The sequence below is a fragment of the Triturus cristatus genome, chromosome 1_1, assembly GCF_964204655.1.
Source record: "Triturus cristatus chromosome 1_1, aTriCri1.1, whole genome shotgun sequence".
NCBI classification, from domain to species: domain Eukaryota; kingdom Metazoa; phylum Chordata; class Amphibia; order Caudata; family Salamandridae; genus Triturus; species Triturus cristatus.
The window spans coordinates 1,099,789,211-1,100,077,568 of NC_140579.1; the positions used below are offsets into that span (position 1 = coordinate 1,099,789,211).

At 53.0% G+C, this 288,358-nt stretch overlaps 1 long non-coding RNA gene across 1 annotated transcript; it reads right to left on the reverse strand.

Moving 5' to 3' along the window:
* Positions 1 to 39,901: 39,901 nt before the first annotated feature.
* LOC146871619 (uncharacterized) lies at positions 39,902 to 209,121 on the reverse strand. Its single transcript, XR_014981030.1, has 3 exons — positions 208,897 to 209,121; positions 48,178 to 48,536; positions 39,902 to 42,476 (listed from the first exon to the last, which is right to left on the reverse strand). It is a non-coding gene; the product is annotated as an uncharacterized LOC146871619 (long non-coding RNA).
* Positions 209,122 to 288,358: the final 79,237 nt, after the last annotated feature.

The following is a 288,358-nucleotide window of genomic DNA, read 5'->3' on the forward strand; positions in this document are numbered from 1 at the left end:
TGAAACACCAGCCCCAGCACGACCCCCTACACTGCCTGAATACCACTGCACTGACCTCAACCCTGAAACACCAGCCCCAGCACGACCCCCTACATGGCCCGAACACCACTGCACTGCCCTAAACCCTGAAACACCAGCACCAGCATGACACCCAACACTGCCCAAACACCACTGCACTGCCCTAAACCCTGAAACACCAGCCCCAGCACGAACCCCTACACTGCTCGAACACCACTGCACTGCCCTAAACCCTGAAACACCACCCTGCACGACCCTATAAACTGCCCAAACACCACTGCCCTGCCCTAAACTCTGAAGCACCACACCCAGCACAACCCCCTACACTGCCTGAACACCACTGCACTGCCCTAATCCCTGAAAGACTGCCCCAGCACGAACCCCTATACTACCCAAACACCACTGCACTGCCCTAAACCCTAAAACAGTACCCGAGCACGATCCCCTACACTAAACAAACACCACTGCACTACCCTAAACCATAAAACACTACCCCCAGCATGACCTCCTACACTACACAAACACCACTGCACTACCCTAAACCCTAAATCTACCCCAAGCACAACCCCCTACACTCCACAAACATCACTGCACTACCCTAAACCCTAAAATACTACCACCAGCACGATCGCCTACACTACACAAACACCACTGCACCCTAAACCCTGAAACACCAGCCCAGCACGATCCCCTACACTGCCCGAACACCACTGCTCTGCCCAAAATCCTGAAACACCAGCCCCAGCATGACCCCCTGCACTGCCCGAACACCACTGCACTGCCCTAAACCCTAAAACACCAGCCCTTATCACGACCCCCTACACTGCCCGAACACCACTGCACTGCCCTAAACCCTAAAACACCAGCCCTTATCACGACCCCTACACTGCCCGAACACCACTGCTCCGCCCAAAACTCTGAAACACCAGACTCAGCACGACCACCTACACTGCCTGCGCACCACTGCTCCGCCCAAAACCCTGAAACACCAGCCCCAGCACAACCCCCAACACTGCCTGAACACCACTGCACTGCCCGAAACCCTGAAACACCAGCCCCAGCACGACCCCCTACTCCTGCCGAACACCACTGCACTGCCCTAAACCCTGAAAAAAAAGCCCCAGCACAACCCCCTACACTGCCCGAACACCACGGCACTGCCCTAAACCCTGAAACACTACTCCCAGCAAGACACCCTACACTGCCCGAAAACCACTGCACTGCCCTAAACCCTGAAAAACCAGCCCCAGCAAGACCCCCTACGCTGCAAGAACACCACTGCCCTAAAACCTGAAACACCACCCCCAGCAAGACCCCCTATGCTGCCCAAACACCACTACACTGCCCTAAACCCTGAAACAGCAGACCCAGCACCACCCACTACACTGCCCGAGCACCACTCCTCTGCCCAAAACCGTGAAACACCAGCCCCAGTATGACCCCCTACACTGCCCGCACACCACTGCACTGCCCTAAGCCCTGAAACACCTGCCCCAGCAGGACCCCCTACACTGCCCGAACACCACTGTACTGCCCTAAACCCTGAAACACCACCCCCAGCAAGACCCCCTACACTGCCCGAGCACCACTACACTGCCATAAACCCTGAAACACCAGACCCAGCACGACCCTCTACACTGCCCGCGCACCACTGCTCCACCCAAAACCCTGAAACACCAGCCCCAGCACGACCCCCTACACTGCCTGAATACCACTACACTGACCTCAACCCTGAAACACCAGCCCCAGCACGACCCCCTACATGGCCCGAACACCACTGCACTGCCCTAAACCCTGAAACACCAGCACCAGCATGACACCCAACACTGCCCAAACACCACTGCACTGCCCTAAACCCTGAAACACCAGCCCCAGCACGAACCCCTACACTGCCTGAACACCACTGCACTGCCCTAATCCCTAAAACAGTACCCGAGCACGATCCCCTACACTAAACAAACACCACTGCACTACCCTAAACCATAAAACACTACCCCCAGCATGACCTCCTACACTACACAAACACCACTGCACTACCCTAAACCCTAAATCTACCCCAAGCACAACCCCCTACACTCCACAAACATCACTGCACTACCCTAAACCCTAAAATACTACCACCAGCACGATCGCCTACACTACACAAACACCACTGCACCCTAAACCCTGTAACACCAGCCCAAGCACCACCCCCTACACTGTCAGAACACCACTGCACTGCCCTAAACCCTGAAACACCAGCCCCAGCAAGACTTCCTACACGGCCCAAACACCACTGCCCTAAACTCTGAAACACCACCCCCACCAAGGCCCCCTACACTGCCTGAACAAAACTTCCCTAAATCCTGAAACACCTCCCCAACAAGACCCCCTACATTGCCCGAACACCACTGCACTGCCCTAAACCCTGAAACACAACCCCCTGCCCAACCCCCACACTGCCAAAGCACCACTGCACTGCCCTAAATCCCGAAACATCACCCCTGCACGACACCCTACACTGCCCGAAGACCACTGCGCTGCCCTAAACCCTAAAACACCACCCCCAGCATGACGCCCTACACTGCCCGAACACCACTGCACTGCCCTAAACCCTAAACACCACGCCCAGCAGGACCACCTACTGTGCTCGAACACCACTTGTGAGAAGTTGGCCTGGTACATGATGTTCACTAATTAAAGTGACCACCTTGTACCATGCCAAGCAACCCTTATGGTGTGGTTGTAAGTCAACCTTTTCGGACCAGCTGCCCTAGTGGTAGCGTAGGCTAAGCAGTCTTTGAGGCTAAACTCGTTTAGGTATGTTAAGCAAGCTGTTTTACCATATGTAACCCCCCTTTATACCAATGAAAGGACACCACACAGATATATATTCAAAATATATATGTATTTATTACTCAAAGTATCCCCTAGACTCTTTATGAGCACAGGAGCACAAATCGTTAAACAAGAAAGTATTACAATATACGAAAGTTGCACTTTATATGGATAGGCCCTGGTGGCCGCTCAAACCATATACTGAAATAGTGGTATAAGTACCACAAACAGGAAAGGGAGAAGGCCTAGGGCCTCTAGAATCGCTGGGCCTACAAGGAGCTAACTTTAGTTAGTGACCAGAAGGTCCACGGGTCGCGTGTGCAGTGAGGAAAGTTACACGCGGGCGCCCATAGGTTTTCAATGGGTGCGTAATTGTTCAAAAGTTACTGCTAGAAGGGTCTTCTGGTTGGACTACGATTTCAAGACTTTAAACCTAGACATTAGAGATGTTACTCTACACTTGTGCAACGGAGTGCCAGCTTTACCTCACCCACAGGAAGCGGGTGCATAGGGCTCGAAGAGCGTCGGGTTTCGTCTATCTGTTCAATGAAGCCTGACGACAAAGATGCTGCAGGCGGTCGGTCCAGAAGAGATGCGGTGGATCCAAGGTTGGATCGGAAGTGTAGAAGACCTGTAAGCAGAGAGGACAGTGTTCACAGTCACTAGCCAGTGACCGGCGTGGCACCAGGTAGGTACCAGGCGATGTCGGGTGCAAACAGGTGAAGAGGTGTAGCTTGTCTCTGCAGCCACGTGGTCCCTGAAGATCGACGACATCCAGGAGCCGGTTCACGAGCTGTCCCACGCAGGCTCTCGCTGTTGGCGGTGTCGGCGACTCAGAAGAAGCAAACAAGCCTTGGCAAAAGCAGGAGTCGCAGGATGTGAAAAAAGCTGTTAGCTCTGACCAGCAAGGTCAGAGGGGCTGCTCCTTTGGAGGGAAGCAGAGGCCAGTTTGGAGCAACCAGACCAGCATTGTAGTTTTTCAAGATGGTCGCCAAGATGGCCACTAGTCAACGTACCAGTAACCGGTTAGGCGCGTCAAGTCGCGAAGTGCAGAGGGGCCCCACGCACATTGTGGAGATGCTGGAGGGCTCACCTTTGGTGCAGATGCTGCTCGGATGTTGGGCTTCTTAGGACCCAAAGCACAACTTGGAGGAAGCCTCTGTTGTCGCGCTTTCAGCTAGTCGAGTGTCTTTCAAGATGGCTGGCTCCACGGGTCTCAGTGCCTCCATGGGTTCCTTCTTTTCAGGGACTGTGGATCGGGCGGTGAGAGGTCTGGAGGTCCAGTCCTTGTTGGTCTCTGGGCTTGGGCTCCGGCGGGAGGCGGCGCAAAACAGACGTCGATTCGCTGGATGGTGCTTGCGTTAGCAAGATGGTCACTCCTTGACCATAGGGGAGATTTCCTTCAGTCTTCTGTGCAGCAGAACATCGAAGTTCCCGTCTTCTTCTTAGTTTCAAGTTGATTCCAGGATGTCTAAAGTCTATGGACACAGCTCCTACCTTTAAGCGGATTCTAGGGGCCGGACTACCTGCTAGGTCCCTCCCTAAGGGTGGGACCAGGAAGGGGGGTGGTTACACCCTCAATCCTTTGTCCAGCTCGCCCCAGATCTGGGGCTGGTGTGCCCCAGGACCGGATTGAACTGGCATATGCACCGAGGCTCTTTGTGAGCCTCAGGCATGTCTGTTTCCTTTCAAGCCCTACCTGACCAATACACAAAATCCTGTCTGGGGTGGTGCTCACACCTCCCCTGGCAGGAAACCCTTTGTCCACGTCTCCCAAGCTGGAAGGACTCCCAGCAGCAGGAGGGCAGACTTGTATTCCAATTCGTATGACACCTTACTCGACTTGTTTTGATAAAGCCAAACCATAGATAGCATTTAACCGCGAGGTTCATAATGCACTTAAGAGTATATGGTATGGCGATATCTGGAAACGGTAGAAGGAAGTTGTTCCGACTACTGCAGACAGGCTCAGCTCATGCCAGAGCACCATCTCACATGAAACCAAGCACTCTGCCTTGAGGATTGTTAAGGCCTGCCATAGGAGTGACTTATAGGTTAACATGTGTCCCATTTAAGGTTAGGTATAGGCATACTACATCTAAGTAAGAGGTGGATACACCAACTTACCCCAGCTGAGTGATCAGCCAGTTGTGTCAAATTGCTAGGCCAGGCCAGGGGTGGCACAATACATGCTTTAGCCCCTGGTAGGCCTCAGATACACCAATGCCCTGAGTACCTAGGGTACACTAGTACAGGGGCTCACAGGGTGATCCAGTTCCAATGGGTCATGCACCTAAAGTGCATAGTGTCAATTTAGCAGAGAGAACAGCAGGCTGGGGGTCTGATTAGCAGGCCCACAGCCTCAATACGTCAAAAACCAGTGAAGCAAAAAGCAAAAATTTGGGGTGACCATAGGATAGCAGACCCTACTCTCCTACACCACTGCTCTGCCCTAATTTGTAAAACGCCACCCTCAGTACGACCCCCTACACTGCCCGAACACCACTGCTCTGCCCTAAACCCTAAAAAACCACCCCCAGCACGACCCCCTACACTGCCCGAACACCACTGCACTGCCCTAAACCCTGAAACACCAGCCCCAGCATGACCCCCTACACTGCCCGAACACCACTGCACTGCACTAAACCCTGAAACACCCCCTGCCCAAACCGCTACACTGCCTGAGCACCACTGCACTGCCCTAAACCCCAAAACACCACCCCAGCACGACCCTCTACACTTCCAGAACACCACTGCACTGCCCTAAACCCTAAAACACTACCCCCAGCATGACCCCCTACACTGCCCGAACACCATTGCACTGCCCTAAACCCTGAAACACCACCACAGCATGAACACCTACACTGCCCGAACACCACTGCACTGCCCTAAACCCTGAAACACCACCCCTAGCACGACACCCTACACTGCCCGAACACCACTGCACTGCTCTAAACCCTGAAACACCACCCCCAGAACGACCCACTACTCTGCCCGAACACCACTGCACTGCCCTAAACCCTGAAACACTATCCCCAACAAGACCCCCTACACTGCCCGAACACCACTGCTCTGCCCTAATCCCTGAAACACCACCCCAGCAAGACCCCCTACGCTGCCCGAACACCACTGCCGTAAATCCTAAAACACCACCCCCAGCAAGACCCCCTGCACTGCCTGAACACCACTGCACTGCCCTAGACCCTGAAACACCAGCCCCAGCATGATCCCCTACAATGTCCGAACACCACTGTACTGCAGAAAACCCTGAAACACCACTCCCAGCACGTCCCCTACCCTGCCCGAACACGACTGCACTGCTCTGAACCCTGAAACACCACACCCAGCACGACCCCCTACACTGCCCGAACACCACTGCACTGCCCTAAACCCTGAAACACCACCCCCAGCATGACCTCCTACACTGCGCGAACACCACTGCACTGCCCTAAATCCTGAAACACCACCCACCTGCACAACCCGCTACACTGCCCGAACACCACCCCCCTTCATGACCCCCTGCACTGCCCGAACACCACTGCACTACCCTAAACCCTGAAACACCATCCCCAGCATGATCCCATACACTGTCCGAACACCACTGTACTGCCCAAAACCCTGAAACACCACTCCGAGCATGACCCCCAACACTGCCCGAACACCACTGCACTGCTATAAACTCTGAAATACCAGCTCCAGCATGACCCCCTACACTGCCCGAACACCACTGCACTGCCCTTAACCCTGAAACACCAGCCCCGGCACGACCCTCTACATTGTCCGAACACCACTGCACTGCCCTAAACCCTGAAACACCTCCCCCAGCACAATCCCTACACTGCCCGAACACCATTGCACTGCCCTAAACCCTGAAACACCACACCCAGTACGACCCCCTACACTGTCCTAACACCACTGCACTGCCCTAAACCCTGAAACACCACCCCCAGCAAGACCCGCAACACTGCAAGAACACCACTGCCCTATACCTTGAAACACCACCTAACATAACCTTGTGTGGAGTTTCTTTTGTGGTGGGCCTAGGGTGTTGTTGCTGTGTGCGCGCGCAAACGCTTTACACATTGCCTCCGGGATAAGCCTGACTGCTCGTGCCAAGGTACCAAGGGGTGAGCAGGGGTTATCTTTGGCGTGTAATTCCCCTGCCCTGACTTGGAGTGGTGGTTTCTGCCTGGCTTTGGCGCACGCCTTAGCCAACCAGAAATCCCATTTCTAACGTTGGTGGAAGCGGTGGGATTAGGACTTGCGTTTGCGCAGTACCACAGCGACGGCTGGCTGCACTACAAAACTCTGCATTTTAGATAGTCACATGGAAAGGGATTATTGTTCTAAATTTGTTTTAAGTGTCATTTCTGTGGAAATGTGTTTCTGGATTCACCAGTAAGGGTGGGATCCAGTGGTGGCAGCAGATGTGTGTCCAGTGCATGTATTTCCATTCCCAGTTCCCGGGGTAATGGTACCTGTGTCACATGGTGGTCAGGTTGAGAAATCAGGGGTGGTAGAAACTGTCTTACCAGTCTTGGGAGGGGTTTGGGGATGAATGTGTGTTGCACCGGACAGGTGAGCGTGAGTTCTCTGAGATAAGGAGCTTGCTGGATACTTGGGTGTAACTGAAATAGGGAGCTTGCATTGGGGAGTGATTCCAAAAGTAGTGGCTAAGGTGTCTTCCAGCCCAGCGTGGTGGAAGAGGTTCAGAGTAGCCCAGCTAGGTCTTGGTGTAGGGGCTCATGTCCTGACTCTGCGGAGAAGGAGTGGGTGGGACTGCGTGTCTCCAGGTGCCCGAAACCCAGTCTCAGGGCCTGGATGGTTTCGTTAGGGAACATCAGGTCGGGGGCCTAGGCTGTACCAATAGGCCATTTGAGGAGGATCTTCCTGTGTTCTAGGATCGGAAAAGGCATTTGGGAGTGATCACTTTAGGAAACAAGGAGAAGCTTTTGTTGGATAGAGGAACCAGATGAAACTTAGGAGAGGCTATCCCTGAAACTGGGGGAAGTGGCCTGCAGTGGTTGCCTGACTGTCCAAGAAAGGAGTAAGGAACTGTGTGTGTACTTAATTTTCAACTTGTGAAGGATCTCCCAGTGTCTAGAGGACTGTAACCTCTAGACACTGTAGTGTCTGTGTTATATCCTGCTAATGTCAATCCAATGTTATTCAATCACAAGTGGAATGTTAAGGTGATGATGCTATCAGAATGTTGGGGAGTCTGTCAGAGAAGGGACAGTTGACTGAGCTGAGCTGCCTGCTGGCTGCTCCTGGTGGGGTCTTTATCTGATCTAGACTTGGTCTTAATTTGATCTACTTATAATCTACCTGTGATCTTTTACCAACTTGAAATAAATCTCTTTAAAACATCTCAACGGAGTGGACTTGATCAATACAGAATTTTGGCGACGATTTGAACTTAAAGAACCTGCTACTTCAACCTCATCAATCTTCAATCAACTCAAGCTGGCACCGCTCTCTTCTCTCATTCTAGACCCCACCAGTGACCCCCCATCGGTCGCCCTCTATGCTAAGTGCCAGTTCAAGTCTATTATCAATCTTCAATCAAAGTGCCTGTTCCAGTCTACTCAGCACAGACTGCCTTCAACTCAATGTACCAGTTCCTGTCTGTACAACACAGACTGCCTTCAAATCAAAGTGCCTGTTCCAGTCTACACAGCACAGAGTGCTTTCAACTCAATGTACCAGTTTCTGTCTGCACAGCGCAGAGTGTCTTCAAATCAAAGTGCCTGTTCCAGTCTACACAGCACAGACTGCCTTCAACTCAATGTACCAGTTCCTGTCTGCACAACACAGATTGCCTTCAAATCAAAGTGCCTGTTCCAGTCTACACAGCACAGAGTGCCTTCAACTCAATGTACCAGTTTCTGTCTGCACAGCACAGAGTGTCTTCAAATCGAAGTGCCTGTTCCAGTCTGCACAGCACAGAGTGTCTTCTAATCAAAGTACCAGTTCCACTCTATATAACACAGGGTGTGATGATTTGATCTTACCCTCTACGTGCTCAACTCAAGTTCAATCTTCAAGAAGGGAAGATATTCAAAAGCTTCATCAATCCTCAAACTTCAAAGACTCTGGCACCGCATCCAACTTCAAAGACTCTGGCACCGCATCCAACTTCAAATACAAACTCTGGCACCATGCCAGATCCCTTTTCTATTTTCTTCAATTCAAGTTTGTTCTCAACATCTTCAACATCAAGCAGAGCTGAGTTCTTCCAAGCATTTACTCCTCAACCTCAGCACTACAACGGAAACACCTCAAGAACCGAGTCATCCACTAACTTTCAAGTGCCATTCAATATTCAAGCTTCTGTGTCTACAGAGCCTCTACAAGCAAGGTAATCAGCTGCTGCCTCTGCCTCACACTACGCAGTGTAATTTGAAGTGCACTCGTACACAAGCTGTTTTGACTATTCTCACAGTGCCAGAGGCTAGTGGACATACTTCTACTTTTGGAATAAGCTAGCAGTGGGGTATGCAGTGAGCAACAGTGTCCACTCAACTCTTAAAAGGTCTGTTTTTGCTGTCCCTTCAATGTAATTGGTCTGCTTCAACCCAGGGATCCTGAAGGGCACACAAGCTGTTTTCCTGTTTTCACAGTGTAGAGGCAAGTGAACTTACTACAACCTGCTAACTTTTGGAAAGTGCGGTTATCAATGTCCCAGCGGGATCAAAGACATTGTCTCAATTTACATCATTACACCTTCTACAAGTGTATTTGTGGATTTCTGGGGTAGGTTTATTTTTATTGATATTTTTATTGATTTTGGATTCCCCAGTTGCCCCTTTCGACGGGATCACAATCAACCCACCAGGTGATCTGGTTCTTTTATTCAATATGGGGAGGACTCATGCCTGTGTCATGGATTTATTTCTTCAGTACTGTCCCGTTTTTTACATTTGCGCCTCTGCCTCTAACTTTTCAATCGCAGTTGAACCGCTGCCTGGCTTTTCAAATTTGCCTCGAGCTTTCAAGCAGAGCGCGCGCAGCCTTACCTTCTTCGTAGAGTTCTCTGATGTCTCCATGGTTTCCCGCACCTTCTTCTTCTTCTTCTTCGATGTCCATTGCTGCTTCTGGACGTCTACATGCCAAGACGTGCTGTGAGCCACCCGGCTCAGCGTCACAAACGCGGCACCATCTTGGGTTTGGAGGTACCACCGATTCCCTGGAGCCGCACTGTTTCATGGGTTTTAAAGAGTTCTCTGCCAACCACCTTCGTATCTTGGTGTTTCAATAAAGTTATCATTACTTTCAATGACTTTAGGTCGGTGCAGAAGATCTTCGTATTTCACTGCAGGTACTTTGTTTTCATTTTGGTAAACGTTCTGTCCCTCCTGCATTGGTCTATGAGTGAACTCTTCTATTCCAAGTGATTTTAGGTCGGTGGATTCTACTCTTTACAACAAAGTGCTCTTGGTTCCTGGACGCCTGTCTCGCTGACCGCGGTGACTTATGGCAATGAAAATGAAGACACAGACAATAAAGAAGAAATGCGTAAGGCCCTTAGAGCATTTGACAAGGATGGCAATGGTTACATCACTGCAGACAACGTGTCAATACTTGTGGACCCCATGTCTCTTTCTTTGGTTTGAACGCGCTCCAGTCATGACACATGTCGACCAATTTCAATACTTCATTACTTCAATATTTCTATGCGGTGAAGGTACTTTTCCATTTTGAACGCTACGCAATCGTTGGAACTGTTCAGGGTCTCCTCATGTGTTTTTGTGTTAAGACAGCTCTAGCGCTGTGTCATCTAGGTTTTCAAGGAGCGTGCTGTTCTAGCTCAATGTCTTTCTTGTGCTTATTCAAGCTAGTGATCACACGTGTTTACCTGAGCACAACCTCTCCTCATGTGCTTTTCAAAGGGAAGTTTTTCTCGCGTTTCTCATGTTTCTAGCACTATGTCAAAGACCAAGCTTTGCTGTGTTCTCTTTCATTTAGTTCAATATGCTCAATTTCAAATGCTATATTTTCTTTTCTGCTTGGGCATAGTTTGTCCAGTGCAGTTTTTCTTTTAAAAGGGCAGTTTAAGGTTAACCATTACATGACCTTCTCCTCAAACATTTGCTATATGGCATGTTATGTCTTTCTATTCAGTTTAAAGGGGTATATACGACCCTAGTTTCAAGCTTTCAATATTTCAATTAAGCTATTATCAATGTACTTGCATGTGTTCAATTACTCAATTATTTCAATGTACATGTATTCCTTAGTAGGAAATGGGTACCCAAGTTCACTTATCGAGTTGCATGCATTCCAGTAGTATTTCCAGTAGTATAACCTCAACATTACAACAGCACCACCTCAACAAGGAAGGTAACTGGTGGTTGCCTGAGTGTGTCTCCCGTGCGTAGTAAGGTGTTCAAGTTCTGCGCATATCAACTTCAACCAAGCAAGTGTGGTAAATTGTTTATGTGCAGTGCTGGAGTGGTGTGGGCAAGAGTTGTGTTCAACAACAGAGCGGCATTTCTCCAGTGTCTTGACACTACACTAATGGACTTCTGCTCAACCTGCCAGTTCCTGTTTCTTGCCATTTCCTGCCACTCTCCTGCTGTGCTCACAGTACCTCAACTTCTACCTCCACAAGCAAGGTAATAACTCTGGCTGTGTTTGTGATCAATACCTTTTGGACAAGCTTTGTCTGCACACAGTCAAGTTCACTTTTACTACGATGTTAAACTGCTTCAAGAATCAAGGGTTGCCAGTTCCTGCTGCCACGACGTCTAGATGTGGGCGCTACAAAGGGGTGTGTGCATGATGTTTTCAAGTGCTCCTTGCATCTACAGTAGGAGCAGAAATCTCTACATAGGGTCCTGCAATAAAACGGACCTGTCAAAATACTGTGAACATATTCTATGAGGAAAACATCGCATGTAACAGAGCTGTGCACATTTACAACGTTGATACTTCTAATCAAGCAGTTATCCAGTTCTGAACTTATTTTTACTCAATTGTGGCCCCAGTCATCCCCTCAACATTTTGCAAGTTCAAACGGTCTGAAGAAATGGCAATATTTAGTTTTTGTAAACACCATATTGGTTGCCCCTAACCTGTACATAACAGATTTTTCAACTCAAGTGTGTTCCCAAAATATTCAACATCAAGGGAATCGTAGACAACTTTTCTACCACCTTCCAGAGGGTAGCCTGACTCAAAGTGCTTCCCTAGAATCAACAAATCTGTCAGCTTTGCTGTATGTGGTGGGACTGTGTTTTACTATGCATCAAAACAACTGGGGAAGTGTTGCCTAGGATTTTTTTTTGTTTCACTCAATATTTTCTGGCAATCCACAAACTGTGTTTCCATAAGATGTCAACCGCTTTGCACGGCGTCAAATGTTTGATGGCAACTTTATGGTTCGGAGTGTGACCAATGTCACACTTTGCGACATGTCCTGTTTTACCTCGAACAAGTGTGGACAGCTGTTCATGTGCAGTGTCGGACCGGCATGCACAACACCGGAGCCGGGTTTTCCAGTGTTTCGGTTTAACATGAAGTGACTTCGCACAACATTACGAATGTCTCAATACGGCTTTCGGGTAAGCCTATTTTTTTTTTTTTGGGGGGGGCCCGGCCGTTCTCTCGACATTTTGGGAGCTCAACTGCCTGTTTGAAAACTCTTCACGAGCCACCTGTTGCGCATTCTCCTTGTGCGTTCCTTGTTTTCAAAAGATGCATCGCTAAAGCCTCTGCACCTTGAGTCTTACCTGTTCCAGCGAAACCCCGTGCATCGCTTGTGACGTCATTCTTTTGGAGTCTTCGCGACCGCCGGCTCCTGCTTGATGTTTGGATGTATAAACGTGTCGTGATCCACCCAACTCTACCTGCAAAATGTGCCGCCATCGTGTGTTTGGCTGAGGCACATGACTCTTCACCGTGCTCTCCTTTTGTTTCTGCCAACCACACTCCGAAATTGGCAGTTTACCTTGTTGGTTTTCCGCTTTCAGCCCCATTTCATTCCTGTTCTGGCCAGTGGGTGCGTTTTGGGGAAGTCTTTTCTACTTTCTTATATCCTCTAACGTTGTTGTTTTTCTTCGCTGTTGTGTGAGAAGGGAGTATGGTTTCTATGTTTCATTTCTTTTCTGTTTCTTGGTTTCTCTCCTTTCTATGGTTGTTCTCACATTGCTCTTCTTTTGATCGATGTTCTTTTATTGTTGTTCCTTTTGTTTGTATAATCATTCTGTTTTCACTTTATCAGGGTTTTCTGACATTTCTAGTTTTTTTTGTTTCCCGTATAAGAAAGGGAGATATGTTATATCCTGCTAATGTCAATCCAATGTTATTCAATCACAAGTGGAATGTTAAGGTGATGATGCTATCAGAATGTTGGGGAGTCTGTCAGAGAAGGGACAGTTGACTGGGCTGAGCTGCCTGCTGGCTGCTCCTGGTGGGGTCTTTATCTGATCTAGACTTGGTCTTAATTTGATCTACTTATAATCTACCTGTGATCTTTTACCAACTTGAAATAAATCTCTTTAAAACATCTCAACTGAGTGGACTTGATCACTACAGTCTGTAACCAGAGCTCCAGCAGTCCTAGTGTCTGGCGGTACCGCTCCAGTTGGGAGGGTGTGGAAGTCCAGAGGGAGGGGTGAGAGGGGGAGGGAGTCCCCAGTTGGAACCAGTAGGTCAGGGACCAGCCGGGAGGGCTGAGTCGCCACTGAGTGACCATGGTGTCGCCACTTCTGTCCTGGGGGGTCTGCACGCACTGTCAGATGGACAGGAGGTCGTGAGATCAGCGCCAGGCAGACTGTCACACGACCCATTAGTTATGTGTCACCCTCGTTAAGTCCTGGTTCGCCAGGCATCTGACCAAAGGGTACGTCCCTCGGTTGGGGAGCCAGTAGTCGGTGTTTCCGGATCTGTACGTCAGCGGCCTGTAATGAGTGTCCTGGCCGGTTTGCCTTCTAGGGGTACCACTCCAGTTGGGAGGGTGCGGAACTCTGGAATGGGGTGCAGAGGGAGGACGGCCTCGCCTCTGACCCCGGTGCATCCGTTGAATGTGGATCCCAGGTGGTAGACCAGTTGATGGAGAGAGGTCCTGAACTGGTGGGAGAGTTGTGTTCTGGAGGGTGCTTCCCTGGGAGGGTGTGGAACCAAAGAAGTAGAGGTAGGGTGGGGCATTCTTGCCCGTGACCTCTGGTCAGCCTGAGGGTGCGGACCCTAGGTTGAAGGATCAGTGGTAGTTTGGAACTACACTGAGAGGGAGAGTGGAGAATGGCTTGTATGCCAGGGGTTACTACCCCCCACTCTGGGTTTGGCAAGGACCAGTGGTATCTGGGTGGCCTAGGGCCTGGTCCTGGCGGTGGACAACAAGGTGGTACCAGTGGGGTAGCCTAGTTGGGCCTGAGTTTTCCAGATGGAACCACGTTGATTCAGAATGGCGTAGAACCGGAGGGTGTCCCTGCAGTGCGGGCCTGCGTCCGTGTTCTATCGCCCCAAGCAGGGAAGACCATCACGGTGGTGATTGGTCTGCCCTGCGTTTTGGCTGGAAGGGGGTAGTGTTGGACTTGGCCCTTTCTGGCAAGTTCACCCCTAGAACTTTTTGCATTATCCTAGCCTTTTTCCTATGTTGTACTAGTGGTTTTAGGCCTCTAGGCACTTTCACACTGTGTCCCAGTGGAAAGTGCATGCGCTCTGTGTATGTTTTAGTGAGACTGACCTGCCCTCCCATAGGAATGCATGGGGGATCTGAGTGACCGTGTTAAGTCCTGATGTGAGAGGAGTGCAGGGTCGAGTTTGGTATGTGCGAACTCGTGAGAGTGAATGCTGCGCAATGATGTGTGCAGCGTTACGGTGTCTCGTGTAGAAGTGCCACTTCTAGAAGCTGGCCTGTCTGTATAATAAATGTGCAGTGACTGTCTGGCTTGCAATTGGCTGGTGTGTCTGTCTCCAGGAGTCAGGATGGGTCTGCCCCGGTGGTGAGTGGAGAGAGCTGCATGTTGATGGCAGGGAGGAGTACACCTGGGACCTGAATAGGGCTGGGCTTTCCCTACACAATGCTGGCTCCGCCCCCTGTGGTGCGTCTGATGTCCCTGGCCTGTCCTGTGAATAGGGAGAGGGGCTCAGCAAAACAAAGTGCTCAGGAACCAGTTGCATATGGTTCGCCCCTTACCTGCACCTTTGGAGACAAAGGATTCTGTGTATAAAAGAGGGGCTGTGACCCCATGAAAATGTTCTTGTTCTTGGACTCGAATCTGACAGGGGCGTGCTGCTGCTGGGGCCCAGGGGAAGGCTTGCCTCCCTGGGCCCTGAACAGCCCCTGGATGCCTGATGGACTTTTGGGACCTTTTTGCTGTTTCCTTGATCTATCAAGGACTTTGTGCTGTACTTCTAGTGCCTGGTGAGCGCTTTATTGCTCCTTCTTGCTTCTGCACACTGGGAGCGCTCTACATGGATTCCCCTGGGGCGCTGAAGCTTCGCTGCCCCGGGGCCGCACATCGCTGCTGGGGGATATCCCCAGCATAGGGATTCCCCCATTGTACCTTTAATAGTGGGTGCCCACCCCACATGGCCGCCTAGTTTTAAATTTTAATAGCAAGAGACCACCCTGCTTTTATATCGTAATTCGGAGGGAGCCTACCCCTCATTGCCGCATGTGTGATTTTATAATTGAAGCGGGAGCCCACCCCGCGTTTCACCGCCATGGCCCGATCGCTGGGAGGAAGTCAGGCAATGTGGTGCCTGATGGCGGGCGGGACTTCCGGTTTGACGGAGAAGCCCCGCACACGCCCATGCTGGAGGAGGAAGTGGCCCGAGCAGGAAGCGCCGGTACCCCTTTTCCCTGCGGGGCTCCCGTGATGAAGAGGGAGCCCCGCGTACCACCACAGATTGCCATATTCCTGGCGGGGCTCTCCTTGATGGAGAGAGAGCCCCGCGTGTGCGGCCTTGGTGAAGTCCCGGTCCCAGAAGAGGGACCGGGTGAAGAGGAGACCGACTACCCCGTCCCGACGAAGAGAGGAGCAGCCGGAGAAGCCAGGAATCCCTGAGGCAGCCGGTGAGTGGGGGCTCGCTTTGGACACCTTGTGGGGGGCAAGAGCGGTCCCGCCGTTGCGGGCCGCTCCCATGTGGGCACGATTGCTTTAGAGCCCCGTGTAGCTCCAACACTGGGCATCGCTGTTTATAGAGAGCCCAGAGGGGCCCATGTCTTTCTCCGTGTCCTGGACTATGTTATGAGTGGCCCCCGCCTGATAGGGGGTCACTCCGACGAAGGGAGCATATTTTGTCCATTGGTGCGATAAGGGCCCAGAGGGGCCCGTGCTGCCCAATATTGGCCAGCGTTCTCCAGCTGCCCCACTTTGCAGGGGTCAGCTGCAACATTTGGGGGCATGTTATTTTTAGAGCCTCCGTGGCTCCAACAACTGCACATTTCATTCAGTAAAAGCGCCAGGGCGCTCCACAGTGCTTAGGGGGCCAGCGCTTTCTCTAGTTGGCGCAAATTAATTTCAGGAGCCCCGTGTGGCTCCACAGTACTGGGGGACATGTTGTTTTTAGAGCCTAGGTGGCTCCAACGGTGTGACATTATTTCAAGGGCCATCGAGAGCCCAAGCCTCATTTGAATATTCCCAGCTGCCCAGCAAGTAGTGGGCAACTGCTACGTTTAGGTTCTGGCGCAACCTGGACCCTAATGTGATTGAAGTACTATTGTGGTTTAATGCTTATGGTGTTAGGAAATGTACTGTGTGTAGTATGTTTTGCGCACCCTGTGTTAATGCTTATGGTGTTAGGGAATGTACCGTGTGTAGTATGTTTTGCGCACCCTGGGTTAATGCTTGTGGTGTTAGGAAATGTACTGTGTGTAGTATGTTGTGCGCACCCTGTTTTAATGCTTATGGTGTTAGGGGATGTACTGTGTGTAGTATGTTTTGCGCACCCTGTGTTTTATGCCTCTAGGTATGATTTCTGCATAGGAGGTTGTTTTACCTGTTTAGGTTTATGTTAGATAGATTTTACTTCCCTGTGTGATATATGCCCCTAGCGTAATTATACTTAGGAGGTAAGGTCTAATGCGTTAGACTTATGAGAAATTGCATAATGTGTTTATGCCCTTGTGATGTATACAGGATAGGTTTTATACCTGATTCTATTGTGATAATGCTGAGGTCATTATTGTGCCAGTAGTTACTGGTTGGGCTCTACAGTTATAATTTGTGTTCCAGTTGGTATATGTTCTACATTTACAATTGGTGATTTGTGCTAATTCTGACAGTGGTCCATGTGGCCCTGTCTTGTGTAAATAGTCCCCTGTAAAATTCTGCCCAGTGCCAGTTGGCACAGTGTTAATTATGTGATTATCATCTAATGTGTTTATTATAATACAAAGGCTATTTTTTTATACATAACCTTGTGTGGAGTTTCTCTTGTGGTGGGCCTAGGGTGTTGCTGCTGTGTGCGCGCGCAAACTCTTTACACATTGCCTCTGGGATAAGCCTGACTGCTCGTGCCAAGCTACCAAGGGGGGGAGCAGGGGTTATCTTCGGCGTGTAACTCCCCAGCCCAGACTTGGAGTGGTGGTTTCTGCGTGGCTTTGGCGCACGCCTTATCCAACCAGAAATCCCATTTCTAACAACCCTGAAACACCAGACCCAGCATGACCCCTTACACTGCCCGAACACCACTGCTCTGCACAAAACCCTGAAACTCCAGCCCCAGCACGACCCCCTACACTGCCCAAACACCACTGCACTGCCCTAAACCCTAAAACACCAGCCCTTATCACGACCCCCTACATTGCCCGAACACCACTGCACTGCCCTAAACCCTGAAACACAACCCCCTGCCCAACCCCCTACACTGCGAAAGCACCACTGCACTGCCCTAAACCCCGAAACACCACCCCTGCACGACACCCTACACTGCCCGAACACCACTGTACTGCCCTAAACCCTAAAACACCACCCCCAGCATGGCCCCCTACACTGCCCGAACACCACTGCACTGCCCTAAACCCTAAACACCATGCCAAGCAGGACCCCCTACTGTGCCCGAACACCACTGCTCTGTCCTAGTCCCTAAAATGCCACCCTCAGAACGACCCCCTACACTGCCCTAACACCACTGCTCTACCCTAAACCCTAAAACACCACCCCCAGCACAACCCCCTATGCTGCCAGAACACCACTGCACTGCCCTAAACCCTGAAACACCAGCCCCAGCATGACCCCCTACACTGCCCGAACACCACTGCACTGCACTAAACTGTGAAACACCCCCTGCCCAAACCCCTACACTGCCCGAGCACCACTGCACTGCCCTAAACCACGAAACACCACCCCTGCACGACCCTCTACACTGCCAGAACACCACTGCACTGCCCTAAACACTAAAACACTACCCCCAGCATGACCCCCTACACTGCCCGAACACCACTGCACTGCCCTAAACCCTAAACACCACGCCCAGCATAACCCCCTACTGTGCCCGAACACCACTGCTCTGCCATAATCCCTAAAACCTCACCCTCAGCACGACCCCCTAAACTGCACGAACACCACTGGTTTGGCCTAAACCCTAAAACACCACCTCCAGCACGACCCCCTACACTTCCGGAACACAACTGCACTGCCCTAAACCCTAAAATAATAGCCCCAGCATGACCCCCTACACTGCTCGAACACCACTGCACTGCCCTAAACCCTGAAACACCAGCCCAGCACGAACACCTACACTGCCCGAACACCACTGCACTGCCCTAAACCCCGAAACAACACCCCTAGCACCCCGAAACACCACGCCCAGCATGACCCCCTACTGTGCCCGAACACCACTGCTCTGCCATAATCCCTAAAACCTCACCCTCAGCACGACCCCCTACACTGCACGAACACCACTGGTTTGCCCTAAACCCTAAAACACCACCTCCAGCACGACCCCCTACACTTCCGGAACACAACTGCACTGCCCTAAACCCTAAAATAATAGCCCCAGCACGACCCCCTACACTGCTCGAACACCACTGCACTGCCCTAAACCCTGAAACACCACCCAAGCACGAACACCTACACTGCCCGAACACCACTGCACTGCCCTAAACCCTGAAAAAACACCCCTAGCACGACACCCTACACTGCCCGAACACCACTGCACTGCTCTAAACCCTGAAACAACACCCACAGAACGACCCACTATTCTGCCCGAACACCACTGCACTGCCCTAAACCCTGAAACACTACCCCCAGTAAGACCCCCTACACTGCCCAAACACCACTGCACTGCCCTAATCCCTGAAACACCACCCCAGCAAGACCCCCTACACTGCCCGAACACCACTGCCGTAAACCCTGAAACACCACCCCCAGCAAGTCCCCCTACAGTGCCCGAACACCACTGCACTGCACTGCCCTAGACCCTGAAACAGCAGCCCCAGCATGATCCCCTACAATGTCCGAACACCACTGTACTGCAGAAAACCCTGAAACACACCTCCCAGCATGACCCCTACATTGCCCAAACACCACTGCACTGCTCTAATCCTTGAAACACCACCCGCAGCACATCCCCTACCCTGCCCGAACACCACTGCACTGCCCTGAACCCTGAAACACCACATCTAGCACGACCCCTCACACTGCCCGAACACCACTGCACTGCCCTAAACCCTGAAACACCACCCCAGCATTACCTCCTATACTGCACGAACACCACTGCACTGCCCTAAATCCTGAAACACCACCCCACTGCACAACCCCCTACACTGCCCGAACACCACTGCCCTAAACTCTGAAACACCACCCCTCTGCATGACCCCCTACACTGCCTGAACACCACTGCACTGCCCTAAACCCTGAAACACCACCCCCAGCAAGACCCCCTACACTGCTCGAACACCACTGCACTGCCCTAAACCCTGAAACACCAGCCCCAGCATGACCCCCTATATTGCCCGAACACCACTGCACTGCCCTAAACCCTGAAACACCACCCCCAGCACAGCACATCCCCTACATTGTCAAAACACAATTGCACTGCCCTAAACCCTGAAACACCACATCCAGTACGACCCCCTACACTGCCCGAAAACCACTGCACTGCCCTAAACCCTGAAACACGACCCCCTGCACGACCCCCTACACTGCACGAACACCAATGCATTGCCCTAAATCCTGAAACACCTCCGCCCTGCACGACCCCCTACACTGCCTGAACACCACTGCCCTAAACCCTGAAACACCACCCCCTGCATGACTCCCTACACTGCCCGAACACCACTGCACTGCCCTAAACCCTGAAACACCAGCCTCAGTACGACCCCCTACACGGCCCGAGAACCACTGCACTGCTCTAAACCCCGAAACACCACCCCTGCATGACCCCCTACACTGCCCGAACACCACAGCACTGCCCTAAAACCTGAAACACCACCCCCAGCATGACCCCCTACACTGCCCGAGCACCCCTGCACTGCCCTCAACCCTAAACACCACCCCCAGCATGACGCCCTACTGTGCACGAACACCACTGCTCTGCCCTAAACCCTAAAATATCACCCTCAGCACAACCCCCTACACTGCCCGAATTCCACTGCTCTGCCCTAAACCCTAAAACACCACTGTAGGAGAGTAGGGTCTGCTATCCTATGGTCACCCCAAATTTTTGCTTTTTGCTTCACTGGTTTTTGACATACTGAGGCTGTGGGCCTGCTAATCAGACCCCCAGCCTGCTGTTCTGTCTACTAAATTGACACTATGCACTTTAGGTGCATAACCAATTGGAACTGGATCACCCTGTGAGCCCCTGTACCAGTGTACACTAGGTACCCAGGGCATTGGTGTATCTAAGGCCTACCAGGTGCTGAAGCATGTATTGTGCCACCCCTGGCCTGGCCTAACAATTTGACACAACTGGCTGATCACTCAGCTGGGGTAAGTTGGTGTATCCACCTCTTACTTAGGTGTAGTATACCTATACCTAACCTTAAATGGGACACATGTTAACCTATAAGTCACTCCTATGGCAGGCCTTAACAATCCTGAAGGCAGAGTGCTTGGTTTCATGTGAGATGGTGCTCTGGCATGAGCTGAGCCTGTCTGCAGTAGTCGGAACAACTTCCTTCTACCGTTTCCAGATATCGCCATACCATATACTCTTAAGTGCATTATGAACCTCGCGGTTAAATGCTATCTTTGGTTTGGCTTTATCAAAACATGTCGAGTAAGGTGTCATACGAATTGGAATACTAACCCCTCGCCAATTCTGGCGATGGGGTTAGCATTCCACCCTTCTAGAGGGACACGACATGTACAGATCCTGAAACTCGGGTAAAATCAGACATAGCCTCAGCTCCACAAAATGGACGCTGCCACCACCGACAAAAGTCTGCTCTCCTGCTGCTGGGAGTCCTTCCAGCTTGGGAGATGTGGACAAAGGGTTTCCGGCCAGGGGAGGTGCGAGCACCACCCCAGACAGGATTTTGTGTATTGGTCAGGTAGGGCTTGAATAGAATCAGACATGCCTGAGGCTCACAAGGAGCCTCGGTGCATATGCCAGTTCAAACCGGTCCTGGGGCACACCAGCCCCAGACCTGGGGCAAGCTGGACAAAGGATTGGGGGTGTAACCCCCCCCCCCTTCCTGGTCCCACCCTTAGGGAGGGACCTAGCAGGTAGTCCGGCCCTTAGAATCCGCTTAAAGGTAGGAGCTGTGTCCTAAGACTTCAGACATCCTGGAATTAACTTGTGACTAAGAAGAAGACGGGAACTTCGACGTTCTGCTGCAGAGCAGACTGAAGGAAATCTCCCCTATGGTCAGGGAGTGACCATCTTGCTAACGCAAGCACCATCCAGCAACTCAACATCTGCTTTGCCGCCGCCTCCTGCCGGAGTCCGAGCCCAGAGACCGACAAGAACTGGACCTCCAGACCTCTCACCGCCCGATCCTCAGTCCCTGCAAAGAAGGAACCCGTGGAGGCACCGAGACACGTGGAGCCAGCCATCTTGGAAAACACTCGACAAGCTGCAAGCGTGACAACAGAGGCTCCCTCCAAGTTGTGCTTTGGGTCCTAAGAAGCCCAACATCCGAGCAGCATCTGCACCAAAGGTGACCCCTCCAGCATCTCCACGATCTGCGTGGGGCCCCTCTGCACTTTGTGACTCGACGCGCCTACCCGGTCCCTGGCCCGTTGGCTAGTGGCCATTTTGGGAAACCTTTTTGAAAACTACGATGCTGGTCGGGTTGCTCCAGACTGGCCCCTGCTCCCCTTCAAAGGAGCAGCCCCTCTGACCTTGCTGGTCAGAGCTACAAGCTTTCTTCGATTCCTGTGACTACTGCTTTTGCCAAGGCTTGTTTGCTTCTTCTGAGTCGCCAACACCTCCAACAGCGAGAGCCTGCGTGGACAGCTCGTGAACCGACTCCTGGACGCCGTCGACCTTCAGGGACCACGTGGCTGCAGAGACAAGCTACACCTCTTCACCTGTTTGCACACGACATCGCCTGGTGCCTCGCCGGTCACTGGCTAGTGACTGTGAACACTGTCCCCTCTGCTTACAGGTCTTCTACACTTCCGATCCACCCTTGGATCCACCGCATCTCTTCTGGACCGACCGCCTGCAGCATCTTTGTCATCAGGCTCCATTGAACAGATAGACGAAACCCGACGCACTTCGAGCCCTATGCACCCGCTTCCTGTGGGTGAGGTAAAGCTGGCACTCCGGTGCACAAGTGTAGAGTAACATCTCTAATGTCTAGGTTTGAAGTCTTGATTTCGTAGTCCAACCAGAAGACCCTTCTAGCAGTAACTTTTGAACTTTTACGCACCCATTGAAAACCTATGGGAGCCCGCGTGTAACTTTCCTCAATGCACACGCGACCCGTGGACCTCCTGGTCACTAACTGAAGTTAGCTCCTTGTAGGCCCAGCGATTCTAGAGGCCCTAGGCCTTTTCCCTTTCCTGTTCGTGGTACTTATACCACTATTTTAGTATATGGTTTGAGCGGCCACCAGGGCCTATCCATATAAAGTGCAACTTCTGTATATTGTGATACTTTCTTGTTTAACGATTTGTGCTCCTGTGCTCATAAAGAGTCTAGGGGATACTTTGAGTAATAAATACATATATATTTTGAATATATATCTGTGTGGTGTCCTTTCATTGGTATAAAGGGGGGTTACATATGGTAAAACAGCTTGCTTAACACGCCTAAACGAGTTTAGCCTCAAAGACTGCTTAGCCTACGCTACCACTAGGGCAGCTGGTCCGAAAAGGTTGACTTACAACCACACCATAAGGGTTGCTTGGCATGGTACAAGGTGGTCACTTTAATTAGTGAACATCATATACCAGGCCAACTTCTCACATTGGTGAGCAGCGGTTGGGATATGAGCTTGCTGTTGTTTTACCTCTGTAATCTCTTTGTTACCAACTGAAAGATCATACAGGTACCTTTAGGTACATATAAAACAAGTTAGTTATATACTTAAGTTCCACTGAACTTAGCTGTTGTAGAGCAAAGGGAGTAGCACACCCTGACTACAACTACTAGATAGGTTTAGTAGGAAAACACAAGTGTAGGTAGTTGCAACACATCCACCCACACTTAAGAGCAATGGCTGGGGCAGAGGGGTCCAACATACCCATCTCTGTCGAGAGTGACCCCCAGAGGGCACCATCCATCTTTGCTACCCTAAACCAGAATGAGCTCAGGCAGTTGGCTAATTCCAGGGGCCTTAAACAGCCCAGGAACCCTACCTCTGCTGAACTCAGAGAACTCTTGCAAACTGATGAAGATCAGAGAGCTCTCAAGAAAGCCTCCCAGCAAGGCCCCTTAGGGACTGGAACAGGAGGCCCTCCTTCTGAAGATGCTACTGAAGCACCCCTTCCTAACAGTCGCCCCTTAGTTCAGACTACAGATGATGAGGATCAGCATAGGGACAAGGATGACAAGGGGGATGAGTCTGATAGTAGTAGTATTTCTGATGGGAGAAATAGCCCAGTGCCAGGTATTATACTTGGCCCAGCTAACTTAAGACTATTGGGGAATGAAAATGGGTTCCCCCCATTGAGTTTCCCCAGTGGACTTAACCAGGGGTTTGGGAGACAGAGGAATCACTCAGGTGACTCTAATGCCTCTCATGCCTCTAGAGGCTCTCAGGGTCAGTCCAGAAGAAGGATGACCAGCCCTCAGAGGAGGGAGCATGAGGCCAGAATGCAGGAAGCTCAGCTGAGGATCAGGAAACAGGAGCTAGAAGTAGCCCTGATGGAAGAGAAACTGAACAAGGCTAGGCAACCTAGAGAGAGTGGGTCTATACCCACCGGTGGCAGCATTGTCCCAAGGGACAAAGATAGGGTCTTTGATAATAGGAACCTGTCCAAGGTTGTGCCCCCCTACAAAAGTGGGGATGATATCCACAAGTGGATGACTGCTCTTGAGAGAGCCTGCAAAGTGCAGCAGGTTCCTGAGGACCAGTGGGCAGCAATCTTATGGCTCTCCTTTGAAGGTAGAGGCAGAGATAGACTCCTCACTGTTAGAGAGGAGGATGTCAGAAACTACAGAGCCCTGAAGAGTGTCCTGGTTGATGGGTTAGGCTTAACCACTGAACAGTACAGGTTAATGTTCAGAGATACCCAAAAGACACAGACTCAGGACTGGTCTGAATATATTGAATGGGCCACTAAGGCTTTGGAGGGTTGGTTGCTGGGAAGTAAGGTTTCAGATTATACAGGATTGTACAATTTGATGATGAGAGAGCAGATTTTAAATAACTGTCAAAACCAGCATCTGCATCAACACTTGGTTGACTCGGATCTGACCTCTCCCCAAGAATTGGGAAAGAAGGCAGACAAATGGGTCAGAACCAGGGTTAAGCAAAAGGACCAGAACCAGGGCCAAGAAGGTGATCAGAAGAAAACAGACCAAAAGGGTAATGACCAGAAATCCAAAGACCAGAAGTCTTCAACAGGGCCCCAAACTAGTACTAATGAGGGTGGGTCCCAACAATCTAAAGGAAAGAAGAAAGAAGGTCCAAAGAAACCCTGGTGCAAATCTTGCAAGAATACAACTCACTGGACTAGTGATTGTAAGAAGGGTGGAGCCCCCAACACTGTTGCCCCTAAGGCACCTGCTCCCAGTAGTACTGTTAGCAGTGTTGGTCCCCAGACAAAGGGTGTAGTGGGAATCACTATGGGAACTGAAGGAGATTCTGACTTAGACAGAACCCTTACAGAGGCAGTCTTGATCTGTGATGGGGACATGCATTTGTCCCTGACTGTGAGCCCCAGTAATCAGGGCAAGTACAGACAGACTCCATTGATTAATACAAAAGTGGCTCAAGCCTACAGGGACACATGTGCCAGTGTCACTATGGTGACACCAGGCTTTGTGGATCCTGGACAGTACATACCAGGTGAGAATTACCTGGTGACCAATGCCAGCAATACCACTAGTTCCCATAGTGTGGCTATTGTTAACTTCTCATGGGGAGGGGTAACTGGCCTCAAAAGGGTTGTGGTTTGTGCAGACCTCCCAGTAGAATGTTTGTTGGGCAATGACCTAGAGAGTTCTCTATGGTCAGAAGTGGAGTACCGGACACATGCAGAGATGTTAGGTATATCACCACATGTCCTTGCTGTGACCCGGTCACAGGCCAAAAAGTGCCTTACTGAACCTCAGGTCTTGGATCCTGGAACTATGGACCAAGCACCTACCAAGAAGAAGAACAGGAGGGTTAAGGCTGTGCCTTCCCCCCTGCCTCCAAGTGATGATCAGTCTTCCCAGGAGGATGATCTAGAGGACCCTGAAGGAACTGTCCCTGAAGAGCTTGAACCTGACCAGGTTGAGTTTCTGGGGACAGGGGGACCTTCCAGGGCTGACTTGGGGCAGGCTCAGTTATCCTGTCCATCTCTTGAACCCCTCAGACAGCTGGCTGCTGATGAGGCTGCTGGGAATGCCCAAGGTACCCATAAAGTGTATTGGGATGATGGGCTCCTTTATTCAGAGGCTAGAGACCCAAAACCTGGTGCAACCAGGAGGTTGGTTATACCTCTGCAATTTTGGGGCTTCCTTCTTACCTTGGCCCATGATATTCCTCTAGCAGGACACTTAGGCCAGAACAAGACTTGGGATAGGCTTGTCCCTCACTTTCACTGGCCTCACATGAATGAAGATACCAAGGAGTTGTGTCGCTCCTGTGTGACCTGCCAAGCCAGTGGCAAATCAGGTGGCAAAACAAAGGCCCCCCTAATACCACTACCTGTGGTGGGGGTCCCCTTTGAAAGAGTGGGAATAGATATAGTGGGTCCCATGGATCCCCCCACTGCATCTGGGCACAGATTTATACTGGTGGTAGTGGATCATGCCACCAGGTATCCAGAGGCAATTCCCCTTAGGACCACAACAGCTCCTGTTGTGGCCAGGGCCTTACTGGGAGTATTCTCCAGAGTGGGGTTTCCTAAGGAGGTAGTTTCTGACAGAGGTACCAACTTCATGTCAGGATACTTGACAGCTATGTGGAAAGAATGTGGTGTCAACTACAAGTTCACCACTCCTTATCACCCACAATGCAATGGGCTTGTTGAGAGATTCAACAAGACCCTAAAGGGTATGATCAAAGGATTACCTGAAAAGCTCAGGCGAAGATGGGACATCCTTCTACCCTGCCTTCTGTTTGCTTACAGAGAGGTCCCACAAAAAGGAGTTGGCTACAGCCCCTTTGAATTGTTGTTTGGGCACCCTGTAAGATGCCCCCTATGTCTGGTGAGGGAAGGATGGGAGTTACCTCTCAAAAAGCCTAAGCAAGACATAGTGGACTATGTACTTGGTCTCCGCTCCAGGATGGCTGAGAACATGGAGAACGCATCCAAAAACCTTGAGGCAAGCCAGGCCTTACAGAAAGCTTGGCATGACCAAAAGGCTGTCTTGGTTGAGTTTCAGCCAGGACAGAAGGTATGGGTGTTGGAGCCAGTGGCCCCAGCAGCACTCCAAGACAAATGGTCTGGACCCCATACAATCCTGGAAAAGAAGGGAGAGGTTACCTACTTGGTGGACCTAGGCACTCCCAGGAGTCCCCACAGGGTACTCCATGTTAACAGGTTAAAAGCATATGTTGACAGGGCAGACATGGGCTTGCTCATGGCTACAGATGAGGGACAGGAGGAAGAGAGTGACACTCTCCCAGACCTGTTGTCTCAGAACCCTGAAGATGGTTCAGTTGAAGGAGTGACCCTTGGAGGCATCAGCAAATTGAATGTAGACAAGTTCTACAACCATTTCAGCATATGTTCTCACTGATACCTAGTCAAAGTGACTGGTGTACCCATGTGGTGGACACCGGTGACAGTCTTCCTGTGAAGAACAAACTTTACAGACAACCTGACCATGTCAGGGACTGTATAAAGGCTGAGGTACACAAAATGCTGGAACTGGGTGTCATTGAGCCCTCAGAGAGCCCCTGGGCTAGCCCAGTGGTTCTGCTCCCCAAACCTCACACCAAAGATGGCAAGAGAGTGATGAGGTTCTGTGTGGATTACAGGGGACTCAAGGCTGTCACTAGGACAGACGCACATCCTATTCCAAGGGCAGATGAGCTCATAGATAAACTGGCTTCTGCTAAGTTTTTGAGCACATTTGATTTGACAGCTGGCTATTGGCAAATCAGGTTAGCTGAGGAGTCCAAGGCCAAAACAGCATTTTCAACCCCAGGAGGAACTACCAATTTTTGGTGATGCCCTTTGGTCTGAAGAATGCACCTGCCACCTTCCAAAGGTTGGTGAATCAAGTCCTTACTGGGTTGGATGACTTTTGTGCAGCATATCTTGATGACATAGCTGTCTTTAGCTCCACCTGGGAGGATCACCTGATCCACCTGAAGAAGGTACTTGAGGCTCTGCAAAAGGCAGGCCTCACTATCAAGGCTACTAAGTGCCAGATAGGGCAGAGTAAGGTTGTGTACTTGGGCCACCTTGAAGGTGGAGGCCAAGTTCAACCACTGGAGAGTAAGATACAATCCATCAAGGACTGGTCTCCTCCCACCACCCAGACTCAAGTCTGAGCTTTCTTGGGCTTGACTGGGTACTACAGGAAGTTTGTTAAGAACTATGGGTCCATTGTGACTCCTCTTAATGATCTGACATCCAAAAAGATGCCCAAAAAGGTTGAGTGGACAGTAAGCTGTCAAAAGGCATTTGATGACCTGAAGAAGGCCATGTGCTCTGCACCTATCCTGAAAAGTCCTGACTACTCCAAAGAGTTTATTGTCCAAACAGATGCTTCTGAGTTGGGTGTGGGTGCTGTGCTGTCACAACTTAATGTAGATGGTCAAGACCAACCCATTGCTTTTATTAGCAGAAGGTTGACCCCCAGAGAGAAGAATTGGTCAGCAATTGAGAGGGAGGCCTTTGCTGTGGTGTGGGCCCTGAAGAAGCTGAGGCCATACTTGTTTGGCACTCACTTCAAGATTCAGACCGACCATAAGCCCCTCTTGTGGCTAAATCAGATGAAGGGTGAAAACCCCAAACTGCTTAGGTGGTCCATTTCCCTACAGGGGATGGACTTTACAGTGGAGCACCGGCCAGGTACAGACCATGGGAATGCAGATGGTCTCTCCAGGTACTTCCACTTAGGACATGAAGACGAGACTGGTCAAGGCTAGTTTAATGTCCCTGCGTTTGGGGGGGGGGGGTTGTGTAGGAGAGTAGGGTCTGCTATCCCATGGTCACCCCAAATTTTTGCTTTTTGCTTCACTGGTTTTTGACATACTGAGGCTGTGGGCCTGCTAATCAGACCCCCAGCCTGCTGTTCTCTCTACTAAATTGACACTATGCACTTTAGGTGCATAACCAATTGGAACTGGATCACCCTGTGAGCCCCTGTACCAGTGTACACTAGGTACCCAGGGCATTGGTGTATCTAAGGCCTACCAGGGGCTGAAGCATGTATTGTGCCAACCCTGGCCTGGCCTAACAGTTTGACACAACTGGCTGATCACTCAGCTGGGGTAAGTTGGTGTATCCACCTCTTACTTAGGTGTAGTATACCTATACCTAACCTTAAATGGGACACATGTTAACCTATAAGTCACTCCTATGGCAGGCCTTAACAATCCTGAAGGCAGAGTGCTTGGTTCCATGTGAGATGGTGCTCTGGCATGAGCTGAGCCTGTCTGCAGTGGTCGGAACAACCTCCTTCTACCGTTTCCAGATATCGTCATACCATATACTCTTAAGTGCATTATGAACCTCGCGGTTAAATGCTATCTTTGGTTTGGCTTTATCAAAACATGTCGAGTAAGGTGTCATACGAATTGGAATACTAACCCCTCGCCAATTCTGGCGACGGGGTTAGCATTCCACCCTTCTAGAGGGACACGACATGTACATATCCTGAAACCCGGGTAAAATCAGACATAGCCTCAGCTCCACAAAATGGATGCTGCCACCACCGACACAAGTCTGCCCTCCTGCTGCTGGGAGTCCTTCCAGCTTGGGAGACGTGGACAAAGGGTTTCCTACCAGGGGAGGTGCGAGCACCACCCCAGACAGGATTTTGTGTATTGGTCAGGTAGGGCTTGAATAGAATCAGACATGCCTGAGGCTCACAAGGAGCCTCGGTGCATATGCCAGTTCAAACCGGTCCTGGGGCAAACCAGCCCCAGACCTGGGGCGAGCTGGACAAAGGATTGGGGGTGTAACCACCCCCCTTCCTGGTCCCACCCTTTGGGAGGGACCTAGCAGGTAGTCCGGCCCCTAGAATCCGCTTAAAGGTAGGAGCTGTGTCCTAAGACTTCAGACATCCTGGAATCAACTTGAAACTAAGAAGAAGACCGGAACCCTTACACAGGCAGTCTTGATCTGTGATGGGGACATGCATTTGTCCCTGACTGTGAGCCCCAGTAATCAGGGCAAGTACAGACAGACTCCATTGATTAATACAAAAGTGGCTCAAGCCTACAGGGACACATGTGCCAGTGTCACTATGGTGACACCAGGCTTTGTGGATCCTGGACAGTACATACCAGGTGAGAATTACCTGGTGACCAATGCCAGCAATACCACTAGTTCCCATAGTGTGGCTATTGTTAACTTCTCATGGGGAGGGGTAACTGGCCTCAAAAGGGTTGTGGTTAGTGCAGACCTCCCAGTAGAATGTTTGTTGGGCAATGACCTAGAGAGTTCTCTATGGTCAGAAGTGTAGTACAGGACACATGCAGAGATGTTAGGTATATCACCACATGTCCTTGCTGTGACCCGGTCACAGGCCAAAAAGTGCCTTACTGAACCTCAGGTCTTGGATCCTGGAACTATGGACCAAGCACCTACCAAGAAGAAGAACAGGAGGGTTAAGGCTGTGCCTTCCCCCCTGCCTCCAAGTGATGATCAGTCTTCCCAGGAGGATGATCTAGAGGACCCTGAAGGAACTGTCCCTGAAGAGCTTGAACCTGACCAGGTTGAGTTTCTGAGGACAGGGGGACCTTCCAGGGCTGACTTGGGGCAGGCTCAGTTATCCTGTCCATCTCTTGAACCCCTCAGACAGCTGGCTGCTGCTGAGGCTGCTGGGAATGCCCAAGGTACCCACAAAGTGTATTGGGATGATGGGCTCCTTTATTCAGAGGCTAGAGACCCAAAACCTGGTGCAACCAGGAGGTTGGTTATACCTCTGCAATTTTGGGGCTTCCTTCTTACCTTGGCCCATGATATTCCTCTAGCAGGACACTTAGGCCAGAACAAGACTTGGGATAGGCTTGTCCCTCACTTTCACTGGCCTCACATGAATGAAGATACCAAGGAGTTGTGTCGCTCCTGTGTGACCTGCCAAGCCAGTGGCAAATCAGGTGGCAAAACAAAGGCCCCCCTAATACCACTACCTGTGGTGGGGGTCCCCTTTGAAAGAGTGGGAATAGATATAGTGGGTCCCATGGATCCCCCCACTGCATCTGGGCACAGATTTATACTGGTGGTAGTGGATCATGCCACCAGGTATCCAGAGGCAATTCCCCTTAGGACCACAACAGCTCCTGTTGTGGCCAGGGCCTTACTGGGAGTATTCTCCAGAGTGGGGTTTCCTAAGGAGGTAGTTTCTGACAGAGGTACCAACTTCATGTCAGGATACTTGACAGCTATGTGGAAAGAATGTGGTGTCAACTACAAGTTCACCACTCCTTATCACCCACAATGCAATGGGCTTGTTGAGAGATTCAACAAGACCCTAAAGGGTATGATCAAAGGATTACCTGAAAAGCTCAGGCGAAGATGGGACATCCTTCTACCCTGCCTTCTGTTTGCTTACAGAGAGGTCCCACAAAAAGGAGTTGGCTACAGCCCCTTTGAATTGTTGTTTGGGCACCCTGTAAGATGCCCCCTATGTCTGGTGAGGGAAGGATGGGAGTTACCTCTCAAAAAGCCTAAGCAAGACATAGTGGACTATGTACTTGGTCTCCGCTCCAGGATGGCTGAGAACATGGAGAAGGCATCCAAAAACCTTGAGGCAAGCCAGGCCTTACAGAAAGCTTGGCATGACCAAAAGGCTGTCTTGGTTGAGTTTCAGCCAGGACAGAAGGTATGGGTGTTGGAGCCAGTGGCCCCAGCAGCACTCCAAGACAAATGGTCTGGACCCCATACAATCCTGGAAAAGAAGGGAGAGGTTACCTACTTGGTGGACCTAGGCACTCCCAGGAGTCCCCACAGGGTACTCCATGTTAACAGGTTAAAAGCATATGTTGACAGGGCAGACATGGGCTTGCTCATGGCTACAGATGAGGGACAGGAGGAAGAGAGTGACACTCTCCCAGACCTGTTGTCTCAGAACCCTGAAGATGGTTCAGTTGAAGGAGTGACCCTTGGAGGCAACCTCACTGAGCATCAGCAAATTGAATGTAGACAAGTTCTACAACCATTTCAGCATATGTTCTCACTGATACCTAGTCAAAGTGACTGGTGTACCCATGTGGTGGACACCGGTGACAGTCTTCCTGTGAAGAACAAACTTTACAGACAACCTGACCATGTCAGGGACTGTATAAAGGCTGAGGTACACAAAATGCTGGAACTGGGTGTCATTGAGCCCTCAGAGAGCCCCTGGGCTAGCCCAGTGGTTCTGCTCCCCAAACCTCACACCAAAGATGGCAAGAGATTGATGAGGTTCTGTGTGGATTACAGGGGACTCAAGGCTGTCACTAGGACAGACGCACATCCTATTCCAAGGGCAGATGAGCTCATAGATAAACTGGCTTCTGCTAAGTTTTTGAGCACATTTGATTTGACAGCTGGCTATTGGCAAATCAGGTTAGCTGAGGAGTCCAAGGCCAAAACAGCATTTTCAACCCCAGGAGGGCACTACCAATTTTTGGTGATGCCCTTTGGTCTGAAGAATGCACCTGCCACCTTCCAAAGGTTGGTGAATCAAGTCCTTACTGGGTTGGATGACTTTTGTGCAGCATATCTTGATGACATAGCTGTCTTTAGCTCCACCTGGGAGGATCACCTGATCCACCTGAAGAAGGTACTTGAGGCTCTGCAAAAGGCAGGCCTCACTATCAAGGCTACTAAGTGCCAGATAGGGCAGAGTAAGGTTGTGTACTTGGGCCACCTTGAAGGTGGAGGCCAAGTTCAACCACTGGAGAGTAAGATACAATCCATCAAGGACTGGTCTCCTCCCACCACCCAGACTCAAGTCCGAGCTTTCTTGGGCTTGACTGGGTACTACAGGAAGTTTGTTAAGAACTATGGGTCCATTGTGACTCCTCTTAATGATCTGACATCCAAAAAGATACCCAAAAAGGTTGAGTGGACAGTAAGCTGTCAAAAGGCATTTGATGACCTGAAGAAGGCCATGTGCTCTGCACCTATCCTGAAAAGTCCTGACTACTCCAAAGAGTTTATTGTCCAAACAGATGCTTCTGAGTTGGGTGTGGGAGCTGTGCTGTCACAACTTAATGTAGATGGTCAAGACCAACCCATTGCTTTTATTAGCAGAAGGTTGACCCCCAGAGAGAAGAATTGGTCAGCAATTGAGAGGGAGGCCTTTGCTGTGGTGTGGGCCCTGAAGAAGCTGAGGCCATACTTGTTTGGCACTCACTTCAAGATTCAGACCGACCATAAGCCCCTCTTGTGGCTAAATCAGATGAAGAGTGAAAACCCCAAACTGCTTAGGTGGTCCATTTCCCTACAGGGGATGGACTTTACAGTGGAGCACCGGCCAGGTACAGACCATGGGAATGCAGATGGTCTCTCCAGGTACTTCCACTTAGGACATGAAGACGAGACTGGTCAAGGCTAGTTTAATGTCCCTGCGTTTGGGGGGGGGGGGTTGTGTAGGAGAGTAGGGTCTGCTATCCCATGGTCACCCCAAATTTTTGCTTTTTGCTTCACTGGTTTTTGACATACTGAGGCTGTGGGCCTGCTAATCAGACCCCCAGCCTGCTGTTCTCTCTACTAAATTGACACTATGCACTTTAGGTGCATAACCAATTTGAACTGGATCACCCTGTGAGCCCCTGTACCAGTGTACACTAGGTACCCAGGGCATTGGTGTATCTAAGGCCTACCAGGGGCTGAAGCATGTATTGTGCCAACCCTGGCCTGGCCTAACAATTTGACACAACTGGCTGATCACTCTGCTGGGGTAAGTTGGTGTATCCACCTCTTACTTAGGTGTAGTATACCTATACCTAACCTTAAATGGGACACATGTTAACCTATAAGTCACTCCTATGGCAGGCCTTAACAATCCTGAAGGCAGAGTGCTTGGTTCCATGTGAGATGGTGCTCTGGCATGAGCTGAGCCTGTCTGCAGTGGTCGGAACAACCTCCTTCTACCGTTTCCAGATATCGTCATACCATATACTCTTAAGTGCATTATGAACCTCGCGGTTAAATGCTATCTTTGGTTTGGCTTTATCAAAACATGTCGAGTAAGGTGTCATACGAATTGGAATACTAACCCCTCGCCAATTCTGGCGACGGGGTTAGCATTCCACCCTTCTAGAGGGACACGACATATACAGATCCTGAAACCCGGGTAAAATCAGACATAGCCTCAGCTCCACAAAATGGACGCTGCCACCACCGACACAACTCTGCCCTCCTGCTGCTGGGAGTCCTTCCAGCTTGGGAGACGTGGACAAAGGGTTTCCTACCAGGGGAGGTGCGAGCACCACCCCAGACAGGATTTTGTGTATTGGTCAGGTAGGGCTTGAATAGAATCAGACATGCCTGAGGCTCACAAGGAGCCTCGGTGCATATGCCAGTTCAAACCGGTCCTGGGGCAAACCAGCCCCAGACCTGGGGCGAGCTGGACAAAGGATTGGGGGTGTAACCACCCCCCTTCCTGGTCCCACCCTTTGGGAGGGACCTAGCAGGTAGTCCGGCCCCTAGAATCCGCTTAAAGGTAGGAGCTGTGTCCTAAGACTTCAGACATCCTGGAATCAACTTGAAACTAAGAAGAAGACCGGAACTTCGACGTTCTGCTGCACAGAAGACTGAAGGAAATCTCCCCTATGGTCAGGGAGTGACCATCTTGCTAACGCAAGCACCATCCAGTAACTCGACATCTGCTTTGCCGCCACCTCCTGTCGGAGTCCGAGCCCAGAGACCGACAAGAACTGGACCTCCAGACCTCTCACCGCCCGATCCACAGTCCCTGCAAAGAAGGAACCCGTGGAGGCACCGAGACACGTGGAGCCAGCCATCTTGTAAAACACTTGACAAGCTGCAAGCGCGACAACAGAGGCTCCCTCCAAGTTGTGCTTTAAGTCCTAAGAAGCCCAACATCCGAGCAGCATCTGCACCAAAGGTGAGCCCTCCAGCATCTCCACGATGTGCATGGGGCCCCTCTGCACTTTGCGACTTGACGCGCCTACCCGTTCCCTGGCCTGTTGGCTAGTGGCCATTTTCGTGAACCTGTTTGAAAACTACAATGCTGGTCTGGTTGCTCCAGACCGGCCCCTAATCCCCTTCAAAGGAGCAGCCCCTCTGACCTTGCTGGTCAGAGCTACAAGCTTTCTTTGATTCCTGCGACTCCTGCTTTTGCCAAGGCTGGTTTGCTTCTTCTGAGTCGCCTACACCGCCGACAGCGAGAGACTGTGTGGGACATCTCGTGAACCGACTCCTGGATGTCGTCGACCTTCAGGGACCACGTGGCTGCAGAGACAAGCTACACCTCTTCACCTGTTTGCACCCGACATCGCCTGGTACCTACCTGGTGCCACGCCGGTCACTGGCTAGTGACTGTGAACACTGTCCCCTCTGCTTACAGGTCTTCTACACTTCCGATCCACCCTTGGATCCACCGCATCTCTTCTGGACCGACCGCCTGCAGCATCTTTGTCATCAGGCTCCATTGAACAGATAGACGAAACCCGACGCACTTCGAGCCCTATGCACCCGCTTCCTGTGGGTGAGGTAAAGCTGGCACTCCGGTGCACAAGTGTAGAGTAACATCTCTAATGTCTAGGTTTGAAGTCTTGATTTCATAGTCCAAACAGAAGACCCTTCTAGCAGTAACTTTTGAACTTTTACGCACCCATTGAAAACCTATGGGAGCCCGCGTGTAACTTTCCTCACTGCACACGCAACCCGTGGACCTCCTGGTCACTAACTAAAGTTAGCTCCTTGTAGGCCCAGCGATTCTAGAGGCCCTAGGCCTTTTCCCTTTCCTGTTCGTGGTACTTATACCACTATTTTAGTATATGGTTTGAGCGGCCACCAGGGCCTATCCATATAAAGTGCAACTTCTGTATATTTTGATACTTTCTTGTTTAACGATTTGTGCTCCTGTGCTCATAAAGAGTCTAGGGGATACTTTGAGTAATAAATACATATATATTTTGAATATATATCTGTGTGGTGTCCTTTCATTGATATAAAGGGGGGTTACATATGGTAAAACAGCTTGCTTAACACGCCTAAACGAGTTTAGCCTCAAAGACTGCTTAGCCTAAGCTACCACTAGGGCAGCTGGTCCGAAAAGGTTGACTTACAACCACACCATAAGGGTTGCTTGGCATGGTACAAGGTGGTCACTTTAATTAGTGAACATCATATACCAGGCCAACTTCTCACAACCAACCCGCACGTCTCCCTACACTGCTCAAACACCTCTACACTGCTCTAAACCCTAAATCACTAGCCACAGCATGACCCCCTACACTGCCTGAACACCACTGCACTGCCCTAAACCTTGAAACACCACCCCCAGCATGACACCTTACACCGCCGGAACGCCACTGCACTGCCCTAAACCCTGAAACACCACCCTGGCATGGCCCCCTACACTGCTCGAACACCACTGCACTGCTCTAAACCCTGAAACACCAACCCCAGCAGGACCCCCAATGCTGCAAGAACACCACTGCCCTAAACCCTGAAACACCACCCCCAGCAATACCCCCTAATCTGCCCGAAGACCACTGAACTGCCCTAAGCCCTGAAACACTACCCCTAGCATGACCTCCTACACTGCCGGAACAGCACTGCACTGCCCTAACCCCTGAAACACCACACCCAGCACGACCCCCTACACTGCCCGAACACCACTGCCCTAAACTCTGAAATACCACCCCCCGCATGACCCCCTACATTGCCCGAAAACCACTGCACTGCCCTAAACCCTGAAACACTACCCCCAGCAAGACCACCTACACTGCCCAAAGACCACTGCACTGCCCTAATCCCTGAAACACCACTCCGAGCATGACCCCCAACACTGCCCGAACACCACTGCACTGCCCTAAACCCTGAAACACCACACCCAGTACGACCCCCTACACTGCTCGAACACCACTGCACTGCCCTAAACCCTGAAACACCACCCCCAGAAAGACCCGCAACGCTGCAAGAACACCGCTGCCCCAAACCTTGAAAAACCACCTCCAGCAAGACCCCCTATGCTGCCCAAACACCACTACACTGCCCTAAACCCTGAAACAGCAGACCCAGCATGACCCCTTACACTGCCCGAACACCACTGCTCTGCCCAAAACCCTGAAACTCCAGCCCCAGCACGACCCCCTACACTGCCCAAACACCACTGCACTGCCCTAAACCCTAAAACACCAGCCCTGATCACGACCCCCTACACTGCCCGAACACCACTGCACTGCCCTAAACCCTGAAACACCACCCCCTGCCCAACCCCATACACTTTCAAAGCACCACTGCACTGCCCTAAACCCCGAAACACCACCCCTGCACGACAACCTACACTGCCCGAACACCACTGCACTGCCCTAAACCCTAAAACACCACCCCCAGCATGACCCCCTACACTGCCCGAACACCACTGCACTGCCCTAAACCCTAAACACCACGCCCAGCAGGACCCCCTACTGTGCCCGAACACCACTGCTCTGCCCTAATCCCTAAAATGCCACCCTCAGTATCACCCCCTACACTGCCCGAACCCCACTGCTCTGCCCTAAACCCTAAAACACCACCCCCAGCACGTCCCCCTACGCTGCCCGAATACCACTGCACTGCCCTAAACCCTGAAACACCAGCCTCAGCATGACCCTCTACACTGCCCGAACACCACTGCACTGCACTAAACCCTGAAACACCCCATGCCCAAACCCCTACACTGCCCGAGCACCACTGCACTGCCCTAAACCCCGAAACACGACCCCTGCACGACCCTCTACACTGCCAGAACACCACTGCACTGCCCTAAACCCTAAAACACTACCCCCAGCATGACCCCCTACACTGCACGAACACCACTGCACTGCCCTAAACCCCAAACACCACGCCCAGCACGACCCCCTACTGTGCCCGAACACCACTGCTCTGCCATAATCCCTAATATCCCACCCTCAGCACAACCCCCTACACTGCACGAACACCACTGGTCTGCCCTAACCCTAAAACACCACCTCCAGCACGACCCCCTACACTGCCAGAACACCACTGCACTGCCCTAAACCCTGAAATACCACCCCAGCACGAACACCGACACTGCCCGAACACCACTGCACTGCCCTAAACCCTGAAACACCACCCCTAGCACGGCACCCTACACTGCCCGAACATCACTGTACTGCTCTAAACCCTGAAATACCACCCCCAGAACGACCCACTACTCTGCCCGAACACCACTGCACTGCCCTAAACCCTGAAACACTACCCCCAGCAAGACCCCCTACACTCCCCGAACACCACTGCACTGCCCTAATCCCTGAAACACCACCCCAGCAAGACCCCCTACACTGTCCGAACACCACTGCCGTAAACCCTGAAACACCACCCCCAGCAAGACCCCCTACACTGTCCGAACACCACTGCCGTAAACCCTGAAACACCACCACCAGCAAGACCCCCTACACTGCCCGAATACCACTGCACTGCCCTAAACCCTGAAACACCAGCCTCAGCATGACCCTCTACACTGCCCGAACACCACTGCACTGCACTAAACCCTGAAACACCCCCTGCCCAAACCCCTACACTGCCCGAGCACAACTGCACTGCCCTAAACCCCGAAACACGACCCCTGCACGACCCTCTACACTGCCAGAACACCACTGCACTGCCCTAAACCCTAAAACACTACCCCCAGCATGACCCCCTACACTGCACGAACACCACTGCACTGCCCTAAACCCCAAACACCACGCCCAGCACGACCCCCTACTGTGCCCGAACACCACTGCTCTGCCATAATCCCTAAAATCCCACCCTCAGCACAACCCCCTACACTGCACGAACACCACTGGTCTGCCCTAAACCCTAAAACACCACCTCCAGCACGACACCCTACACTGCCAGAACACCACTGCACTGCCCTAAACCCTGAAATACCACCCCAGCACGAACACCTACACTGCCCGAACACCACTGCACTGCCCTAAACCCTGAAACACCACCCCTAGCACGGCACCCTACACTGCCCGAACACCACTGTACTGCTCTAAACCCTGAAACACCACCCCCAGAACGACCCACTACTCTGCCCGAACACCACTGCACTGCCCTAAACCCTGAAACACTACCCCCAGCAAGACCCCCTACACTCCCCGAACACCACTGCACTGCCCTAATCCCTGAAACACCACCCCAGCAAGACCCCCTACACTGTCCGAACACCACTGCCGTAAACCCTGAAACACCACCCCCAGCAAGACCCCCTACACTGCCAGAACACCACTGCACTGCCCTAGACCCTGAAACACCAGCCCCAGCATGATCCCCTACAATGTCTGAACACCACTGTACTGCAGAAAACCCTGAATCACCACTCCCAGTATGACCCCTATATTGCCCAAACACCACTCCACTGCTCTAAACCTTGAAACACCACCCCCAGCACGTCCCCTACCCTGCCCGAACACCACTGCACTGCCCTGAAACCTCAAACACCAAACCCAGCACGACCCCCTACACTGCCCGAACACCACTGCCCTAAACTCTGAAACACCACCCCCCTGCATGACCCCCCTACACTGCCTGAACACCACTGCACTGCCCTAAACCCTGAAACACTACCCCAGCAAGACCACCTACACTGCCCTAACACCACTGTACTGCCCTAATCCCTGAAACACCACCCCCAGCAAGACCCCTACACTGCTCGAACACCACTGCACTGCCCTACATCCTGAAACACCAGCCCCAGCATGATCCCCTACACTGTCCGAACACCACTCTACTGCCCAAAACCCTGAAACACCACTCCGAGCATGACCCCCAACACTGTCCGTACACCACTGCACTGCCATAAACTCTGAAAGACCAGCTCCAGCATGACACCCTACACTGCCCGAACACCACTGCACTGGCCTTATCCCTGAAACACCATCCCCGGCACGACCCCCTACATTGCCCGAACACCACTGCACTGCCCTAAACCCTGAAACACCACCCCCAGCATATCCCCTACACTGCCCGAACACCATTGCACTGCCCTAAACCCTGAAACACCATACCCAGTACGACCCCCAACACTGCCCGAATACCACTGCACTGCCCTAGACCTTGAAACACCAACCCCATCACGATCCCCTACAATGTCCGAACACCACTTTTAGAAGTGGACCTCAACTAGGCCTACCAGTGCAAGGGGTTCGCCCTTCTCTGCACAGAGTCCTCAGACCAATAGGACGAAGTTGGCACAGAAACTGGAATAGAAAATACAAAGTTTAATAAACCTCATGAGGTGGAACTACATTCAAACAGCACCCTTCGGTATTGAGTGAAGTAGCACACTGAACAGAAAGAGCATGGTCCTTTTATACCCACACAGGGGCTGAAAAAGGCGGTATAAGTATACATGAGAAGAGTTATGCACATAGATGGTCATACAGAAATGCACAGTCAACAGTAAAGGAGGAGCTAGCAGTTGCTGACTCTGGTAGAAACAACCTGACAGCTACAGACTAAAAACAGACGCATGGACAGTTAGACTCTTCTGCGCATGTGCAGAGTAGCAGAGTCTAAGTATAGCCAGTCCTTTAAACAGAGCACAAGGGAAAACAACAGTGAAGAAGGAAACAGCTCTTGGTGAGCACATGGCAGGCAAAATGGCTGCCATAAATCCAGATGGATTCCACAAAATGGACAAGATAGCCTCTAAATACGAGATGGATTCCGCTAATGCTAATCCAATCGCAGCCAATTTACAACAGAAGACCCTTTTAGCATTAGCTGAAGACATCTGTTCCTCTGGGGTAATCTAAATATGCATCCCATACATCTATTAGCATTATTTCGGCCACTTCTTTATTCAACATTTGTTGGGCCTTTGTCTCTGCAATATTCCTTTTGACAGGTATACAGACAGAAATGCAAATAGAGCAAAGCATTGGACCACATTGGATACATACACAGCATGTAAAAAGTATCGAAATAATTATACACAGGATAGTTAGTAACTTCCAGCCCCAAGCAGAAATGAGAGTCCAAAACCATCCAGCCAGAGTCCAAGTACCAGTCTCTGGATGAATTTCTGCAGCAATCTTATGCAGCTTCGATATTGCGTCATATACTGAAGGTGAGTGATCCGGTATGAATACGCAACAGCTGCTACCGATGATGCGACATGCACCACCTCGATCAGCCAGAACCACATCTAAGACCATTCGGTTCTGGAGAGCTACAATCCTTGCAATTTGCAGCTCCTCCGTAATGTTCCCGAGTGCCATAACTGTCTGATTGGTAACAGCTTCCACAACTCTAGTTAATCGTCTTACTTTCCTACTGTTTAATGCAGCACCCACAAAGGAGAACAAACCTAAATTAAAATTGACATATTGTTGCAGAGTGGTATCAGTTTGGTCTACTTCGTCAACACTTATTGTCCTTTTGTATCTATTCCTAGAGATATCATCGAATAATTTAAGGTCCCGGTGGTAGGATGCAGGTGCCAGAAGCACAGGGGGCAATAGAAAGGACACATAGCACACGCCTGACCACCCAGCAGGTAGTTGATAATATCCGTGGCTACCACAGATAAAATAAGTATTGTGTGAGGCTATGAAAGTGCTATTGTTTATACCTTCAATAGACAGAATTACAGTACATTTGCTTTTCCCCACTGGAATTCTTCCAATACTGCTTACACATAAATCTGCTTTAGCTCTGGTAACAGAAATCACAAATTGTTTATTACTGGTAAAAGTTCTCATATTTGTGAAGATATATGGCGTTGAAATATTGTCCGGTTGATACTCTTCCCATTCCCATTTAGTCCCTTTGGCTTGAGGATAACCATCTTTATCTTGATAGCATACTTTATTGAGGCGAAAAAGAAGCCCGCCTACTGTGCGTCTTCCAGATGCAAACAAAAGCGCATACCAAGCTTGACAAGAACTATTATGAGAAAAGGGAAGAGGAATAAAAGGTGTTCCTCCTTTCTTTTGATGTGCAGGTTTCATCCCACACACCCAACAGTTGGTAGTATTTGTGGCATTATGAGTATGATGCAACATCTGGATAAAGGTATTATTTAAACAGGATTGTCAATGCTTCTGCTCATGGTAGGGAAGCGTAAAGTAGTGGTGTTTAACTGATACTGGAGTAGTGGCGATCAAAAGTTCTCGAGCAGGAGCCACTTTCTCAACGAACCAGGTTAATACTGCTACAGCCACCATAGCAACAACAAACCCTATAGCACAAATGATCTTTCTCTAAGCAACAGTTGATCTCATTGTGGACATGATCAGCTTATTGTTGAAAACAATCGTTGGAGCTCTTATCCCTGGGCAGCCGTTGATTTCTTCACTGAGGGTCAAGACGGGTGTCGCTACAATATACAGAACTGATCCTCCCCCCTTGCCACATCGGCATTCCGTTTCACTAACCCAGGGAGGTTGCTCAACCATTCTATTTCAGCAATGCAGGCTCTTTCCGTTGTCTCAGTTGGTATCGGGATACTCCAGGAATTGTGTGGTCCGGGAAGACTTCCTCAGGTTCGTCAGGTGATATGGCTTGGCCTTTCTCTGTATCCAGGATGTCCCGATGGTCGATCAAAGCAACGGGATCCACCAAGGTAGACGGCACTTTCTTGCAGTGGGTGGAGTGCACCCAGTTCCTCCTGTTCGTCACTCGAACCGCAGTTCTCGTTGAAAGGAGCACCTGCTCCGGGCCGCGCCACCTCGGTTCCAAGCTGCTCGACCTCTGGAACGATCGGATCATCACCTGATCTCCAGGTCGAAGTCCATGGCCTTCACCTGCAGACCTATCAGGAAGAGCTTCTCGAACCTGTTGATGAATAGAAACCAAACTGTCAGTAAATTGTGATAGGTAGTCACTCATCAACACACATGGTACATCATGTATGGGGCGTGGTTTAGGAATTCCCCAAATGTTCATAGGCCTTCCAAACACCACCTCATATGGTGTAAGACCAGATCGCGAATGTGGCACTGATCTAATGGACAACAGTGCCAAAGGTAATGCATCTGACCAATTCAAGGATGTGGAAGCCAGTATTTTCGCCAGTTTTAATTTAAGTGTGGCGTTATACCTTTCCACTTACCCTGCTGATTGTGGATGGAAAGCAGCGTGGAACTTCTGCTTTATCCCTAACCCCTTCAGGACATATTCGACAACTTGCCCAATGAAATGGGGTCCGTTATCACTCCATAAAAGTTTACAAACACCAAATCTAGGGAAAAATTCCTTCCAAAGCACCTTTGCTGTAGTGAGAGCTGTATTGTCCTTCGTAGGGTATGCCTCTATCCATTTACTAAAGGCACATACCACTACCAAAACATACTTTAAGTTATTACAGCGCTCAAGCTGGATGTAATCCATTTGCAAAACTTCAAAAGGTGCGGTTGGCGTAGCAAACCCTCCTGTAGGAGTTCGTGTCCCTTTACCAGAATTGTGCTGAAGACAAATCAGACAAGACTGCACCATCTTGTTAGCTGTACCGGCAATTTCTGGATGCTCCCAAACTTGCGTGAGCAATTTCGTTATTGAGGAGGCTCCAACATGTGCCGGCCCATGCGCCATATGAATCATAGGTTGTAAATAAGCTGTCGGCAATCTCCACTTGCTCATCTCTTTATTCCTCCAACAGCCCTCATCATCCAATGTTCCCTCCTTAGACCATTGCTCAATTTCTTCTGCAGAAGCAGATCTCTGCATATCTAGCACTTCCTGTCTGGTATCATGCCAGCGTTCGGCCTGTGACTTCACTACGTACATAGACGTGGTGCTTCGCTGCATGGCAGTTCCACGGGCTGTTTGGTCTGGAAAAGCATTGCCTTGTCCTATCTTATCAATTATTTTCTTATGTGCGCTACATTTAACAATTGCTATCCTCTTCGGGTATGTTAAAGCAGTCAAGAGATTATGTACTAATTCTCCATGCATTATTTGCACCCCGTGGGATGTAAGAAAGCCCCTCTCCTTCCAGAGTAGCCCAAAATCATGAGCCACTCCGAAAGCATAGCGGCTGTCTGTATAAATGTTCACAGATAAGTCAGTACTAAGTTCACACGCTCGTGTCAACGCTATTAGCTCAGCTGCCTGAGCTGACTTCTGTGGAATACGAGCTGTCTCAACTACCGTCTGAAGTGTTGTAATTCCATATGCAGCTGACGTTGTACCATCTGGTAACTTCAAACAGGACCCATCAACCCATAGTTCCCCATCAACACTTGAAAGGGGCGTGTCTTGCAAATCGACACGACCCTTTGTCTGTTCCTCAGTAAGGAATATACAATCATGAGACTCCTGTGACTGAGACTGAGTCTCCGGGTATGGCAACAAAGTGGCTGGGTTTAGTATCGCACATCTCTTTAGTGTAATGTGAGGGGCCAATAATGTCAATTCGTATCCTGTCAGACGAGCACTAGTTAAATGCTGCGTCTTCGTCTGATTTAAAAGGGCATCAACCGCATGGGGTACTAGCACCAACAGCTTATGTGACAAAACTATCCCTTCACTCTGACGTATTGACACAGCTGTTGCTGCAACTGAACGGAAGCATCCAGGTAATGCAGGAGCAACAGGATCAAGTACTGCTGAAAAATATGCACAGGGACGCTGTTTGTCACCGTGTGTCTGTACTAAAACTGACAATGCGCATCCATCTTTTCCGTGTACATATAATGTAAAAGGCTTCGTATAATCTGGAGTACCTAACACTGGTGCTGAACAAAGAGCTTGTCGTAACTGTCGGAAAGCAGTCTCACATTCATCTGTCCATGGGAGGGGCATTGGAGTATCTTTGGTCAAAAGTGCTAGCAAGGGTTTAACAATGTGTGAACATCCTAATATTCATTGCCTACGAAAAGAAGTAAGACCAATGAATGCACGGACATCTTTCTGAGTACGGGGCACTGGTGTGTCTAAAATAGCTTGAATGCGATCTGGTGTGAGTGCACGGCCCTCCTTAGACAGAAGGTGACCTAAGTAGGTCACCTTCGGTCTACAATATTGCAATTTCTTTCGTGATACTTTGTGATGATGGGAAGCAAGAAAAGACAGCAAGGACAAAGTACATTTTTCACACTGCTCAGGGGTGTTGGCTGCCAACAAGATGTCATCGACATATTGTATGAGAGCCACTCCTTCAGGCAAAATGAAAGAATCAAGTTGTCTTTTTAATGCTTGACTGTAAATACTAGGACTCTCAGTATAGCTTTGAGGAACTCTACAGAATCTATACGATCGATTATTCAAAGTGAAACCGAACAAATATCGGCTATCAGGATGAATAGGGATCGAAAAGAAAGCATTCTTCAAGTCTATCACAGAATATGTAGTCGCTGTCGGGGAAACCCAAGTACGAAGTGTCGTTATGTCAGAAACCACGGGGTATTGTGGTACTACAATCTTATTAACTTCTCGCAAATCAATAATAAATCTGTAAACATTAGTGTCAGTATCTTTTTTCAGAATAGGAAGAATCGGACTGTTACAAACATTGTAAGGAACTTCCTCAACAACCCCCACTTCAATGAGATCATTGACAATACGTATGAGTGCTTCTTCACCTTCCTGTGAAATTTTGTATTGAGGCAAACGTGGCAGCACAGCGCCCTCCTTGACACTAATGTGTACCGGTGGAATAACCATTTGCCCTACATCAGTGTCTGAAGTAGCCCACAAAGTACTAGGGAGTGAAGCTAATGCAATATCCTCTTTGACAAGACAAGCTCTCTCCATCACAGGATGGTTGTCATTCAAGATAACATACACGTTCTGGAGAACATCGTATCGTAGCCCTGAAATACTTAAGCATGTCAAGACCTACAATATTGTCTGGTGAATTTGGGGAAAGCAAAAATGGACATGGAGCAGTAAATGTATCCACATGGAATGCAAGTGGTTGCGACAATGGGCTAAGGGAAGGGGTTCCATCGAAGCCTATCGATGTAATGGTTAAGCCAGACAGGGGAGCCCTTGAAACCAATTGTTTAGACAAGGCGCTACGAGTAGCTCCTGTATCAACCAGAAACTGATCAGTGGAGCCCAAAACATTTGCTGTAACATAGGGACCCCTCTGATCTACTGGAACTTCAACTGATTCCTTACCCCATCCTAGGCAATCCTATGCATAAGTAGAATCTTGAGAATGAGATGGCACATAGTCAGACATTTGATATTGGTTCCTTCTATCAAAAGTGTTGAACCCATCCTGCCCACGTATATTAGCATCAAACCTAGCACGATCACCTGTGCTTCCTCTAGGCCCTGAATATCCTGGACGATTTTTCATTTGTCCCCTACCACGTGTACACTGCTGAGCACGCCGTGCTGGACAATCGGAAACCCGGTGCCCGAATTTCTTACAGTACGCGCACTGGTCAGCAGACAAATTCGAACGGGTATAAGAAGGGAAAGACGAACCATAAGATCCACGTCCACCTCTATCACTACCTCTAAAAGGCGGACCATAAGCCTGAGCCAACATAACCTTCGTTTTTAATTCTTTAGTCTTCTTATCCTCATTACCCTTTGCTTCTAATTCCTGGCGTTCATAATACTGAGCCATAGTCAAGAGAGAAACCGGGGAAGAGGTAGTCCATGAACTCTCACTGGCCTTTAGGCGACTAGCTATTCCTGGCAACAGGTTTGCGACATATTTATCGACAAACAGATATCTGCCTGTGTCATCTGTCAGTGACTGGCCACTAAAATCGTGGAATGCTTCTTCAAAGCGTGTAAAGAAATCCGAGACCGATTCATCTGCCTTTTGCTTACAAGATGCTAAAACAGTCCAATCTATCTTTTTAGGGGGAATAATCATTTTTAACTTAACTAATATAGCTGCGGGAAGATCTAAAATTAACTGACATGGCTTCTGTGCGGGTTCCCTTTCTACATCCATTTGTTCTAAGTCTCTCCATAATGCCCCAAAAGCTGCACGATCATCAATTTTACGAACAGTTCTCCACATATCAGGTGGTAATATCAATCCGAAAAATAAATCAATATCAGGCAAAGTCATAGTGCAAGAGCTAATAACACCCTCAACTTCCTCATAAAAAGCGGCTGGATTTTTTCGCGGATCAGGCAATGCAGTTTTAAGTGCCATAACATCCGTCCTATTCCAAGGAGTGTAAACCCAATTATAAATAAAATAACCCTTCTCATCAATAGAGGCCTTATCATCACTTGTACCCAGTCCTTTAGGAGGAACATACAAAGGCGCGGCCTCCCGCATAGGTTTCGCATGAACTATCATAGTCTTATCTGTTCCGGAGGTAAAAGCTTGTGCCATGCCGGTCTGAGATGTCTGTGCAGCTACGTCTGCAGCCTTTTTCTCCTCTCGCAAACGGACTGTATCAACATGCAGTTTAACCAAACGCCTGATTGTATCAGCCACCTGGGAGAAAACAAAAAGACCATCACGCATTTGTTTATAATTTTCCGCTATATCGTCAGGCTCTAACTCCTCAGAATATTTCCTAAACAGCTCAAGGACCTCTGCGGCAAACACCTCAGTAAAATACAGCTGCTCCCTTTCATACCACCCTCTCATACTATCTAGAAGTTCAGAGGCGGGGTAGTGCTATGAACTGCTTTACGAGCAGCAGATCGGAGCTGGGACGACCGCGCTGTAGTCAACATAGAACGAGTTTCTCGTGCCTTATGTTCCTCCGAACTAGAGTCCTCATCTGACTCATGAGGGGCAGACGGAACAGTATACGGAGGTGGAGGGCGATCTAATAATAAGGAATCATCTTGTGGTTTATTAAGTATAGGATAAAGGGGCCGCCGAACAGCGTATTGGCCAGTTACCTGTAAATTGAGCTCCCTATCTTCTCTCTCTTTTAACTCTTTTATTTCTTTGTTCTTCAGCTCTAATGCTTTCACATAAATGTTCTTTCGCTGTTTTTCAATCAAAGCTTGCTCACGCTTCATTTGTTCACGCACTTCTTTCTCCCACATTCGTACACAATCAAACATATCTTGCCTAGTCTTTCTCTTACACAGACATTGTTCCACATACTCAATCTTTCGTAAATCAAATGACCCGTACATAGGCCAACGCAACTCAGGATCCTTACGAGTGTATTTATTCCATAATGTGCTATACATTATAGAAGAAAGACCATGCTTAATATACATATCCCTATTAGGCGTCCCCTCCGGGGGGGGCCGGTTGTGCTTCATCGAGTCTCAAATTGGTACCACTACAAAAGCAACACATCCTGGGAAGTGTGCTAAAAACAGGCATGCCAAAAATAGTGCAGAATATGCAGTATTATAATCAAAGTAGCACTTAAGGTACCTTTAGTACGATGTGCCGTTCGAATCAATTTAGATAGAGAAAATTCTCCTCATTACCTGCCTATATAGGTTGCAACTTATATATATATCATAACAAACCAAGTTGGCCAACACAAAATGCGCAATCCAAAAGCCACAGTAAGTGTTACTAAACTACCTTACCAATCCCAGGCATCAAAACCAACATCAAGCGCCGCAGAAGGACACTTACCAATCACTTGGTGTCCAGGTTCCAACTGCCAAGTTCTAAAATCGACCAAATGGTCACTGCACGGCGGGTCAACAGAAGAGATCTCAGTCGAGGACCGGCACCACCTGGATGGTCAGATCAGAAAGAAAGGAAAAACGCCGTGGTTGCCAAGACTCGGGTCTCATCGGGCAGCGATCGCGTCCAGAGCGAGATTCCAATCCTTCGTCGCGACCAATCCTTTGGGCATCCGAGTCGCTGATGAGCCCCACTGGTTGGGCGCCAATTTGTAGAAGTGGACCTCAGCTAGGCCTACCAGTGCAAGGGGTTCGCCCTTCTCTGCACAGAGTCCTCAGACCAATAGGAAGAAGTTGGCACAGAAACTGGAATAGAAAATACAAAGTTTAATAAACCTCATGAGGTGGAACTACATTCAAACAGCACCCTTCGGTATTGAGTGAAGTAGCACACTGAATAGAAAGAGCGTGGTCCTTTTATACCCACACAGGGGCTGAAAAAGGCGGTACAAGTATACATGAGAAGAATTACATACATAGATGGTCATACAGAAATGCACAGTCAACAGTAAAGGAGGAGCTAGCAGTTGCTGACTCTGGTAGAAACAACCTGACAGCTACAGACTAAAAACAGATGCATAGACAGTTAGACTCTTCTGCACATGTGCAGAGTAGCAGAGTCTAAGTATAGCCAGTCCTTTAAACAGAGCACAAGGGAAAATAACAGTGAAGAAGGAAACAGCTCTTGGTGAGCACATGGCAGGCAAAATGGCTGCCAGAAATACAGATGGATTCCACAAAATGGACAAGATAGCCTCTAAATACGAGATGGATTCCGCTAATGCTAATCCAATCGCAGCCAATTTAAAATACACTGTACTGCAGAAAACACTGAAACACCACTCTCAGCATGACCCCTACATTGCCCAAACACCACTGCACTGCTCTAAACCTTGAAACACCACCCCCAGCACGTCCCCTACACTGCCCGAACACCGCTGCACTGCCCTGAACCATGAAACACCACACCCAGCACGACCCCTTACACTGCCTGAACACCACTGCACTGCCCTAAACCATGAAACACCACCCCCTGCATGACCTCCTACACTGCACGAACACCACTGCACTGCCCTAAATCCTGAAACACCACCCCCCTGCACAACCCCCTACACTGCCCGAACACCACTGCCCTAAACTCTGAAACACCACCCCCGTGCATGACCCCCTACACTGCCCGAACACCACTGCACTGCCCTAAACCCTGAAACACCACCCCCAGCAAGACCCCCTACACTGCTCGAACACCACTGCACTGCCCTAAACTCTGAAACACCAGCCCCAGCATGATCCCCTACACTGTCCGAACACCACTGTACTGCCCAAAACCATGAAACACCACTCTGAACATGACCCCCAACACTGCCAGAACACCACTGCACTGCCATAAACTCTGAAACACCAGCTCCAGCATGACCCCCTAAACTGCCCGAACACCACTGCACTGCCCTTAACCCTGAAACACCAGCCCCGGCACGATCCCCTACATTGCCCGAACACCACTGCACTGCCCTAAACCCTGAAACACCACCCCCAGCACATCCCCTACACTGTCCGAACACCATTGCACTGCCCTAAATCCTGAAACACCACCCCCCTGCACGACCCCCTACACTGCCCGAACCACTGACCTTAACCCTGAAACACCACACCCTGCATGACCCCCTACACTGCCCGAGAACCACTGCACTGCCCTAAACCCCGAAACACCACCACTGCATGACCCCCTACACTGCCCGAGCACCACTGCACTGCCCTCAACCCTAAACACCACACCCAGCATGACCCCCTACTGTGCACGAACACCACTGCTCTGCCCTAAACCCTAAAATATCACTCCCAGCACGACCCCCTACACTGCCCGAACTCCACTGCTCTGCCCGAAACCCTAAAACACCCACCCGCACGTCCCCCTACTCTGCCCGAACACCTCTGCACTGCTCTAAACCCTAAATCACTAGCCCCAGCATGACACCCTACACTGCCTGAACACCATTGCACTGCCCTAAACCTTGGAACACCACCCCCAGCATGACACCCTACACTGCTCGAACACCACTGCACTGCCCTAAACCCTGAAACACCACCCTGGCACGGCCCCCTACACTGCTGAAACACCACTGCACTGCCCTAAACCCTGAAACACGAGCCCCAGCATGATCCCCTACACTGTCCGAACACAACTGTACTGCCCAAAACCATGAAACACCACTCCGAACATGACCCCCAACACTGCCCGAACACCACTGCACTGCCATAAACTCTGAAACACCAGCTCCAGCATGACCCCCTAAACTGCCCGAACACCACTGCACTGCCCTTAACCCTGAAACACCAGCCCCAGCACATCCCCTACACTGTCCGAACACCATTGCACTGCCCTAAACCCTGAAACACAACACCCAGTACGACCCCCTACACTGCCCGAACACCACTGCACTGCCCTAAACCCTGAAACACGACCCCCTGCACGACCCCCTACACTGCACGAACACAAATGCATTGCCCTAAATCCTGAAACACCACCCCCCTGCACGACCCCCTACACTGCCCGAACCACTGCCCTTAACCCTGAAACACCACCCTCCTGCATGACCCCCTACACTGCCCGAACACCACTGCACTGCCCTAAACCCTGAAACACCAGCCTCAGTACGACCCCCTACACTGCCCGAGAACCACTGCACTGCCCTAAACCCCAAAACACCACCACTGCATGACCCCCTACACTGCCCGAGCACCACTGCACTGCCCTCAACCCTAAACACCACACCCAGCATGACCCCCTACTGTGCACGAACACCACTGCTCTGCCCTAAACCTTAAAATATCACTCCCAGCACGACCCCCTACACTGCCCGAACTCCACTGCTCTGCCCGAAACCCTAAAACACCACCCGCACGTCCCCCTACACTGCCCGAACACCTCTGCACTGCTCTAAACCCTAAATCACTAGCCCCAGCATGACCCCCTACACTGCATGAACACCACTGCACTGCCCTAAACCTTGAAACACCACCCCCAGCATGACACCCTACACTACCGGAACACCACTGCACTGCCCTAAACCCTGAAACACCACCCCAGCACGGCCCCCTACCCTGCCCAAACACCAGTGCCCTGCCCTAAACCCTGAAACACTACCCCCGACAAGACCCCCTACACTGCCCGTACACCACTGCACTGCCCTAAACCATGAAGCACCAGCCCCATTACGACCCCCTACACTGCCCGAACATCACTGTACTGCCCAACTCCCTGAAACACCAGCCCCTGCATGACCCCTACACTGCCGGAACCCCACTGCACTGCCCTAAACCCTGAAACACCACCCCCCCACGACACTTTAAACTGCCCAAACACCACTGCACTGCCCTAAACTCTGAAGCACTGCACCACACCCAGCACGACCCCTACACTGCCTGAACACCACTGCACTGCCCTAAACCCTGAAACACCACCCCTGCAAGACCCCCTACACTGCCCAAACACCACTGCTCTGACCTAAACCGTGAAACACTAGCACCAGGATGACCCCCTACACTGCCCGAACACCACTGCACTGCCCTAAACCCTGAAACGCCACTCCCAGCATGACCCCCTACAATGCCCGAACACCAGTGCACTGCCCTAAACCTTGAAACACCAACCCCACCATGACCCCCTACACTGCTGGAACAGCACTGCACTGCCCTAACCCCTGAAACACCACCCAGCACGGCCCCCTACCCTGCCCGAACACCACTGCACTGACCTAAACCCTGAAACACCACCCACGGCAAGACACCCTACACTGCCCGAACACCACTGCACTGCCTTAAACCCTGAAACACCACCCCCAGCAAGACCCGCAATGCTGCAAGAACACCACTGCCCCAAACCTTGAAACACCACCTCCAGCAAGACCCCATACGCTGCCCAAACACCACTACACTGCCCTAAACCCTGAAACACCAGACCCAGCATGACCCCTTACACTGCCCGAACACCACTGCTCTGCCCAAAACCCTAAAACACCAGCCCTTATCACGACCCCCTACACTGCCCAAACACTACTGCACTGCCCTAAACCCTGAAACACTACCCACAGCAAGACCGCCTCCACTGTCCGAACACCACTGCACTGCCTTAAACCCTGAAACACCACCCCCAGCAAGACCCCCTACGCGGCAAGAACATCACTGCCCTAAAACCTGAAACACCACCCACAGCAAGACCCCCCTACGCTGCACAAACACCACTACATTGCTGTAAACGCTGAAACACCAGACCCAGTACGACCCCCTTAACTGCCTGCGCACCACTGCTCCGCCCAAAACCCTGAAACACCAGCCCCAGCATGACCCCCTACACTGCCTGAACACCACTGCACTGCCCTAAACACTGAAACACCAGCCCCAGCACGAACCCCTACTCTGCCCGAACACCACTGCACTTCCCTAAACCATGAAACACAAGCCCCAGCACGACCCCCTACACTGCCCGAACACCACGGCACAGCCCTAAACTCTGAAACACTACTCCCAGCAAGACCCCCTACACTGCCCGAAAACCACTGCACTGCCCTAATCCCTGAAACACCACCCACAGCAAGACCAGCTATGCTGCAACAACACCACTGCCCTAAAACCTGAAACACCACCCCCCAGCAAGACCCCCTATGCTGCCCGAACACCACTACACTGCCCTAAACCCTGAAACAGAAAACCCAGCACGACTCCCTACACGGCCCGAGCACCACTGCTCTGCCCAAATCCGTAAAACACCAGCCCCAGCATGACCCCTACACTGCCCGAACACCACTGCACTACCCTAAGCCCTGAAACACCTGCCCCAGCACGACCCCCTATACTGCCCGAACACCACTGCACTGCCCTAAACCCTGAAACAGCAGACCCAGCACGACTCCCTACACTGCCCGAGCACCACTGCTCCGCCCAAAACCCTGAAACACCAGCCCCAGCATGACCCAATACACTGCCTGAACACCACTGCACTGACCTCAACCCTGAAACACCAGCCCCAGCACTACCCCCTACACTGCCCAAACACCACTGCACTGCCCTAAACCCTGAAACACCAGCCCCATCATGACCCCCTACACTGCCCAAACACCACTGCACTGCCCTAAACCCTGAAACAGCAGCCCCAGCATGACCCCCTACTCTGCCCGAACACCACTGCACTGCCCTAAACCCTGAAACACAAGCCCCAGCACGACCCCCTACACTGCCCGAACACCATGGCACTGCCCTAAACCCTGAAACACTACCCCCAGCAAGACCCTCTACACTGCCCGAAAACCACTGCACTGCCATAAACCCTGAAACACCACCTACAGCAAGACCCCCTACGCTGCAAGAACACCACTACACTGTCCTAAACCCTGAAACACTCGACCCAGCACGAAACCCTACACTGCCTGAACACCATTGCACTGCCCTAAACCTTGGAACACCACCCCCAGCATGACACCCTACACTGCTCGAACACCACTGCACTGCCCTAAACCCTGAAACACCACCCTGGCACGGCCCCCTACACTGCTGAAACACCACTGCACTGCCCTAAACCCTGAAACACGAGCCCCAGCATGATCCCCTACACTGTCCGAACACAACTGTACTGCCCAAAACCATGAAACACCACTCCGAACATGACCCCCAACACTGCCCGAACACCACTGCACTGCCATAAACTCTGAAACACCAGCTCCAGCATGACCCCCTAAACTGCCCGAACACCACTGCACTGCCCTTAACCCTGAAACACCAGCCCCAGCACATCCCCTACACTGTCCGAACACCATTGCACTGCCCTAAACCCTGAAACACAACACCCAGTACGACCCCCTACACTGCCCGAACACCACTGCACTGCCCTAAACCCTGAAACACGACCCCCTGCACGACCCCCTACACTGCACGAACACAAATGCATTGCCCTAAATCCTGAAACACCACCCCCCTGCACGACCCCCTACACTGCCCGAACCACTGCCCTTAACCCTGAAACACCACCCTCCTGCATGACCCCCTACACTGCCCGAACACCACTGCACTGCCCTAAACCCTGAAACACCAGCCTCAGTACGACCCCCTACACTGCCCGAGAACCACTGCACTGCCCTAAACCCCGAAACACCACCACTGCATGACCCCCTACACTGCCCGAGCACCACTGCACTGCCCTCAACCCTAAACACCACACCCAGCATGACCCCCTACTGTGCACGAACACCACTGCTCTGCCCTAAACCTTAAAATATCACTCCCAGCACGACCCCCTACACTGCCCGAACTCCACTGCTCTGCCCGAAACCCTAAAACACCACCCACACGTCCCCCTACACTGCCCGAACACCTCTGCACTGCTCTAAACCCTAAATCACTAGCCCCAGCATGACCCCCTACACTGCATGAACACCACTGCACTGCCCTAAACCTTGAAACACCACCCCCAGCATGACACCCTACACTGCCGGAACACCACTGCACTGCCCTAAACCCTGAAACACCACCCCAGCACGGCCCCCTACCCTGCCCAAACACCAGTGCCCTGCCCTAAACCCTGAAACACTACCCCCGACAAGACCCCCTACACTGCCCGTACACCACTGCACTGCCCTAAACCATGAAGCACCAGCCCCATTACGACCCCCTACACTGCCCGAACATCACTGTACTGCCCAACTCCCTGAAACACCAGCCCCTGCATGACCCCTACACTGCCGGAACCCCACTGCACTGCCCTAAACCCTGAAACACCACCCCCCCACGACACTTTAAACTGCCCAAACACCACTGCACTGCCCTAAACTCTGAAGCACCGCACCACACCCAGCACGACCCCTACACTGCCTGAACACCACTGCACTGCCCTAAACCCTGAAACACCACCCCTGCAAGACCCCCTACACTGCCCAAACACCACTGCTCTGACCTAAACCGTGAAACACTAGCACCAGGATGACCCCCTACACTGCCCGAACACCACTGCACTGCCCTAAACCCTGAAACGCCACTCCCAGCATGACCCCCTACAATGCCCGAACACCAGTGCACTGCCCTAAACCTTGAAACACCACCCCCACCATGACCCCCTACACTGCTGGAACAGCACTGCACTGCCCTAACCCCTGAAACACCACCCAGCACGGCCCCCTACCCTGCCCGAACACCACTGCACTGACCTAAACCCTGAAACACCACCCACGGCAAGACACCCTACACTGCCCGAACACCACTGCACTGCCTTAAACCCTGAAACACCACCCCCAGCAAGACCCGCAATGCTGCAAGAACACCACTGCCCCAAACCTTGAAACACCACCTCCAGCAAGACCCCATACGCTGCCCAAACACCACTACACTGCCCTAAACCCTGAAACACCAGACCCAGCATGACCCCTTACACTGCCCGAACACCACTGCTCTGCCCAAAACCCTGAAACTCCAGCCCCAGCACAACCCCCTACACTGCCCAAACACCACTGCACTGCCCTAAACCCTAAAACACCAGCCCTTATCACGACCCCCTACACTGCCCAAACACTACTGCACTGCCCTAAACCCTGAAACACTACCCACAGCAAGACCGCCTCCACTGTCCGAACACCACTGCACTGCCTTAAACCCTGAAACACCACCCCCAGCAAGACCCCCTACGCGGCAAGAACATCACTGCCCTAAAACCTGAAACACCACCCACAGCAAGACCCCCCTACGCTGCACAAACACCACTACATTGCTGTAAACGCTGAAACACCAGCCCCAGCATGACCCACTACACTGCCTGAACACCACTGCACTGCCCTAAACACTGAAACACCAGCCCCAGCACGAACCCCTACTCTGCCCGAACACCACTGCACTTCCCTAAACCATGAAACACAAGCCCCAGCACGACCCCCTACACTGCCCGAACACCACGGCACAGCCCTAAACTCTGAAACACTACTCCCAGCAAGACCCCCTACACTGCCCGAAAACCACTGCACTGCCCTAATCCCTGAAACACCACCCACAGCAAGACCACCTATGCTGCAACAACACCACTGCCCTAAAACCTGAAACACCACCCCCCAGCAAGACCCCCTATGCTGCCCGAACACCACTACACTGCCCTAAACCCTGAAACAGAAAACCCAGCACGACTCCCTACACGGCCCGAGCACCACTGCTCTGCCCAAATCCGTAAAACACCAGCCCCAGCATGACCCCTACACTGCCCGAACACCACTGCACTACCCTAAGCCCTGAAACACCTGCCCCAGCACGACCCCCTATACTGCCCGAACACCACTGCACTGCCCTAAACCCTGAAACAGCAGACCCAGCACGACTCCCTACACTGCCCGAGCACCACTGCTCCGCCCAAAACCCTGAAACACCAGCCCCAGCATGACCCAATACACTGCCTGAACACCACTGCACTGACCTCAACCCTGAAACACCAGCCCCAGCACTACCCCCTACACTGCCCAAACACCACTGCACTGCCCTAAACCCTGAAACACCAGCCCCATCATGACCCCCTACACTGCCCAAACACCACTGCACTGCCCTAAACCCTGAAACAGCAGCCCCAGCATGACCCCCTACTCTGCCCGAACACCACTGCACTGCCCTAAACCCTGAAACACAAGCCCCAGCACGACCCCCTACACTGCCCGAACACCATGGCACTGCCCTAAACCCTGAAACACTACCCCCAGCAAGACCCCCTACACTGCCCGAAAACCACTGCACTGCCATAAACCCTGAAACACCACCTACAGCAAGACCCCCTACGCTGCAAGAACACCACTACACTGTCCTAAACCCTGAAACACTCGACCCAGCACGAAACCCTACACTGCCCTAGCACCACTGCTCTGCCCAAAACCGTGAAACACCAGCCCCAGCACGACCCCCTACACTGCCCGAACACCACTGCACTGCCCTAAGCCCTGAAACACCAGCCCCAGCACGACCCCCTACACTGCCCGGTCACCACTGCACTGCCCTTAACTCTGAAACACCAGCCGAAGCACAACCCCCTACACTGCCTGAACACCACTGCACTGCCCTAAACCCTGTAACACCAGCCCCAGCACAACCCCCTACACTGCCTGAACACCACGGCACTGCCCTAAACCCTGAAGCACAAGCCGCAGCACGACCCAATATACTGCCCGAACACCACTGCACTGCCCTAAACCCTGAAACACCAGCCCCAGCATGACCCCCTACACTGCCCGAACACCACTGCACTGCCCTAAACCCTGAACCACCAGCCCCAGCACGACACCCTACAATGCCTGAACACCACCACACTACTCTAAACCCTGAAACACCAGCCCCATCACGATCCCCTACAATGCCCGAACACCATGGCACTGCCCTAAACCCTGAAACACTACCCCCAGCAAGACCCCCTACGCTGCAAGAACACCACTACACTGTCCTAAACCCTGAAACACCCGACCCAGCACAACACCCTACACTGCCCGAGCACCACTGCTCTGCCCAAAACCGTGATACACCAGCCCTAGCATGACCCCCTACACTGCCCAAACAACACTGCACTGCCCTAAACCCTGAAACACCAGCCGAAGCACGACCCCCTACACTGCCTGAACACAACTGCACTGCCCTAAACCCTGAAACACCAGCCCCAGCACGACCCCCTACACTGCCCGAACACCACGGCACTGCCCTAAACCCTGAAGCACAAGCCGCAGCACGACCCAATACACTGCCCGAACACCACTTCACTGCCCTAAACCCTGAAACACAAGCCCCAGCATGACCCCCTACACTGCCCGAACACCACTGCACTGCCCTAAACCCTGAAACACCACCCCCAGCAAGACCCCCTACGCTGCCCTAAACCCTGAAACTCCAGACCCAGCACGACACCCTACACTGTCTGAACACCACTGCACTGCCCTAAACGCTGAAACACCAGCCCCAGCATTACCCCCAACACTACCCGAACACCACTGCACTGCCCTAAACCCTGAAACACCAGCCCCAGCACGATCCCCTACACTGCCCGAACACCACTGCACTGCAATAAACCCTGAAACACGAGCCCGAACACAACCCCCTACACTGCCAGAACATCACTGCACTGCCCTAATCCCTGAAACATCACCCCTACACTGCCAAAACACCACTGCACTGCCCTAATCCCTGAAAGAGTGCCCCAAGCACAAACCCCTACACTTCCCAAACACCATTGCACTGCCCTAAACCCTAAAACATTACCCCAGCACGATCCACTACACTACACAAATACCACTGCACTACCCTAAACCCTAAAACACTACCCCAGCACGACCTCCTACACTACACAAACACCACTGCACTACCCTGTACCCTAAATCTATCCCAAGCACAACCCCCTAAACTACACAAACACCACTGCACTACCCTAAACCCTGAAACACCAGCCCCAGCACGACCTCCTACACTGCCCGAACACCACTGCACTGCCCTAAACCCTGAACCACCAGCTACAGCACGACACCCACCAATGCCTGAACACCACCGCACTACCCTAAACCCTGAAATACCAGCCCCAGCACGATCCCCTACACTGCCCGAACACCATGGCACTGCCCTAAACCATGAAACACTACCCCCAGGAAGACCCCCAACACTGCCCGAAAACCACTGCACTGCCATAAACCCTGAAACACCACCTACAGCAAGACCCCCTACGCTGCAAGAACACCACTACACTGTCCTAAACCCTGAAACACCCGACCCAGCACGACACCCTACAATGCCCGAGCACCACTGCTCTGCCCAAAACCGTGAAACACCAGCCCCAGCACGACCCCCTACACTGCCCGAACACCACTGCATTGCCCTAAGCCCTGAAACACCAGCCCTAGCACGACCCTCTACACTGCCCGGTCACCACTGCACTGCCCTAAACTCTGAAACACCAGCCGAAGCACAACCCCCTACACTGCCTGAACACCACTGCACTGCCCTAAACCCTGAAACACCAGCCCCAGCACAACCTCCTACACTGCCCGAACACCACTGCACTGCCCTAAACCCTGAAACACCATCCCCAGCATGACCCCCTACACTGCCCGAACACCATTGAACTGCCCTAAACGCTGAAGCACAAGCCGCAGCACGACCCAATATACTGCCCGAACACCACTGCACTGCACTAAACCCTGAAACACCAGCCCCAGCACGACCCCCTACACTGCCCGAACACCACTGTACTCCCCTAAACCCTGAAACCCCAGCCCGAGCACAACACCCTACTCTGCCCGAACACCACTGCACTGCCCTAAACCCTGAAACACCACCCCAGCACCACCCCCTACACTGCCCAAACACCACTGCACTGCCCTAAACCCTGAAACACCACCCCCAACACGATCCTCTGCACTGCCTGAACACCACTGCACTGCCCTAAACCCTGAAACACCACTCCCTACACCACCCCCTACACTGCCCGAACTCCACTGCACTGCCCTAAACACACCACCCCCTGCATGACCCTTTACACTGCCCGAACACCACTGCACTGCCCTAAACTCTGAAACACCACACCCGCACAACCCCCTACATTGTCTGAAAACCACTGCACTGCTCTAAACCCTGAAACACCACCCCCACAAGACCCAACGCACTGCCCGAACACCACTGCTTTGCCATAATCCCTGAAACACTACCCCAGCATGACCCCCTACACTGTCCGAACTCCACTGCACTACCCTAAACCCTGAAACACCAACCCTAGCATGACCCGCTATACTGTCCGAATACAACTGCACTGCCCTAAACCCTGAAACACCAACCCCAGCATGACCCCCAATGCTGCAAGAACACCACTGCCCTAAACCCTGAAACACCAACCCCAGCTAGACCCCCAATGCTGCAAGAACACCACTGCCCTAAACCCTGAAACACTACCCCCAGCAAGACCCCCTACGCTGCCCGAAGACCACTACAGTGCCCTAAACCCTGAAACACCAACCCTAGCATGACCCGCTATACTGTCCGAATACAACTGCACTGCCCTAATCCCTGAAACACCAACCCCAGCAAGACCCCCAATGCTGCAAGAACACCACTGCACTAAACCCTGAAACACCAACCCCAGCAAGATCCCCAATGCTGCAAGAACACCACTGCCCTAAACCCTGAAACACCACCCCCAGCAAGACCCCCTATGCTGCCCGAAGACCACTGCTCTACCCAAAACCCTGAAACTCCAGCTCCAGCACAACCCCCTACACTGCCCGAACACCACTGCACTGCCCTGAACCCTGAAACAACAGCCCTTATCACTATCCCCTACACTGCCCAAACACCACTGCACTGCCCTAAACCCTGCAACACCAGCCTCAGTACGACCCCATACACTGCCCGAGATCCACTGCACTGCCCTAAACCCCGAAACACCACCCCTGCACGACCCCGTATACTGCCCGAACACCACAGCACTGTCCTAAACCCTGAAACACCAACCCCAGCATAACCCCTACACTGCCCGAGCCCCACTGCACATCCCTAAACCCTAAACACCACCCCAGCATGAACCCCTTACTGTGCCCGAACACCACTGCTCTGCTATAAACCCTAAAACATCAACCCCAGCACGACCCCCTACACTGCCCGATCTCCACTGCTCTGCCCTAAACCCTAAAACACAACCACCCGCACGTCCCCCTACACTGCCCGAACACCTCTGCACTGCTCTAAACCCTGAAACACCACCCTGGCACGGCCCGCTACACTGCTCAAACACCACTGCACTGCTCTAAACACTGAACACTACCCCCGGCAAGGCCCCCGACACTGCCCGAGCACCACTGCACCGCCCTGAACCCTGAAACACCTACCCCAGCACGACCCCCAATGCTGCAAGAGCACCACTGCCCTAAACCCTGAAACAACACCCCCAGCAAGACACCCTATGCTGCCCGAACACCACTGCACTGCCCTTAACCCTGAAACACCAGCCCCGGCACGATCCCCTACATTGCCCGAACACCACTGCACTGCCCTAAACCCTAAAACACCACCCCCAGCACATCCCCTACACTGTCCGAACACCATTGCACTGCCCTAAATCCTGAAACACCACCCCCCTGCACGACCCCCTACACTGCCCGAACCACTGCCCTTAACCCTGAAACACCACACCCTGCATGACCCCCTACACTGCCCGAACACCACTGCACTGCCCTAAACCCTGAAACACCAGCCTCAGTACGACCCCCTACACTGCCCGAGAACCACTGCACTGCCCTAAACCCCGAAACACCACCACTGCATGACCCCCTACACTGCCCGAGCACCACTGCACTGCCCTCAACCCTAAACACCACACCCAGCATGACCCCCTACTGTGCACGAACACCACTGCTCTGCCCTAAACCCTAAAATATCACTCCCAGCACGACCCCCTACACTGCTCGAACTCCACTGCTCTGCCCGAAACCCTAAAACACCACCCGCACATCCCCCTACTCTGCCCGAACACCTCTGCACTGCTCTAAACCCTAAATCACTAGCCCCAGCATGACCCCCTACACTGCCTGAACACCATTGCACTGCCCTAAACCTTGGAACACCACCCCCAGCATGACACCCTACACTGCCGGAACACCACTGCACTGCCCTAAACCCTGAAACACCACCCTGGCACGGCCCCATACACTGCTCGAACACCACTGCACTGCCCTAAACCCTGAAAAACGAGCCCCAGCATGATCCCCTACACTGTCCGAACACAACTGTATTGCCCAAAACCATGAAACACCACTCCGAACATGACCCCCAACACTGCCCGAACACCACTGCACTGCCATAAACTCTGAAACACCAGCTCCAGCATGACCCCCTAAACTGCCCGAACACCACTGCACTGCCCTTAACCCTGAAACACCAGCCCCGGCAGGATCCCCTACATTGCCTGAACACCACTGCACTGCCCTAAACCCTGAAACACCACCCCCAGCACATCCCCTACACTGTCCGAACACCATTGCACTGCCCTAAACCCTGAAACACAACACCCAGTACGACCCCCTACACTGCCCGAACACCACTGCACTGCCCTAAACCCTGAAACACGACCCCCTGCACGACCCCTACACTGCACGAACACCAATGCATTGCCCTAAATCCTGAAACACCACCCCCCTGCACGACCCCCTACACTGCCCGAACCACTGCCCTTAACCCTGAAACACCACCCTCCTGCATGACCCCCTACACTGCCCGAACACCACTGCACTGCCCTAAACCCTGAAACACCAGCCTCAGTACGACCCCCTACACTGCCCGAGAACCACTGCACTGCCCTAAACCCCGAAACACCACCACTGCATGACCCCCTACACTGCCCGAGCACCACTGCACTGCCCTCAACCCTAAACACCACACCCAGCATGACCCCCTACTGTGCACGAACACCACTGCTCTGCCCTAAACCTTAAAATATCACTCCCAGCACGACCCCCTACACTGCCCGAACTCCACTGCTCTGCCCGAAACCCTAAAACACCACCCGCACGTCCCCCTACACTGCCCGAACACCTCTGCACTGCTCTAAACCCTAAATCACTAGCCCCAGCATGACCCCCTACACTGCCTGAACACCACTGCACTGCCCTAAACCTTGAAACACCACCCCCAGCATGACACCCTACACTGCCGGAACACCACTGCACTGCCCTAAACCCTGAAACACCACCCCAGCACGGCCCCCTACCCTGCCCAAACACCAGTGCCCTGCCCTAAACCCTGAAACACTACCCCCGACAAGACCCCCTACACTGCCCGTACACCACTGCACTGCCCTAAACCATGAAGCACCAGCCCCATTACGACCCCCTACACTGCCCGAACATCACTGTACTGCCCAACTCCCTGAAACACCAGCCCCTGCATGACCCCTACACTGCCCGAACCCCACTGCACTGCCCTAAACCCTGAAACACCACCCCCCCACGACACTTTAAACTGCCCAAACACCACTGCACTGCCCTAAACTCTGAAGCACCGTACCGCACCCAGCACGACCCCTACACTGCCTGAACACCACTGCACTGCCCTAAACCCTGAAACACCACACCTGCAAGACCCCCTACACTGCCCAAACACCACTGCTCTGACCTAAACCGTGAAACACTAGCACCAGGATGACCCCCTACACTGCCCGAACACCACTGCACTGCCCTAAACCCTGAAACGCCACTCCCAGCATGACCCCCTACAATGCCCGAACACCAGTGCACTGCCCTAAACCTTGAAACACCACCCCCACCATGACCCCCTACACTGCTGGAACAGCACTGCACTGCCCTAACCCCTGAAACACCACCCAGCACGGCCCCCTACCCTGCCCGAACACCACTGCACTGCCCTAAACCCTGAAACACCACCCACGGCAAGACACCCTACACTGCCCGAACCCCACTGCACTGCCCTAAACCCTGAAACACCACCCCCAGCAAGACCCGCAATGCTGCAAGAACACCACTGCCCCAAACCTTGAAACACCACCTCCAGCAAGACCCCATACGCTGCCCAAACACCACTACACTGCCCTAAACCCTGAAACACCAGACCCAGCATGACCCCTTACACTGCCCGAACACCACTGCTCTGCCCAAAACCCTGAAACTCCAGCCCCAGCACAACCCCCTACACTGCCCGATCACCACTGCACTGCCCTAAACCCTAAAACACCAGCCCTTATCACGACCCCCTACACTGCCCAAACACCACTGCACTGCCCTAAACCCTAAAACACCAGCCCTTATCACGACCCCCTACACTGCCCAAACACTACTGCACTGCCCTAAACCCTGAAACACTACCCACAGCAAGACCGCCTCCACTGTCCGAACACCACTGCTCTGCCTTAAACCCTGAAACACCACCCCCAGCAAGACCCCCTACGCGGCAAGAACATCACTGCCCTAAAACCTGAAACACCACCCACAGCAAGACCCCCCTACGCTGCACAAACACCACTACATTGCTGTAAACGCTGAAACACCAGACCAGTACGACCCCCTTAACTGCCTGCGCACCACTGCTCCGCCCAAAACCCTGAAACACCAGCCCCAGCATGACCCCCTACACTGCCTGAACACCACTGCACTGCCCTAAACACTGAAACACCAGCCCCAGCACGAACCCCTACTCTGCCCGAACACCACTGCACTTCCCTAAACCATGAAACACAAGCCCCAGCACGACCCCCTACACTGCCCGAACACCACGGCACAGCCCTAAACTCTGAAACACTACTCCCAGCAAGACCCCCTACACTGCCCAAAAACCACTGCACTGCCCTAATCCCTGAAACACCACCCACAGCAAGACCACCTATGCTGCAACAACACCACTGCCCTAAAACCTGAAACACCACCCCCCAGCAAGACCCCCTATGCTGCCCGAACACCACTACACTGCCCTAAACCCTGAAACAGAAAACCCAGCACGACTCCCTACACGGCCCGAGCACCACTGCTCTGCCCAAATCCGTAAAACACCAGCCCCAGCATGACCCCCTACACTGCCCGAACACCACTGCACTACCCTAAGCCCTGAAACACCTGCCCCAGCACGACCCCCTATACTGCCCGAACACCACTGCACTGCCCTAAACCCTGAAACAGCAGACCCAGCAAGACTCCCTACACTGCCCGAGCACCACTGCTCCGCCCAAAACCCTGAAACACCAGCCCCAGCATGACCCAATACACTGCCTGAACACCACTGCACTGACCTCAACCCTGAAACACCAGCCCCAGCACTACCCCCTACACTGCCCAAACACCACTGCACTGCCCTAAACCCTGAAACACCAGCCCCATCATGACCCTCTACACTGCCCAAACACCACTGCACTGCCCTAATCCCTGAAACAGCAGCCCCAGCATGACCCCCTACTCTGCCCGAACACCACTGCACTGCCCTAAACCCTGAAACACAAGCCCCAGCACGACCCCCTACACTGCCCGAACACCATGGCACTGCCCAAAACCCTGAAACACTACCCCCAGCAAGACCCCCTACACTGCCCGAAAACCACTGCACTGCCATAAACCCTGAAACACCACCTACAGCAAGACCCCCTACGCTGCAAGAACACCACTACACTGTCCTAAACCCTGAAACACTCGACCAAGCACGAAACCCTACACTGCCCTAGCACCACTGCTCTGCCCAAAACCGTGAAACACCAGCCCCAGCACGACCCCCTACACTGCCCGAACACCACTGCACTGCCCTAAGCCCTGAAACACCAGCCCCAGCACGACCCCCTACAATGCCCGGTCACCACTGCACTGCCCTTAACTCTGAAACACCAGCCGAAGCACAACCCCCTACACTGCCTGAACACCACTGCACTGCCCTAAACCCTGTAACACCAGCCCCAGCACAACCCCCTACACTGCCCGAACACCATGGCACTGCCCTAAACCCTGAAGCACAAGCCGCAGCATGACCCAATATACTGCCCGAACACCACTGCACTGCCCTAAACCCTGAAACACCAGCCCCAGCATGACCCCCTACACTGCCCGAACACCACTGCACTGCCCTAAACCCTGAACCACCAGCCCCAGCACGACACCCTACAATGCCTGAACACCACCGCACTACCCTAAACCCTGAAACACCAGCCCCATCACGATCCCCTACAATGCCCGAACACCATGGCTCTGCCCTAAACCCTGAAACACTACCCCCAGCAAGACCCCCTACACTGCCCGAAAACCACTGCACTGCCATAAACCCTGAAACACCACCTACAGCAAGACCCCCTACGCTGCAAGAACACCACTACACTGTCCTAAATCCTGAAATACCCGACCCATCACAACACCCTACACTGCCCGAGCACCACTGCTCTGCCCAAAACCGTGATACACCAGCCCCAGCACGACCCCCTACACTGCCCAAACAACACTGCACTGCCCTAAACCATGAAGCACCAGCCCCATTACGACCCCCTACACTGCCCGAACATCACTGTACTGCCCAACTCCCTGAAACACCAGCCCCTGCATGACCCCTACACTGCCCGAACCCCACTGCACTGCCCTAAACCCTGAAACACCACCCCCCCACGACACTTTAAACTGCCCAAACACCACTGCCCTAAACTCTGAAGCACCGCACCGCACCCAGCACGACCCCTACACTGCCTGAACACCACTGCACTGCCCTAAACCCTGAAACACCACACCTGCAAGACCCCCTACACTGCCCAAACACCACTGCTCTGACCTAAACCGTGAAACACTAGCACCAGGATGACCCCCTACACTGCCCGAACACCACTGCACTGCCCTAAACCCTGAAACGCCACTCCCAGCATGACCCCCTACAATGCCCGAACACCAGTGCACTGCCCTAAACCTTGAAACACCACCCCCCACCATGACCCCCTACACTGCTGGAACAGCACTGCACTGCCCTAACCCCTGAAACACCACCCAGCACGGCCCCCTACCCTGCCCGAACACCACTGCACTGCCCTAAACCCTGAAACACCACCCACGGCAAGACACCCTACACTGCCCGAACCCCACTGCACTGCCCTAAACCCTGAAACACCACCCCCAGCAAGACCCGCAATGCTGCAAGAACACCACTGCCCCAAACCTTGAAACACCACCTCCAGCAAGACCCCATACGCTGCCCAAACACCACTACACTGCCCTAAACCCTGAAACACCAGACCCAGCATGACCCCTTACACTGCCCGAACACCACTGCTCTGCCCAAAACCCTGAAACTCCAGCCCCAGCACAACCCCCTACACTGCCCGATCACCACTGCACTGCCCTAAACCCTAAAACACCAGCCCTTATCACGACCCCCTACACTGCCCAAACACCACTGCACTGCCCTAAACCCTAAAACACCAGCCCTTATCACGACCCCCTACACTGCCCAAACACTACTGCACTGCCCTAAACCCTGAAACACTACCCACAGCAAGACCGCCTCCACTGTCCGAACACCACTGCTCTGCCTTAAACCCTGAAACACCACCCCCAGCAAGACCCCCTACGCGGCAAGAACATCACTGCCCTAAAACCTGAAACACCACCCACAGCAAGACCCCCCTACGCTGCACAAACACCACTACATTGCTGCAAACGCTAAAACACCAGACCAGTACGACCCCCTTAACTGCCTGCGCACCACTGCTCCGCCCAAAACCCTGAAACACCAGCCCCAGCATGACCCCCTACACTGCCTGAACACCACTGCACTGCCCTAAACACTGAAACACCAGCCCCAGCACGAACCCCTACTCTGCCCGAACACCACTGCACTTCCCTAAACCATGAAACACAAGCCCCAGCACGACCCCCTACACTGCCCGAACACCACGGCACAGCCCTAAACTCTGAAACACTACTCCCAGCAAGACCCCCTACACTGCCCAAAAACCACTGCACTGCCCTAATCCCTGAAACACCACCCACAGCAAGACCACCTATGCTGCAACAACACCACTGCCCTAAAACCTGAAACACCACCCCCCAGCAAGACCCCCTATGCTGCCCGAACACCACTACACTGCCCTAAACCCTGAAACAGAAAACCCAGCACGACTCCCTACACGGCCCGAGCACCACTGCTCTGCCCAAATCCGTAAAACACCAGCCCCAGCATGACCCCCTACACTGCCCGAACACCACTGCACTACCCTAAGCCCTGAAACACCTGCCCCAGCACGACCCCCTATACTGCCCGAACACCACTGCACTGCCCTAAACCCTGAAACAGCAGACCCAGCAAGACTCCCTACACTGCCCGAGCACCACTGCTCCGCCCAAAACCCTGAAACACCAGCCCCAGCATGACCCAATACACTGTCTGAACACCACTGCACTGACCTCAACCCTGAAACACCAGCCCCAGCACTACCCCCTACACTGCCCAAACACCACTGCACTGCCCTAAACCCTGAAACACCAGCCCCATCATGACCCTCTACACTGCCCAAACACCACTGCACTGCCCTAAACCCTGAAACAGCAGCCCCAGCATGACCCCCTACTCTGCCCGAACACCACTGCACTGCCCTAAACCCTGAAACACAAGCCCCAGCACGACCCCCTACACTGCCCGAACACCATGGCACTGCCCAAAACCCTGAAACACTACCCCCAGCAAGACCCCCTACACTGCCCGAAAACCACTGCACTGCCATAAACCCTGAAACACCACCTACAGCAAGACCCCCTACGCTGCAAGAACACCACTACACTGTCCTAAACCCTGAAACACTCGACCAAGCACGAAACCCTACACTGCCCTAGCACCACTGCTCTGCCCAAAACCGTGAAACACCAGCCCCAGCACGACCCCCTACACTGCCCGAACACCACTGCACTGCCCTAAGCCCTGAAACACCAGCCCCAGCACGACCCCCTACAATGCCCGGTCACCACTGCACTGCCCTTAACTCTGAAACACCAGCCGAAGCACAACCCCCTACACTGCCTGAACACCACTGCACTGCCCTAAACCCTGTAACACCAGCCCCAGCACAACCCCCTACACTGCCCGAACACCATGGCACTGCCCTAAACCCTGAAGCACAAGCCGCAGCATGACCCAATATACTGCCCGAACACCACTGCACTGCCCTAAACCCTGAAACACCAGCTCCAGCATGACCCCCTACACTGCCCGAACACCACTGCACTGCCCTAAACCCTGAACCACCAGCCCCAGCACGACACCCTACAATGCCTGAACACCACCGCACTACCCTAAACCCTGAAACACCAGCCCCATCACGATCCCCTACAATGCCCGAACACCATGGCTCTGCCCTAAACCCTGAAACACTACCCCCAGCAAGACCCCCTACACTGCCCGAAAACCACTGCACTGCCATAAACCCTGAAACACCACCTACAGCAAGACCCCCTACGCTGCAAGAACACCACTACACTGTCCTAAATCCTGAAATACCCGACCCATCACAACACCCTACACTGCCCGAGCACCACTGCTCTGCCCAAAACCGTGATACACCAGCCCCAGCACGACCCCCTACACTGCCCAAACAACACTGCACTGCCCTAAACCCTGAAACACCAGCCGAAGCACGACCCCCTACACTGCCGGAACACAACTGCCCTGCCCTAAACCCTGAAACACCAGCCCCAGCACGACCCCCTACACTGCCCGAACACCACGTCACTGCCCTAAACCCTGAAGCACAAGCCGCAGCACGACCCAATACACTGCCCGAACACCACTTCACTGCCCTAAACCCTGAAACACAAGCCCCAGCACGACCCCCTACACTGCCCGAACACCACTGCACTGCCCTAAACCCTGAAACACCACCTCCAGCAAGACCCCCTACGCTGCCCTAAACCCTGAAACTCCAGACCCAGCACGACACCCTACACTGTCTGAACACCACTGCACTGCCCTAAACCCTGAAACACCAGCCCCAGCATTACCCCCAACACTACCCGAACACCACCGCACTGCCCTAAACCCTGAAACACCAGCCCCAGCACGATCCCCTACACTGCCCGAACACCAGTGCACTGCAATAAACCCTGAAACACGAGCCCGAACACGACCCCCTACACTGCCAGAACATCACTGCACTGCCCTAATCCCTGAAACACCACCCACAGCAAGACCACCTATGCTGCAACAACACCACTGCCCTAAAACCTGAAACACCACCCCCCAGCAAGACCCCCTATGCTGCCCGAACACCACTACACTGCCCTAAACCCTGAAACAGAAAACCCAGCACGACTCCCTACACGGCCCGAGCACCACTGCTCTGCCCAAATCCGTAAAACACCAGCCCCAGCATGACCCCCTACACTGCCCGAACACCACTGCACTACCCTAAGCCCTGAAACACCTGCCCCAGCACGACCCCCTATACTGCCCGAACACCACTGCACTGCCCTAAACCCTGAAACAGCAGACCCAGCAAGACTCCCTACACTGCCCGAGCACCACTGCTCCGCCCAAAACCCTGAAACACCAGCCCCAGCATGACCCAATACACTGTCTGAACACCACTGCACTGACCTCAACCCTGAAACACCAGCCCCAGCACTACCCCCTACACTGCCCAAACACCACTGCACTGCCCTAAACCCTGAAACACCAGCCCCATCATGACCCTCTACACTGCCCAAACACCACTGCACTGCCCTAAACCCTGAAACAGCAGCCCCAGCATGACCCCCTACTCTGCCCGAACACCACTGCACTGCCCTAAACCCTGAAACACAAGCCCCAGCACGACCCCCTACACTGCCCGAACACCATGGCACTGCCCAAAACCCTGAAACACTACCCCCAGCAAGACCCCCTACACTGCCCGAAAACCACTGCACTGCCATAAACCCTGAAACACCACCTACAGCAAGACCCCCTACGCTGCAAGAACACCACTACACTGTCCTAAACCCTGAAACACTCGACCAAGCACGAAACCCTACACTGCCCTAGCACCACTGCTCTGCCCAAAACCGTGAAACACCAGCCCCAGCACGACCCCCTACACTGCCCGAACACCACTGCACTGCCCTAAGCCCTGAAACACCAGCCCCAGCACGACCCCCTACAATGCCCGGTCACCACTGCACTGCCCTTAACTCTGAAACACCAGCCGAAGCACAACCCCCTACACTGCCTGAACACCACTGCACTGCCCTAAACCCTGTAACACCAGCCCCAGCACAACCCCCTACACTGCCCGAACACCATGGCACTGCCCTAAACCCTGAAGCACAAGCCGCAGCATGACCCAATATACTGCCCGAACACCACTGCACTGCCCTAAACCCTGAAACACCAGCTCCAGCATGACCCCCTACACTGCCCGAACACCACTGCACTGCCCTAAACCCTGAACCACCAGCCCCAGCACGACACCCTACAATGCCTGAACACCACCGCACTACCCTAAACCCTGAAACACCAGCCCCATCACGATCCCCTACAATGCCCGAACACCATGGCTCTGCCCTAAACCCTGAAACACTACCCCCAGCAAGACCCCCTACACTGCCCGAAAACCACTGCACTGCCATAAACCCTGAAACACCACCTACAGCAAGACCCCCTACGCTGCAAGAACACCACTACACTGTCCTAAATCCTGAAATACCCGACCCATCACAACACCCTACACTGCCCGAGCACCACTGCTCTGCCCAAAACCGTGATACACCAGCCCCAGCACGACCCCCTACACTGCCCAAACAACACTGCACTGCCCTAAACCCTGAAACACCAGCCGAAGCACGACCCCCTACACTGCCGGAACACAACTGCCCTGCCCTAAACCCTGAAACACCAGCCCCAGCACGACCCCCTACACTGCCCGAACACCATGGCACTGCCCTAAACCCTGAAGCACAAGCCGCAGCACGACCCAATACACTGCCCGAACACCACTTCACTGCCCTAAACCCTGAAACACAAGCCCCAGCACGACCCCCTACACTGCCCGAACACCACTGCACTGCCCTAAACCCTGAAACACCACCTCCAGCAAGACCCCCTACGCTGCCCTAAACCCTGAAACTCCAGACCCAGCACGACACCCTACACTGTCTGAACACCACTGCACTGCCCTAAACCCTGAAACACCAGCCCCAGCATTACCCCCAACACAACCCGAACACCACCGCACTGCCCTAAACCCTGAAACACCAGCCCCAGCACGATCCCCTACACTGCCCGAACACCAGTGCACTGCAATAAACCCTGAAACACGAGCCCGAACACGACCCCCTACACTGCCAGAACATCACTGCACTGCCCTAATCCCTGAAACATCACCCCTACACTGCCCAAACACCACTGCACTGCCCTAATCCCTGAAAGAGTGCCCCAAGCACAAACCCCTACACTTCCCAAACACCATTGCACTGCCCTAAACCCTAAAACATTACCCCAGCACGATCCACTACACTACACAAATACCACTGCACTACCCTAAACCCTAAAACACTACCCCCATCACGACCTCCTACACTACAAAAACACCACTGCACTACCCTGAACCCTAAATCTATCCCAAGCACAACCCTCTACACTACACAAACATCACTACCCTAAACCCTAAAACACCACCACCAGCACGACCACCTACACTACACAAACACCACTGCACTACCCTAAACCCTGAAACACCAGCCCCAGCACGACCTCCTACACTGCCCGAACACCACTGCACTGCCCTAAACCCTGAACCACCAGCCCCAGCACGACACCCTACAATGCCTGAACACCACCGCACTACCCTAAACCCTGAAACACCAGCCCCAGCACGATCCCCTACACTGCCCGAACACCATGGCACTGCCCTAAACCATGTAACACTACCCCCAGCAAGACCCCCAACACTGCCCGAAAACCACTGCACTGCCATAAACCCTGAAACACCACCTACAGCAAGACCCCCTACGCTGCAAGAACACCACTACACTGTCCTAAATCCTGAAATACCCGACCCATCACAACACCCTACACTGCCCGAGCACCACTGCTCTGCCCAAAACCGTGATACACCAGCCCCAGCACGACCCCCTACACTGCCCAAACAACACTGCACTGCCCTAAACCCTGAAACACCAGCCGAAGCACGACCCCCTACACTGCCTGAACACCACTGCACTGCCCTAAACCCTGTAACACCAGCCCCAGCACAACCCCCTACACTGCCCGAACACCATGGCACTGCCCTAAACCCTGAAGCACAAGCCGCAGCATGACCCAATATACTGCCCGAACACCACTGCACTGCCCTAAACCCTGAAACACCAGCTCCAGCATGACCCCCTACACTGCCCGAACACCACTGCACTGCCCTAAACCCTGAACCACCAGCCCCAGCACGACACTCTACAATGCCTGAACACCACCGCACTACCCTAAACCCTGAAACACCAGCCCCATCACGATCCCCTACAATGCCCGAACACCATGGCTCTGCCCTAAACCCTGAAACACTACCCCCAGCAAGACCCCCTACACTGCCCGAAAACCACTGCACTGCCATAAACCCTGAAACACCACCTACAGCAAGACCCCCTACGCTGCAAGAACACCACTACACTGTCCTAAATCCTGAAATACCCGACCCATCACAACACCCTACACTGCCCGAGCACCACTGCTCTGCCCAAAACCGTGATACACCAGCCCCAGCACGACCCCCTACACTGCCCAAACAACACTGCACTGCCCTAAACCCTGAAACACCAGCCGAAGCACGACCCCCTACACTGCCGGAACACAACTGCCCTGCCCTAAACCCTGAAACACCAGCCCCAGCACGACCCCCTACACTGCCCGAACACCACGGCACTGCCCTAAACCCTGAAGCACAAGCCGCAGCACGACCCAATACACTGCCCGAACACCACTTCACTGCCCTAAACCCTGAAACACAAGCCCCAGCACGACCCCCTACACTGCCCGAACACCACTGCACTGCCCTAAACCCTGAAACACCACCTCCAGCAAGACCCCCTACGCTGCCCTAAACCCTGAAACTCCAGACCCAGCACGACACCCTACACTGTCTGAACACCACTGCACTGCCCTAAACCCTGAAACACCAGCCCCAGCATTACCCCCAACACTACCCGAACACCACCGCACTGCCCTAAACCCTGAAACACCAGCCCCAGCACGATCCCCTACACTGCCCGAACACCAGTGCACTGCAATAAACCCTGAAACACGAGCCCGAACACGACCCCCTACACTGCCAGAACATCACTGCACTGCCCTAATCCCTGAAACATCACCCCTACACTGCCCAAACACCACTGCACTGCCCTAATCCCTGAAAGAGTGCCCCAAGCACAAACCCCTACACTTCCCAAACACCATTGCACTGCCCTAAACCCTAAAACATTACCCCAGCACGATCCACTACACTACACAAATACCACTGCACTACCCTAAACCCTAAAACACTACCCCCATCACGACCTCCTACACTACAAAAACACCACTGCACTACCCTGAACCCTAAATCTATCCCAAGCACAACCCTCTACACTACACAAACATCACTACCCTAAACCCTAAAACACCACCACCAGCACGACCACCTACACTACACAAACACCACTGCACTACCCTAAACCCTGAAACACCAGCCCCAGCACGACCTCCTACACTGCCCGAACACCACTGCACTGCCCTAAACCCTGAACCACCAGCCCCAGCACGACACCCTACAATGCCTGAACACCACCGCACTACCCTAAACCCTGAAACACCAGCCCCAGCACGATCCCCTACACTGCCCGAACACCATGGCACTGCCCTAAACCATGTAACACTACCCCCAGCAAGACCCCCAACACTGCCCGAAAACCACTGCACTGCCATAAACCCTGAAACACCACCTACAGCAAGACCCCCTACGCTGCAAGAACACCACTACACTGTCCTAAATCCTGAAATACCCGACCCATCACAACACCCTACACTGCCCGAGCACCACTGCTCTGCCCAAAACCGTGATATACCAGCCCCAGCACGACCCCCTACACTGCCCAAACAACACTGCACTGCCCTAAACCCTGAAACACCAGCCGAAGCACGACCCCCTACACTGCCGGAACACAACTGCCCTGCCCTAAACCCTGAAACACCAGCCCCAGCACGACCCCCTACACTGCCCGAACACCACGGCACTGCCCTAAACCCTGAAGCACAAGCCGCAGCACGACCCAATACACTGCCCGAACACCACTTCACTGCCCTAAACCCTGAAACACAAGCCCCAGCACGACCCCCTACACTGCCCGAACACCACTGCACTGCCCTAAACCCTGAAACACCACCTCCAGCAAGACCCCCTACGCTGCCCTAAACCCTGAAACTCCAGACCCAGCACGACACCCTACACTGTCTGAACACCACTGCACTGCCCTAAACCCTGAAACACCAGCCCCAGCATTACCCCCAACACTACCCGAACACCACCGCACTGCCCTAAACCCTGAAACACCAGCCCCAGCACGATCCCCTACACTGCCCGAACACCAGTGCACTGCAATAAACCCTGAAACACGAGCCCGAACACGACCCCCTACACTGCCAGAACATCACTGCACTGCCCTAATCCCTGAAACATCACCCCTACACTGCCCAAACACCACTGCACTGCCCTAATCCCTGAAAGAGTGCCCCAAGCACAAACCCCTACACTTCCCAAACACCATTGCACTGCCCTAAACCCTAAAACATTACCCCAGCACGATCCACTACACTACACAAATACCACTGCACTACCCTAAACCCTAAAACACTACCCCCATCACGACCTCCTACACTACAAAAACACCACTGCACTACCCTGAACCCTAAATCTATCCCAAGCACAACCCTCTACACTACACAAACATCACTACCCTAAACCCTAAAACACCACCACCAGCACGACCACCTACACTACACAAACACCACTGCACTACCCTAAACCCTGAAACACCAGCCCCAGCACGACCTCCTACACTGCCCGAACACCACTGCACTGCCCTAAACCCTGAACCACCAGCCCCAGCACGACACCCTACAATGCCTGAACACCACCGCACTACCCTAAACCCTGAAACACCAGCCCCAGCACGATCCCCTACACTGCCCGAACACCATGGCACTGCCCTAAACCATGTAACACTACCCCCAGCAAGACCCCCAACACTGCCCGAAAACCACTGCACTGCCATAAACCCTGAAACACCACCTACAGCAAGACCCCCTACGCTGCAAGAACACCACTACACTGTCCTAAACCCTGAAACACCCGACCCAGCACGACACCCTACACTGCCCGAGCACCACTGCTCTGCCCAAAACCGTGAAACACCAGCCCCAGCACGACCCCCTACACTGCCCGAACACCACTGCATTGCCCTAAGCCCTGAAACACCAGCCCCAGCACGACCCTCTACACTGCCCGGTCACCACTGCACTGCCCTAAACTCTGAAACACCAGCCGAAGCACAACCCCCTACACTGCCTGAACACCACTGCACTGCCCTAAACCCTGAAACACCAGCCCCAGCACAACCTCCTACACTGCCCGAACACCACTGCACTGCCCTAAACCCTGAAACACCAGCCCCAGCATGACCCCCTACACTGCCCAAACACCATTGCACTGCCCTAAACCCTGAAGCACAAGCCGCAGCACGACCCAATATACTGCCCGAACACCACTGCACTGCACTAAACCCTGAAACACCAGCCCCAGCACGACCCCCTACACTGCACGAACACCACTGTACTCCCCTAAACCCTGAAACCCCAGCCCGAGCACAACACCCTACTCTGCCCGAACACCACTGCACTGCCCTAAACCCTGAAACACCACCCCAGCATGACCCCCTACACTGCCCAAACACCACTGCACTGCCCTAAACCCTGAAACACCACCCCCAACACGATCCTCTGCACTGCCTGAACACCACTGCACTGCCCTAAACCCTGAAACACCACTCCCTACACCACCCCCTACACTGCCCGAACTCCACTGCACTGCCCTAAACACACCACCCCCTGCATGACCCTTTACACTGCCCGAACACCACTGCACTGCCCTAAACTCTGAAACACCACACCCGCACAACCCCCTACATTGTCTGAAAACCACTGCACTGCTCTAAACCCTGAAACACCACCCCCACAAGACCCAACGCACTGCCTGAACACCACTGCTTTGCCATAATCCCTGAAACACTACCCCAGCATGACCCCCTACACTGTCCGAACTCCACTGCACTACCCTAAACCCTGAAACACCAACCCTAGCATGACCTGCTATACTGTCCGAATACAACTGCACTGCCCTAAACCCTGAAACACCAACCCCAGCAAGACCCCCAATGCTGCAAGAACACCACTGCCCTAAACCCTGAAACACCAACCCCAGCAAGACCCCAATGCTGCAAGAACACCACTGCCCTAAACCCTGAAACACTACCCCCAGCAAGACCCCCTACGCTGCCCGAAGACCACTACAGTGCCCTAAACCCTGAAACACCAACCCTAGCATGACCCGCTATACTGTCCGAATACAACTGCACTGCCCTAAACCCTGAAACACCAACCCCAGCAAGACCCCCAATGCTGCAAGAACACCACTGCCCTAAACCCTGAAACACCAACCCCAGCAAGACCCCCAATGCTGCAAGAACACCACTGCCCTAAACCCTGAAACACCCCCCCAGCAAGACCCCCTATGCTGCCCGAAGACCACTACAGTGCCCTAAACCCTGAAACATCAGACCCAGCATGACCCCTTACACTGCCCGAACACCACTGCTCTACCCAAAACCCTGAAACTCCAGCTCCAGCACAACCCCCTACACTGCCCGAACACCACTGCACTGCCCTGAACCCTGAAACAACAGCCCTTATCACTATCCCCTACACTGCCCGAACACCACTGCACTGCCCTAAACCCTGAAACACCAGCCTCAGTACGACCCCATACACTGCCCGAGATCCACTGCACTGCCCTAAACACCACCCCTGCACCACCCCGTATACTGCCCGAACACCACAGCACTGTCCTAAACCCTGAAACACCAACCCCAGCATAACCCCTACACTGCCCGAGCCCCATTGCACATCCCTAAACCCTAAACACCACCCCCAGCATGAACCCCTTACTGTGCCCGAACACCACTGCTCTGCTATAAACCCTAAAACATCAACCCCAGCACGACCCCCTACACTGCCCGATCTCCACTGCTCTGCCCTAAACCCTAAAACACCACCACCCGCACGTCCCCCTACACTGCCCGAACACCTCTGCACTGCTCTAAACCCTGAAACACCACCCTGGCACGGCCCGCTACACTGCTCGAACACCACTGCACTGCTCTAAACACTGAACACTACCCCCGGCAAGGCCCCCTACACTGCCCGAGCACCACTGCACCGCCCTGAACCCTGAAACACCTACCCCAGCACGACCCCCAATGCTGCAAGAACACCACTGCCCTAAACCCTGAAACACCACCCCCAGCAAGACACCCTATGCTGCCCTAACACCACTGCACTGCCCCAAACCCTAAAACACTAGCCCTTAGCACGACCCCCTACACTGCCCGAACACCACTGCACTGCCCTAAACCCTGAAACACCAGCCCCAGCAAGACCCCCTACAATGCCTGAACACGACTGCACTGCCCTAAACCCTGAAACACCACCCCCAGCAAGACACCATACGCTGCCCGAACACCACTACACTGCCCTAACCCTGAAACACCAGACCCAGCACGGCCCCCTACACTGCCCGAACACCACTGCTCTGCCCAAAACCCTGAAACTCCAGCCCCAGCACGACCCCCTACACTGCCTGAACTCCACTGCAATGCCCTACACCCTGAAACATCAGCCTTTATCACGATCCCCTACACTGCCCGAACACCACTGTACTGCCCTAAAACCTGAAACACCAGCCTCAGCACGACCCCCTACACTGCCCGAACACCACTGCACTGCCCTAAACCCTGAAACACCAGCCCCAGCAAGACCCCCTACAATGCCTGAACACAACTGCACTGCCCTAAACCCTGAAACACCAGCCCCAGCATGACCCCCTACACTGCCCGAACACCACTGCACTGCCCTAAACCCTGAAACACCAGCCCCAGCACAACCCCCTACACTGCCACAACCCCACTGCACTGCCCTAAACCCTGAAACACCAGCCCCAGCATGACTCCCTACACTGCCCGAACACCACTGCACTGCCCTAAACCCTGAAACACCAGCCCCAGCATGACCCACTACACTGCCCGAACACCATTGCACTGCCCTAAACTCTGAAACACCAACCCCAGCACGACCCCCTACACTGCGCGAACACCACGGCACTGCCCTAAACCCTAAAGCACCAGTCGCAGCACAACCCCCTACACTGCCCGAACACCACGACACTGCCCTAAACCCTGAAACACCAGCCCCAGCACACCTCCTTACACTGCCCGAACACCACTGCACTGCCCTAGCCCCTGAAACACCAGTCCCAGCACGAAACCTTACACTGCCTGAACACCACTGCACTACCCTAAACCCTGAAACACCAGCCCCAGCATGACCCCCTACGCTGCCCGAACACAACTGCACTGCCCTAAACCTTGAAACACCACCCCCAGCATGACTCCCTACACTGCAGGAACACCACTGCACTGCCCTAAACCCTGAAACACCACCCTGGCACGGCCCGCTACACTGCTCAAACACCACTGCACTGCTCTAAACACTGAACACTACCCCCAGCAAGGCGCCCTACACTGCCCGTGCACCGCCCTAAACCCTGAAACACCAACCCCAGCAAGACCCCCAATGCTGCAAGAACACCACTGCCCTAAACCCTGAAACACCACCCCCAGCAAGACCCCCTACGCTGCCCTAACACCACTGCCCTGCCCTAAACCCTGAAACACTAGCCGTTAGCACGACCCCCTACACTGACCGAACACCACTGCACTGCCCTAAAACCTGAAACACCAGCCTCAGCACGACCCCCTACACTGCCCGAACACCACTGCACTGCCCTAAACCCTGAAACACCAGCCCCAGCACGACCCCCTACAATGCCCGAACACGACTGCACTGCCCTAAACCCTGAAACACCACCCCCAGCAATACACCCTACGTTGCCCGAACAACACTACACTGCCCTAAACCCTGAAACACCAGACCCAGCACGACCCCCTACACTGCCCGAACACCACTGCTCTGCCCAAAACCCTGAAACACCAGCCCCAGCACAACCCCCTACATTGCCAGAACACCACTGCACTGCCCTAAACCCTGAAACACCAGCCCCAGCATGACCCCCTACACTGCCCGAACACCACTGCACTGCCCTAAACCCTGAAACACCAGCCCCAGCATGACCCCCTACACTGCCCGAACACCATTGCACTGCCCTAAACTCTGAAACACCAACCCCAGCACGACCCCCTATACTGCGCGAATACCACGGCACTGCCCTAAACCCTGGAGCACCAGTCGCAGCACAATCCCCTACACTGCACGAACACCACAACACTGCCCTAAACCCTGAAACACCAGCCCCAGCACACCCCCTTACACTGCCCGAACACCACTGCACTGCCCTAAACCCTGAAGCACCAGCCCCAGCACGAAACCTTACACTGCCTGAACACCACTGCACGACCCTAAACCCTGAAAAACCAGCCCCAGCATGACCCCCTACTCTGCTCGAAAACAATTGCACAGCCCTTAACCCTGAAACATCAGCCCCAGCATGACCCCCTACACTGCCCGAACACCACTGCTATGCCCTAAACCCTAAAACACCACCCCCAGCACGACTCGCTACATTGCTTGAACACCACTGCCCTAAACCCTGAAACACCACCCCCAGCAAGACCCCCTACACTGCCCGAACACCACTGTACTCCCCTAAACCCTGAAACCCCAGCCCGAGCACAACACCCTACACTGCCCGAACACCACTGCACTGCCCTAAACCCTGAAACACCACCCCCAGCACGACCCCCGACACTGCCTGAACACCACTACACTGCCCTAAACCCTGAAACACCACCCCCAACACGACCCCCTACACTGCCTGACCACCACTGCACTGCCCTAAAGCCTAAAACACAACCCCCTACACGACCCCCTACACTGCCCGAACTCCACTGCACTGCCCTAAACCCTGAAACACCACCCTCGCACCACCCTTTACACTGCCCGAACACCACTGCACTGCCCTAAACTCTGAAACACCACACCTGCACGACCCCCTACATTGTCTGAAAACCACTGCACTGCCCTAAACCCTGAAACAGCACACCCACAAGACCCAACGTACTGCCCGAACACCACTGCTCTGCCCTAATCCCTGAAACACTACCCCAGCATGACCCCCTACACTGTTTGAACTCCACTGCACTGCCCTAAACCCTGAAACACTAGCCCGTGGACAATCCCCTAAACTGCCCGAACACCAACCCTAGCATGACCCCCTACACTGTCCGAACACCACTGCACTGCCTTAAACCCTGAAACACCACCCCCAGCAAGACCCCCTACTCGGCAAGAACATCACTGCCCTAAAACCTGAAACACCACCCACAGCAAGACCCCCCTACGCTGCCCGAACACCTCTACATTGCCGTAAACCCTGAAAGACCAGTGTGAGAAGTTGGCCTGGTATATGCTGTTCACTAGTTCTAGTGACCACCTTGTACCATGCCAAGCAACCCTTATGGTGTGGTTGTAAGTCAACCTTTTCGGACTAGCTGCCCTAGTGGTAGCGTAGGCTAAGCAGTCTTTGAGGCTAAACTCGTGAAGCGTGTTAAGCAAGCTGTTTTACCAATAGTAACCCCCTTTTATACCAATGAAAGGACACCACACAGATATATATTCAAAATATATATGTATTTATTTCTCAAAGTAACCCCTAGTCTCTTTATGAGCACAGGAGCACAAATCGTCAAACAAGATTATCACAGAATACACAGAAGTTGCACTTTATATGGATAGGCCCTGGTGGCCACTCGAACCATATACTAAAATAGTGGTATAAGTACCACGAACAGAAAAGGGAAAAGGCCTAGGGCCTCTAGAATCGCTGGGCCTACAAGGAGCTAACGTCAGTTAGTGACCAGGAGGTCCACGGGTGGCGTGTGCAGAGCAAATAGTCACACGCGTGCTCCCATAGGTTTCAATGGGTGCGTAAAAAGTACAAAGTTACTGCAAAAGGAATCTTCCGGATGACCTAGGAACTTAAGATTTGGAACACAGGCACTAGAGATGTATTACTACACATGGGCACCGGAGTACCAGCTTTACCTCACCCACAGGAAGCGGGTGCATAGGCCTCAAAGTGCGTCGGGTTTCTTCTATCTGTTCCGTTGAGCCTGGGACAAAGATGCTGCAGGCGGTCGGTCGGGAAGAGATGCAGTGGATCCAAGAGTGGATCGGAGATGTTGAAGACCTGTAAGCAGAGGGGACAGTGTTCACAGTCACTAGCCAGTGACCAGCGTGGCACCAGGTGGGTACCAGGCGATGTCGGGTGCAAACAGGTGATGGGGGGTAGCTTGTCTCCGCAGCCACGTGGTCCCTGAAGGTCGACGACGTCCAGGAGTCGGCTCACGAGCTGTCCCACGCAGGCTCTCGCTGTCGGCGGTGTCGGCGACTTGATCGAAGCACACAAGCCTTGGCAAAAGCAATTGTAGGAGGATTCGGAAATCAGCTGTTGGTTCTGACCAGCAAGGTCAGAGGGATCGCTCCTTTGGAGGGGAGCAAGGGCCAGTCTGGAGCAACCAGACCAGCGGTGTTTGTCGTAGATTTCGTCGCCAAGATGGCCACTAGCCAGCGGGCCAGCAACCGGTTAGGCGCGTCGAGTGGCAAAATGCAGAAGGGCCCCACGCAGATCGTGGAGATGCTGGAGGGCTCACCTTTGGTGCAGATGCTGCTCGAGGGTTGGGCTTCTCAGGACCCAAAGCACAACTTGGAGGGAGCCTCGGTTGTTGCACTGGTCAGCTTGTCGTAGTCGTTTCAAGATGGCTGGCTCCACGTGTCTCGGTGCCTCCACGGGTCTCCTCTTTTCAGGGACTGTGGATCGGGCGGTGAGAGGTCTGGAGGTCCAGGTCTTGTCAGTCTCTGGGCTCGGGCTCCGGCGGGAGGCGGCGGCAAAGCAGACGGTGATTCGCTGGATGGTGCTTGCGTTAGCAAGGTGGTCACTCCCTGACCACAGGGGAGATTTTCTTCAGTCTTCTGTGCAGCAGAATGTCGAAGTTCCCGTCTTCTTCTTAGTTTCAAGTTGATTCCAGGATGTCTGAAGTCTTAGGACACAGCTCCTACCTTTAAGCGGATTCTAGGGGCCGGACTACCTGCTAGGTCCCTCCCTATGGGTGGGACCAGGAAGGGGGGTGGTTACACCCCCAATCCTTTGTCCAGCTCGCCCCAGGCCCGGGACTGGTGTGCCCCAGGACCGGTTTGAACTGGCATATGCACCGAGGCTCCTTGTGAGCCACAGGCATGTCTGGTTTCTTTCAAGCCCTACCTGACCAATACACAAAATCCTGTCTGGGGTGGTGCATGCACCTCCCCTGGCAGGAAACCCTTTGTCCACACCTCCCAAGCTGGAAGGACTCCCAGCAGCAGGAGGGCAGACTTGTGTCTGTGGTGGCAGCATCCATTTTGTGGAGCTGAGGCTATGTCTGATTTTACCCGGGTTTCAGGTACTGTACATGTCGTGTCCCTCTAGAAGGGTGGAATGCTAACCCCGTCGCCAGAATTGGCGAGGGGTTAGTATTCCAATTCGTATGACACCTTACTCGACATGTTTTGATAAAGCCAAACCAAAGATAGCATTTAACCGCGAGGTTCATAATGCACTTAAGAGTATATGGTATGACGATATCTGGAAACAGTAGAAGGAAGTTGTTCCGACCACTGCAGACAGGCTCAGCTCATGCCAGAGCACCATCTCACATGGAACCAAGCACTCTGCCTTCAGGATTGTTAAGGCCTGCCATAGGAGTGACTTATAGGTTACCAGGTGTCCCATTTAAGTTTAGGTATAGGTATACTACACCTAAGTAAGAGGTGATTACACCAACTTACCCCAGCTGAGTGATCAGCCAGTTGTGTCAGATTGTTAGGCCAAGCCTGGGGTGGCATAATACATGCTTCAGCCCCTGGCAGGCCTTGGATACACCAATGCCCTGGGTACCTAGTGTACACTGGTACAGGGGCTGACAGGGTGATCCAACCAATTGGGTATGTACCTAGGGTACATGGAGTCCATTTTACAGAGAGAGCAGATAGCCTGAGAGCCTGAATGGCAGGATCTCAGGCCAACTAAGTCGAAAAACCAGCTAGACACTAGGCAAAAATTTGGGGGTAACCATAGTCAGATATCCACCTTCCTACACAACCCCCCCCCAAACGAAGGGAGATAAGGCTGACCTTGACCAGGTAAGCCTATATTGCCCAAGTGGCCATATAAGGAGGAACCAGCACTGGCATGGTTACCCCCTGTCTCATGGTCCACTAAGCAATCCCTCACCCTAAGGGTATCAGAGGGTCTCCACCATAGGGAATCTCTACCTGTGGTGTGTCTTGGCAAAGTAAAAGGCTGGTGTTGAGATGGAGTACTGAAGTGAGTGTCCTCAAAGTGAGGCCTCAGCTTCCTCCAATCATCCTCCACCATGGATGCCTTTCTTTCTTTAACTGAGTTGCACTGTGCTCTCAGGGTCAGCCTCTGGCTACCTAAAGCTGGAGGCTGGGTCCCTTTTGTGGGCTTACTGGAGGGACAGGTCAGGTTTGGGGCCCTAAGGTCCCATGTTTGCCTGTGCCCAACAGAATCCCCCTGGGGGAGGTCCCTAACTACCTGTAAAGGAGATCCCTCAGGAATGTTTTTACCCATCACCTGACTAGGGCTACTAGCCAGGCAATCCTCATTCTTTTGATGGGGGGGTTCTTGTGGACAGGGGCCCTCTGGGGGTCCACTGGCCTCCCTGACCTCTGCAGCCCTGGGCTGACTGAGGCAGGGTAGAGAGAGGCAGGCTACCTGCACCAGACTGGATCCCACCTTGGAAGGGGCCACTGACATCAGAGGCTCTGCCAGGCCAGGCCTGGCTACCTCTGGGGCAGTTCCTTCACAAGGGGTGAGGTCAGATCCCTGAGGAGGCTGACCTTTTCCTAATGTCTGGGGAGAGGGAGACTTTTCTTCCTCCCCACTACTCTCAGTTTGTGTGGAGTGATCCATTGTTTCAGGCTTCACTACACCTATGTCAGTCTGAGTATAGGCTGAGACCATTACAGCCTTGCCAACCTTTTCAGGGGGGCACTCAGTTTGTGTTTGAGCTGTGACTGTCACAGCTCTGCCAGTCCCTACAGGGAAGTCTGTCTGTGCCTGGGCTGTGGCTACCACTGCCCTTCCAACCTTTTCAGGGAGGAAATCTATTTGGACAGGGGCTGTGAATGGCACAACCCCCCTACCCTTTTGTGAAAGGCCTACCATTTTAGAATGGGTGTCTTGTTCAACTCCAGCCCAAGCTGAGAGTTCTAAGTCATTCCCCAGTAAGCAGTCTACAGGCAAGGTTGGGGACACTGCTACCCTTTTAGGGCCAGTGACCCCTCCCCAGCTGAGACATACCTCTGCCATGGGATGACTGTTCTGTTTGCCATCAATGTTAGTCACCTGGTAGGAGAAACCGGGCAAAAGCTGCTCAGAGGGAACTAGCCAATGGGCCACCATTGTGATGCTAGCCCCAGTGTCTCTGTAGGCCTCAGCTTTTGTACCATTGATGTAGGGCTCCTGTCTGTACCTACCCAAAGTGTTGGGACAGGCAGTGAAGTTGGCAAACCCCATGCCACCATCACAGACAAGAGTGGTTGCTGTAGGGGAAGTGGCTAAGCCAGGGTCCCCCTGTGTTCCCCAAGTAAACCCACCCAAATTTTTGGGGGCACTCCCACCACCTGGGGGATTACTGCTGACAGTAATAGGTGGTGTGACAGGAGTAATTGGAGGAACAGTTTTGTTTGTAGCCCTTGGGCAACTGCTGTCAGTTTTCCAATGCCCAGGAGTTTTACACTCATGGCAGTAAGGCTTTTTACCTGTGGTAGAGGAGGGAGCTTGGGACCCACCACCCTGTGTGGAGTTTTGGGGCCCTGAGGAAGATTTCTCTTTTGCCTTATCCCCTCCCTTCTCTTGAGGTTTGGTGGTATCTTTCTTTTGGTCACCACCCTGATTCTTAGGCCTGATCCTGGTCCTGACCCATTTATCTGCCCTCTTTCCCAATTCTTGGGGAGAGGTCAAATCTGAGTCTACCAGGTGTTGATGGAGGAGCTGGTTCTGACAGTTACTTAAAATCTGTTCTCTCATCATCAAATTGTACAATCCTGTATAATCAGATACCTTACTTCCCAGCAACCAACCCTCCAAAGCCTTAGTGGCACATTCAACATATTCAGACCAGTCCTGAGTCTGTGTCTTTTGGGTATCTCTGAACATTAACCTGTACTGTTCAGTGGTTAAGCCTAACCCATCAACCAGAACACTCTTCAGGACTCTGTAGTTTCTGACATCCTCTTCTCTAACAGTGAGGAGTCTGTCTCTGCCTCTTCCTTCAAAGGAGAGCCAGAGGATTGCTGCCCACTGATCTTCAGGAACCTGCTGTACTTTGCAGGCTCTCTCAAGAGCAGTTATCCACTTGTGGATGTCATCCCCACTTTTGTAGGGGGGCACAACCTTAGACAGGTTTCTATTGTCGAAAACCCTATCTTTGTCCTTAGGGACAATGCTGCCACCAGTGGGTATGGACCCACTCTCTTTATGCTGTCTAGCCTTGCTAAGTTTCTCTTCCATCAGGGCTACTTCTAGCTCCTGCTTCCTGATCCTCAGCTGGGCCTCTTGCATCTTGGCCTCATGTTCCCTCCTCTGAGGGGTGGTCATCCTTCTCCTGGAGTGACCTTGAGAGCCTCTAGAGCCATGGGAAGCATTGGAGTCACCTGAGCGATTCCTTTGCCTTCCCAGCCCTGTGTTAAGTCCACTGGGGAGATCCAGTGGGTTGAACCCACTGTCAGTCCCCAATAGCCTTGGTTTAGCTGGGCCAAGTATAATACTTGGCACTGGGCTAGTTCTCCCTTCATCCTCACTACTGTCAGTATCCTTTTCACTCTCATCCTCTGTGGTAGGCATCCCATCTAAGGGGTGACTATTGGGAAGGGGTACTTCAGTGGCATCTTTAGAAGGGGGGCCTCCTGTTCCTGTCCCTAAGGGGGCTAACTGGGAAGCTTTCTTGAGTGCTCTCTGATTCTCATCATTCTGTAAGAGCTCTCTGAGCTCAGCAGAGTTTGGGTTCTTGGGCTGTTTAAGGCCTCTAAGAGTTGCCAAATGCCTGAGCTCATTCTGATTAAGGGTAGCAAAGCTGGTTGGTGCCCTCTGGGGGTCACTCTCGACAGAGATGGGTACAGTGGACCCCTCTGCCCCGGCCATTGCTCTTAAGTGTGGGTGGATGTGTTGCAATCTACCTACACTTGGGTTTACCTACTAAACCTATCTAGTAGTTGTAGTCAGGGTGTGCTACTCCCTTTGCTCTACAACAACTAAGTTCAGTAGAACTTATGTATATCTAATCTTGTTTTATATGTACCTACAGGTACCTATGTGATCTTTCAATTGGTAACCAAGAGATTACAATGGTAAAACACAGCAAGCTCAAATCCCACCGCTGCCACCAATGTGAGAAGTTGGCCTGGTATATGCTGTTCACTAGTTCTAGTGACCACCTTGTACCATGCCAAGCAACCCTTATGGTGTGGTTGTAAGTCAACCTTTTCGGACTAGCTGCCCTAGTGGTAGCGTAGGCTAAGCAGTCTTTGAGGCTAAACTCGTGAAGCGTGTTAAGCAAGCTGTTTTACCAATAGTAACCCCCTTTTATACCAATGAAAGGACACCACACAGATATATATTCAAAATATATATGTATTTATTTCTCAAAGTAACCCCTAGTCTCTTTATGAGCACAGGAGCACAAATCGTCAAACAAGATTATCACAGAATACACAGAAGTTGCACTTTATATGGATAGGCCCTGGTGGCCACTCGAACCATATACTAAAATAGTGGTATAAGTACCACGAACAGAAAAGGGAAAAGGCCTAGGGCCTCTAGAATCGCTGGGCCTACAAGGAGCTAACGTCAGTTAGTGACCAGGAGGTCCACGGGTGGCGTGTGCAGAGCAAATAGTCACACGCGTGCTCCCATAGGTTTCAATGGGTGCGTAAAAAGTACAAAGTTACTGCAAAAGGAATCTTCCGGATGACCTAGGAACTTAAGATTTGGAACACAGGCACTAGAGATGTATTACTACACATGGGCACCGGAGTACCAGCTTTACCTCACCCACAGGAAGCGGGTGCATAGGCCTCAAAGTGCGTCGGGTTTCTTCTATCTGTTCCGTTGAGCCTGGGACAAAGATGCTGCAGGCGGTCGGTCGGGAAGAGATGCAGTGGATCCAAGAGTGGATCGGAGATGTTGAAGACCTGTAAGCAGAGGGGACAGTGTTCACAGTCACTAGCCAGTGACCAGCGTGGCACCAGGTGGGTACCAGGCGATGTCGGGTGCAAACAGGTGATGGGGGGTAGCTTGTCTCCGCAGCCACGTGGTCCCTGAAGGTCGACGACGTCCAGGAGTCGGCTCACGAGCTGTCCCACGCAGGCTCTCGCTGTCGGCGGTGTCGGCGACTTGATCGAAGCACACAAGCCTTGGCAAAAGCAATTGTAGGAGGATTCGGAAATCAGCTGTTGGTTCTGACCAGCAAGGTCAGAGGGATCGCTCCTTTGGAGGGGAGCAAGGGCCAGTCTGGAGCAACCAGACCAGCGGTGTTTGTCGTAGATTTCGTCGCCAAGATGGCCACTAGCCAGCGGGCCAGCAACCGGTTAGGCGCGTCGAGTGGCAAAATGCAGAAGGGCCCCACGCAGATCGTGGAGATGCTGGAGGGCTCACCTTTGGTGCAGATGCTGCTCGAGGGTTGGGCTTCTCAGGACCCAAAGCACAACTTGGAGGGAGCCTCGGTTGTTGCACTGGTCAGCTTGTCGTAGTCGTTTCAAGATGGCTGGCTCCACGTGTCTCGGTGCCTCCACGGGTCTCCTCTTTTCAGGGACTGTGGATCGGGCGGTGAGAGGTCTGGAGGTCCAGGTCTTGTCAGTCTCTGGGCTCGGGCTTCGGCGGGAGGCGGCGGCAAAGCAGACGGTGATTCGCTGGATGGTGCTTGCGTTAGCAAGGTGGTCACTCCCTGACCACAGGGGAGATTTTCTTCAGTCTTCTGTGCAGCAGAATGTCGAAGTTCCCGTCTTCTTCTTAGTTTCAAGTTGATTCCAGGATGTCTGAAGTCTTAGGACACAGCTCCTACCTTTAAGCGGATTCTAGGGGCCGGACTACCTGCTAGGTCCCTCCCTATGGGTGGGACCAGGAAGGGGGGTGGTTACACCCCCAATCCTTTGTCCAGCTCGCCCCAGGCCCGGGACTGGTGTGCCCCAGGACCGGTTTGAACTGGCATATGCACCGAGGCTCCTTGTGAGCCACAGGCATGTCTGGTTTCTTTCAAGCCCTACCTGACCAATACACAAAATCCTGTCTGGGGTGGTGCATGCACCTCCCCTGGCAGGAAACCCTTTGTCCACACCTCCCAAGCTGGAAGGACTCCCAGCAGCAGGAGGGCAGACTTGTGTCTGTGGTGGCAGCATCCATTTTGTGGAGCTGAGGCTATGTCTGATTTTACCCGGGTTTCAGGTACTGTACATGTCGTGTCCCTCTAGAAGGGTGGAATGCTAACCCCGTCGCCAGAATTGGCGAGGGGTTAGTATTCCAATTCGTATGACACCTTACTCGACATGTTTTGATAAAGCCAAACCAAAGATAGCATTTAACCGCGAGGTTCATAATGCACTTAAGAGTATATGGTATGACGATATCTGGAAACAGTAGAAGGAAGTTGTTCCGACCACTGCAGACAGGCTCAGCTCATGCCAGAGCACCATCTCACATGGAACCAAGCACTCTGCCTTCAGGATTGTTAAGGCCTGCCATAGGAGTGACTTATAGGTTACCAGGTGTCCCATTTAAGTTTAGGTATAGGTATACTACACCTAAGTAAGAGGTGATTACACCAACTTACCCCAGCTGAGTGATCAGCCAGTTGTGTCAGATTGTTAGGCCAAGCCTGGGGTGGCATAATACATGCTTCAGCCCCTGGCAGGCCTTGGATACACCAATGCCCTGGGTACCTAGTGTACACTGGTACAGGGGCTGACAGGGTGATCCAACCAATTGGGTATGTACCTAGGGTACATGGAGTCCATTTTACAGAGAGAGCAGATAGCCTGAGAGCCTGAATGGCAGGATCTCAGGCCAACTAAGTCGAAAAACCAGCTAGACACTAGGCAAAAATTTGGGGGTAACCATAGTCAGATATCCACCTTCCTACAACCAGCCTTAGCATGACCCCCTACACTGCCTGAACACCACTGCACTGCCCTAAACCCTGAAACACCAGCCCCAGCACGAACCCCTACTCTGCCTGAACACCAATGCACTGCCCTAAACCATGAAACACAAGCCCCAGCACGACCCCCTATACTGCCCCAACACCACGGCACTGCCCTAAACTCTGAAACACTACTCCCAGCAAGACCCCCTTCACTGCCCGAAAACCACTGCACTGCCCTAAACCCTGAAACACCACCCCCAGCAAGACCCCCTATGCTGCAACAACACCACTGCCCTAAAACCTGAAACACCACCCCCAGCAAGACCCCCTACACTGCCCGAACACCACTACACTGCCCTAAACCCTGAAACAGCAGACCCAGCACGACTCCCTACACTGCCCGAGCACCACTGCTCTGCCCAAAACCGTGAAACACCAGCCCCAGCACGACCCCCTACACTGCCCGAACACCACTGCACTACCCTAAGGCCTGAAACACCTGCCCGAGCACGACCCCCTATACTGCCCGAACACCACTGCACTGCCCTAAACCCTGAAACAGCAGACCCAGCACGACTCCCTACACTGCCCGAGCACCACTGCTCTGCCCAAAACCCAGAAACACCAGCCCCAGCACGACCCCATACACTGCCTGAACACCACTGCACTGATCTCAACCCTGAAACACCATTGTTAGCATCCGGGGTCTCTGGTTGGCGCAGGTATGCACTTGCGACAAGCAGGGACCCTTTCCTCTAAGTCAGGGCAAAGGATTACTCTTAGAAAATAACGCCTGCTCACCCTCTAGGTAACGTGGCCCGAGCAGTCAGGCTAGATTCCAGAGGACATGAGGTTAAGCATTTATGATGTCCCACAATAACCACCAACCACCCACACAGAGACACCAGACTTGTATTTATAAAAATAAAGCTCGTTATAGATATACTTCTTCAAGCAGGCTTCAAAATACAGGGTTTCACTTCTTAAGAGGGTTCCAGTTACTTGTACTCAATATTCCATGAGGCCACAGTTCTTAAAAGGCAATTTGGGGTCAATATTCATTTTATTGAGGTCTGTGCGCATCGGAGCGTCTTTCGTACGGTTTGTATGGGTGTTGGTACGCGTCGTACCTCTCTTCGTACGGGCCGTACAGTCTTAGGGACGCTTCCTGCGATTGCTCACGCTTCCCGCGTGAATCGGCGTACGCTGTACGGACCGTACAGGTGAAGGTACGTGCCGAACAGATGTCAGTACGCTTCGTACACCCAGGGCCGCTTCCCCTGCAGTGTCTCATGCTTCTCGCTGGGGTCACCGTACGGGACAGCCAGTCCGGGCCGCACAATGGGAGTAGGCACCGTACGGTGGGAAGTACGCGTCGTACAGCGGCACACAGTACCTTAGTCTTTTGTGGGGAGTTCGCGGCGGCCTCAGCAGTCCTCAGAGTGGCGTCCCACGTCGCGTTGCAGTCCCGCTTGGTCAGAGGACGGCGATGCTTCGTGGGGCACTTCAGGACTTCCACAGCTCACCTCGAGGTGGGAAGCAGGAGGGGCGGCTCGGGGGTGATTTTCAGCGCGCAGCGCTGTCGGCATTGGCCAGAATCGGCGAACCAGTGTGTCGTCGATCTTCGCAGTGGTCTCTACGGCCTGGGGTCGCAGAGGCTCGGCGCTTGGAGTCAGACAGTCTTTCCTTATGTTGCGAGCTCCGGCTCGAGGGGGCAGCAGTTTACTTTCCTCAGGCCAGGCAGGGCAGGCCTTCACGGTGCTCACAGCAGCACAGTCGATCAGAGGTCACGTTGCTCGGCGAGATGGGGGCACACAGGTTCTCTGCGCTCAGCGTTTGCAATCCACCCACAGCAGCTTCCTTTCTTCCAGGGAGGGGTAGCGCCCACTGTTCCTGGGGCGCTGTTCAGGGGGCAAGTTCACAAGCAAGTCCTTGGAGATTGTTCTTAAAGCACAAGTTGAAATAAAAGTCTTTTTCAGTCTTTTCCTCTCCTTCTGGCAGCAAGGCACCCACCACAGGCCAGTCTCTCAGGCTTAGAGACAGTACTCCTCCATGCACCTTTCCCAGGTCCTTCTCTTTGGGCAGAGGTTCTTCTTGGCACAAACAGGATCTGATTTCTTAGGAGCAGGGCTCCTTCTTTTATACACAGTTTCTTTTGTTCTTTGTCACCAGGGGGCCTGTGCCTGGCTCAGTCTGGTTTAGGAGCACTTTGTTGTGGTGACTCTGCTCTTTCCTTTCAGTGCACAAGGCAGAGACATCAGCCGCTCCACAGGGGAGGGAGCCAGCATTGTGGTGGCAGAGCACAGGTCTATTCAGAGTCAAGGTGTACTCCTCCCACCCATCCTGGTGTAATCTCTCTACCCCCCACCTGGCAGCCAGCCTGTCTCCTGGAATTCCCCAGCCCTGCCCCTCACTGAAACTAGGCAGCACACACACACAAAGCAGAGGCGGACTGAAATGGCTAAGCAAGTAAATACTAACTTTCTAAAAGTAGTTTTTACAAACACAGGATATTAAAATAAACTTTACTAAAAGAAGTATTTTATTATTCTGAGTTCAGGCATACTAAACTTGCCTCTCTACCATGCTCTCTGAGTCCGCTGGGATTATAGAATGTAATAATTCCAGCAGCCCATTCTGGCCTATGGAGAGCAGGTAGCCTTCAATAGTGAAAAACGGAAATGGCTGTAATTCACTATTAAGACATGCCACACACACCAGGGCATGTCCTACCTTATGCTTACAATGCACCCTGCCCTTGGGCCTACCAGAGGGGTGACTAATATGCAGTTAAAGGAATGTTTAGGGACTGGCAAGTAGGTGCACTTGCGCAGTCAGCATGACAGTACCAGACTGCACGCATGTTCTGCAATGGCAGACCCTAGACACATATTACTAGGCCGCTTCTGTGGGTGGCACAACCAGTGCTGCAAGCCCACCAGCAGCATTTGCATTCACAAGCTCTGGCACTCCTGGTGCCCTTTACTAGGGGCGGATAGTAAACCAAATAAGCCAATCATAGAATCCAATTAACATCAACATTTTACCCTAGGGAGAGCATATGCACCTTAGCACTGATCAGCAGTGGTAAGGTGCCCAGAGTCATAAAACAGCTAACAAAAGGTCAGAAAAATACAGGAGGAAGGCAAAAAGTTTAGGGATGACCCTGCAAAAAGGGTCAAGTCCAACAACCATCCCCAGCACGACCCCCTACACTGCCCGAACACCACTGCACTGCCCTAAACCCTGAAACACCAGCCCCATCATGACCCCCTACACTGTCCAAACACCACTGCACTTCCCTAAACCCTGAAACACCAGCCCCAGCATAACCCCCTACTCTGCCCGAACACCACTGCACTGCCCTAACCCCTGAAACACAAGCATCAGCACGACCCCTAAACTGCCCGAACACCACGGCACTGCCCTAAACCCTGAAACACTACCCCCAGCAAGACCCCCTACACTGACCGAAAACTACTGCACTTCCATAAACCCTGAAACACCACCTCCAGCAAGACCCCCTATGCTGCAAGAACACCACTACACTGTCCTAAACCCTGAAACACCAGACCCAGCACGACACCCTACACTGCCCGAGCACCACTGCTCTGCCCAAAACCGTGAAAAACCATCCCCAGCACGACCCCCTACACTGCCTGAACACCACTGCACTGCCCTAAGCCCTGAAACACCAGCCCCAGCACGACCCCCTACACTGCCCGAACACCACTGCACTGCCCTAAACCCTGAAAAAACAGCCGAAGCACGACCCCCTACACTGCCTGAACACCACTGCACTGCCCTAAACCCTGAAAAAACAGCCGAAGCACGACCCCCACACTGCCTGAACACCACTGCACTGCCCTAAACCCTGAAACACCTGCCCCAGCACGACCCCCTACACTGCCCGAACACCACGGCACTGCCCTAAACCCTGAAGCACAAGCCGCAGCATGACCCAATACACTGCCCGAAAACCACTGCACTGCCCTAAACCCTAAAACACCAGCCCCAGCACGACCCCCTACACTGCCCGAACACCACTGCCCTGCCCTAAACCCTGAAACACCAGCCCCAGCACGACCCCCTACAATGCCCGAACACGACTGCACTGCCCTAAACCCTGAAACACCAGCCCCAGCACGACACCCTACACTGCCTGAACACCACTGCACTGCCCTAAACCCTGAAACACCAGCCCCAGCATGACCCCTACACTGCCCGAACACCACCGCACTGCCCTAAACCCTGAAACACCAGCCCCAGCACGATCCCCTACACTGCCCGAACACCACTGCACTGCAATAAACCCTGAAACACGAGCCTGAACACGACCCCCTACACACCCAGAACATCACTGCACTGCCCTAATCCCTGAAACATCACTCGAGCACGACCCCCTACACTGCCCAAACACCACTGCACTGCCCTAATCCCTGAAAGAGTGCCCCAAGCACGAACCCCTACACTACCCAAACACCATTGCACTGCCCTAAACCCTAAAGCATTACGCCCAGCACGATCCACTACACTACACAAACACCACTGCACTACCCTAAACCCTAAAACACTACCCCCAGCACGACCTCCTACACTACACAAACTCCACTACACTACCCTGAACCCTAAATCTATCCCAAGCACAACCCCCTACACTACACAAACATCACTACCCTAAACCCTAAAACACTACCAACAGCACGACCACCTACACTACACAGACACCACTGCACTACCCTAAACCCTGAAACACCAGCCCCAGCACGACCCCCTACACTGCCCGAACACCACTGTACTTCCCTAAACCCTGAAACACCAGGCCCAGCAAGACTCCCTACACTGTCCCAACACCACTGCCCTAAACCCTGAAACACCACACTCAGCAAGACCCCATTCACTGCCTGAACAACACTGTCCTAAACCCTGAAACACCACCCCTTGCCCAACCCCCTACACTGCCGAGAACCACTGCACTACCCAAAACCCCGAAACACCACACCTGCAAGACCCCCTACACTCTCCGAACACCATTGCACTGCCCTAAACCCTGAAACACCACCCCCTGCCCAACCCCCTACACTGCGGGAGCACCACTACACTGCCCTAAAGCCCGAATCACCACCCTGGCATGACCCCCTACACTGTCTGAACACCACTGCACTGCCCTAAATCCTGAAACACTAACCCCAGCATGACCCCCTGCACTGCCCGAACACCACTGCACTGCCCTACACCCTAAACACCACCCCCAGCAGGACCCCCTACTGTGCCCTAACACCACTGCTCTGTCCTATACCCTGAAACACCACCCCCACACATCCCCCTACACTGCCCGAACACCTTTGCACCGCTCTAAACCCTAAAACACTATCCCCAGCATGACCCCCTACACTGGCTGTACACCACTGCACTGCCCTAAACCTTGCAACACCGCCCCCAGCATGACACCCTACACTGCCGTAACACCACTGCACTGCCCTAAACCCTGAAACACCACCCTGGCACGGCCCCCAACACTGCTCGAACACTACTGCACCGCCCTAAACCCTGAAACACCAACCCCAGCAAGACCCCCAATGCTGCAAGAACACCACTGCCCTAAACCCTGAAACACCACCCCCAGCAAGATCCCCTACGCTGCCCGAAGACCACTACACTGCCCTAAACCCTGAAACTCCAAACCAAGCACGAACCCTTACACTGCCCGAACACCGCAGCTCTGCCCAAAACCCTGAAACACCAGCCCCAGCACGCCCCCCTACACTGCCCGAACCCCACTGCACTGCCCTAAACCCTGAAACACCAGCCCTTAGCACGACCCCCTACACTGCCCAAACACCACTGCGCTGCCCTAAAACCTGAAACACCAGCCTCAGCACGACCCCCTACACTGCCCGAACACCACTGCACTGCCCTAAACCCTGAAACACCAGCCGCAGCACGACCCCCTACATAGCCCGAACACCACTGCACTGCCATAAACCCTGAAACACTACCCCCAGCAAGACCCCCTATACTGCCTGAACACCACTGCACTGCCCTAAACCCTGAAACACCACCCCCAGCATGACCCCCTACACTGCCCGAACACCACTGCACTGCCCTAAACCCTAAACACCACCCCCAGCATGACCCCCTACACTGCCCGAACACCACTGTACTGCCCTAAACCCTGATACACCACTCCCAGCATGACCCACTACACTGCCGAAACACCAATGCACTGCCCTAAACCCTAAATACCACCCCCAGCAGGAATCACCTACTGTGCCCTAACACCACGGCTCTGGCTTAAACCCTAAAACACCACCCACAGCAGGACCCCCTACACTGCCCGAACACCTCTGCACTGCTCTAAACCCTGAAACACCAGCCTCAGCACGACCCCCTACACTGACCGAACATCATTGCACTGCCCTAAACCCTGAAACACCAGCCCCAGCATGACCCCCCACACTGCCCGAACACCACTGCTCTGCCCTAAACCCTAAAACTCCACCCCCAGCACGACCCCCTACATTGCTTGAACACCACTGCCCTAAACCCTGAAACACCACCCCCAGCAAGACCCCCTACACTGCCCGAACACCACTGTACTCCCCTAAACCCTGAAACCCAGCCCGAGCACAACACCCTACACTGCCCGCACACCACTGCACTGCCCTAAACACTGAAACACCACCCCCAGCACGACCCCCTACACTGCCTGAACACCACTGCACTGCCCTAAACCATGAAACACCACCCCCTATATGACCCCTTACACTGCCCGAACTCCACTGCACTGCCCTAAACCCTGAAACACCACCCCCTGCATGACCTCCTACACTGTCCGAACACCACTGCACTGCCCTAAACCCTGAAACACCACCCTTGCACCACCCTTTACACTGCCCGAACTCCACTGCACTGCCCTAAACCCTGAAACACCACATCTGCACGACCCCCTACATTGTCTGAAAACCACTGCACTGCCCTAAACCCTGAACCACTACCCCCAGCAAGACCCCCTACGCTACCCGAAGACCACCACACTGCCCTAAACCCTGAAACATCAGACCCAGCATGACCCCTTACACTGCCCGAACACCACTGCTCTGCCCAAAACCCTGAAACTCCAGCCCCAGCACGACCCCCTACACTGCCTGAACTCCACTGCAATGCCCTACACCCTGAAACACCAGCCTTTATCACGATCCCCTACACTGCCCGAACATCACTGCACTGCCCTAAATCCTGAAACACCAGCCTCAGTACGACCCCATACACTGCCCGAGATCCACTGCACTGCCCTAAACCCCGAAACACCACCCCTGTACGACCCCGTATACTGCCCGAACACCACAGCACTGCCCTAAACCCTGAAACACCACCCCCAGCATAACCCCTACACTGCCCGAGCACCACTGCACTGCCCTAAACCCTAAACACCACCCACAGCATGACCCCCTACTGTGCCCGAACACCACTGCTCTGCCATAAACCCTAAAACATCAACCCCAGCACGACCCCCTACACTGCCTAAACTCCACTGCTCTGCCCTAAACCCTAAAACACCACCACCTGCACGTCCCCCTACACTGCCCAAACCCCTCTGCACTGCTCCAAACCCTAAAACACTAGCCCCAGCATGACCCCCTACACTGCGTGAACACCACTGCACTGCCCTAAACCTTGAAACACCACCCACAGCATGACTCCCTACACTGCTCAAACACCACTACACTGGCCTAAACCCTGTGACTCCAGACCCAGCACGACCCCTTACACTGCCCGAACACCACAGCTCTGCCCAAAACCCTGAAACACCAGCCCCGTCACGACCCCCTACATTTCCCGAACACACTGCACTACCCTAAACCCTGAAACACTGGCCCTTAGCACGACCGCCTACACTGCCAAAACACCACTGCACTGCCATAAAACCTGAAACACCAGCCTATGCACGACCCCCTACACTGCCCGAACACCACTGCACTGCCGTAAACCCTGAAACACCAGCCCCAGCATGACCCCCTACACTGCCCGAACACCACTGCACTGTCCTAAACCCTGAAACACCAGCCCCAGCACAACCCTCTACAATGCCTGAACACGACTGTACTGCCCTAAACCCTGAAACACTACCCCCAGCAAGACCACCTACACTGCGTGAACACCACTGCACTGCCCTAAACCCTGAAACACCACCCCCAGCAAGACACCCTACGCTGCCCGAACACCACTACACTGCCCTAAACCCTGAAACAACAGACCCAGCACGACCCCCTACACTGCCCGAACACCACTGCTCTGCCCAAAACCCTGAAACACCAGCCCCAGCACAACCCCCTACACTGCCAGAACACCACTGCACTGCCCTAAACCCTGAAACACCAGCCCCAGCACAACCCCCTACACTGCCAGAACACCACTGCACTGCCCTAAACCCTGAAACACCAGCCCCAGCATGACCCCCTACACGGCCCGAACACCACTGCACTGCCCTAAACCCTGAAACACCAGCCCCAGCATGACCCCCTACACTGCCCGAACACCATTGCACTGCCCTAAACTCTGAAACACCAACCCCAGCACAAACCCCTACACTGCCCGAACACCACGGCACTGCCCTAAACCCTGAAGCACCAGTCGCAGCACAACCCCCTACACTGCCCAAACACCACTGCTCTGCCCAAAACTCTGAAACACCAGCCCCAGCACAACCCCCTACACTGCCAGAACAACACTGCACTGCCCTAAACCCTGAAACACCAGCCCCAGCAAGACCCCCTACACTGCCCGAACACCACTGCACTGCCCTAAACCCTGAAACACCAGCCCCAGCATGACTCCCTACACTGCCCGAACACCATTGCACTGCCCTAAACTCTGAAACACCAACCCCAGCACGACCCCCTACACTGCCCGAACACCACGGCACTGCCCTAAACCCTGAAGCACCAGTCGCAGCACAACCCCCTACACTGCCGGAACACCACTGCTCTTCCCAAAACCCTGAAACACCAGCCCCAGCATGACCGCCTACACTGCCAGAACACCACTGCACTGCCCTAAACCCTGAAACACCAGCCCCAGCTTGACTCCCTACACTGCCCGAACACCATTGCACTGCCCTAAACTCTGAAACACCAACCCCAGCACGACTCCCTACACTGCCCGAACACCACGGCACTGCCCTAAACCCTGAAGCACCAGTCGTAGCACAACCCCCTACACTGCCCGAACACCACTGCTCTGCCCAAAACCCTAAAACACCAGCCCCAGCACAACCCCCTACACTGCCAGAACAACACTGCACTGCCCTAAACCCTGAAACACCAGCCCCAGCATGACCCCCTACACTGCCCGAACACCACTGCACTGCCCTAAACCCTGAAACACCAACCCCAGCACGACCCCCTACACTTCCCGAAAACCACGGCACTGCCCTAAACCCTGAAGCACCAGCCGCAGCACGACCCCCCTACACTGCCCGAACACCACAACACTGCCCTAACCCTAAAATACCATCCCCAGAACACCCCCTTACACTGCCCGAACACCACTGCACTGCCCTAAACCCTGAAACACCAGCCCCAGCACAAAACCTTACACTGCCCGAACACCACTGCACTACCCTAAACCCTGAAACACCAGCCCCAGCATGACCCCCTACGCTGCCCGAACACAACTGCACTGCCCTAAACCCTGAAACATCAGCCCCAGCATGACCCCCTACACTGCCCGAACACCACTGCTATGCCCTAAACCCTAAAACACCACCCCAGCACGACCCGCTACATTGCTTGAACACCACTGCCCTAAACCCTGAAACACCACCCCCAGCAACAACCCTACACTGCCCGAACACCATTGTACTCCCCTAAACCCTGAAACCCCAGCCCAAGCACAACACCCTACACTGCCCGAACACCACTGCACTGCCCTAAACCCTGAAACACCACCCCCAGCACGACCCCCTACACTGCCCGGAACACCACTGCACTGCCCTAAACCCTGAAACACCACCCCCAACATGACCCCTACACTGCCTGACCACCACTGCACTGCCCTAAACCCTGAAACACCACCCCCTACACGACCCCTACACTGCCCGAACTCCACTAAACTGCCCTAAACCCTGAAACACCACCCCCTGCATGACCCCCTACACTGTCCGAACACCACTGCCCTAAACCCTGAAACACCACCCTCGCACCACCCTTTACACTGCCCAAACACCACTGCACTGCCCTAAACTCTGAAACACCACACCTGCACGACACCCTACATTTTCTGAAAACCACTGCACTGCCCTAAACCCTGAAAAACCACACCCACAAGATCCAAAGCACTCCCCGAACACCACTGCTCAGCCCTATTTCCTGAAACACTACCCCAGCATGACCCCCTACACTGTCCGAACTCCACTGCACTGCCCTACACCCTAAACACCACCCCCAGCAGGACCCCCTACTGTGCCCTAACACCACTGCTCTGCCCTAAACCCTAAAACACCACCCCTGCATGTCCCCCTACACTGCCCGAACACCTCTGCACCGCTCTAAACCCAAAAACACTATCCCCAGCACGACCCCCTAAACTGGCTGAACACCACTGCACTGCCCTAAACCTTGACACACTGAGGTTCTGAAATTTGTCGTTTCTCGATCGCACCCAGACTCCATCTTGTGTTTTCCGCCATCTTAGGTTGCCCTCACTCAGGCAGCTGGTAAACGAGATGTTTTTGTCATTTCTGCCCTTGCGTGTCAGGTAGCCTTTCGTCCCGTGTTTATTAACTAGTGTCAGGGTCTGGCCGAATACACTAATTCATGTCTGAACTGGATAACCCCGCTCGAACTATCTGTTAGCTCACACCATTCTTTCCTCTCGCTTATCTTATCTACTGCCCTTCACTACACATCTCATGCATTCTCTGGCTTCACGACTGTCCTTCTAGAACATACAACCATGTTTTCTCTCCTTGTAAACTGTATCATGTGGATTCTCTTTGTAATTTGCTTAAAGGGGCCAGCAACAAACATCACCTGGAACCCGAGTCAGTTTTTAGCTTAAACCATTGTTGGTGACATTTGTCGATGTCTCAAATTCTATATGTTTTTGGTTATCCATTGTATCCATTGTATTTCACTGTATAAAAGCTTGTGCGCCACGGAGGTCAGGGAGCAGTCTCTTGTGAACCCATCCCTGTGTGACTTCACGGACAACTGTCCTAGCTGCAGCTAATAAAACTCAATCTTTTACGCCAGACGGAGTGTCCAGTGTCTCTGTATTGCAAGGCAGGAGAACTAGAGGATTGCAGGCGTACTCTGCGCCGCTTGGCCCTTAATGGTCAGGTTCCTCAACACCACCCCCAGCATGACACCCTACACTGCTCTAAACCCTGAAACACCACCCTGGCATGGCCCCCTCCACTGCTCGAACACCACTGCACTGCTCTAAACCCTGAAACACTACCCCCGGCAAGACCCCCTACACTGCCCGAACACCACTGCACCCCCCTAAACCCTGAAACACCAACCCCAGCAAGACCCCCAATGCTGCAAGAACACCACTGCCCTAAACCCTGAAACATCAACCCCAGCAAGACCCCCTACGCTGCCCGAAGACCACTACACTGCCCTAAACCCTGAAACTCCAGACCCAGCACGACCCTTTACACTGACCGAACACCACAGCTCTGCCCAAAACCCTGAAACACCAGCCCCAGCACTCCCCCTACACTGCCTGAACCCCACTGCACTGCCCTAAGCCCTGAAACACCAGCCCTTAGCACGACCCCCTACACTGCCCGAACACCACTGCTCTGCCCTAAAACCTGAAACACCAGCCTCAGCACGACCCCCTACACTGCCCGAACAGCACTGCACTGCCCAAAACCCTGAAACACCAGCCCCAGCACGACCCCCTACATTGCCCGAACACCACTGCACTGCCATAAACCTTTAAACACTACCCCCAGCAAGACCGCCTACACTGCCTGAACACCACTGCACTGCCCTAAACCCTGAAACACCACCCCCAGCATGACCCCCTACACTGCCCGAACAGCACTGCACTGCCCTAAACCCTAAACACCACCCCCAGCATGACCCCCTACACTGCCCGAACACCACTGCACTGCCCTAAACCCTGATACACCACTCCCAGCATGACCCACTACACTGCCCGAACACCAATGCACTGCCCTAAACCTTTTTAAATACCACCCCCAGCAGGAATCCCCTACTGTGCCCTAATACCACAGCTCTGGCCTAAACCCCAAAACACCACCCACAGCGGGACCCCCTACACTGCCCGAACACCTCTGCACTGCTCTAAACCCTGAAACACCAGCCCCAGCACGACCCCCTACACTGCCCGAACACCACTGCACTGCCCTAAACCCTGAAACACCAGCCCCAGCAAGACCCCCTACGCTGCCCGAACACAACTGCACTGCCCTAAACCCTGAAACATCAGCCCCAGCACAACCCCCTACACAACCCGAACACCACTGCTCTGCCCTAAACACTAAAACACCACCCCCAGCACGACCCCCGACACTGCCCGAGATCCACTGCACTGCCCTAAACCCTAAACACCACCCCCAGCATAACCCCCTACTGTGCCCGAACAACACTGCTCTGCCATAAACCCTAAAACATCAACCCCAGCACGACCCCCTACACTGCCCGAAGACCACTACACTGCCCTAAACCCTGAAACTCCAGACCCAGCACGACCCTTTACACTGACCGAACACCACAGCTCTGCCCAAAACCCTGAAACACCAGCCCCAGCACTCCCCCTACACTGCCTGAACCCCACTGCACTGCCCTAAGCCCTGAAACACCAGCCCTTAGCACGACCCCCCTACACTGCCCGAACACCACTGCTCTGCCCTAAAACCTGAAACACCAGCCTCAGCACGACCCCCTACACTGCCCGAACAGCACTGCACTGCCCAAAACCCTGAAACACCAGCCCCAGCACGACCCCCTACACTGCCCGAACAGCACTGCACTGCCCTAAACCCTGAAACACCACCCCCAGCATGACCCCCTACACTGCCCGAACAGCACTGCACTGCCCTAAACCCTAAACACCACCCCCAGCATGACCCCCTACACTGCCCGAACACCACTGCACTGCCCTAAACCCTAAAACATCAACCCCAGCACGACCCCCTACACTGCCCGAACTCCACTCCACTGCCCTAAACCCTGAAACACCACCCCCAGCAAGACCCCCTACACTGCCCGAACACCACTGTACTCCCCTAAACCCTGAAACCCCAGCCCGAGCACAACACCCTACACTGTCCGAACACCAATGCACTGCCCTAAACCCTGAAACACCACCCCCAGCACGAGCCCCTACACTGCCAGAACACCACTGCACTGCCCTAAACCCTGAAACACCACCCCTAACACGACCCCCTACACTGCCTGAACACCACTTCACTGCCCTAAACCCTGAAACACCACACCCGCACGACCCCCTACATTGTCTGAAAACCACTGCACTGCCCTAAACCCTGAAACACCATCCCCACAAGACCCAACGCACTGCCCAAACACCACTGCTCTGCCGTAATCCCTAAAACACTACCCCAGCATGACACCCTACACTGTCCGACCTCCACTGCACTGCCCTAAACCCTGAAACACTAGCCCGTGGACAACCCCCTAAACTGCCCGAACACCACTGCACTGCCCTAAACCCTGAAACACCAACCCTAGCATGACCCCCTACACTGTCCGAATACCACTGCACTGCCCTAAACCCTGAAACACCAACCCCAGCAAGACCCCCAATGCTGCATGAACACCACTGCCCTAAACCCTGAAACACCACCCCCAGCAAGACCCCCTACGATGCCCGAAGACGACTACACTGCCCTAAACCCTGAAACATCAGACCCAGCATGACCCCTTACACTGCCCGAACACCACTGCTCTGCCCAAAACCCTGAAACTCCAGTCCCAGCACGACCACCTACACTGCCCGAACACAACTGCACTGCCCTAAACCCTGAAACACCAGCCCTTATCACGATACCCTACACTGCCCAAACACCACTGCACTGCCCTGAACCCTGAAACACCAGCCTCAGTACGACCCCATACACTGCCCGAGATCCACTGCACTGCCCTAAACCCCGCAACACCACCCCTGCACGACCACGTATACTGCCTGAACACCACAGCACTGCCCTAAACCCTGAAACACCACCCCCAGCAAGACCCCCTACACTGCACGAACACCACTGCACTGCCCTAAACCCTGAAACACCACCCCCAGCAAGACACCCTACGCTGCCCGAACACCACTACACTGCCTTAAACCCTGAAACACCAGACCCAGCACGACCCCCTACACTGCCCGAACACCACTGCTCTGCCCAAAACCCTGAAACACCAGCCCCAGCACAACCCCCTACACTGCCCGAACACCACTGCACTACCCTAAACCCTGAAACACCAGTCCCAGCATGACCCCCTACGCTGCCCGAACACAACTGCACTGCCCTAAACCCTGAAACATCAGCCCCAGCACGACCCCCTACACTGCCCGAACACCACTGCTATGCCCTAAACCCTAAAACACCACACCCAGCATGACCCGCTACATTGCTTGAACACCACTGCCCTAAACACTGAAACACCACCCCCAGCAAGACCCCCTACACTGCCCGAACACCACTGTACTCCCCTAAACCCTGAAGGCCCAGCCCGAGCACAACACCCTACACTGCCCGAACACCACTGCACTGCCCTAAACCCTGATACACCACCCCCAGCACGACCCCATACACTGCCCGAACACCACTGCACTGCCTTAAACCCTGAAACACCACCCTCAACACGACCCCCTACACTGCCTGACCACCACTGCACTGCCCTAAACCCTGAAACACCACTCCTACACGACCCCCTACACTGCCCGAACTCCACTGCACTGCCCTAAACCCTGAAACACCACCCCCCGCATGACCCCCTACACTGTCTGAACACCACTGCACTGCCCTAAACCCTGAAACACCACCCTCGCACCACCCTATACACTGCCCGAACACCACTGCACTGCCCTAAACTCTGAAACACCACACCTGCACGACCCCCTACATTGTCTCAAAACCACTGCACTGCGCTAAACCCTGAAACACCACACCCACAAGACCCAACGCACTGCCCGAACACCACTGCTCTGCCCTAATCCCTGAAACACTACCCCAGCATGACCCCCTACACTGTCCGACCTCCACTGCACTGCCCTAAACCCTGAAACACTAGCCCGTGGACAACCCCCTAAACTGCCCGAACACCACTGCACTGCCCTAAACCCTGAAACACCAACCCTAGCATGACCCCCTACACTGTCCGAATACCACTGCACTGCCCTAAACCCTGAAACACCAACCCCAGCAAGACCCCCAATGCTACATGAACACCACTGCCCTAAACCCTGAAACACCACCCCCAGCAAGACCCCCTACGATGCCCGAAGACGACTACACTGCCCTAAACCCTGAAACATCAGACCCAGCATGACCCCTTACACTGCCCGAACACCACTGCTCTGCCCAAAACCATGAAACTCCAGTCCCAGCACGACCACCTACACTGCCCGAACACAACTGCACTGCCCTAAACCCTGAAACACCAGCCCTTATCACGATACCCTACACTGCCCAAACACCACTGCACTGCCCTGAACCCTGAAACACCAGCCTCAGTACGACCCCATACACTGCCCGAGATCCACTGCCCTAAACCCCGCAACACCACCCCTGCACGACCACGTATACTGCCTGAACACCACAGCACTGCAATAAAACCCTGAAACACCACCCCCAGCAAGACCCCCTACACTGCACGAACACCACTGCACTGCCCTAAACCCTGAAACTCCACCCCCAGCAAGACACCCTATGCTGCCCGAACACCACTACACTGCCTTAAACCCTGAAACACCAGACCAGCACGACCCCCTACACTGCCCGAACACCACTGCTCTGCCCAAAACCCTGAAACACCAGCCCCAGCACAACCCCCTACACTGCCCGAACACCACTGCACTACCCTAAACCCTGAAACACCAGTCCCAGCATGACCCCCTACGCTGCCCGAACACAACTGCACTGCCCTAAACCCTGAAACATCAGCCCCAGCACGACCCCCTACACTGCCCGAACACCACTGCTATGCCCTAAACCCTAAAACACCACACCCAGCATGACCCGCTACATTGCTTGAACACCACTGCCCTAAACACTGAAACACCACCCCCAGCAAGACCCCCTACACTGCCCGAACACCACTGTACTCCCCTAAACCCTGAAGGCCCAGCCCGAGCACAACACCCTACACTGCCCGAACACCACTGCACTGCCCTAAACCCTGATACACCACCCCCAGCACGACCCCATACACTGCCCGAACACCACTGCACTGCCTTAAACCCTGAAACACCACCCTCAACACGACCCCCTACACTGCCTGACCACCACTGCACTGCCCTAAACCCTGAAACACCACTCCTACACGACCCCCTACACCGCCCGAACTCCACTGCACTGCCCTAAACCCTGAAACACCACCCCCGCATGACCCCCTACACTGTCTGAACACCACTGCACTGCCCTAAACCCTGAAACACCACCCTCGCACCACCCTATACACTGCCCGAACACCACTGCACTGCCCTAAACTCTGAAACACCACACCTGCACGACCCCCTACATTGTCTCAAAACCACTGCACTGCGCTAAACCCTGAAACACCACACCCACAAGACCCAACGCACTGCCCGAACACCACTGCTCTGCCCTAATCCCTGAAACACTACCCCAGCATGACCCCCTACACTGTCTGAATACCACTGCACTGCCCTAAACCCTGAAACACTAGCCCGTGGACAACCCCCTAAACTGCCAGAACACCACTGCACTGCCCTAAACCCTGAAACAGCAACCCTAGCATGACCCCTACACTGTCCGAATACCACTGCACTGCCCTAAACCCTGAAACACCAACCCCAGCAAGACCCCCAACGCTGCAAGAACACCACTGCCCAAAACCCTGAAACACCACCCCCAGCAAGACACCCTACGTTGCCCGAAGACCACAGCACTGCCCTAAACCCTGAAACATCAGACCCAGCATGACCCCTTACAATGCCCGAACACCACTGCTCTGCCCAAAATCCTGAAACTCCTTCCCCAGCACCACCCCCTACACTGCCTAACACCACTGCACTGCCCTAAACCCTGAAACACCAGCCCTTAGCACGATCCCCTACACTGCCCAAACACCACTGCACTGCCCTAAACCCTGAAACACCAGCCTCAGTACGACCCCCTACACTGTCTGAGATCCACTGCACTGTCCTCAACCCCGAAACACCACCCCTGCATGACCCCATATACTGCCCGAACACCACTGCACTGCCCTAAACCCTGAAACACCAACCCTAGCATTACCCCCTACACTGTCCGAATACCACTGCTCTGCCCAAAACTCTGAAACACCAGCCCCAGCACAACCCCCTACACTGCCAGAATACCACTGCACTGCCCTAAACCCTGAAACACCAACCCCAGCAAGACCCCCAACGCTGCGAGAACACCACTGCCCTAAACCATGAAACACCACCCCCAGCAAGACACCCTACCCTGCCCGAAGACCACTACACTACCCTAAACCCTGAAACATCAGACCCAGCATGACCCCTTACACTGCCCAAATACCACTGCTCTGCCCAAAATGCTGAAACTCCTGCCCCAGCACGACCCCCTACACTGCCCAAACACCACTGCACAGCCCTAAACCCTGAAACACCAGCCCTTAGCACTATCCCCTACACTGCCCGAACACCACTGCACTGCCCTAAACCCTGAAACACCAGCCTCAGTACGACCCCCTACACTGCCCGAGATCCACTGCACTGCCCTAAACCCCGAAACACCACCCCTGCATGACCCCATATACTGCCCGAACACCACTGCACTGCCCTAAACCCTGAAACACCAACCCTAGCATGACCCACTACACGGTCCAAATACCACTGCTCTGCCCAAAACCCTGAAACACCAGCCCCAGCACAACCCCCTACACTGCCAGAACACCACTGCACTGCCCTAAACTCTGAAACACCAGCCCCAGCATGATCCCCTACACTGCCTGAACACCACTGCACTGCCCTAAACCCTGAAACACCAGCCACAGCACGATTCCCTACACTGACCGAACACCACTGCACTGCCCTAAACCCTGAAACACCAACCCCAGCACGACCCTCTACACTGCCCGAACACCACGGCACTGCCCTAAACCCTGAAGCACCAGCTGCAGCACGACCCCCTACACTGCCCGAACACCACGACACTGCCCTAAACCCTGAAGCCCCAGCACACCCCCTTACACTGCCCAAACACCACAGCACTGCCCTAAACCCTGAAGCACCAGCCGCAGCACGACCCCCTACACTGCCCGAGCACCACGACACTGCCCTAAACCCTGAAACACCAGCCCCAGCACGAAACCTTACACTGCCCGAACACCACTGCACTACCCTAAACCCTGAAACACCAGCCCCAGCATGACCCCCTACGCTGCCCGAACACAACTGCACTGCCCTAAACCCTGAAACATCAGCCCCAGCACGACCCCCTACACTGACCGAACACCACTGCTATGCCCTAAACTCTAAAACACCACCCCCAACACGACCCGCTACATTGCTTGAACACCACTGCCCTAAACCCAGAATCACCACTCCCAGCAAGACCCCCTACACTGCCCGAACACCACTGTACTCCCCTAAACCCTGAAACCCCAGCCCGAGCACAACACCCTACACTGCCCGAACACCACTGCACTGCCCTAAACCCTGAAACACCACCCCCAGCATGACCCCCTACACTGCCTGACCACCACTGCACTGCCCTAAACCCTGAAACACCACCCCTACACGACCCCCTACACTGCCCGAACTCCACTGCACTGCCCTAAACCCTGAAACACCACCCCCTGCATGACCCCCTACACTGTCCGAACATCACTGCAATGCCCTAAACCCTGAAACACCACCCTCGCACCACCCTTTACACTGCCCGAACACCACTGCACTGCCCTAAACTCTGAAACACCACACCTGCACGACCCCCTACATTGTCTGTAAACCACTGCACTGCCCTAAACCCTGAAACACCACACCCACAAGACCCAACGCACTGCCCGAACACCACTGCTCTGCCCTAATCCCTAAAAACACTACCCCAGAATGACCCCTACACTGTCCGAACTCCACTGCACTGCCCTAAACACTGAAACACTAGCCCGTGGACAACCCCCTAAACTGCCCGAACACCACTGCACTGCCCTAAACCCTGAAACACCAACCCTAGCATGACCCCCTACACTGTCCGAATACCACTGCACTGCCCTAAACCCCGAAACACCACCCCCAGCAAGACCCCCAACGCTGCAAGAACACCACTACCCTAAACCCTGAAACACCACCCCCAGCAAGACACCCTACGCTGCCCGAAGACCACTACACTGCCCTAAACCCTGAAAGATCAGACCCAGCATGACCCCTTACACTGCCTGAACACCACTGCTCTGCCTAAAACCCTGAAACTACAGCCCCAGCATGACCCCCTACACTGCCCGAACACCACTGCACTGCCCTAAACCCTGAAACACCAGCCCTTAGCACGATCCCCTACACTGCCCGAACACCACTGCACTGCCCTAAACCCTGAAACACCAGCCTCAGTACGACCCCCTACACTGCCCGAGATCCACTGCACTGCCCTAAACCCCGAAACACCACCCCTGCATGACCCCGTATACTGCCCGAACACCACAGCGCTGCCCTAAACCCTAAAACACCACCCCCATCATGACCCCCTACTGTGCCCGAACACCACTGCTCTGCCATAAACCCTAAAACATCAACCCCAGCACGACCCCCTACACTGCCCGAACACCTCTGCACTGCTCTAAACCCTAAAGCACTAGCCCCAGCATGACTCCCTACACTGCAGGAACACCACTGCACAGCCCTAAACCCTGAAACACCACTCTGGCATGGCCCCCTACACTGCCCAAACACCACTGCTCTGCCCAAAACCCTGAAACACGAGCCCCAGCACAACCCCCTACACTGCCAGAACACCAAGGCACTGCCCTAAACCCTGAAACACCAGCCCCAGCATGACCCCCTACACTGCCCGAACACCACTGCACTGCCCTAAACCCTGAAACACCAGCCCCAGCACGACGCCCTACACTGACAGAACACCACTGCACTGCCCTAAACCCTGAAACACCAACCCCAGCACGACCCCCTACACTGCCCGAACTGTACGGCACTGCCCTAAACCCTGAAGCACCAGCCGCAGCACGACCCCCTACACTGCCCGAACACCACGACACTGCCCTAAACCCTGAAACACCAGCTCCAGCAAACCCCCTTACACTGCCCGAACACCACAGCACTGCCCTAAACCCTGAAGCACCAGCCGCAGCACGACCCCCCTACACTGCCCGAACACCACGACACTGCCCTAAACCCTGAAACACCAGCCCCAGCATGTCCCCCTATGCTGCCCGAACACAACTGCACTGCCCTAAACCCTGAAACATCAGCCCCAGCACAACCCCCTACACTGCCCGAACACCACTGCTATGCCCTAAACCCTAAAACACCACCCGCAGCCCGACCCGCTACCTTGCTTGAAAACCACTGCCCTAAACCCTGAAACACCACCCCCAGAAAGACCCCCTACACTGCCCGAACACCGCTGTACTCCCCTAAACCCTGAAAGCCCAGCCCGAGCACAACACCCTACACTGCCCGAACACCACTGCACTGCCCTAAACCCTGAAACACCACCCCCAGCACAACCCCCTACACTGCCCGAACACCAATGCACTGCCCAAAACCCTGAAATACCACCCTCAACACGACCCCCTACACTGCCTGACCACCACTGCACTGCCCTAAACCCTGAAACACCACCCTCAACACGACCCCCTACACTGCCTGACCACCACTGCACTGCCCTAAACCCTGAAACACCACCCCCTACATGACCCCCTACACTGCCCGAACACCACTGCACTGCCCTAAACTCTGAAACACCACACCTGCACGACCCCCTACATTGTCTGAAAACCACTGCATTGCCCTAAACCCTGAAACACCACACCCACAAGACCCAAAGCACTGCCTGAACCCCACTGCTCTGCCCTAATCCCTGAAACACTACCCCAGCATAACCCCCTACACTGTCCGAACACCACTGCACTGCCCTAAACCCTGAAACACCAACCCTAGCATGACCCCTACACTGTCCGAATACCACTACACTGCCCTAAACCCTGAAACACCAACCCCAGCAAGACCCCCAATGCTGCAAGAACACCACTGCCCTAAACCCTGAAACACCACCCCCAGCAAGACACCCTACGCTGCCCGAAGACCACTGCACTGCCCAAAACCCTGAAACACCACCCCCAGCACGACCCCCTACACTGCCCGAACACCACTGCACTGCCCTAAACCCTGAAACACCACCCTCAACACGACCCCCTACACTGCCTGATCACCACTGCACTGCCCTAAACCCTGAAACACCACCCCCTACACGACCCCCTACACTGCCCAAACACTACGTCACTGCCCTAAACCCTGAAGCACCAGCCGCAGCACGACCCCCTACACTGCCCGAACACCACGACACTGCCCTAAACCCTGAAACACCAGCCCCAGCACACCCCCTTACACTGCCCGAACACCACGGCACTGCCCTAAACCCTGAAGCACCAGCCGCAGCACGACCCACTACACTGCCCGAACACCACGACACTGCCCTAAACCCTGAAACACCAGCCCCAGCACGAAACCTTACACTGCCCGAACACCACTGCTCTACCCTAAACCCTGAAACACCAGCCCCAGCATGACCCCCTACGCTGCCCGAACACAACTGCACTGCCCTAAACCCTGAAACATCAGCCCCAGCACGACCCCCTACACTGACCGAACACCACTGCTATGCCCTAATCCCTTAAACACCACCCCCAGCATGACCCGCTACATTGCTTGAACACCACTGCCCTAAACCCTGAATCACCACCCCCAGCAAGACCCCCTACACTGCCCGAACACCACTGTACTCCCCTAAACCCTGAAACCCCAGCCCGAGCACAACACCCTACACTGCCCGAACACCACTGCACTGCCCTAAACCCTGAAACACCACCCCCAGCATGACTCCCTACACTGCCTGACCACCACTGCACTGCCCTAAACCCTGAAACACCACCCCTACACGACCCCCTACACTGCCCAAACTCCACTGCACTGCCCTAAACCCTGAAACACCACCCCCTGCATGACCCCCTACACTGTCCGAACATCACTGCAATGCCCTAAACCCTGAAACACCACCCTCGCACCACCCTTTACACTGCCCAAACACCACTGCACTGCCCTAAACTCTGAAACACCACACCTGCACGACCCCCTACATTGTCTGTAAACCACTGCACTGCCCTAAACCCTGAAACACCACACCCACAAGACCCAACGCACTGCCCGAACACCACTGCTCTGCCCTAATCTCTGAAACACTACCCCAGCATGACCCCTACACTGTCCGAACTCCACTGCACTGCCCTAAACACTGAAACACTAGCCCGTGGACAACCCCCTAAACTGCCCGAACACCACTGCACTGCCCTAAACCCTGAAATACCAACCCTAGCATGACCCCCTACACTGTCCGAATACCACTGCACTGCCCTAAACCCCGAAACACCACCCCCAGCAAGACCCCCAACGCTGCAAGAGCACCACTACCCTAAACCCTGAAACACCACCCCCAGCAAGACACCCTACGCTGCCCGAAGACCACTACACTGCCCTAAACCCTGAAAGATCAGACCCAGCATGACCCCTTACACTGCCTGAACACCACTGCTCTGCCCAAAACCCTGAAACTACAGCCCCAGCATGACCCCTACACTGCCCAAACACCACTGCACTGCCCTAAACCCTGAAACACCAGCCCTTAGCACGATCCCCTACACTGCCCGAACACCACTGCACTGCCCTAAACCCTGAAACACCAGCCTCAGTACGACCCCCTACACTGCCCGAGATCCACTGCACTGCCCTAAACCCCGAAACACCACCCCTGCATGACCCCGTATACTGCCCGAACACCACAGCACTGCTCTAAACCCTGAAACACCACCCCCAGCATGACCCCCTACTGTGCCCGAACACCACTGCTCTGCCATAAACCCTAAAACATCAACCCCAGCACGACCCCCTACACTGCCCGAACTCCACTGCTCTTCCCTAAACCCTAAAACACCTCCACCCGCACGCCCCCCTACACTGCCCGAACACCTCTGCACTGCTCTAAACCCTAAAACACTAGCCCCAGCATGACTCCCTACACTGCAGGAACACCACTGCACAGCCCTAAACCCTGAAACACCACCCTGGCATGGCCCCCTACACTGCCCAAACACCACTGCTCTGCCCAAAACCCTGAAACACGAGCCCCAGCACAACCCCCTACACTGCCAGAACACCAAGGCGCTGCCCTAAACCCTGAAACACCAGCCCCAGCATGACCCCCTACACTGCCCGAACACCACTGCACTGCCCTAAACCCTGAAACACCAGCCCCAGCACGACGCCCTACACTGACAGAACACCACTGCACTGCCCTAAACCCTGAAACACCAACCCCAGCACGACCCCCTACACTGCCCGAACAGTACGGCACTGCCCTAAACCCTGAAGCACCAGCCGCAGCACGACCCCCTACACTGCCCGAACACCACGACACTGCCCTAAACCCTGAAACACCAGCTCCAGCAAACCCCCTTACACTGCCCAAACACCACAGCACTGCCCTAAACCCTGAAGCACCAGCCGCAGCACGACCCCCTACACTGCCCGAACACCACGACACTGCCCTAAACCCTGAAACACCAGTCCCAGCATGAAACTTTACACTGCCCGAACACCACTGCACTACCCTAAACCCTGAAACACCAGCCCCAGCATGACCCCCTATGCTGCCCGAACACAACTGCACTGCCCTAAACCCTGAAACATCAGCCCCAGCACAACCCCCTACACTGCCCGAACACCACTGCTATGCCCTAAACCCTAAAACACCACCCCCAGCCCGACCCGCTACCTTGCTTGAACACCACTGCCCTAAACCCTGAAACACCACCCCCAGAAAGACCCCCTACACTGCCCGAACACCGCTGTACTCCCCTAAACCCTGAAAGCCCAGCCCGAACACAACACCCTACACTGCCCGAACACCACTGCACTGCCCTAAACCCTGAAACACCACCCCCAGCACGACCCCCTACACTGCCCGAACACCAATGCACTGCCCTAAACCCTGAAATACCACCCTCAACACGACCCCCTACACTGCCTGACCACAACTGCACTGCCCTAAACCCTGAAACACCACCCTCAACACGACCCCCTACACTGCCTGACCACCACTGCACTGCCCTAAACCCTGAAACACCACCCCCTACATGACCCCCTACACTGCCCGAACACCACTGCACTGCCCTAAACTCTGAAACACCACACCTGCACAACCCCCTACATTGTCTGAAAACCACTGCATTGCCCTAAACCCTGAAACACCACACCCACAAGACCCAATGCACTGCCCGAACCCCACTGCTCTGCCCTAATCCCTGAAACACTACCCCAGCATGACCCCCTACACTGTCCAAACTCCACTGCACTGCCCTAAACCCTGAAACACTAGCCCGTGGACAACCCCCTAAACTGCCCGAACACCACTGCACTGCCCTAAACCCTGAAACACCAACCCTAGCATGACCCCCTACACTGTCCGAATACCACTACACTGCCCTAAACCCTGAAACACCAACCCCAGCAAGACCCCCAATGCTGCAAGAACACCACTGCCCTAAACCCTGAAACACCACCCCCAGCAAGACACCCTACGCTGCCCGAAGACCACTACACTGCCCTAAACCCTGAAACATCAGACCCAGCATGACCCCTTACACTGCCCGAACACCACTGCTCTGCCCAAAACCCTGAAACTCCAGCCCCAGCACGACCCCCTACACTGCCGAACACCACTGCACTGCCCTAAACCCTGAAACACCAGCCCTTAGCACGATCCCCTACACTGCCCGAACACCACTGCACTGCCCTAAACCCTGAAACACCAGCCTCAGTACGACCCCCTACACTACCCGAGATCCACTGCACTGCCCTAAACCCCGAAACACCACCCCTGCATGACCCCGTATACTGCCCAAACACCACTGCACTGCCCTAAACCCTGAAACACCAACCCTAGCATGACCCCTACACTGTCCGAATACCACTGCTCTGCCCAAAACCCTGAAACACCAACCCCAGCACAACCCTCTACACTGCCAGAACACCACTGCACAGCCCTAAACCCTGAAACACCAGCCCCAGCATGACCCCCTACACTGCCCGAACACCACTGCACTGCCCTAAACACTGAAACACCACGCCCAGCACGACGCCCTACACTGACCGAACACCACTGCACTGCCCTAAACCCTGAAACACCAACCCCAGCACGACCCCCTACACTGCCTGAACACCACAGCACTTCCCTAAACCCTGAAGCACCAGCCGCAGCACGACCCCCTACACTGCCCGAACTCCACTGCACTGCCCTAAACCCTGAAACACCACCCCCTGCATGACCCCCTACACTGTCCAAACACCACTGCACTGCCCTAAACCCTGAAACACCACCCTCACACCACCCTTTACTCTGCCCGAACACCACTGCACTGCTCTAAACTCTGAAACACCACACCTGCACGACCCCCTACATTGTCTGAAAACCACTGCACAGCCCTAAACCCTGAAACACCACACCCACAAGACCCAACACACTGCCCGAACACCACTGCTCTGCCCTAATCCCTGAAACACCAGCCCCAGCACGACCCCCTACAATGCCCGAACACGACTTCACTGCCCTAATCCCTGAAACACTACCCCCAGCAAGACCCCCTACACTGCACAAACACCACTGCACTTCCCTAAACCCTGAAACACCACCCCAGCAATACCCCTGTGCTGCAAGAACACCACTGCCCAAAACCCTGAAACACAGGCCCCAGCACAACCCCCTACACTGTCAGAACACCACTGCACTGCCCTAAACCCTGAAACACCAGCCCCAGCATGACCCCCTACACTGCCCGAACACCACTGCACTGCCCTAATCCCTGAAACACCAGCCCCAGCACGACCCCCTACACTATCCGAACACCACTGCACTGCCCTAAACCCTGAAACACCAACCCCAGCACGACCCCCTACACTGCCCGATCACCACGGCACTGCCCTAAACCCTGAAGCACCAGCCGCAGCACGACCCCCTACACTGCCCGAACACCACGACACTGCCCTAAACCCTGAAACACCAGCCCCAGCACACCCCCTTACACTACCCGAACACCACTGCACTGCCCTAAACCCTGAAACACCAGCCCCAGCACGAAACCTTACACTGCCCGAACACCACTGCATTACCCTAAACCCTGAAACACCAGCCCCAGCTTGACCCCTATGCTGCCCGAACACAACTGCACTGCCCTAAACCCTGAAACATCAGCCCCAGCACGACCCCCTTCACTGCCTGAACACCACTGCTATGCCCTAAACCCTAAAACACCGCCCCCAGCACGACCCCCTATATTGCTTGAGCACCACTGCACTAAACCCTGAAACACCACCCCCAGCAAGACCCCCTACACTGCCCAAACACCACTGTACTCCCCTAAACCCTGAAACCCCAGCCCGAGCACAACACCCTACACTGCCCGAACACCACTGCACTGCCCTAAATCCTGAAACACCACCCCCAGCACGACCCCCTACACTGCCCGAACACCACTGCAGTGCCCTAAACCCTGAAACACCACCCCCAACACGACCCCCTACTCTGCCTGACCACCACTGCACTGCCCTAAGCCCTGAAACACCACCCCCTACATGACCCCCTTACACTGCCCGAACTCCACTGCACTGCCCTAAACCCTGAAACACCACCCCCTGCATGACCCCCTACACTGTCCGAACACCACTGCACTGCCCTAAACCCGGAAACACCGTCCTCGCACCACCCTTTACACTGCCCGAACACCACTGCACTGCCCTAAACTCTGAAACACCACACCTGCACGACCCCCTACATTGTCTGAAAACCACTGCACTGCCCTCAACCCTGAAACACCACACCCACAAGACTCAACGCACTGCCCGAACACCACTTGTTAGAAATGGGATCTCTGGTTGGCTATGGCTCGTGCCAAAGCCAGGCAAAGACCACCACTCTAAGTCAGGGCTGGGGAATTACACGCCAAAGATAACCCCTGCTCACCCCCTTGGTAGCTTGGCACGAGCAGTCAGGCTTTTCCCGGAGGCAATGTGTAAAGCGTTTGCGCGCGCACCCAGCAACAACACCCTAGGCCCACCTCAAAAGAAACTCCACACAAGGTTATATAAAAAAAAATAGCCTTTGTATTATAATGAACACATTAGATGATAATCACATAATTTACACTGTGCCAACTGGCCAGAATTTTACAAGGGACTATTTACACGGGACAGGGCCACATGGACCACTGTCAGAATCAGCACAAACCACCAATTGTATATGTAGAACATATACTAACTGTAACACAAATTATCACTGTAGAGCACAACCAGTAACTACTGGCGCAATAATGACCTCAGCATTATCACAATAGAATCAGGTATAAAACCTATCCTGCATCCATCACAGGGGCATAAACACATTATGCAATTTCTCATTAGTCTAACGCATTAGACCCTACCTCCTAAGTATAATTACACTAGGGGCGTATATCACACAGGGAGGTATAATCTCCCTAACATCAACCTAAACAGGTAAAACAACCTCCTATGCAGAAATCATATCTAGATGCATAAAACACAGGGTGCGCAAAACATGCTACACACAGTACATTTCCTAACACCCAACACATTAGTATATAAAGCACAATAACACCTAAATCACATTAGGGTACAGGTTGCGCCAGAACCTAAACGTAGCAGCTGGCACTAAGTGCTGCGCAGCTGTGAAAGGATGGGGCAAAGGAGTGCATCTCACTCCTAACTACTAACATGCCCCTGAAGGAGAGAAGGACCTAAACATTGCAGCTGCCCACTACTTGCTGGGCAGCTGTGAAGCGAATGAAGGCCCTGGCACCATCGTGCCACTTCTGTCCCCCTCAGGGACTCTCTAGTATGAGACTGCGCAAAACGTTGCAGCTGCCCGCGCTGGTGCGGCACAGATGTGACTCAATACTAGGCCCTGGCACAAATGTGCCCTCGGGGGCCTCACTGGGCTCTCAAGACACGCCACCCTCGTTGGGGTGGCCCGCTCTCTTGCGGGACCGTCCAGGCACCCGACAATGTGCCTCGAAATGCCCCTCAGACTGAGGGGCTCTCCTGTGCACTAAAAAGAAACTGCGTCAAGCTATGGAGCGGCCCGCTACCAGACGGGGCCGCTCTGAATCCACACAGGACTGCCTGGGTGCCTCATGGGCACCATGAACAAAGAAGGCAGCCCCCCTCTACTCACCGGGACAGGTGATCTTGCCGTTCTGGGTCTCCTCTGGACTCGGCAGCCTGCGTGGGACCCGCAGCACTTCTGTCGTGGCGCGGGCTTTCCTTCACTTCCTGGGAACCCCACGCTGCCGTCGGCAGCCTTGGTCGCCGTTTCTCTTCACCCGGGCCCCCCTCCTGGGACCCGGGACTTGGGTGTGGAGCCCGCAAGGCTCCGGGGGCATTTATTTCATCTCCTATCTCCGGGAGGTGGGGTGGGCTCCCGTCCTCCCTCCGGCCGTAAGCTCCGGGGCTCCCTTCAACTCACGGGAGCCCCGCACCGACGTGACACAACTTCCGGTCCTGCCACGGCCCCGCCCACGTCCCAGGCCAACTCGCCTGACTTCCGGGTGGCCGCGGCAGGTCAGCAGCGGCGGTTTTCTGGGATAACGAGGGGTAGGCTCCCTCTTAATCAGCGATATAAGGCGGGGTGGGCACCCGCTACAATAAAGCAAAGTCGCGGGTGGGCACCCGCGCACTATAATAAAAATAGGCGGGGTGAGCTCCCGCTCAGTTGCGACCACTTCCATAAGGCGGGGTGGGCACCCGCCGCTACCACGACAAGAACAAGTGGTATGAGCGCGGGTGGGCACCCTCAAAACTTAGTAAAATGCGGACATAAGCGGGGTGGGCACCTGCAAGGCTCATCAAAAGGGGGGAATCCCTACGATGGGGATTCCCTCAGCCAGGGCTGCAGCGCCGCGCTACTCAGCCCCCAGGTTCTCCCTCTCCTGGAGAAAAGCACAGCGCACTCAGGGCGCAAAAAGGCTGGACAACGCTTTGGCAGCATCCAGGGGGCAATGTAGGGCCCAGGGGCCAGCACACAGGGCCCTCCAGCAGGGAGGCAGCCCCCATGGCGGTCCCTCCTGGGCCCCACCAGCAGCAAGCCCCCTCCAGTCAGGATCCAAGCAAGAAGAAGCAATAAAGCGCTCACCAGGCGCTAGAAACAAAGTCCTTGAAGTACATCAGGCATCCAGGGGCTGGGCAGGGCCCAGGGAGGCAAGCCTTTCCCTGGGCCCCAGCAGCAACACGCCCCTGGCAGATTCGAGTCCAAGAACAAGAACATTTTAATGGGGTCACAGCCCCTCTTTTATACACAGAATCCTTTGTCTCCAAAGGTGCAGGGAAGGGGCGAACCAGATGCAGCTGGTTCCTGAGCACTTTGTTTTGCTCAGCCCCTCTCCCTATTCACAGGACAGGCCAGGGACATTAGACGCTCCACAGGGGGTGAAGCCAGCATTGTGTGGGGAAAGCCCAGCTCTATTCAGGTCCCAGGTGTACTCCTCCCTGCCATCAACATGCAGCTCTCTCCATTCAACACCGGGGCAGACCCATCCTGACTCCTGGAGCCAGACACACCAGCCAATCGCAAGCCAGACAGTAGCTGCACATTTATTATACAGACAGGCCAGCTTCTAGAAGTGGCACTTCTACAAGAGACACCGTAACGCCGCACACATCATTGCGCAGCATTCACTCTCACGAGTTCGCACATACCAAACTCGACCCTGCACTCCTCTCACATCAGGACTTAATACGGTCACTCAGATCCCCCATGCATTCCTATGGGAGGGCAGGTCAGTCTCACTAAACATACACAGAGCGCACGCACTTTCCACTGGGACACTGGGTGAAAGCGCCTAGAGTCCTAAAACCACTAGTACAACATAGGAAAAAGGCTAAGATAATGCAAAAAGTTCTAGGGGTGAACTTGCCAGAAGGGCCAAGTCCAACACCACTGCTCTGCCCTAATCCCTGAAACACTACCCCAGCATGACCCCCTACACTATCCGAACTCCACTGCACTGCCCTAAACCCTGAAACACAAGCCCGTGGACAACCCCCTAAACTGCCCGAACACCACTGCACTGCCCTAAACCCTGAAACACCAACCCTAGCATGACCCCCTACACTGTCCGAATACCACTGCACTGCCCTAAACCCTGAAACACCAACCCCAACAAGACCACCAACGCTGCAAGAACACCACTGCAGTTCCCTAAACCCTGAAACACAAGCCCAAGCACGACCCCCTACACTGCCCGAATACAACAGCACTGCCCTAAACCCTGAAACACTACCCCCAGCAAGACCCCCTACACTGCCCGAAAACCACTGTACTGCACTAAACCCTGAAACACCACCCCCAGCAAGACCCCATACACTGCCTGAACAACACTTCCCTAAACCCTCAAACACCACCCCCAGCAAGACCTCCTACACTGCCCGAACACCTCTGGACTGCCCTAAACCCTGAAACACCACCCCCTGCCCAACCTCCTGCACTGCCCGAGCACCACTGCACTGCCCTAAACCCCAAAACACCACACCTGCATGAGCCCCTACACTGCCCGAACACCAGTGCACTGACCTAAGCCCTGAAACACCACCACCAGCATGACCCCCTACACTGCCCGAACACCACTGCACTGTCCTAAACCCTAAACGCCACCCCTAGCATGACCTCCTACTGTGCCCAAACACCACTGCTCTGCCCTAAACCCTAAAACACCACCCCCAGCACGACCCTCTACACTGCACGAACACCACTGCTCTGCCCTAAACCCTAAAACACCACCCCCAGCACGACCCCCTACATGGCCCGAAAACCACTGCTTTGCCCTAAACCCTGAAACACCACCCCCAGCACGACCCCCTACATGGCCTCAAGACTACTGCACTGTCCTAAATCCTAAAATACTAGCCCCAGCATGACCCCCTACACTGCCTGAACACCACAGCACTGCCCTAAGCCCTGAAGCACCAGCCGCAGCACGACCCCCTACACTGCCCGAACTCCACTGCACTGCCCTAAACCCTGAAACACCACCCCCTGCATGACCCCCTACACTGTCCAAACACCACTGCACTGCCCTAAACCCTGAAACACCACCCTCACACCACCCTTTCCACTGCCCGAACACCACTGCACTGCCCTAAACCCTGAAACACCAGCCTCAGTACGACCCCCTACACTACCCGAGATCCACTGCACTGCCCTAAACCCCGAAACACCACCCCTGCATGACCCCGTATACTGCCCGAACACCACTGCACTGCCCTAAACCCTGAAACACCAACCCTAGCATGACCCCTACACTGTCCGAATACCACTGCTCTGCCCAAAACCCTGAAACACCAACCCCAGCACAACCCTCTACACTGCCAGAACACCACTGCATAGCCCTAAACCCTGAAACACCAGCCCCAGCATGACCCCCTACACTGCCCGAACACTACTGCACTGCCCTAAAGCCTGAAACACCAGCCCCAGCACGACGCCCTACACTGACCGAACACCACTGCACTGCCGTAAACCCTGAAACACCAACCCCAGCACGACCCCCTACACTGCCTGAACACCATAGCACTGCCCTAAGCCCTGAAGCACCAGCCGCAGCACGACCCCCTACACTGCCCGAACTCCACTACACTGCCCTAAACCCTGAAACACCACTCCCTGCATGACCCCCTACACTGTCCAAACACCACTGCACTGCCCTAAACCCTGAAACACCACCCTCACACCACCCTTTACACTGCCCGAACACCACTGCACTGCTCTAAACTCTGAAACACCACACCTGCACGACCCCCTACATTGTCTGAAAACCACTGCACTGCCCTAAACCCTGAAACACCACACCCACAAGACCCAACACACTGCCCGAACACCACTGCTCTGCCCTAATCCCTGAAACACCAGCCCCAGCACGACCCCCTACAATGCCCGAACACGACTTCAATGCCCTAATCCCTGAAACACTACCCCCAGCAAGACCCCCTACACTGCACGAACACCACTGCACTTCCCTAAACCCTGAAACACCACCCCAGCAATACCCCTGTGCTGCAAGAACACCACTGCCCTACACCCTGAAACACCACCCCCAGCAAGACACCCTACGCTGCCCTAACACCACTACACTGCCATAAACCCTGAAACACCAGAGCCAGCACGACCCCCTACACTGCCCGAACACCACTGCTCTGCCCAAAACCCTGAAACACAGGCCCCAGCACAACCCCCTACACTGTCAGAACACCACTGCACTGCCCTAAACCCTGAAACACCAGCCCCAGCATGACCCCCTACACTGCCCGAACACCACTGCACTGCCCTAATCCCTGAAACACCAGCCCCAGCACGACCCCCTACACTATCCGAACACCACTGCACTGCCCTAAACCCTGAAACACCAACCCCAGCACGACCCCCTACACTGCCCGATCACCACGGCACTGCCCTAAACCCTGAAGCACCAGCCGCAGCACGACCCCCTACACTGCCCGAACACCACGACACTGCCCTAAACCCTGAAACACCAGCCCCAGCACACCCCCTTACACTAACCGAACACCACTGCACTGCCCTAAACCCTGAAACACCAGCCCCAGCACGAAACCTTACACTGCCCGAACACCACTGCATTACCCTAAACCCTGAAACACCAGCCCCAGCTTGACCCCTATGCTGCCCGAACACAACTGCACTGCCCTAAACCCTGAAACATCAGCCCCAGCACGACCCCCTTCACTGCCTGAACACCACTGCTATGCCCTAAACCCTAAAACACCGCCCCCAGCACGACCCCCTATATTGCTTGAGCACCACTGCACTAAACCCTGAAACACCACCCCCAGCAAGACCCCCTACACTGCCCGAACACCACTGTACTCCCCTAAACCCTGAAACCCCAGCCCGAGCACAACACCCTACACTGCCCGAACACCACTGCACTGCCCTAAATCCTGAAACACCACCCCCAGCACGACCCCCTAAACTGCCCGAACACCACTGCAGTGCCCTAAACCCTGAAACACCACCCCCAACACGACCCCCTACTCTGCCTGACCACCACTGCACTGCCCTAAGCCCTGAAACACCACCCCCTACATGACCCCCTTACACTGCCCGAACTCCACTGCACTGCCCTAAACCCTGAAACACCACCCCCTGCATGACCCCCTACACTGTCCGAACACCACTGCACTGCCCTAAACTCTGAAACACCACACCTGCACGACCCCCTACATTGTCTGAAAACCACTGCACTGCCCTCAACCCTGAAACACCACACCCACAAGACTCAACGCACTGCCCGAACACCACTTGTTAGAAATGGGATCTCTGGTTGGCTAGGGCTCGTGCCAAAGCCAGGCAAAGACCACCACTCTAAGTCAGGGCTGGGGAATTACACGCCAAAGATAACCCCTGCTCACCCCCTTGGTAGCTTGGCACGAGCAGTCAGGCTTTTCCCGGAGGCAATGTGTAAAGCGTTTGCGCGCGCACCCAGCAACAACACCCTAGGCCCACCTCAAAAGAAACTCCACACAAGGTTATATAAAAAAAAATAGCCTTTGTATTATAATGAACACATTAGATGATAATCACATAATTTACACTGTGCCAACTGGCCAGAATTTTACAAGGGACTATTTACACGGGACAGGGCCACATGGACCACTGTCAGAATCAGCACAAACCACCAATTGTATATGTAGAACATATACTAACTGTAACACAAATTATCACTGTAGAGCACAACCAGTAACTACTGGCGCAATAATGACCTCAGCATTATCACAATAGAATCAGGTATAAAACCTATCCTGCATCCATCACAGGGGCATAAACACATTATGCAATTTCTCATTAGTCTAACGCATTAGACCCTACCTCCTAAGTATAATTACACTAGGGGCGTATATCACACAGGGAGGTATAATCTCCCTAACATCAACCTAAACAGGTAAAACAACCTCCTATGCAGAAATCATATCTAGATGCATAAAACACAGGGTGCGCAAAACATGCTACACACAGTACATTTCCTAACACCCAACACATTAGTATATAAAGCACAATAACACCTAAATCACATTAGGGTACAGGTTGCGCCAGAACCTAAACGTAGCAGCTGGCACTAAGTGCTGCGCAGCTGTGAAAGGATGGGGCAAAGGAGTGCATCTCACTCCTAACTACTAACATGCCCCTGAAGGAGAGAAGGACCTAAACATTGCAGCTGCCCACTACTTGCTGGGCAGCTGTGAAGCGAATGAAGGCCCTGGCACCATCGTGCCACTTCTGTCCCCCTCAGGGACTCTCTAGTATGAGACTGCGCAAAACGTTGCAGCTGCCCGCGCTGGTGCGGCGCAGATGTGACTCAATACTAGGCCCTGGCACAAATGTGCCCTCGGGGGCCTCACTGGGCTCTCAAGACACGCCACCCTCGTTGGGGTGGCCCGCTCTCTTGCGGGACCTCCCAGGCACCCGACAATGTGCCTCGAAATGCCCCTCAGACTGAGGGGCTCTCCTGTGCACTAAAAAGAAACTGCGCCAAGCTATGGAGCGGCCCGCTACCAGACGGGGCCGCTCTGAATCCACACAGGACTGCCTGGGTGCCTCATGGGCACCATGAACAAAGAAGGCAGCCCCCCTCTACTCACCGGGACAGGTGATCTTGCCGTTCTGGGTCTCCTCTGGACTCGGCAGCCTGCGTGGGACCCGCAGCACTTCTGTTGTGGCGCGGGCTTTCCTTCACTTCCTGGGAACCCCACGCTGCCGTCGGCAGCCTTGGTCGCCGTTTCTCTTCACCCGGGCCCCCCTCCTGGGACCCGGGACTTGGGTGTGGAGCCCGCAAGGCTCCGGGGGCATTTATTTCATCTCCTATCTCCGGGAGGTGGGGTGGGCTCCCGTCCTCCCTCCGGCCGTAAGCTCCGGGGCTCCCTTCAACTCACGGGAGCCCCGCACCGACGTGACACAACTTCCGGTCCTGCCACGGCCCCGCCCACGTCCCAGGCCAACTCGCCTGACTTCCGGGTGGCCGCGGCAGGTCAGCAGCGGCAGTTTTCCGGGATAACGAGGGGTAGGCTCCCTCTTAATCAGCGATATATGGCGGGGTGGGCACCCGCTACAATAAAGCAAAGTCGCAGGTGGGCACCCGCGCACTATAATAAAAATAGGCGGGGTGAGCTCCCGCTCAGTTGCGACCACTTCCATAAGGCGGGGTGGGCACCCGCCGCTACCACGACAAGAACAAGTGGTATGAGCGCGGGTGGGCACCCTCAAAACTTAGTAAAATGCGGACATAAGCGGGATGGGCACCCGCAAGGCTCATCAAAAGGGGGGAATCCCTACGATGGGGATTCCCTCAGCCAGGGCTGCAGCGCCGCGCTACTCAGCCCCCAGGTTCTCCCTCTCCTGGAGAAAAGCACAGCGCACTCAGGGCGCAAAAAGGCTGGACAACGCTTTGGCAGCATCCAGGGGGCAATGTAGGGCCCAGGGGCCAGCACACAGGGCCCTCCAGCAGGGAGGCAGCCCCCATGGCGGTCCCTCCTGGGCCCCACCAGCAGCAAGCCCCCTCCAGTCAGGATCCAAGCAAGAAGAAGCAATAAAGCGCTCACCAGGCGCTAGAAACAAAGTCCTTGAAGTACATCAGGCATCCAGGGGCTGGGCAGGGCCCAGGGAGGCAAGCCTTTCCCTGGGCCCCAGCAGCAACACGCCCCTGGCAGATTCGAGTCCAAGAACAAGAACATTTTAATGGGGTCACAGCCCCTCTTTTATACACAGAATCCTTTGTCTCCAAAGGTGCAGGGAAGGGGCGAACCAGATGCAGCTGGTTCCTGAGCACTTTGTTTTGCTCAGCCCCTCTCCCTATTCACAGGACAGGCCAGGGACATTAGACGCTCCACAGGGGGTGAAGCCAGCATTGTGTGGGGAAAGCCCAGCTCTATTCAGGTCCCAGGTGTACTCCTCCCTGCCATCAACATGCAGCTCTCTCCATTCAACACCGGGGCAGACCCATCCTGACTCCTGGAGCCAGACACACCAGCCAATCGCAAGCCAGACAGTCGCTGCACATTTATTATACAGACAGGCCAGCTTCTAGAAGTGGCACTTCTACAAGAGACACCGTAACGCCGCACACATCATTGCGCAGCATTCACTCTCACGAGTTCGCACATACCAAACTCGACCCTGCACTCCTCTCACATCAGGACTTAATACGGTCACTCAGATCCCCCATGCATTCCTATGGGAGGGCAGGTCAGTCTCACTAAACATACACAGAGCGCACGCACTTTTCACTGGGACACTGGGTGAAAGCGCCTAGAGTCCTAAAACCACTAGTACAACATAGGAAAAAGGCTAAGATAATGCAAAAAGTTCTAGGGGTGAACTTGCCAGAAGGGCCAAGTCCAACACCACTGCTCTGCCCTAATCCCTGAAACACTACCCCAGCATGACCCCCTACACTATCCGAACTCCACTGCACTGCCCTAAACCCTGAAACACAAGCCCGTGGACAACCCCCTAAACTGCCCGAACACCACTGCACTGCCCTAAACCCTGAAACACCAACCCTAGCATGACCCCCTACACTGTCCGAATACCACTGCACTGCCCTAAACCCTGAAACACCAACCCCAACAAGACCACCAACGCTGCAAGAACACCACTGCAGTTCCCTAAACCCTGAAACACAAGCCCAAGCACGACCCCCTACACTGCCCGAATACAACAGCACTGCCCTAAACCCTGAAACACTACCCCCAGCAAGACCCCCTACACTGCCCGAAAACCACTGTACTGCACTAAACCCTGAAACACCACCCCCAGCAAGACCTCCTACACTGCCCGAACACCTCTGGACTGCCCTAAACCCTGAAACACCACCCCCTGCCCAACCTCCTGCACTGCCCGAGCACCACTGCACTGCCCTAAACCCCAAAACACCACACCTGCACGAGCCCCTACACTGCCCGAACACCAGTGCACTGACCTAAGCCCTGAAACACCACCACCAGCATGACCCCCTACACTGCCCGAACACCACTGCACTGTCCTAAACCCTAAACGCCACCCCTAGCATGACCTCCTACTGTGCCCAAACACCACTGCTCTGCCCTAAACCCTAAAACACCACCCCCAGCACGACCCTCTACACTGCACGAACACCACTGCTCTGCCCTAAACCCTAAAACACCACCCCCAGCACGACCCCCTACATGGCCCGAAAACCACTGCTTTGCCCTAAACCCTGAAACACCACCCCCAGCACGACCCCCTACATGGCCTCAAGACTACTGCACTGTCCTAAATCCTAAAATACTAGCCCCAGCATGACCCCCTACACTGCCTGAACACCACAGCACTGCCCTAAGCCCTGAAGCACCAGCCACAGCACGACCCCCTACACTGCCCGAACTCCACTGCACTGCCCTAAACCCTGAAACACCACCCCCTGCATGACCCCCTACACTGTCCAAACACCACTGCACTGCCCTAAACCCTGAAACACCACCCTCACACCACCCTTTACACTGCCCGAACACCACTGCACTGCCCTAAACCCTGAAACACCAGCCTCAGTACGACCCCCTACACTACCCGAGATCCACTGCACTGCCCTAAACCCCGAAACACCACCCCTGCATGACCCCGTATACTGCCCGAACACCACTGCACTGCCCTAAACCCTGAAACACCAACCCTAGCATGACCCCTACACTGTCCGAATACCACTGCTCTGCCCAAAACCCTGAAACACCAACCCCAGCACAACCCTCTACACTGCCAGAACACCACTGCATAGCCCTAAACCCTGAAACACCAACCCTAGCATGACCCCCTACACTGTCCGAATACCACTGCACTGCCCTAAACCCTGAAACACCAACCCCAACAAGACCACCAACGCTGCAAGAACACCACTGCAGTTCCCTAAACCCTGAAACACAAGCCCAAGCACGACCCCCTACACTGCCCGAATACAACAGCACTGCCCTAAACCCTGAAACACTACCCCCAGCAAGACCCCCTACACTGCCCGAAAACCACTGTACTGCACTAAACCCTGAAACACCACCCCCAGCAAGACCCCATACACTGCCTGAACAACACTTCCCTAAACCCTCAAACACCACCCCCAGCAAGACCTCCTACACTGCCCGAACACCTCTGGACTGCCCTAAACCCTGAAACACCACCCCCTGCCCAACCTCCTACACTGCCCGAGCACCACTGCACTGCCCTAAACCCCAAAACACCACACCTGCATGAGCCCCTACACTGCCCGAACACCAGTGCACTGACCTAAGCCCTGAAACACCACCACCAGCATGACCCCCTACACTGCCCGAACACCACTGCACTGTCCTAAACCCTAAACACCACCCCTAGCATGACCTCCTACTGTGCCCAAACACCACTGCTCTGCCCTAAACCCTAAAACACCACCCCCAGCACGACCCTCTACACTGCACGAACACCACTGCTCTGCCCTAAACCCTAAAACACCACCCCCAGCACGACCCCCTACATGGCCCGAAAACCACTGCTTTGCCCTAAACCCTGAAACACCACCCCCAGCACGACCCCCTACATGGCCTCAAGACTACTGCACTGTCCTAAATCCTAAAATACTAGCCCCAGCATGACCCCCTACACTGCCTGAACACCACAGCACTGCCCTAAGCCCTGAAGCACCAGCCGCAGCACGACCCCCTACACTGCCCGAACTCCACTGCACTGCCCTAAACCCTGAAACACCACCCCCTGCATGACCCCCTACACTGTCCAAACACCACTGCACTGCCCTAAACCCTGAAACACCACCCTCACACCACCCTTTACACTGCCCGAACACCACTGCACTGCCCTAAACCCTGAAACACCAACCCTAGCATGACCCCTACACTGTCCGAATACCACTGCTCTGCCCAAAACCCTGAAACACCAACCCCAGCACAACCCTCTACACTGCCAGAACACCACTGCACAGCCCTAAACCCTGAAACACCAGCCCCAGCATGACCCCCTACACTGCCCGAACACCACTGCATTGCCCTAAAGCCTGAAACACCAGCCCCAGCACGACGCCCTACACTGACCGAACACCACTGCACTGCCCTAAACCCTGAAACACCAACCCCAGCACGACCCCCTACACTGCCTGAACACCATAGCACTGCCCTAAGCCCTGAAGCACCATCCGTAGCACGACCCCCTACACTGCCCGAACTCCACTGCACTGCCCTAAACCCTGAAACACCACCCCCTGCATGACCCCCTACACTGTCCAAACACCACTGCACTGCCCTAAACCCTGAAACACCACCCTCACACCACCCTTTACACTGCCCGAACACCACTGCACTGCTCTAAACTCTGAAACACCACACCTGCACGACCCACTACATTGTCTGAAAACCACTGCACTGCCCTAAACCCTGAAACACCACACCCACAAGACCCAACACACTGCCCGAACACCACTGCTCTGCCCTAATCCCTGAAACACCAGCCCCAGCACGACCCCCTACAATGCCCGAACACGACTTCACTGCCCTAATCCCTGAAACACTACCCCCTGCAAGACCCCCTACACTGCACGAACACCACTGCACTTCCCTAAACCCTGAAACACCACCCCAGCAATACCCCTGTGCTGCAAGAACACCACTGACTTACACCCTGAAACACCACCCCCAGCAAGACACCCTACGCTGCCCGAACACCACTACACTGCCATAAACCCTGAAACACCAGAGCCAGCACGACCCCCTACACTGCCCGAACACCACTGCTCTGCCCAAAACACTGAAACACAGGCCCCAGCACAACCCCCTACACTGCCAGAACAACACTGCACTGCCCTAAACCCTGAAACACCAGCCCCAGCATGACCCCCTACACTGCCCGAACACCACTGCACTGCCCTAATCCCTGAAACACCAGCCCCAGCACGACCCCCTACACTATCCGAACACCACTGCACTGCCCTAAACCCTGAAACACCAACCCCAGCACGACCCCCTACACTGCCCGATCACCACGGCACTGCCCTAAACCCTGAAGCACCAGCCGCAGCACGACCCCCTACATTGCCCGAACACCACGACACTGCCCTAAACCCTGAAACACCAGCCCCAGCACACCCCCTTACACTACCCGAACACCACTGCACTGCCCTAAACCCTGAAACACCAGCCCCAGCACGAAACCTTACACTGCCCGAACACCACTGCATTACCCTAAACCCTGAAACACCAGCCCCAGCTTGACCCCCTATGCTGCCCGAACACAACTGCACTGCCCTAAACCCTGAAACATCAGCCCCAGCACGACCCCCTTCACTGCCTGAACACCACTGCTATGCCCTAAACCCTAAAACACCGCCCCCAGCACGACCCCCTATATTGCTTGAGCACCACTGCACTAAACCCTGAAACACCACCCCCAGCAAGACCCCCTACACTGCCCAAACACCACTGTACTCCCCTAAACCCTGAAACCCCAGACCGAGCACAACACCCTACACTGCCCGAACACCACTGCACTGCCCTAAATCCTGAAACACCACCCCCAGCACGACCCCCTACACTGCCCGAACACCACTGCAGTGCCCTAAACCCTGAAACACCACCCCAAACACGACCCCCTACTCTGCCTGACCACCACTGCACTGCCCTAAGCCCTGAAACACCACCCCCTACATGACCCCCTACACTGTCCGAACACCACTGCACTGCCCTATACCCGGAAACACCGTCCTCGCACCACCCTTTACACTGCCCGAACACCACTGCACTGCCCTAAACTCTGAAACACCACACCTGCACGGCCCCCTACATTGTCTGAAAACCACTGCACTGCCCTCAACCCGGAAACACCGTCCTTGCACCACCCTTTACACTGCCCGAACACCACTGCACTGCCCTAAACTCTGAAACACCACACCTGCACGACCCCCTACATTGTCTGAAAACCACTGCACTGCCCTCAACCCTGAAACACCACACCCACAAGACTCAACGCACTGCCCGAACACCACTTGTTAGAAATGGGATCTCTGGTTGGCTAGGGCTCGTGCCAAAGCCAGGCAAAGACCACCACTCTAAGTCAGGGCTGGGGAATTACACGCCAAAGATAACCCCTGCTCACCCCCTTGGTAGCTTGGCACGAGCAGTCAGGCTTTTCCCGGAGGCAATGTGTAAAGCGTTTGCGCGCGCACCCAGCAACAACACCCTAGGCCCACCACAAAAGAAACTCCAAACAAGGTTATATAAAAAAAAATAGCCTTTGTATTATAATGAACACATTAGATGATAATCACATAATTTACACTGTGCCAACTGGCCAGAATTTTACAAGGGACTATTTACACGGGACAGGGCCACATGGACCACTGTCAGAATCAGCACAAATCACCAATTGTATATGTAGAACATATACTAACTGTAACACAAATTATCACTGTAGAGCACAACCAGTAACTACTGGCGCAATAATGACCTCAGCATTATCACAATAGAATCAGGTATAAAACCTATCCTGCATCCATCACAGGGGCATAAACACATTATGCAATTTCTCATTAGTCTAACGCATTAGACCCTACCTCCTAAGTATAATTACACTAGGGGCGTAAATCACACAGGGAGGTATAATCTCCCTAACATCAACCTAAACAGGTAAAACAACCTCCTATGCAGAAATCATATCTAGATGCATAAAACACAGGGTGCGCAAAACATGCTACACACAGTACATTTCCTAACACCCAACACATTAGTATATAAAGCACAATAACACCTAAATCACATTAGGGTCCAGGTTGCTCCAGAACCTAAACGTAGCAGCTGGCACTAAGTGCTGCGCAGCTGTGAAAGGATGGGGCAAAGGAGTGCATCTCACTCCTAACTACTAACATGCCCCTGAAGGAGAGAAGGACCTAAACATTGCAGCTGCCCACTACTTGCTGGGCAGCTGTGAAGCGAATGAAGGCCCTGGCACCATCGTGCCACTTCTGTCCCCCTCAGGGACTCTCTATTATGAGACTGCGCAAAACGTTGCAGCTGCCCGCGCTGGTGCGGCGCAGATGTGACTCAATACTAGGCCCTGGCACAAATGTGCCCTTGGGGGCCTCACTGGGCTCGCAAGACACGCCACCCTCGTTGGGGTGGCCCGCTCTCTTGCGGGACCGCCCAGGCACCCGACAATGTGCCTCGAAATGCCCCTCAGACTGAGGGGCTCTCCTGTGCACTAAACAGAAACTGCGCCAAGCTATGGAGCGGCCCGCTACCAGACGGGGCCGCTCTGAATCCACACAGGACTGTCTGGGTGCCTCATGGGCACCATGAACAAAGAAGGCAGCCCCCCTCTACTCACCGGGACAGGTGATCTTGCCGTTCTGGGTCTCCTCTGGACTCGGCAGCCTGCGTGGGACCCGCAGCACTTCTGTCATGGCGCGGGCTTTCCTTCACTTCCTGGGAACCCCGCGCTGCCGTCGGCAGCCTTGGTCGCCGTTTCTCTTCACCCGGGCCCCCCTCCTGGGACCCGGGACTTGGGTGTGGAGCCCGCAAGGCTCCGGGGGCATTTATTTCATCTCCTATCTCCGGGAGGTGGGGTGGGCTCCCGTCCTCCCTCCGGCCGTAAGCTCCGGGGCTCCCTTCAACTCACGGGAGCCCCGCACCGACGTGACACAACTTCCGGTCCTGCCACGGCCCCGCCCACGTCCCAGGCCAACTCGCCTGACTTCCGGGTGGCCGCGGCAGGTCAGCAGCGGCGGTTTTCCGGGATAACGAGGGGTAGGCTCCCTCTTAATCAGAGATATAAGGCGGGGTGGGCACCCGCTACAATAAAGCAAAGTCGCGGGTGGGCACCCGCGCACTATAATAAAAATAGGCGGGGTGAGCTCCCGCTCAGTTGCGACCACTTCCATAAGGCGGGGTGGGCACCCGCCGCTACCACGACAAGAACAAGTGGTATGAGCGCGGGTGGGCACCCTCAAAACTTAGTAAAATGCGGACATAAGCGGGGTGGGCACCCGCAAGGCTCATCAAAAGGGGGGAATCCCTACGATGGGGATTCCCTCAGCCAGGGCTGCAGCGCCGCGCTACTCAGCCCCCAGGTTCTCCCTCTCCTGGAGAAAAGCACAGCGCACTCAGGGCGCAAAAAGGCTGGACAACGCTTTGGCAGCATCCAGGGGGCAATGTAGGGCCCAGGGACCAGCACACAGGGCCCTCCAGCAGGGAGGCAGCCCCCATGGCGGTCCCTCCTGGGCCCCACCAGCAGCAAGCCCCCTCCAGTCAGGATCCAAGCAAGAAGAAGCAATAAAGCGCTCACCAGGCGCTAGAAACAAAGTCCTTGAAGTATATCAGGCATTCAGGGGCTGGGCAGGGCCCAGGGAGGCAAGCCTTTCCCTGGGCCCCAGCAGCAACACGCCCCTGGCAGATTTGAGTCCAAGAACAAGAACATTTTCATGGGGTCACAGCCCCTCTTTTATACACAGAATCCTTTGTCTCCAAAGGTGCAGGGAAGAGGCGAACCAGATGCAGCTGGTTCCTGAGCACTTTGTTTTGCTCAGCCCCTCTCCCTATTCACAGGACAGGCCAGGGACATTAGACGCTCCACAGGGGGTGAAGCCAGCATTGTGTGGGGAAAGCCCAGCTCTATTCAGGTCCCAGGTGTACTCCTCCCTGCCATCAACATGCAGCTCTCTCCATTCAACACCGGGGCAGACCCATCCTGACTCCTGGAGCCAGACACACCTGCCAATCGCAAGCCAGACAGTCACTGCACATTTATTATACAGACAGGCCAGCTTCTAGAAGTGGCACTTCTACAAGAGACACCGTAACGCCGCACACATCATTGCGCAGCATTCACTCTCACAACCCTGCAATCCTCTCACATCAGGACTTAATACGGTCACTCAGATCCCCCATGCATTCCTATGGGAGGGCAGATCAGTCTCACTAAACATACACAGAGCGCACGCACTTTCCACTGGGACACTGGGTGAAAGCGCCTAGAGTCCTAAAACCACTAGTACAACATAGGAAAAAGGCTAAGATAATGCAAAAAGTTCTAGGGGTGAACTTGCCAGAAGGGCCAAGTCCAACACCACTGCTCTGCCCTAATCCCTGAAACACTACCCCAGCATGACCCCCTACACTGTCCGAACTCCACTGCACTGCCCTAAACCCTGAAACACAAGCCCGTGGACAACCCCCTAAACTGCCCGAACACCACTGCACTGCCCTAAACCCTGAAACACCAACCCTAGCATGACCCCCTACACTGTCCGAATACCACTGCACTGCCCTAAACCCTGAAACACCAACCCCAACAAGACCACCAACGCTGCAAGAACACCACTGCAGTTCCCTAAACCCTGAAACACAAGCCCAAGCACGACCCCCTACACTGCCCGAATACAACAGCACTGCCCTAAACCCTGAAACACTACCCCCAGCAAGACCCCCTACACTGCCCGAAAACCACTGTACTGCACTAAACCCTGAAACACCACCCCCAGCAAGACCCCATACACTGCCTGAACAACACTTCCCTAAACCCTCAAACACCACCCCCAGCAAGACCTCCTACACTGCCCGAACACCTCTGGACTGCCCTAAACCCTGAAACACCACCCCCTGCCCAACCTCCTACACTGCCCGAGCACCACTGCACTGCCCTAAACCCCAAAACACCACACCTGCACGAGCCCCTACACTGCCCGAACACCAGTTCACTGACCTAAGCCCTGAAACACCACCCCCAGCATGACCCCTACACTGCCCGAACACCACTGCACTGTCCTAAACCCTAAACACCACCCCTAGCATGACCTCCTACTGTGCCCAAACACCACTGCTCTGCCCTAAACCCTAAAACACCACCCCCAGCACGACCCTCTACACTGCACGAACACCACTGCTCTGCCCTAAACCCTAAAACACCACCCCCAGACCGACCCCCTACATGGCCCGAACACCACTGCTTTGCCCTAAACCCTAAAACACCACCCCCAGCACGACCCCCTACACGGCCTGAAGACTACTGCACTGTCCTAAATCCTAAAATACTAGCCCCAGCATGACCCCCTACACTGCCCTAACACCACTGTACTACCCTAAACCATGAAACACCACCCCCACCACGAACACCTACACTGCCTGAACACCACTGCACTGCCCTAATCCCTGAAACACCACCCCCAGCAAGACCCCCTACCCTGCCCGAACACCACTGCCCTAAACCCTGAAACACCACCCCCAGCAAAGACCCCCTACATTGCCCAAACACCACTGCACTGCCCTAAACTCTGAAACAGCACATCCAGCATGACCCCCTACACTGCCTGAACTCCACTGCACTGCCCTAAACCCTGAAACACCACCCCGCAAGTCCTCCTACACTGCCCGAACACCTTTGCTCTGTCCTAAACCCTGAAACACTATCCCAGCATGACCCACTACACTGCCCCAACACCACTGCACTGCCTAAACCCTGAAACACCACCCCCAGCATGACTCTCTACACTGCCGGAATAGCACTGCACTGTCCTAACCCCTGAAACACAACCCCAGCACGGCCCCCTACCCTGCCCGAACACCACTGCACTGCTGTAAACCCTGAAACACTACCCCCGGCACGACCCCCTACACTGCCCGAACATCACTGCACTGCCCTAAACTCTGAAACACCACCCCCAGCAAGACCCCCAACGCTGCAAGAACACCACTGCCCTAAACCTTGAAACACCACCCACAGAAAGACCCGCTACGCTGCCCAAACACCACTACACTGCCCTAAACCCTGAAACTCCAGACCCAGCACGACCCCTTGCACTGCCCGAACACCACTGCTCTGCCCAAAACCCTGAAACACCAGCCCCAGCACGACCCCCTGCACTGCCCGAACACCACTGCACTGCCCTAAACCCTGAAACACAAGCCCTTAGCACGACCACCTACACTGCCCGAACACAACTGCACTGCCCTAAACCCTGAAACACCAGCCCCAGCATGACCCCCTACACTGCCTGAACACCACTGCACTGCCCTAAACCCTTAGACACTACCCCAGCAAGATCCCCTACAATGACCGAACACCACTGCACTGCCCTAAACCCTGAAACACCACCCCCAGCAAGACCCCCTATGTTGCAAGAACACCACTGCCCTAAAACCTGAAACACCACCCCCAGCAAGACCCCCTATGCTGCCCGAACACCACTACACTGCCCTAAACCCTGAAACACCAGACCCAGCACGGCCCCCTACATTGCCCGAGCAGCACTGTTCCGCCCAAAACCCTGAAACACCAGCCCCAGCACATCTCCCTACACTGCCTGAACACCACTGCACTGCCCTAAACCCTGAAACACCAGCCCCAGCATGACCACCTACACTGCCCCAACACCACTGCACTGCCCTAAACCCTGAAACTCCAGCCCCAGCATGACCCCCTACTCTGCCCGAACACCACTGCAGTGCCCTAAACCCTGAAACACAAGCCCCAGCACGACCCCCTACGCTGCCCGAATACAACAGCACTGCCCTAAACCCTGAAACACTACCCCCAGCAAGACCCCCTACACTGCCCGAAAACCACTGTACTGCACTAAACCCTGAAACACCACCCCCAGCAAGACCCCCTACACTGCAAGCACACCACTGCCCTAAACCCTGAAACACCACCCCCAGCAAGACCCCCTACGCTACCAGAACACCAATACACTGTCCTAAACCCTGAAACACCAGACCCAGCACGACCCCATACACTGCCCGAGCACCACTGCTCTGCCCAAAACCCTGAAACACCAGCCCCAGCATGACCCCCTACACTGCCCAAACACCACTGCACTGCCCTAAGCCCTGAAACACCAGCCCCAGCACAACCCCCTACACTCCCGAACACCACTGCACTGCCTTAAACCCTGAAACACCAGCCCCAGCACGACCCCTTACGCTGCCTGAACACCACTGCACTGCCCTACACCCTGAGCCACCAGCCCCAGCACGAAACCCTGCACTGCCCGAACACCACTGCACTGCCCTAAACCCTGAAACACCAGCCCAGCACGACCCCCTACACTGCCCAAACACCACTGCACTATCCTATAACCTGAAACACCAGCCCCAGCACGATCCTCTACACTGCCCGAACACCACTGCACTGCAATAAACCCTGAAACACCAGCCCGAGCACGACCCCCTACACTGCCAGAACACCACTGCACTGCCCTAAACCCTGAAACACCGCCCCAGCACGACCCCCTACACTGCCCGAACACCACTGCACTGCCCTAATCCCTGAAAGACTACCCCAGCACGAACCCCTACACTACCCAAACACCACTGCACTGCCCTAAACCCTAAAACAGTACCCCAGCACGATCCCCTACACTACACAAACACCACTGCACTACCCTAAACCCTAAAACACTACTCCCAGCACAACCTCCTACACTACACAAGCACCACTGCACTACCCTAAACCCTAAATCTATCCCAAGCACAACCCCCTACACTCCACAAACATCACTGCACTACCCTAAACCCTAAAACACTACCACCAGCACGATCGCCTACACTACACAAACCCCACTGCACTACCCTAAACACTGAAACACCAGCCCCAGCACGACCCCCTACACTGCCCGAACACCACGGCACTGCCCTAAACCCTGAAACACTACCCCAGCAAGACCCCCTACACTGCCCAAAAACCACTGCACTGCCCTAAACCCTGAAACACCACCCCCAGCAAGACCCCCAATGCTGTAAGAACACCACTACCCTAAAACCTGAAACACCACCCCCAGCACGACCCCCTACGCTGCCCGAGCACCAATACACTGCCCTCAGCCCTGAAACACCAGCCCCAGCACGACCCCCTACGCTGCCCTTACACCACTGCACTGCCCTAAACCCTGAAACACCAGCCCCAGCACGACCCACTACGCTGCCCGAACACCACTGCACTGCCCTAAAACCTGAAACACCACCCCCAGCACGACGCCCTACACTGGCCGAGCACCACTGCTGTGCCCTAAACCCTGAAACACCAGCCCCAGCACGACCCCCTACGCTGCCCGAACACCACTGCACTGCCCTAAACCCTGAAACACCAGCCCCAGCACGACCCCCTATGCTGCCCGAACACCACTGCACTGCCCTAAACCCTGAAACACCAGCCCCAGCACGACCCCCTACGCTGCCCGAAAACAACTGTACTGCCCTAAACCCTGAAACACGAGCCCCAGCAAGACCCCCTACACTGCCCGAAAACCACTGCACTGCCCCAAACACTGAAACACCACCCCCAGCAAGACCCCCAATTCTGCAAGAACACCACTGCCCTAAAACCTGAAACACCACCCCCAGCTGACCCCCTACGCTACCCGAACACCAATACACTGCCCTCAAACCTGAAACACCTGCCCTAGCATGACCCCGACGCTGCCCGAACACCACTGCACTGCCCTAAACCCTGAATCACCAGCCCCAGCACGACCCCCTACGCTGCCCGAACCCCACTGCACTGCCCTAAAACCTAAAACACCACCCCAAGCACGACCCCCTACATTGCCCGAGCACCACTGCTCTGCCCTAAACCCTGAAACACCAGCCCCAGCACGACCCCCTACGCTGCCCGAACACCACTGCACTGCCCTAAACCCTGAAACACCAGCCCCAGCACGACCCCCTACGCTGCCCGAACACCACTGCACTGCCCTAAACCCTGAAACACCAGCCCCAGCACGACCCCCTACACTGCCCGAACACCATGGCACTGCCCTAAACCCTGAAGCACAAGCCGCAGCACACCCCCTACACTGCCCGAACACCACTGCACTGCCCTAAACCCTGAAACACCAGCCTCAGCACACCCCCTACACTGCCCGAACACCACTGCACTGCCCTGAACCCTGAGCCACCAACCCCAGCACAAAATCCTACACTGCCCGAACACCACTGCACTGCCCTAAACCCTGAAACACCAGCCCAGCACGACCCCCTACATTGCCCGAACACCACTGCACTAACCTATACCCTGAAACACCAGCCCCAGCACGATCCCCTACACTGCCCGAACACCACTGCACTGCAATAAACCCTGAAACACCAGCCCGAGCATGACCCCCTACACTGCCAGAACACCACTGCACTGCCCTAAACCCTGAAACATGGTCCTAGCACGACCCCCTACACTGCCCGAACACCACTGCAGTGCCCTAATCCTTGAAAGACTGCCCCAGCACGAACCCCTACACTACCCAAACACCACTGCACTGCACTACCCTAAACCCTAAAACACTACCCTCAGCACGACCTCCTACACTACACAAACACCACTGCACTACCCTAAACCCTAAATCTACCCCAAGCACAACCCCCTACAATCTACAAACATCACTGCACTACCCTAAACCCTAAAACACTACCACCAGCCCGATCGCCTACACTACACAAACACCACTGCACTACCCTAAACCCTGAAACACCAGCCCCAGCACGACCCCCTACACTGCCCGAACACCACGGCACTGCCCTAAACCCTGAAACACTACCCCCAGCAAGACCCCCTACACTGCCCGAAAACCACTGCACTGCCCTAAACCATGAAACACCACCCGCAGCAATACCCCCTATGCTGCAAGAACACCACTGCCCTAAAACCTAAAACTCCACCCCCAGCAAGACACCCTATGCTGCCCAAACACCAATACACTGCCCTAAACCCTGAAACACCAGACCCAGCATGACCCCCTACACTGCCTGAGCACCACTGCTCTGCCAAAACCCTGAAACACCAGCCCCAGCACGACCCCCTACACTGACCGAACACTACTGCACTGCCCTAAGCCCTGAAACACCAGCCCCAGCATGACCCCCTACACTGCCCGAACACAATTGCACTGCCCTAAACCCTGAAACACCAGCCCCAGCACGACCCTCTACGCTGCCCGAACACCACTGCACTGCCCTAAACCCTGAAACACCAGCCCTAGCATGACCCCCTACACTGCCCGACCCCCACTGCACTGCCCAAAACCCTGAAACACCAGTCCCAGCACGACCCCCTACACTGCCCGAACACCACGGCACTGCCCTTAACCCTGAAGCACGAGCCGCAGTATGCCCCCTGCACTGCCCGAACACCACTGCACTGCCCTAAACCCTGAAACACCAGCCCAGCACAGCCCCCTACACTGCCCGAACACCACTGCACTAACCTATACCCTGAAACACCAGCCCCAGCACGATCCCCTACACTGCCCGAACACCACTGCACTGCAATAAACCCTGAAACACCAGCCTCAGCACGATCCCCTACATTGCCAGAACACCACTGCACTGCCCTAAACCCTGAAACAGCGCCACAGCACGACCCCCTACACTGCCCGAACACCACTGCACTGCCCCAATCCCTGAAAGACTGCCCCAGCATGAACCCCTATACTACCCAAACACCACTGCACTACCCTAAACCCTAAAACAGTACCCCAGCATGATCCCCTACACTACACAAACAACATTGCACTACCCTAAACCCTAAATCTACCCCAACCACAACCCCTACACCCCATAAACATCACTACACTACCCTAAACACTAAAACACTACCACCAGCACGATCGCCTACACTACACAAACACAACTGCTCTACCCTAAACCCTGAAACACCAGCCCCAGCACGACCCCCTACACTGCCCGAACACCACGACACTGCCCTAACCCTGAAACACTACCCCCAGCAAGACCCCCTACACTGCCCAAAAACCACTGCATTGTCCTAAACCATGAAACACCACCCCAGCAAGATCCCCTACGCTGCAAGAACACCACTGCCCTAAAACCTGAAACACCACCCCCAGCAAGACCCCCTATGCTGCCCGAACACCAATACACTGCCCTAAACCCTGAAACACCAGACCCAGCACGACCCCCTACACTGCCCGAGCATTACTGCACTGCCCTAAGCCCTGAAACACCAGCCCCAGCACGACCCACTACGCTGCCCAAACACCACTGCACTGCCCTAAACCCTGAAACACCAGCCCCAGCACAACCCCCTACGCTGCCCGAACACCACTGCACTGCCCAAAACCCTGAAACACCAGCCCCACCACGACCCCCTATGCTGCCCGAACACCACGGCACTGCCCTAAACCCTGAAGCACGAGCCGCAGTACGCCCCCTACACTGCCCAAACACCACTGCACTGCCCTAAACTCTGAAACACCAGCCTCAGCACACCCCCGTACACTGCCCGAACACCACTGCACTGCCCTAAACCCTGAGCCACCAACCCAGCACGAAATCCTACACTGCCCGAACACCACTGCACTGCCCTAAACCCTGAAACACCAGCCCAGCATGACCCCCTACACTGCCCGAACACCATTGCACCACCCTAAACCCTGAAAAACCAGCCCCAGCACGATCCCCTACACTACCCGAACACCACTGCACTGCAATAAACCCTGAAACACCAGCCCGAGCATGACCCCCTACACTGCCAGAACACCACTGCACTGCCCTAAACCCTGAAACACTGCCCCAGCATGACCCCCTACACTGCCCAAACACCACTGCACTGCCCTAATCCCTGAAAGACTGCCCCAGCATGATCCCCTACACTACACAAACACCACTGCACTACCCTAAACCCTAAATCTACCCCAAGCACAACCCCCTACACTCTACAAACATCACTGCACTACCCTAAACCCTAAAACACTACCACCAGCACGATCGCCTATACTAGACAAACACCACTGCACTACCCTAAACCCTGAAACACCAGCCCCAGCACAACCCCCTACACTGTCCGAACACCACTGCACTGCCCTAAACCCTGAAACACCAGCCCCAGCAAGACTTCCTACACTGCCCAAACACCACTGCCCTAAACTCTGCAACACCACCCCCAGCAAGACCCCCTACACTGCCTGAACAAATCTTCCCTAAACCCTGAAACACCTCCCCAGCAAGACCCCCTACACTGCCCGAACACCACTGCACTGCCCTAAACCCTGAAACACCACCCCCTGCCCAACCCCCTACACTGCCCGAACACCACTGCTCTGCCCTAATCCCTAAAACGCCACCCTCAGTAAGACTCCCTACACTGCCTGAACACCACTGCTCTGCCCTGAATCTTAAAACACCCCCCAGCACGACCCCCTACGCTGCCCGAACACCACTGCACTGCCCTAAACCCTGAAACACCAGTCCCAGCATGACCCCCTACACTGCCCGAACACCACTGCACTGCCCTAAACCCTGAAACACACCCTGCCCAAACCCCTACACTGCCCGAGCACCACTGCACTGCCCTAAACCCCGAAACACCACCCCTGCACGACCCTCTACATTGCCAGAACACCACTGCACTGCCCTAAACCCTAAAACACTACCCCCAGCATGACCCTCTACACTGCCCGAACACTACTGCAATGCCCTATACCCTAAACACCACACCCAGCACGATCCCCTACTGTGCCCGAACACCACTGCTCTGCCATAATCCCTAAAACGCCACCCTCAGCAGGACCCCCTACACTGCACGAACACCACTGGTCTGCCCTAAACCCTAAAACACCACCTCCAGCACGACCCCCTACACTGCCCGAACACCACTGCACTGCCCTAAACCCTGAAACAATACCCCAGCACGAACACCTACACTGCCTGAACACCACTGCACTGCCCTAAACCCAGAAACACCACCCCTAGCATGACACCCTACACTGCCCGAACACCACTGCACTGCTCTAAACCCTGAAACACCACCCCCAGAACGACCCACTACTCTGCCCGAACACCACTGCACTGCCCTAAACCCTGAAACACTACCCCGAGCAAGACCCCCTACACTGCCCGAACACCACTGCACTGCTCTGCCCTAATCCCTGAAACACCACCCCAGCAAGACCCCCTACACTGCCCGAACACCAGTGCCGTAAACCCTGAAACACCACCCCCAGCAAGACCCCCTACACTGCCCGAACACCACTGCACTGCCCTAGACCCTGAAACACCAGCCCCAGCATGATCCCCTACAATGTCCGAACACCATTGTACTGTAGAAAACCCTGAAACACCACTCCCAGCGCGACCCCTACATTGCCCAAACACCACTGCACTGCCATAAAGTCTGAAACACCAGCTCCAGCATGACCCCCTACACTGCCCAAACACCACTGCACTGCCCTAAACCCTGAAACACTAGCCCCAGCACGACCCCCTACACTGCCCGAACACCACTTCACTGCCCTAAACCCTGAAACATCACCCCAAGCACGTCTCCTACCCTGCCCAAACACCACTGCACTGCCCTAAATCCTGAAACACCACCCCCTGCATGACCCCTACACTGCACGAACACCACTGCACTGCCCTAAATCCTAAAACACCACACCACTGCACGACCCACTACAATGCCCGAACACCACTGCCCTAAATTCTGAAACATCACCCCCCTGCATGACCCCCTACACTGCCCAAACACCACTGCACTTCCCTAAACCCTGAAACACTACTGTTAGACCTGGCACGTTTGCGTGAGTCTCCCTTCCATTTTTTGTCACTGTGCCTCATGTGTTTTAATGGTGTTGGCCGCTCAGAGCACTGTGCCACTGCCAACCAGTGCCACAGTGCAAGTGCTCCCTATGTAAAATGTATATGTTGGTTGGATTCCATGATTGGCCTATTTGGTTTACTATCAGACCCCAGTAAAGTGCACCAGGAGTGCCAGTGCGTGTAAATACAAATGCCACTGGTGGGCTTGCAGCATTGGTTGTGCCACCCACAAAAGCGGCCTGGTAAAATGTGTCTAGGTCTGCCATTGCAGAACCTGCGTGCAGTCTGGTACTGACATGCTGACTGGGCAAGTGCACACACTTGCCAGTCCCTAAACCATCCCTTAACTTCATGTTAGTCACCCCTATGGTAGGCCCAAGGGCAGGGTGCATTGTAAGCATAAGGTAGGACAAGCCCTGATGTGTGTGGCATGTCCTAATAGTGAATTACAGCCATTTTCGTTTTTCACTATTGTAAGGCTACCCTGTTCTCATAGGCCAGAATGGGCTGCTAAGATTGTTACATCCTATGATCCCAACAGACCCAGGGAACGTGGCAGAAAATCGAGTTTAGTATGCCTGAACTCAGAATAATAAGGTACATCTTTTAGTAAGGTTTATTATAATATTCTGCGTTTGCAAATGCCACTTTTAGAAAGTTGGCCTTTGCTTGCCTAACTATTTCAGCCCGCCTCTGCGTGATGTGTATCTGCTGTCTGGCTTGTGTGAGTGACAGGGCTGGGGTAACCCAGATGGGCAGGGCTAGGTAGCCTGGTGGTGAATAGGAAGACTGGAGGGTAGATGGGTGGGAGGAATACACCTGGACTCTGAATAGGGTTGTGCTCTGCCACCACAATGCTGGCTCCGCCCCCTGTGGAGCGTCTGATGGCTCTGCCCTGCACCCTGAAAGAAGAGGCCTGCATCGCATCAACAAAGTGCTCCAGAACTGGACTGAACTAGGCAAGGGCCCCCCTGGCCTGAGAGAACAAAGGATTTGTGGTATAAATGTAGGAGCCCTGCTCCTAAGAAACTAGATCCTGTCCTGCCAAGAAGAAACCTCTGTCTGACCTGAAGGAACTGGAAAAGCTGCATGGAGGAGTACTGTCCCTGACCTGGGGGATTGGCCTGCAGTGGTTGCCTTGCTGCTGAAGAAGAGGAAGAAAAGACTCAAGAGGGCGTGGCCGGCGCAATGGCCGAGTGAGACGTGCTTCGTGAGAGCTCCGACAGAGCTGCTCTGAATCCGGCGAATGACTTCACTCTGGCAGTCTGCAGGACACGGGAATCTCATGCCCCGAGTCCGGAGGCATTCACGGTGGCGGGGGGACGACCCGCGGAGGGACCGGTGACCGGATCCCGTGCGGAGCTGCCTGAGGAGCGATCGAGGCCCGGAGGCGGCAAGATGGCGGCGGCACCCGCGACCTAGTGGACGGAGCCGCGGCCGGACGGAGTGCGGCGCAGACCGGCGAGAGGTAGCCTGGTTGCCCCAGCTGCCCTGGAGGGGGCTCGCCTGCGGAGGTGAGGAGTGACGGGCTGGAGCGGGGGGGCTGGGACGCGTGTCGCCTCCCCTCGATACTCGGCCGAACCTGGGACTGCGCCCGCATCTGACTACCTCTGAGGGGGGACTTGGCAGGCCTGAGAGGCGAGAAGCGAGGCAATCGATCCGCCAGGCGCGCCATTGCGGTGTGCCGGCGGCTCCGGAGCCCTTAAGGCCAAGCGGCGAGGGACACTCGATCTGATGTCTGGTCCTGTGGCCATTTGAGGCCTTGGCGGAACGTCGGCCCGTGACACTGGTGGACCCTGGGCGCGTCTCTGCACGGCCTGGAGCGACCCGGCTGGACCCTTGTTGCCCCTTCCTCCGTGCCCCACGAGCGGCAGACGCGCTTGACTCGGCGACGGGGGCCCGCCGAATGCACGGCGCCGCCGGGGTGGAGTAGTCGCTGAGGCGGAATCCTGCGGGGGTAGAGGAGGAGGGCGCGAAACCCCCCCCCCCTCCCCCAGAGACCAAGAGGCGGATTCCTGACCGGGGGCCCGTGGGGATTGCAGTTCAAGGCCGGAGATGGGGAAGAAGGCCCCGCCAGAGAAACCTGTCCGGCAGGGGACGATGGACGATTTTCCCCGCACCCGGATGCAAACGGGGGCGCCGCCTCCGCCCCCGGCGTCGCGTTCGGATACGGATCCACTGATGGAGGCCATACAAGCCTCAAGGACGGACATTCAGGAGTCCAGGGCGGCGCTGGAGGTTAAGATCGGTGAGGTGGGCTCCGAAGTCACGCTGCTGCGACAGGACTTCCGCAACTTGTCGGAGAGGGTGCAGACGGCCGAAACCCGGATCAGCGAGGCTGAGGATACCATCACCCATCTCCGCCGCGATGTGGCGGAACTGCAGGCATCGCACCGACAACTACTTTGGAAGGTGGACGACGCGGAAAACAGGGCGAGACGCAATAACCTCCGCTTTGTGGGCTTTAGGGAAGGCATTGAAGGATCGGACATGGCGCTGTTTCTCCGCACCTGGCTGACGAACATGTTCCCGCAGGCTCCATTCTCGAACTGCTTTATGATTGAAAGGGCACACAGGGCGCTCCTGGTGAAGCCGCCGGTGGGGGCGCAGCCGCGTCCCGTCATTGCCCGGTTCCTTAATTTCGCAGACAGGGATCTGATCTTGCGGGAGGCCCGGAAAAAGGGGGCGCTCTGAATAGAAAACACGAACATTATGATCTTCCCGGACTACAGCCAGGAGGTGCAAAAACAGAGGAGAGCCTTTGACGCGGTCAAAGCGAAGCTCAGGGACCTCCGCCTTACATACATGCTGCTTTTCCCGGCAAAGCTAAAGGTGATCTATGATGGTGGTACGCATTTCTTCACTCACCCAGAAGAGGCCTGGCAGTGGCTGGAGACACGATCAACGACAGACGGCCGCCCCGCCGACAGGGAGGAGGGCCGGGAGCGGCCGGGAGGCAGTGGAGCACGTCCCAAGGAGCTGACTCTCCGGCAGTCCCGAGGACAGTCGGGGCGGAGAACTGGGAAAAGATTGCGTAAAACGCCCCGCTCGGAAGGTGGTTCGCCACGACGCCGCAAGAGGGACTCCCCGTCATCCGGAGGGGCTGGAGTGCCAGGTTCTCGCTTTAGCTGTCTGGCGGACAGTGGCAGTTCGGAGGAGGACGTCGAGGATCCGACCCACGGGTCGCGACAAGCAGGGACGGCGCAGAGCTCCATACACCCGCTGGAAGTAGCGATCCGAGATCTAGAGCGGGAGGTACCTGACCCTACGGAGGAGCGGAGGCCCGACACCCAAGACTCCCACTCCTGAGAGAGACTGGTTCGGACACTCTTGATTGCAGCTCTGGCTTGATGGAGCACGCAAGTGGTCACACACGCCCCACCCCCCTTGTTTTATTGTTTGTTCTTTCTTGTTTGTGTATATTTTTGGGTAATCTTCTCATCTGATCGTTGCTGTATGGTGCTCTCGGGTCGGGCAGACTGAGACTGTTCTAGAACTGTTCCCCTAGAGGGCACGAGATAGGTTAACAACAGGTGGGATAGCGAGGGAGGGCGACAGGCCGACTCCGCCAGCAGTCCTGTGCTTGTGGGCAATGGGACTGGTGAGGGGGGGAGGTGGGGAGGGGGTGGGAATGGGGGAGTGTTGGGGATTTCCAGTTTGGGTTTGTTTGGGGATGGGAGGGGGGAGGGACGGGACGGTTGGGGATGGTTGGGCGGGAAGAGGTTGAAGACAGGTCATTTCAGGCACACACGCCGCACCACGGGGCTTGCCCACCAGCGAGATACCCCAGAGACAGCACGCACGGATAGAGTTGCCATGCCTACCACGACGGTAACACAAGGTGTAGCAGAGGACGGGCTCTCAGTCCTAACGTGGAATGTCAATGGGCTTGGTAGCAAAATTAAGAGAGGCCTGATCAACGCATACATTAGGAGGGCCGGCCCAGAGGTAGCGTTATTACAGGAAACGCACCTTTTGGGGACTAAATGTGGATTCCTAGCTCGGGGTCAATACACGGTTCTAGCACATGTGGGCTTTACACAGGGTTCGAGAGGGGTGGCGATACTGGCCCGGAAAACTAACCCATTTAGAGTGACACAGACTTGGACAGACCCGATGGGAACATACGTTGGGGTCCGGGGAGTGTGGCGCCGAAGGGAGTACACGTTGGTGTCGGCTTATGCTCCACCTAAGCTGGAAGCGACCACATTGAAAGGCGTGGCGGAAATACTGCTTGCCACATCAGACACGGTGCAAGTGCTTGGGGGCGACTTCAATGATGTATTGGCCCCGGCATTGGACAGGACGGGAGATAGGGGAAGGGACCGGCCTCTGACGGACCTCGCCACCACGATGGAGACTCTAGGTCTGACGGACGTATGGCGTTGGTTACACCCTACACGGCGGGAGTACTCCTTTTTCTCAGGGGCCCACAGGGTGTATTCCCGGTTGGACTATATCTTCATGGCGCGTCACATGTTGCATGAGGGTGTTCGAGCTGAGTATAAAGCACGGGGCCTGTTGGATCATTCTCCCCTTCTGGTGTCAGTGGCACCCCGGGTACCGAGGAGGGGGCAGTGGCGAGTCTCAGCATGGGACCTTCAGAATCCGACGGTGCTGAAGGGCATTCGGGCGGATGTTAGAGTCTGCCTAGCTGACAATGTGGGCTCGGTGTCATCGCCGGTGACCCTCTGGGAATCCATGAAGGCGGTCATGCGGGGTAGAGTTCAGGGTAGGATCGCAGAGGAAAATAGGGAACGGCAAAGGGAGATACAGGCGATGGAGAGCCAGGTGCTTCAGTTGGACAGGGCGTACCTCGTGGACCCGGCACGGGAGACACTGCGCCGGTTGCTTGACGCTCAACGGCAATATAGGGATTTGGCTACGGGAGCGGCCAAGCAGCAGGCGCTGGCAACGCTCCACCGTTTATATGACGTCGGTGATAAGTCAGGCAAGCTCTTGGCGTGGCTCAGTAGAAAAGAGAGGGATGCAAGGTGGATAGAACGGGTGTGAGATGATAGGGGGAATTTCGTTACTTCAGACGCGCAGATCGCGGAAGCCTTTGCAGGGCACTTCCGGGCATTCTATGCGGCTCGAGACCTGGGCTCGCAAGAGGACGCGCTACGGTACATGACGGACTTAGACCTACCGGCACTCGCAGATGCAGACGTCAAAGAGCTGGAGGCCCCCCTCACATTAGATGAGGTTACGAAGGCGCTGGCCAAACTGCGGGTGGGGAAGGCGCCCGGTCCGAACGGGTTCCCCGCGGAATTCTTTTAAAAAACGGCGGATCTTCTGGCCTGCCATATGTTGGCGTTATTTGAGGGGGCGCGAGGAGAGGGGTGCCTCCCCCCGGATCTTCGATTGGCCACGATCGTCCCGATTTTCAAGGAGGGGAAACCGCCGGAGGAGTGCACGTCGTACCGCCCGATCTCGCTGCTTAACACTGAGGTGAAATTACTGGCGACGGTGCTGGCCCTCCGGCTGCGGCGCGTGATCCCAGACTTGGTCCACTTGGACCAGACGGGCTTCCTCCCCAGTAGGGCGACGAGATTGAATCTGAGGCGCTCGCATAACTGACTGCAGGCGGTAAGGGGCCGACGGGACCCGCATTGGTTTCTCTCCTTAGACGCGGAAAAGGCGTTCGATGCGGTGCATTGGCCCTTCCTGGAGGGCGTCCTGGGGCGTCTGGGATTCGGACCTGTCTTCCGCCAATGGGTGCGACTACTGTATATGGACCCGAGGGCGAGGGTGAGGGTCAACGGGGTTACGTCGGGGGAATTCCCTATTTGCAGGGGTACGCGGCAGGGATGTCCGTTGTCCCCCCTGCTCTTCACGTTGACAATAGAAGTGCTGGCGGCGCGGGTCAGACAACACCCGGAGATCCGTGGGTTTCGGAAGGGTCCGCTAGATGACCTGGAGGAAAAAATATCGCTCTATGCGGATGACGTCCTTATGTATGTTACGCACCCTGATACGACAATCCCGGTGGTTTTTTCGGAGCTAGAGCGCTATGGTGCTCACTCGGGTTACAGGGTGAACTGGCATAAGTCGGTGATATATGCTCCAGAGGGACGGGGGGACTGGCCGAGACTCCCAGACAGGCTCCAGGCGACGACGGAGGGGTTTCAGTATCTAGGAATGTTTATAACACTAGACCGAACGGTCTCCTACGACAGGAATGTTGGGAGGGTTCTGACCAATTTCGTGGAGGATGCGCAACGATGGCGCCGGCTGCCGCTTACGCTGCTGGGGCGTGCAGCCATGTTTAAAATAATAACGCTGCCCAGGTTCCTGTATGCGTTACAGAACGAATATTACCCGGTCCCTCGGCGGGTCTTCCGAGACATTGATTCGGAACTCCGTAGTTTTCTCTGGCTTGGTAGACAACCCAGGGTGGCGATAAAGACCCTGCAGAGGCACCAGTATAGCGGGGGGATCTCGCTTCCCAACATCGAGGCCTACTACTGGGCGGAACACCTGGTGTGCATTAATGATTGGCTTCACGCCCCGGCAATGCACCCGACATTTGCTCTGGAAAGACATGTCATGGGCGCCCATTCGTGTCATTATTACTTATATGGTGGCAAGGGTACGGGTCGGTTACTGATGGCCACTAAAATTACCCTGGCGATCTGGAAAAGGGCGACCCGGGAGATTGGCTGGGACAGGAAACTAAGTAGACAGACGCCCCTATGGCGTTGCTCGTGGTTACCAGAACTAAACAAGTTGAGGGGGTTCACGCAATGGGATAACATCGGGGTGTCGACACTGGGAGACGTGCTAGTGAAGGGGGAGCTGAAATCTTTTTCGGTGCTCCGCAGGGAATTTGGATTGCTTCACACGCAGTACTATAAGTACGCGCAACTGAAACATGCTTGGCAGGCAGAAGGGATACAGACGGCTTCTCTCCCCGAATACGCACCTCTAGAGGGAAGATTGCTGCAGGAACACATGGTGGAAAGGGCGGTGTCCCTCACCTATCGGACCCTCATGAACAATATGCCCGATAATATGGGGGCGCTTCGAGCGACCTGGGAGGCGGACGTGGGTGAGATGGATGAGGTGGACTGGGATACAGTTCTCATGCACCCACGCGAGGTGGCGATTAAGTCCCGGCTGCGGCTGATCCAATTCAATATTCTGCACAGAACGTACTTTGATAGACGCCGACTGTTCAAAATGGGACGGGTGGGGGACACGTCGTGTCTGCGGTGCGGTAGGGAGGGAGGGACTTTCTATCATATACTTTGGCTTTGCCCGCAGATTCAGGGGTACTGGCGGGGGATCCTAGGGGAACTGAGTAAGGTGCTGGAGGTGCCACTGCAGGAGGACCCCAAGTTAGTGTTGCTGGGTATGACACATGATGTGGACCTCCCCCGCCCGCTGTTGATTTTCCTGGTGCTGGCTCTGGTGGTGGCGAAGAGGGACGTAGCTAAATACTGGGGGGCGCCCTCGCCACCCCGATTAGAGGAGTGGAGGAGAGGTCTTGACATTTATATGGCGGCAGAAAGGGTCACGTACAAGGCGAGAGGTTGCCCCAAAAAATTCACCAGGGTGTGGTCCCGTTGGCGAAAGTATCACGGCCTGGATGGGGGGCTCTAGTGGGGCGGTGGGGTGGAGGGGGGCCGGCATGGTCATGGACGACGTTTACAGCCCTAGGACACAGACAGTGGTGTATACTGAAGACACTGGTGTCACCCGTGGCAGAAGTCCGAATCTGATTTCCGGTGTGCCGAGAGAGGGATGGGGGTGGAGGGCGGGCGCGGTGGGAGTGATGCTCAATACTGACCTGTTTGTTTGGTTGTTTTATTTTGTGTGTAGCTGTAAACCAAAAATGCCAATAAAAATGTTTCCAAAAAAAAAAGAAAAGACTCAAGAAACTTTTATTTGACTTATGCTGAGAGATCTCCAAGGGCTTGTGAGTGAGTTTGCCCCCTGAACGAAGTCCCAGGACCAGTGGACTTTACCGCCGTGAGAGCCCCTTGGAAAACGGACCGTTTTCCCCGCATCTTCGACTCAAACTGCTGCGTATGTCTCGCTGATAGCAGCGTACCCCCTGCAAGCTGGTATCCCGCTGTCCGGCCCGAACAAAGCATCTGTGGCCCCTCTACGAGCCGTAGCTCGCAACCGCAAAGGAAGGTATCGTCCGGCCTGAGCAACGCAACTAACAGGCACCTACGAGCCATAGCTCGTACCGTAACGGAAGGACTGCGAACCGTACTTGCTTCTATCCCCTACGAACCGTACTGGCCAGCGTATGCTCCGTTCACCTGCTTTGGAAAGACTGCGGTGCGTACGGTAGTCGCGTAAGTCTCCCCTGTGCGGAGCGTACTGTTCGCTTGTATCCAGCGCTTCGAATCAAGATTGCCAATCTCATGGTACGGCGCGAACGCCGCGATGAACATTGAAAGCTCCGTACCTACGCACCGTCCCCTTAAGCCCTGCACGCCCAAGGTCTAACGTACCGTAGTACGCACCGCACCAGGAGGACAACGCACCGTACATCGCGCTTGATGTCAGCGCAGCATCCGTGACGAACTCACCAAAAGATAAAGGTACTGTGCCTGTTTGCACCGTAGGGTGTACGCTTCATCCCGAAGCGCCTACAGTGCGTGTGAGACCCATTCCCAAGCAGATTTTACTGCGTACGAAGCATAAGGAAAAGAATGAAGCGCACAGAACTTTAAAACTACGCTAAACCTAAGAACTCTTTGTCTAATAAGTATTGTGGGCCGTTTAAACGTTATCTGGTCTTGTGCTAATCCTAATCTATATATATAAAGTGTTATTTTTTATATATCCCAGTGTGGAGTCCATTTGTGGGGTTGTCACTGAGTTACTGTGTGTGTGTTCACAAATGCTTAACCTAGATGCTCTGAGATAGGCCTTGTCTGCTCGCGCCAAGCTACATAGAGGGTGAGCAGGGGTTATTGTTGGAGTGTACCCCCCTACCCTGACTGGAGGAAAGGTTCCCTGCTTGACACAAGTACCTACCTGTGCCAACCAGAGAACCCGGAATCTAACATTGGTGGCAGCGGTGGGATTACAAATTTGCATTTGTGATACATATACCGTGATTGATGAACGCCACATAGTGAAGGCAGACCAATAACGCAACCACTTACTTCTAATTCGCATTTTTGCTGGAAATCGCCGGTTGTTAAAGAAATCATGCCTGGTTCAGTTGTTGTGGAAAGGGCAGCATCCCTCATCTCTGAAACTGAAGACGTGGAATGGGAAGAAGAGAGATTAGAGAGCTACACCAAGGCCCAGCTGAAGGGCTTCTGCAGAAAATTCAAAGTCCCCACTGTTGGATGTAAGCTCAAAGTAGATCTTTGCAAGGCGCTGAGGGCCTGGATGGAGTCAAGAAAAGACTCTGATGAGGTGGAGGAAATTGAGCAGGCAGAGAGCATCGCTAGCTTGGGCAGAGGCCTGTCGCCAGAGGAATTGGCCGACAGGAAGGAAACCAGAGCTCATGAGATAGAGATGGCGAAACTAAATGGACAACTGGCAATGGAAAGGAAAAGGCTAGAGATGGAAGAGAGGAGAAGCCAAATGGAGCATGAGATGAAATTGAGGGAGCTGGAGTTGAAAGCCCAGGGCTTGGGAAGCACTCCCTCTGGTGGCAGCACACCCCCAGTGCAGGTAGAGTCCAGAGTGTACATACCCAAAGATGTAGTGAAGGAATTTTTTAAAAATGATGACATAGGGCAGTGGTTCAAAGCCTACGAAGTAGCCATGTCCTCCCACCGGGTCCCTGAGAAGGATTGGGGAGCGGGGTTGTGGCGGCGGTTCTTGAGTGAAGGGCGGGACACACTGCTAGATTTGCCCTCAGATGTGTATAACTCTTACCCCCATATGAAGGATGCTTTAATGGCTAGGTATGGATTAACTCCTGAAATGTATAGGCAGAGGTTCAGGGGTTGCACTAAGATTCCCAATAGTACGTATGTGGAGTATGTGACTTTTTTTTGCAGAGCACTGGATGGTTGGGTAAAGGGTAGCAAGGTTGATAATTTTCAAGGGCTTCTTAAGTTAATGGCATGGGAGCACTTGTCCAGTAATTGTTTTCCTGAGCTATACCAGCACCTGATTGATAGTAGGCTGACTAACCCTAGAAAGCTTGCTGAGGAGGCGGACGGCTGAGTCAGTACCAGGGTCCACAAGGGTCACGTGGGAGACTCCGCAAGGGTGGGCAGGGTCCCCAGCAGAAGAGTGGGGGGGACAAGGGTAAACAGAGGGAGTTCCAGAAGAAGCCCCAAAGTAATCCCCAAGGGAACCAAGGGAAGGGTTCTCAGCCTCCCCCACCCCAGAAACCGACCGGGGCCCCAACAGGTACCCCTGTTCAAAGAGGACCCCCAAACTGTTACAGATGTGGTGAGCTGGGTCATTTTGCCAATGATCCCAATTGTCGCCAGTTTGGTAAGCCAGCACCCACTGGTGCACCCCCCCGGCAGACGGCTAGTGTAGCCCTGGGTGGAGAAATGGGTGTCCAAGGTGGGTGGGGTTCGGTAGAAATGTCCCTGGTCTCATTAGGAGACCGTGAAGTGGTCCCCAAAAACCAGCTGCCTGTGAACAGTAAGAAATACAGGCAGTGGGTGACCATAAATGGCCATAGGGTTGAAGCTCTGAGAGATACAGGAGCCAGTGTGACGGCTGTCAAGCACCACCTGGTGTTTCAGGAGCAGGCTGTCCCAGGAGCATTCTATCTGGTTATTGCTGCTGACAACACGGAGAGTCACTGCCCGGTGGCTCAGGTTCCCTTTGAGTGGGAGGGGGGTCTCTGGTACTCTTCAGGTAGCTGTGAGGCCCACCATGCCTGTAGAATGTCTGTTAGGGAACGATCTGGAGAGCTCACCTTGGGCTAAGGTGGAGCGGAGTGCTCACCTGGAGATGGGTATGCCTGATTGGGCGTGTGTCACCACACGGTCGTTGGCAGCCAGTAGGGGTGCTCAAGAGGACCTGGAGCCTGAGAGGGAGGCCCAGGAACCGGCCTTAGGGAGAAGAGGCAGGGGGCGCGGGAAACCGTCCCCCGAAGTTCCCACGGTCCAGGAGGAAGCAGACCTTGAGGGGGATGCCCTGGAACCTACAGGGAAACAGATAGCTGAACTGGGGGACCTGCCTGAGCTGACCCATTGGCAGAAAGAAGGAGGACTCTTCAGGGAAGAATTCTGCAGGGAGCAGAAAGAATGCCCTTCTCTCGTGGGTATGAGGCAGCAGGCTGCAGACCAGGCCAATGGTGATCAGTATGGAACACATTTTATTTACTGGGAGAACAACCTCCTGTATTCTGAGCCTAAGGCTGATGAGCCTGGGTCAGCCCGTGTGCTGGTGGTACCCCAGCGCTTCAGAGCCTTCCTACTGGGGCTGGCTCACCATATGCCATTGGCAGGACATTTGGGGCAGGACAAGACCTTTGAAAGGCTTTTCACCCACTTCTTTTGGCCCCAAATGCGCTGGAGTTCAGACACTCACTGCAGGACCTGCCAGACTTGCCAGGCAAGTGGAAAGAGTGGGAGGAAGCAGAAGACTCCTCTCCAACCATTCCCTGTGGTCAGTACCCCCTTTGAGCGAGTGGGGATTGACATTGTGGGGCCACTGGGCCCCAGGACAGCCATGGGCAACAGGTTTATCCTGGTCCTGATGGACCATGCCACCCGGTACCCAGAAACCATCCCTCTGAGGACAGTGACGGCCCCCGTGGTGGGACGTGCACTGATGGGAATATTCTCCCGAGTGGGATTCCCTCTAGAGGTGGTGTCTGACCGGGGTACCAATTTCATATCCAAATATATGAAATCCTTTTGGCAAGAGTGTGGTGTAACCTACAAATTCACCACACCTTACCACCCCCAAGGAAACGGGTTGGTTGAGAGATTCAACCGAACCCTGAAGGGCATGATAATGGGTCTTGAGGAACCCATGAGGCGTAAGTGGGACGTCCTCTTACCATGCCTTCTCTTTGCTTACAGAGAGGTGCCCCAGAAGTCTCTAGGGTTCAGCCCCTTTGAGCTTCTGTACGGCCACCCAGTGAGAGGACCTCCAAGTCTGGTCAAAGAAGGCTGGGAGCAATCTCCCAGGAAACCTCCCCAGAATGTATGTAGCTACATGCTGGCCTTTAGGAACCAGACTAGGTGTTTCAGGGAACTTGCTGAGGCAAACCTGGAAGCCAGCCAGGAGGAGATGAAGCGGTGGTACGACCAGAATGCCACTCTGGTAGAGCTTCAGCCTGGACAGAAGGTATGGGTCTTGGCCCCAGTGGAGCCCTGTGCGCTCCAGGATAAGTGGACCGGTCCCTTTGAGGTTGTGGAGCGCAAGAGTTCAGTTACCTATTTGGTGGACTTGCGGTCTCCAAGGAACCCCTTAAGGATCCTTCATGTCAACCGCCTCAAGCCCCACTTGGAGAGGTCCCAAGTGGGCATGCTCTTGGCAACAGATGCTGGAATGGAAGAGGAGACCGAGCCTCTTCCTGACCTCCTGTCAGCCCAGGAGCAAGATGGGTCAGTGGATGGTGTCATCCTCTCGTCCGCTCTGACCCCTGAGCAACAGAATGATTGTCGCCAATTGCTGGGGCAATTTTCTGATCTGTTTTCCCTGGTTTCCAGTGTCACTGATTGGTGCGTCCATGATGTGGACACTGTGGATAGTACAGGTGTGAGGCACAAGGCCTACAGGGTGACTGACAGGGTGAGGGCATGCATCAAGAAGGAGGTCTCCAAGATGTTTGCACTCGGGTAATTGAGTCCTCCAGCAGTCCTTGGGCCAGCCCAGTGGTCTTGGTCCCAAAGGCTGCAGCGCCGGGAGCCACACCCGAACTCCGGTTCTGTGTGGACTACAGAGGACTCAATTCAGTCACCAGGACTGACGCACACCCCATCCCCAGAGCTGATGAGCTCATAGATCGGCTAGGGGCTGCCCACTACCTCAGCACGTTTGATTTAACGTCTGGGTACTGGCAGACCACCTTGACCAATGGGGCCAAAGAGAGGTCAGCATTTTCCACCCCTGATGGGCATTACCAGTTACGGGTTATGTCCTTTGGGATGAAGAATGCCCCTGCCACCTTCCAGAGGTTGGTCAACCAGGTGCTGGTTGGACTGGATTTGTTCAGTGCAGCCTACCTGGATGACATCGCAGTGTTCAGCTCCACTTGGGAAGAACACCTGCGCCACCTCTGGGAAGTGTTGATGGCGCTGCGGAGGGCAGGCCTCACGATCAAGGCAAGTAAGTGCCAGGTCGGGCAGGGTTCCGTGGTGTACTTGGGGCACCAGGTTGGGAGCGGCCAGGTGACGCCCCTTCAACCCAAGATAGAAACCATCCTGAATTGGGAGTCGCCCAAAACCCAGACAGAGGTGAGAGCCTTCCTAGGTCTCACCGGGTACTACAGGAGGTTTGTCAAGGGGTATGGCAACATTGTTGCCCCGTTGACAGCGCTGACTCCTAGGAAGCAGCCCAGGAAAGTGATTTGGACTGACACCTGTCAGAAAGCTTTTGAGGCCCTGAAAGCTGCTATGTGCACGGCGCCCGTGCTCTTGGCTCCCAACTTCTCCAAAGAGTTTATGGTTCAGACAGATGCTTCAGAGCATGGTGCGGAGGCTGTTCTTTCACAGATTAATGAAGAGGGCCTAGATCAACCTGTAGCCTTCCTTAGCAGGAGGTTACTTCCACGGGAACAGAGATGGGGTGCTATTGAGCGTGAGGCATTTGCTGTGGTCTGGGCACCGAAGAAGCTAAGACCCTACCTGTTCGGGTCTCACTTCCGGGTTCAGACAGACCACAGGCCCCTCAGATGGTTGATGCATATGAGGGGTGAGAATCCAGAGCTGTTGAGGTGGTCCATTTCCCTACAGGGTATGGATTTCACGGTGGAACATCGCCCTGGTACAGATCACGCCAATGCTGACGGTCTGTCCAGATTTTTCCGGCTTAGTGATGAGGAACTCCCTGGGGTAGGTTAGTTCTCCCCACTTTTCAGCTGTAGGGGACACGTGTTAGACCTGACACCTTTGCGTGAGTCTCACTTCCACTTTTTGTCGCTGTCCCTCATGTGTTTTAATGGTGTTGGCCGCTCAGAGCACTGTGCCACTGCCAACCAGTGCCACAGTGCAAGTGTTCCCTTTGTAAAATGTATATGTTGGTTGGATTCCACGATTGGCCTATTTGGTTTACTATCAGACGCCAGTAAAGTGCACCAGGAGTGCCAGGGCGCGTAAATACAAATGCCGCTGGTGGGATTGCAGCACTGGTTGTGCCACCCACAAAAGCGGCCTGGTAAAATGTGTCTAGGTCTGCCATTGCAGAACCTGCGTGCAGTCTGTTACTGACATGCTGACTGGGCAAGTGCACACACTTGCCAGTCCCTAAACCTTCCCTTAACTTCATGTTAGTCACCCCTATGGTAGGCCCAAGGGCAGGGTGCATTGTAAGCATAAGGTAGGACAAGCCCTGATGTGTGTGGCATGTCCTAATAGTGAATTACAGCCATTTTCGTTTTTCACTATTGTAAGGCTACCCTGTTCTCATAGGCCAGAATGGGCTGTTAATATTATTACATCCTATGATCCTAACAGACCCAGGGAACGTGGAAGAAAATTGAGTTTAGTATGCCTGAACTCAGAATAATAAGGTACATCTTTTAGTAAGGTTTATTTTAATATTCTGCGTTTGCAAATGCCACTTTTAGAAAGTTGGACTTTGCTTGCCTAACCATTTCAGCCCGCCTCTGCGTGATGTGTATCTTCTGTCTGGCTTGTGTGAGTGACAGGGCTGGGGAAACCCAGATGGGCAGGGCTCGGTAGCCTGGTGGTGAATAGGAAGATTGGCAGGTAGATGGGTGGGAGGAGTACACCTGGACTCTGAATAGGGTTGTGCTCTGCCACCACAATGCTGGCTCCGCCCCCTGTGGAGCGCCCGATGGCTCTGCCCTGCACCCTGAATGAAGAAGCCTGCATCGCATCAACAAAGTGCTCCAGAACTGGACTGAACTAGGCAAGGGCCCCCCTGGCCTGAGAGAACAAAGGATTGGTGGTATAAATGTAGGAACCCTGCTCCTAAGAAACTAGATCCTTTCCTGCCAAGAAGAAACCTCTGTCCGACCTGAAGGAACTGGAAAAGCTGCATGGAGGAGTACTGTCCCTGACCTGGGGGATTGGCCTGCAGTGGTTGCCTTGCAGCTGAAGAAGATGAAGAAAAGACTCAAGAAACGTTTATTTGACTTGTGCTGAGAGATCTTCAAGGGCTTGTGAGTGAGTCTGCCCCCTGAACGAAGTCCCAGGACCAGTGGACTTCACCACCGTGAGATCGCCTTGGAAAATGGACCATTTTCCCCGCATCTTCGTCTCGAACTGCTGAGTACGTCTCGCTTATCGCAGCGTACCCCCTGCAAGCTGGTATCCCGCTGTCCGCCCGAACAAAGCGTCTGAGGCCCCTCTACGAGCCGTAGCTCGCACCGCAAAGGAAGGTATCGTCCGGCCTGAGCAACGCAACTTACAGGCCCCTACGAGCCATAGCTCGCAACGTAATGGAATGACTGCGAACCGTATTGGCTTCTATCCCCTACGAACTGTACTGCTCAGCTTGCGCTCCTTTCCCCTGCTTTGGAAAGGCTGCGGTGCGTACGGTAGTCGCGTACGTCTCCCCTGTGCGGAGCGTACAGTTCGCTTGTATCTAGCGCTTCGAATCAAGATTGCCGATCTCATGGTACGGCGCAAACGCCGCGACGAACATTGAAAGCACTGTACCAACGCACCGTCCCATGAAGCCCTCCACGCCCAAGGTCTAACGTACCGTAGTACGCACCGCACCAGGACAACGCACCGTAGATCGTGCTTGATGTCAGCGCTGCATCCGTTACGAACTCACCAAAAGATAAAGGTACTGTACCTGTTCGCACTGTAGGGTGTATGCTTCATCTCGAAGCGCCTACAGTGCGTGTGAGACCCGTTTCCAAGCAGTTTTTACCGCGTACGAAGCGTACGGAAAGGAACAAAGCGCACAGAACTTTAAAACTACGCTAAACCTAAGAACTCTTTGTCTAATAAGTAATGTGGGCCGTTTAAACGTTATCTGGTCTTGTGCTAAGCCTAATCTATATATATAGTGTAATTTTTTATATATCCCAGTGTGGAGTCCGTTTGTGGGGTTGTCACTGAGTTACTGTGTGTGTGTTCACAAATGCTTGACCTAGACGCTCTGAGATAGGCCTTGTCTGCTCGTGCCAAGCTACCTAGAGGGTGAGCAGGGGTTATTGTTGGAGTGTACCCCCCTACCATGACTGGAGGAAAGGTTCCCTGCTTGACACAAGTACCTACCTATGCCAACCAGAGATCCCGGATTCTAACAACTACCCCCAGCAAGACCACCTACACTGCCCGAGCACCACTGCACTGCCTTAATCCCTGAAACACCACCCCCAGCAAGACCCCCTACACTGCTCGAACACCACTGCACTGCCCTAAACCCTGAAACACCAGCCCCAGCATGATCCCCTACACTGTCCGAACACCATTGTACTGCCCAAAACCCTGAAGCACCACTCCAAGCATGACCCCCTACACTGCCCGAAAACCACTGCACTGCCATAAACTCTGAAACACCAGCTCCAGCATGACCCCCTACACTGCCCAAACACCACTGCACTGCCCTAAACCCTGAAACACCAGCCCCAGCAAGACCCCCTACATTGCCCGAACACCACTGCACTGCCCTAAACCCTGAAACAGCAGCCCCAGCACATCCCCTATACTGCCCGAACACCATTGCACTGCCCTAAACCATGAAACACCACCCCCTTTACGACCCCCTACACTGCACGAACACCAATGCATTGCCCTAAATCCTGAAACATCACCCCCCTGCACAACCCCCTACACTGCCCGAACACCACTGCCCTAAACCCTGAAACACCACCCCCCTACATGACCCCCTACACTGCCCGAACACCACTGCACTGCCCTAAACCCTGAAACACCACCCCCACACGACCCTTTACACTGCCCGAACACAACAGCCCTGCCCTAAACTCTGAAACACCACCCCCCACATGACCCCCTACATTGCCGGAACACCACTGCACTGACCTAAACCCTGAAACACCATCCCTCAGCACGACCCCCTACACTGCACGAACATCACTGCACTACACTAAACCCTGAAACACCACAACCAGCATGACCCCCTACATTGTCCGAACACCACTGCACTGCCATTAACCCTAAAACACCACCCTCAGCATGACCCCCTACACTACACAAACACCACTGCACTGCCCTATACCCTAAAACACTACAGGCAGCACGACCCCCTTCACTACACAAACACCATTGCACTACCCTAAACCCTAAAACACTACCCATAGCTCGACCCCTACACTACCCGAACACCACTGCACTACCCTAAACCCTAAAACACCACCCCCAGCATGACCCCAACACTGCTGAACATCACTGCACTGCCCTAAACCACAAAACACCCTCCAGAGCACGACCCCCTACACTGCCATACATCACTGCACTGCCCTAAACCATAAAACACCCCCCACAGCATGACCCACTACACTGCCCGAACACCACTGCTCTGCCCTAAACCCTAAAACACCACCCTCAGCATGACCCCCTACACTGCCAGAACACCACTGCACTGCCCTAAACCCTACAACACCACCCCCAGCATGACCCCCAACACTGCTGAACATCACTGCACTGCCCTAAACCACAAAACACCCTCCAGAGCACGACCCCCTACACTGCCATACATCACTGCACTGCCCTAACCCATAAAACACCCCCCACAGCATGACCCACTACACTGCCCGAACACCACTGCTCTGCCCTAAACCCTAAAACACCACCCTCAGCATGACCCCCTATACTGCACGAACACCACTGCACTTCCCTAAACCCTAAAACACTACCCCAGCATGACCCCCTACACTACCCTAACACCACTGCTCTGCCGTAAATCCTAAAACAGTACACCCAGCTTGACCCGATTCACTACACAAACAGCAATGCACTACCCAAAACCCTAAAACACTACCCCCAGCCTGACCCACTACACTACCCAAACAGCACTGCACTACCCTAAACGCTAAAACACTACCCCCAGCACGACACCCTACACTACCAAAACACCGCTGCACTACCATAAAACCTAAAATACTACATCCCGCATGACCCCCTACACTACCCAAAGTCCACTGCACTACCCTGAACCCTAAAACATGACCCCCTACACTAACCAAACACCACTCTACTACCCTAAACCCTAAAAAACTACCCCCAACACAACCCCCTACACTACACAAAAACCACTGCTGTACCCTAAACCCTAAAACACTACCCCCTGCACTGCTGAACACCACTGCACTGTCCTAAACCCTAAAACAACACCCCCAGCAGGACCCCCTACACTGCCTGAACACCACGGCCCTGCCCTAAACCATAAAATACCATCCCAGCGCGACCCCCTACTCTACCCAAACACCACAGCACTGACCTAAACCCTAAAAAACTACCCCCAGCACGACCCCCTACACTACCCGAACACCACTGCACTACCCTAAACCCTAAAACACTCCCCCCACCACTACCCCCTACACTATCCAAACACCACTGCTCTGCAGTAAACCATACAACAGTACCCCCAGCATGACCCACTGCACTACACAAACACCACTGCACTTCCCTAACCCTGAAACACCAGCCCCAGCATGACCCTCTACACTGTCCGAACACCACTGCACTGCCCTAAACCCTGAAACACCAGCCCCAGCTAGACTTCCTACACTGCCTGAACACCACTGCCCTAAACTCTGAAACACCACCCCCAGTAAGACCCCCTACACTGCCTGAACAACACTGCCCTAAACCCTGAAACACCACCCCAGCAAGACCCCCTACACTGCACGAACACCACTTCACTGCCCTAAACCCTGAAACACCACCCCCTGCCCAACCCTCTACACTGCCCAAGCACCACTGCAATGGCCTAAACCCTGAAACACCACCCCCAGCATGACCCCCTACACTGCCCAAGCACCACTGCACTGCCCTAAACCCTAAACACCACGCCCAGTGGGACCCCCTACTGTGCCCGAACACCACTGCTCTGCCCTAACTCCTAAAACACCACCACCAGCATGACCCCCTACACTGCCCGAACACCACTGCACTGCCCTAAACCTTGAAACACCAGCCCCAGCATGACCCCCTACGCTGCCCGAACACCACTGCACTGCCCTAAACCCTGAAACACCAGCCCCAGCATGGCCCCCTACACTTCCCGAACACCCCTGCACTGCCCCAAACCCTGAAACACCACCCCTTGCCCAACCCCCTACACTGCCTGAACACAACTGCACTGCCCTAATCCCTGAAACCCCCCCAGCAAGATCCCCTACACTGCCCGAAAACCACTGCCCTAAACCCTGAAACACCACCCCCAGCAAGACCTCCTACACTGCCCGAACACCACTGCACTGCCCTAAACCCTGAAACACCAGCCCCAGCATGATCCCCTACACAGCCCGAACACCACTGCACTGCCCTAAACCCTGAAACACCAGCCCCAGCACGACCCCCTACACTGCCCAAACACCACTGCACAGCCCTAAACCATGAAACACCACCCCCAGCATGTCCCCTACCCTGCCCGAACACCATTGCACTGCCCTTAACCCTGAAACACCACCACCAGCATGACCACCTACACTGCACGACCACCACTGCAATGCCCTAAATCCTGAAACACCACCACTCTGCACGACCCCCTACACTGCCAGAACACCACTGCCTTAAACACTGAAACACCACCCCCCTGCATGACCCCCTACATTGCCCGAACAGCACTGCACTGCCCTAAACCCTGAAACACCACCCCTGAAAGACCATTTACACTGCCCGAACACCACAGCCCTGCCCTAAGCTCTGAAACACCACCCCCCGTACAACCCCCTACACTGCCGGAACACCACTGCACTGACCTAAGCCCTGAAACACCACCCCCCAGCACGACCCCCTACACTGCCCGAACACCAATGCACTACCCTAAACCCTGAAACACCACCCTCAGCACAACCCCCTACACTACACAAACAACACTGCACTGCCCTAAACCCTAAAACACTACCCGCAGCACGACCCCCTTCACTACACAAACACCATTGCACTACCCTAAACCCTAAAACATTACCCATAGCACGACCCCCTACACTACCTAAACACCACTGCACTACCCTAAACCCTAAAACACTACCCCACCATGATCCCCTACACTGCCCAAACACCACTGTACTGCACTGCCCTAAACACCTAATCACTTGCCCCAGCATGACCCCCTACACTGCCCGAACACAACTGCACTGCCCTAAACACTAAAACACAGCCCCCAGCATGCCCCTCTACACTGCCAAACATCACTGCACTGCCCTAAACCCTAAAACACCCCAACAGCACGACCCCCTACACTGCCAAACATCACTGCACTGCCCTAAACCATAAAACACCCCCCACAGCACGACCCCCTACACTGCCCGAACACCACTGCTCTGCCATAAACCCTAAAACAACACCCCCAGCATGACCCCCTACACTGCCCGAACACCACAGCACTGCCCTAAACTCTAAAACACTACCCCAGCACGACCCCATACAGTACCCAAACGCCACTGCTCTGCCGTAAACCCTAAAAGAGTACCCCCAGCACAACCCCCTACACTACCAAAACACCACTGCACTACCATGAAACCTAAAACACTACACCCCGCATGACCCCCTACACTACCCTTAATCCACTGCACTACCCTAAACCCTAAAACACGACCCCCTATACTACGCAAACACCGCTGTACTACCCTAAGCCCTAAAACACTACCCCAAGCACGACCCCCTACACTACACAAAAACCACTGCAATACCCTGAACCCTAAAACACTACCCTCTGCACTGCTGAACACCACTGCACTGCCCTAATCTCTAAAACACCACCCCCAGCAGGACCCCCTACACTGCCCGAACACCACTGCACTGCCCTAAACCATAAAACACCACCCCCAGCGCGACCCCCTACACTGCCCAAACACCACAGCACTGCCCTAAACCCTAAAACACTGCCCCCAGCATGACCCCCTACACTACCCGAACACCACTGCACTGCCCTAAACTCTAAAACACTATCCCCAGCACGTCCCCTACACTTCCCAAACAGCACTGCTCTGCCGTAAACCATAAAACAGTACCCCCAGCATGACCCCCTGCACTACACAAACACCACTGCACTGCCCTAAACCCTAAAACACTACCCCCAGCCCGATCCCCTTCACTACACAAACACCAATGTACTACCCTAAACCCTAAAACACTACCCCCAGCCTGACCCCCTACACAACCCAAACACCACTGCACAATCCTAAACCCTAATACAATACCCCCTGCCCGACCCCCTACACTACCCAAAGACCACTGCACTACCCTAAACCCTAAAACACAACCCCCTACACTACACAAACACTGCTGCACTACCCTATACCCTAAAACTAGGCCTGGGCGTAGTTCGTGAAGTAGCACTTCGCGAAGCTACGCAAAGTGAAGTTCGCACTACGCGAGCTACGCGTAGCACTTCGCGAACTGCGTAGTACCTTGTTCGCACTGTGCCAGATGTCCTTTTCAATGATTGCACAGTGCGGACAAGCAACCGGCACTGTGCAATCATTGAAAATGGCATCTTGCACAGTGCGAGCTGTAGTTTTCTGCTGCTCGAGTAGATTTTTACTCGAGCTTCAGCTTTCTCAATGCGAACTGGTAGTTTCTCATCGCGAGCGGTCGCGAGCATACGCGACCACTCGCAATGAGAAACCTGACCTCCTCGCGTTGGGAATCTCGCCGGGAGGTTTATTTTCCATGCTCGCGATCGCCAACTTGCAGTTGCTGATCGCGAACAAGGAAAAAGTCTCGTCGGGATGTCATTTTGCTCGCTCGCGGTCGCCAACTTGACGTTGAGGACCGCGAGCAAGCAAAAAATGACCGCAGCACTACGCAACACTACGCTACGCGTGTTCGCACTGTGCTACGTGCAGTTCCCGTAGTGCGAAGTAGCGCGAACTTCGCAAACTACGCGAGCGTAGCGTAGTGCTTTGCCCAGGCTTACTCCATATTACAGAATGTAAGGCGTCGCTCCTCAGTGTTAGTGGGCTCAGTATCACAGCTTGTAAGGCGTCGCTCCTCGGTGTCAGTGGGCTCCGTATCACAGAGTGTAAGGCAACGCTCCTCAGTGTCAGTGGGATCTGTATCACAGCGTGTAAGGCGTCGCTCCTCAGTGTCAGTGGGCTCCATTTCACAGAGTGTACTGTGTCGCTCCTCAGTGTCAGTGGGTTCCGTATCACAGAGTGTAAGGCGTCACTCCTCAGTGTCAGTGGGCTCCGTATCACAGCGTGTAAGGCGTCACTCCTCAGTGTCACTGGGCTCGGTATCACAGAGTGTAAGGCATCGCTCCTCAGTGTCAGTGGGCTCCGTATCACAGAGTGTAAGGTGTCGCTCCTCAGTGTCAGTGGGCTCAGTATCACAGTGTGTAAGGCGTCGCTCCTCAGTGTCAGTGGGCTCCATATCACAGAGTGTTAGGAGTCGCTCCTCAGTGTCAGTGGGCTCCGTATCACAGAGTGTAAGGTGTCGCTCCTCAGTGTCAGTGGGCTCCTTATCACAGAGAGTAAGGCGTCGCTCCTCAGTGTCAGTGGGCTCAGTATCACAGCTTGTAAGGCGTCGCTCCTCAGTGTCAGTGGGCTCCGTATCACAGAGTTTAAGGTATCGCTCCTCAGTGGGCTCTGTAGCACAGAATGTAAGGCTTCGCTACTCAGTGCCAGTGGGCTCCGTATCATAGAGTGTAAGGCGTCGCTACTCAGTGTCAGTGGGCTCAGTATCACAGAGTGTACGGCGTCGCTCCTCAGTGTCAGAATGACAGTGGGCTCCGTCTCACAGAGTGCACGGCGTCGCTCTTCAGTGTCAGTGGGTTACGTATCACAGAGTGTTAAGCATCGCTCCTCAGTGTCACTGGGCTACGTATCACAGAGTGTAAGCCATCGCTACTCAGTGTCAGTGGGCTCCATATCACAGAATGTAAGGCGTCGCTCCTCAGTGTTAGTGGGCTCAGTATCACAGCTTGTAAGGCATCGCTCCTCAGTGTCAGTGGGCTCCGTATCACATAGTTTAAGGTATCGCTCCTCAGTGGGCTCTGTAGCACAGAGTGTAAGGCGTCGCTCCTCACTGTCAGTGGGCTCCATATCACAGAGTGTATGGCGTCGCTCCTCAGTGTGAGAATGACAGTGGGCTCCGTATCACAGAGTGTACGGTGTCGCTCCTCAGTGTCAGTGGGCTCCGTATCACAGAGTGTATGGCATCGCTCCTCAGTGTCAGTGGGCTCCGTATCACAGAGTGTATGGCATCGCTCCTGTAGGAGAGTAGGGTCTGCTATCCTATGGTCACCCCAAATTTTTGCTTTTTGCTTCAATGGTTTTTGACATATTGAGGCTGTGGGCCTGCTAATCAGACCCCCAGCCTGCTGTTCTCTCTACTAAAATTGACACTATGCACTCCAGGTGCATAACCAATTGGAATTGGATCACCCTGTGAGCCCCTGTACCAGTGTACACTAGGTACCCAGGGCATTGGTGTATCTAAGGCCTACCAGGGGCTGAAGCATGTATTGTGCCACCCCTGGCCTGGCCTAGCAATTTGACACAACTGGCTGATCACTCAGCTGGGGTAAGTTGGTGTAACCACCTCTTAATTAGGTGTAGTATACCTACACCTAACCTTAAATGGGACACATGTTAACCTATAAGTCACTCCTATGGCAGGCCTTAACAATCCTGAAGGCAGAGTGCTTGGTTCCATGTGAGATGGTGCTCTGGCATGAGCTGAGCCTGTCTGCAGTGGTCGGAACAACTTCCTTCTACTGTTTCCAGATATCGTCATACCATATACTCTTAAGTGCATTATGAACCTCGCGGTTAAATGCTATCTTTGGTTTGGCTTTATCAAAACATGTCGAGTAAGGTGTCATACGAATTGGAATACTAACCCCTCGCCAATTCTGGCGACGGGGTTGGCATTCCACCCTTCTAGAGGGACACGACATGTACAGTACCTGAAACCCGGGTAAAATCAGACATAGCCTCAGCTCCACAAAATAGACGCTGCCACCACAGACACAAGTCTGCCCTCCTGCTGCTGGGAGTCCTTCCAGCTTGGGAGACGTGGACAAAGGGTTTCCTGCCAGGGGAGGTGCGTGCACCACCCCAGACAGGATTTTGTGTATTGGTCAGGTAGGGCTTGAATAGAATCAGACATGCCTGAGCATTTAACCGCGAGGTTCATAATGCACTTAAGAGTATATGGTATGGCGATATCTGGAAACGGTAGAAGGAAGGTGTTCCGACCACTGCAGACAGGCTCAGCTCATGACAGAGCACCATCTCACATGGAACCAAGCACTCTGCCTTCAGGATTGTTAAGGCCTGCCATAGGAGTGACTTATAGGTTAACATGTGTCTCATTTAAGGTTAGGTATAGGAACACTACACCTAAGTAAGAGGTGGTTACACCAACTTACCCCAGCTGAGTGATCAGCCAGTTGTGTCAAATTTGTTAGGCCAGGCCAGGGGTGGCACAATACATGCTTCAGCCCCTGGTAGGCCTTAGATACACCAATGCCCTGGGTACCTAGTGTACACTGGTAAAGGGGCTCACAGGGTGATCCAATTCCAATTGGTTATGCACCTAGGGTGCATAGTGTCAATTTAGTTAGAGAGTACAGCAGGCTGGGGGTCTGATTAGCAGGCCCACAGCCTCAATATGTCAAAAACCAGTGAAGCAAAAAGCAAAACATTTGGGGTGACCATAGGATAGCAGACCCTACTCTCCTACACAACCCCCCCCCCCCAAACGCAGGGACATTAAACTAGCCTTGACCAGTCTCGTCTTCATGTCCTAAGTGGAAGTACCTGGAGAGACCATCTGCATTCCCATGGTCTGTACCTGGCCGGTGCTCCACTGTAAAGTCCATCCCCTGTAGGGAAATGGGCCACCTAAGCAGTTTGGGGTTTTCACCCTTCATCTGATTTAGCCACAAGAGGGGCTTATGGTCGGTCTAAATCTTGAAGTGAGTGCCAAACAAGTATGGCCTCAGCTTCTTCAGGGCCCACACCACAGCAAAGGCCTCCCTCTCAATAGCTGACCAATTCTTCTCTCTGGGGGTCAACCTTCTGCTAATAAAAGCAATGGGTTGGTCTTGACCATCTACATTAAGTTGTGACAGCACAGCTCCCACACCCAACTTTGGACAATAAACTCTTTGGAGTAGTCAGGACTTTTCAGGATAGGTGCAGAGCACATGGCCTTCTTCGGGTCATCAAATGCCTTTTGACAGCTTACTGTCCACTGAACCTTTTTGGGCATCTTCTTGGATGTCAGATCTTTAAGAGGAGTCACAATGGACCCATAGTTCTTAACAAACTTCCTGTAGTACCCAGTCAAGCCCAAGAAAGCTCGAACTTGAGTCTGGGTGGTTGGACCAGACCAGTCCTTGATGGATTGTATCTTACTCTCCAGTGGTTGAACTTGGCCTCCACCCACAAGGTGGCCCAAATACACAACCTTACTCTGCCCTATCTGGCACTTAGTAGCCTTGATAGTGAGGCCTGCCTTTTGCAGTGCCTCAAGTACCTTCTTCAGGTGGATCAGGTGATCCTCCCAGGTGGAGCTAAAGACAGCAATGTCATCAAGATATGCTGCACAAAAGTCATCCAACCCAGTAAGGACTTGATTCACCAACCTTTGGAAGGTGGCAGGTGCATTCTTCAGACCAAAGGGCATCACCAAAAATTGATAGTGCCCACCTGGGGTTGAGAATGCTGTTTTGGCCTTGGACTCCTCAGCTAACCTGATTTGCCAATAGCCAGCTGTCAAATCAAATGTGCTCAAAAACTTAGCAGAAGCCAGTTTATCTATGAGCTCATCTGCCCTTGGAAGAGGATGTGTGTGAGAAGTTGGCCTGGTATATGATGTTCACTAGTTAAAGTGACCACCTTGTACCATGCCAAGCAACCCTTATGGTGTGGTTGTAAGTCAACCTTTTCGGACTAGCTGCCCTAGTGGTAGCGTAGGCTAAGCAGTCTTTGAGGCTAAACTCGTCAAAGCGTGTTAAGCAGGCTGTTTTACCAAATGTAACCCCCCTTTATACCAATGAAAGGACACCACACAGATACATATTGAAAATATATATGTATTTATTTCTCAAAGTATCCCCTAGACTCTTTATGAGCACAGGAGCACAAATCGTTAAACAAGAATACGTTAGAATACACAGAAGTTGCACTTTATATGGATAGGCCCTGGTGGCCACTCGAACCATATACTAAAATAGTGGTATAAGTACCACAAACAGAAAAGGGAAAAGGCCTAGGGCCTCTAGAATCGCTGGGCCTACAAGAAGCTAACTTTAGTTAGTGACCAGGAGATCCACGGGTTGCGTGTGCAGAGCAAATAGTCACACGCGGGCTCCCATAGGTTTTCAATGGGTGCGTAAAAGTTACAAAGTTACTGCAAAAAGGATCTTCCGGATGGACTATGAACTCAAGATTGGAAACACAGACACTAGAGATGATACTCTACACTTGGGCACCTGAGTGCCAGCTTTACCTCACCCACAGGAAGCGGGTGCATAGGTCTCGAAGTGCGTCGGGTTTCTTCTATATGTTCAATGGAGCCTGAAGAGAAAGATGCTGCAGGAGGTCGGTCCGGAAGGGATGCGGTGGATCCGAGGGTGGATCGGAGTTGTAGAAGACCTGTAAGCAGAGGGGACAGTGTTCACAGTCACTAGCCAGTGACCAGCGTGGCACCAGGTGGGTACCAGGCGATGTCGGGTGCAAACAGGAGGAGAGGTGCAGCTTGTCTCTGCAGCCACGTGGTCCCTGAAGGTCGACGACGTCCAGGAGTCGGTTCACGAGCTGTCCCACGCAGGCTCTCGCTGTCGGCGGTGTCGGCGACTTGGTCGAAGCAAACAAGCCTTGGCAAAAGCAATTGTTGTGGAGAACAAAATAAGCTGATGGTTCTGACCAGCAAGGTCAGAGGGACTGCTCCTTTGGAGGGGAGCAAGGGCCAGTCTGGATCAACCAGACCAGCAGTGTAGTTCTTGAAGTTCGTCGCCAAGATGGCCACTAGCCAACGGGCCAACAACCGGTTAGGCGCGTCGAGTGGCAAAATGCAGAGGGGCCCCACGCAGATCGTGGAGATGCTGGAGGGCTCACCTTTGGTGCAGATGATGCTCGGGTGTTGGGCTTCTCAGGACACAAAGCACAACTTGGAGGGAGCCTCGGTTGTCGCGCTTGCAGCTTGTCGTGGTCTTTTCAAGATGGCTGGCTCCACGTGTCTCGGTGCCTCCACGGGTTCCTTCTTTTCAGGGACTGTGGATCGGGCGGTGAGAGGTCTGGAGGTCCAGGTCTTGTCAGTCTCTGGGCTCGGGCTCCGGTGGGAGGCGGCGGCAAAGCAGACGTTGATTCGCTGGATGGTGCTTGCGTTAGCAAGGTGGTTACTCCCTGACCACAGGGGAGATTGGCTTCAGTCCTCTGTGCGGCAGAGCGTCGAAGTTCCCGTATTCTTCTTGTAGTTAAGTTGATTCCAGGATGTCTAAAGTCTTAGGACACAGCTCCTACCTTTATTCGGATTCTAGGGGCCGGACTACCTGCTAGGTCCCTCCCTAAGGGTGGGACCAGGAAGGGGGGTGGTTACACCCCCAATCCTTTGTCCAGCTCACCCCAGGTCCAGGGCTGGTGTGCCCCAGGACCGGTTTGAACTGGCATATGCACCGAGGCTCCTTGTGAGCCTCAGGCATGTCTGGTTTCTTTCAAGCCCTACCTGACCAATACACAAAATCCTGTCTGGGGTGGTGCACGCACCTCCCCTGGCAGGAAACCCTTTGTCCACACCTCCCAAGCTGGAAGGACTCCCAGCAGCAGGAGGGCAGACTTGTGTCTGTGGTGGCAGCATCCATTTTGTGGAGCTGAGGCTATGTCTGATTTTACCCGGGTTTCAGGTACTGTACATGTCGTGTCCCTCTAGAAGGGTGGAATGCTAACCCCGTCGCCAGAATTGGCGAGGGGTTACTATTCCAATTCGTATGACACCTTACTCGACATGTTTTGATAAAGCCAAACCAAAGATAGCATTTAACCGCGAGGTTCATAATGCACTTAAGAGTATATGGTATGACGATATCTGGAAACAGTAGAAGGAAGTGGTTCCGACCACTGCAGACAGGCTCAGCTCATGCCAGAGCACCATCTCACATGGAACCAAGCACTCTGCCTTCAGGATTGTTAAGGCCTGCCATAGGAGTGACTTATAGGTTAACATGTGTCCCATTTAAGGTTAGGTATAGGTATACTACACCTAAGTAAGAGGTGGTTCCACCAACTTACCCCAGCTGAGTGATCAGCCAGTTGTGTCAAATTTGTTAGGCCAGGCCAGGGGTGGCACAATACATGCTTCAGCCCCTGGTAGGCCTTAGATACACCAATGCCCTGGGTACCCAGTGTACACAGGTACAGGGGCTCACAGGGTGATCCACTTCCAATTGGTTGTGCACCTAGGGTGCATAGTGTAAATTTAGTAGAGAGAACAGCAGGCTGGGGGTCTGATTGGCAGGCCCACAGCCTCAATACGTCAAAAACCAGTGAAGCAAAAAGCAAAAATTTGGGGTGACCATAGGATAGCAGACCCTACTCTCCTACAATGTGCATCTGTCCTAGTGACAGCATTGAGTCCTCTGTAATCCACACAGAACCTCATCTCTCTCTTGCCATCTTTGGTGTGAGGTTTGGGGACCAGAACCACTGGGCTAGCCCTGGGGCTCTCTGAGGGTTCAATGACACCCAGTTCCAGCATTTTGTGTACCTCAGCCTTTATACAGTCCCTGACGTGGTCAGGTTGTCTGTAAAGTTTGTTCTTCACAGGCAGACTGTCACCAGTGTCCACCACATGGGTACACCAGTCAGTTTGACTAGGTATCAGTGAGAACATATGTTGAAACGATTGTAGAACCTGTCTACATTCAATCTGCTGATGGTCAGTGAGGTTGCCTCCAAGAGTCACTCCTTCAACTGAGCCATCTTCAGGGTTCTGAGACAACAAGTCTGGGAGAGGGTCACTCTCTTCCTCCTGTCCCTCATCTGTAGCCATGAGCAAGCCCATGTCTGCCCTGTCAACATATGCTTTTAACCTGTTAACATGGAGTACCCTGTGGGGACTCCTGGGAGTTCCTAGGTCCACCAAGTAGGTAACCTCTCCCTTCTTTTCCAGGATTGTATGGGGTCCAGACCATTTGTCTTGGAGTGCTGCTGGGGCCACTGGCTCCAACACCCATACCTTCTGTCCTGGCTGAAACTCAACCAAGACAGCCTTTTGGTCATGCCAAGCTTTCTGTAAGGCCTGGCTTGCCTCAAGGTTTTTGGATGCCTTCTCCATATACTCAGCCATCCTGGAGCGGAGACCAAGTACATAGTCCACTATGTCTTGTTTAGGCTTTTTGAGAGGTAACTCCCAGCCTTCCTTCACTAAACACAGTGGGCCTCTTACAGGGTGCCCAAACAACAATTCAAAGGGGCTGTAGCCAACTCCTTTTTGTGGGGCCTCTCTGTAAGCAAACAGAAGGCAGGGTAGAAGGATGTCCCATCTTCGCCTGAGCTTTTCAGGTAATCCTTTGATTCAACAAGACCCTAAAGTGTATTTTAGGGTCTTGTTGAATCTCTCAACAAGCCCATTGCATTGTGGGTGATAAGGAGTGGTGAACTTGTAGTTGACACCACATTCCTTCCACATAGCTGTCAAGTATCCTGACATGAAGTTGGTACCTCTGTCAGAAACCACCTCCTTAGGAAACCCCACTCTGGAGAATACTCCTAGCAGGGCCCTGGCCACAACAGGAGCTGTAGTGGTCCTAAGGGGAATTGCCAGATGCAGTGGGAGGATCCATGGGACCCACTATATCTATTCCCACTCTTTCAAAGGGGACCCCCACCACAGGTAGTGGTATTAGGGGGGTCTTTGTTGTGCTACCTGATTTGCCACTGGCTTGGCAGGTTACACAGGAGCGACAAAACTCCTTGGTATCTTCATTCATGTGAGGCCAGTGAAAGTGAGGGACAAGCCTGTCCCAAGTCTTGTTCTGGCCTAAGTGTCCTGCTAGAGGAATATCATGGGCCAAGGTAAGAAGGAACCCATAAATTGCAGAGGTATAACCAACCTCCATCACGACTACAGCGCCTGCCTCGGCCTGGTCGCCCCCACGCTCCTGGTGTCTCCTGCCTACCAGCTGACCCACCTGCTATCCTCACCAGCGCCGCTCGCTTCCTGCAAGCGCCCCAGCCGCCGTAGAGCCGCCGACGCCCGCACTCGATTTCCCGCCGCTGCCTCCCTGCGGCCCCGCCCCCCCGCCAACCGATTGGTTCCCACGCTCCCGCCACCCAGCAGACCCTCCCTCCCGGCTCCCTTCTTATGACGCCCCCAGAGCGACCGCGCAGCGGACGCGCGCAGCGGGAGCACCGAATGAGCGCCGAAGGTGCGCCAAAGGTCAGCCCGTCTGCGCCCGTCCGCGCCTGGACCCCCCTGGCCCCCACAGATCCCAGCCCACCCGCCGGACGTACGACACCGCCACCCTCAACGCACTCAACGCCGGCCGAATCCCGGGATGCCACCGAGCCACCCCGAGACGCACCCACGGACCCTTCTGCTGCCACTCCTGCAAATTCACCTGCTTCCAGACCTGCACCGCTCCAGCACCGACCAAGACGAGCAACAGCAGCAGCCACCTGAAATGCATCCTGCTCAACACCCGCTCCATCCACAGACACGCCATCGAGCTCTGGAACCTGCTCGACACAACCTCACCAGACGTCACCTTCCTCACGGAAACCTGGATGAACGCATCTTCAGCGCCCGACATCGCCATAGCCATCCCAGATGGCTACAAGATCATCCGAAGGGACCGCATCAACCAGACCGGAGGAGGCATCGCCATCATCCACAGGAACACCATCCGCATTACGACCTACACCGATGACACCCTCGCACCCGCCGAGCACCTGCACTTCCAGGTCCACATCAACCCCAAGACCACCCTCAGAGGCACCCTCGTCTACAGACCCCCGGGACCACGTACACAATTCAGCGAAGACATCGCCGACTTCATCAGCCCGCACGTCCTCCCCTCCGCTGACTACATCCTCCTCGGGGACCTCAACTTCCACCTGGAGAACAACAACGACTGCAACACCACCACCCTGCTGGACAACCTCGCAAACCTGGGACTCAAGCAGCTGGTCACCACCCCCACCCACTACGCCGGACACACACTCGACCCCGTCTTCTCATCCAGCAAGAACATAGCCTTCAGCCACGCCACCGGACTCCACTGGACGGACCACAGCTGCGTCCACTTCAGCTTCAGAAGGACCACGATCCACCACCACCAGCAACAGGTTGCACGCAGAAGCTGGAACAAGATCACAGCCGACCAGCTCGCAATCTCCCTGAGCATGAACCCTCCCACCAGCGCAACGAACCCAAGCCAGGCGGCCACCAACCTCGCGAAGTGGATCAGCAACTGCGCAGACGACCTCGCCCCTCTGAAGACCCCGCCTAGCAGACCCGCGAGCAAGAAAGCCCCATGGTTCACCGACGAACTCAAGAGCTCCAAGAAGAACTGCCGAGCCCTCGAGAGAACATGGCGCAGAGACCCGACACCAGACAACATGACCACCCTCAAGCTCGCCACCCGAAAACACCACCAACTCATCCACGCCACCAAGAAAACCGCATTCAAGGAACGACTGAACAACAACGCACACAACAGCAAGGAACTCTTCACCATCGTCAAAGAGCTCTCCAACCCCAACGCCGGAAACAACGACATCACCCCTTCGCAAGACCTCTGCAACTCCCTCGCCTTCTACTTCCACAACAAGATCGCTGACATACACAACAGCTTCAGCACACAACCGATGCACGCCACGACCGAACCACCGCCCCCCCACCACCAACCTCCGCGCCTGGACCCCGATCAGCACCGAAGACACCGCCCGCACGATGAACTCCATCCACTCCGGATCTCCTACCGACCCCTGCCCTCACCACGTCTTCAACAAGGCCGACGCTGTCATCGCACCCCACCTGCGGGACATCATCAACTCCTCCTTCGACACCGCCACCTTCCCGGAGAGCTGTAAGCACGCCAAACTCACAGCTCTACTAAAGAAGCCATCAGCCGACCCCACCGACCTCAAGAACTACCGCCCCATCTCGCTGCTCCCGTTTCCTGCAAAAGTCATCGAGAAGACCGTCAACAAGCAGCTGGCCGCCTTCCACGAGACGAACGGTTCCCTCAACCTCTCGCAGTCTGGCTTCCGGGCCAACCACAGCACCGAGACTGCCCTGATCGCAGCCACCGATGACATCCGAGCACTGCTTGACAACGGAGAAACAGCAGCCCTCATCCTCCTAGACCTCTCCGCGGCCTTCGACACTGTCTGCCACCGTACACTAGTGCAGCGTCTCAGCAACGTCGGAATCCAGGAAAAAGCATTGGATTGGATCACCTCCTTCCTCTCAGGAAGGACACAGAGTCCGCCTCCCCCCGTTCAGATCTGAAGCCACCGAAGTCATCTGCGGCGTTCCTCAAGGCTCTTCGCTCAGTCCAACCCTCTTCAACGTCTACATGAGCCCTCTCGCAGACATCGCACGCCAGCACAACCTCAACATCATCTCCTACGCTGACGACACCCAGCTGATTCTCTCCCTCACCAACGACCCCGCCACCGCCAGAGCCAACCTTCACGAAGGGATGAAAGAGGTAGCCGAATGGATGAAGAACAGCCGCCTGAAACTGAACTCGGACAAGACGGAAGTCCTCATCCTGGGATCCTCACCCTCCGCCTGGGACGACTCCTGGTGGGCCCCCGCCCTAGGCAGCGCACCCAAACCAACAGACCACGCACGCAACCTGGGCTTCATCCTGGACTCCTCCCTCTCCATGACCAGACAAGTCAACGCCGTCTCCTCGTCGTGCTTCAACATCCTGTGCATGCTACGTAAGATCTTCCGGTGGATCCCCACCGAGACCAGGAAGACGGTCACCCAGGCCCTCGTCACCAGCCGTCTAGACTACGGCAATTCCCTCTACGCCGGAACCACCGCCAAACTCCAGAAGAGACTCCAGCGGATCCAGAACGCCTCAGCACGACTCATCCTGGACATCCCCCGTCGCGGCCACATCTCCGGACACCTGAGAGACCTGCACTGGCTCCCGGTCAACAAGAGAATCACCTTCCGACTCCTCACCCACGCACACAAAGCCCTACACAACCAAGGCCCAGGATACCTCAACAGCCGCCTCAACTTCTACGCTCCCAAACGCCAGCTTCGATCGACCGGCCACGCCCTTGCCGCCGTCCCCCGCATCCGAAGAGCCACCACAGGGGGACGGTCCTTCTCCTACCTCGCCGCCAAGACATGGAACTCCCTCCCGACCCACCTCCGCCTGACCCAGGACCACCTCGCCTTCAGGAAGCAGCTCAAGACCTGGCTGTTCGAGCAGTAGCGGACCCCCCTCCCCCAGCGCCTTGAGACCCTCTGGGTGAGTAGTGCGCTATATAAATGCTTGATTGATTGATTGACCTCCTGGTTGCACCAGGTTTTGGGTCTCTAGCCTCTGAATAAAGGAGCCCATCATCCCAATACACTTTATGGGTACCTTGAGCATTCCCAGCAGCCTCAGCAGCAGCCAGCTGTCTGAGGGGTTCAAGAGATGGACAGGATAACTGAGCCTGCCCCAAGTCAGCCCTGGAAGGTCCCCATGTCCCCAGAAACTCAACCTGATCAGGTTCAAGCTCTTCAGGGACAGTTCCTTAAGGGTCCTCTAGATCATCTTCCTGTGAAGGCTGATCATCACTTGGAGGCAGGGGGGAAGGCGCAGCCTTAACCCTCCTGTTCTTCTTCTTGGTAGGTGCTTGGTCCATTGTTCCAGGATCCAAGACCTGTGGTTCAGTAAGGCACTTTTTGGCCTGTGACCTGGTCACAGCAAGGACATGTGGTGATATACCTAACATCTCTGCATGTGTCCTGTACTCCACTTCTGACCATAGAGAACTCTCTAGGTCATTGCCCAACAAACATTCTACTGGGAGGTCTGCACTAACCACAACCCTTTTGAGGCCAGTTACCCCTCCCCATGAGAAGTTAACAACTGCCACACTATGTGAAGTAGTGGCATTGCTGGCATTGGTCACCAGGTAATTCTCACCTGGTATGTACTGTCCAGGGTCCACACAGCCTGGTGTCACCATAGTGACACTGACACATGTGTCCCTGTAGGCTTGAGCCACTTTTTCATTTATTAAAGGAGTCTGTCTGTACTTGCCCAGGTTACTGGGGCTCACAGTCAGGGACAAATCCATGTCCCCATCACAGATCAAGACTGCCTGTGTCAGGGTTCTGTCTAAGTCAGAATCTCCTTCAGTTCCCATAGTGATTCCCACTACACCCTTTGTCTGGGGACCAACACTGCTAACAGTAGTACTGGGAGCAGGTGCCTTAGGGGCAACAGTGTTGGGGGCTCCACCCTTCTTACAATCACTAGTCCAGTGAGTTGTATTCTTGCAAGATTTGCACCAGGGTTTCTTTGGACCTTCTTTCTTCTTCCCTTTATGTTGGGACCCACCCTCGTTAGTACTAGTTTGGGGCCCTGTTGAAGACTTCTGGTCTTTGGATTTCTGATCTCCACCCTTTTGGTCTGTTTTCTTCTGATCAACCCCTTGGCCCTGGTTCTGGTTCTGACCCATTTGTCTGCCTTCTTTCCCAATTCTTGGGGAGAGGTCAGATCTGAGTCAACCAAGTGTTGATGCAGTTGCTGGTTCTGACAGTTATTTAAAATCTGTTCTCTCATCATCAAATTGTACAATCCTGTATAATCAGATACCTTACTTCCCAGCAACCAACCCTCCAAAGCCTTAGTGGCACATTCAATGTATTCAGACCAGTCCTGAGTCTGTGTCTTCTGGGTGTCTCTGAACATTAACCTGTACTGTTCAGTGGTTAAGCCTAACCCATCAACTAGGACACTCTTCAGGGCTCTGTAGTTTCTGACATCCTCCTCCCTAACAGTGAGGAGTCTATCTCTGCCTCTTCCTTCAAAGGAGAGCCATAAGATTGCTGCCCACTGGTCTTCAGGAACCTGCTGCACTTTGCAGGCTCTCTCAAGAGCAGTCATCCACTTGTGGATATCATCCCCACTTTTGTAGGGGGGCACAACCTTGGACAGGTTCCTATTGTCAAAGACCCTATCTTTGTCCTTAGGGACAATGCTGCCACCAGTGGGTATAGACCCACTCTCTCTAGGTTGCCTAGCCTTGTTCAGTTTTTCTTCCATCAGGGCTACTTCTAGCTCCTGTCTCCTGATTCTCAGCTGAGCTTCCTTCATTCTGGCCTCATGCTCCCTCCTTTGAGGGCTGGTCATCCCCCTTCTGGAGCGACCTTGAGATCCTCTAGAGGCATGAGAAGCATTAGAGCCACCTGAGTGATTCCTTTGCCTCCGAAACCCCTGTTTAAGTCCACTAGGGAGATCCAATGGGGTGAACCCATTATCAGTCCCCAGTAGCCTTAAGTTAGCTGAGCCAGGTCTGGCACCTGGCACTGAACTATCTCTCCCATCTGAACTGCTACTACTGTCAGATTCACCCCCTTTGTCATCCCTGTCCCTATGCTGATTCTCATCATCGGTAGTCAGATTCTCAACTAAGGGGCGACTGTGGGAAAGGGGTACTTCAGTGGCATCTTCAGAAGGAGGGCCTCCTGTTCCTGTCCCTAAGGGGTCTAACTGAGAGGTTTTCTTGAGAGCTCTCTGATCTTCATCAGCCTGTAAGAGTTCTCTGAGTTCAGCAGAGGTAGGGTTCCTGGGCTGTTTAAGGCCCCTGATATTTGCCAACTGCCTGAGCTCATTTTGATTTAGGGTAGCAAAGATGGTTGGTGCCCTCTGGGGGTCACTCTCGACAGAGATGGGTACATTGGACCCCTCTGCCCCAGCCATTGCTCTTAAGTGTGGGTGGATGTGTTGCAACTACCTACACTTGGGTTTTCCTACTAAACCTATCTAGTAGTTGTAGTCAGGGTGTGCTACTCCCTTTGCTCTACAACAACTAAGTTCAGTAGAACTTAAGTATATCTATCTTGTTTTATATGTACCTACAGGTACCTATGTGATCTTTCAATTGGTAACCAAGAGATTACAATGGTAAAACACAGCAAGCTCAAATCCAACCGCTGCTCAACAATGTGAGAAGTTGGCCTGGTATATGATGTTCACTAGTTAAAGTGACCACCTTGTACCATGCCAAGCAACCCTTATGGTGTGGTTGTAAGTCAACCTTTTCGGACTAGCTGCCCTAGTGGTAGCGTAGGCTAAGCAGTCTTTGAGGCTAAACTCGTTAAAGCGTGTTAAGCAGGCTGTTTTACCAAATGTAACCCCCCTTTATACCAATGAGAGGACACCACACAGATATATATTCAAAATATATATGCATTTATTACTCAAAGTATCCCCTAGACTCTTTATGAGCACAGGAGCACAATTCGTTAAACAAGACAACGTTATAATATACAGAAGTTGCACATTATATGGATGGGCCCTGGTGGCCACTCAAACCATATACTAAAATAGTGGTATAAGTACCACGAACAGGAAAGGGAAAAGGCCTAGGGCCTCTAGAATCGCTGGGCCTACAAGGAGCTAACTTCAGTTAGTGACCAGGAGGTCCACGGGTCGCGTGTGCAGTGAGGAAAGTTACACGCGGGCTCCCATAGGTTTTCAATGGGTGCGTAAAAGTTTAAAAGTTACTGCAGAAAGGGTCTTCTGGATGGACTACGATCTTGAGATTCAAAACACAGACACTAGAGATGTTTCTCTACACTTGGGCACCGGAGTGCCAACTTTACCTCACCCACAGGAAGCGGGTGCATAGGTCTCGAAGTGCGTCGGGTTTCTTCTATCGATTAAATGGAGCCTGATGACAAAGATGCTGCAGGCGGTCGGTCCAGAAGAGATGCGGTAGATCCAAGAGTGGATCGGAGTTGTAGAAGACCTGAAAGCAGAGGGGACAGTGTTCACAGTCACTAGCCAGTGACCGGCGTGGCACCAGGAAGGTACCAGGCGATGTCGGGTGCAAACAGGTGGTTAGGTGTAGCTTGTCTCCGCAGCCACGTGGTCCCTGAAGGTCGACGACATCCAGGAGTCGAGTCACGAGCTGTCCCACGCAGGCTCTCGCTGTCGGCGATGTCGGCAACTCGAAAGAAGCAAACAAGCCTTGGCAAAGGCAGGAGTTGTGGAAAGAGAGGAAAGCTGATTGTTCTGAACAGCAAGGTCAGAGGGGCTGCTCTTTTGGAGAGCAGCTAGGGCCAGTCTGGAGCAACCAGACCAGTGTCGTTGATTTCAAAATAGGTTGCCAAAATGGCCACTAGCCAACGGGCCAGGGACCGGGCAGGCGCATCGAGATGCAAAGTGCAGAGGGGCCCCACACAGATCGTGGAGATGCTGGAGGAATCACCTTTGGTGCATATGCTGCTGGGTGGTTGGGCTTCTCAGGACCCAAAGCACAACTTGGAGGGAGCCTCTGTCGTTGCGCTTGCAGCTTGTCGTCGGTCTTCCAAGATGGCTGGCTCCACGTGTCTCGGTGCCTCCACGGGTTCCTTCTTTGCAGGGACTGTGGATCGGGCGGTGAGAGGTCTGGATGTCCAGGTCTTGTCGGGCTCTGGGCTCGGGCTCGGCAGGAGGCGGCGGCAAATCAGACGTTGATTCGCTGGATGGTGCTTGCGTTAGCAAGATGGTCACTCCCTGACCATAGGGGAGATTTCCTTCTGTCCTCTGTGCAGCAGAGCGTCGAAGTTCCTGTCTTCTTCTTGTGGTTAAGTTGATTCCAGGATGTCTAAAGTCTTAGGACACAGCTCCTACCTTTATTCGGATTCTAGGGGCCGGACTACCTGCTAGGTCCCTCCCTAAGGGTGGGACCAGGAAGGGGGGTGGTTACACCCCCAATCCTTTGTCCAGCTCGCCCCAGGTCCGGGGCTGGTGTGCCCCAGGACCGGTTTGAACTGGCATATGCACCGAGGCTCCTTGTGAGCCTCAGGCATGTCTGATTCCATTCAAGCCCTACCTGACCAATACACAAAATCCTGTCTGGGGTGGTGCACGCACCTCCCCTGGCAGGAAACCCTTTGTCCATGTCTCCCAAGCTGGAAGGACTCCCAGCAGCAGGAGGGCAGACTTGTGTCTGTGGTGGCAGCATCCATTTTGTGGAGCTGAGGCTATGTCTGATTTTACCCGGGTTTCAGGTACTGTACATGTCGTGTCCCTCTACGAGGGTGGAATGCTAACCCCGTCGCCAGAATTGGCGAGGGGTTAGTATTCCAATTCGTATGACACCTTACTCGACATGTTTTGATAAAGCCAAACCAATGATAGCATTTAACCGCGAGGTTCATAATGCACTTAAGAGTATATGGTATGGCTATATCTGGAAACGGTAGAAGGAAGTTGTTCCGACCACTGCAGACAGGCTCAGCTCATGCCAGAGCACCATCTCACATGGAACCAAGCACTCTGCCTTCAGGATTGTGAAGGCCTGCCATAGGAGTGACTTATAGGTTAACATGTGCCCCATTTAAGGTTAGGTATAGGTACACTACACCTAAGTAAGATGTGGTTACACCAACTTACCCCAGCTGAGTGATCAGCCAGTTGTGTCAAATTGCTAGGCCAGGCCAGGGGTGGCACAATACATGCTTCAGCCACTGGTAGGCCTTAGATACACCAATGCCCTGGGTACCTAGTGTACACTGGTACAGGGGCTCACAGGGTGATCCGATTCCAATTGGTCATGCACCTATAGTGCATAGTGTCAATTTAGTTAGAGAGAACAGCAGGCTGGGTGTCTGATTAGCAGGCCCACAGCCTCAATATGTCAAAAGCCAGTGAAGCAAAAAGCAAAAATTTGGGGTGACCATAGAATAGCAGACCCTACTCTCCTACAGCGTCGCTCCTCAGTGTCAGTGGGTTCCTTATCACAGAGTGTAAGGCATCGCTCCTCAGTGTCAGTGGGCTCCATATCACAGAGTGTAAGGCTTCGCTACTCAGTGTCAGTGGGCTCCGTATCATAGAGTGTAAGGCGTCGCTCCTCAGTGTCAGTGGGCTCCGTATCACAGAGTGTATGGCGTCGCTCCTCAGTGTGAGAATGACAGTGGGCTCCGTATCACAGAGTGTACGGTGTCGCTCCTCAGTGTCAGTGGGCTCCGTATCACAGAGTGTAAGGCTTCGCTACTCAGTGTCAGTGGGTTCCATATCACAGAATGTAAGGCGTCGCTCCTCAGTGTCAGTGGGCTCCGTATCAAAGAGTGTACGGTGTCGCTCCTCAGTGTCAGTGGGCTCCGTATCACAGAGTGTAAGGTGTCACTCCTCTTTGTCAGTGGGCTCCGTATCACAGAGTGTAAGACGTCGCTCCTCAGTGCCAGTGGGCTCCCTATCACAGAGTGTACGGCATCGCTCCTCAGTGTCAGTGGGCTCCGTATCACAGCGTGTAAGGCGTCGCTCCTCAGTGTCAGTGGGCTCCATATCACAGAGTGTAAAGCGTCGCTCCTCAGTGTCAGTGGGCTTCGTATCACAGCGTGTAAGGCGTCGCTCCTCAGTGTCAGTGGGCTCCATATCACAGAGTGTAAGGCGTCACTCCGCAGTGTCAGTGGGATCCGTATCACAGCGTGTACGCTGTCGCTCCTCAGTGTCAGTGGGCTCCGTATCACAGAGTTTACGGCGTCTCTCCTCAGTGTCAGTGGGCTCTGTATCACAGCGTGTAAGGCGTCGCTCCTCAGTGTCAGTGGGCTCCATATCACAGATTGTAAGGTGTCGCTCCACAGTGTCAGTGGGCTCTGTATCATAGAGTGTAAGGCATCACTCCTCAGTGTCAGTGGGCTCCGTATCACTGAGTGTAAGGCGTCGCTCCTCAGTGTCAGTGGGCTCCGTATCACAGAGTGTAAGGTGTCTCTACTCAGTGTCAGTGGGCTCCGTATCACAGAGTGTAAGGCTTCGCTACTCAGTGTCAGTGGGCTCCGTATCATAGAGTGTAAGGCGTCGCTCCTCAGTGTCAGTGGGCTCCGTATCACAGAGTGTATGGCATCGCTCCTCAGTGTGAGAATGACAGTGGGCTCCGTATCACAGAGTGTACGGTGTTGCTCCTCAGTGTCAGTGGGCTCCGTATCACAGAGTGTATGGCGTCGCTCCTCAGTGTCAGAATGACAATGGGCTCCATATCACAGAGTGTATGGCATCGCTCCTCAGTGTCAATGGGCTCCGTATCACAGAGTGTAAGGCGTCGCTCCTCAGTGTCAGTTGGCTCCGTATCACAGAGTATAAGGTGTCGCTCCTCAGTGTCAGTGGGCTCCGTATCACAGAGTGTAAGGCATCGCTCCTCAGTGTCAGTGGGCTCTGTATCACAGCGTGTAAGGCGTCGCTCCTCAGTGTCAGTGGGCTCCATATCATAGAGTGTACAGCGTCGCTCCTCAGTGTCAGTGGGATCTGTATCACAGAGTGTAAGGCGTCACTCCTCAGTGTCATTGGGCTCCGTATCACAGAGTGTAAGGCGTCGCTCCTCAGTGTCAGTGGGTTCCTTATCACAGAGTGTAAGGCATCGCTCCTCAGTGTCAGTGTGCTCTGTATCACAGCGTGTAAGGCGTCGCTCCTCAGTGTCAGTGGGCTCCATATCACAGAGTGTACAGCGTCGCTCCTCAGTGTCAGTGGGTTCCGTATCACAGAGTGTAAGGCGTCACTCCTCAGTGTCAGTGGGCTCCGTATCACAGCGTGTAAGGCGTCACTCCTCAGTGTCACTGGGCTACGTATCACAGAGTGTAAGGCGTCGCTCCTCAGTGTCAGTGGGCTCCATATCATAGAGTGTACAGCGTCGCTCCTCAGTGTCAGTGGGATCTGTATCACAGAGTGTAAGGCGTCACTCCTCAGTGTCATTGGGCTCCGTATCACAGAGTGTAAGGCGTCGCTCCTCAGTGTCAGTGGGTTCCTTATCACAGAGTGTAAGGCATCGCTCCTCAGTGTCAGTGTGCTCTGTATCACAGCGTGTAAGGCGTCGCTCCTCAGTGTCAGTGGGCTCCATATCACAGAGTGTACAGCGTCGCTCCTCAGTGTCAGTGGGTTCCGTATCACAGAGTGTAAGGCGTCACTCCTCAGTGTCAGTGGGCTCCGTATCACAGCGTGTAAGGCGTCACTCCTCAGTGTCACTGGGCTACGTATCACAGAGTGTAAGGCGTCGCTCCTCAGTGTCAGTGGGCTCAGTATCAGAGAGTGTAAGGCGACGCTCCTCAGTGTCAGTGGGCTCAGTATCACAGAGTGTAAGGCGTCGCTCCTCAGTATTAGTGGGTTCAGTATCACAGCTTGTAAGTGTAGTGATCAAGTCCACTCAGTTGAGATAATTTAGAGGTGTATTAGAAGATGGTACAAGATCACAGGGAGACCATAAGTAGACCAGATATAGACCCCACCAGGAGCAGCCAGCAGGCAGCTCAGCCCATGCAACTGTCATTACTCACTGCAGATTCCCAACATTCTGACAGCATCATCACACTAACATTCCACTGGTGGTAGAATGGCATTGCATTAGCATTAGCAGGATATAACATATCCCCCTTTCTTATAAGGAAAACATAAAGCTAGAAACATAAGAGAAGAACCTGAGAAAGAGAAAGCAAAATGATTATACAAAAGCAAGGAGGGCAACAACGAGAGAACAACGATCATAAGAAAAACAGTGTGAGAAAAACAACCAGAGAGAAATTAAGAAACAGAGAAGAATCAAACGTAGAAACCATCCTCCCTTCTTACACAACAGCGAAGAAGAAAAAACAACAACTTAAGAGAAACGGATAAAAGAAAACACAAAAGATTGCCCTAAAGCACGCCCACTGGCCAGAACAGGAATGGAAAACGAAGAGAACACAGAGCAACAGATACCGACGAACGCAGAGGAAAAAAAAACACGACAGAAAAACAAAAAAAACAGAATCCACAAGAGTCACGAGAAGAAGACCTCAGAAGGAAAACAGAAAAGAAGAAAGAAACAAGGAAGATGAGGAAAAATATAAGAGTAATTCCCCATCTAAACACCATTATCATAAGACAATGACAAAATTGTACTGCAAAGATAACAGTGCAAAAAAAACAATAAAAATAGAATATAAACAGAACATACCTAGCAATGAAAGCACGAAAAGCACCCAAATATGGTATAAACCTAAACTAAATATGTGAACTAGGATGCATGGGTGAGAACCCATGACTAAACTCTTGGGATAGAGATGAGTTGTGCACAAAACTGGGAATGCTCCCCATACACATATAAGTGTATGGACAAACTTTGTGTGGAAAAACTACACCGTGCACTGTAGAAATGTAACTGTGTTGAAACACCACATATGAGTAGGTACTCATGACATATTCCTAACAACGAAAGGAATATTCGGGTAAGAACCCATGGTTATGCAAAAGGACTGTAACCTTTGCATGAAAATTGACAGTGTAACGGTGGGAACCCATATACTTAATGCAAAGAGGCTTGCACCCTTGCATAGCTCCCAGGAGGGAGGTAGAATAGAGTGATGCACAAAAGAAAAACACACCTTATGTAGGGTAAACAGAAAAACGAGAGGTATCCTTGTACGGACAACAAGTGTGGAGCTACCACACAGTGAACCAAAGCAACATAACTATTAGCTTTACGAGTAAGTACCCGAATACATGAGTAGGAACACATGACAAACCTCATGAAGTAGAGATAAGTAAAAATAAATGAAATAAAACTGTGTGCAGGAGTACAGTGAGCAAATGGGACTTAAACCAATTGCTGGCAAATGGGACTAAAACCCATTGCAGACCCTGGGTAAGGAGATAAGAAACATTGAAAAAGAACAGTAAACTCATGGTCATGCTGTGACAAAAAAAAATCCTCACGACACCCTATGTAGAAAAACAACGTAAGAGGTTCAACTTCAATTGCCGGTCAATGTGTAAGCACATGAGAACAGTGAGACCCAAAAGACCCACCTCACGGAGAGATCAAAAGACATCGTGCATTGAAGAATAGGGTGAAACAGTGCAATATGTAAATGGCATATTAACACAGAACAATGAGGCACTGAACATGGAGCTAAGAGATACAGACTTGCCAACATTGAACACCATGTATAAAAAACAGATAAACAGTAAGAATAAATTCCATTCATTTTCTCAACCTGTCACTAGATGGCATTATACACAGTGCAAAGAAAACAGCTCCGTGGCACTAGTGTACTGTTAAAAGAGCTACAAAAATACTGAAAACTTAGCATACATCTCTGAACAGGTTCAACCTGCCACCATCAAACTAGATCTATAATAGGGAAGAGATTCAAGACCTATATAACACGATGTATAAAACAAGCTTAACCAGGGTGGCAAGCGATCCCTCGCCCGAGTAGTGTGAACAGAACACACCCCAAATTGCGCACCCAGATATCAAACCTGTTAAAGACAACAGTCCTGAATAGTAACATATAGAATAGTGTGAGAAGTTGGCCTGGTATATGATGTTCACTAATTAAAGTGACCACCTTGTACCATGCCAAGCAACCCTTATGGTGTGGTTGTAAGTCAACCTTTTCGGACCAGCTGCCCTAGTGGTAGCGTGGGCTAAGCAGTCTTTGAGGCTAAACTCGTTTAGGCGTGTTAAGCAAGCTGTTTTACCATATGTAACCCCCCTTTATACCAATGAAAGGACACCACACAGATATATATTCAAAATATATATGTATTTATTTCTCAAAGTAACCCCTAGACTATTTATGAGCACAGGAGCACAAATCGTTAAACAAGAAAGTATCACAATATACAGAAGTTGCACTTTATATGGATAGCCCTGGTGGCCGCTCAAACCATATACTAAAATAGTGGTATAAGTGCCACAAACAGGAAAGGGAGAAGGCCTAGGGCCTCTAGAATCGCTGGGCCTACAAGGAGCTAACTTTAGTTAGTGACCAGGAGGTCCACGGGTCGCGTGTGCAGTGAGGAAAGTTACACGCGGGCTCCCATAGGTTTTCAATGGGTGCGTAAATGTTCAAAAGTTACTGCTAGAAGGGTGTTCTGGTTGGACTACGAATTCAAGACTTCAAACCTAGACACTAGAGATGTTACTCTACCCTTGTGCACCGGAGTGCCAGCTTTACCTCACCCACAGGAAGTGGGTGCATAGGGCTCGAAGTGCGTAGGGTTTCGTCTATCTGTTCAATGGAGCCTGATGACAAAGATGCTGCAGGCGGTCGGTCCAGAAGAGATGCGGTGGATCCAAGGGTGGATCGGAAGTGTAGAAGACCTGTAAGCAGAGGGGACAGTGTTCACAGTCACTAGCCAGTGACCGGCGTGGCACCAGGTAGGTACCAGGCGATGTCGGGTGCAAACAGGTGAAGAGGTGTAGCTTGTCTCTGCAGCCACGTGGTCCCTGAAGGTCAACGACATCCAGGAGTCAGTTCACGAGCTGTCCCACGCAGGCTCTCGCTGTCGGCGGTGTCAGCGACTCAGAAGAAACAAACAAGCCTTGGCAAAAGCAGGAGTCGCAGGAATCGAAGAAAGCTGTTAGCTCTGACCAGCAAGGTCAGAGGGGCTGCTCCTTTGGAGGGAAGCAGGGGCCAGTCTGGAGCAACTAGACCAGCATTGTAGTTTTCAAAAAGGTTTGCCAAGATGGCCACTAGCCAACGGGCCAGGGACCGGGTAGGCGCGTCGAGTTGCAAAGTGCAGAGGGGCCCCACGCAGATCGTAGAGATGCTGGAGGGCTCACCTTTGGTGCAGATGCTGCTCGGATGTTGGGCTTCTCAGGACCCAAAGCACAACTCGGAGGGAGCCTCTGTTGTCGCGCTTGCAGCTTGTCGAGTGTCTTCCAAGATGGCTGGCTCCACGTGTCTCGGTGCCTCCATGGGTTCCTTCTTTGCAGGGACTGTGGATCGGGCGGTGAGAGGTCTGGAGGTCCAGTTCTTGTCAGTCTCTGGGCTCGGGCTCCGGCGGGAGGCGGCGGCAAAACAGACATCGATTTGCTGGATGGTGCTTGCGTTAGCAAGATGGTCACTGTAGGAGAGTAGGGTCTGCTATCCTATGGTCACCCCAAATTTTTGCTTTTTGCTTCACTGGTTTTTGACATATTGAGGCTGTGGGCCTGCCAATCAGACCCCCAGACTGCTGTTCTCTCTACTAAATTTACACTATGCACCCTAGGTGCATAACCAATTGGAAGTGGATCACCCTGTCAGCCCCTGTACCAGTGTACACTAGGTACCCAGGGCATTGGTGTACCCAAGGCCTGCCAGGGGCTGAAGCATGTATTATGCCACCCCAGGCTTGGCCTAACAATTTGACACAACTGGCTGATCACTCAGCTGGGGTAAGTTGGTGTAATCACCTCTTACTTAGGTGTAGTATACCTATACCTAACCTTAAATGGGACACATGTTAACCTATAAGTCACTCCTATGGCAGGCCTTAACAATCCTGAAGGCAGAGTGCTTGGTTCCATGTGAGATGGTGCTCTGGCATGAGCTGAGCCTGTCTGCAGTGGTCGGAACAACTTCCTTCTACTGTTTCCAGATATCGTCATACCATATACTCTTAAGTGCATTATGAACCTTGCGGTTAAATGCTATCTTTGGTTTGGCTTTATCAAAACATGTCGAGTAAGGTGTCATACGAATTGGAATACTAACCCCTCGCCAATTCTGGTGACGGGGTTAGCATTTCACCCTTCTAGAGGGACACGACATGTACAGTACCTGAAACCCGGGTAAAATCAGACATAGCCTCAGCTCCACAAAATGGATGCTGCCACCACCGACACAAGTCTGCCCTCCTGCTGCTGGGAGTCCTTCCAGCTTGGGAGGTGTGGACAAAGGGTTTCCTGCCAAGGGAGGTGCATGCACCACCCCAGACAGGATTTTGTGTATTGGTCAGGTAGGGCTTGAAAGAAACCAGACATGCCTGTGGCTCACAAGGAGCCTCGGTGCATATGCCAGTTCAAACCTGTCCTGGGGCACACCAGTCCCGGGCCTGGGGCGAGCTGGACAAAGGATTGGGGGTGTAACCACCCCCCTTCCTGGTCCCACCCATAGGGAGGGACCTAGCAGGTAGTCCGGCCCCTAGAATCCGCTTAAAGGTAGGAGCTGTGTCCTAAGACTTCAGACATCCTGGAATCAACTTGAAACTAAGAAGAAGACGGGAACTTCGACATTCTGCTGCACAGAAGACTGAAGGAAATCTCCCCTGTGGTCAGGGAGTGACCACCTTGCTAACGCAAGCACCATCCAGCAAATCAACGTCTGCTTTGCTGCCGCCTCCCGCCGGAGCCCGAGCCCAGAGACTGACAAGACCTGGACCTCCAGACCTCTCACCGCCCGATCCACAGTCCCTGAAAAGAGGAGACCCGTGGAGGCAACGAGACACGTGGAGCCAGCCATCTTGGAACGACGACGACAAGCTGCACGCGCAACAACCGAGGCTCCCTCCAAGTTGTGCTTTGGGATCTGAGAAGCCCAACCCTCGAGCAGCATCTGCACCAAAGGTGAGCCCTCCAGCATCTCCACGATCTGCGTGGGGCCCTTCTGCATTTTGCCACTTGACGCGCCTAACCGGTTGCTGGCCCGCTGGCTAGTGGCCATCTTGGCGACGAACTTCAAGAAATACACCACTGGTCTGGTTGCTCCAGACTGGCCCTTGCTCCCCTCCAAAGGAGCAGTCCCTCTGACCTTGCTAGTCAGAACAATCAGCTTATCTTGTTCTCCACAACAATTGCTTTTGCCAAGGCTTGTTTGCTTCGATCAAGTCGACGACACCGCCGACAGCGAGAGCCTGCGTGGGACAGCTTCTGAACCGACTCCTGGACGTCGTCGACCTCCAAAGACCACGTGGCTGCAGAGACAAGCTACACCTTTCTTCCTGTTTGCACCCGACATTGCCTGGTACCCACCTGGTGCCACGCTGGTCACTGGCTAGTGACTGTGAACACTGTCCCCTCTGCTTACAGGTCTTCAACATCTCCGATCCACTCTTGGATCCACCGCATCTCTCCCGGACCGACCGCCTGCAGCATCTTTGTCCACAGGCCCCACGGAACAGATAGAAGAAACCCGACGCACTTCGAGGCCTATGCACCCGCTTCCTGTGGGTGAGGTAAAGCTGGCACTCCTGTGCCCAAGTGTAGTATTACATCTCTAGTGCCTGTGTTCCAAATCTTGAGTTCCTAGTCCATCCGGAAGATCCTTTTTGCAGTAACTTTGTACTTTTTACGCACCCATTGAAACCTATGGGAGCACGCGTGTGACTATTTGCTCTGCACACGCCACCCGTGGACCTCCTGGTCACTAACTGAAGTTAGCTCCTTGTAGGCCCAGCGATTCTAGAGGCCCTAGGCCTTTTCCCTTTTCTGTTCGTGGTACTTATACCACTATTTTAGTATATGGTTCGAGCGGCCACCAGGGCCTATCCATATAAAGTGCAACTTCTGTGTATTCTACTGTAATCTTGTTTGACGATTTGTGCTCCTGTGCTCATAAAGAGACTAGGGGTTACTTTGAGAAATAAATACATATATATTTTGAATATATATCTGTGTGGTGTCCTTTCATTGGTATAAAAGGGGGTTGCATTTGGTAAAACAGCTGGCTTAACACGCTTCACGAGTTTAGCCTCAAAGACTGCTTAGCCTACGCTACCACTAGGGCAGCTAGTCCGAAAAGGTTGACTTACAACCACACCATTAGGGTTGCTTGGCATGGTACAAGGTGATCACTTTAACTAGTGAGCATCATATACCAGGCCAACTTCTCACATTGGTGAGCAGCGGTTGGATTTGAGCTTGCTGTGTTTTACCATTGTAATCTCTTGGTTACCAATTGAAAGATCACATAGGTACCTGTAGGTACATATAAAACAAGATTAGATATACATAAGTTCTACTGAACTTAGTTGTTGTAGAGCAAAGGGAGTAGCACACCCTGACTACAACTACTAGATAGGTTTAGTAGGTAAACCCAAGTGTAGGTAGATTGCAACACATCCACCCACACTTAAGAGCAATGGCTGGGGCAGAGGGGTCCAATGTACCCATCTCTGTTGAGAGTGACCCCCAGAGGGCACCATCCATCTTTGCTACCCTTAACCAGAATGAGCTCAGGCATTTGGCAACTCTTAGAGGCCTTAAACAGCCCAAGAACCCTACCTCTGCTGAGCTCAGAGAACTCTTGCAAAATGATGAAAATCAGAGAGAGCTCAAGAAAGCTTCCCAGTTAGCCCCCTTAGGGTCAGGAACAGGAGGCCCCCCTTCTGAAGATGCTACAGAAGTACCCCTTTCCAATAGCCATCCCTTAGATGAGAACCATACTACAGAGGAGGAAAGTGGGGAGGATACAGAAAGTAGTGATGATGAAGGGAGAACTAGCCCAGTGCCAAGTGTTATACTTGGCCCAGCTAAACTAAGGCTATTGGGGACTGACAATGGGGTCATCCCATTGGATCTCCCCAGTGGACTTAACCAGGGGCTTGGGAGGCAAAGGAATCGCTCAGGTGACTCTAATGCTTCTCATGCCTCTAGAGGCTCTCAAGGTCACTCCAGGAAAAGGATGACCACCCCTCAGAGGAGGGAACATGAGGCCAGAATGCAGGAAGCCCAGCTGAGGATCAGGAAACAGGAGCTAGAAGTAGCCCTGATGGAAGAGAAACTGAACAAGGCTAGGCAACCTAGAGAGAGTGGGTCTATACCCACTGGTGGCAGCATTGTCCCTAAGGACAAAGATAGGGTCTTTGATAATAGGAACCTGTCTAAGGTTGTGCCCCCCTACAAAAGTGGGGATGATATCCACAAATGGATAACTGCTCTTGAGAGAGCCTGCAAAGTACAGCAGGTTCCTGAAGACCAGTGGGCAGCAATCCTCTGGCTCTCCTTTGAAGGAAGAGGCAGAGACAGACTCCTCACTGTTAGAGAAGAGAATGTCAGAAATTACAGAGTCCTGAAGAGTGTTCTGGTTGATGGGTTAGGCTTAACCACTGAACAGTACAGGTTAATGTTCAGAGACACCCAAAAGACACAGACTCAGGACTGGTCTGAATACATTGAATGTGCCACTAAGGCTTTGGAGGGTTGGTTGCTGGGAAGTAAGGTATCTGATTTTACAGGATTGTATAATTTGATGATGAGAGAACAGATTTTAAATAACTGTCAAAACCAGCAACTGCATCAACACTTGGTTGACTCAGATCTGACCTCTCCCCAAGAATTGGGAAAGAAGGCAGACAAATGGGTCAGAACCAGGGTTAAGCAAAAGAACCAGAATCAGGGCCAAGGGGGTGATCAGAAGAAAACAGACCAAAAGGGTGGAGATCAGAAATCTAAAGACCAGAAGTCTTCAACAGGGCCCCAAACTACTGCTAAGGAGGGTGGGTCCCAACAACAAACTAAGGGAAAGAAGAAAGAAGGTCAAAAGAAACCCTGGTGCAATCATCGCAAGAATACAACTCACTGGACAAGTGATTGTAAGAAGGGTGGAGCCCCCAACACTGTTGCCCCTAAGGCACCTTCTCCCAGTACTACTGTTAGCAGTGTTGGTCCCCAGACAAAGGGTGTAGTGGGAATCACTATGGGAACTGAAGGAGATTCTGACTTAGACAGAACCCTGACACAGGCAGTCTTGATCTGTGATGGGGACATTGATTTGTCCCTGACTGTGAGCCCCAGTAACCTGGGCAAGTACAGACAGACTCCTTTAATTAACGAAAAAGTGGCTCAAGCCTACAGGGACACATGTGCCAGTGTCACTATGGTGACACCAGGCTTTGTGGACCCTGGACAGTACATACCAGGTGAGAATTACCTGGTGACCAATGCCAGCAATTCCACTACTTCACATAGTGTGGCAGTTGTTAACTTCTCATGGGGAGGGGTAACTGGCCTCAAAAGGGTTGTGGTTAGTGCAGACCTCCCAGTAGAATGTTTGTTGGGCAATGACCTAGAGAGTTCTCTATGGTCAGAAGTGGAGTACAGGACTCATGCAGAGATGTTAGGTACATCATCACATGTCCTTGCTGTGACCAGGTCACAGGCCAAAAAGTGCCTCACTGAACCTCAGGTCTTGGATCCTGGAACAATGGACCAAGCACCTACCAAGAAGAAGAACAGGAGGGTCAAGGCTGTGCCTTCCCCCCTGCCTCAGAGTGATGATCAGCCTTCCCAGGAAGCTGATCTAGAGGACCCTGAAGGAACTGTCCCTGAAGAGCTTGAACCTGATCAGGTTGAGTTTCTGGGGACAGGGGGACCTTCAAGGGCTGACTTGAGGCAGGCTCAGTTATCCTGTCCCTCTCTTGAACCCCTCAGACAGCTGGCTGCTGCTGAGGCTGCTGGGAATGCTCAAGGTACCCATAAAGTGTATTGGGATGAAGGGCTCCTTTATTCAGAGGCTAGAGACCCCAAGCCTGGTGCTACCAGGAGGTTGGTTATACCTCTGCAATTTAGGGGCTTCCTTCTTACCTTGGCCCATGATATTCCTTTAGCAGGACACTTAGGCCAGAACAAGACTTGGGACAGGCTTGTCCCTCACTTTCACTGGCCTCACATGAATGAAGATACAAAGGAGTTTTGTCGCTCCTGTGTGACCTGCCAAGCCAGTGGCAAATCAGGTGGCACAACAAAGGCCCCCCTAATACCACTACCTGTGGTGGGGGTCCCCTTTGAAAGAGTGGGAATAGATATAGTGGGTCCCATGGATCCTCCCACTGCATCTGGGCACAGATTTATACTGGTGGTAGTGGATCATGCCACCAGGTATCCAGAGGCAATTCCCCTTAGGACCACTACAGCACCTGTTGTGGCCAGGGCCCTGCTGGGAGTATTCTCCAGAGTGGGGTTTCCTAAGGAGGTAGTTTCTGACAGAGGTACCAACTTCATGTCAGGATACTTGACAGCTATGTGGAAGGAATGTGGTGTCAACTACAAGTTCACCACCCCTTATCACCCACAATGCAATGGGCTTGTTGAGAGATTCAACAAGACCCTAAAGGGTATGATCAAAGGATTACCTGAAAAGCTCAGGCGAAGATGGGACATCCTTCTACCCTGCCTTCTGTTTGCTTACAGAGAGGTCCCACAAAAGGGGGTTGGCTACAGCCCCTTTGAATTGTTGTTTGGGCACCCTGTAAGAGGCCCACTGTGTTTGGTGAAGGAAGGATGGGAGTTACCTCTCAAAAAGCCTAAGCGAGACATAGTGGACTATGTACTTGGTCTCCGCTCCAGGATGGCTGAGTATATGGAGAAGGCATCCAAAAACCTTGAGGCAAGCCAGGCCTTACAGAAAGCTTGGCATGACCAAAAGGCTGTCTTGGTTGAGTTTCAGCCAGGACAGAAGGTATGGGTGTTGTAGCCAGTGGCCCCAGCAGCACTCCAAGACAAATGGTCTGGACCCCATACAATCCTGGAAAAGAAGGGAGAGGTCACCTACTTGGTAGACCTAGGAACTCCCAGGAGTCCCCACAGGGTACTCCATGTTAACAGGCTTAAAGCATATGTTGACAGGGCAGACATGGGCTTGCGCATGGCTACAGATGAGGGACAGGAGGAAGAGAGTGACCCTCTCCCAGACCTGTTGTCTCAGAACCCTGAAGATGGCTCAGTTGAAGGAGTGACCCTTGGAGGCAACCTCACTGCCCATCAGCAGACTGAATGTAGACAGGTTCTACAATCATTTTCACATATGTTTTCCTTGATACCTAGTCAAACTGACTGGTGTACCCATGTGGTGGACACTGGTGACAGTCTGCCTGTAAAGAACAAGCTTTACAGACAACCTGACCACGTCAGGGACTGTATAAAGGCTGAGGTACATAAAATGCTGGAATTAGGTGTCATTGAACCCTCAGAGAGCCCCTGGGCTAGCCCAGTGGTTCTGGTCCCCAAACCTCACACCAAAGATGGCAAGAGAGAGATGAGGTTCTGTGTGGACTACAGGGGTCTCAATGCTGTCACCAGGACAGATGCACACCCTATTCCAAGGGCAGATGAGCTCATAGACAAACTAGCTTCTGCAAAGTTTTTGAGCACATTTGACTTGACAGCTGGCTATTGGCAAATCAGATTAGCTGAGGAGTCTAAGGCCAAAACAGCATTCTCAACCCCAGGTGGGCACTACCAGTTTGTGGTGATGCCCTTTGGTCTGAAGAATGCACCTGCCACCTTCCAAAGGCTGGTGAACCAAGTCCTTACTGGGTTGGATGACTTTTGCGCAGCATATCTTGATGACATTGCTGTCTTTAGCTCCACCTGGGAGGATCACCTGATCCACCTGAAGAAGGCTCTTGAGGCTCTGCAAAGGGCAGGCCTCACTATCAAGGCTACTAAGTGCCAGATAGGGCAGAGTAAGGTTGTATATTTGGGCCACCTTGTAGGTGGAGGCCAAGTTCAACCACTGGAGAGTAAGATACAATCCATCAAGGACTGGTCTCCTCCAACCACCCAGACTCAAGTTCGAGCTTTCTTGGGCTTGACTGGGTACTACAGGAAGTTTGTTAAGAACTATGGGTCCATTGTGACTCCTCTTAATGATCTGACATCCAAAAAGATGCCCAAAAAGGTTCAGTGGACAGTAAGCTGTCAAAAGGCATTTGATGACCTGAAGGAGGCCATGTGCTCTGCACCTATCCTGAAAAGTCCTGACTACTCCAAAGACACCGGTAGCGCATACCGGCTCCAGGAGGGGTCATAGCGCTACACTGCATGCTGCACGCTGCACTAACCTGCCAGGCTCAACCACGCAGCGCCGCTGGGTTCCTGACGCTGTGACTGGACTACAGCTCCCAGCTTGCTCTGCTTCATCACCGCTTCCTCTTCCTGTGGGAAAGCGCCAGGAGGCTCATAAAAGGGAACAGCTCCCACAGAGGAGCGGGGGACACCGCTAGCGCATACCGGCTCCAGGAGGGGTCATAGCGCTACATTGCATGCTGCACGCTGCACTAACCTGCCAGGCTCAACCACGCAGCGCCGCTGGGTTCCTGACGCTGTGACTGGACTAAAGCTCCCAGCTTGCTCTGCTTCATCACCGCTTCCTCTTCCTGTGGGAAAGCGCCAGGAGGCTCATAAAAGGGAACAGCTTCCTCCGCGTCGCGGACGCGCGCGGACGGAGCCGGGCGGAGCCCGGGCAGAGGGCGGGCCATCTGTGGCCGTCTAGGGACGACGAGGGACGGGACGGGCCACCCCCCTTACGCCCAGGATCCAGGACTCAGGCTCAAATGGGTAAGAGAAAGCTACCCTCCCCCACTGTGGGTGGTACACCCAAGGAGAAAGTCCCCAGGAAATCTAATAGCATTCTCTCTTTTCTAACCTCGGAGGTGGGGAAGTTGACTACCGAAATTGCAAGAACCGAACGCAAATTGGGGCTAGAACCATCGCTGAACAGCAAGGAGAGTACAAGCCATCCACAACTCGGTATCACATCTGTTCCCCTTGAACCAAAAATTGTTATCGCCCCGCCCGAGGTGTCTGCGTTACCTCCTCACCCTACTACTGCTGACTCTAATGGGGCTACCCCCAAACCTCCTAGCTCAGCTCGAGTACGCAGAACATCAAGCACAAAGCAGGCAAAAAGACAGTATAAAAAAAGGAATACGCAGAATCTCAAGGGAGGAAAGGGCACAGTGGGTTCACTTGAAAAGGCTATCAGAGACATGGTGGAAAAAGCAATCACTGACAAGATAGAGCCCACACTTACAAAAATAGCCTCAGACATCATAGACGTCTTACATCAGTGCGTCGATGGCATCTTAAGGAAATGTGAACGACTAAATGAACACCACAAAATAGCCGACCCAGCAACTTTTGTTTTTAAAGGTAATACACCGGCGGACCTAGGTTCTAAATGTCCTCAACCAAACTTTGGTACTAAAAGACCAAGGGAAGATTTCTCAGTTGCCAGGAGTGTTGCATCCAACTCGTCCTCTAGACCAGCAACTACCACGAAAGACATCCCTAGTATAACAGGAGTAACAAATAAGCCTGCAGCTCCTGCTACTACAGGTCAACAGAACCTACCTAGCCCACCTAAACCTGTTCGTCAACCTTTTATTAACCTACCTCCCGAGGCTGCCCCTTTTGTAGCCATCTTGGTAAATGTTCCCCCACTCAAATCAGGTGAACATGAACATCTGCCCCAATTGCTAGCCAGGTCTAAATCTTGGGCAAATTCGACCTGCTCAGGAGACAACGAAGTTTCCAATGCCATTATCTCTGTTCGGCGGGTGGGCTGGATCGGGCGAACCAATAAAACAACTGAGGGAGACTGCTTGATAATCAACTTCAATAATCCGGGAGAGGCCCGTAGATTACTCTGGGATGCTTCACCCTTAGAGGGCTTAATTGCTGGGCCCCGTGCCGTACCCCTGGGCTTCTTCTATCCCAAACCTAGACCTCACCCTTTTTTGAACTTGGGTTATGACCAAGGCAGGGGATTCGATAGGACACCTAGCTTGCCCTCCCATCTCGATAATACTCAACCAGAACCAGACTATAGCTGGTCCACGATTAATAGGTTGAGTAATCATAAGGCGGTCACACACATTCCAATGTCCCTCAATAGCACTTTAACCCTGCATAATAGATTCATGCCCTTGACTCAGGCGGATGAACAAGATTGACGCCCAGTCACCAATACCCCTATGCCCAGACAACCTACAGGGAACTGTCCCCCTCTAGGAGCTCCCAACAGAAGGCCTAAACTCATAAGCTGGAACATAGCCGGCCTTCGCTCAAAAAGGGAGGACAGTGTCTGGCTGAACCTTCTGAACCAACATGACATTATAGCCCTACAAGAAACCTGGGACTGCAATGGCGATTTCTGGGTTCCTGGGTTTACATCTTACTTTGTCCCAGCTACTGGATCTTCCAGTGGAAGGGACAAAGGGGGCCTTATGATCTTGATTACTGTCCAATTGGCGGGAACCATTAAACAAATAACCACTAACTCCCCCAATTTCTTGTGTCTAGAGATCAGCTTAGCCAATGGTCATAAATATATTCTTATAAATTTTTATAACTCTGTAGCAGACGGACACTCCACTGAGCATCTCTGTTCTCTACAGTCTTTTCTGATTAATTTTAAAGAACGCCAAACCACTTTGTTGCACACTATAATTATGGGGGATTTTAACACACATCTCTGCAGGCTTTCCTGCCGCATTGAAGACACTGACTGCCCTACCTCAGGCGATTACCAACACTTTGAACACAATACTAAAGGACTGGCACTAGAAAACCTCCTTGTGAACGTGGACCTCTACGAACCGGGGTTTAACGCCTACAGTGAAAGGGTTATGACATACAGTGCTAGAAATTCCGAATCGATCATTGATTACATCTTTGTTTCCCCTGGATTATTAAGTTGGGTCGTCTTTTACAATGCAGTTGTGGCCGCGTTTAGTGACCATAACCCAGTCATCCTTGAGCTTGCCAGTTCTGCGGGCCTACTCAAGGAGGGGACAATCAAAATGCCTGAGCTGGCCGTGCGGCCCACGGACCAAGGTAGAAGGCTGAAGTGGTCCAAAGTAGTTCCAACTGAGTTCTTCAAGACTCTAAGCAGCAAAGCCCGCAATGAATTAGACATTTGCCAAGACAACTCCAAACAGGGGGAGGATGTAATCACCGCCTTTGATACTTTGTGTGTTTTAATTTCTGATGAACTTACAGTTAAATCCAGGAAAAAGACTCAACTGACCAAGGGCTGGTTCAACAAAGCCTGCTCGAAAGCACACACTCGCCTCCTGAATGAACTAAAAAAATCACCAAGGGACAGAGGGGAAGTTGCCAGACTAAGACAAGAATACTATAATATTATTCATGAACGTAAAGAAGTTCTTAAAAAGGATGCCTGGTCCTCACTAATGGAAAAGGCCACCTTAAGAGATAGCTCCAGCTTCTGGGCCATTATAAACAATCCCCTGTTCTCTGGAGAAGCTAATGATACCCTAGAGGCCAACATCAGTGAGGAGGACTGGCTAGCTCATTTCAAAATCATCTATGGGAGTGATCAAATATGCGAAACACCTACTATCCTCAATTGTAACTCCCCTAAGCCAGCACTCTCCTTTAATACGGAAGAAGTTGAAAAAGCCATAACCAACACAGTAGGGAAGAAAGCGCCAGGCCCAGATGGCGTCCCAGCAGATATGTTCAAGGCAAATGTCTCTTTCTGGGCTAACATCTTGACCAACGTCTTCAATGCCGCCATGAAACATAGCTTGCCTGTCTCCTGGTCACATGCCACCATCATTCCAATCTTCAAGAAAGGCCAGAGGGGAGACCCGAGGTGCTACCGCCCCATCTCACTAATCGACTCGTCTTTCAAAATCTTGGGGAAAGTGATACTGGCAAGGATTGACGAGTGGGCTGCCAGCAATAACATCTTATCAAATGCCCAATACGGGTTTCGTAAGGGGAGAGGGACGGAGGACCAGTGTCTCAATTTACATCTGATCCTAGGCAAATACACAGTGGCATCTAGTGGATCAATCTACTTGGGGTTCATGGACTTGTCCACTGCCTTCGACCTAGTGAATAGGTCCAGGCTGTGGGACATCCTCCTGGAACTGGGGATGGACCCTACCTTGGTTCATTTTCTGGCTGAGGCTCATCGGGACCTAGAGGCGTCCATTAGGATGACGCCGGAAGGAGTCTGTACAGCTGGATTCAAGTCTACCAGAGGAGTGCGACAGGGGTGTATTCTCGCCCCAATGCTATTTACACTCTATATCAACCACCTCGAATCCACACTGGAGCTGGCAACACTCGACGTCCCGCGTTTTGGCGGACTGACCACCCCGGTCCTCCTTTACGCGGACGACGCGGTACTCGTGGCACGTACTCCTCTTGGGCTACAAAGACTACTGACATCCTTCGATGTCTTTATGACCTCCCTTGACTTAAAAATCAACACAGACAAGTCCCATGTTATGGCTGTAGGCGGCAGAAAAAATAAGGACTTGAAGACCTTCTACTGTGCTAATACTTCTATTTCTTATGTGAGAACTTTCACCTACCTGGGGGTAGTATATGACGAAAAGGGCACATGGACACCTCAAATATCCGTTAAAACTAACGCCATGAAAAGAACAGCAGCCGCCATTGTCGGCTTCTCAAAACGTCTGGGTGGAAAGCCAACGGAAGCGATGCTGGCACTCTACAGAGCAAAATCAATCTCAGTAGTAAGGTACGGGGCTTCCATTTGGGGTTATTCCAACAATATAGAACCAATACAGACGGAAGAAAACAGATTTTTACGTATGCTTTTAGGATTACCTCAATCCACAGCCACCTTTTCTGTCCATATGGAACTAGGCCAGGGGTACATTAGTGACACCATCAAACAATCCCCTATCTTGATGTGGTTAAAAACATGGCTGAATTCCAATTTAACTCTGAACCACACAATTATGAGAGACTGCCTACTTCTGGACAATATGAAAAATATCCCGTGGCTAGCATATATTAAAAAAACATTAACTTCCCTGGGCCGCCCAGATCTCTTTCATAAACCAGACTGCATCGTTAAGAATGACCTGGAATGGTTCAAAGTGACTTTTTCCCAAGCGAGAGAAATGGAGCGGGAGAGCTGTGAGCTTGCGAAACTTACTGTGAGGGAGCATTATATTTCCAAAACTACACCGGCCATTGAACCGTATTTAACAGTAGTGTCGATTCCATTACATCGCTGGTTATTAACCAAACTAAGACTTAACCAGATTCACTTTCTGTTAAATGACTCGAAGGTATGGGCCAAGCCAGAGGACTTAGCGGCCTGTAAATGTGATGGCTTTTCTCTGCAGGACACTGCTCATTTTTTGTTCTTCTGTGGTATATACGATCTGCCCAGGAAAAAGTATATTGTTCCATTGCTCAAGGACAAGGGGTTCGTGCAAATCAAGCCTGCACTATTTTATTTAAAAAAGTTAGATTCACCACTAACTATGTTTAGTGTTGCTAACTTTCTGGTAGCTGCCTTTCGCCTTAAAAAACGTTCTGGAAATAGATAACTTAACAGTTTTGACAACACCCGATGTAATTATCGATAAATTTCCGCATTTTTTAAAAAATCTTGTAAATATTTTAATTGCTCTATTTTTATAGTGACTGCTACCCGATGTAACTGTACCCCTTAATTATGTATTTTATGTCTACGTGCTTTTTATGATTCGTTATGAATCGAAATAAAGTTGTTTTGAACTACTCCAAAGAGTTTATTGTCCAAACAGATGCTTCTGAGTTGGGAGTGGGAGCTGTGCTGTCACAACTTAATATAGATGGTCAAGACCAACCCATTGCTTTTATTAGCAGAAGGTTGACCCCCAGAAAGAAGAACTGGTCAGCTATTGAGAGGGAGGCCTTTGCTGTGGTGTGGGCCCTGAAGAAGCTGAGGCCATACTTGTTTGGCACTCACTTCAAGATTCAGACCGACCATAAGCCCCTCTTATGGCTAAATCAGATGAAGGGTGAAAACCCCAAACTGCTTAGGTGGTCCATTTCCCTCCAGGGGATGGACTTTACAGTGGAGCACCGGCCAGGTACTGACCATGGGAATGCAGATGGTCTCTCCAGGTACTTCCACTTAGGACATGAAGACGAGACTGGTCAAGGCTAGTTTAATGTCCCAGCGTTTGGGGGGGGGTTGTGTAGGAGAGTAGGGTCTGCTATCCTATGGTCACCCCAAATTTTTGCTTTTTGCTTCACTGGTTTTTGACATATTGAGGCTGTGGGCCTGCCAATCAGACCCCCAGCCTGCTGTTCTCTCTACTAAATTTACACTATGCACCCTAGGTGCATAACCAATTGGAAGTGGATCACCCTGTCAGCCCCTGTACCAGTGTACACTAGGTACCCAGGGCATTGGTGTACCCAAGGCCTGCCAGGGGCTGAAGCATGTATTATGCCACCCCAGGCTTGGCCTAACAATTTGACACAACTGGCTGATCACTCAGCTGGGGTAAGTTGGTGTAATCACCTCTTACTTAGGTGTAGTATACCTATACCTAACCTTAAATGGGACACATGTTAACCTATAAGTCACTCCTATGGCAGGCCTTAACAATCCTGAAGGCAGAGTGCTTGGTTCCATGTGAGATGGTGCTCTGGCATGAGCTGAGCCTGTCTGCAGTGGTCGGAACAACTTCCTTCTACTGTTTCCAGATATCGTCATGCCATATACTCTTAAGTGCATTATGAACCTCGCGGTTAAATGCTATCTTTGGTTTGGCTTTATCAAAACATGTCGAGTAAGGTGTCATACGAATTGGAATACTAACCCCTCGCCAATTCTGGCGACGGGGTTAGCATTCCAACCTTCTAGAGGGACACGACATGTACAGTACCTGAAACCCGGGTAAAATCAGACATAGCCTCAGCTTCACAAAATGGATGCTGCCACCACCGACACAAGTCTGCCCTCCTGCTGCTGGGAGTCCTTCCAGCTTGGGAGGTGTGGACAAAGGGTTTCCTGCCAAGGGAGGTGCATGCACCACCCCAGACAGGATTTTGTGTATTGGTCAGGTAGGGCTTGAAAGAAACCAGACATGCCTGTGGCTCACAAGGAGCCTCGGTGCATATGCCAGTTCAAACCGGTCCTGGGGCACACCAGTCCCGGGCCTGGGGCGAGCTGGACAAAGGATTGGGGGTGTAACCACCCCCCTTCCTGGTCCCACCCATAGGGAGGGACCTAGCAGGTAGTCCGGCCCCTAGAATCCGCTTAAAGGTAGGAGCTGTGTCCTAAGACTTCAGACATCCTGGAATCAACTTGAAACTAAGAAGAAGACGGGAACTTCGACATTATGCTGCACAGAAGACTGAAGGAAATCTCCCCTGTGGTCAGGGAGTGACCACCTTGCTAACGCAAGCACCATCCAGCAAATCAACGTCTGCTTTGCCGCCGCCTCCCGCCGGAGCCCAAGCCCAGAGACTGACAAGACCTGGACCTCCAGACCTCTCACCGCCCGATCCACAGTCCCTGAAAAGAGGAGACCCGTGGAGGCACCGAGACACGTGGAGCCAGCCATCTTGGAACGACGACGACAAGCTGCAAGCGCAAAAACCGAGACTCCCTCCAAGTTGTGCTTTGGGATCTGAGAAGCCCAACCCTCGAGCAGCATCTGCACCAAAGGTGAGCCCTCCAGCATCTCCACGATCTGCGTGGGGCCCTTCTGCATTTTGCCACTCGACGCGCCTAACCGGTTGCTGGCCCGCTGGCTAGTGGCCATCTTGGCGACGAACTTCAAGAAATACACCACTGGTCTGGTTGCTCCAGACTGGCCCTTGCTCCCCTCCAAAGGAGCAGTCCCTCTGACCTTGCTGGTCAGAAACATCAGCTTATCTTGTTCTCCACAACAACTGCTTTTGCCAAGGCTTGTTTGCTTCGATCAAGTCGCCGACACCGCCGACAGCGAGAGACTGCGTGGGACAGCTTCTGAACTGACTCCTGGACGTCGTCGACCTCCAGGGACCACGTGGCTGCAGAGACAAGCTACACCTTTCTTCCTGTTTGCACCCGACATTGCCTGGTACCCACCTGGTGCCACGCTGGTCACTGGCTAGTGACTGTGAACACTGTCCCCTCTGCTTGCAGGTCTTCAACATCTCCGATCCACTCTTGGATCCACCGCATCTCTCCCGGACCGACCGCCTGCAGCATCTTTGTCCACAGGCCCCACGGAACAGATAGAAGAAACCCGACGCACTTCGAGGCCTATGCACCCGCTTCCTGTGGGTGAGGTAAAGCTGGCACTCCTGTGCCCAAGTGTAGTATTACATCTCTAGTGCCTGTGTTCCAAATCTTGAGTTCCTAGTCCATCCGGAAGATCCTTTTAGCAGTAACTTTGTACTTTTTACGCACCCATTGAAACCTATGGGAGCACACGTGTGACTATTTGCTCTGCACACGCCACCCGTGGACCTCCTGGTCACTAACTGAAATTAGCTCCTTGTAGGCCCAGCGATTCTAGAGGCCCTAGGCCTTTTCCCTTTTCTGTTCGTGGTACTTATACCACTATTTTAGTATATGGTTCGAGCGGCCACCAGGGCCTATCCATATAAAGTGCAACTTCTGTGTATTCTACTGTAATCTTGTTTGACGATTTGTGCTCCTGTGCTCATAAAGAGACTAGGGGTTACTTTGAGAAATAAATACATATATATTTTGAATATATATCTGTGTGGTGTCCTTTCATTGGTATAAAAGGGGGTTGCATTTGGTAAAACAGCTGGCTTAACACGCTTCACGAGTTTAGCCTCAAAGACTGCTTAGCCTACGCTACCACTAGGGCAGCTAGTCCGAAAAGGTTGACTTACAACCACACCATTAGGGTTGCTTGGCATGGTACAAGGTGATCACTTTAACTAGTGAGCATCATATACCAGGCCAACTTCTCACAGACACTCCCTGACCATAGGGGAGATTTCCTTCAGTCTTCTGTGCAGCAGAACGTCGAAGTTCCCGTCTTCTTCTTAGTTTCAAGTTGATCCCAGGATGTCTGAAGTCTTAGGACGCAGCTCCTACCTTTAAGCGGATTCTAGGGGCCGGACTACCTGCTAGGTCCCTCCCTAAGGGTGGGACCAGGAAGGGGGTGGTGGGGTGGTTACACCCCCAATCCTTTGTCCAGCTCGCCCCAGGTCTGGGGCTGGTGTGCCCCAGGACCGGTTTGAACTGGCATATGCACCGAGGCTCCTTGTGAGCCTCAGGCATGTCTGTTTCCTTTCAAGCCCTACCTGACCAATACACAAAATCCTGTCTGGGGTGGTGCTCTCACCTCCCCTGGCAGGAAACCCTTTGTCCACATCTCCCAAGCTGGAAGGTTAGTATTCCAATTCATATGACACCTTACTCGACATGTTTTGATAAAGCCAAACCAAAGATAGCATTTAACCGCGAGGTTCATAATGCACTTAAGAGTACATGGTATGGCGATATCTGGAAACAGTAGAAGGAAGTTGTTCCGACCACTGCAGACAGGCTCAGCTCATGCCAGAGCACCATCTCACATGCAACCAAGCACTCTGCCTTCAGGATTGTTAAGGCCTGCCATAAGAGTGACTTATAGGTTAACATGTGTCCCATTTAAGGTTAGGTATAGGTATACTACACCTAAGTAAGAGGTGGATACACCAACTTACCCCAGCTGAGTGATCAGCCAGTTGCGTCAAATTGTTAGGCCAGGCCAGGGGTGGCACAATACATGCTTCAGCCCCTGGTAGGCCTTAGATACACCAATGCCCTGGGTACCTAGTGTACACTGGTACAGGGGCTCACAGGGTGATCCATTTCCAATGGGTTATGCACCTAAAGTGCATAGTGTCAATTTAGCAGAGAGAACAGCAGGCTGGGGGTATGATTAGCAGGCCCACAGCCTCAATATGTCAAAAACCAGTGAAGCAAAAAGCAAAAATTTGGGGTGACCATAGGATAGCAGACCCTACTCTCCTACAAATAGTAACCTGAAAAACCCAAAAAATGGCAATTGCACACCAGGTGGAGAAAAGTAATTAGTGATGTGTCCCTACACCTTCAAATTTGAAAGCGGTGGTTGACACTGCAAACATAAAGTCCAAAAAATGACCAAAATTCAAAGTTAAAAACAATGATAAATCTCACCTGACGTTGCCCATCGTAGTACTGCAGTAGTAACGCCCATAACTAGCGCTGCTACTCAACAACAGACAGCCAACCAAAATAAAGGGGTAACTCTTACAACAGTAGCTTGTCCTGAGACTCTGTGCTAAATCCAGAACTCTCCGTCATCCACAGCAGACAAAATGACTTTTGTGCATGACGAGTGTAGGGTCTCTATACCTGTAGTATGAGAGGACAAAATGGACCAAATAAATGAACGTTGGTAAGAGGGTATCCCCAAAACTAGTGTTGACTAGAGCCTCTGTAGACATTAGTTGTATCGTAGGAACATCTGTACAACATAGGCAGCGTTGAGACAGGCCGTAGAAACAGCAATAACAGACCTTTTTAGATTCTGTGGAAAGTACATCACAAGAAACCTAGAAAAACATAAAATATCCATTAAAACTAAGTAGATGGGTCTGACCTCCACTACAAACACATGGGACTTAAACCCATATGAACAAGGTAGGTGGGACTAACACCCACTACAAACATATGGGACTTGTACCCAAGAGATAACATAGGACCAGAAACACGTGTGCAGAGGTTGAAAAGGTGAAGACAGAAACCACTTAAATGGGACTAATACCCATTTGAACAAAAGTGAGAGCACCGCACAATTAGGTATTCATGTCTTGCATAGACAATACCATTAACAAAAAAAATGTGAGTACCTCATCATGTGTAAAACTGAAAGAAAAAAAAAAATAAACGTTAGGGTAAAAATCCAAACACATGGGTAGGAACCCATGACCTAAAAGTGGGTAGTAACCCAAAATAATTCGTAGGAACCCATGATATATTGTGCAAAAATAATACCCTGTAGGTAATTTCATGTGCACTGAACAGAAGGGAAAGAGACCCATGTGACACCCCGTATGGAGGTAAAAATGTTGTGCACCGTAGAGATGAGACTGAAACCCAAAAACACAAATATAAATACAAAAGGGACTGACACCCTTGTATATGAACAAGAGACTTACACACAGAAAAACAAATGAAGCGCAGGGCGACTTATGCATAACAAAAGACATGAGACGCTGGGTGGATTACACACAAATCAAACGTGAGGCGCAGGGCGATTTACACACAGGACTAACATGAGACGCAGAGCAAATGTTACCATTTCGGGTAAAAACCCGTATACATGGATAGAAACCCAAAACTTAAATGTGGGCAAGAACCCGAACCAATGGGTAGGAACCCATGATGACATGCAAACCTGTGAGTAAAATAAACATGAAACACACAAAGCAATAAAAAAATATAACCTTGAGATATTTGCCAAGGAGCTTCAAGTTTGTGATGTGAATAATAGACACTTAAACTGGTAAAGTGAGCCTTAGTCACTAGATGGCAGCAACAGTCAAAGAAGTGAGTGAAGAAAATTATCTCTACGTGAAAACAAGATATTAACAGACAATATTATACATTCCTAAACTGCACTCGATGAAGCAACAAAGCAACAACAAAGATGTTTTGAGTCACCAGGAAGAAAATAAAACACTGAAATGATGTTTACACATCGTCGATCCGAATAATCCTCACAATGGTGTGCAGAACGCTTCAAGAATGTTCACCTAAAAGATACTATAAATAATTAATTGGCAAAGCGTGTGAATTCCATGCGACCATGAAGAAACGAAGGTGGAAAAACCTCGTAGACGATTCACCACCTGGCAGTACCTGTATGTAAACCGGTGACATGCTGGAGGCAAGAAATCATTGTGCTCAAAATTCCCGTTGCTTCAGGTTGAAAAGGAATTCTCGTTGCTTCCTGTATTTGAGACCATAAAAACGCAGCTGACCCTTTACTTCTTGTTATGGTATTTTGCAGAACAATTAGTTCGGTGCTGTCTCCCCATTTACCTTCGTGACGAGAGGCTTGTCAAATAACGCTGCCACGCGGAAGACAACTCGACTTTGAAAACCAGCAAAGCTTTATTGACAATGGGTGGCAAAATCCCGGAAGAAAATACTGATCATGGTGCATAAAAGGCAGCTTGAATGCCTGCTCACGCCAATTCCAAGATGGCGGCACGTACAGGAGACGCCGGCCGAGTGGCTCACGGCGTGCTCATACTTCAAAACGTCCAAAGGCAGTTTTGAAATCCTCTGGTCAGAGAAACGAAGACGTCATGAAAGGCTTTGGAGCGGATCCATGCGGCACAGAGGACAAGGTAGAGTGTGCGAGCCGATTGAATTTTAAATGAAAACACAACTGTTATTTATCACTGGCCTCGTAGTAGGGAAAAAAACCACTGATAAAAACAAAATTGAAAATACACTTTGCTCACTGTATAAGTCTCCACACAAGCAGGAGGCAAAGAGAACCGGCGAAAACACCAAAGAGCCAATAGATGGAATGGGCAGAAACAGGAGCAGGGCTGGCAGTCGCCAAAATTCTTTAGTGATCAAGTCCACTCAGTTGAGATAATTTAGAGGTTTATTAGAAGATGGTACAAGATCACAGGGAGACCATAAGTAGACCAGATTAAGACCCCACCAGGAGCAGCCAGCAGGCAGCTCAGCCCATGCAACTGTCATTACTCACTGCAGATTCCCAACATTCTGACAGCATCATCACACTAACATTCCACTGGTGGTACAATGGCATTGCATTAGCATTAGCAGGATATAACAGTAAGGCGTCGCACCTCAGTGTCAGTGGGCTCCGTATCATAGAGTGTAAGGCGTTGCTACTCAGTGTCAGTGGGCTCAGTATCACAGAGTGTACGGCGTCACTCCTCAGTGTCAGAATGACAGTGGGCTCCGTCTCACAGAGTGCACGGCGTCGCTCCTCAGTGTCAGTGGGCTACGTATCACAGAGTGTTAAGCATCGCTCCTCAGTGTCACTGGGCTACGTATCACAGAGTGCAATCCATCGTTACTCAGTGTCAGTGGGCTCCATATCACAGAATGTAAGGCGTCGCTCCTCAGTATTAGTGGGCTCAGTATCACAGCTTCTAAGGCGTCGCTCCTCAGTGTCAGTGGGCTCCGTATCACAGAGTTTAAGGTATCGCTCCTCAGTGGGCTCTGTAGCACAGAGTGTAAGACGTCGCTCCTCACTGTCAGTGGGCTCCATATTACAGAGTGTATGGCGTCGCTCCTCAGTGTGAGAATGACAGTGGGCTCCGTATCACAGAGTGTATGGTGTCGCTCCTCAGTGTCAGTGGGCTCCGTATCACAGAGTGTATGGCATCGCTCCTCAGTGTCAGAATGACAGTAGGCTCCGTATCACAGAGTGTGTGGCATCGCTCCTCAGTGTCAGTGGGCTCCGTATCACAGAGTGTAAGGCGTCGCTCCTCAGTGTCAGTGGGCTCCGTATCACAGAGTATAAGGCGTCGCTCCTCAGTGTCAGTGGGCTCCGTATCACAGAGTGTAAGGCATTGCTCCTCAGTGTCAGTGGGCTCTGTATCGCAGCGTGTAAGGTGTCGCTCCTCAGTGTCAGTGGGCTCCGTATCACAGAGTGTACAGCGTCACTCCTCAGTGTCAGTGGGTTCCATATCACAGAGTGTAAGGTGTCACTCCTCAGTGTCAGTGGGCTCCGTATCACAGTGTGTAAGGTGTCACTCCTCAGTGTCACTGGGCTAAGTATCACAGAGTGTAAGGCATCGCTCCTCAATGTCAGTGGGCTCCATAACACAGCGTTTAAGGTGTTACTCCTCAGTGTCAGTGGGCTCTGTATCACAGAGTGTAAGGTGTCGCTCCTCAGTGTCAGTGGGCTCCGTATCACAGCTTGTAAGGCGTCGCTCCTCAGTGTCAGTGGGCTCAGTATCACAGTGTGTATGGCGTCACTCCTCAGTGTCAGTGGGCTCCGTATCACAGAGTGTTAGACGTCGCTCCTCAGTGTCAGTGGGCTCCGTATCACAGAGTGTACGGCGTCGCTCCTCAGTGTCAGTGGGCTCCGTATCACAGAGTGTAAGGCGTCGCTCCTCAGTGTCAGTGGGCTCAGTATCACAGAGTGTAAGGCGTCACTCCTCAGTGTCAGTGGGCTCAGTATCACAGAGTGTAAGGCGTTGCTCCTCAGTGTCAGCTGGCTCCGTATCACAGAGTGTAAGGCATCGCTCCTCAGTGTCAGAGGGATCCGTATCACAGCGTGTAAGGCGTCGCTCCTCAGTGTCAGTGGGCTCAGTATCACAGAGTGTAAGGCGTCACTCCTCAGTGTCAGTGGGCTCAGTATCACAGAGTGTAAGGCGTTGCTCCTCAGTGTCAGCTGGCTCCGTATCACAGAGTGTAAGGCATCGCTCCTCAGTGTCAGAGGGATCCGTATCACAGCGTGTAAGGCGTCGCTCCTCAGTGTCAGTGGACTCCGTATCACAGAGTGTACGGCGACACTCCTAAGTGTCAGTGGGCTCCGTATCACAGAGTGTATGGCGTCGCTCCTCAGTATGAGAATGACAGTGGGCTCCATATCACAGAGTGTACGGCGTCGCTCCTCAGTGTCAGTGGGCTCTGTATCACAGAGTGTACGGCGTCGCTCCTCAGTGTCAGTGGGTTCCGTATCACAGATTGTACGGCGTCGCTCCTCAGAGTCAGTGGGTTTCGTATCACAGAGTGTAAGGCGTTGCTCCTCAGTGTCAGTGGGCTCCGTATCACAGAGTGTACGGCGTCGCTCCTCAGTGTCAGTGGGCTCCGTACCACAGAGTGCAAGGCGTCGCTCCTCAGTGTCAGTGGGCTCAGTATCACAGAGTGTAAGACTTCACTCCTCAGTGTCAGTGGGCTCCGTATCACAGAGTGTACAGCGTCGCTCCTCAGTGTCAGTGTGCTCCGTATCACAGCGTGTAAGGCGTCTGTTAGAAATGGCGATTTCTGGTTGGCTGGGGCTTGTGCCAAAGTCAGGCAGAAACCACCACTCTAGTCAGGGCTGGGGAGTTACACGCCAAAGATAACCCCTGCTCACCCCCTTGGTAGCTTGGTACGAGCGGTCAGGCTTATCACGGAGGCAATGTGTAAAGCGTTTGCGCGCGCACCCAGCAACAATACCCAAGGCCCACCACAAAGGAAATTCCACACAAGGTATTATATAAAAATAGCCTTTGTATTATACCAAACACATTAGATAATATTCACACAATTTACAATGTGCCAACAGGCACGGGCAGAATTTACAAGGGATTATATGTACAGGGGACAGGGCCACATGGACCACTGTCAGGAATTAGCACTTTTAGAACTTAGCACTTAGAACATAGGATTTAAAATTACTGTAGCACAAAATAACACATGTAGCACACAACCAGTAACTACTGGTAACGGGTAAGTACCACCTACGCAACCCTAACCACCTTAGATACATGTCACGCAGGGAACCAGGACCTCACTAGCACCACCTGTACTAGGGAGAATAACCACCTAAGTATCACAATACCTGTAGGGGTAGAACCACATTACACATGATGCATAAAAACACATTCAGAGGTGCAGGAAAACACAATGGCGCTGTAGGAGAGTAGGGTCTGCTATCCTATGGTCACCCCAAATTTTTGCTTTTTGCTTCACTGGTTTTTGACATATTGAGGCTGTGGGCCTGCTAATCAGACCCCCAGCCTGCTGTTCTCTCTACTAAATTAACACTTTGCACTCTAGGTGCATAACCAATTAGAACTAGATCACCCTGTGAGCCCCTTGTACCAGTGTACACTAGGTACCCAGGGCATTGGTGTATCTAAGGCCTACCAGGGGCTGAAGCATGTATTATGCCACCCCAGGCTTGGCCTAACAAATTTGACACAACTGGCTGATCACTCAGCTGGGGTAAGTTGGTGTAACCACCTCTTACTTAGGTGTAGTATACCTATACCTAACCTTAAATGGGACACATGTTAACCTATAAGTCACTCCTATGGCAGGCCTTAACAATCCTGAAGGCGGAGTGCTTGGTTCCATGTGAGATGGTGCTCTGGCATGAGCTGAGCCTGTCTGCAGTGGTCGGAACCACTTCCTTCTACTGTTTCCAGATATCGTCATACCATATACTCTTAAGTGCATTATGAACCTCGCGGTTAAATGCTATCTTTGGTTTGGCTTTATCAAAACATGTCGAGTAAGGTGTCATACGAATTGGAATACTAACCCCTCGCCAATTCTGGCGACGGGGTTAGCATTCCACCCTTCTAGAGGGACACGACATGTACAGTACCTGAAACCCGGGTAAAATCAGACATAGCCTCAGCTCCACAAAATGGATGCTGCCACCACAGACACAAGTCTCCTTCCAGCTTGGGAGGTGTGGACAAAGGGTTTCCTGCCAGGGGAGGTGCGTGCACCACCCCAGACAGGATTTTGTGTATTGGTCAGGTAGGGCTTGAAAGAAACCAGACATGCCTGAGGCTCACAAGGAGCCTCGGTGCATATGCCAGTTCAAACCGGTCCTGGGGCACACCAGCCCTGGACCTGGGGCGAGCTGGACAAAGGATTGGGGGTGTAACCACCCCCCTTCCTGGTCCCACCCTTAGGGAGGGACCTAGCAGGTAGTCCGGCCCCTAGAATCCGAATAAAGGTAGGAGCTGTGTCCTAAGACTTTAGACATCCTGGAATCAACTTAACTACAAGAAGAAGACGGGAACTTTGACGCTCTGCCGCACAGAGGACTGAAGCCAATCTCCCCTGTGGTCAGGGAGTGACCACCTTGCTAACGCAAGCACCATCCAGCGAATCAACGTCTGCTTTGCTGCCGCCTCCCGCCGGATCCCGAGCCTAGAGACTGACAAGACCTGGACCTCCAGACCTCTCACCGCCCGATCCACAGTCCCTGAAAAGAAGGAACCCGTGGAGGCACCGAGACACGTGGAGCCAGCCATCTTGAAAAGACCACGACCAGCTGCAAGCGCGACAACCGAGGCTCCCTCCAAGTTGTACTTTGGGTCCTGAGAAGCCCAACACCCGAGCAGCATCTGCACCAAAGGTGAGCCCTCCGGCATCTCCACGATCTGCGTGGGGCCCCTCTGCATTTTGCCACTCGACGTGCCTAACCGGTTGCTGGCCCGTTGGCTAGTGGCCATCTTGGCGACGAACTTCAAGAACTACACCACTGGTCTGGTTGTTCTAGACTGGCCCTTGCTCCCCTCCAAAGGAGCAGTCCCTCTGACCTTGCTGGTCAGAACCATCAGCTTATTTCGTTCCCCACAACAATTGCTTTTACCAAGGCTTGTTTGCTGTGACCAAGTCGCCGACACCGCCGACATCGAGAGCCTGCATGGGACAGCTCGTGAACCGACTCCTGGACGTCGTCGACCTTCAGGGACCACGTGGCTGCAGAGACAAGCAGCACCTTTCCTCCTGTTTGCACTTGACATCGCCTGGTACCCACCTGGTGACACGCTGGTCACTGGCTAGTGACTGTGAACACTGTCCCCTCTGCTTACAGGTCTTCTACAACTCCGATCCACCCTTGGATCCACCGCATCCCTTCCGGACCGACCGCCTGCAGCATCTTTGTCTTTAGGCTCCATTGAACATATAGAAGAAACCCGAGGCACTTCGAGACCTATGCACCCGCTTCCTGTGGGTGAGGTAAAGCTGGCACTCCGGTGCCCAAGTGTAGAGTATCATCTCTAGTGTCTGTGTTTCCAATCTTGAGTTCATAGTCCATCCGGAAGATCCTTTTTGCAGTAACTTTGTAACTTTTACGCACCCATTGAAAACCTATGGGAGCCCGCGTGTGACTATTTGCTCTGCACACGCAACCCGTGGACCTCCTGGTCACTAACTAAAGTTAGCTCCTTGTAGGTCCAGCGATTCTAGAGGCCGTAGGCCTTTCCCCTTTTCTGTTTGTGGTACTTATACCACTATTTTAGTATATGGTTCGAGTGGCCACCAGGGCCTATCCACATAAAGTGCAACTTCTGTGTATTCTAACGTATTCTTGTTTAACGATTTGTGCTCCTGTGCTCATAAAGAGTCTAGGGGATACTTTGAGAAATAAATATATATATATTTTCAATATATATCTGTGTGGTGTCCTTTCATTGGTATAAAGGGGGGTTACATTTGGTAAAACAGCCTGCTTAACACGCTTTCACGAGTTTAGCCTCAAAGACTGCTTAGCCTACGCTACCACTAGGGCAGCTAGTCCGAAAAGGTTGACTTACAATCACACCATAAGGGTTGCTTGGTATGGTACAAGGTGGTCACTTTAACTAGTGAACATCATATACCAGGCCAACTTCTCACATTGGTGAGCAGCGGTTGGATTTGAGCTTGCTGTGTTTTACCTCTGTAATCTCTTTGTTACCAATTGAAAGATCATACAGGTACCTTTAGGTACATATAAAACAAGAATAGATATACTTAAGTTCTACTGAACTTAGTTGTTGTAGAGCAAAGGGAGTAGCACACCCTGACTACAACTACTAGATAGGTTTAGTAGGAAAACCCAAGTGTAGGTAGATTGCAACACATCCACCCACACTTAAGAGCAATGGCTGGGGCAGAGGGGTCCAATGTACCCATCTCTGTTGAGAGTGAACCCCAGAGGGCACCATCCATCTTTGCTACCCTAAATCAAAATGAGCTCAGGCAGTTTCCAAATATCAGTGCCTTAAACAGCCCAAGAATCCTACTTCTGCTGAACTCAGAGAGCTTTTACAGGCTGATGAAGATCAGAAAGCTCTCAGGAAAGCCTCCCAGTTAGGCCCCTTAGGGACTGGAACAGGAGGCCCCCCTTCTGCAAATGCTACTGAGGTACCCCTTTCCAATAGTCACCCCTTAGATGAGATTCATACTATAGAGGATGAAAGTGAGAAGGGTACTGATACAGAAGGTAGTGAGGATGAAGGGAGAACTAGCCCAGTGCCAAGTGTTATACGTGGCCCAGCTAACTTAAGGCTACTGGGGACTGACAATGGGATCACCCCATTGGATCTCCCTAGTGGACTTAACCAGGGGCTTGGGAGGCAAAGGAATCACTCAGGTGAATCTAATGCTTCTCATGCCTCTAGAGGTTCTCAAGGTCACTCCAGGAGAAGGATGACCACCCCTCAGAGGAGGGAACATGAGGCCAGAATGCAGGAAGCTCAGCTGAGAATCAGGAAACAGGAGCTAGAAGTAGCTCTGATGGAAGAGAAACTGAGTAAGGCTAGGCGACCTAAAGAGAGTGGGTCTATACCCACTGGTGGCAGCATTGTCCCTAAGGACAAAGATAGGGTCTTTGATAATAGGAACCTGTCTAAGGTTGTGCCCCCCTACAAAAGTGGGGATGACATCCACAAATGGATGACTGCTCTTGAGAGAGCCTGCAAAGTGCAGCAGGTTCCTGAAGACCAGTGGGCAGCAATCCTCTGGCTCTCCTTTGAAGGAAGAGGCAGAGACAGACTCCTCACTGTTAGGGAGGAGGATGTTGGAAACTACAGAGTCCTGAAGAGTGTCCTAGTTGATGGGTTAGGCTTAACCACTGAACAGTACAGGTTAATGTTCAGAGACACCCAGAAGACACAGACTCAGGACTGGTCTGAATACATTGAATGTGCCACTAAGGCTTTGGAGGGTTGGTTGCTGGGAAGTAAGGTATCTGATTATACAGGATTGTACAATTTGATGATGAGAGAACAGATTTTAAATAACTGTCAAAACCAGCAACTGCATCAACACTTGGTTGACTCTGATCTGACCTCTCCCCAAGAATTGGGAAAGAAGGCAGACAAATGGGTCAGAACCAGGGTTAAGCAAACGAACCAGAACCAGGGCCAAGGGGGTGATCAGAAGAAAACTGACCAAAAGGGTGGAGATCAGAAATCTAAAGACCAGAAGTCTTCAACAGGGCCCCAAACTAGTACTAAAGAGGGTGGGTCCCAGCCTAAAGGGAAGAAGAAAGAAGGTCAAAAGAAACCCTGGTGAAATTCTTGCAAGAATACAACTCACTGGACTAGTGATTGTAAAAAGGGTGGAGCCCCCAACACTGTTGCCCCTAAGGCACCTGCTCCCAGTACTACTGTTAGCAGTGTTGGTCCCCAGACAAAGGGTGTAGTGGGAATCACTATGGGAACTGAGGGAGATTCTGACTTAGACAGAACCCTGACACAGGCAGTCTTGATCTGTGATGGGGACATTGATTTGTCCCTGACTGTGAGCCCCAGTAACCTGGGCAAGTACAGACAGACTCCTTTAATTAATGAAAAAGTGGCTCAAGCCTACAGGGACACATGTGCCAGTGTCACTATGGTGACACCAGGCTTTGTGGACCCTGGACAGTACATACCAGGTGAGAATTACCTGGTGACCAATGCCAGCAATGCCACTACTTCACATAGTGTGGCAGTTGTTAACTTCTCATGGGGAGGGGTAACTGGCCTCAAAAGGGTTGTGGTTAGTGCAGACCTCCCAGTAGAATGTTTGTTGGGCAATGACCTAGAGAGTTCTCTATGGTCTGAAGTGGAGTACAGGACACATGCAGAGATGTTAGGTATATCACCACATGTCCTTGCTGTGACCAGGTCACAGGCCAAAAAGTGCCTTACTGAACCTCAGGTCTTGGATCCTGGAACATTGGACCAAGCACCTACCAAGAAGAAGAACAGGAGGGTCAAGGCTGTGCCTTCCCCCCTGCCTCAGAGTGATGATCAACCTTCCCAGGAAGTTGATCTAGAGAACCCTGAAGGAACTGTCCCTGAAGAGCTTGAACCTGATCAGGTTGAGTTTCTGGGGACAGGGGGACCTTCAAGGGCTGACTTGAGGCAGGCTCAGTTATCCTGTCCCTCTCTTGAACCCCTCAGACAGCTGGCTGCTGCTGAGGCTGCTGGGAATGCTCAAGGTACCCATAAAGTGAATTGGGATGAAGGGCTCCTTTATTAAGAGGCTAGAGACCCCAAGCCTGGTGCAACCAGGAGGTTGGTTATACCTCTGCAATTTAGGCGCTTCCTTCTTACCTTGGCCCATGATATTCCTCTAGCAGGACACTTAGGCCAGAACAAGACTTGGGACAGGCTTGTCCCTCACTTTCACTGGCCTCACATGAATGATGATACAAAGGAGTTTTGTCGCTCCTGTGTGACCTGCCAAGCCAGTGGCAAATCAGGTGGGACAACAAAGGCCCCCCTAATACCACTACCTGTGGTGGGGGTCCCCTTTGAAAGAGTGGGAATAGATATAGTGGGTCCCATGGATCCTCCCACTGCATCTGGGCACAGATTTATACTGGTGGTAGTGGATCATGCCACCAGGTATCCAGAGGCAATTCCCCTTAGGACCACTACAGCACCTGTTGTGGCCAGGGCCCTGCTGGGAGTATTCTCCAGAGTGGGGTTTCCTAAGGAGGTGGTTTCTGACAGAGGTACCAACTTCATGTCAGGATACTTGACAGCTATGTGGAAGGAATGTGGTGTCAACTACAAGTTCACCACCCCTTATCACCCACAATGCAATGGGCTTGTTGAGAGATTCAACAAGACCCTAAAGGGTATGATCAAAGGATTACCTGAAAAGCTCAGGCGAAGATGGGACATCCTTCTACCCTGCCTTCTGTTTGCTTACAGAGAGGTCCCACAAAAAGGAGTTGGCTACAGCCCCTTTGAATTGTTGTTTGGGCACCCTGTAAGAGGCCCACTGTGTTTGGTGAAGGAAGGATGGGAGTTACCTCTCAAAAAGCCTAAGCAAGACATAGTGGACTATGTACTTGGTCTCCGCTCCAGGATGGCTGAGTATATGGAGAAGGCATCCAAAAACCTTGAGGCAAGCCAGGCCTTACAGAAAGCTTGGCATGACCAAAAGGCTGTCTTGGTTGAGTTTCAGCCAGGACAGAAGGTATGGGTGTTGGAGCCAGTGGCCCCAGCAGCACTCCAAGACAAATGGTCTGGACTCCATACAATCCTGGAAAAGAAGGGAGAGGTTACCTACTTGGTGGACCTAGAAACTCCCAGGAGTCCCCACAGGGTACTCCATGTTAACAGGTTAAAAGCATATGTTGACAGGGCAGACATGGGCTTGCTCATGGCTACAGATGAGGGACAGGAGGAAGAGAGTGACCCTCTCCCAGACCTGTTGTCTCAGAACCCTGAGGATGGTTCAGTTGAAGGAGTGACCCTTGGAGGCAACCTCACTGATCATCAGCAGACTGAATGTAGACAAGTTCTACAATCATTTCAACACACGTTTTCCTTGATACCTAGCCAAACTGACTGGTGTACCCATGTGGTGGACACTGGTGACAGTCTTCCTGTAAAGAACAAGCTTTACAGACAACCTGACCACGTCAGGGACTGTATAAAGGCTGAGGTACACAAAATGCTGGAATTGGGTGTCATTGAACCCTCAGAGAGCCCCTGGGCTAGCCCAGTGGTTCTGGTCCCCAAACCTCACACCAAAGATGGCAAGAGAGAGATGAGGTTCTGTGTGGATTACAGAGGACTCAATGCTGTCACTAGGACAGATGCACATCCTATTCCAAGGGCAGATGAGCTCATAGATAAACTGGCTTCTGCTAAGTTTTTGAGCACATTTGACTTGACAGCTGGCTATTGGCAAATCAGATTAGCTGAGGAGTCTAAGGCCAAAACAGCATTCTCAACCCCAGGTGGGCACTACCAATTTGTGGTGATGCCCTTTGGTCTGAAGAATGCACCTGCCACCTTCCAAAGGTTGGTGAATCAAGTCCTTACTGGGTTGGATGACTTTTGTGCAGCATATCTTGATGACATTGCTGTCTTTAGCTCCACCTGGGAGGATCACCTGATCCACCTGAAGAAGGCTCTTGAGGCTCTGCAAAGGGCAGGCCTCACTATCAAGGCCACTAAGTGCCAGATAGGGCAGAGTAAGGTTGTGTATTTGGGCCACCTTGTAGGTGGAGGCCAAGTTCAACCACTGGAGAGTAAGATACAATCCATCAAGGACTGGTCTCCTCCAACCACCCAGACTCAAGTTCGAGCTTTCTTGGGCTTGACTGGGTACTACAGGAAGTTTGTTAAGAGCTATGGGTCCATTGTGACTCCTCTTAATGATCTGACATCCAAGAAGATGCCCAAAAAGGTTAAGTGGACAGTAAGCTGTCAAAAGGCATTTGATGACCTGAAGGAGGCCATGTGCTCTGCACCTATCCTGAAAAGTCCTGACTACTCCAAAGAGTTTATTGTCCAAACAAATGCTTCTGAGTTGGGTGTGGGAGCTGTGCTGTCACAACTTAATGTAGATGGTCAAGACCAACCCATTGCTTTTATTAGCAGAAGGTTGACCCCCAGAGAGAAGAATTGGTCAGCTATTGAGAGGGAGGCCTTTGCTGTGGTGTGGGCCCTGAAGAAGCTGAGGCCATACTTGTTTGGCACTCACTTCAAGATTCAGACCGACCATAAGCCCCTCTTGTGGCTAAATCAGATGAAGGGTGAAAACCCCAAACTGCTTAGGTGGTCCATTTCCCTACAGGGGATGGACTTTACAGTGGAGCACCGGCCAGGTACTGACCATGGGAATGCAGATGGTCTCTCCAGGTACTTCCACTTAGGACATGAAGACGAGACTGGTCAAGGCTAGTTTAATGTCCCTGCGTTTGGGGGGGGGGTTGTGTAGGAGAGTAGGGTCTGCTATCCTATGGTCACCCCACATTTTTGCTTTTTGCTTCACTGGTTTTTGACATATTGAGGCTGTGGGCCTGCTAATCAGACCCCCAGCCTGCTGTACTCTCTACTAAATTAACACTATGCACTCTAGGTGCATAACCAATTGGAACTAGATCACCCTGTGAGCCCCTTGTACCAGTGTACACTAGGTACCCAGGGCATTGGTGTATCTAAGGCCTACCAGGGGCTGAAGCATGTATTATGCCACCCCAGGCTTGGCCTAACAAATTTGACACAACTGGCTGATCACTCAGCTGGGGTAAGTTGGTGTAACCACCTCTTACTTAGGTGTAGTATACCTATACCTAACCTTAAATGGGACACATGTTAACCTATAAGTCACTCCTATGGCAGGCCTTAACAATCCTGAAGGCGGAGTGCTTGGTTCCATGTGAGATGGTGCTCTGGCATGAGCTGAGCCTGTCTGCAGTGGTCGGACCCACTTCCTTCTACTGTTTCCAGATATCGTCATACCATATACTCTTAAGTGCATTATGAACCTCGCGGTTAAATGCTATCTTTGGTTTGGCTTTATCAAAACAAGTCGAGTAAGGTGTCATACGAATTGGAATACTAACCCCTCGCCAATTCTGGCGACGGGGTTAGCATTCCACCCTTCTAGAGGGACACGACATGTACAGTACCTGAAACCCGGGTAAAATCAGACATAGCCTCAGCTCCACAAAATGGATGCTGCCACCACAGACACAAGTCTGCCCTTCTGCTGCTGGGAGTCCTTCCAGCTTGGGAGGTGTGGACAAAGGGTTTCCTGCCAGGGGAGGTGCGTGCACCACCCCAGACAGGATTTTGTGTATTGGTCAGGTAGGGCTTGAAAGAAACCAGACATGCCTGAGGCTCACAAGGAGCCTCGGTGCATATGCCAGTTCAAACCGGTCCTGGGGCACACCAGCCCTGGACCTGGGGCGAGCTGGACAAAGGATTGGGGGTGTAACCACCCCCCTTCCTGGTCCCACCTTTAGGGAGGGACCTAGCAGGTAGTCCGGCCCCTAGAATCCGAATAAAGATAGGAGCTGTGTCCTAAGACTTTAGACATCCTGGAATCAACTTAACTACAAGAAGAAGACGGGAACTTCGACGCTCTGCCACACAGAGGACTGAAGCCAATCTCCCCTGTGGTCAGGGAGTGACCACCTTGCTAACGCAAGCACCATCCAGCGAATCAACGTCTGCTTTGCCGCCGCCTCCCACCGGAGCCCGAGCCCAGAGACTGACAAGACCTGGACCTCCAGACCCCTCACCGCCCGATCCACAGTCCCTGAAAAGAAGGAACCCGTGGAGGCACCGAGACACGTGGAGCCAGCCATCTTGAAAAGACCACGACAAGCTGCAAGCGCGACAACCGAGGCTCCCTCCAAGTTGTGCTTTGGGTCCTGAGAAGCCCAACACCCGAGCAGCATCTGCACCAAAGGTAAGCCCTCCAGCATCTCCACAATCTGCGTGGGGCCCCTCTGCATTTTGCCACTTGACGCGCCTAACCGGTTGCTGGCCCGTTGGCTAGTGGCCATCTTGGCGACGAACTTCAAGAACTACACCACTGGTCTGGTTGCTCCAGACTGGCCCTTGCTCCCCTCCAAAGGAGCAGTCCCTCTGACCTTGCTGGTCAGAACCATCAGCTTATTTCGTTCCACACAACAATTGATTTTGCCAAGGCTTGTTTGCTTTGACGAAGTCGCCGACACCGCCGACAGTGAGAGCCTGCGTGGGACAGCTTGTGAACCGACTCCTGGACATCGTCGACCTTCAGGGACCACGTGGCTGCAGAGACAAGCAGCACCTTTCCTCCTGTTTGCACCCGACATCGCCTGGTACCCACCTGGTGCCACGCTGGTCACTGGCTAGTGACTGTGAACACTGTCCCCTCTGCTTACAGGTCTTCTACAACTCCGATCCACCCTTGGATCCACCGCATCCCTTCCGGACCGACCGCCTGCAGCATCTTTGTCTTTAGGCTCCATTGAACATATAGAAGAAACCCGACGCACTTCGAGACCTATGCACCCGCTTCCTGTGGGTGAGGTAAAGCTGGCACTCCGGTGCCCAAGTGTAGAGTATCATCTCTAGTGTCTGTGTTTCCAATCTTGAGTTCATAGTCCATCCGGAAGATCCTTTTTGCAGTAACTTTGTAACTTTTACGCACCCATTGAAAACCTATGGGAGCCCGCGTGTGACTATTTGCTCTGCACACGCAACCCGTGGACCTCCTGGTCACTAACTAAAGTTAGCTTCTTGTAGGCCCAGCGATTCTAGAGGCCCTAGGCCTTTCCACTTTTCTGTTCGTGGTACTTATACCACTATTTTAGTATATGGTTCGTGTGGCCACCAGGGCCTATCCATATAAAGTGCAACTTCTGTGTATTCTAACGTATTCTTGTTTAACGATTTGTGCTCCTGTGCTCATAAAGAGTCTAGGGGATACTTTGAGAAATAAATACATATATATTTTCAATATATATCTGTGTGGTGTCCTTTCATTGGTATAAAGGGGGGTTACATTTGGTAAAACAGCCTGCTTAACAAGCTTTCACGAGTTTAGCCTCAAAGACTGCTTAGCCTACGCTACCACTAGGGCAGCTAGTCCGAAAAGGTTGACTTACAACCACACCATAAGGGTTGCTTGGCATGGTACAAGGTGGTCACTTTAACTAGTGAACATCATATACCAGGCCAACTTCTCACAGGTGCCAAACTGCGCCAGGTACCCTAGGGGAGGGCACAACACAGGGAAACTGTCCCCAGGCCAACTGTCCTCTCACGGGTGCAGAAAGGCCCAATATCCAGCAAAGTCAGGGCGCGACTGCACAGGCTGCGCAAGCCAGGGTGCACAAGGCACAACCTAAACGTTGCAGCTGCCCACTAAGTGCTGGGCAGCTGGGAAAATGAGCGTGGGCACAACTGTGCCTTTTAAAACTAATATAGCAGTTGTTGGAGCCTCTCCTGGACTCTAGACAAATGATGGGGCCAAACGTTGGAGCCTCACAGGGCTCTGGGCATGACTAATGCCCCCAAAGCAACGTAGGAGCCAGGTGGGCTCTTTAACAGATCTTGGCCCCGTCGTTGGAACGCACCAGCGCTCTAGAACACACAATGCACCCGTACGTTGGAGCCTTCTCGGGGCTCTCGGAACAATGTTAGCCCCGTCGTGGGAGTCCCGCTCGGGGGACTCAATGCGAACAAGAACCACCCCGAGCCCTCTCCTTACCGGCTCCTGGCGTGTGGTCTTCTCGTCCTTTACAGGGGCCTCTGCAGCTGTACGCGGGCTCTCTTCTTTGCACGGGAGTCCCGCCAGCCACTACAGCACTCCTCCGTGCCTCACTCGGCACCACGGGGCTCTCCCTCGCTCTCGGGGGCCCTGGGTGCAAACGCGATCTCCTTCCCTTTCCAGAAGCGCGGGGTAGGCTCCCGCCCGCTTCCTAGTTCGGGGAGCGCCCCGCCCACACCAAGGCCGGACTTCTTTCTGCTTCCGGGTCGCCGCAGACAGCGCGGCGGCCCAGAGTTCCCGGTGACTGCAGCGATACGGGGTGGGCTCCCGTAGAATACTAATGCCAAGGTGCAGAAAAGCGGGGTGAGCACCCGTACTTCAAATACAGGAATAAGCGGGGTAGGCACCCGCCGACGAGCGCCACAAGCGGGGTGGGCACCCGCTTTAAATCCGGCAAAAGCGGAGGAATCCCTACGTCGGGGTTCCCTTGCAGATTGTCGTAGTGCCACGCTGCTGGCCACAAAGGCAGGTGCTTCTTCACTATATAGGGGTATAGCACTTCCCCAGCGCTTGAAAGGGAAAGTCTTCAGGAAAAGTCTCAGAAGCAGGGGGGCAAAGACTGGGCCCAGGGGCCAGCTCACAGGGCCCTCCAGCAGGGAGGCAGTCCCCAGTGGCGGTCTCTCCTGGCACCCAGCAGCAGCAGGCCCCCCTCAAGTTAGGATCAGCAAAGAGCGAACATTTTACATGGGGTCACAGCCCCTTCTTATACACAGGTTTACCTTTGTCTCAAGGTGCAGGGGAGGGGCGAACCAGTTACAACTGGTTCCTGAGCACTTTGTTTTGCTCAGCCCCTCTCCCTAATCACAGGACAGGCCAGGGTCATCAGTCGCACCACAGGGGGCGGAGCCAGCATTGTGTGTGGGAAAGCCCAGCCCTATTCAGGTCCTAGGTGTACTCCTCCCACCCATCTGGCTGCTGATCTCCCTAGTCACCACTGGGTGACTCCTCCTGAGTCTGGGGATTCCCTAGCCCCATCACATGACCTCAGCCAGCCAATCACGCGCCAGGCAGTCACTACACATTTATGCCAGCGTCTAGAAGTGGCATTTCCATACTAGCTACATGGACACCGCACACATCATCGCGCAGCATTTCATCACACGAGTCCGTACATACCAAACTCGTACCTGCACTCCCCACGCATCAGGAACTACCAGGGACACATACATCCCCCCATGCATTCCTATGGGAGGGCAGGCCAACCTCACTACACGCACGCACTTTACCCTGGGACACAGTGGTAAAGTGCACCGCAACCAAAAATCACAACCACCAGGTCACCAGTAAAAGCAAAAAGTTTAGGGGTGAACCTGCCAGAAGGGCCAAGTCCAACACAACCCCCTTCCAGCCAAAACGCAGGGTAGACCAATCACCACCGTGATGGTCTTCCCTGCTTGGGGCGATACAACACGGACGCAGGCCCGCAACGGCAGGGACACTCTTCGGTTTTACGCCACTCTGAATTCACGTGGTTCCCTCTGAAAAAACTCGGCGGACTAACTGGGCTACCCCACTGGTACTCCTCAGCTGTCCGCGGCCAGGACCAGGCCCTAGGCCACCCAGATACCACTGGTCCTTGACTAACCACAGAGTGGGGGGTAGTAACCCCTGGCACATAGCAACCATTCTCCACTCTACCCCTCATCAGGGCAGTTCTAAACTGCCATTGATCCTCCAGCCTAGGGTCTGTACCCTCAAGCTGACCAAAAGTCACGGGCGAGGCTCTCCTCCCCCTACCTCTTCTTCTGGGGTTCTGCCCTCTCTTCCTCTGAGAGGCGACCCCGTAACGCACTTCCCCTACCAGCTCAGGACCCCTCCCTGAGAACTGGTCTCCCAACCTAGGGTTTAACCCCTCAGGTTGCACCGGGGTCAGAGGGGGGCTCTCCCACCCTCCGCACCCCCTTCCAGAGTCCTGCTCCCTACCAACTGGGGCGGTACCTCTGGAAGAAGAACCGGTTAGGACACTGGTTACAGTCGTCCTACCCTTCAGGTCAGGCTGATCCTGAACCTGGCCTCCCAACCTCTGGTCTAGAACCTTTGGTGGAATAATTGCCTGGCACTCCAGGCCTTCTGGGGATTCACACGCCATCCCCCTGAGGCTGACACATGACCCATGTGTCGCGTGACTGTCTGTCTGGTGCAGATCTCCCGTCCCCTGTCCACCTGACAGTGCGCGAAGATCCTCCCGAACAGAAGTGGCGCCCCCCGGGTCCCCCCAAGAAGATCTAGCCCAACTGGCTAGTCCCTGGTCCACTGGTGCATCCACTGGGAATCTCATCCCCCAATCTCTCCTCACGCTGGACTCCTGTACCCTCCCTACCGGAGCTGTACTGCCAGACTCTAGAACCACAGAAGCTCTGTTTACAGGCGCTCCAGGTCCTCTACTCACTAGGAGATCTTCCTCAAATGGACTAACAGGACAGCCTAGGTCCCCAACCTGGTGTTCCCTCAAGAAACCATCCAAGTCCTGAGGAAGGGCTTCATGCGTCTGGGGACCCTTGGTCACCCTCTCACTCCTGCTCCACTGAGCCAGGCAGTGAGCCCCTACACCCTCCTCGCTATCCTGGGACCTAGCTGGGATACACTGAGCCTCTTCCACCACGCTGGGCTGGAAGATACCTGAACCACTACTTTTGGAGTCACTCCCAAATGACTCTAGAGAACCTCTAGCGCTTTCCCAGCGCTCTGCTTCATCCGCAAGCTCAAATGGCCCAGACAATCCACACCCCAACAGGTGTTGGCGCAACCCCGGCACACAACAACTGAGCAGGTGTTCTTTGAGAACCAGATCACACAGTTTATCAAAATCAGATTCTGCAGGAACTCTTATCCAATCAAACAGTGCATCCTCACATTCATCCACAAACTCCTCCCAAGACTGGTGAGACAGCTTCCTACTGTCCCTGAATTTCAACCTTAACTCCTCCTCCTGGGAAACAGGTACCAGACTGGGGGAACTGGGATTGGGATTTCCTACACTGAAATCTATATAGCTGCCACCACTGGACTCAACCCTCCCTGGGGAGCACAGAAAACTAAGACTGCGCGCAGGGGATAGTCTACCCTCCAGAGCTGATTTCTCCCTGGGGAAGGCCCTCTCAGCCTCCTCTATCCTCTCCTGCGCTAAGACCCTCTCAGTCTCAAACTTTTTCTCCTCCACATTCAGCTGCACCATCTCCTTGGCATGCTCTAACCTGAGCTTCTCCATGGCCAGCTGATGCTCCCTTTCTTCCCTCCTATCTACTCACTCCTCTGGGTACAGGAAAAGGGATGGGGTGCTGCTCCTGACACTGGACCCAGCAAGGGACTCCCTATCTATGGGGTCTTCACTATCTACTGGCGTCCCTGTCAGGTCACTTTCTTCCTCCTCTTCAGATTCCTCAGGGCTCCCCTCAAACCCACCACCCTCTTGGCGTGTGGCCCGGGCCCTATCTTCCTCACTGCGCTCACGTTCCCATTCATCCTTTTGCCATAGGATCAGGTTGTCCCTCAGTTTGGACTGGGTGTCTGACTCACCCACCTCTATGTCTCTCTCTTCACAGAACCTGACTGTGAGAAGTTGGCCTGGTATATGATGTTCACTAGTTAAAGTGACCACCTTGTACCATGCCAAGCAACCCTTATGGTGTGGTTGTAAGTCAACCTTTTCAGACTAGCTGGCCTAGTGGTAGCGTAGGCTAAGCAGTCTTTGAGGCTAAACTCGTTAAAGCGTGTTAAGCAGGCTGTTTTACCACATGTAACCCCCTTTTATACCAATGAAAGGACACCACACAGATATATATTCAAAATATATATGTATTTATTATTCAAAGTATCCCCTAGACTCTTTATGAGCACAGGAGCACAAATCGTTAAACAAGAAAGTATTACAATATACAGAAGTTGCACTTTATATGGATGGGCCCTGGTGGCCACTCAAACCATATACTAAAATAGTGGTATAAGTACCACGAACAGGAAAGGGAAAAGGCCTAGGGCCTCTAGAATCGCTGGGCCTACAAGGAGCTAACTTCAGTTAGTGACCAGGAGGTCCACGGGTTGCGTGTGCAAAGCAAATAGTCACACGCGAGCTCCCATAGGTTTTCAATGGGTGCGTAAAAGTTACAAAGTTACTGCAAAAAGGACCTTCCGGATGGACTATGAACTTAAGATTCGAAACACAGACACTAGAGATGATACTCTACACTTGGGTACCGGAGTGCCAACTTTACCTCACCCACAGGAAGCAGGTGCATAGGTGTAGGAGAGTAGGGTCTGCTATCCTATGGTCACCCCAAATATTTGCTTTTTGCTTCACTGGTTTTTGACATATTGAGGCTGTGGGCCTGCCAATCAGACCCCCAGCCTGCTGTTCTCTCTACTAAATTAACACTATGCACCCTAGGTGCATAACCAATTGGAAGTGGATCACCCTGTCAGCCCCTGTACCAGTGTACACTAGGTACCCAGGGCATTGGTGTACCCAAGGCCTGCCAGGGGCTGAAGCATGTATTATGCCACCCCAGGCTTGGCCTAACAATCTGACACAACTGGCTGATCACTCAGCTGGGGTAAGTTGGTGTAATCACCTCTTACTTAGGTGTAGTATACCTATACCTAACCTTAAATGGGACACGGGTTAACCTATAAGTCACTCCTATGGCAGGCCTTAACAATCCTGAAGGCAGAGTGCTTGGTTCCATGTGAGATGGCGCTCTGGCATGAGCTGAGCCTGTCTGCAGTGGTCGGAACAACTTCCTTCTACTGTTTCCAGATATCGTCATACCATATACTCTTAAGTGCATTATGAACCTCGCGGTTAAATGCTATCTTTGGTTTGGCTTTATCAAAACATGTCGAGTAGGGTGTCATACGAATTGGAATACTAACCCCTCGCCAATCCTGGCGACGGGGTTAGCATTCCACCCTTCTAGAGGGACACGACATGTACAGTACCTGAAACCCGGGTAAAATCAGACATAGCCTCAGCTCCACAAAATGGATGCTGCCACCACAGACACAAGTCTGCCCTCCTGCTGCTGGGAGTCCTTCCAGCTTGGGAGGTGTGGACAAAGGGTTTCCTGCCAGGGGAGGTGCGTGCACCACCCCAGACAGGATTTTGTGTATTGGTCAGGTAGGGCGTGAAAGAAACCAGACATGCCTGTGGCTCACAAGGAGCCTCGGTGCATATGCAGTTCAAACTGGTCCTGGGGCACACCAGTCCCGGGCCTGGGCGAGCTGGACAAAGGATTGGGGGTGTAACCACCCCCCTTCCTGGTCCCACCCTTAGGGAGGGACCTAGCAGGTAGTCCGGCCCCTAGAATCCGCTTAAAGGTAGGAGCTGTGTCCTAAGACTTCAGACATCCTGGAATCAACTTGAAACTAAGAAGAAGACGGGAACTTCGACATTCTGCTGCACAGAAGACTGAAGGAAATCTCCCCTGTGGTCAGGGAGTGACCACCTTGCTAACGCAAGCACCATCCAGCGAATCAACATCTGCTTTGTCGCCGCCTCCCGCCAGAGCCCGAGCCCAGAGACTGACAAGACCTGGACCTCCAGACCTCTCACCGCCCGATCCACAGTCCCTGAAAAGAGGAGACCCGTGGAGGCACCGAGACACGTGGAGCCAGCCATCTTGGAACGACGACGACAAGCTGCAAGCGCAACAACCGAGGCGCCCTCCAAGTTGTGCTTTGGGATCTGAGAAGCCCAACACCCGAGCAGCATCTGCACCAAAGGTAAGCCCTCCAGCATCTCCACGATCTGCGTGGGGCCCTTCTGCATTATGCCACTCGACGCGCCTAACCGGTTGCTGGCCCTCTGGCTAGTGGCCATCTTGGCGACGAACTTCAAGAAATACACCGCTGGTCTGGTTGCTCCAGACTGGCCCTTGCTCCCCTCCAAAGGAGCAGTCCCTCTGACCTTGCTGGTCAGAACAATCAGCTTATCTTGTTCTCCACAACAATTGCTTTTGCCAAGGCTTGTTTGCTTTGATCAAGTCGCCGACACCGCCGACAGCGAGAGCCTGCTTGGGACAGCTCGTGAACCGACTCCTGCACGTTGTTGACCTCCAGGGACCACGTGGCTGCAGAGACAAGCTACACCTTTCTTCCTGTTTGCACCCGACATTGCCTGGTACCCACCTGGTGCCACGCTGGTCACTGGCTAGTGACTGTGAACACTGTCCCCTCTGCTTACAGGTCTTCTACAACACCGATCCACTCTTAGATCCACCGCATCTCTCCCGGACCGACCGCCTGCAGCATCTTTGTCTTCAGGCTCCACGGAACAGATAGAAGAAACCCGACGCACTTCGACACCTATGCATCCGCTTCCTGTGGGTGAGGTAAAGTTGGCACTCCGGTGCCCAAGTGTAGAGTTTCATCTCTAGTGCCTGTGTTTCCAATCTTGAGTTCCTAGTCCATCCGGAAGATCCTTTTTGCAGTAACTTTGTACTTTTTACGCACCCATTGAAACCTATGGGAGCACGCGTGTGACTATTTGCTCTGCACACGCCACCCGTGGACCTCCTGGTCACTAACTGAAGTTAGCTCCTTGTAGGCCCAGCGATTCTAGAGGCCCTAGGCCTTTTCCCTTTTCTGTTCGTGGTACTTATACCACTATTTTAGTATATGGTTTGAGCGGCCACCAGGGCCTATCCATATAAAGTGCAACTTCTGTGTATTCTACTGTAATCTTGTTTGACGATTTGTGCTCCTGTGCTCATAAAGAGACTAGGGGTTACTTTGAGAAATAAATACATATATATTTTGGATATATATCTGTGTGGTGTCCTTTCATTGGTATAAAAGGGGGTTGCATTTGGTAAAACAGCTGGCTTAACACGCTTCACGAGTTTAGCCTCAAAGACTGCTTAGCCTACGCTACCACTAGGGCAGCTAGTCCGAAAAGGTTGACTTACAACCACACCATAAGGGTTGCTTGGCATGGTACAAGGTGATCACTTTAACTAGTGAGCATCATATACCAGGCCAACTTCTCACATTGGTGAGCAGCGGTTGGATTTGAGCTTGCTGTGTTTTACCATTGTAATCTCTTGGTTACCAATTGAAAGATCACATAGGTACCTGTAGGTACATATAAAACAAGATTAGATATACATAAGTTCTACTGAACTTAGTTGTTGTAGAGCAAAGGGAGTAGCACACCCTGACTACAACTACTAGATAGGTTTAGTAGGTAAACCCAAGTGTAGGTAGATTGCAACACATCCACCCACACTTAAGAGCAATGGCTGGGGCAGAGGGGTCCAATGTACCCATCTCTGTTGAGAGTGACCCCCAGAGGGCACCATCCATCTTTGCTACCCTTAACCAGAATGAGCTCAGGCATTTGGCAACTCTTAGAGGCCTTAAACAGCCCAAGAACCCTACCTCTGCTGAGCTCAGAGAACTCTTGCAAAATGATGAAAATCAGAGAGAGCTCAAGAAAGCTTCCCAGTTAGCCCCCTTAGGGTCAGGAACAGGAGGCCCCCCTTCTGAAGATGCTACTGAAGTACCCCTTTCCAATAGCCATCCCTTAGATGAGAATCATACTACAGAGGAGGAAATTGGTGAGTGTAGGAGAGTAGGGTCTGCAATCCTATGATCACCCAGATTTTTTGCTTCTGCTTCATTGGTTTACGACTTTCTCCGGCTGTGGGCCTGCCAATCAGACCCACAGCCTAGCTGTTCTCTCTCGAAATTAACACCCATGTACATTAGGTGCATCCACTACTTGGAACTGGGCCACCTTGTCAGTCCCTGTCTCAGCATACCACAGGTATCCAGGGCATCGGTGTACCCAGGGCCTACCAGGGGCTGAAGCATGTATTATGCCACCCCTGGAATGGCCGCCCAAATCTGACACAACTGGCTGCACGACAGCTGGGGCCACGTGGTGTAATCACCCGTTGCTGTAGGTGTAGTATTCCTACACCTAATCCCTAAAATGGACACATGGATTCCTATCAGTCACTCCTATAGCAGGCCTTATCAATCCTGAAGGCAGAGTGCAGGGAATCATGTGGGACGGTGCTCTGGCGCGAGCTGAGCCCGTCGACGGCTTGCGGAACCAAGTCCTAATAGCCGTTCCATGGTGACGCGGGCCAACTACTTTTAATGCATTATAATCCTTGCGGTTATTTGCTAACTTTGGCATCGCATCACCTATACATGTCGAGTAAGGTGTCATACGAATGGGAATACGAACCCCTCGCCAGTCCTGGTGACGGGGTTAGCATTCCCCCCTTTTAGAGGGACACGACATGGAAGTAACCTTGAACCCCGGTTAAAGTTGACTCAAGCCTCAGCATCACAAAATGGATGCTGCCACCAGACACAAGTCTGACCTCCTGCTGCTGGGGGACCTTCCAGCAAGGGGAGCTTGGACAAAGGGTTTCCTGTCGAGGGCGGTGTTAGCACCGTCCCAGACAGGGTTTGTGTATCCCAGGTAGGCAGGGCTGAAAGGAAGGTGATTGCAAGTGGCACCCCGGTGCTCACTGTGCATAGCCCGGCTCAAACCAGTTTCGGGGGCACACCAGCCCCTGAGCTGGCGCGAAGCCGGACAAAGGATAGGGGTGTAACCACCCCCCTCCTGGCTCCACCCATAGGTAGAACCTAGTCACGGGCCAGCCCCTTTTCTTAGAATAAAGGTAGGAGCGAGTCCCCTTCCCAAATTGGATAATCAGATAATCGGATAACTCCGAATCACGAACTACTTTCCACGAAAGGAACTCTTGACTATTTCTGAAGACTCTCCCTTGTGGCTAAGGAGTAGCCACCCTGCACCAGCAGGCACCATCTAAGCGCTTGCGGTTTGCTGTAAGTCTCTCCTACGGATCAAGACTGCCCAGCTCGACGAGACCCGAGTACCCTGCCATCTCTGACCTTTTACCTACCTCATCGGCCCAGCTGAGAGTCGTAGGTGTGACGAGACCTGCGGGACCGGCTATCTTCAGAACCTGCACGACGCTTATCTAGCACGCCCACCGAGGGACCCTCGAGTGAGTGCACCTAGGGTTTGAGAAGCCCTAACCCTGAGCAGCTCCAGCATCGAAGTCTGCCTCCCCAGCATCCCCGAGATCTGCGTGGGGGCCCTTCCGCTCCTTGTTGTTCACCGCGTTGTTCGACCACTTGCCGACCGGCTTGTGGCCCTCTTCACGACGCACCACGATTGTTTCATCACTAGTCTGGTTGCTCCAGACTGGCTCTTGCTCCCCTTCAACAGAGGAGTACCACGGACCCTCCTGGTCCACTCCCGACGCCATCTTGACTCCCCCGCTTGGGTTGCCACTGCCAAGATCCGCTGCCCCTGCCTGGGCCCAGCATCATCGACAGCAGACACCTTCGTGGGACAGCTCGCCCTCCATCCTGGTCGCCGCCGCGCCTCCTGGTCCGAGGAACAGCCGAGTCCGACGTCACCCACTCACCTGGTCGAGGTGACTTCAGCCGGTACCCTCCTGGTACCCACACGATCGCTGGCTAGCGGTTGAGAACTGAGTCCCCTCTGCTTTCAGGTTTCCTTCATCACCGATCCAGGCTTGGATCGCTCCGAACATCGTCACTGGTCGCCTGCCAGCAACTTCTTCTTTCAGGCTCCTGAGACTACACGAGGACTCCCGACATCTTGCCGAACTTCACGCAGCCGCAGCCTCCGGGCTAGGTAACTCGAGCATCTCGGTGCTCCATCGCAGGTTCGCTCTACAAGTGTCCAGTTCCTTTTTCGTTTAGTCCCACTGATCGGATCACTCCGGAATCAGTACCTCCAGACTCTAACCATTCGCATTTCACTGTTAGTGTAGATGGTTTCTCGTGCCCCTCGGGCATTTGTGTAAATTGTGCAACTGAAGTATTTTTCTAAGAGTTTTGTAGTGTGCTTAGCTCCCTGACTCATAAAGAGCCAGGGTAGTCTTGTTATAAATAAATATCCTTTTATTTTCATAACAACTTGTGTGGTGTCCTTTCACTTGGTGTTCAAGGGGTATATGTGATGGTAAACAGCTGGCTTAACACGCCCTCTAGAGTTTAGCCTAAAGACTGCTCGTATCCACGCTACTAGGATAGCTGGTCTAAAAGGTTGACTTACAACCAATCATCAATAAGGGTCGTTTGGAATGATACACAGTGATCACTAGAATAGTGAGCACTACATATCAGGCCAACTTCTCACATTGGTGGCAGCGGTGGGATTTGAGCTTGCTGTTGTTTTACCACACACGTATCCTAAGAATATCGCAGTGAAAGATCACATAAGTACCCAGGTACATATAACTTAACTTAGAATACTCCGAGTTCTACTGAACCGGCTGTTGTAGTGTAACAGGGCTTAGCACACCCTGACTACAACTCTTAGCAAGGGATCAGTAGGTAAACCCATAGTGTAGGTAGGTGCAACACTTACACCTCACTAGAAAAGCATGTCGGTCCACGGAGAGTCTGCAGGGACTCCCTTAGTGGTCAGTGACCCTCCACAGGTCGTGTCACGATATGCAACTCTTAGCTTCAAGGAGATGAGACAACTGTGTGCCTCCAGGAAGCTAAACCAGGGTTCTAACCCTACCATCGCAATACTGATAGGTCTCTTAGAGGCGTACGATGCTAGGAGGTCCTCTAACCCAGGTCCCCCCAGTGCAGATGGGAACATGCCTCCCTTAGAGGGAACCCTCGGTGACCCAGACCTCGACCTCCACACAGAGGAGGAGGACGAGGACGAGTTATCGGGAGACGAGGCAGACAAAGGTCCAGTGGTAGTCGGCAGGCTTACAAGGACCAACTTAAGCAGGCATGAGAATGGAACTGGGGGAGCCCCGGGCCCACGCTCAAGCAGGCTTAACCTTGGGAACGGACGAGCTAGGTCTCTCTCCAGAGGCTCTGGCAGATCGGTTCATACACATGTCTCTCAGGCACCTTCTCAGAGAGGAATGACTTCCCCTCAGAGGAGGGAGCATGAAGCGAAGATGCGGGAGGTCAATCTGAGGATCGAGCGGGAAGAACTTGCCCTCGCCAAAGAAAGACTTGCCTTGGCCCGAGAGCAGAAATTAAGTGGGTTAGATCCCGCTGGTGGCAGCATTCTCAATAGAGAGAAAGACAGGGGTATAGACACTAGACACCTGAGTAAAATAGTGCCCCCCTTTAAACAAGGGGACGACATCCACAAGTGGATAACTGCCTTGGAGAGGGCCTGCACTGTCCAGTGCGTCCCCCCAAGTCAGTGGGCAGCTATACTGTGGCTTTCCTTTGAAGGTAAAGGAAGGGACAAGCTCCTCACTACAAGAGCTGAGGATGCTAACAACTACCAAGTCCTGAAGAACACACTGATTGATGGGTTCGGCTTAACCACGGAACAGTACCGGGTGCTGTTCCGGGACACCCAGAAAATTCAGTCTCAGGATTGGGCTGACTTTGTCGATTGTGCCACTAAGGCTTTGGAAGGCTGGTTGCTGGGTAGCAAGGTTACTGATTACACAGGATTGTACAATCTTATCATGCGAGAACAGATTTTAAACAACTGTCAGAACCAATTGTTGCATCAGCACCTTGTCGACTCGGATCTGACCTCTCCCCAAGAATTGGGAAAGAAGGCAGACAGATGGGTCAGAACAAGGGTCAAGCAGAACCAGAATCAGAACCAGGGTGGTCAGAAGAAAGCAGACCAAAAGGGTAACAAGAACGAACAAAATGACCAGAAGTCTTCGACAGGTCCCCAACAAACCAAAGAGGGTGGGGGTCAGGCCTCACAGAAGAAGAAGACTCAAGAAGGCCAGTCAAAAAGGTGGTGCCAATACTGTAAAAGTAAGACTCACTGGTTTAGTGAGTGCACCAAGAAAGGAGGGCAAACTCCTACCACTGCAGCCCCTAAGGCACCTGCGCCCCCTAGTACAGTCAGCAGTGGTAGTGCGCCTCCCAAGGCATTAGTTGGGTTAACCTTGGGAACCGAGGGGAGTGACGACTTAGTCGGCACGCTCACTCAGGCCGTCCTTGTCTGTACAGGGGATATGGATATGTCCCCTGATGCCAGTCCCAATACTTTGGGCAAATACAGGCAGACACCTTTGATAAATGGAAGAGTGGCTCAGGCCTACAGGGACACGTGTGCCAGTGTCACCATGGTGACGCCTAACTTCGTGGACCCTGGACAGATCATGCTAGGTACCAGTTACCTAGTGACCAATGCCAGCAACGTCACTACCAATCACAGTATGGCAGTTGTTGATTTCTCCTGGGGAGGGGTAAGTGGCCCGAAAAAGGTTGTGGTTAGTTCAGACCTCCCCGTAGAATGTCTGTTGGGCAATGATTTGGAAACGTCACAATGGTCAGAAGTGGAGCAGAGGACTCACATGGAAATGTTAGGTTTGCCAGCACATGTCCTTGCTGTGACCAGGTCACAGGCCAAAAGATGCCCCACTGAACAGGTGCTGGATCCTGGAAGAACGGACCAGACACCTTCCAAGAAAAGGAGCAGTAAGGGTAAGGCTTCGCCTTCCCCCTTGCCCCAGGTCGTGGATCAAGTCTCCGAGGAGGCTGACCTTAAAGAACTGAGGGAAACTGAGCCGCAAGAGCTTGAACCTGGTCAGGTTGAGTTTCTGGGCTCAGGGGGACCCTCCAGGGAAGACCTGGGGAAGGCACAGTTAGACTGCCCCTCACTTGAACCCCTCAGACAGCAGGCCGCTGCTGAGGCTGCAGGGAACGCCACAGGTACCCACAAAGTGTACTGGGACGATGGACTCCTGTACTCTGAGGCAAGAGACCCCAAACCTGGTGCGACCAGGAGGCTGGTCATCCCCTTGTCTCTGAGAGGTTTCCTTCTCACCTTGGCCCACGAGATTCCCCTTGCAGGTCACTTAGGCCAGAATAAGACTTGGGACAGAATTTTTCCACACTTTCACTGGCCCCACATGTCCGAAGATACGAAGGAGTTTTGCCGCTCCTGTGTCACTTGCCAAGCCAGTGGTAAGTCAGGTGGCACGACAAAGGCCCCCCTCATACCACTACCAGTGGTGGGGGTACCCTTTGAACGAGTGGGGATCGACATTGTCGGACCAATGGAACCCCAGACAGCGTCAGGGCACAAGTTTATACTGGTGGTGGTGGACCACGCCACCAGGTATCCTGAAGCTATTCCCCTTAGGACCACTACGGCACCTGTGGTGGCACGGGCCCTACTTGGAGTGTTCTCCAGAGTGGGCTTCCCTAAGGAGGTCATCTCAGACAGAGGTGCAAACTTCATGTCGGGATATCTGACTGCTATGTGGAAGGAATGTGGTGTCAACTACAAGTTCACCACACCCTATCACCCACAATGCAATGGGCTTGTTGAGAGATTCAACAGGACCCTAAAAGGGATGATTCACGGACTACCTGAAAAGCTTCGGCGGAGATGGGATGTCCTGATACCCTGCCTCTTGTTCGCCTACAGAGAGGTCCCGCAGAAGGGGGTTGGCTACAGCCCTTTCGAGCTTCTGTTCGGACATCCTGTAAGGGGACCCCTTTGTTTGGTAAAGGAAGGATGGGAGAGACCTCTCCGAAAGCCGGCATCAAACATTGTGGACTATGTGCTCGGTCTCCGCTCGCGGATGGCGGAGTACATGGAAAAGGCGTCTAAAAACCTGGAGGCGAGCCAAGAATTACAGAAAGCTTGGCACGACCAAAAGGCTGTCCTGACTGTGTACCAGCCTGGACAGAAGGTGTGGGTGCTGGAGCCAGTGGCCCCAGCAGCACTCAAAGACAAATGGTCTGGGCCCCACACGATCATTGAGCAAAAGGGAGAGGTCACCTACTTGGTAGACCTGGGAACTCCCCGGAGCCCCCACAGGGTGCTCCATGTAAACAGGCTCAAGGCATATGTCGACAGGGAGGGCATGGGCTTGCTCATGGCCACAGATGAGGGACAGGAGGAGGAGAGTTACCCTCTCCCAGACCTGCTCTCTCAGAACCCTGACGATGGATCAGTAGATGGTGTTGTCTTTTGTGGCAGCCTCTCTGGACATCACCAAGAGGATTGTAAACAGGTTCTTCAATCCTTTCGACATATGTTCTCTCTGACAGCCAGTCAGACCAAGTGGTGTACCCACGAGGTCGACACTGGGGACAGTCTGCCCGTAAAGAGTAAAATCTATCGGCAACCTGATCATGTCAGAGACTGCATCAAGACAGAGGTGCAGAAAATGTTGGAGCTGGGAGTCATTGAACCCTCGGACAGCCCCTGGGCTAGTCCCGTAGTGCTCGTGCCGAAACCTCACACCCAGGGCGGTAAGAAAGAGATGAGGTTTTGCGTGGACTACAGAGGTCTCAATGCGGTCACTAAGACCGACGCCCACCCGATACCAAGAGCAGACGAACTTATCGACCGGTTGGCCTCGGCCAACTACTTAAGTACGTTTGACCTGACAGCTGGGTATTGGCAAATCAGGTTAGCTGAGGAGGCCAAGCCCAAAACAGCATTTTCTACCCCGGGTGGGCATTATCAGTTCGTGGTAATGCCCTTTGGTTTGAAAAATGCACCTGCCACCTTCCAAAGGCTGGTGAATCGAGTTCTCACTGGGTTGGACGACTTCTGTGCGGCGTATCTGGACGATATCGCTGTCTTTAGCTCCACCTGGGAGGATCACCTGGTCCACCTGAGGAAAGTGTTAGAGGCCCTGCAGAAGGCAGGCCTCACTATCAAGGCCACCAAGTGCCAGATAGGGCAGACACAGGTTGTATACCTGGGCCACCTTGTAGGTGGAGGCCAGGTTCAACCATTGGAGAGCAAAATACAGGCCATCCAGGACTGGGCTCCTCCAACCACCCAGACTCAGGTTCGAGCTTTCTTGGGCCTGACTGGTTATTACCGGAAATTTGTCAGAAATTATGGATCCATTGTGACCCCGCTAAACGACCTGACAAGTAAAAAGATGCCAAAAAAAGTTCAGTGGACAGCAAGCTGTCAGAAGGCATTCAATGACCTAAAGCAGGCCATGTGCACAGCACCTATCCTAAAGAGTCCAGACTACTCCAAACCATTCATTGTCCAAACAGACGCTTCGGAGCTGGGTGTGGGAGCTGTTCTATCGCAACTGAATTTTGATGGTCATGACCAGCCCATAGCTTTTATTAGCAGGAGGCTGACCCCCAGAGAGAAGAATTGGTCAGCTATTGAGAGGGAGGCCTTTGCTGTGGTTTGGGCCCTGAAGAAGTTGAGGCCATACTTGTTTGGCATTCACTTCAAGATTCAGACCGACCATAAGCCCCTCTTGTGGCTAAATCAAATGAAGGGTGAAAACCCCAAACTACTTAGGTGGTCCATTTCCCTACAGGGGATGGACTTCACAGTGGAGCATAGACCTGGCACTGATCATGGCAATGCAGATGGGCTCTCCAGGTATTTCCACTTAGAGCAAGAAGACTCACCTGGTCAAGGTTAGCTTATTGTCCCGAAGTTTGGGGGGGGGTCATGTAGGAGAGTAGGGTCTGCAATCCTATGATCACCCAGATTTTTGCTTCTGCTTCATTGGTTTACGACTTTCTCCGGCTGTGGGCCTGCCAATCAGACCCACAGCCTAGCTGTTCTCTCTCGAAATTAACACCCATGTACATTAGGTGCATCCACTACTTGGAACTGGGCCACCTTGTCAGTCCCTGTCTCAGCATACCACAGGTATCCAGGGCATCGGTGTACCCAGGGCCTACCAGGGGCTGAAGCATGTATTATGCCACCCCTGGAATGGCCGCCCAAATCTGACACAACTGGCTGCACGACAGCTGGGGCCACGTGGTGTAATCACCCGTTGCTGTAGGTGTAGTATTCCTACACCTAAACCCTAAAATGGACACATGGATTCCTATCAGTCACTCCTATAGCAGGCCTTATCAATCCTGAAGGCAGAGTGCAGGGAATCATGTGGGACGGTGCTCTGGCGCGAGCTGAGCCCGTCGACGGCTTGCGGAACCAAGTCCTAATAGCCGTTCCATGGTGACGCGGGCCAACTACTTTTAATGCATTATAATCCTTGCGGTTATTTGCTAACTTTGGCATCGCATCACCTATACATGTCGAGTAAGGTGTCATACGAATGGGAATACGAACCCCTCGCCAGTCCTGGTGACGGGGTTAGCATTCCCCCCTTTTAGAGGGACACGACATGGAAGTAACCTTGAACCCCGGTTAAAGTTGACTCAAGCCTCAGCATCACAAAATGGATGCTGCCACCAGACACAAGTCTGACCTCCTGCTGCTGGGGGACCTTCCAGCAAGGGGAGCTTGGACAAAGGGTTTCCTGTCGAGGGCGGTGTTAGCACCGTCCCAGACAGGGTTTGTGTATCCCAGGTAGGCAGGGCTGAAAGGAAGGTGATTGCAAGTGGCACCCCGGTGCTCACTGTGCATAGCCCGGCTCAAACCAGTTTCGGGGGCACACCAGCCCCTGAGCTGGCGCAAAGCCGGACAAAGGATAGGGGTGTAACCACCCCCCTCCTGGCTCCACCCATAGGTAGAACCTAGTCACGGGCCAGCCCCTTTTCTTAGAATAAAGGTAGGAGCGAGTCCCCTTCCCAAATTGGATAATCAGATAATCGGATAACTCCGAATCACGAACTACTTTCCACGAAAGGAACTCTTGACTATTTCTGAAGACTCTCCCTTGTGGCTAAGGAGTAGCCACCCTGCACCAGCAGGCACCATCTAAGCGCTTGCGGTTTGCTGTAAGTCTCTCCTACGGATCAAGACTGCCCAGCTCGACGAGACCCGAGTACCCTGCCATCTCTGACCTTTTACCTACCTCATCGGCCCAGCTGAGAGTCGTAGGTGTGACGAGACCTGCGGGACCGGCTATCTTCAGAACCTGCACGACGCTTATCTAGCACGCCCACCGAGGGACCCTCGAGTGAGTGCACCTAGGGTTTGAGAAGCCCTAACCCTGAGCAGCTCCAGCATCGAAGTCTGCCTCCCCAGCATCCCCGAGATCTGCGTGGGGGCCCTTCCGCTCCTTGTTGTTCACCGCGTTGTTCGACCACTTGCCGACCGGCTTGTGGCCCTCTTCACGACGCACCACGATTGTTTCATCACTAGTCTGGTTGCTCCAGACTGGCTCTTGCTCCCCTTCAACAGAGGAGTACCACGGACCCTCCTGGTCCACTCCCGACGCCATCTTGACTCCCCCGCTTGGGTTGCCACTGCCAAGATCCGCTGCCCCTGCCTGGGCCCAGCATCATCGACAGCAGACACCTTCGTGGGACAGCTCGCCCTCCATCCTGGTCGCCGCCGCGCCTCCTGGTCCGAGGAACAGCCGAGTCCGACGTCACCCACTCACCTGGTCGAGGTGACTTCAGCCGGTACCCTCCTGGTACCCACACGATCGCTGGCTAGCGGTTGAGAACTGAGTCCCCTCTGCTTTCAGGTTTCCTTCATCACCGATCCAGGCTTGGATCGCTCCGAACATCGTCACTGGTCGCCTGCCAGCAACTTCTTCTTTCAGGCTCCTGAGACTACACGAGGACTCCCGACATCTTGCCGAACTTCACGCAGCCGCAGCCTCCGGGCTAGGTAACTCGAGCATCTCGGTGCTCCATCGCAGGTTCGCTCTACAAGTGTCCAGTTCCTTTTTCGTTTAGTCCCACTGATCGGATCACTCCGGAATCAGTACCTCCAGACTCTAACCATTCGCATTTCACTGTTAGTGTAGATGGTTTCTCGTGCCCCTCGGGCATTTGTGTAAATTGTGCAACTGAAGTATTTTCCTAAGAGTTTTGTAGTGTGCTTAGCTCCCTGACTCATAAAGAGCCAGGGTAGTCTTGTTATAAATAAATATCCTTTTATTTTCATAACAACTTGTGTGGTGTCCTTTCACTTGGTGTTCAAGGGGTATATGTGATGGTAAACAGCTGGCTTAACACGCCCTCTAGAGTTTAGCCTAAAGACTGCTCGTATCCACGCTACTAGGATAGCTGGTCTAAAAGGTTGACTTACAACCAATCATCAATAAGGGTCGTTTGGAATGATACACAGTGATCACTAGAATAGTGAGCACTACATATCAGGCCAACTTCTCACAGTGAGGATACAGAAAGTAGTGAGGATGAAGGGAGAACTAGCCCAGTGCCAAGTGTTATACTTGGTCCAGCTAAACTAAGGCCATTGGGGACTGACAATGGGATCATCCCATTGGATCTCCCCAGTGGACTTAACCAGGGGCTTGGGAGGCAAAGGAATCGCTCAGGTGACTCTAATGCTTCTCATGCCTCTAGAGGCTCTCAAGGTCACTCCAGGAAAAGGATGACCACCCCTCAGAGGAGGGAACATGAGGCCAGAATGCAGGAAGCCCAGCTGAGGATCAGGAAGCAGGAGCTAGAAGTAGCCCTGATGGAAGAGAAACTGAGTAAGGCTAGCCAACCTAGAGAGAGTGGGTCTATACCCACTGGTGGCAGCATTGTCCCTAAGGACAAAGATAGGGTCTTTGATAATAGGAACCTGTCTAAGGTTGTGCCCCCCTACAAAAGTGGGGACGACATCCACAAATGGATGACTGCTCTTGAGAGAGCCTGCAAAGTGCAGCAGGTTCCTGGAGACCAGTGGGCAGCAATCCTCTGGCTCTCCTTTGAAGGAAGAGGCAGAGACAGACTCCTCACTGTTAGGGAGGAGGATGTCAGAAATTACAGAGCCCTGAAGAGTGTCCTAGTTGATGGGTTAGGCTTAACCACTGAACAGTACAGGTTAATGTTCAGAGACACCCAGAAGACACAGACTCAGGACTGGTCTGAATGCATTGAATGTGCCACTAAGGCTTTGGAGGGTTGGTTGCTGGGAAGTAAGGTATCTGATTATACGGGATTGTACAATTTGATGATGAGAGAACAGATTTTAAATAACTGTCAAAACCAGCAACTGCATCAACACTTGGTTGACTCTGATCTGACCTCTCCCCAAGAATTGGGAAAGAAGGCAGACAAATGGGTCAGAACCAGGGTTAAGCAAAAGAACCAGAACCAGGGCCAAGGGGGTGATCAGAAGAAAACAGACCAAAAGGGTGGAGATCAGAAACCTAAAGACCAGAAGTCTTCAACAGGGCCCCAAACTACTGCTAAGGAGGGTGGGTCCCAACAACAACCCAAGGGAAAGAAGAAAGAAGGTCAAAAGAAACCCTGGTGCAATCATTGCAAGAATACAACTCACTGGACTAGTGATTGTAAGAAGGGTGGAGCCCCCAACACTGTTGCCCCTAAGGCACCTGCTCCCAGTACTACTGTTAGCAGTGTTGGTCCCCAGACAAAGGGTGTAGTGGGAATCACTATGGGAACTGAAGGAGATTCTGACTTAGACAGAACCCTGACACAGGCAGTCTTGATCTGTGATGGGGACATTGATTTGTCCCTGACTGTGAGCCCCAGTAACCTGGGCAAGTACAGACAGACTCCTTTAATTAACGAAAAAGTGGATCAAGCTTACAGGGACACATGTGCCAGTGTCACTATGGTGACACCAGGCTTTGTGGACCCTGGACAGTACATACCAGGTGAGAATTACCTGGTGACCAATGCCAGCAATGCCACTACTTCACATAGTGTGGCAGTTGTTAACTTCTCATGGGGAGGGGTAACTGGCCTCAAAAGGGTTGTGGTTAGTGCAGACCTCCCAGTAGAATGTTTGTTGGGCAATGACCTAGAGAGTTCTCTATGGTCAGAAGTGGAGTACAGGACTCATGCAGAGATGTTAGGTATATCATCACATGTCCTTGCTGTGACCAGGTCACAGGCCAAAAAGTGCCTCACTGAACCTCAGGTCTTGGATCCTGGAACAATGGACCAAGCACCTACCAAGAAGTAGAACAGGAGGGTCAAGGCTGTGCCTTCCCCCCTGCCTCAGAGTGATGATCAGCCTTCCCAGGAAGCTGATCTAGAGGACCCTGAAGGAACTGTCCCTGAAGAGCTTGAACCTGATCAGGTTGAGTTTCTGGGGACAGGGGGACCTTCAAGGGCTGACTTGAGGCAGGCTCAGTTATCCTGTCCCTCTCTTGAACCCCTCAGACAGCTGGCTGCTGCTGAGGCTGCTGGGCATGCTCAAGGTACCCATAAAGTGTATTGGGATGAAGGGCTCCTTTATTCAGAGGCTAGAGACCCCAAGCCTGGTGCTACCAGGAGGTTGGTTATACCTCTGCAATTTAGGGGCTTCCTTCTTACCTTGGCCCATGATATTCCTTTAGCAGGACACTTAGGCCAGAACAAGACTTGGGACAGGCTTGTCCCTCACTTTCACTGGCCTCACATGAATGAAGATACAAAGGAGTTTTGTCGCTCCTGTGTGACCTGCCAAGCCAGTGGCAAATCAGGTGGCACAACAAAGGCCCCCCTAATACCACTACCTGTGGTGGGGGTCCCCTTTGAAAGAGTGGGAATAGATATAGTGGGTCCCATGGATCCTCCCTCTGCATCTGGGCACAGATTTATACTGGTGGTAGTGGATCATGCCACCAGGTATCCAGAGGCAATTCCCCTTAGGACCACTACAGCACCTGTTGTGGCCAGGGCCCTGCTGGGAGTATTCTCCAGAGTGGGGTTTCCTAAGGAGGTAGTTTCTGACAGAGGTACCAACTTCATGTCAGGATACTTGACAGCTCTGTGGAAGGAATGTGGTGTCAACTACAAGTTCACCACCCCTTATCACCCACAATGCAATGGGCTTGTTGAGAGATTCAACAAGACCCTAAAGGGTATGATCAAAGGATTACCTGAAAAGCTCAGGCGAAGATGGGACATCCTTCTACCCTGCCTTCTGTTTGCTTACAGAGAGGTCCCACAAAAGGGGGTTGGCTACAGCCCCTTTGAATTGTTGTTTGGGCACCCTGTAAGAGGCCCACTGTGTTTAGTGAAGGAAGGATGGGAGTTACCTCTCAAAAAGCCTAAACAAGACATAGTGGACTATGTACTTGGTCTCCGCTCCAGGATGGCTGAGTATATGGAGAAGGCATCCAAAAACCTTGAGGCAAGCCAGGCCTTACAGAAGGCTTGGCATGACCAAAAGGCTGTCTTGGTTGAGTTTCAGCCAGGACAGAAGGTATGGGTGTTGGAGCCAGTGGCCCCAGCAGCACTCCAAGACAAATGGTCTGGACCCCATACAATCCTGGAAAAGAAGGGAGAGGTCACCTACTTGGTGGACCTAGGAACTCCCAGGAGTCCCCACAGGGTACTCCATGTTAACAGGTTAAAAGCATATGTTGACAGGGCAGACATGGGCTTGCTCATGGCTACAGATGAGGGACAGGAGGAAGAGAGTGACCCTCTCCCAGACCTGTTGTCTCAGAACCCTGAAGATGGCTCAGTTGAAGGAGTGACCCTTGGAGGCAACCTCACTGCCCATCAGCAGACTGAATGTAGACAAGTTCTACAATCATTTCAACATCTGTTTTCCCTAATACCTAGCCAAACTGACTGGTGTACCCATGTGGTGGACACTGGTGACAGTCTGCCTGTAAAGAACAAGCTCTACAGACAACCTGACCACGTCAGGGACTGTATAAAGGCTGAGGTACATAAAATGCTGGAATTAGGTGTCATTGAACCCTCAGAGAGCCCCTGGGCTAGCCCAGTGGTTCTGGTCCCCAAACCTCACACCAAAGATGGCAAGAGAGAGATGAGGTTCTGTGTGGATTACAGAGGACTCAATGCTGTCACCAGGACAGATGCACACCCTATTCCAAGGGCAGATGAGCTCATAGACAAACTAGCTTCTGCAAAGTTTTTGAGCACATTTGACTTGACAGCTGGCTATTGGCAAATCAGATTAGCTGAGGAGTCTAAGGCCAAAACAGCATTCTCAACCCCAGGTGGGCACTACCAGTTTGTGGTGATGCCCTTTGGTCTGAAGAATGCACCTGCCACCTTCCAAAGGCTGGTGAACCAAGTCCTTACTGGGTTGGATGACTTTTGCACAGCATATCTTGATGACATTGCTGTCTTTAGCTCCACCTGGGAGGATCACCTGATCCACCTGAAGAAGGCTCTTGAGGCTCTGCAAAGGGCAGGCCTCACTATCAAGGCTACTAAGTGCCAGATAGGGCAGAGTAAGGTTGTATATTTGGGCCACCTTGTAGGTGGAGGCCAAGTTCAACCACTGGAGAGTAAGATACAATCCATCAAGGACTGGTCTCCTCCAACCACCCAGACTCAAGTTCGAGCTTTCTTGGGCTTGACTGGGTACTACAGGAAGTTTGTTAAGAACTATGGGTCCATTGTGACTCCTCTTAATGATCTGACATCCAAGAAGATGCCCAAAAAGGTTCAGTGGACAGTAAGCTGTCAAAAGGCATTTGATGACCTGAAGGAGGCCATGTGCTCTGCACCTATCCTGAAAAGTCCTGACTACTCCAAAGAGTTTATTGTCCAAACAGATGCTTCTGAGTTGGGTGTGGGAGCTGTGCTGTCACAACTTAATGTAGATGGTCAAGACCAACCCATTGCTTTTATTAGCAGAAGTTTGACCCCCAGAGAGAAGAATTGGTCAGCTATTGAGAGGGAGGCCTTTGCTGTGGTGTGGGCCCTGAAGAAGCTGAGGCCATACTTGTTTGGCACTCACTTCAAGATTCAGACCGACCATAAGCCCCTCTTGTGGCTAAATCAGATGAAGGGTGAAAACCCCAAACTGCTTAGGTGGTCCATTTCCCTACAGGGGATGGACTTTACAGTGGAGCACCGGCCAGGTACTGACCATGGGAATGCAGATGGTCTCTCCAGGTACTTCCACTTAGGACATGAAGACGAGACTGGTCAAGGCTAGTTTAATGTCCCTGCGTTTGGGGGGGGGTTGTGTAGGAGAGTAGGGTCTGCTATCCTATGGTCACCCCAAATGTTTGCTTTTTGCTTCACTGGTTTGTGACATATTGAGGCTGTGGGCCTGCCAATCAGACCCCCAGCCTGCTGTTCTCTCTACTAAATTAACACTATGCACCCTAGGTGCATAACCAATTGGAAGTGGATCACCCTGTCAGCCCCTGTACCAGTGTACACTAGGTACCCAGGGCATTGGTGTACCCAAGGCCTGCCAGGGGCTGAAGCATGTATTATGCCACCCCAGGCTTGGCCTAACAATCTGACACAACTGGCTGATCACTCAGCTGGGGTAAGTTGGTGTAATCACCTCTTACTTAGGTGTAGTATACCTATACCTAACCTTAAATGGGACACATGTTCACCTATAAGTCACTCCTATGGCAGGCCTTAACAATCCTGAAGGCAGAGTGCTTGGTTCCATGTGAGATGGTGCTCTGGCATGAGCTGAGCCTGTCTGCAGTGGTCGGAACAACTTCCTTCTACTGTTTCCAGATATCGTCATACCATATACTCTTAAGTGCATTATGAACCTCGCGGTTAAATGCTATCTTTGGTTTGGCTTTATCAAAACATGTCGAGTAGGGTGTCATACGAATTGGAATACTAACCCCTCGCCAATTCTGGTGACGGGGTTAGCATTCCACCCTTCTAGAGGGACACGACATGTGCAGTACCTGAAACCCGGGTAAAATCAGACATAGCCTCAGCTCCACAAAATGGATGCTGCCACCACAGACACAAGTCTGCCCTCCTGCTGCTGGGAGTCCTTCCAGCTTGGGAGGTGTGGACAAAGGGTTTCCTTCCAGGGGAGGTGCGTGCACCACCCCAGACAGGATTTTGTGTATTGGTCAGGTAGGGCTTGAAAGAAACCAGACATGCCTGTGGCTCACAAGGAGCCTCGGTGCATATGCAAGTTCAAACCGGTCCTGGGGCACACCAGTCCCGGGCCTGGGGCGAGCTGGACAAAGGATTGGGGGTGTAACCACCCCCCTTACTGGTCCCACCCTTAGGGAGGGACCTAGCAGGTAGTGCGGCCCCTAGAATCCGCTTAAAGGTAGGAGCTGTGTCCTAAGACTTCAGACATTCTGGAATCAACTTGAAACTAAGAAGAAGACGGGAACTTCGACATTCTGCTGCACAGAAGACTGAAGGAAATCTCCCCTGTGGTCAGGGAGTGACCACCTTGCTAACGCAAGCACCATCCAGCGCATCAACGTCTGCTTTGCCGCCGCCTCCCGCCGGAGCCCGAGCCCAGAGACTGACAAGACCTGGACCTCCAGATCTCTAACCGCCCGATCCACAGTCCCTGAAAAGAGGAGACCCGTGGAGGCACCGAGACACGTGGAGCCAGCCATCTTGGAACGAAGACGACAAGCTGCAAGCGCAACAACCTAGGCTCCCTCCAAGTTGTGCTTTGGGATCTGAGAAGCCCAACACCCGAGCAGCATCTGCACCAAAGGTGAGCCCTCCAGCATCTCCACGATCTGCGTGGGGCCCTTCTGCATTTTGCCACTCGACGCGCCTAACCGGTTGCTGGCCCGCTGGCTAGTGGCCATCTTGGCGACGAACGTCAAGAAATACACCGCTGGTTTGATTGCTCCAGACTGGCCCTTGCTCCCCTCCAAAGGAGCAGTCCCTCTGACCTTGCTGGTCAGAACAATCAGCTTATCTTGTTCTCCACAACAATTGCTTTTGCCAAGGCTTGTTTGCTTCGATCAAGTCGCCGATACCGCCGACAGCGAGAGCCTGCTTGGGACAGCTCGTGAACCGACTCCTGGACATCGTCGACCTCCAGGGACCACGTGGCTGCAGAGACAAGCTACACCTTTCTTCCTGTTTGCACCCAACATTGCCTGGTACACACCTGGTGCCACGCTGGTCACTGGCTAGTGACTGTGAACACTGTCCCCTCTGCTTACAGGTCTTCTACAACACCGATCCACTCTTGGATCCACCGCATCTCTCCCGGACCGACCGCCTGCAGCATCTTTGTCTTCAGGCTCCACGGAACAGATAGAAGAAACCCGACGCACTTCGACACCTATGCACCCGCTTCCTGTGGGTGAGGTAAAGTTGGCACTCCGGTGCCCAAGTGTAGAGTATCATCTCTAGTGCCTGTGTTTCCAATCTTGAGTTCCTAGTCCATCCGGAAGATCCTTTTTGCAGTAACTTTGTACTTTTTACGCACCCATTGAAACCTATGGGAGCACGCGTGTGACTATTTGCTCTGCACACGCCACCCGTGGACCTCCTGGTCACTAACTGAAGTTAGCTCCTTGTAGGCCCAGCGATTCTAGAGGCCCTAGGCCTTTTCCCTTTTCTGTTCGTGGTACTTACCCAACTATTTTAGTATATGGTTTGAGCGGCCACCAGGGCCTATCCATATAAAGTGCAACTTCTGTGTATTCTACTGTAATCTTGTTTGACGATTTGTGCTCCTGTGCTCATAAAGAGACTAGGGGTTACTTTGAGAAATAAATACATATATATTTTGGATATATATCTGTGTGGTGTCCTTTCATTGGTATAAAAGGGGGTTGCATTTGGTAAAACAGCTGGCTTAACACGCTTCACGAGTTTAGCCTCAAAGACTGCTTAGCCTACGCTACCACTAGGGCAGGTAGTCCGAAAAGGTTGACTTACAACCACACCATAAGGGTTGCTTGGCATGGTACAAGGTGATCACTTTAACTAGTGAGCATCATATACCAGGCCAACTTCTCACAATAGGTCTCGAAGTGCGTCGGGTTTCGTCTATCTGTTCAATGGAGCCTGGTGACAAAGATGCTGCAGGCGACCGGTCCAGAAGAGATGCGTTGGATCCAAGCATGGATCGGAGTTGTAGAAGACCTGAAAGCAGAGGGGACAGTGTTCACAGTCACTAGCCAGTGACCAGCGTGGCACCAGGTAGGTACCAGGCGATGTCGGGTGCAAACAGGTGATGAGGGGTAGCTTGTCTCCGCAGCCACAAGGTCCCTGAAGGTCGACGACGTCCAGGAGTCGGTACACGAGCTGTCCCACGCAGGTTCTCGCTATCGGCGGTGTCGGCGACTCAAAGGAAGCAAACAAGCCTTGGCAAAGGCAGGAGTCGTGGAAAATGAAGTAAGCTGATGGTTCTGACCATCAAGGTCAGAGGGGCTGCTCCTTTGGAGAGCAGCAGGGGCCAGTCTGGAGCAACCAGAACAGCATCATAGTTTTCAGGGTTCATTGCCAAAATGGCCACTAGCCAACGGGCCAGGGACCGGGCAGGCGCGTCGAGATGCAAAGTGCAGAGGGGCCCCACGCAGATCGTGGAGATGCTGGAGGGCTCACCTTTGGTGCAGATGCTGCTCGGATGTTGGACTTCTCAGGACCCAAAGCACAACTTGGAGGGAGCCACTATTGTCGCGCTTGCAGCTTGTCGTGGGTCTTTTAAGATGGCTGGCTCCACTTGTCTCGGTGCCTCCACGGGTTCCTTCTTTGCAGGGACTGTGGATCGGGCGGTGAGAGGTCTGGAGGTCCAGGTCTTGTCAGGCTCTGGGCTCGGGCTCCAGCAGGAGGCAGCGGCAAAGCAGATGTCGAGTAGCTGGTTGGTGCTTGCGTTATTAAGATGGTCACTCCCTGACCATAGGGGAGATTTCCTTCTGTCCTCTGTGCAGCAGACCATCGAAGTTCCCGTCTTCTTCTTGTAGTTAAGTTGATTCCAGGATGTCTGAAGTCTTAGGACACAGCTCCTACCTTTAAGCGGATTCTAGGGGCCGGACTACCTGCTAGGTCCCTCCCTAAGGGTGGGACCAGGAAGGGGGGTGGTTACACCCCCAATCCTTTGTCCAGTTCGCCCCAGGTCCGGGGCTGGTGTGCCCCAGGACCGGTTTGAACTGGCATATGCACCGAGGCTCCTTGTGAGCCTCAGGCATGTCTGGTTCCTTTCAAGCCCTACCTGACCAATACACAAAATCCTGTCTGGGGTGGTGCACGCACCTCCCCTGGCAGGAAACCCTTTGTCCACACCTCCCAAGCTGGAAGGACTCCCAGCAGCAGGAGGGCAGACTTGTGTCTGTGGTGGCAGCATCCATTTTGTGGAGCTGAGGCTATGTCTGATTTTACCCTGGTTTCAGGTACTGTACATGTCGTGTCCCTCTAGAAGGGTGGAATGCTAACCCCGTCGCCAGAATTGGCGAGGGGTTAGTATTCCAATTCGTATGACACCTTACTCGACATGTTTTGATAAAGCCAAACCAAAGATAGCATTTAACCGCGAGGTTCATAATGCACTTAAGAGTATATGGTATGACGATAAATGGAAACGGTAGAAGGAAGTTGTTCCGACCACTGCAGACAGGCTCAGCTCATGCCAGAGCACCATCTCACATGGAACCAAGCACTCTGCCTTCAGGATTGTCAAGGCCTGCCATAGGAGTGACTTATAGGTTACCAGGTGTCCCATTTAAGGTTAGGTATAGGTATACTACACCTAAGTAAGAGGTGGTTACACCAACTTACCCCAGCTGAGTGATCAGCCAGTTGTGTCAAATTGCTAGGCCAGGCCAGGGGTGGCACAATACATGCTTCAGCCCCTGGTAGGCCTTAGATACACCAATGCCCTGGGTACCTAGTGTACACTGGTACAGGGGCTCACAGGGTGATCCAATTCCAATTGGTTATGCACCTAGGGTGCATAGTGTCAATTTAGTAGAGGGAACAGCAGGCTGGGGGTCTGATTAGCATGCCCACAGCCTCAATATGTCAAAAACCAGAGAAGCAAAAAGCAAAAATTTGGGGTGACCATAGGATAGCAGACCCTACTCTCCTACACACCCCCCCCCCAAACGCAGGGACATTAAACTAGCCTTGACCAGTCTCGTCTTAATGTCCTAAGTGGAAGTACCTGGAGAGACCATCTGCATTCCCATGGTCTGTACCTGGCCGGTGCTCCACTGTAAAGTCCATCCCCTGTAGGGAAATGGACCACCTAAGCAGTTTGGGGTTTTCACCCTTCATCTGATTTAGCCACAAGAGGGGATTATGGTCGGTCTGAATTTTGAAGTGAGTGCCAAACAAGTATGGCCTCAGCTTCTTCAGGGCCCACACCACAGCAAAGGCCTCCCTCTCAATAGCTGACCAATTCTTCTCTCTGGGGGTCAACCTTCTGCTAATAAAAGCAATGGGTTGGTCTTGACCATCTACATTAAGTTGTGACAGCACAGCTCCCACACCCAACTCAGAAGCATCTGTTTGGACAATAAACTCTTTGGAGTAGTCAGGACTTTTCAGGATAGGTGCAGAGCACATGGCCTCCTTCAGGTCATCAAATGCCTTTTGACAGCTTACTGTCCACTGAACCTTTTTGGGCATCTTTTTGGATGTCAGATCATTAAGAGGAGTCACAATGGACCCATAGTTATTAACAAACTTCCTGTAGTACCCAGTCAAGCCCAAGAAAGCTCGAACTTGAGTCTGGGTGGTTGGAGGAGACCAGTCCTTGATGGATTGTATCTTACTCTCCAGTGGTTGAACTTGGCCTCCACCTACAAGGTGGCCCAAATACACAACCTTACTCTGCCCTATCTGGAACTTAGTAGCCTTGATAGTGAGGCCTGCCTTTTGCAGAGCCTCAAGTACCTTCTTCAGGTGGATCAGGTGATCCTCCCAGGTGGAGCTAAAGACAGCAATATCACCAAGATATGCTGCACAAAAGTCATCCAACCCAGTAAGGACTTGATTCACCAACCTTTGGAAGGTGGCAGGTGCATTCTTCAGACCAAAGGGCATCACCAAAAATTGGTAGTGTCCTCCTGGGGTTGAGAATGCTGTTTTGGCCTTAGACTCCTCAGCTAACCTGATTTGCCAATAGCCAGCTGTCAAATCAAATGTGCTAAAAAACTTAGCAGAAGCCAGTTTATCTATGAGCTCATCTGCCCTTGGAATAGGATGTGCATCTGTCCTAGTGACAGCATTGAGTCCTCTGTAATCCACACAGAACCTTATCTCTCTCTTGCCATCTTTGGTGTGAGGTTTGGGGACCAGGACCACTGGGCTAGCCCAGGGGCTCTCTGAGGGCTCAATGACACCCAGTTCCAGCATTTTGTGTACCTCAGCCTTTATACAGTCCCTGACGTGGTCAGGTTGTCTGTAAAGTTTGTTCTTTACAGGGAGACTGTCACCAGTGTCCACCACATGGGTACACCAGTCAGTTTGACTAGGTATCAGTGAGAACATATGTTGAAATGAGTGTAGAACCTGTCTGCATTCAATCTGCTGATTCTCAGTGAGGTTGCCTCCAAGGGTCACTCCTTCAACTGAACCATCTTCAGGGTTCTGAGACAACAGGTCTGGGAGAGGGTCACTCTCTTCCTCCTGTCCCTCATCTGTAGCCATGAGCAAGCCCATGTCTGCCCTGTCAACATATGCTTTTAACCTGTTAACATGGAGTACCCTGTGGGGACTCCTGGGAGTTCCTAGGTCCACCAAGTAGGTAACCTCTCCCTTCTTTTCCAGGATTGTATGGGGTCCAGACCATTTGTCTTGGAGTGCTGCTGGGGCCACTGGCTCCAACACCCATACCTTCTGTCCTGGCTGAAACTCAACCAAGACAGCCTTTTGGTCATGCCAAGCTTTCTGTAAGGCCTGGCTTGCCTCAAGGTTTTTGGATGCCTTCTCCATATACTCAGCCATCCTGGAGCAGAGACCAAGTACATAGTCCACTATGTCTTGTTTAGGCTTTTTGAGAGGTAACTCCCATCCTTCCTTCACTAAACACAGTGGGCCTCTTACAGGGTGCCCAAACAACAATTCAAAGGGGCTGTAGCCAACTCCTTTTTGTGGGACCTCTCTGTAAGCAAACAGAAGGCAGGGTAGAAGGATGTCCCATCTTCGCCTGAGCTTTTCAGGTAATCCTTTGACCCTTTAGGGTCTTGTTGAATCTCTCAACAAGCCCATTGCATTGTGGGTGATAAGGGGTGGTGAACTTGTAGTTTGCACCACATTCCTTCCACATAGCTGTCAAGTATCCTGACATGAAGTTGGTATCTCTGTCAGAAACCACCTCCTTAGGAAACCCCACTCTGGAGAATACTCCCAGCAGGGCCCTGGCCACAACAGGAGCTGTAGTGGTCCTAAGGGGAATTGCCTCTGGATACCTGGTGGCATGATCCACTACCACCAGTATAAATCTGTGCCCAGATGCAGTGGGAGGATCCATGGGACCCACTATATCTATTCCCACTCTTTCAAAGGGGACCCCCACCACAGGTAGTGGAATTAGGGGGGCCTTTGTTGTGCCACCTGATTTGCCACTGGCTTGGCAGGTTACACAGGAGCGACAAAACTCCTTGGTATCTTCATTCATGTGAGGCCAGTGAAAGTGAGGGACAAGTCTGTCCCAAGTCTTGTTCTGGCCTAAGTGTCCTGCTAGAGGAATATCATGGGCCAAGGTTAGGAGGAAGCCCCTAAATTGCAGAGGTATAACCAACCTCCTGGTTGCACCAGGTTTTGGGTCTCTAGCCTCTGAATAAAGGAGCCCATCATCCCAATACACTTTATGGGTACCTTGAGCATTCCCAGCAGCCTCAGCAGCAGCCAGCTGTCTGAGGGGTTCAAGAGATGGACAGGTTAACTGAGCCTGCCCCACGTCAGCCCTGGAAGGTCCCCCTGTCCCCAGAAACTCAACCTGATCAGGTTCAACCTCTTCAGGGACAGTTCCTTCAGTGTTTTCTAGATCATCTTCCTGGGAAGGCTGATCATAACTTGGACGCAGGGGGGAAGGCACAGCCTTAACCCTCCTGTTCTTCTTCTTGGTAGGTGCTTGGTCCATTGTTCCAGGATCCAAGACCTGTGGTTCAGTAAGGCACTTTTTGGCCTGTGACCTGGTCACAGCAAGCGTTACAACAAACAAATGATGGACGGAATGCTGACAATGCATACATTCTCCCCCAGTCAAGAGATCTGGGTTAAATCCATCGTTTGTTGTAACGCTTTTCGCCCTAAGTGGGATGGGTATTCCCAGACGTGGGACCCGTGCTCACTACGCCACTGGAGTCAAGCTATCCTGGCTGATGACGGCTGATCGCCAGAAACCGGTCCTAGGATGCTTGATTCCGGTCCAGGGAAGACATGGCTTGGCAGTTCGGGCTGGACTGTTCCCATGAGGCACAGGGTCAAGACTGATTTGCATATGGCCATGTCTGAACTGGGGTGGCGTAGTGGGCAAAAGAACAATGGATTTAACCCAGATCTCTTGACTGGGGGAGAATGTCTGCATTGTCAGTATTCCGTCCATCATTTGTTTGTTGTAACGCTTTTCGCCCTAAGTGGGATGGGTATTCCCAGACGTGAGACCCGTGCTCACTACGCCACTGGAGTCAAGCTATCCTGGCTGATGACGGCTGATAGCCAGAAACCGGTCCTAGGATGCTTGATTCCGGTCCAGGGAAGACATGGCTTGGCAGTTCGGGCTGGACTGTTCCAATGAGGCACAGGGTCAAGACTGATTTGCATATGGCCATGTCTGAACTGGGGTGGCGTAGTGGGCAAAAGAACGATGGATTTAACCCAGATCTCTTGACTGGGGGAGAATGTCTGCATTGTCAGCATTCCGTCCATCATTTGTTAGTTGTAACGCTTTTCGCCCTAAGTGGGATGGGTATTCCCAGACGTGGGACCCGTGCTCACTACGCCACTGGAGTCAAGCTATCCTGGCTGATGACGGCTGATAGCCAGAAACCGGTCCTAGGATGCTTGATTCCGGTCCAGGGAAGACATGGCTTGGCAGTTCGGGCTGGACTGTTCCCATGAGGCACAGGGTCAAGACTGATTTGCATATGGCCATGTCTGAACTGGGGTGGCGTAGTGGGCAAAAGAACGATGGATTTAACCCAGATCTCTTGACTGGGGGAGAATGTCTGCATTGTCAGCATTCCGTCCATCATTTGTTTGTTGTAACGCTTTTCGCCCTAAGTGGGATGGGTATTCCCAGACGTGGGACGCGTGCTCACTACGCCACTGGAGTCAAGCTATCCTGGCTGATGACGGCTGATAGCCAGAAACCGGTCCTAGGATGCTTGATTCCGGTCCAGGGAAGACATGGCTTGGCTGTTCGGGCTGGACTGTTCCCATGTGACACAGGGTCAAGACTGATTTGCATATGGCCATGTCTGAACTGGGGTGGCGTAGTGGGCAAAAGAACGATGGATTTATCCCAGATCTCTTGACTGGGGGAGAATGTCTGCATTGTCAGCATTCCGTCCATCATTTGTTTGTTGTAACGCTTTTCGCCCTAAGTGGGATGGGTATTCCCAGACGTGGGACCCGTGCTCACTACGCCACTGGAGTCAAGCTATCCTGGCTGATGACGGCTGATAGCCAGAAACCGGTCCTAGGATGCTTGATTCCGGTCCAGGGAAGACATGGCTTGGCAGTTCGGGCTGGACTGTTCCCATGAGGCACAGGGTCAAGACTGATTTGCATATGGCCATGTCTGAACTGGGGTGGCGTAGTGGGCAAAAGAACAATGGATTTAACCCAGATCTCTTGACTGGGGGAGAATGTCTGCATTGTCAGCATTCCGTCCATCATTTGTTTGTTGTAACGCTTTTCGCCCTAAGTGGGATGGGTATTCCCAGACGTGGGACCCGTGCTCACTACGCCACTGGAGTCAAGCTATCCTGGCTGATGACGGCTGATAGCCAGAAACCGGTCCTAGGATGCTTGATTCCGGTCCAGGGAAGACATGGCTTGGCAGTTCGGGCTGGACTGTTCCCATGAGGCACAGGGTCAAGACTGATTTGCATATGGCATGTCTGAACTGGGGTGGCGTAGTGGGCAAAAGAACCATGGATTTAACCCAGATCTCTTGACTGGGGGAGAATGTCTGCATTGTCAGCATTCCGTCCATCATTTGTTTGTTGTAACGCTTTTCGCCCTAAGTGGGATGGGTATTCCCAGACGTGGGACCCGTGCTCACTACGCCACTGGAGTCAAGCTATCCTGGCTGATGACGGCTGATAGCCAGAAACCGGTCCTAGGATGCTTGATTCCGGTCCAGGGAAGACATGGCTTGGCTGTTCGGGCTGGACTGTTCCCATGAGGCACAGGGTCAAGACTGATTTGCATATGGCCATGTCTGAACTGGGGTGGCGTAGTGGGCAAAAGAACGATGGATTTAACCCAGATCTCTTGACTGGGGGAGAATGTCTGCATTGTCAGCATTCCGTCCATCATTTGTTAGTTGTAACGCTTTTCGCCCTAAGTGGGATGGGTATTCCCAGACGTGGGACCCGTGCTCACTACGCCACTGGAGTCAAGCTATCCTGGCTGATGACGGCTGATAGCCAGAAACCGGTCCTAGGATGCTTGATTCCGGTCCAGGGAAGACATGGCTTGGCAGTTCGGGCTGGACTGTTCCCATGAGGCACAGGGTCAAGACTGATTTGCATATGGCCATGTCAGAACTGGGGTGGCGTAGTGGGCAAAAGAACGATGGATTTAACCCAGATCTCTTGACTGGGGGAGAATGTCTGCATTGTCAGCATTCCGTCCATCATTTGTTTGTTGTAACGCTGGTCACAGCAAGGACATGTGGTGATATACCTAACATCTCTGCATGTGTCCTGTACTCCACTTCTGACCATAGAGAACTCTCTAGGTCATTGCCCAACAAACATTCTACTGGGAGGTCTGCACTAACCACAACCCTTTTGAGGCCAGTTACCCCTCCCCATGAGAAGATAACAACTGCCACACTATGTGAAGTAGTGGCATTGCGGCATTGGTCACCGGGTAGTTCTCACCTAGTATGTACTGTCCAGGGTCCACAAAGCCTGGTGTCACCATAGTGACACTGGCACAAGTGTCCCTGTAGGCTTGAGCCACTTTTTCATTTATTAAAGGAGTCTGTCTGTACTTGCCCAGGTTACTGGGGCTCACAGTCAGGGACAAATCCATGTCCCCATCACAGATCAAGACTGCCTGTGTCAGGGTTCTGTCTAAGTCAGAATCTCCTTCAGTTCCCATAGTGATTCCCAGTACACCCTTTGTCTGGGGACCAACACTGCTAACAGTAGTACTGGGAGCAGACGCCTTAGGGGCAACAGTGTTGGGGGCTCCACCCTTCTTACAATCACTAGTCCAGTGAGTTATATTCTTGCAAGATTTGCACCAGGGTTTCTTTGGACCTTCTTTCTTCTTCCCTTTAGGTTAGGACCCACCCTCGTTAGTACTAGTTTGGGGCCCTGTTGAAGACTTTTGGTCTTTGGATTTCTGATCTCCACCCTTTTGGTCTGTTTTCTTCTGATCACCCCCTTGGCCCTGGTTCTGGTTCTTTTGCGTAACCCTGGTTCTGACCCATTTGTCTGCCTTCTTTCCCAATTCTTGGGGAGAGGTCAGATCTGAGTCAACCAAGTGTTGATGCAGTTGCTGGTTCTGACAGTTATTTAAAATCTGTTCTCTCATCATCAAATTGTACAATCCTGTATAATCAGATACCTTACTTCCCAGCAACCAACCCTCCAAAGCCTTAGTGGCACATTCAATGTATTCAGACCAGTCCTGAGTCTGTGTCTTCTGGGTGTCTCTGAACATTAACCTGTACTGTTCAGTGGGTGGTTAAGCCTAACCCATCAACTAGGACACTCTTCAGGGCTCTGTAGTTTCTGACATCCTCCTCCCTAACAGTGAGGAGTCTATCTCTGCCTCTTTGTGAGAAGTTGGCCTGGTATATGATGTTCACTAGTTAAAGTGACCACCTTGTACCATGCCAAGCAACCCTTATGGTGTGGTTGTAAGTCAACCTTTTTGGACTAGCTGCCCTAGTGGTAGCGTAGGCTAAGCAGTCTTTGAGGCTAAACTCGTTAAAGCGTGTTAAGCAGGCTGTTTTACCATATGTAACCCCCCTTTATACCAATGAAAGGACACCACACAGATATATATTCAAAATATATATGTATTTATTACTCAAAGTATCCCCTAGACTCTTTATGAGCACAGGAGCACAAATCGTTAAACAAGAAAGTATTACAATATACAGAAGTTGCACTTTATATGGATGGGCCCTGGTGGCCACTCAAACCATATACTAAAATAGTGGTATAAGTATCACGAACAGGAAAGGGAAAAGGCCTAGGGCCTCTAGAATCGCTGGGCCTACAAGGAGCTAACTTCAGTTAGTGACCAGGATGTCCACGGGTCGCGTGTGCAGTGAGGAAAGTTACACGCGTGCTCCCCTAGGGTTTCAATGGGTGCGTAAAAGTTCAAAAGTTACTGCTAGAAGGGTCTTCTGGATGGACTACGAACTTAAGACTTAAAACACAGACACTAGAGATGTTTCTCTACACTTGGGCACCGGAGTGCCAGCTTTACCTCACCCACAGGAAACGGGTGCATATGTCTCGAAGTGCGTCGGGTTTCGTCTATCTGTTCAATGGAGCCTGGTGACAAAGATGCTGCAGGCGACCGGTCCACAAGAGATGCGGTGGATCCAAGGATGGATCGGAGTTGTAGAAGACCTGAAAGCAGAGGGGACAGTGTTCACAGTCACTAGCCAGTGACCAGCGTGGCACCAGGTAGGTACCAGGCGATGTCGGGTGCAAACAGGTGATGAGGGGTAGCTTGTCTCCGCAGCCACGTGGTCCCTGAAGGTCGACGACATCCAGGAGTCGGTACACGAGCTGTCCCACGCAGGCTCTAGCTGTCGGCAGTGTCGGCGACTCGAAGGAAGCAAACAAGCCTTGGCAAAGGCAGGAGTCGTGGAAAATGAAGTAAGCTGATGGTTCTGACCAGCAAGGTCAGAGGGGCTGCTTCTTTGGAGAGCAGCAGGGGTCAGTCTGGAGCAACCAGACCAGCATTGTAGTTTTCAGGGTTCATCGCCAAAATGGGCACTAGCCAACGGGCCAGGGACCGGGCAGGCGCGTCGAGATGCAAAGTGCAGAGGGGCCCCACACAGATCGTGGAGATGCTGAAGGGCTCACCTTTGGTGCAGATGCTGCTCGGATGTTGGGCTTCTCAGGACCCAAAGCACAACTTGGAGGGAGCCTCTGTTGTCGCGCTTGCAGCTTGTCGTGGGTCTTTCAAGATGGCTGGCTCCACGTGTCTCGGTGCCTCCACGGGTTCCTTCTTTGCAGGGACTGTGGATCGGGCGGAGAGAGGTCTGGAGGTCCAGGTCTTGTTGGGCTTTGGGCTCGGGCTCCGGCTTGCGTTAGCAAGATGGTCACTCCCTGACCATAGGGGAGATTTCCTTCTGTCCTCTGTGCAGCAGAGCATCGAAGTTCCCGTCTTCTTCTTGTAGTTAAGTTGATTCCAGGATGTCTGAAGTCTTAGGACACAGCTCCTACCTTTAAGCGGATTCTAGGGGCCGGACTACCTGCTAGGTCCCTCCCTAAGGGTGGGACCAGGAAGGGGGGTGGTTACACCCCCAATCCTTTGTCCAGCTCGCCCCAGGTCCAGGGCTGGTGTGGGCTGGTGTGCCCCAGGACCGGTTTGAACTGGCATATGCACCGAGGCTCCTTGTGAGCCTCAGGCATGTCTGATTCCATTCAAGCCCTACCTGACCAATACACAAAGTCCTGTCTGGGGTGGTGCTCGTACCTCCCCTGGCAGGAAACCCTTTGTCCACATCTCCCAAGCTGGAAGGACTCCCAGCAGCAGGAGGGCAGACTTGTGTCTGTGGTGGCAGCATCCATTTTGTGGAGCTGAGGCTATGTCTGATTTTGCCCGGGTTTCAGGTACTGTACATGTCGTGTCCCACTAGAAGGGTGGAATGCTAACCCCGTCGCCAGAATTGGCGAGGGGTTAGTATTCCAATTCGTATGACACCTTACTCGACATGTTTTGATAAAGCCAAACCAAAGATAGCATTTAACTGCGAGGTTCATAATGCACTTAAGAGTATATGGTATGACGATATCTGGAAACAGTAGAAGAAAGTTGTACCGACCACTGCAGACAGGCTCAGCTCATGCCAGAGCACCATCTCACATGGAACCAAGCACTCTGCCTTCAGGATTGTCAAGGCCTGCCATAGGAGTGACTTATAGGTTACCAGGTGTCCCATTTAAGGTTAGGTATAGGTATACTACACATAAGTAAGAGGTGGTTACACCAACTTACCCCAGCTGAGTGATCAGCCAGTTGTGTCAAATTGCTAGGCCAGGCCAGGGGTGGCACAATACATGCTTCAGCCCCTGGCAGGCCTTAGATACACCAATGCCCTGGGTACCTAGTGTACACTGGTACAGGGGCTGACAGGGTGATCCACTTCCAATTGGTTATGCACCTAGGGTGCATAGTTTTAATTTAGTAGAGAGAACAGCAGGCTGGGGGTCTGATTGGCAGGCCCACAGCCTCAATATGTCAAAAACCAGTGAAGCAAAAAGCAAAAATTTGGGGTGACCATAGGATAGCAGACCCTACTCTCCTACACTGACCAACTCTAACATACTGTATCTGAACAGACCACAGAAATTAAAAGCTGGCTCCATTTTGGCGGACGTTCTTGAGAAAAGTTCAACACAAGGAACCTAGGTGTCTGAGCTAAAACAGGAGTACACAATTCACAAAGGATTTAGCAAGCTCTCTATCCCAGAGAACTCACACTCACCGTCTAGTGCCACACACCATTCATCCACACACAACCCCCCCCTCGGACTGGTAAGGCAGTTTCTACCACCCCTGATTCCTCAACCTGACCAGACGTGACACAGGTACCAAACTCTGGGCGCAGGGCGTGGGACAAATGTACTGGACACAATTACACAATGATACCTTCAGGAGAAGGAATAATGGACTTCAAAAACAATAATCCCCTAAATGTGATTATCTAAATGCAGAGTTTTGTAGTGCAGCCAGTTGCTGCTGCGGTACAGCGCAAACGCAAGTCCTAATCCCACCGCTGATCACCAATGTTAGAAATGGCGATTTCTGGTTGGCTGGGGCTTGCGCCAAAGCCAGGCAGAAACCACCACTCTAGTCAGGGCTGGGGAGTTACACGCCAAAGATAACCCCTGCTCACCCCCTTGGTAGCTTGGCACGAGCAGTCAGGCTTATCTCGGAGGCAATATGTAAAGCGTTTGCACGCGCACCCAGCAACAACACCCAAGGCCCACCACAAAGGAATCTCCACACAAGGTATTATATAAAAATAGCCTTTGTATTATACCAAACACATTAGATAATATTCACACAATTTACAATGTGCCAACAGGCACGGGCAGAATATACAAGGGATTATATGTACAGGGGACACGGCCACATGGACCACTGTCAGGAATTAGCACTTTTAGAACTTAGCACTAAGAACATAGGATATAAAATTACTGTAGCACAAAATAACACATGTAGCACACAACCAGTAACTACTGGTAACGGGTAAGTACCACCTAAGCAACCCGAACCACCTTAGGAACATGTCACGCAGGGAACCAGGACCTCACTAGCACCACCGGTACTAGGGAGAATAACCACCTAAGTATCACAATACCTGTAGGGGTAGAACCACATTACACATGATGCATAAAAACACATTCAGAGGTGCAGGAAAACACAATGGCGCCAAACTGCGCCAGGTACCCTAGGGGAGGGCACAACACAGGGAAACTGTCCCCAGGCCAATTGGCCTCTCACGGGTGCAGAAAGGCCCAATATCCAGCAAAGTCAGGGCGCGACTGCGCAGGCTGCGCAAGCCAGGGTGCACAAGGGACAACCTAAATGTTGCAGCTGCCCACTAAGTGCAGGGCAGCTGGGAAAATGAGCGTGGGCACCACTGTGCCTTTTAAAACAAACATAGCAGTTGTTGGAGCCTCTCCTGGACTCTAGACAAATGATGGGGCCAAACGTTGGAGCCTCACAGGGCTCTGGGCATGACTAATGCCCCCAAAGCAACATAGGAGCCACGTGGGCTCTTTAACAGATCTTGGCCCCGTCGTTGGTACGCACCAGCGCTCTAGAACACACAATGCCCCCGTACGTTGGAGCCTTCTCGGGGCTCTCGGAACAATGTTAGCCCCGTCGTGGGAGTCCCGCTCGGGGGACTCAATGCGAACAAGAACCACCCCGAGCCCTCTCCTTACCGGCTCCTGGCATGTGGTCTTCTCGTCCTTTACAGGGGCCTCTGCAGCTGTACGCGGGCTCTCTTCTTTGCACGGGAGTCCCGCCAGCCACTACAGCACTCCTCCGTGCCTCACTCGGCACCACGGGGCTCTCCCTCTCTCTCGGGGACCCCGGGTGCAAACACGATCTCCTTCCCTTTCCAGAAGCGCGGGGTAGGCTCCCGTCCGGTTCCTAGTTCAGGGAGCGCCCTGCCCACACCAAGGCCGGACTTCTTTCTGCTTCCGGGTCGCCGCAGGCAGTGCGGCGGCCCAGAGTTCCCGGTGACGGCAGCGATACGGGGTGGGCTTCCGTAGAATACTAATGCCAAGGTGCAGAAAAGCGGGGTGAGCACCCGTACTTCAAATACAGGAATAAGCGGGGTAGGCACCCGCCGACGAGCGCCACAATGCGGGGTGGGCACCCACTTTAAATCCAGCAAAAGCGGGGGAATCCCTACGTCGGGGTTCCCTTGCAGATTGTCGTAGCGCCGTGCTGCTGGCCACAAAGGCAGGCTCTTCTGCAGTAAATAGGGGTATAGCTCTTCCCCGGCGCTTGAAAGGTAAAGTCTTCAGGAAAAGTCTCAGAAGCAGGGGGGCAAAGACTAGGCCCAGGGGCCAGCTCACAGGGCCCTCCAGCAGGGAGGCAGTCCCCAGTGGTGGTCTCTCCTGGCGCCCAGCAGCAGCAGGCCCCCCTCAAGTTAGGATCAGCAAAGAGCGAACATTTTACATGGGGTCACAGCCCCTTCCTATACACAGATTTACCTTTGTCTCAAGGTGCAGGGGAGGTTCGAACCAGTTACAACTGGTTCCTGAGCACTTTGTTTTGCTCAGCCCCTCTCCCTATTCACAGGACAGGCCAGGGTCATCAGTCGCACCACAGGGGGCGGAGCCAGCATTGTGTGGGGGAAAGCCCAGCCCTATTCAGGTCCTAGGTGTACTCCTCCCACCCATCTGGCTGCTGATCTCCCCAGTCACCACTGGGTGACTCCTCCTGAGACTGGGGTTTCCCTAGCCCCATCACATGACCTCAGCCAGCCAATCACGCGCAAGGCAGTCACTGCACATTTATGCCAGCGTCTAGAAGTGGCATTTCCATACTAGCTACATGGACACCGCACACATCATCGCGCAGCATTTCATCACACGAGTCCGTACATACCAAACTCGTACCTGCACTCCCCACGCATCAGGGACACATACATTCCCCCATGCATTCCTATGGGAGGGCAGGCCAACCTCACTACACGCACGCACTATACCCTGGGACACAGTGGTAAAGTGCGCCGCAACCAAAAATCACTACCACCAGGTCACCAGTAAAAGCAAAAAGTTTAGGGGTGAACCTGCCAGAAGGGCCAAGTCCAACAGCGTCGCTCCTCAGTGTCAGTGGGCTCCGTATCACAGAGTGTAAGGCGTCGCTCCTCAGTGTCAGTGGGCTTCGTATCACAGCGTGTAAGGCGTCGCTCCTCAGTGTCAGTGGGCTCCATATCACAGAGTGTAAGGCGTCGCTCCGCAGTGTCAGTGGGCTCCGTATCACAGCGTGTACGGTGTCGCTCCTCAGTGTCAGTGGGCTCCGTATCACAGAGTGTACGGCGTCTCTCCTCAGTGTCAGTGGGCTCCGTATCACAGTGTGTAAGGCGTCGCTCCTCAGTGACAGTGGGCTCCGTATCACAGAGTGTATGGCGTCGCTCCTCAGCGTCAGTGGGCTCTGTATCACAGAGTGTAAGGCGTCGCTCCTCCGTGTCAGTGGGCTTTGTATCACAGAGTGTAAGTGTAGGAGATTAGGGTCTGCTATCCTATGGTCACCCCAAATTTTTGCTTTTTGCTTCACTGGTTTTTGACATATTGAGGCTGTGGGCCTGCCAATCAGACCCCCAGCCTGCTGTTCTCTCTACTAAATTAAAACTATGCACCCTAGGTGCATAACCAATTGGAAGTGGATCACCCTGTCAGCCCCTGTACCAGTGTACACTAGGTACCCAGGGCATTGGTGTACCCAAGGCCTGCCAGGGGCTGAAGCATGTATTATGCCACCCCAGGCTTGGCCTAACAATCTGACACAACTGGCTGATCACTCAGCTGGGATAGGTTGGTGTAATCACCTCTTACTTAGGTGTAGTATACCTATACCTAACCTTAAATGGGACACCTGGTAACCTATAAGTCACTCCTATGGCAGGCCTTAACAATCCTGAAGGCAGAGTGCTTGGTTCCATGTGAGATGGTGCTCTAGCATGAGCTGAGCCTGTCTGCAGTGGTCGGAACAACTTCTTTCTACTGTTTCCAGATATCGTCATACCATATACTCTTAAGTGCATTATGAACCTAGCGGTTAAATGCTAACTTTGGTTTGGCTTTATCAAAACATGTCGAGTAAGGTGTCATACGAATTGGAATACTAACCCCTCGCCAATTCTGGCGACGGGGTTAGCATTCCACCCTTCTGGAGGGACACGACATGTACAGTACCTGAAACCCGGGTAAAATCAGACATAGCCTCAGCTCCACAAAATGGATGCTGCCACCACAGACACAAGTCTGCCCTCCTGCTGCTGGGAGTCCTTCCAGCTTGGGAGGTGTGGACAAAGGGTTTCCTGCCAGGGGAGGTGCATGCACCACCCCAGACAGGATTTTGTGTATTGGTCAGGTAGGGCTTGAAAGAAACCAGACATGCCTGTGGCTCACAAGGAGCCTCGGTGCATATGCCAGTTCAAACCGGTCCTGGGGCACACCAGTCCCGGGCCTGGGGCGAGTTGGACAAAGGATTGGGGGTGTAACCACCCCCCTTCCTGGTCCCACCCATAGGGAGGGACCTAGCAGGTAGTCCGGCCCCTAGAATCCGTTTAAAGGTAGGAGCTGTGTCCTAAGACTTCAGACATCCTGGAATCAACTTGAAACTAAGAAGAAGACGGGAACTTCGACATTCTGCTGCACAGAAGACTGAAGGAAATCTCCCCCTGTGGTCAGGGAGTGACCACCTTGCTAACGCAAGCACCATCCAGCGAATCAACGTCTGCTTTGCCGCCGCCTCCCGCCGGAGCCCGAGCCCAGAGACTGACAAGACCTGGACCTCCAGACCTCTCACCGCCCGATCCACAGTCCCTGAAAAGAGGAGACCCGTGGAGGCACCGAGACACGTGGAGCCAGCCATCTTGAAACGACCACGACAAGCTGACAAGTGCAACAACCGAGGCTCCCTCCAAGTTGTGCTTTGGGATCTGAGAAGCCCAACACCCGAGCAGCATCTGCACCAAAGGTGAGCCCTCCAGCATCTCCACGATCTGCGTGGGGCCCTTCTGCATTTTGCCACTCGACGCACCTAACCGGTTGCTGGCCCGCTGGCTAGTAGCCATCTTGGCGATGAACTTCACAAAATACACCACTGGTCTGGTTGCTCCAGACTGGCCCTTGCTCCCCTCCAAAGGAGCAGTCCCTCTGACCTTGCTGGTCAGAACCATCAGCTTATTTCATCTCCTACAACAATTGCTTTTGCCAAGGCTTATTTGCTTCGATCAAGTCGCCGACACCGCGGACAGCGAGAGCCTGCGTGGGACAGCTCGTGAACCGACTCCTGGATGTCGTCGACCTCCCGGGACCACGTGGCTGCAGAGACAAGCTACACCTTTCTTCCTGTTTGCACCCGACATTGCCTGGTACCCACCTGGTGCCACGCCGGTCACTGGCTAGTGACTGTGAACACTGTCCCCTCTGCTTACAGGTCTTCAACATCTCCGATCCACTCTTGGATCCACCGCATCTCTCCCGGACCGACCGCCTGCAGCATCTTTGTCTTCAGGCTCCACGGAACAGATAGAAGAAACCCGACGCACTTCGAGGCCTATGCACCCGCTTCCTGTGGGTGAGGTAAAGCTGGCACTCCTGTGCCCAAGTGTAGTATTACATCTCTAGTGCCTGTGTTCCAAATCTTGAGTTCCTAGTCCATCCGGAAGATCCTCTTTGCAGTAACTTTGTACTTTTTACGCACCCATTGAAACCTATGGGAGCACGCGTGTGACTATTTGCTCTGCACACGCCACCCGTGGACCTTCTGGTCACTAACTGAAGTTAGCTCCTTGTAGGCCCAGCGATTCTAGAGGCCCTAGGCCTTTTCCCTTTTCTGTTTGTGGTACTTATACCACTATTTTAGTATATGGTTTGAGCGGCCACCAGGGCCTATCCATATAAAGTGCAACTTCTGTGTAGTTTTCTGTAATCTTGTTTGACGATTTGTGCTCCTGTGCTCATAAAGAGACTAGGGGTTACTTTGAGAAATAAATACATATATATTTTGAATATATATCTGTGTGGTGTCCTTTCATTGGTATAAAAGGGGGTTGCATTTGGTAAAACAGCTGGCTTAACACGCTTCACGAGTTTAGCCTCAAAGACTGCTTAGCCTACGCTACCACTAGGGCAGCTAGTCCGAAAAGGTTGACTTACAACCACACCATAAGGGTTGCTTGGCATGGTACAAGGTGATCACTTTAACTAGTGAGCATCATATACCAGGCCAACTTCTCACATTGGTGAGCAGCGGTTGGATTTGAGCTTGCTGTGTTTTACCATTGTAATCTCTTGGTTACCAATTGAAAGATCACATAGGTACCTGTAGGTACATATAAAACAAGATTAGATATACATAAGTTCTACTGAACTTAGTTGTTGTAGAGCAAAGGGAGTAGCACACCCTGACTACAACTACTAGATAGGTTTAGTAGGTAAACCCAAGTGTAGGTAGATTGCAACACATCCACCCACACTTAAGAGCAATGGCTGGGGCAGAGGGGTCCAATGTACCTATCTCTGTTGAGGGTGACCCCCAGAGGGCACCATCCATCTTTGCTACCCTTAACCAGAATGAGCTCAGGCATTTGGCAACTCTTAGAGGCCTTAAACAGCCCAAGAACCCTACCTCTGCTGAGCTCAGAGAACTCTTGCAAAATGATGAAAATCAGAGAGAGCTCAAGAAAGCTTCCCAGTTAGCCCCCTTAGGGTCAGGAACAGGAGGCCCCCCTTCTGAAGATGCTACAGAAGTACCCCTTTCCAATAGCCATCCCTTAGATGAGAATCATACTACAGAGGAGGAAAGTGGGGAGGATACAGAGAGTAGTGATGATGAAGGGAGAACTAGCCCAGTGCCAAGTGTTATACTTGGCCCAGCTAAACTAAGGCTATTGGGGACTGACAATGGGATCATCCCATTGGATCTCCCCAGTGGACTTAACCAGGGGCTTGGGAGGCAAAGGAATCGCTCAGGCGACTCTAATGCTTCTCATGCCTCTAGAGGCTCTCAAGGTCACTCCAGGAAAAGGATGACCACCCCTCAGAGGAGGGAACATGAGGCCAGAATGCAGGAAGCCCAGCTGAGGATCAGGAAGCAGGAGCTAGAAGTAGCCCTGATGGAAGAAAAACTGAGTAAGGCTAGGCAACCTAGAGAGAGTGGGTCTATACCCACTGGTGGCAGCATTGTCCCTAAGGACAAAGATAGGGTCTTTGATAATAGGAACCTGTCTAAGGTTGTGCCCCCCTACAAAAGTGGGGATGACATCCACAAATGGATGACTGCTCTTGAGAAAACCTGCAAAGTACAGCAGGTTCCTGAAGACCAGTGGGCAGCAATCCTCTGGCTCTCCTTTGAAGGAAGAGGCAGAAACAGACTCCTCACTGTTAGAGAAGAGGATGTCAGAAATTACAGAGTCCTGAAGAGTGTTCTGGTTGATGGGTTAGGCTTAACCACTGAACAGTACAGGTTAATGTTCAGAGACACCCAAAAGACACAGACTAAGGACTGGTCTGAATATGTTGAATGTGCCACTAAGGCTTTGGAGGGTTGGTTGCTGGGAAGTAAGGTATCTGATTTTACAGGATTGTATAATTTGATGATGAGAGAACAGATTTTAAATAACTGTCAAAACCAGCAACTGCATCAACACTTGGTTGACTCTGATCTGACCTCTCCCCAAGAATTGGGAAAAAAGGCAGACAAATGGGTCAGAAGCAGGGTTAAGCAAAAGAACCAGAACCAGGGCCAAGGGGGTGATCAGAAGAAAACAGACCAAAAGGGTGGAGATCAGAAATCTAAAGACCAGAAGTCTTCAACAGGGCCCCAAACTACTGCTAAGGAGGGTGGGTCCCAACAACAATCCAAGGGAAAGAAGGTCAAAAGAAACCCTGGTGCAATCATTGCAAGAATACAACTCACTGGACTAGTGATTGTAAAAAGGGTGGAGCCCCCAACACTGTTGCCCCTAAGGCACCTGCTCCCAGTACTACTGTTAGCAGTGTTGGTCCCCAGACAAAGGGTGTAGTGGGAATCACTATGGGAACTGAAGGAGATTCTGACTTAGACAGAACCCTGACACAGGCAGTCTTGATCTGTGATGGGGACATTGATTTGTCCCTGACTGTGAGCCCCAGTAACCTGGGCAAGTACAGACAGACTCCTTTAATTAATGAAAAAGCGGCTCAAGCCTACAGGGACACATGTGCAAGTGTCACTATGGTGACACCAGGCTTTGTGGACCCTGGACAGTACATACCAGGTGAGAATTACCTGGTGACCAATGCCAGCAATGCCACTACTTCACATAGTGTGGCAGTTGTTAACTTCTCATGGGGAGGGGTAACTGGCCTCAAAAGGGTTGTGGTTAGTGCAGACCTCCCAGTAGAATGTTTGTTGGGCAATGACCTAGAGAGTTCTCTATGGTCAGAAGTGGAGTACAGGACTCATGCAGAGATGTTAGGTATATCATCACATGTCCTTGCTGTGACCAGGTCACAGGCCAAAAAGTGCCTCACTGAACCTCAGGTCTTGGATCCTGGAACAATGGACCAAGCACCTACCAAGAAGAAGAACAGGAGGGTCAAGGCTGTGCCTTCCCCCCTGCCTCAGAGTGATGATCAGCCTTCCCAGGAAGCTGATCTAGAGGACCCTGAAGGAACTGTCCCTGAAGAGCTTGAACCTGATCAGGTTGAGTTTCTGGGGACAGGGGGACCTTCAAGGGCTGACTTGAGGCAGGCTCAGTTATCCTGTCCCTCTCTTGAACCCCTCAGACAGCTGGCTGCTGCTGAGGCTGCTGGGAATGCTCAAGGTACCCATAAAGTGTATTGGGATGAAGGGCTCCTTTATTCAGAGGCTAGAGACCCCAAGCCTGGTGCTACCAGGAGGTTGGTTATACCTCTGCAATTTAGGGGCTTCCTTCTTACCTTGGCCCATGATATTCCTTTAGCAGGACACTTAGGCCAGAATAAGACTTGGGACAGGCTTGTCCCTCACTTTCACTGGCCTCACATGAATGAAGATACCAAGGAGTTTTGTCGCTCCTGTGTGACCTGCCGAGCCAGTGGCAAATCAGGTGGCACAACAAAGGCCCCCCTAATACCACTACCTGTGGTGGGGGTCCCCTTTGAAAGAGTGGGAATAGACATAGTGGGTCCCATGGATCCTCCCACTGCATCTGGGCACAGATTTATACTGGTGGTAGTGGATGATGCCACCAGGTATCCAGAGGCAATTCCCCTTAGGACCACTACAGCACCTGTTGTGGCCAGGGCCCTGCTGGGAGTATTCTCCAGAGTGGGGTTTCCTAAGGAGGTAGTTTCTGACAGAGGTACCAACTTCATGTCAGGATACTTGACAGCTATATGGAAGGAATGTGGTGTCAACTACAAGTTCACCACCCCTTATCACCCACAATGCAATGGGCTTGTTGAGAGATTCAACAAGACCCTAAAGGGTATGATCAAAGGATTACCTGAAAAGCTCAGGCGAAGATGGGACATCCTTCTACCCTGCCTTCTGTTTGCTTACAGAGAGGTCCCACAAAAAGGAGTTGGCTACAGCCCCTTTGAATTGTTGTTTGGGCACCCTGTAAGAGGCCCACTGTGTTTGGTTAAGGAAGGATGGGAGTTACCTCTCAAAAAGCCTAAGCAAGACATAGTGGACTATGTACTTGGTCTCCGCTCCAGGATGGCTGAGTATATGGAGAAGGCATCCAAAAACCTTGAGGCAAGCCAGGCCTTACAGAAAGCTTGGCATGACCAAAAGGCTGTCTTGGTTGAGTTTCAGCCAGGACAGAAGGTATGGGTGTTGGAGCCAGTGGCCCCAGCAGCACTCCAAGACAAATGGTCTGGACCCCATACAATCCTGGAAAAGAAGGGAGAGGTCACCTACTTGGTAGACCTAGGAACTCCCAGGAGTCCCCACAGGGGAATCCATGTTAACAGGCTTAAAGCATATGTTGACAGGGCAGACATGGGCTTGCTCATGGCTACAGATGAGGGACAGGAGGAAGAGAGTGACCCTCTCCCAGACCTGTTGTCTCAGAACCCTGAAGATGGCTCAGTTGAAGGAGTGACCCTTGGAGGCAACCTCACTGCCCATCAGCAGACTGAATGTAGACAGGTTCTACAATCATTTTCACATATGTTTTCCTTGATACCTAGTCAAACTGACTGGTGTACCCATGTGGTGGACACTGGTGACAGTCTGCCTGTAAAGAACAAGCTTTACAGACAACCTGACCACGTCAGGGACTGTATACAGGCTGAGGTACATAAAATGCTGGAATTAGGTGTCATTGAACCCTCAGAGAGCCCCTGGGCTAGCCCAGTGGTTCTGGTCCCCAAACCTCACACCAAAGATGGCAAGAGAGAGATGAGGTTCTGTGTGGACTACAGGGGTCTCAATGCTGTCAGCAGGACAGATGCACACCCTATTCCAAGGGCAGATGAGCTCATAGACAAACTAGCTTCTGCTAAGTTTTTGAGCACATTTGACTTAACAGCTGGCTATTGGCAAATCAGATTAGCTGAGGAGTCTAAGGCCAAAACAGCATTCTCAACCCCAGGTGGGCACTACCAGTTTGTGGTGATGCCCTTTGGTCTGAAGAATGCACCTGCCACCTTCCAAAGGCTGGTGAACCAAGTCCTTACTGGGTTGGATGACTTTTGCGCAGCATATCTTGATGACATTGCTGTCTTTAGCTCCACCTGGGAGGATCACCTGATCCACCTGAAGAAGGCTCTTGAGGCTCTGCAAAGGGCAGGCCTCACTATCAAGGCTACTAAGTGCCAGATAGGGCAGAGTAAGGTTGTGTATTTGGGCCACCTTGTAGGTGGAGGCCAAGTTCAACCACTGGAGAGTAAGATACAATCCATCAAGGACTGGTCTCCTCCAACCACCCAGACTCAAGTCCGAGCTTTCTTGGGCTTGACTGGGTACTACAGGAAGTTTGTTAAGAACTATGGGTCCATTGTGACTCCTCTTAATGATCTGACATCCAAGAAGATGCCCAAAAAGGTTCAGTGGACAGTAAGCTGTCAAAAGGCATTTGATGACCTGAAGGAGGCCATGTGCTCTGCACCTATCCTGAAAAGTCCTGACTACTCCAAAGAGTTTATTGTCCAAACAGATGCTTCTGAGTTGGGTGTGGGAGCTGTGCTGTCACAACTTAATGTAGATGGTCAAGACCAACCCATTGCTTTTATTAGCAGAAGGTTGACCCCCAGAGAGAAGAATTGGTCAGCTATTGAGAGGGAGGCCTTTGCTGTGGTGTGGGCCCTGAAGAAGCTAAGGCCATACTTGTTTGGCACTCACTTCAAGATTCAGACCGACAATAAGCCCCTCTTGTGGCTAAATCAGATGAAGGGTGAAAACCCCAAACTGCTTAGGTGGTCCATTTCCCTACAGGGGATGGACTTTACAGTGGAGCACCGGCCAGGTACTGACCATGGGAATGCAGATGGTCTCTCCAGGTACTTCCACTTAGGACATGAAGACGAGACTGGTCAAGGCTAGTTTAATGTCCCAGCGTTTGGGGGGGGGTTGTGTAGGAGAGTAGGGTCTGCTATCCTATGGTCACCCCAAATTTTTGCTTCACTGGTTTTTGACATATTGAGGCTGTGGGCCTGCCAATCAGACCCCCAGCCTGCTGTTCTCTCTACTAAATTAAAACTATGCACCCTAGGTGCATAACCAATTGGAAGTGGATCACCCTGTCAGCCCCTGTACCAGTGTACACTAGGTACCCAGGGCATTGGTGTACCCAAGGCCTGCCAGGGGCTGAAGCATGTATTATGCCACCCCAGGCTTGGCCTAACAATCTGACACAACTGGCTGATCACTCAGCTGGGGTAAGTTGGTGTAATCACCTCTTACTTAGGTGTAGTATACCTATACGTAACCTTAAATGGGACACCTGGTAACCTATAAGTCACTCCTATGGCAGGCCTTAACAATCCTGAAGGCAGAGTGCTTGGTTCCATGTGAGATGGTGCTCTAGCATGAGCTGAGCCTGTCTGCAGTGGTCGGAACAACTTCCTTCTACTGTTTCCAGATATCGTCATACCATATACTCTTAAGTGCATTATGAACCTCGCGGTTAAATGCTAACTTTGGTTTGGCTTTATCAAAACATGTCGAGTAAGGTGTCATACGAATTGGAATACTAACCCCTCGCCAATTCTGGCGACGGGGTTAGCATTCCACCCTTCTAGAGGGACACGACATGTACAGTACCTGAAACCCGGGTAAAATCAGACATAGCCTCAGCTCCACAAAATGGATGCTGCCACCACAGACACAAGTCTGCCCTCCTGCTGCTGGGAGTCCTTCCAGCTTGGGAGGTGTGGACAAAGGGTTTCCTGCCAGGGGAGGTGCATGCACCACCCCAGACAGGATTTTGTGTATTGGTCAGGTAGGGCTTGAAAGAAACCAGACATGCCTGTGGCTCACAAGGAGCCTCGGTGCATATGCCAGTTCAAACCGGTCCTGGGGCACACCAGTCCCGGGCCTGGGGCGAGCTGGACAAAGGATTGGGGGTGTAACCACCCCCCTTCCTGGTCCCACCCATTGGGAGGGACCTAGCAGGTAGTCCGGCCCCTAGAATCCGCTTAAAGGTAGGAGCTGTGTCCTAAGACTTCAGACATCCTGGAATAAACTTGAAACTAAGAAGAAGACGGGAACTTCGACATTCTGCTGCACAGAAGACTGAAGGAATTCTCCCCTGTGGTCAGGGAGTGACCACCTTGCTAACGCAAGCACCATCCAGCGAATCAACGTCTGCTTTGCCGCCGCCTCCCGCCGGAGCCCGAGCCCAGAGACTGACAAGACCTGGACCTCCAGACCTCTCACCGCCCGATCCACAGTCCCTGAAAAGAAGAGACCCGTGGAGGCACCGAGACACGTGGAGCCAGCCATCTTGTAACGACCACGACAAGCTGAGAAGTGAGACAACCGAGGCTCCCTCCAAGTTGTGCTTTGAGATCTGAGAAGCCCAACACCCGAGCAGCATCTGCACCAAAGGTGAGCCCTCCAGCATCTCCACGATCTGCGTGGGGCCCTTCTGCATTTTGCCACTCGACGCGCCTAACCGGTTTCTGGCCCGCTGGCTAGTAGCCATCTTGGCGATGAACTTCACAAAATACACTGCTGGTCTGGTTGCTCCAGACTGGCCCTTGCTCCCCTCCAAAGGAGCAGTCCCTCTGACCTTGCTGGTCAGAACCATCAGCTTATTTCATCTCCTACAACAATTGCTTTTGCCAAGGCTTGTTTGCTGCGATCAAGTCGCCGACACTGCGGACAGCGAGAGCCTGCGTGGGACAGCTCGTGAACCGACTCCTGGATGTCGTCGACCTCCCGGGACCACGTGGCTGCAGAGACAAGCTACACCTTTCTTCCTGTTTGCACCCGACATTGCCTGGTACCCACCTGGTGCCACGCCGGTCCCTGGCTAGTGACTGTGAACACTGTCCCCTCTGCTTACAGGTCTTCAACATCTCCGATCCACTCTTGGATCCACCGCATCTCTCCCGGACCGACCGCCTGCAGCATCTTTGTCTTCAGGCTCCACGGAACAGATAGAAGAAACCCGACGCACTTCGAGGCCTATGCACCCGCTTCCTGTGGGTGCGGTAAAGCTGGCACTCCTGTGCCCAAGTGTAGTATTACATCTCTAGTGCCTGTGTTCCAAATCTTGAGTTCCTAGTCCATCTGGAAGATCCTCTTTGCAGTAACTTTGTACTTTTTACGCACCCATTGAAACCTATGGGAGCACGCGTGTGACTATTTGCTCTGCACACGCCACCCGTGGACCTCCTGGTCACTAACTGAAGTTAGCTCCTTGTAGGCCCAGCGATTCTAGAGGCCCTAGGCCTTTTCCCTTTTCTGTTCGTGGTACTTATACCACTATTTTAGTATATGGTTTGAGCGGCCACCAGGGCCTATCCATATAAAGTGCAACTTCTGTGTAGTCTACTGTAATCTTGTTTGACTATTTGTGCTCCTGTGCTCATAAAGAGACTAGGGGTTACTTTGAGAAATAAATACATATATATTTTGAATATATATCTGTGTGGTGTCCTTTCATTGGTATGAAAGGGGGTTGCATTTGGTAAAACAGCTGGCTTAACACGCTTCACGAGTTTAGCCTCAAAGACTGCTTAGCCTACGCTACCACTAGGGCAGCTAGTCCGAAAAGGTTGACTTACAACCACACCATAAGGGTTGCTTGGCATGGTACAAGGTGATCACTTTAACTAGTGAGCATCATATACCAGGCCAACTTCTCACAGTAAGGCGTCGCTCCTCAGTGTCAGTGGGCTCCCTATCACAGAGTGTATGGCGTCGCTCCTCAGTGTCAGTGGGCTCCGTATCACAGAGTGTATGGTGTCGCTCCTCAGTATGAGAATGACAGTGGGCTCCATATCACAGAGTGTACGGCGTCGCTCCTCAGTGTCAGTGGGCTCCGTATCACAGAGTGTACGGTGTCGCTCCTCAGAGTCAGTGGGTTTCGCATCACAGAGTGTAAGGTGTTGCTCCTCAGTGTCAGTGGGTTCCGTATCACAGAGTGTACGGCGTCGCTCCTCAGTGTCAGTGAGCTCCGTACCACAGAGTGTAAGGCGTCGCTCCTCAGTGTCAGTGGGCTCTGTATCACAGAGTGTAAGGCGTCGCTCCTCAGTGTTATTGGGCTCCGTACCACAGAGTGTAAGGCGTCGCTCCTCAGTGTCAGTGGGCTCCGTATCACAGAGTGTAAGACGTCGCTCCTCAGTGTCAGTGGGCTCCGTATCACAGAGTGTACAGTGTCGCTCCTCAGTGTCAGTGGGCTCCGTATCACAGAGTGTAAGGCGTCGCTCCTCAGTGTCAGTGGGCTTCGTATCACAGCGTGTAAGGCGTCGCTCCTCAGTGTCAGTGGGCTCCATATCACAGAGTGGAAGGCGTCGCTCCGCAGTGTCAGTGGGCTCCGTATCACAGCGTGTACGGTGTCGCTCCTCATTGTCAGTGGGCTCCGTATCACAGAGTGTACGGCGTCTCTCCTCAGTGTCAGTGGGCTCCGTATCACAGCATGTAAGGCGTCGCTTCTCAGTGTCAGTGGGCTCCGTATCACAGAGTGTATGGCGTCGCTCCTCCATGTCAGTGGGCTCCATATCACAGAGTATAAGACGTTGCTCCTCAGTGTCAGTGGGCTCCGTATCACAGAGTGTAAGGCATCGCTACTCAGTGTCAGTGGGCTCAGTATCACTGAGTGTAAGGCGTCGCTCCTCAGTGTCAGTGGGCTGCGTATCACAGAGTTGTAAGGCGTCGCTACTCAGTGTCAGTGGGCTCCGTATCACAGAGTGTAAGGCGTCACTACTCAGTGTCAGTGGGCTCACTATCACAGAGTGTACGGTGTCGCTCCTCAGTGTCAGAATGACATTGGGCTCCGTCTCACAGAGTGTACGGTGTCGCTCCTCAGTGTCAGTGGGCTACGTATCACAGAGTGTTAAGCATCGCTCCTCAGTGTCACTGGGCTACGTATCACAGAGTGTAAGGCATCGCTACTCAGTGTCAGTGGGCTCCATATCACAGAGTGTAAGGCGATGCTCCTCAGTGTCAGTGGGCTCAGTATCACAGAGTGTAAGGTGTCGCTCCTCAGTGTCAGTGGGCTCCGTATCACAGAGTGTAAGGCGTCGCTCCTCAGTGTCAGTGGGCTCCCTATCACAGAGTGTATGGCGTCGCTCCTCAGTGTCAATGGGCTCCGTATCACAGAGTGTATGGTGTCGCTCCTCAGTATGAGAATGACAGTGGGCTCCATATCACAGAGTGTACGGCGTCGCTCCTCAGTGTCAGTGGGCTCCGTATCACAGAGTGTACGGCGTCACTCCTCAGAGTCAGTGGGTTTCGTATCACAGAGTGTAGGTGTTGCTCCTCAGTGTCAGTGGGTTCCGTATCACAGAGTGTACGGCGTCGCTCCTCAGTGTCAGTGAGCTCCGTACCACAGAGTGTAAGGCGTCACTCCTCAGTGTCAGTGGGCTCTGTATCACAGAGTGTAAGGCGTCGCTCCTCAGTGTTATTGGGCTCCGTACCACAGAGTGTAAGGCGTCGCTCCTCAGTGTCAGTGGGCTCCGTATCACAGAGTGTAAGACGTCGCTCCTCAGTGTCAGTGGGCTCCGTATCACAGAGTGTACAGTGTCGCTCCTCAGTGTCAGTGGGCTCCGTATCACAGAGTGTAAGGCGTCGCTCCTCAGTGTCAGTGGGCTTCGTATCACAGCGTGTAAGGCGTCGCTCCTCAGTGTCAGTGGGCTCCATATCACAGAGTGTAAGGCGTCGCTCCGCAGTGTCAGTGGGCTCCGTATCGCAGTGTGTACGGTGTCGCTCCTCATTGTCAGTGGGCTCCGTATCACAGAGTGTACGGCGTCTCTCCTCAGTGTCAGTGGGCTCCGTATCACAGCATGTAAGGCGTCGCTTCTCAGTGTCAGTGGGATCCGTATCACAGAGTGTATGGCGTCGCTCCTCCATGTCAGTGGGCTCCATATCACAGAGTATAAGACGTTGCTCCTCAGTGTCAGTGGGCTCCGTATCACGGAGTGTAAGGCATCGCTACTCAGTGTCAGTGGGCTCAGTATCACTGAGTGTAAGGCGTCGCTCCTCAGTGTCAGTGGGCTCAGTATCACAGAGTGTACGGTGTCGCTCCTCAGTGTCAGAATGACAGTGGGCTCCGTCTCACAGAGTGTACGGTGTCGCTCCTCAGTGTCAGTGGGCTACGTATCACAGAGTGTTAAGCATCGCTCCTCAGTGTCACTGGGCTACGTATCACAGAGTGTAAGGCATCGCTACTCAGTGTCAGTGGGCTCCATATCACAGAGTGTAAGGTGATGCTCCTCAGTGTCAGTGGGCTCAGTATCACAGAGTGTAAGGTGTCGCTCCTCAGTGTCAGTGGGCTCCGTATCACAGAGTGTAAGGCGTCGCTCCTCAGTGTCAGTGGGCTCAGTATCACAGAGTGTAAGGAATCGTTACTCAGTGTCAGTGGGCTCCATATCACAGAGTGTAAGGCGTCGCTCCTCAGTGGGCTCTGTAGCAAAGAGTGTAAGGCTTCGCTACTCAGTGTCAGTGGGCTCCTTATCATAGAGTGTAAGGCGTCGCTTCTCAGTGTCACTGGGCTCCGTATCACAGAGTGTACGGCGTCGCTCCTCTGTGCCAGAATGACAGTGGGTTCCGTATCAAAGAGTGTAAGGCATCGCTCATCAGTGTCAGTGGGCTCCGTATCACAGAGTGTAAGGCGTCGCTCCTCAGTGTCAGTGGGATCCGTATCACAGAGTGTATGGCGTCGCTCCTCCATGTCAGTGGGCTCCATATCACAGAGTATAAGACGTTGCTCCTCAGTGTCAGTGGACTCCGTATCACAGAGTGTAAGGCATCGCTACTCAGTGTCAGTGGGCTCAGTATCACTGAGTGTAAGGCGTCGCTCCTCAGTGTCAGTGGGCTCAGTATCACAGAGTGTACGGTGTCGCTCCTCAGTGTCAGAATGACAGTGGGCTCCGTCTCACAGAGTGTACGGTGTCGCTCCTCAGTGTCAGTGGGCTGTGTATCACAGACTGTTAAGCATCGCTCCTCAGTGTCACTGGGCTACGTATCACAGAGTGTAAGGCATCGCTACTCAGTGTCAGTGGGCTCCATATCACAGAGTGTAAGGTGATGCTCCTCAGTGTCAGTGGGCTCAGTATCACAGAGTGTAAGGTGTCGCTCCTCAGTGTCAGTGGGCTCCGTATCACAGAGTGTAAGGAATCGTTACTCAGTGTCAGTGGGCTCCATATCACAGAGTGTAAGGCGTCGCTCCTCAGTGGGCTCTGTAGCAAAGAGTGTAAGGCTTCGCTACTCAGTGTCAGTGGGCTCCTTATCATAGAGTGTAAGGCGTCGCTTCTCAGTGTCACTGGGCTCCGTATCACAGAGTGTACGGCGTCGCTCCTCTGTGCCAGAATGACAGTGGGTTCCGTATCAAAGAGTGTAAGGCATCGCTCATCAGTGTCAGTGGGCTCCGTATCACAGAGTGTAAGGCGTTGCTCCTCAGTGTTAGTGGGCTCCCTATCACAGAGTGTTCGTCGTCGCTCCTCAGTGTCAGTGGGCTCCGTATCACAGCGTGTAAGGCGTCACTCCTCAGTGTCAGTGGGCTCCGTATCACAGAGTGTATGGTGTCGCTCCTCAGTGTCAGTGGGTTCCGTATCACAGAGTGTAAGGCGTCGCTCCTCAGTGTCAGTGGCCTCTGTATCACAGAGTGTAAGGCGTCGCTCCTCAGTGTCAGTGGGCTCTGTATCACAGAGTGTAAGGCGTCGCTCCTCAGTGTCAATGGGCTCTGTATCACAGAGTGTAAGGCGTCGCTTCTCAGTGTCAGTGGGCTCCATATCACAGAGTGTAAGGCGTCCCTCCTCAGTGTCAGTGGGCTCCATATCACAGAGTGTAAGGCGTCATTCCTCAGTGTCAGTGGGCTCCGTATCACAGAGTGTAAGGTGTCCCTCCTGAGTGTCAGTGGGCTCCGTATCACAGAGTGTAAGGTGTCGCTCCTCAGTGTCAGTGGCCTCCGTATCACAGAGTGTAAGGCGTCGCTACTCAGTGTCAGTGGGTTCCGTATCACAGAGTGTAAGGCGTCGCTCCTTAGTGTCAGTGGGCTCCGTATCACAGAGTGTAAGGCGTCGCTCCTTAGTGTCAGTGGGCTCCGTATCACAGAGTGTAAGGCGTCGCTCCTCAGTGTCACTGGGCTCCGTATCACAGAGTGTAAGGTGTCCCTCCTGAGTGTCAGTGGGCTCCGTATCACAGAGTGTAAGGTGTCGCTCCTCAGTGTCAGTGGCCTCCGTATCACAGAGTGTAAGGCGTCGCTACTCAGTGTCAGTGGGTTCCGTATCACAGAGTGTAAGGCGTCGCTCCTTAGTGTCAGTGGGCTCCGTATCACAGAGTGTAAGGCGTCGCTCCTCAGTGTCAGTGGGCTCCGTATCACAGAGTGTAAGGCGTCGCTCCTCAGTGTCACTGGGCTCCGTATCACAGAGTGTAAGGCGTCGCTCCTCAGTGTCAGTGGGCTCCGTATCACAGAGTGTACGGCGTCGCTCCTCAGTGTCAGTGGGCTCCGTACCACAGAGTGTAAGGCATCGCTCCTCAGTGTCAGTGGGCTCCGTATCACAGAGTGTAAGGCGTCACTCCTCAGTGTTGTTGGGCTCCGTACCACAGAGTGTAAGGCGTCGCTCCTCAGTGTCAGTGGGCTCCGTATCACAGAGTGTAAGACGTTGCTCCTCAGTGTCAGTGGGCTCCGTATCACAGAGTGTACAGCGTCGCTCCTTAGTGTCAGTGGGCTCCGTATCAGAGGTTGTAAGTCGTCGCTCATCAGTGAAAGTGGGCTCCGTATCACAGCGTGTAAGGCGTCGCTCCTCAGTGTCAGTGGGCTTCGTATCACAGCGTGTAAGGTGTCTGGGGTCTCTGGTTGGCGCAGGTAGGCACTTGCGACAAGCAGGGACCCTTTCCTCTAAGTCAGGGCAAAGGATCACCTCTTTAAAAATAACCCCTGCTCACCCTCTAGGTAACGTGGCGCGAGCAGTCAGGCTAGATCTCCATAGGGCATTAGGTTAAGCGTTCAAGTTGTCCCACACAATAATCACCACCCCACCACACAAAGACACAAGGCTGTATTTATCAAAAATTGAAGTCTTTATATAAAAGATTTCTTGCAGGCAGGTTGCACAAATACAGTTCTCTTGGTGAAATAATGATCCAGTTACTTTCAAATGCCTAAGGGCAGTCCACAGGTTTTAAAATGGCACAGTTTTACTTGTTATAAGTTCTGTTGGGGGATTGTGCGCTTCGTAGCGCTTCAGGTATGCCTCGTTCTACGATTTCCGTACGTCATGCCGTTTCTCACACTTCTCGCGTGAGGTACGTGTCAACCGGCCTTGAACCAGACGGCCCGTACCGACGTGGGTACGCGTCGGACTTCTTCCAGGCTTCGCTTCCCAAGTCCCACGCTTCCCGCGTGAGCCCCGGCAATGTTTTTACTACTGTACGGTCCGTACAGGGAGGGGGACGCGCCGTAAACGGACGGCAACACAGATACGGCTCAAACAGAGTCGAGCATGGGCCGTACCAGGGCACAAAGCACAAAATCCTTCAAAGGTAGGGACGCACCGCACCAAGGTCAGTACGGGCCGTACTACAGCGCCCCAGACCTCAATACTGTAAAGGCAGGGACGCACCGTACAAAGCAGGTACGGACCGTACCTCAGCGCGCTTTGGCAGAATACCTTTGTTCTTTCACGGGGAGGTTCGCGGCGGCTTGCAGATGTCAACCACGAGTGTTCCACGTCGTGTCTTGGTCCTGGCTCCTCCGTGGACGCTGATGCTTCGTGGGGGCATTCCTCAACTTCCTAGCACACCAGCGAGGGCAGATGCAAGAGGGGCAGCCTGGGGGCGAGATCTCAGCGCAGCGCGCTGTCGGCTTCGTCCGGTTGGGGCGAACAGTGCGCACAGGTCCTCGCGGTGATTTCTGCGGCCCGGGGGGGTCGCAGGGCTCGATGTTTGGACACAGGGGTCTTCTCCTTACTTTGCGAGCGATGGCTCGAGGGGGCAATTGCTTACTTTGTTTAGGCTTGCGGGCCATCACGATGCTCACGGCTGCTCCAGCGGCAGAAGTCGCGTTGCTCAGCGGGATTAAGGCACAAGTTTCTCCGGGGTCAGCGGTGCAGAATCACCCACGGCAGTCTCTTCTTCCTCAAGGGGGGGGTAGCGCCCAATGTTCCTGGGGCGCAGTTCAGGAGGCAAGTTCTCTAGCAAGCCCTTGGAGATAGTTCAGCACAAGTTGAATCAAAGTCTTTCCTTTCAGTCTTTTCCTCTCCTTCCAGCAGACAGGCACCCACTGCAGGCCAGTCTCTCAGGCAGAGAGACAGTATTCCTCCTTCAGCTTCTCCAGGTCCTTCTCCTTCAGGCAGAGGTTTGTTGTTGCGTAAACAGGATCTGATTTCTTAGGAGCCAGGCTCCTACTTTTATACAGTGGTTCTTTTGTTCTTTAGCGCCAGGTGGCCTGGGCCTGGCTCAGTCCAGTTTTGGAGCACTTTGTTGTGGTGCTCTGCTCTTTCCTTTCAGCAGCAGGGCAGAGACATCAGCCGCTCCACAGGGGGCGGAGCCGGCTTTGTGCTGGCAGAGCACAGGTCTATTCAAGAGTCAAGGTGTACTCCTCCCACCCATCCTGGTGTAATCTCTCTACCCACCACCTGTCAGCCAGCCTGTCTCCTGGAATTCCCCAGCCCTGCTCTTCACTGTTGCTAGGCAGAACACACACACACAGCAGAGGCGGACTGAAATGGCCAGGTCAGTAAATACTAACTTTCTAAAAGTAGTATTTACAAACACAGGATATTAAAATAAACTTTACTAAAAGAAGTATTTTATTATTCTTAGTTCAGGCATACTAAACATGACTTTCTACCATGCTCTATGAGTCCACTGGGATTACAGCGTGTAGTAATTCCAGCAGCCCATTCTGGCCTATGGAGAGCAGGTAGCCTTCAATAGTGAAAAAGGAAAATGGCTGTAATTCACTATTAAAACATGCCACACACATCAGGGCATGTCCGACCTTATGCCTACAATGCACCCTGCCCTTGGGCCTACCAGAGGGGTGACTAATATGTAGTTAAGGGAAGGTTTAGGGACTGGCAAGTGGGTGCACTTGCGCAGTCAGCGCGACGGTACCAGACCGCGCGCAGGTTCTGCAGTGGCAGACCTTAGACACATTTTACTAGGCCGCTTCTGTGGGTGGCACAACCAGTGCTGCAAGCCCACCAGCAGCATTTGTATTTACAAGCCCTGGCACTCCTGGTGCACTTTACTAGGGGCTGATAGTAAACCAAATAAGCCAAAAATGGACACCAATCAATGTATACATTTTACCACAGGGAGAGCATATGCACCTTAGCACTGATCATCAGTGGTAAGGTGCCCAGAGTCATAAATCAGCCAACACCAGGTCAGAAAAAATACAGGAGGAAGGCAAAAAGGTTAAGGATGACCCTGCAAAAAGGGCCAGGTCCAACACAACCCCCTTCCAGCCAAAACGCAGGGTAGACCAATCACCACCGTGATGGTCTTCCCTGCTTGGGGCGATAGAACAAGGACCTGGCCCGCAACTGCAGGGGCAGACTCCATTTCTACGCCAATCTGAACCTATCGGACTTCCTCTGTCCATACTCTCAGGGCCCACCAAGCTGATCCATGGGGAACCCTTCTCCTCACCTGTGGACACCACCTGTACAGCACCTAACCTTAACTGGCCCACAGGTGTGTCCCAACAGACAGACAGCAAAATGCTACAGCGGCCACTGACAGTAGTCAGGGATGAGACCCAGGCCGTATGCCTCTCAGGGCTCTCAAACCTCTGTGGTGCCAGGGAGTGGGGGGCAGTAGCCCCAGGTGCTTGGCACCCTTTGTCCATTCTCCCTCTTGTCAGGTCAGGTATGACATCCTGGCACTGACCCACCAGCCCCAGGACTGTACCCGGCGGCTGGACCAAAGACTGGGGTGGCCTCTCCCACACCCGGTCCTCCTCCTTGGGGCTCTGTACCCTCCCACCTGGAGTGGTACCCCCTTCCAAAATTGCCAGGGCACCTGGGGCAGGTGTCCCGCGCAATTCGCCCACCAGTTCAGGGGTTCTATCCTGCAACTGGGCGTCCAGGTCAAGGGTGACACCCTGAACCTGGCCCTCCAACCTGGGGTCTAAACCCTTCAGTTGAGCCGGGGTCAGAGGCGAGGACTCCCTCCCTCTGCACCCCCTTCCAGAGTACCGCCCACTCCCAACTGGCGTGGTACCCCCAGAAGCAACATGGGTCAGGACACTGATTACAGTGGTCCCACCCTCCAGGTCAGACAACACCTGAACCTGGCTTCCCAACCCTGGGACCAACCCATGCGGTTGAACGCTCGCCTGGCGCACCAGGACTTCCCGGGGAGCACGCATGCCCCCCCTGAGGGTGACACATAACTCATGTGTTGTGTGACAGTCTGCCGGGTGCTGATCTCCCGACCCCTGTCCATCTGACAGTGCCTGAAGATCCCCCAGGACAGAAGTGGTGTCACCATGGTAATTCACTGGTGACGCAGCCCTTCTGGCTGGCCCCTGACCCACTGGTTCTTCCACTGGGGACTCTTTCCCCCTCTCACCCCTCACTCTGGCCTTTTGCACCCTCCCAACTGGAGCGGTACTGCCAGACACCAGAACCGAGGGAGGCCTGCTTACAGACACTCCCCGTCCACTAGACACTAGGGGATCCCCCTCAACGGGCGGCCCATCAGGACAGCCTAGGCTCCCCACCTGGTGTTCTCTTAAAGAACCATCCAGGCTCTGAGACTAGGTTTCGGGCACCTGGGGGCACGCAGCCCCACACTCACTCCTTCTCCACTGAGACAGGACGTGAGCCCCTACACCCCTCCCACTGCCATGGGACCTAGCTGTGCTACTCTGCACCACTTCCACCACTCTGGGTTGGAAGATACCTGAGCCACTCCCCACGGGGTCACTCCCCAATGCCTCTCCAGACCCTCTGGACTACACCAAAAGGTCTGCCTCCTCTGTGAGTTCTCTGCAGTCAGAGAACTCACCCTCACACAGGTGTTGGCATAGCTTTGGAAAACAGGGACTTACAATATGCTCTCCCACAATTGGATCACACAGCCCCCTAGCAGGGTTAACCAAACTAGCCTTCACCTTACCGTTCAGTGCCTCACACACGTACTCCACACCACTCTCCTGAGACTGGCAAGACAGTATCTGACTGTCTCTGTCACACACCCCACACTCTTCTGGGCGGTCTTCACACTCACCTACCAGGACTTCAATGTTGGGGGAACCCCTCTCCCTGCGCCTCTCATCTAGAGCCAGTAGAGTGTCCCTCCCGCCACTAGGACTATGAACCCCTGCACCAGTTACCCTATTCCCTTCAGGGATACTGCGCACTACTGGAGCTACCTCATGCCCTTGAACCTCCTGGTGTGTGTTAACCCCCTCCTTCAAGTCAGGTGCCACATCTCTGGGTGTGCGTACTACTCTTTCAGCACTAGAGAATTCAATACTGCTGCCACCATCTGAGCTGGATTCCTCCTCCCACTCAGAAAAGCTCAATCTCTGAGCTACGCACCTTTCTTGCTGCTGGGCTGAGACACTCATGGCCACAAGCCTCTCGAGCGCCATATCATATTTCTTCATTATGAAGTCATGCTCCATTTGCATTTTCCTTTCCTCAAGAGCCATTCTCTTTTCTTCCAGAGCCATTTTCAGTTTCGCCAAAGTGACCTCTTGTTCTCTTGCGGCCTGTCTGTCTGCCAGCTCCTCTGGCGACAGGCCTCTGCCAAAACTGCAAACGCTTTCCGCTGGTTTCAATGGTGTAACTTCCTTAGTTGCACCCCTTGATTCAAGCCAGGCTTTCAGCGCCTTGTAGAGATCGGATCTGTTTTTGCATCCTGCATGTGGAACCTTGAGCTTCCTGCAGAAGTACTTGAGTTCAGTTCTCTTGTAGCTGTCCAGTTTTGACGCCTCCCATTCCATTCCTAGGATTTCAGAGGTTTCAGAGATTGATTTCTCAATGCTGTTTGGGCCAGGCATGACTCCAAACACAAGGGATCTTCTTTCTTGGCAAGTGAAATTACAACTTGAAAAGTTCTGTGGCTTAAGCTACTGGACTGTCCACTGTGCAATGGTTAGTAATCACTGCGCAGACACCAAGAACGCAAATCCGTAAATCCTCACCGCTGCCACCAATGTTAGAATCCGGGGTCTCTAGTTGGCGCAGGTAGGCACTTGCGACAAGCAGGGACCCTTTCCTCTAAGTCAGGGCAAAGGATCACCTCTTTAAAAATAACCCCTGCTCACCCTTAAGGTAACATGGCGCGAGCAGTCAGGCTAGATCTCCAGAGGGCATTAGGTTAAGCGTTCAAGTTGTCCCACACAATAATCACCACCCCACCACACAAAGACACAAGGCTGTATTTATCAAAAATAGAAGTCTTTATATAAAAGGTTTCTTGCAGGCAGGTTGCACAAATACAGTTCTCTTGGTGAAATAATGTTCCAGTTACTTTCAAATGCTTAAGGGCAGTCCACAGGTTTTAAAATGGCACAGTTTTACTTGTTATAAGTTCTATTGGGGGTTGTGCGCTTCGTAGCGCTTCAGGTACGCCTCGTACTACGATTTCCGTACGTCGTGCCGTTTCTCACGCTTCTCGCGTGAGGTACGCGTCCACCGGCCTTGAACCAGACGGCCCGTACCGACGTAGGTACGCGTTGGACTTCTTCCAGGCTTCGCTTACCAAGTCCCACGCTTCCCGCGTGAGCACCGGCAATGCTTTTACTACTGTACGGTCCGTACAGTGAGGGGGACGCGCCGTACACGGACGGCAACACAGATACGGCTCAAACAGAGTCGAGCACGGGCCGTACCAGGGCACAAAGCACAAAATCCTTCAAAGGTAGGGACGCACCGCACCAAGGTCAGTACGGGCCGTACTACAGCGCCCCAGCCCTCAATACTGTAAAGGCAGGGACGCACCGTACAAAGCAGGTACGGACCGTACCTCAGCGCGCTTTGGCAGAATAACTTTGTTCTTTCACGGGGGAGGTTCGCGGCGGCTTGCAGATGTCAACCACGAGTGTCCCACGTCGCGTCTTGGTCCCGGCTCCTCCGTGGACGCTGATGCTTCATGGGGGCACTCCTCAACTTCCTAGCACACCAGTGAGGGCAGAGGCAAGAGGGGTAGCCTGGGGGCGAGATCTCAGCGCAGCGCGCTATCGGCTTCGTCCGGTTGGGGCGAACAGTGCGCACAGGTCCTCACGGTGATTTCTGCGGCCCGGGGGGTCGCAGGGCTCGATGTTTGGACACAGGGGTCTCCTCCTTACTTTGCGAGCGACAGCTCGAGGGGGCAGTTGCTTACTTTGTTTAGGCTTGCGGGCCGTCACGATGCTCACAGCTGCTCCAGCGGCAGAAGTCGCGTTGCTCAGCGGGATTAAGGCACAAGGTTCTCCGGGGTCAGCGGTGCAGAATCACCCACGGCAGTCTGTTCTTCCTCAAGGGGGGGGTAGCGCCCAATGTTCCTGGGGCGCAGTTCAGGAGGCAAGTTCTCTAGCAAGCCCTTGGAGATAGTTCAGCACAAGTTGAATCAAAGTCTTTCCTTTCAGTCTTTTCCTCTCCTTCCAGCAGACAGGCACCCACTGCAGGCCAGTCTCCCAGGCAGAGAGACAGTATTCCTCCTTCAGCTTCTCCAGGTCCTTCTCCTTCGGGCAGAGGTTCGTCGTTGCGTAAACAGGATCTGATTTCTTAGGAGCCAGGCTTCTACTTTTATAGCACAATTCTTTTGTTCTTTAGCGCCAGGGGGCCTGGGCCTGGCTCAGTCCAGTTTTGGAGCACTTTGTTGTGGTGACTCTGCTCTTTCCTTTCAGCAGCAGGGCAGAGACATCAGCCGCTCCACAGGGGGCGGAGCCGGCTTTGTGCTGGCAGAGCACAGGTCTATTCAAGAGTCAAGGTGTACTCACCCACCCATCCTGGTGTAATCTCTCTACCCACCACCTGTCAGCCAGCCTGTCTCCTTGAATTCCCCAGCCCTGCTCTTCACTGTTGCTAGGCAGAACACACACACACAGCAGAGGCGGACTGAAATGGCCAGGTCAGTAAATACTAACTTTCTAAAAGTAGTATTTACAAACACAGGATATTAAAATAAACTTTACTAAAAGAAGTATTTTATTATTCTGAGTTCAGGCATCCTAAACATGACTTTCAACCATGCTCTATGAGTCCACTGGGATAACAGCGTGTAGTAATTCCAGCAGCCCATTCTGGCCTATGGAGAGCAGGTAGCCTTCAATAGTGAAAAACGAAAATGGCTGTAATTCACTATTAAGACATGCCACACACATCAGGGCATGTCCTACCTTATGCCTACAATGCATCCTGCCCTTGGGCCTACAAGAGGGGTGACTAATATGTAGTTAAGGGAAGGTTTAGGGACGGGCAAGTGGGTGCACTTGCGCAGTCAGCGCGACGGTACCAGACCGCGCGCAGGTTCTGCAGTGGCAGACCTTTGACACATTTTACTAGGCCGCTTCTGTGGGTGGCACAACCAGTGCTGCAAGCCCACAAGCAGCATTTGTATTTACAAGCCCTGGCACTCCTGGTGCACTTTACTAGGGGCTGATAGTAAACCAAATAAGCCAAACATG